We start from the raw sequence: 204,148 nt of genomic DNA, 5'->3' as shown, positions 1-204,148 counted from the left end.
CTAAGGGTCGGCTTCTGGATTATCTAGGAACAATCCCACCCCCAGCTCACCTTGATTTAGCTCAGTGGATCTCACTAGAACCAATACCCTCCTGAGACCTTTTCAGAAATTTGCAGGGACTTTTGGGGTTATCTAATGCTTAGGGGCGTCGCTGGCCTGCAGTGGGCAAGGACCAGAGTTGCTGAGCATGCTAAAACGTCAGGACTATGTCCGCCCACAGTGAAGAATTGTCCTTCCTCCCTTGCAAATTTTGAATATCCTTCCAGTCATGCATTAGGTGAAAAAAACTCTTTATACTTATATGAACCTAGAACCAAATTCACTTTACATATAAACAAAAGGTACTTTTGGCATCATTTTACTATACACTGAATAGCTAGGAATGAGACTACTATATAAAGTAAATTGTACTTTGACCTTTTTTTTTTTAACTTCACCAAAACTTGTTCGTCGTTTCAGAAAGTCTGTACCATGGATGTGGTGTCTGAGTTGCTCCATTCTGAATTTTCTCCCTAATTCACTGTGGCTTCTAATGCAATCACGTCAAACATTTACACATTGAAATACATATTACTTTATTATAAGTTACTTTTCTTTTCTCCTCTAGGGCATTGTATTGATATAGTTTCAAATTACTTGTATAGATCAGTTACTTTATCTATGAATTTCATGACAAAGGGCATTACAAAAATAGTTCTTATAAAAAAGGGGGTGTTGGGTCTGACAGAGTTGAGAACCACCAATTTAGACAATATTCTTACCACTTCCACCTTCTCTCTACTACTTTCATTCAACAGGGGGCCCAGAGAAAACATTAACTAATAAGAGAACATATGGGGTGAGCGCAATTAAATGCCAGATTCAGTGGTTCCCATGGGTCTGTAGGAAGGAGTCTTCGGAAAGGTTGCTCAGTGGAGGCTGGAGGAGTTTGGGAGGTTTCACAGAAATGTGACTTTCAAGCAGGACTCTGGTGGGGGAGTAGACCTTGGGGGATGGAGGCGGGAAGTGCTCCCAAAGCTTTGCACACGGAGAGGAGTGCAATCTGAGTGCAAAGAGGAGAGTGACTGAGCCCAGACACTGTGCTCTCGCCAGGTGACCCTGGGGAGACACAGGGCTGCTGGCACATGTTCCGTTTCCTAAGGAGCTCTGAGGGAGTTCATCAGTCAGTTATGGATTTCATGACTTAGGTGTGCCATCATAGCCTGCTACTGCTGCTAAGGAATAAATGTTTAATTTTCTAATCTAGAGACATTAAAAGTAATAATATGGGAGTCATTCATTTGAATACATATAAAGATTGCAGATCCTAGTAATAATGGTAGGAGGCACTCAATTTGTAACAAGCCCCTACTTTTTACCGATGAACATTTCCGCGATGCTTTGGATATTCTGTACTCATGCCAATGGCTCCAGCTAGTTAGACCCCCTTATCTGGATGATTATGATTGCAAATATTTAAAAAAAAAAAAAGAAAAGGATATTGATTTTTAAAATAAGGACATTTATAATGTCTCAGAAGAGAATTCCAGAGATGGGCAGTCCCGGGCTGGTAAAATCAGTGATTTGATGCAGTTCTCAAGATCCCTGAGATGGCTGCCTCAGTTGCCAGCTTATATATCGAAGTCTAGAAAGAAAAAATGGAATGTTTCTATCTTGGTTATCTTTTTAAGCTTGAAACTAATCCTCTTAGAAAATCCCGTGAAGGTTTTCCCTCACATTTTATTGGCCACAGTTGCATTACATGTCCGTGCTTGAACCAATGGCTTGCCAAGGGAATGACCAATGTGTTGGGTTTGGTCCCACCAGTATTCATCCTGCAGAGCTGAGGACAGGCCCATCTTCCGTGGAAGGAGACGGCCGCTCCGGACAGAGTGAACAAATCAGGCTCTGACAGCAAAACCAGAGGCTTGCAAACTGCTGTCTACAGAGCCTTCTTCAGAAGTGCAGGGAAGAGGAGTTCTTTGGTCAAATAAACTTGGACAAGGGGGCACCAAATCACCTTCGTGGAAATTCACGTCATCAGCGTATTGAAGACTCTGAGAAAGCCTGTACTTTGTGTTTAACCCAGAAATTTCCAGATGTATTTGACCATGCACACTGTTGTTCGTGAAAGCCTCTGAACAAGCCAACAGAAGCGGTGCTCCCTGAAACATCTGTTTGTGAGACACTGGGTTGGATGCTGGAGATTCATTTAGCTTTCATAGCAGCATTTTAAGTTGGATTTAGGTGTTAGTGAGTTTTATGTGCAAATGCTTTTAGAAGAGTAATTTTAGACAGTTTGACTTTTGTATGTCTTGCTACTTTTTTAAAAAAGCGCATAAAAACTTTGCAGAATTCATTTGTTCCCTTCTGTGCATTAGAAAGGGTGTGGTGGCTGTGGTTCGGCTGGAGACCCACTCATTTGCTGAAACTAGATCTGGTGAAAAGATCTAGATTCTAGATCCATTGTTTTTATTACTTAGCCTTTGGAGCAAACAAAAGTTAATTCTGTTGCCCAGGGTGAGTTCCAGATAAGATGTCCAGCCTTTCTATTATTTTTGTTTTCCCACAGAACACAGGGACAAGAAAAATCCAAAGATACTATCCAAGTCACATGATACTTAAACCACTCCAAGGGCAACATAACGGTGACTAGTTTCCAACAGTGAGAGTATGTGGCCTCACTTAGGTCACTAACCAATTAGAACATTTTCAGTTTAGGAAGTTGTTCCGTACGCCCAACCTGAATCTTCTATTACTCACTTGGCAAATGTATTGAACATTCATTGTATGTACAAGGCCCCGGCCATTTCAAAGGTGAACAAAACGAGAAATATGATTCTTGCTTTAACAAGTACACTACCTAGTTGGTGTCAAGATACAAGTCCAAATATTAAAAAGATAACAGAATAGCTAAATGTACAGGGGAACTTCACAAGAACAGTTACCAAACAGTATTAAAATTACATGAGATACACCCTGAATTTCTGCTTAGAAACTTGTTTTCCTTCCGTTTTTGCAACCAGAACCCAGGTGTGATGAAAACCACCACTAAACCTAAGCCTAATGGGAAAGGAAAAGACACATATTAACGTCATTGTCACTGGACATGTAGATTCCAGCAAGTCTACGACTATTGGCCATCTGACCTACAGATGTGCTGGGATTGACCAAAGAACTATCGAAACATTTGAGAAGGAGGCTGCTGAGATGGGAAAGGGCTCCTTCAAGTCTGCCTGGGTCTTGGATGAACTGAAAGCTTAACGTGAGCATGGGCTCACCACTGAGAGCTCCCTGTGGAAATTCGAGACCAGCAAGTAGTATGTGACCATCACTGATGCCCCAGGACCCCGAGACTTTAGCAAAACCTGATTCTAGGCACCTCTCAGGCCGACTGTGCTGTCTTGATTGTTGCTGCTGGTGCTGGTGAATGTGAAGCAGGTGTCTCCAGGGACGGGCAGACCCGTGAGCCTGTGCTTCTGGCTTACACACTGGGTGTGAAACAACTAATTGTGGGTGTTAACAAAATGGATTCCACTGAGCCTCCCTACAGCCAGCAGAGATACGAGGAAATTGTTAAGGAAGTCAGCTCATACATTGAGGAAACTGGCTACAACCCTGACATGGTAGCATTTGTGCCCATTTCTGGTTGGAATGGTGACAACATGCTGGAGCCAAGTGCTAACATGCCAAGTGTTAACATACAGGAAAGTCACCCATAAGGATGGCAATGCCAGTGGAACCATGTTGCCTGGAGCTCTGTATTGCATCTTGCCACTAACTCGTCCAACCGACAAGCCCTTGCATCTGCCCCTCCAGGATGTCTACAGAATTGGTGGTGTTGGTTCTGTCCCTGTGGGCTGAGTGGACACTGGTGTTCTCAGACCCGGCATGGTGGTCACCTTTGCTGCCATCAACGTTACAACTGAAGTAAAGTCTGCTGAAATGTACCACGCAGCTTTGAGTGAAGCTCTTCCTGGGGACAATGAGGGCTTCAATGTCAAGAATGTGTCTGTCAAAGATGTCTGTCAAGGCAAAGTGGCTGGTGACGGCTAACATGATCCACCAATGGGGCAGCTGGTTTCACAGCTCAGGTGATTCTCCTGAACCATCCATGCCAAATCAGTGCTGGAAATGCACCTGTGCTCGATTGTCACACAGCTCACATTGCTTCCAGATTTGCTGAGCTGAAGGAGAAGGTTGATCGTCATTCAGGGAAAAAGTTGGAAGATGGCCCTAAGGTTTTGAAATCTGGTGATGCTGCCATCATTGACACGGTTCCTGGCAAGGTCATGGGTGTTGAGAGCTTCTCTGACTACCCTCCTCTGGGCCGTTGTGCTGTTCGTGACATGAGACAGACAGTTGCTGTGGGTGTCATCAAAGCAGTGGACAAGAAAGCAGCTGGAGCTGGCAAGGTCACCACGTCTGCCCAGAAAGCTCAGAAGGCTAAAGGAATATTATCCCCGATACCTGCCAGCCCCGTCTTAATCAGTGGTGGGAGAACGGTCTCAGAGCTGTTTGTCTCCATTGGCCATTTAAGTGTAATAGCAAAAGACTGGTCAATGATTACAATGCATTGTAAAATCTTCAGAAGGAAAGGAGAATGTTTTGTGGATCATTTGTTTTTTGTGTGTGGCAGTTTTTAAGTTATTAGTTTTTAAAATCACTACTTTTTAATGTGAAACAACTTCCCCCAAAATCTGTCACAGAATTTTGAGATCCATTAAAACAAAGTTTAATGAGAAAAAAAAATCTTATTTTCCTTTGTCCCGTCCTCACTAGAAATAAAGGACATGTTACAAACAATGTACAAGACCTTTTCACATAATTTAGTTGGCAAGAGACCCCGCTTAACCCATAGTTCCCTTTTGGGTCATCTGCATATGGAAATTCCCATGAATTGCAAATAAGTAATTATATATGAAAACTATGTACACACATATATTACGATCAATGCTTGGCAGCTTGTTCACGCTCAAAGACCTTTTATATACATAGTGTGGGTGGAGAAGAAAATAGAAATCTATTCCTTGTTTATAAGAAAAAATGCGTAGAATTTTTTAAGCTATTGGAAAATCAAGTAAGTGTGTTTTTTAAAAAAGATTTTTAGATACGTGGGTAGAACTGAAATGCTCATGATTTAAAAAGCTTAACAAGTTTCTACAAATACCTTAGGGAAGAAAATGCCTTTGGGTTTTGTGGCCACCTCTTCTGTTCCCTCCCGTTTTCACTTGGACGTTCTCTTTCCTTTGGCCTTGTGGCCCTGCCTTGCTCAATTTGGATGATGCTTCCAGCAGTTTCTCCCAAGTGCAGGACTTTCTGGAAGGGAACTGTGCTTATTGGAGCTTGGACCAGAGTGCTCTGCTCCCACTCCGTCAGGCCTTCCCACCGTGGCACTTCCTAGAAACTGCCAGACTCACCCATGAAGGGCTGCTCTGCTCAGGGGGCTGCCTTGTGCTTTCCACTTGCAGAGAGGGCATCGGTTTCTTTCTCGCTTCCCTCCTCTCTCCTTAGTGGGCCAGACCTTCCAAACCTCGCTTGTGAGGGCTAAAAAGCAAAAGTCAGGAGTTAGTTTTGTTCCTGGCAAACTTTCTCGCATGAGTGGTACAGAAGAAGTATTGATCGTTGAGGAGTTCTGCAAATCTCTGGGCCAGGCCTCTATGAGAGCTGATCACTCAGTGTTGGAAGTACAGATGGTAATTTCTGAGAACCACAGGGGGGAAATGGAGGAATTATGTTCTCTTTGGATCCAAACTTGGTGGGTGGCTTCTGCTTCATGTTGCAATTGCATGTCCAGAAATGATAGCTGCGCTCTCATTGGTATAACTACAGCTATAAATGGTATGGAAACACAGTTTAGCGAACTGCTTGTTGAGGTAGGGGGAGAAAAAAAGAGACGATGGGTGATACCACCAAAAACACAATGAAAGGGTCCCTCAGTTTTTGACAGTTTCATTACAGAACCGGATCCCTGGTGCCTCTTACACAGCCCTCTGCTTAGAAGAGTGTACGAGTACTTACTTTCTGGCATGAAGGGTAGTGTCCTTGGTCTTCAAATGGCTGATCTAATAGTTTGCACAGATGTGGATGTCATCTTTTGTCAAAAGAGAGATCATCAATTGAAGGGCATAAAGGGTATTAACTTCTTGTTTACACTAGAAACACTCATTCAAGCTTATAGAAATTGCAGAGGGAAGAGAAAACCAATGGAATCCACATTTATTGAGAGTCTTCTATGGGTCAGGTATGCTGATGGGCACACCACATATTATCTCATTTAATCCTTAAACTCTATAAGGTATATGCTACTTTGGGCATTTTGTAGATATTAAAACAAGATCAGAGAGGTTCAGTACCTTATCCAAGGCCACACAGCTCAGAGGTAGAAGGGCTGTGTTTCAAGCTTAAGTTTGTCTCCAAAATTCATGTTCTTTCTGTCATGCCATGTTGATATGGCTGATGTGGAAGTGAGCATTACAATTCAGTAATTATTAGGGACCATAAGTGGGAATTAGCCATGTGAGATTTAACCAGCTCAATGTGGTGAAAATATAATGGGAAACACCATGAAATCAACTCATGGGGACCCTTGGTCCATCAAGGATTTTCTGCTCTTGGACATGAGAAAGGTATCCCCTCTCAAAAACATGTCGCGACTGGGGGTTAGTCTCCCCCACATATTTCTGAGGCTGTCACTGGAGGTGACTTGAAGTCCCAGTTCCAAGACCCGCCATCCTCCCTGATGTCAGCACACGACCATGGGGCTAAGAGGCACACAGAGGTCCAAGAAAAATGCACAATTTAGAAAAGGACTGTCATTCACAAAAGCTGAAAAGGACTTTGCATTTCAGGCTCAACAAACAAACAAAATTTTTTTTTGTATTTATATTAAGATACACTATTCGCTTCTCCCTACTCTCAAAGAATGAGGTTAATTTAGCACTCAAGCATATGGTTGCCTAGCGAGAAGTACTAGGATTGAGAACCCCCAAAAAAACGGAGGTCAGTGGAGCCAGAGCCATGCAGAGAAGAGGAGGTGCAAGCCGGGCAGGAGATGGGACAGAACCTGACTCTCCCCCTGCAAAGAGGCCCGGAACACTTTTTTTAAAGACACAAGACACTACTCTTTGTCAGACTGGTATATAATTGAAAGATTCCTCATAGTGAGTTTTCATAAGGCCAAGAGATATGGGTCCTCTCCTTGTACTATTGTGAAGGTAAATTAACAGAGCCCTTTGGAAGGGAATTTGGGAGTGTATGAGCAAAGTGTGGTCCGGGTCAGTGGATCTCAGACTTCAGCGTGCCTCAGAGCCACCTGGAGGCTCATTACAACACAAATGTCTGGGCCCCGCCCCAGAGTTTCTGACCCAGTGGTACGAGGTGGGGCCTGAGGATCTGCATTTCCCACAAGTTCCCAGATGCTGACGCTGCTGGTCCAGGGAGTTCACTTTGAGAACCACGTGTACACAAGGTTAGGAGCTTGGCTCTGATGCTTATCGGCTGTGCGACCTACACAAGTTACTTAACCTGTCTCCATTTTGTTTTTCCTTTATGAAAAATGGGGACCACCTCATGTGCCCACCTCATATACCTGTGAGAATTACATGAGTTAATTCATGTAAAATGCATACAGGAAGTGCTTGGGAAATGTTTGCTCAATAAAACACCATAATTTAAAATGCTTGTTCCTTTTGACTTGACAATTTCATGTCTAAGCATGTATCTTAAGAGAAATATTTACATTACAACTTAGATGAAATAAATTCATTGAAAAATACAACTTAACCAAACTGACTCAAGAAAAATAGAAAATCTGTATAGCTCTATATCCTTTAATCAAATTTATGATTAAAATGTTTCTCATAAAGAAAACTCCAAGCCCAGAAGGCCTCACTGGTGTCTTCTACTACATATTTAAGGAAGAAATAATACAGTGGGTCCTCACTTAACATCGTTGGTAGGTTCTTAGAAAGTGCAACTTTAAGTGAAACAACGTATGACGAAACCAATTTTACCATGGGCTAGTTGATATAAATAAGAGTTAAGTTCCTATGGCATATTTCTGGTCACAAAAACATTTCCAAACTTCTAAATAAAAACCCAAAACATTTTCAATGTTAAACACTGAAATTCATGTGAGCTATATATACATTTAAGAAAGATTAATAAAAATAAGTCATTCTTTTCCAGCCCACTTATTGTAGTTCACAGTGGCCGCCCAGGGCTCCCAGCGGGAACGCACCCTGGACAGGAGGCCCTTCCCTTCTAGGGCACGTTCACACGCACACCCTCACTCACTCAGCCCGGGACAGTGTAGACACGGCAGTTCACCTCACGTGCACATCTTTGGGATGTGGGAGGAAACCGGAGTCCCTGCAGAAAACCCACGCAGACACGAGAATATGCAAACTCCAGTGGCCCTGACTGGGAATAGATTTTTTTTTCCTCATCAACGTTATAACAAAATGACATTGCGTGAAATGATGTTATTGACCTGCTGTACAAATACTGCACAAACTCTTTCAGAGAACAGAAAGAGAGAACATTTCCCAGATCTTGTGCTACAGAATCCTGGTACCAAACATGATAAGGACCTCACAAGAAAATTATAGACCAATATCCTTCATGAATATGCCAGGGATGCCAAAAAAATGTATACACATTACTTGTATTCATCTTTTGTTATCAGTATATATTGAATATTACAATTTTAATACAGTTTTCCTTTCTTAAAATGTGTACACATTTTTTGGCACCTTCTGTAGATGCAAAAATCCTTAACAAAATATTAGCAAATCAAACCCAGCAAATTAGAAAAATGATAATACATCGTGACCAAAATCTGTATTAGTTTTCTAATTGTTGCTATAACAAATTACCACAAACTTGGTAGCTTAAAACAAAAATTATCTCTCAATTTATATATTACTTGCAGAGTATAAAATGGTACAAATATCAGAAAACTCTGGCAATTTCTTTGAAAAATACACACCCATCCTATATGACCTAACAATTCCAGTTTTAAGTATGCTCAAGAAAATGTCCACAACAAAACTTATACAAAAATGTTCATAGTGGCTTTATTTATAATAACCCCAAACAGGAAACCCAAATGTCCATCAACAAAATGACTAAACAAGTTGTGTTATACTTATACAATAGAATATTAGTCAGCAACAAAAAGAAATTACTGATATGATTCTCAAAACCATTATGTTGCGCCCAAGAATTCAGACACAAAAGACTACAAACTGTATGACTGCATTTGTATGAAATTCTAAAAAGACAAAATGAATATATGGTGCTAGAAATCAGAACAGTGGCTGCCTGTGTGTAGGGGGGTAGGGGGTGGGGGGGTGCGAGGGTATTGACTAGAAAGGAGAATGAGAGACCTTTCCGGAATGATGGAAATAAATTGTTCTATGTTTTGCTTTGGGTTTTATTTACATGGATGTATACAGTTCACAAAGGCATTTGAACTGCACCCTTAAGATCTCTGCATTTTACTGCTTATGAATTATGTCAATAAAGAAAAGATAAATTTAATCAGTTACAATCAAATATGGCAGCTGCATCTGAATTCAATCAAATCTTTCACACCTTGTTTATAACTCGAGGTCTACAGGTTTCAATTAATTTAGGTCAGTCTTACAACCAATAAGGAAAGCTTGTTACATGACAGCGTTTGCTTGGAAGACCCAGATCTTTCAAAGGGGTTTCTAGGACCAACCAAAGCAGGTAGAGAAATGAATGCAGAGAAGCCCAGAGGAAGGCAAAAGTACGAAATGTTTCAAGTTTGTCTTCTTAATCCCAAGTCTGCCTTCCGACATGCTCTCTCTGAGTGGGCCCTATCCAGTCCATCTTCCCCACTACCATAAGAGATCTTTCTTACAGCAATTTCATCACTCAAGAATTCTTACCTTCCACAAAACACAACACAATTCAGCCAAGTTCTTTGTCACTGTGTAACAAGGATTGCCTTTTCTCCAGTTTCCAATTACCTGTTCCTCATTTCCGTGAGATCTCATTACAATGGTCTTTCATGTCCATTTCTACCAACATTCTGCACATGATTATTTGTGTATTATCTAGCAAGATGAAAGCTTTCGGGGCCAGCCCGGTGGCTCAGGCGGTTAGAGCTCCATGCTCCTAACTCCGAAGGCTGCTGGTTTGATTCCCACATGGGCCAGTGGGCTCTCAACCACAAGGTTGCCAGTTCAATTCCTCGAGTCCCGCAAGAGATGGTGGGCAGCACCCCCTGCAACTAAAATTGAACATGGCACCTTGAGCTGAGCTCCCGCTGAGCTCCCGGATGGAGCGCGTCCTCTCAACCACAAGGTTGCCGGTTCGACTCCCACAAGGGATGGTGGGCTGCGCCCCCTGCAACTAGAAACGGCAACTGGACCTGGAGCTGAGCTGCGCCCTCCACAACTAAGATTGAAAGGACAACAACTTGACTTGGAAAAAAGTCCTGGAAGTACACACTGTTCCCCAATAAAGTCCTGTTCCCCTTCCCTCCCCCCAAAGAAAAAAAAATAAAATAAAAAATGGCCAAATCTTGAATGCTTAAAAAAAGATGAAAGCTTTCTCTTCACCTCTTTTTCTTTCTGAGCCCTCCCCTCACTAAAATTGTCTTTAACATTTTATATTTCTAGCGTGCACATCAAAACTCTTCTAACCTCTCTACCCCTTACCCCGTTCCAAAGCCCCTTCTATATTTTTAGGTACTTGTTACAGCAACACTTCACTTCTTGGTACCAAAATTTATGACTCTGCTCAGGATGCTATAACCAAATACTACAGACTGGGTGGCTTAAACAATAGAAATTTATTTTCTCACAGTTCTGGAGGCTGGAAGTCCAAGATAAAGGTCTGGCAGGCTTGTTTCCGGTGAAGGCTATCTTCCTGGTTTATAGATGTCTGGTCACCTTCTTGCTGTGTCCTCACATGGTGAGGAGGTTGCAGGGGGAGGGGGAGGAAGGGAGGAAGACAGAAGAAGGGAGGGAAGGGAGAGAAGTGAGGAGAAAGAAGGGAGAGGGGTCAGGGGAGAGGGGAAGAGAGCTCTCTGCTCCCTTCTTACAAGGACTCAAATCCTATTGGATCAGGGCCCCACCCTTGAGACCTCATTTAACCTTAATTATGTCCATAAAGGCCCCATCTCCAATGCAGCCAAACTGGAGATAAAGGCTTCAACATAAGAATTTAGGTGTGTGTGTGGGGGGCACATTCAGTCCATAATAGCATCTTTGTGTGAAAAATTTAGCAGCCGTTTCTGGAAAAGTCTGAGCAAAAAACGTACAAAAAAGCAAAAGGAATGTGCTAAATATAGTTTACTGCTTTAAGTCAATATTTTCATATCTTTCCCCGTATTATATTTTCATTTAGATCAAATGAACAAATTTTCCTGTTAGGTTTGTGTTGCTTCCAAGCTGGCTTCCTACTGCCTGCTAGATAAAAAGCTGCTGTGTAAGGCTAGAACATGCCTTCCTCTAGGCAGCCAGATGAAAGATGGCTTCTAAAGATTAGCAAGTGTGGCAAACATGGCTTAATTTTTTTTCAAATGCAATTTAGACTGTTCCTTTGGGGTGTGATTTTATTACAACTTTGCAGCCGAAAATATTTTAAGAAAGTGGATGCCTATCTCTAGCATTCTCACTAATCATGGAACAAAATTACATTTGTTCACCCCTGTCCATATACAAATATGGCGCATTAAATGATCAGGAATTCTATGCCAGTGGACAAGGGAGGCCAATGACTTGCCGTATTAATTATCTGCTGCGTTGGGCAGCCTACCAGCTGCCGGGAGTGCAGGAGCAGTAAAACCCAGGCCCTGTCCACAAAGAACTTACACTTGGCGAGGGAGATAGACCCGTACTTCCAACTTATTCTCCACAGAGTGGCAAAGGGTTTGTGCAGTCATCCACTTTGTCTTACCCCGGGGGCTGGTTAGAAAGGCAGCTGTGGCCAAAGAACAAGACAAGCTCCACCCTACAGCCAGCACACTTTGAAAAATCAATCTGTGCCAAGCAGTGAAACAGTTGGGTATGTGCAATGTCTATTTTAAATATAAATGGAAGTTTTGTGTTTGTCACTTACACATTCTTCCGTTCACTCCATGATGCCTTTGACTGTTGGAATAACCATAGAGATTCATCAAGTAAATTATAAGGGGCAGCCAGGTATAAGAGAACGTTCTTATAAAAGGAAAAACGCCCAGCGCCACTCTACCCACAAAATGCTGCCTATTTGTTTGTTTTTTTAAAACATCATTGTAATTTTCTTTTTTTAAAAAAAGGATGTTTCCCCTAGAGATGTTTAAAAAACTGTAATTTTGCTTCGGAGGTATTGGCGGGCCCTGCCTCTGTGGTTATGTGACATCATAAACAGCCTGAACAAAATAGCATACGGCCACTCACAAGGGGACTTCGCATTGCTGCAGGACAAGTGTAATCTGCAAGGCTTCTAGGCACACAGATCGAATTTTAACATGAAAATTGCTAACAAGAGTTTTTTTTCCACTTAAAAAATCCACACAGAAACAAAGTCAATTGAATTTTATTACAACCAAGAATATAAAATAAATGCAATGTAATTTATTTTAGTTTTAACAGTCATTTCAAGAAGGATGCCAGGACAACGCGAAAGCGGGAAACACTCGGCTCCAAAGCAGCGGCCTGTCCTGCACCCCACAGAGCAGGCCTTGCTGGGGTGCCGCCGGCGCTGAGCGCACACCTCGCAGCAGAGTGTGGAAAGCAAACAGTCATCTCTGTAATTATGGAAAGAGGGATGCGTGCAGGAAATGACTGAAAAGCGAGACGAGGACAGGTACACTTCACAAATAGGAATTATGGGAAATACAAACTAGGCAGTTTAGAAAGGATGTACTACATAACATATATAAAAAGTACTTTAAATTGTTGTTAAAAAGGACATCTTCCGTCCAGGTTTTGTGTAATACTTTTAGTGTCTACACAGACAAATCTTTAAAAAAATTAAATAGTATTAATTTACTAAATATTTAGGAGATAACAGTGCATTAAGGGTTTTGTTTTTTTTCATATAATACATACATATCACTCCTTTGCAGTGATAGCATAGAAGAGTAAATATGGCCTTAGGTACAACATATTTTTCAAAAATCCTAAAACAATGAACTTTGCTTTATGATATTTGTGACTATTCTTGAAGATTATGGGGACCTAAACTACATTTTATATAAAATATTACTTATACTTGAATCCTTGAAGCCTCCTTTACACTAACTGCCATTTCACTGCCGTTGTCCCTTCCCTATCAAGATAGCATCATAGACAGAGTTTAGGGTTTGCAATTTTCATAGAATTTTTCCTTCATTGCATGGTTTCTGCTACATAAATTTATTCAGATTAAGTTGCAAGTCTTATTGTCCAACTATTTTTTTTCTTTTCTTTCACCTTTAGCAGAGGAAACAGCGTCATTTTAGAGGCATACAACTAACAGTCGCTTTACCAGGAATGAGGCAGTGAACACATAGGTAAATGTCGTCCCTTTGCATTCTTAGATGTAAATTATGTTTACAAGAGCAAAAGAGTAGTGCAGAAGGTCAAAATGCTAAGTACTAAAGTTTTAAAACCACACAGATATAAAAATATACATGTCCTTGGTGTTTGTATGTTACTGCGTGATCTACTTCATCACAAGGACTGTTTCAGCCTCATCGTATCGGCCCTGCCGCCAGGCTATCTTACCCTTGAGCTCAGCTGACCTGAAACTCTAGAATCCTTTCTTTACACACACACACACCTCACCAGAAAGCTAACTCGAAACTGATTTGTAGTATGGAGAGCAGAAAACCTTCACTTTGATTCCTTCCTTCCTTTCAGTAACCTCTGCTGGTTTGGGTGTTCCCATATGCCAAGGGATGACCTTCCCTGCATGTTCAGGGAATGAAAGTAACACGTTTTCAAAGAGGAGTGTGGTCATTTGGGGACCACAAAGGTAAATTTTAACCTCAAAAAGCTTCCCAGTTCTCCTCTGAGGTCCCACAGTTTCAGGGCCCAGAAGTGTGTTAAAGGCTTTGTTCCCCTTTACGGGGAAAAGGAAATTATAAAGCACAAGTATTTCAGAGGGTAATGGGCACCAGTGGGCATCACCAATTCTGAGGCAGGAACACGGGAGGGAAAGCCAGTACCAGCAGAGACCAGAAACCCAGTCATGAGTCTGGTGGGGACAGCTAGCTATATCCTGGAGAACACTGGACTGGGAACAACTGATGAAATCCCCTTACAGTTTCTCTATCAGTTCTGCCAGTAAAATTCACTATGTTCAGGGAACGCAGGGGAGTTCTGTGATCATGTAAGCACATATCACAGGAACTGTATAGCAAAGTTGCTTATAAAGTATTAAGGGGCATGGCATTTTGGTTCATGCACAGATTTGGGGTATGTCTTTTATTAAATCAATGTAAGTTCCCCTTCAGGCTAGGACAGAGCTTCTCTTTTCATTCTGATTTCCTGCAACCACTTAATAGAGTGTGTTCTGCCTACCAAAGGCCACTCAATTGTACAAAGGCTGCTGTGAACATTTCAAATACTCATTAATGCCTGTTCTGATACTTCATCGCTGGCTTTCTGGAAGGTAGACACAGAAACCTCTCCATAACACTTAGAGCAGAATTTGGAATAGTAACTCTATCCAAGTGGAATTAGAAGTAAACAAAAGGACCTTCATATTCTAGGCTGGTTTCATTTATAAGCCGATCTCCCCAGGAGAGCTTCCTTCCATGGAATTGATCAGAAGCTCCTGATCAACGTGACAGGAAGTACATCTTGTCCTTTGTACTTTCCATCCAGCACGGCACTGGGCACGTGGTGAGGGTGCAGTGAGCATCTGAAAACCAATGACTCTGGACAGTGAGGCTTCAGGGCACAGGATAGAACTTCATACATGTAGCTACATTATGCAGAGGGCTATTCATTTTTCATTTTAAAAAATGGAAGGGGTAAATTACCATGGAGACAATCAGAAATTCTTTCCAATGGAACATGTCAACTGTTTCCCCTTCAGTGTTGGTGAGTGTCACTACATAGTCTTTATCACTAATAAGCATTATTATGCTGAAATCAGTAAGGTCCTTGCTGGCCACAGTATCACATCAATAGTGCAAAATGTATACTGGCTTCTGTCTGAAATCTTATGTTACTTGTGTATGGACCCAGAGTATCATAACCAGGTAGATAAGTTCACAAAGAATAGTAAAAAAGAAAAACGCCTATAACTTGCATATACAACAATCAGCTATTTCTTCTAGCTCAGGAAAACATTTAAACAAGGCTGGTGCTGCTAGTAGCATTCGGAAGAACACAGATTTCTTGTCCCTTACATTACAATGGGCGCTCTACGTCTATGTTTCCTTGTGACTCTGGGAGTGAGGGGTTCCTTACACTGGCTGAGAAAGAACCCAGCCTCTAATTCATAGACCACGGAAATGCAAATATGCACTTTATCTAGTATAGTCATACACTATCTGCCCATAGTTTTTTAGGCACAATTATTAGTTTTCTCCTAGGGGCAAAAGAAAGCATTCAGTGCAATGAAAAGATTCTTGAGAGAATTAAGTTTCAGTTAACAACAGCAAAATTATGCATACACAATATAGTTTAAAATGAAAAAAAACCTAAAATTTTAACATGCTTTAAAAATAGTCGCTCTATACCTAATGCAAATATGAATGGAGAACACTGATCTCTATTTTAAAAGCAGATTAATTTGCAGGCTTCTATTTGAGTACCCTTGATTAGGTAAGAAAGTTACTCAAGCTGACCCACCTGTGAAGAAACCAACAGTTCTTTAGAGAAGCCAACTTTATGTACAATACACACTAAAAGCTTTTCCTTCAAAGGGAAGTAATACATCCTTTGATCAACATTACTCCTTAAAGAAATCCTAGTGCAGTTAATATTCCCTTCAGCTTTCCGGTGCGGGTCACCAAAGGACAGTCGTTCATCAAAGCTCTTGAAACCCTTTTTAAGGTAGACTTAACTACATGAAAGTTAAATTTATAATTCTTAATTACTGAATACTACTCAGAATAAGATGCTTCTGGGAACTAGGTTCCACATGAATGATTATACAAAAATGACCACATACTTCAGGTCTTCGTAGCGTAAAGCGTAGTAACTGCAAAGATCTCAGCTGTTTTTGGTCGTAGGTTCCCTCTGTCCCACCACTTGTCTTTTTGTTAGACCTTCCCTGAAACTAGATAAATAACAACACCATAGTAAAGTACTTTGGGACAGTGACAGTTTCTGTTTAAGACTTCCATAAGCAAAACAGTTATATTCTGTGAAAACAACGTAGTGCTTTAAAAGGTGCATTTTTCCCTCCGTTGCTAGGTCCGTTCATGAAGTACAAAACCATACACCACTGAAGTCCTGATTCTAAAACATTAAAATCCTATTAAAAGAGCTTTGAAAAGATAAATCATAGTGATTGCTACAGCGTGAGAAAGGTGCACCAGGAAATCCTTCAAAAAAAATGCTCAAGGTTACAGAAGTTAAGTGCTGGGATTAGATCAGACGCTTTATCAGAGAAGTCACAATGGAACACATGCAGGGAAAGGGTGCCGGGGAAACTTCACAAAAAACCTTCTTTAAGTCAATAAAGAAGAGACATCAGTCAGTCCTGCAAGATGCTCAGGATCTAGTTTTCCTAAGTGGACGAGTTGTAAACAGCATCACAGTTTGCATTTTTGGTTCTTCTCAATGCAGACATCACATTGCTGGAGCCTGTGCTCTGGGCAGTGGCGGCCTTCAGTACGGTCAGTACCGGTGGGCCTGGTGGGACGGGTGGTACTGCGCGCTCTGCTGAGACGAGGAGGAGTAGCCTAGTGTGCTCTGGGACTGAGAAGATCCCTGCACGCTGCTTTGGTAATTCAGGCGAGAACCGGAGTGCTAGGAGAAGGAAACAGGAAAAGGGAGTCACTGGTGAGAGAAGAGATGCTGATCACAACGGGACAGAGCAACGAGCCGTTTTCGTCCGAGGTGCCTGGTGCAGACCCATGGCAGCTGACAGCTAACTTAGTTTGTTCATATTCTGCTTATTTGAAATCATAGCCTGCCATCACTGTAGCCACATATTCTGGCAGGCACAGAGTTTGGCTGGACTTCTTTAGGAGCTAAGCTACATTGGCCAAAATAAAAAAAAATTTAAAAAGGCAGAGGGGAAACTTATGCTGACCCACTATTCTTTATACTAATTTGGGTTAGTTACTCTTTGCACATATAATTTACGCAATTTATAAACAAGAATAATGAATTTGGCATAGTCCATGGTATTCTAACATCTATTCATTTTCTCATAAGTAACAAAGCTGTGAGTAAGAAATCATTTTTAGAGGAAAGAGTTTTCGGAGGCAGAGGCTAGAGTGACATGAGCAGCACCACAGAGATGACAAAGCAAGGCAAGGCTGGGCAAGGCACAGCAGCACTCAGTGGGTTTTACAAACTTCAGGTCATATTTAGAATAAAGACATTGTCATACATGAGAATGCCCTCAAGAGAAGGCAGAGACAAATGCATTTCAATTCAGTGTGCTTTATTACTTTACATGAAACATTCATCTTCACAGCACCCAGGGCAAATATGAAAAAATGTGTAAAAGGAAAATTCATCTACAGAATATGGTTCCTGGTTAAACATAAGCATCGCTGGAACCAATGTCTTTGGCTATGCTTAGAAGGCTGGTTCTTCCTGGGAGCAAAGTGGGAAAGAATATCTGTAAGTAATAAAGCTATTCCTTGTAGTTAAAACTTAAATGACTTTGAGGTGGCACTAGGGGTGTAAGAAAGGACACATCAACGAGATCCCCACCCCATGTGCCAAGCCTGCCAACCTGCCCTTGCAGCATCCGGCCCAGGACAGCAGGGTGACGAGACAGGCTTGGTTAGAAACAACTCAGCTGCGAGCCTTCCTACGTTACGTAACTGACTCGTTGTGTTGGTGTAAGAAGCCTTTCAAAATTCCACATTCTAACTATGTTTTATTTTGAAGTTTATTATGGAAAAAGGTTCTTTCCACTCACAAGCCCTGTCCTGTGAGGCTGGCTATGACGACTTTCATTTCGGCAGAGCAGACACAGCACACTGAGGAGAGCACACAGGATGGGAGAGCTGCAGATAGGCGCCAACGGCCTTCCTCACCCTACCTCATCTCATCTTCCCGACTAAATAGCTCGGAGAGCTATCCATTTCACAGATACGCTGCTTCACTTTTAAGTAAATAGCACAGGATGGACCAAGAAAAGCATTTTGAAGAACTCTTGGATTTGAAAGGAATAAACACAGTAGTTAAGTGATCTGCTCGTAACTGACTATAATCAGGTTAATATCCTACAATCAGAGACACACAAAGATGAGTCAGTAGTAGTAAAGGCTTACTGCTTACAACGTTAAGGGGGAAAACTGAATTTATAATAAAATTCAAGTAGGTTCACGACCTACTGTTTTTAGTGGATCAAACCGAAACCTTGATTAGTTTAACTGGAACCAAATGGCAGTGCTATCTTACGCTCCTCTGCTTGTAGGAAGCCTTCCAAGAGAAGTTTTCAGAGAAGTAGTTGTATGAAAACACATTCGTTTGTTGAGATTTTCAAAATTAAAGCCTGTTTAGGCAGCTATTTATGTCTTTCTTGTTAATGTTTCTCTTGATTCCAGTTCCTACCAGTGAGTTTATGGCACCCTTGCCTGTGGTTTTGTTTTCTTTTCTTTCCTAATTGCTCCCCCTCCACCAGTCCCCCAGGGACCACACGGTTCTAATCCTTTTTTTCTTTTTACTTTTAAGTTTTTCTTCCCATCTTCTTAGATCTTTTCTTAGCTTGTTGCTACCTTGAAAACGGTTGTTGTTGTTTTGCAAGATTCCCTGCAGTTTTCACAAGTATTTTCTTTTTTTCATTAAATTTTTTTAATCTCTCTTCAAATACCAACCCTTAGACATTTCCCCTTTAATTACCTGAACTAGTTGTACAATCGTATTTTCTTTTCATCAAAATACTTTTAACGAAAAGTACTGTCTAGTCTCAAAATTATTTCTAGTGAGATTTAATAGTTGTTTCTGAGAAGATTCAATCTTAATCCCTTTCTCTTCTATGTTTATGTGGCTACTTACTGATTATTTCCACCCAATGGCAGCAAATCTTTCTCAAGCACACAGCTTCTTTTGTCCAAAATAAGCTACCACTCCTCTCCCTTTTCAATTGCTTATCTAGGTATGTTCTTTTCTGACCCAAAGCCGACAGGCACCTGTATGGGCAAAATGAGAAATTTCTTTGAGGAGGGAGACGCCTGCCTCACCTTCCCTCTTCACGGTGTCAGGATAAACAAGTCAAAAGAGAAATACCTTGCAATTACATGAAATTGACAAAAATCTTCATTTTCATATTTGCTCTGGAAACAGAACTGTACAGTTTGTACAGTCTTAACTTCAGAGTTAAATACTTCATTCTATAAAGGATCTATTTCGCAAGATGCACAAACATTAAAAAGCACACAATTCCGGGGAGTACCTGATAATCTGACGGCATGACAGGCCCGCCTGAGTTTGCGCCTGAAGGCCCCAGCCGTGGTTTCTTGTTTGGAGGCACCTGATTAAGGCCGGAGTCCTGACTGTGCTGCAGCCCTGCTCCGGCACCCCCGGCCCCAGCCCCGGCCCCTCCCGCAGTCCCGTTGGTCTGGGTGCTGTTCTGCTGTGGCGGGGGCGCCTGTGGAGGGGCTGCTGCCTGCTGTGGAGGGGCTGTGGCCTGCTGATGTTGGTTCTGTTGCTGTTGCTGATTCTTGTAAGGGAAAAGAAAAAAAAAAAAAAAAAAGCAAGCTTGGTATGGAACTATATTAACAGGAAATCTCTTTCACTACTTGCTATGCGCACGTGACTGCTGACCCAACCTGCGCTGTGACCTGTGAGGGACACCAAAGTGACTGGACGGAGTGGAGAATGGAGCAGGCAGGGCATCCAGCCTCCCCCAAAGGTCAAAGTACTGAGCCCTGATGGGACTCATTCTCTGAAGTTCACTTAGATTGCACAGTAATCCTCCAAATCAGAAACAGATGTCCCACTGAAGACCACAAGGCACACAGGAAATGGGTCTGCACTCATTAAAGCAGTTCTAATAGTCTTTTCAATAGTGATTCTGGAAAAGTCAAGGAGTGTGGGAAGCAGCCTTATATCTCCAAGTATGATCAAGAACAGAATGATGCTTTGAAAAGCAGCCTGTACAGAGTGATGGTAATGACGCTGAACAAAACAAGAGCAACAATGAAGAATCAGGGCTCAAACAGATCAGGAAGTTCATTTATCTGTAAGCTACTACATTTCACATTTCAAAGTACACCTACAATAAAATAACTACATACTTAATGAAATAAAAGGCGGTTACATACATAGGGATTATTAAATTAACTTCCCCGTGTTCTCTTTTTGCCTCCCTTACTCTCTAGAAGTGAAAATGTACCACGCAGGTCATTCATACCTTATCACCCTTCTCTTCAGGTTCATCTTCATTTAGGAATTCTCGTTTGGGGTATGGAATCTGGCAGCCGGCAAACACACTAAAAATCATTACAAAGAAAGAATACATGTCATGACCTAAAATCTACACTATCACTGACCTTGTTAACTTAAAATTCCACTTTTTTTTTCTTAACTTATTCCTAGTCTTCATTTGTGGCTGGTATTTGCTGGATGCCTCCCAATACAACTGAATTTAAGCATTAAAGATGTGGAATCTAAAGAAGAGAACAGGTGAATGAACTAATCAGAAACAGTTTCAGAGACATAGAGGGAAAACTGAGGGATGCTAGATGGGAGGGCGGTGGGGATAAGGGGGAGGGGGAGGGGATTAGAAAGCACAGTCGGTAACCACAAGATGGCCACGGGGTTACGAAAGTTAATTTGGGGAATGTAATCATTAATGTTGTAAAGATTTTGTAGGGTATCCGATGGACACTTGTCTCATTAGGGAGACCACCTCAGGGATGATGTAGATGCCTGATCACTGCACTGTACACCTGAAGCTGAAGCTGAACAATAATGAATGTCAACTACAAGTTTATATATATGTGTGTGTGTGTGTGTGTGTGTGTGTGTGTGTGTATACATATATATGTGTGTGTATGTATATATGTATATACTTACAAGAAGTGGAGTACAACATTAGGAATAGAGACAGTGGAAATGTAATGGCTGTGTGCGATGTCAGAGGGATAGTGGATGGGGGGAGGGGGTTGACACAGTGTGAGAAATATAAATGATAAACGTTTAAGTATTACTTTGTTTTGTGCACCTGAAACTAATAAGTACATAAATATAAAAAAATAAAAAAGGTGAAAAAGAAAAAAGAACAATTCGTTGTCTGAAGTTTCACATTAGTGTCCATGTCCAATAACAAATGTTAACTGCTGTGGAGTAGACATATATGACATAGAAGTTTCTCCACACAAACTTTATCAGCAATAAAAATAATTGAGTTTGTATTTGCTTCAACAATGAAAATAACTTTTTTTCTCAAGAAAAGCTGCACTTGAAATAAATCCAAGCATAGTTTATCCATGTGGATATCAGAAGGAAAGGGACACAGAGGGGTTTGCTAGTGCAGCAGGCACACTGAATGTGAAACTCTCAGTTTCCTACTGTTAGTTTTAAACTGTTCTAGCTGACTGATCTATAAAAGTCCCATCTGTTCTCAGCTATGTTTTTATCTGTAAAACTGATTAATGGTCATTCCTAAACTACTTGCTTTCATTCACAACTCTCTACAGCTTTGCCTATTTCAAAATACAGGCCCTTTCTCTTGAGCAGCTTTTCTCCAAGGTAGTATTAATGAAGACAGTACAATACTTTGGTAACAAGCGCTCTCTTGCTTTTAACCACCACCCGACATCCTCAACCTGGAGCAAAGGACACAGAAAAGGTAGGGTACATACTCTAATGTTGGCAAGGGGTCCTCCTGAAAATAGGGATCCTGCAGAGCCTGCTCTGAGGTAATTCTCTTGGTCGGATCCATAGTGAGGAGTTTCTGAAGCTAGAGCAACACGTAAGAAATTGATAGCACATAAAAAGGTTGTTCACGAGTCAGTGTTTTGACTTTTGTATTAATGTCTAACAGGACTAATATCAAATGCCATTTTGTAAAGCTCCCTGCACGACTGGTACACTATACACATTTACGAGTATATGAAACTGGCAGAAATCATTAGCATTAAAGCCCTTTTAGAATTTAATTCTTTTTCTGCGGATAAATCATTGGGAAAAAAAATATAAGGCTAGAAGTCAAGGGTGACATCTTAAAAGAAAAATATTTAATTTTGCCCAAACATGCACCGATTTCTCTTCTTTCTGAAGAGAAGGAAATACATTGTAGGGAGACAACACTGCAGAGTAGGTGACATTCTGAAGAGAAGGAATAGCTCGGATAATTCAGGGGAACATGGGATGAGGCTTTAAGAGCCGTGCTAAGGATCTGACTTCCCAGTCTGGGCGAGATGCACTTACCAAGAGGAACACTTTGCTGTCAGGCTTCACCTTGTGTTTTTCCATGTACTTTATGAGGCTACTGTTGGCGTACCTGTAAGGACATAACAATCACACATCACTGCAAACACTCACACCATTTATGTTTTTTAACGGAAAGCTCCAAGATTGGTTTTCCTATAAGGTACGTGTTTATGCCACCGTCTTTTCTGATTAAAAAGGAACACATAACCAAACACTGGTAAATGTGTGAAGAAACAGGAATTGTTACACACTGCACCGTTTACATTGTTACAATCACTTTGGAAATTATGCATTAACCATTAAAGTTGAAAATGTGAGTATCTTATGACCCAGCAATTTCTTTCCTAGGTACATACTCTAGTCTAAAGAGAGATTTTTGCACATGCATATCAGGATACATGGACAAAAAAATGTTCTTGGCAGCATTTTTGTAATAGAAAAAACTGTAAACAACCCAAATGTCTATCTACTAAAGAATGGGTAATTAAATTGTTATGTATTCACAGAATGGAATGTTAACAATAGTAGAAATGAATACAGAGGTTGAATGAGGAAAAAAAGCAAATTGCAGAACAATGATACTGTTTATATAGAAAGTTCAAAGACAAACTGAACAATAGTTTATTTAGAGATACATACATATGTAGTAAAACCATAATGAAAAGTGAGGAATGATAAATACAAATTCAAAATCGTGGCTACCCTTTGGGAGGGATGTGAGCAGGAAGGGAGGGTACAAAGAATACTTCACTAATCTTAGCAATGTTATATTTCTTTGGTTGAGGGGTGAGTCAATGGGTATTCATTTCATTATTCTAAACAGATTACATATCATATTTTCATCATGTATTTTCTTTCCTATATATGAAACATTTGAAATTAAAAAGGTTAAAAATAGGTAACATATGTTCATGGTAGAAAATTTAGAAAATATAGAAAAGTATAAAGAAGAAAATTAAAATCACTCATAATCAAGCCATTCAATGACAAAGAACCATTGTCAAGATATTGATAATTTTTTTTTGGCATTTTTATATATACACACATATAGGTACGAATGACACAAAGACTGAGGGATTTTTGTTTTGTTTTTATAAAATTGGGATCATACTGCATAAATTGTTCCAACTTTTTTCACTTAATATTGTTTCATAAACATTTTTCCTTGTCAAATGCTCTTTAAACTTATTATCTGCAGTGGTTGTGTATCTCCTATTGTTACTAATATTCTTTGTTTGACAATAGTTATGAAATGCAGGTCCTTGGAGGTAAATCTGGTATACATTGTAGGGAGACAACACTGCAAAGTAGGTGACATTCTAAGAGCCCTATCAGACCATGACTCAGTCATTTACCAGTTGTGTGATCTTGGGCAGTTGGTAAACCCCTACGAAAGGCTTAGATTCCTCAACTGAAAAATGAGCATTATAATTATACCTACCTTACAGCGTTATGAGGATCATATGAAAAAATGTAGGGAAGGGGTTTAGCGTCATGCCTGATACATAGTAAGTGCTCAATTAACTACATGTGGCTGCCCTGACTGCTTTCACAGAATAAATTCTTAGAATTATTAGAGCAAAGAGTATGTACATTTCAAAGCCTTTTTATGTGCTCTAGAGCCTTGCTATACAAACCTGGGTCTCAGATCTGTAGCATGGGCACCTGAGAGCCTGCATGAGAAATGCAGATTCTCAGGCCACATCCCAAGGCCCCCTGGTGATCTGTAGGGACATTAAAGTTTGAGAAATCTTCATTCTCACCTGTAGTATACAAGTAAGAGTGCCCGTTTTATTATACCTTTGCCAGCACTGGGTATTTTCATTTAAAAAATCTTTGCCATGTGTAAAAAAAAAATTTTTTTCCCTCCAATACCAGGAATATTTTTATGCCAAGGTAGCCACTAAGTTTGGTAATGGGAAGAAACTTTAAACTTTATGTAGAAACGGAGTCTGTCTATGTGTTTTTGGTTTCTATGTCGAATCAACTGAGTTAACACCAGACTCCAGGTTATTTGTTTCTATCATAATATAAAAAGTTTTGAACCTGAGCAATCCTATTGCTCAATTCCCATGGTAGTTTCTTCTTATCTTTTCTAGTATTACAGCTAAGCTGAACTGTTTGTCATTTTCTGAATTATCCTCTTCCAGATTTGCAATAGTTTAGGAGCGGAATGGTTTTCAAAGCAATTCAAACTCCTTATATACATTGAGGCATTTTATCAGACCATGTTTATTCGAACATTCAATCTTTAAAGTCAACTTAATGATTTGCTTTCAATTCTATTTTGACCTTGCCTTCTAATGAGCTAATAAGTGCTGACACTTTAGAAAGAGTATAGACACATCTATTGTCATCCTTCCCGATTCACTTTGAGAATAGGTTTTGGGGTTCTTTTCTTTTTATCTGATATGGTGAAAACAAATTATCCTTTTACCTTTTATATCGTTTGAAATATTTTCTGGAATTTTTTCTTTATTATATTTTACTTCAATGATGTGTATGTATTATATTAGATTTAGCTAATTTTTTAAAAAATCCCATTTTGTCTTATGCATCAGTCATCTGCTTTTGTGTGGGTAGAATTGTTTGCTTAGGAAGTATGGGCTTGTATTTCTAAACTTTTCCTGTTCTTTTTCTAACTGATTTTCACTTATCTTTTGAAATTTCTCCCCCTTTTATTTCTGGTTGTTGTAAATACTATCATTTTTTGTAAAAAAAATTATTTTGATCTTTAAATATGAAATTAAATGTTAAGTGCCTTCATTAATTTTCTCCATCTTTTATAAAGATATTATTAGAGTATCTTTAATTACTAGAACCACTTTCATTGAATACCCATTTGACAAGTAACTAATGAGCATGTATTATGTACCAGGCCCTGGGGATGCATAAAATGATGCGTAAAATACACATACCCATACTATCTAGAGGGAAAGGCAGGTAAGTATTCAAAATCTAACTGTAATGCCGGGGAATCAGTGCTGAGGGAAGCAGCACAGGATGCGATAACAGTGTCGAGAGGGAGCGTCTAACTCAGACCTGGAAGGTCAGGGGAGGACTCATCCGGCAAGGGAATGCCCAAGCCAAGACCTAAAGGATAAGCAGAAAGGATAAAGAGGACGAGGAGTTACTCTGATGAAATGCGAGGGAGGAAAATACATCCTAAACTGAGGGAAAAGCATGTTTAAAAATCCAGAGGACAAAGAAAGCTCAGGGCGTTTGAGGTTCTTCAAGAAGTTCACGACATCTAGGTATAGAGCGCAAAATGGAGTGTGGTTTAGGAGATGAATTTGGTGACAAGCCAAGGCCTTGTCAGCTGTATTAAAAAATTGAGAGCAATGTGACTTAGCAACTAGAAGACTGACACTCAATTTACTTATTAACAAAGAGTGCAGTAAAAACAGTGAGTGGGAATGAAGATGGGAGGTAGGAGGCCGCTGTAGGATTCTAGGTGAGAGAGTGGTGGTCTGCACTTTAATAGTGGCAGGGTAAATGGAGAGAAATACAAAGATTCAAAGGATACCCTGAACAAAGAACTGACTAGATATACCAACTGTTCAGACCCCGGGGGCGGGCAGGGGGTTTAAATGGAAGAAGGAGACAGAAGAAGGATCAGGTATCTCTCATGACTTTGGCTTCAACAATTCGGTGAATCAGATACACTGAGTAGTATCATAAGATATCAGACGTATAAGATAGGAAACAGAGCAGGAGGAAAGGTTTAGGAGGATAAATGATGAGTTCAGTTTTGGACATTTAATTTGAAGTAATCAGGGAACATTCAAGTAGGGATTCCAAAAGGGAATAAGATAAATGGGTCTGAAACTTGGAAGAGATCTGAGTAGGATATATAAATTGGGAGTTACTGGCCTAATTGCTGGTAAATTGTGGCCATCAGAATTATAGAGACTGCCTGGGAAAATGTCTGGAGTAAGAAGAGAAAACCTTGAGCAATATCAGTGCTGTCTTTAAGAGATGGATAGGTGTTGTATGAAAGGAAAGATTAGCACTCCCCTTGACAAGGATGGAAGAGGCGCTTGAGTCTAACAACGAGCATCGAACCATAGCTTGTGGTTTTTTAAATAGATGGGTAGAGGCAAAGGACCCTCCCATGGACTGTGTAACAGAGGGGCCAAAAATGACCAGTGCCATTCTCTACTTTTCTTTGTGATGTCTGGTTTTGTTCCTGTAAGCCATCCTGTCCTGAAATTTTTCCGTTAAGCTACCCAAGAGAACCTCTTCAAACTTTTCCTCTAGGCATGCATATTTATAACAAACTCTTCCCATGCCATCGCCTTTCCTCTCCTCTCATTTCCATCCGATGTGCATGTCCCCACCAGTTACTCAGATCCCAAGCCACGTGTTCTTCCTTCTGCTATCCTTCTTGGTTGCTAGCCCAGCATTTCAGTCACCAGTCATTACTCAAATCAAAATAAAATCAGCTGTGGCCTTGAACTGAGCCCTTTATTATGCTAAAACAGAAGAGACATTTAAACTATCTATTGCCCCTTAAATTCTTAGAAGTTTTAAAATACTACAGTCTACTCCTAGCATATATGTGAACAACATCTAGAATAACTTCTTTAAATCACAGGTATAATTAATATACTGAAATCTAAGTTTCTGCTTTAAATAATAATCTATACCTGGTTTTTTAAAGGATTAATTTAAATAGTTCCCACTGAAGTTACTCCTTGTAGTTAATAAGGAATTACTTACGTTGTTCTTCTAAAGTCTTTCTGAAGTGTGGGGTATTCTGGCATCTTTCTAATATCTTCCCAGTCTTTATCTTTAAAAACAATTGAATATTGTTATAGTTAATAGTGTGCTACTTTTATCAAAAATCTCCTGGTTATTTTGGTTTAAAAATATATATGAAAACACTTAAAACATGTTTTTGAAAAGGAATGATTTTGAAATATGACTCAAATATTTTGAAAAGGAAAATAAATTACCTGCAGGAAACCCCATGACACTAAATATCCTATCTAGTTGATCATGATGAAAGGGATTGCTTGTTTTTATATCTTCCTGACGACAGTGAAAAATAGGTTCCGAAGTCAACAATTCAGCGAATATGCAACCTATTGCCCATATATCTATGAAGAAAGAAAAATACATAGTTTTTGTACATATTTATTATATTTCTTCGGTTATAATTCCTGGGTATAATCACAACCTATGTATAAAAATACTTTTCAGTGAAGCAATATGCAAAGTACATGTCCATTAAGTAAACATACACATGAGACATGAACAGCTGATCATCACACAAAACACTAAAAGCCAAATAAAAAAGCATTTACTTGTATATTTCCTGATGAAGCTGAGCTTGGGAAACTCAATTTGGTAAGCAATGAATTTACTTTCTATTTAGGCAAAAGCCTTTCTAACCACTATTAATAATTCAATTACTAAAGCATTCAGCAAATAAATACAGGACATAATACTCAAGATCTGATAGACTAAAACAATGTCATCATCAGGAATAGCAATACATTCTTTTAAAGCCATCAAATGCATGATGACAGAGCACCATTTCTGAGATGTGAGTCTAGACCAAGAGTACAGACCACATAAAATGATCTGGAAAAACTCAACTTTTTTCTAAAAGACTACCAACCTCAATTTTTTCAATAAATTGTAAGGTCTAGAAGCTGATAAATATACCAATAGACATCAGTAGAGGTAAGTGTTATCTAAATGTATCCACTTGGCTGTTTACCCAACCCTCCAACACCTCAGGATAAAGTTAGGCATCTTTAAAAGTTTTACTAACTATTTCAAATCACCAGTTATAGATTATTCTATTTGGATTTTATACATCGAAAAACTAATTTAGATTCTGAGACTATATTATATTCACAAGGCTTTGCCAAATATACAAGTGAATTAATTTTTGTGAGATGTATATTCACACTTACCCATTTAAATAAATGCTGTTTAATAAATTTTTTTTTAAGTTAGTAATGCATGGACTGTGGTATAGTATAGAAAAGCACAGTGTTGAGTAGCCTACTGAATGTGGAAATCACATTCCGTAGACAAGTTAAATAAGAAAAAAAGTCTAATTATATCCATTAGCTAGAATTAGTGTTTGTGAGCTATTTTATAAACCAAATTGCCAAATGGAAAAAAATCATATAGTAATATCTCACATGTCTGACTCCATTCAGGAATGGTTCCCTTCCACATAAGTTAGCGTTTTGGATAATGGGAACATATCCCTTCAATAACTATTTTTTATTACACCACTACCTGCCATCCTGAGAGGCTATAAAATATAATTTAATCTTTTTTAATGACAGAGGAGGGTCACCATCATCATGAACATCCATCACTGAAGAGTAAAGTAGTAACACTGCTCCGTGTCTCCTTTTTAATTCTCTCTCTCCCACATCCCACTGCTCATCACTCTTGCCCCTGATAGGACTGACTCCGACAAGCCCATCTCTCTTCCTGCTCGATGCCTCTGCTGTGCATTCAGCTGGGACTATGAACGTATGTTGCTGCTCATGCCAATTCCTGGTGTGTCCTCAACTCAATGGACAGGACCCAGGATCTGGATTTCCCTGAGAATTGCTAAGAGAAGGAACCTGTGTAGCTGGTAGTGTTACATTCTATGGTTTCCTGCCTCACATGAGCCTCTAATTTTAAATGGTCATCTGGTCCCTGTACCATAGATACCCATCGCTCAGCTCTCTTTCCTCTATTAATGACTTGTTCTCTTGTCTTTCTGTCTCTCTCTCACACACATACACACTCATACCTACACACAGCCACCCTACTCCCCCACTAAATGTCATTCCATAAACTTCTACTGACATTAATCATCAAACTCTCTTATTTCTATGCTTTGAATAGAAATAACATTCATTTCCGACATACGACTACGGAGAAGAGTGAGAATGAGTGAATGTGTGTACATTCATACCAGTATGTCTGCTGTGAATAGACTTCAAACATAAAGATAACCAATTTGGAGATTATATTCTTTTTCTGTGTCTTAACTTTTTTCCCAACTTGTATCCAAAACGGATAATTGGAACTTAACTAAAATTAGAAATTAGTGCTTATGCTTTTGTCTTTGGTTAAGTGGTAAATCTCATTTACTAAGCAAGTAAGTTACAAGCTCGTTAAAATTCAATTTCAGTTCTCCTTACCCTGAGAAAACAAGAAATATAGTTGGTTTCCAATTCATACCCAATTATCTTTATTTCCAAAATAACACATTTATTTTTAATCTCAACAAGAAGGCAATTAATCATAAAATATTCATAAAATCGTGCTTCTCAAACTGTGGACTATCAAAGAGTGTGGACCATCAAAGTGTGTGGACCACATACAACAGAATCACCTAATGGTACATACATGTTAAAAATGGGCCTCACCATGGATTTTGTATAAGAATTTCTAATAGGACAGACTTGGTGGAAAGTCACTTCGTTTGTTTAAGAAGGTTTTGGCTGAATTAGCCTTTTCTTAATGGAAATCTCCCTTCTAGATACAGACTGTATCAGTGCTTGATAAGAGTCCAAGACACATGGATTCTGCTGCTATCATACTTTCGACCTTATGCCCTGGGTCTCACCCTCAGTCCTGTTCTAAGACACCACCTGTTGCTTCCCACTAACACTCCCGCCTTCTCTGGCTCACTTTCAGTCTCTTCCTAACCTCTGATGCCTTCTGAGATTGTCTAAGAGATTTTACTGTTCTCAGTAGAAAGAGAGACCTAATAACAGCAGAGGCAAACATAATTCTAAAAGTCTCAAGTACAGCCCTACAGTAAAAGTCACTCACTGAAATGTAAGTAGAGTCAGGCTCTAATGTGAACTCATTCTAAGGACTACTCCGTCCCTTCCACTTGCAGTCTGCAGTTCTCCTTTCTTCACCCTTCAGACAGCTACCATTGTAGACTGCTGACAGTGTGGCCATGCTGCCTCTGACATGGAGCCTCACTGGGCTCAGCTGCTAGCAGAAGGGTCTAAAGAGGGCAGTGTCACACTCCTCTTCTGTCAAACACATCCCGGCTTTCCCCACAGTGCTGAGGAGAATCACGGGATTTTCCACTAATTTAACAAAATTCTTCAGCAGTATTTAGGAAGCATTAAAATACTCCAGCCCTCATAGACACAGACAATGGTTTGGTGGTTGCCAGAGGGTAAGGGGGGTGGGGGGTAGGGGGTGGGAGATGAGGGTAAGGGGGATCGAATATATGGTGATGGAAGGAGAACTGACTCTGGGTGATGAACACACAATGGGATTTATAGATGATGTAATACAGAATTGTACACCTGAAATCTATGTAATTTTACTAACAATTGTCACCTCAATAAATTTAATATAAAAAAATAAAATAAAATAAAATAAAATACTCCAGCCCTGTGCTAGCACCTCAGTCCCTGGACAAAGTATACATGTGTTCTGGATGTCTGTGAGTGTTGCAGAAATCAGATCTTCCAATGAATGAGGACAATTTTATTTACATTTTTATTTCCCTTTTTACTGATGAATAAGTTAACCATCAGTCTAATCTTTCCAAATGTAAGAATTTTCTTTATAGGTCTTTGGGTGTCACCAGGTTTTTCATGAGCTTAACAGAGAAAGGGTGTTCTTCCCTGTCTGTAAAAGGAAACTCTAAAGAAACATACTTAGCAAATTCAGGTACCTTATAGAACTAGCCCTTCTTCACAGAACTGTACTATTTACTCCTTACCTAGCCTCTCTTTTTACCTCCTTTAAAGAAATCTCTAGGTTTGAGAAGGGCTCTCTCTTCCTGACTCCCTCAGCTTGCAGCTGGACCCTCTGAGGACAATACAGTGTCCAGGTAACAACATCTCTGACACTTCTGTTCTGAAGCAGACTTTAAATCCTACAGAGAGCGTGTTTAGAACAGATTTTCTTACTCAGCCGTTTTTACTCGGAGAGATGGGAAGATGTGGAGCACAGTTCATCTACCCAGACTCTATTTTCTATGGCAGAATGGAGAAACTGCCATTCTGACAACTCTAATGGCGAGAGAGAAAGATTAGTCATATTATTTCTTGCTTAGGAAAGACTGACTGACTAACTTTACCCCAGACAGAAGGAGCTCTTCCAAGACCACATTACTCCCATTTTTCTTTTTGTGAAGAAAACAATTCTAAATCTTTCTCAAGTTCTTCTGATCAATAGTAGGTAAGTGCAAAATAAAATTTGCATGCTATCATTTCCATAGCAACTCAATAGGATCAGATACCTCTAGTCTCTGACAGAAAATGCTTTCTTCTTTGAAAAGAACCATTTTCTCCTACACAGTTAAAAATCCAAATCTATCAGACTATAAAATCTAGGAATATAGAAGACAACAGGACTTTTACAAAGAGACATAAAGTGATTTTTACAAAGCAGCTTTATTCTTATTATACCATTCGGTATTTATGATCATTTGATACCAACATAGCAAATCATTTTAGACTAACTTACCAATGGCCTTTGTATAATGCCTTGCACCAAGTAAAAGTTCTGGAGCCCGATACCAAAAAGTCACAACTACTGGATCCAAATCTGCTAGCGGCTTGAGGGGAGAATTGAATAATCTGGCAAAACCCATGTCAGCTAAAAAATAAAACAAATTAATATCAAACTCAGTTTGGCATGCTATTGGAACCATGCAAGGTTGATGACAAACATTACTAACCTTATATAATCCTTTTCCTCCCTTTTCAACCAGTGGTCTGTACCAGGTACCCGATTTCTTCTTCTGAGGTAGATACTATTATTGTGAGTATTTTACGGACGAAGAAACTGAGTTTTAAAGATATTCTGACTTTCCCAAAGCTACTAAGCTACTTTCATAGAGCTACTAAGTACGAGTAAGAATTAGAATCCAGGTCAGACTTCAGATTTTTGTCTTTCAGAGACAATTACAATAATATTCTTAGACTTGGTGTTTTTTTTTTCAACTCAAAGGTAGTCTAGATGCACCGACATGAAGCGCGAGTATGACCAGTGCTTCAATCGCTGGTTTGCCGAGAAGTTCCTCAAGGGGGACAGTTCCAGCGACCCGTGCACCGACCTCCTCAAGTGCTACCAGCAATGTGTTCAGAAAGCAATAAAAGAGAAGGAGATTCCTATTGAAGGACTGGAGTTCATGGGCCAGGGCAAAGAAAAGCCTGAAAGCTCTTCTTGACCTTGACAGTCACCTTGAAAATGGACTCCTAAAATAAGGAAATTGAGCACTCTGGATTTGGTGAAGACTGTGAAGATGGCCATTGATTTAATGAGTTTAGGAGGCAGTGCTGTTATTTCCTCCTCCTTGATGTTTTCTTCTCACTTGTAAAAGATGATGAACCATCACTCTGCTTTGGGATGATTTCTCATTTGCTCTGGCAATGTGCAGGAACTCAATGTGCTAAAACTGACTTTCTTGGGATTGTGGTTGCAATATTTCATCTGGGATCAGCTTTGAATATACCTTTTATGTAAATAATGATAAACATGTCAGGATGATCAGGATTTCCTGACCTCGAGTTATGCTGCGAAGAACATTAGGTGCACTGTACTGGGGTCACTGTTGATGAAGGCAACTGGTTAGAACCTTTTTTCTCTCTCAGGGAGCTAATGCTCTGAAAAGGGATCCCAGCACAATAGTTTTAATCAACACTTGGGAGCAGTTTTATTTTTATATAGTAACTTAACAGTTAAGCTTGCTGTTGGTCTCGGTAAGCCAAAAGGAAGCTTTTAACAGTGAGTTCCTTGCCTTAACAAGAGGTGTCAGATCTCAGATTAAGATGCGAAAACTTCAAGAATGTCAGACTGAACACCATCATAGTATAGTTCAGTAGTTAAGATCCTTGGAGTGTACTATGGAGGAAGAGCCTAAATTGCAAGGATTTGCTGTTGCTAGCTTTCAACCCGAGTCAATGAATTAAATCAACCGTATATCATCAAAATGCTGTATCTGGTTAAATGGGAGAAAAGAGTTTGCTATTTGCCTTGTTTACCCACCTATCCTGTAATGTCTGTAATCATGAAGATGGAATAAATTGTTAACATTTTAGTTTAAAAAAAAAAAAAAGATAGTCTAAAAGTTTCCATAGTTAATTATGACTTCTATATAACTATACATCTAAAAATGGATTATATCTTATAGTTCAGTGTGTGCTGGGTTAAGTGGTCATGAGAGCCAATCTGTACATATGTTTTCTTAACTATGAGTTCAGTGGCATCATGTGGGTGGTTTGAAATTGGCTATGGTGGGAATATTTACATCATGGAAAATGGCAAATGCTACAAATTGGGGCTTTTTTACCCAGAGAGCCAGTTACCAGCACATCGCACATGTTTCCAAGAACATGTAGAAAATATGAGATAATTTGTTGTAATTCACAAAGGTCTATACCAAAGCTAACTGATTTAAATATTACTAAAGGAGGATAAAAATAGTAAAAAGAATATTTATTACTAAATAAGGTCCCGGAGACTATCTTATTTTCTTAAGACTTCATAAAGAAGAAATACATTATATCTACAAAGCACTTTATAGAGTTTACAAACGGTGTTCATATACTCCTACACCAGATATTACTTAATATAATCATAAGAATGCTGGTTCAATAAGTATTTTTGGTCCCCACTTGTGAGAAAGACTCTGAGGCCCATGGTCATAGGGACAGTCAGTAGAGCTCAGTACTCACATGAAAACCAGGTTATAATCTAGCACCTGCGTCCTTAACCACTGACCTGACATCCAGTAAGTTATACATGTCATAACTGTATGTCACAAAGGCAAAATCACAAGAATTATAAACCACTGTAATTTAAAACATAATATACACAGTATATTTTGATTACAAGGGGCACCAATGTACTATAAAAGCACAAACAATACATAAAATTTTAATTAGAGAATCATTTAATCTAAAACTAATATGTTATGGTAAAACATATTAAGATTTTAATTTACAGTGATATTATTTCTTTAGAGTTTAATAATTTATGAGACTTTCTAAAAATGCTTTGGAGAAGCCAGGTCTTAAAAAATAAAGCTATTCAAGAAAGCCTGGGCTAATGACTACTCTTCCTTAACTAAATTTCCCTATAGCAAACAAGTATTCAAAACCATTTTACCAATATTACACCTACTTCAAAGCACGGCTTTATATACTTAATGGATACTAATGGTTGCTGAGGCAAAGTAATATGATGGAAGGCTGTTCGATCCATTGAAAAGCATTTTGTTTTGAAATAAAGGCCAAAGACAGTATTTCTCCCCTTATTCTCTACCTCTTTACTTTTATCTAAGCCACACCTATTCACTGTCAAATGAAATCAAGGCCAGAGGACACAATAAACATTCTTAAAAACAATTCCTGTTTATTGTATAAACTTCGAAGGAATTTCAAACCATTTTTCAAATAATTACCGATTTAGACAAAAGGTAACTAGCCTAAACATTACTAACAGCTGTTTTCCTAAAATTAGATATGCATGAAATTTTCAATTCAATTGGTAGCAGTAGTAAAATTCTGGGGTGGGTGCTAATTAGGCAGTATCCAGTAAGAGAAAAGCAGCAAAAGACATTGTCTTCCATCAGGGAACTTACATGAAAGTGAGTGACAAGATATACAGAGGAGACAAAAATAAAAAAGGATAAGTACTGGAAGAATAAAGGAAAGTTGCTATCGGTTTCTATTTGACTCTAAGTCCCTTGAGGGAAGAGCCTATGTCTCTTTCATGGTTTCATGCGGAACGATGTTTGATACACCTCTGCAGAAATGGACTAAATTGAAAGTAGAGCTTGAGCTGGATTCTGAATGATGACTTGTTGTGACTAGTAAAGAAGGCAATAAACATTGTAGGCAAAGCCTGGGAAGGCTTTGGGCTGCCAAGCAGGGGAAGGCTAAGATATAGGGAAGTGTATAATGTGTTTTACATTAGACTATTCTTATCAGCCAAAAAGAACTGTATTAAAGTGTTAAGCATGGGCACCAGAGGATTACTAATTTTTTAAAAATAATGTGCAATTAAGACAAAATTTAAAGCAATTTAACAACTAGATTATTTGTTTACTTGACCTCTATTATTAATCATTGCTTACTTTTAACCCTGGTTTTATCCCTAATCTTGGATAGAATTACAATCCTAAAACTCTTAACAGTAAGGTAGTTAACAACTAGCCTGGCTAGAATGTAGGATTTATGTTCAGAAATAGTACAGATATTTGGGAGTAGTAAGGAGAAGAAGACATTAAGTTTGGGTGACTGGGTTAAATGTGATGACAGGTACTTAGAAGGGAAATTATAAGAAGATGATGAATTTGCTTTGGAATAATGGAGTATAGATTGCCAACAGGGCAACCAAATAAAGATGAAGATTTTATCGAGGGGGAGAGAATAGAATCTGAGATCCAGTTCTTAGAATAATTTTCATAGAACCCAAGATTGTAAGGCCACAACTTATCAATTCCCAAAAGAAGTAATTATACAGGGAGACCATGTCCCAAGCCAGTGCCTAGAGTGTCTTGAATAAAATGCGGAAGTAACAGCAAAAGTAATATATAGAAAAACAGAATTATGCAATGGCATACAGACCAAGAAAAAAGACAGTCTCAAGGTCAGACTGGTCAGAAGAACAAATGGCTAAGGCAGTAAAGGAAAATGGTGACTAAACACAGGCCACTAGATTTGGTAAGACAGAGGTCAAAGGTGTCCTTTTAGAGAGAAGTTTCAATTGAGGGATGGAATCAGAGGCCAGATTATAACAAATCAGGGTGAGTGGAACCAATGGGTGAATATCATGTGTTCTAGAAGTAGAGGAACAAAGGAAAAAATAGAATGAATTGTAAAAAAAAATAAAATGGGTATGAGAAGATTTATTTTAAGACTGGGAAGCATGCATGCTTGAAGGTGAAGGGGAGAAACTAGAGACGGGGAGAATGGAGATCCTGTAAGACGAGGAGCTTAGGGACAGGAGGAAGACATTTAGAAGCTAAGAAGGGCATTAGATGAGACTTAGGAGGAAAGGGTCACTCTTTTCTCTGACCGTTTCAAAGACAGAGCTGTGCTGACAAAAAGTGGTCAGTGAGGTCACAGCACGAGACAGCAACATTTATAGGAAAAGAGACTCTGGACTTGGAAAGGCTGAATAAGCTACAACTTGTCTAAATCCAGCTTTCCTTATCTGTAACATCTACCACAGAGGGCAGCTGTGTGAAACAATGAGGTAACACGCAAGTGTCTGTCACACTGCATAGTAAACTGTTCATTTGACTGTCTCTCACAGGGAGGGACCATCCTTTAGCTAGCTCCCTTTTACTCTCACCAGAGTCTAGCAAAAAGTAGGTACTCAAAAAATGCCTGTAAGAAAAAGAGGGTAGAGTGAGTGAGAAACAAGTGAAGAGTGGTAGGAAGGGGATGGAGAGAGAAGAGGAAGGAAAGGGGAAAGGAAAGTAGTAACTGTTTCTTAATCAACATCAACAAAACTTTAGAATGACTCTGAATCTCAGTAAACTCAGGGTAGAGGCTTAAATAAAGGGAAGTTGGTTTAGAACAGCTTCTTCAGGAACTGGGATAGCAAATTAATTGAGGAAGTAGAAGACCAAGCCGCAGGCCAGGCTCGGTTGAAGTAGGACAGAATGAATTTGCAGTAAGTCAAGTTAGCACAATTTTGTACCACCACTAGCATGATATATCCTAATAGCAAAGACAGCAGGTTGATGAAACAAAATTTATTTTAAAATCCTTCTAAAAAGCATTGAACATTCAATAAATATAACTTCTATTCAAAGAAATTAGAATAAGTAATAACTATGTACAGTGTCAGATGGGTAATAGACTTATTGGAGTTGTCACTTTGTGAGGTATATTCATGTCTAATCACTATGTTGTTTTGTACATCTGAAACTAATATAATATTGTATATCAATGGTAATTGAAAATTAAATTTAAAAATAGAAAATATAAAATAAAACTGAGGTATAAAAAAACTTCAAAAAAATTAGAATAAAGAATTTCTTAACTCATTTTCTCCCAAATTTGTCATGGGCAAAAATGATGCCAATTTCTTTTAGAAACTTCAGGGTCGTAAAGGAAATTTTAACATACAGATTAAGACTCCTGTCAGTGCCTTAATCCAAGACTGGCAAGTAAGAAAGTCTATAAATATATATATTCATTTGGAAAACATATATTGGTACCTGGCCCAGGGCATGTGTGGGGCAGTGAGCAAGATATCTGTGCAACTCCGTATGCATTAGGTCAGGGTGGGAGGAATGTATTCACAGGAAGAATGTTCCGTAAAGCTGACACAAAGCTAGGTTTAGGGGATTGTGTTCAGGGTGACAGAGCAGGACGGTAACAGCGGCATAAACACACGCTTGGGGTTTTGTACGGGCATGAATTCTTTGTGGGCTGGCTTGCCTCAGTTTAGAGTTATAAAACCTTATTTTGTGAATAAAGCTGAGGGGTTTCACAAACTGTCTCTCTACATTTCCCAACATCTTTTCTAAAAATATTAAGAGGAAGTAATTTTAAAGTTAACTACTTAAATAGGAGTATTAAAAAGGGAAACCATTTTTGCAGTCACTTCAGTTTCTTAATAAATTATTTTAGAAATAATTACCTACCTATTTTGACTCTCCCCCTCTCAGGACCTTCTCCCATTACTAGGATATTTGCTGGTTTCTAGAAATAAAAATAGAGCATTCAAATTACTATGTTTATTCTTTTGACATGCTCTAAAATGGAAAAAAAATTTCTTATGACAATATCACTTCTGCATGTTCATCAAAACTATAATCAAATACCAAGTGCTCTCTCCATAGTTAAAACATTTGACATCCTTGAGGTTAACACTAACTTTCCACAAATATCTTTGCTATGGAAACATCTTATTTTCAAAATTATATCATATAAATAATTACAAAGGAATTAAAGCTATCGTTTCTATTTACCCCATAGAAGTAATGAGTAATAATCTAAAAATCTGTATAAATTATAAACTGTCTGCTTGCTGTCCACAACAGAGTTTTTGTGGTTGAAAAATTATATACAAAATTTCAAACCACAACATAATTACCTTCATTTAAATGAATCAAATGGAATATTCCTTGCCAAATATTTCTAAACTACTGAAGGAAAACATAATCAACATTCAACACACTCTATTAAAATTTATACGTGTTTTCAGCTGTAGTTCATGCAAAAGTGAGAAATTCCAAATATAATTTCAAGATGTAAGAAAATAAAAAGCAAGGCTGATACAAAGCTACATAAAGAGAAGAGTAGACTGCAACGTGTCCACCATCTTTTAAGTCATCCTCATTTTTAGCCATTTGGATACAGAGGAGCTGTGGAGATCGGCCTTTGGACAAGTAAGTCTCTTCTGTAAACTGTTGTCCAAGGTCTTCTCAGCTGAAATGGAGAGGGAGTTATGGAGCTGAGTTAACATCTTAAAGGAAAAATTATTAGGACTTTGTGACTAGTTGAAGTCAGAAGATTAAGACGAGGACGATACAGATTTCATGAAGGTTTTGAGTTTATGTGACTAAAAGAATGACGTTGTCTGTATTAAGTTATGAGAGGTACTGGTTTGGGAGGGGGAACAACAAAGAGAAGGAGATGACATACTATTCAGTTTGAGGAAGGTGAGATGCTGACGCATCAAGGGAATGGAAATTGGAGGATTTGGATTTGAAAGTTATTGTCAATGGCATGTGATAACTGAAGACAAAAGATAAGATTAGTTTACCATAGCAGAAAGACAAATTAGCATCAGACAAACCCAAATATTAAAAATTCAAGTTTGACAACGATTTATCAAAGATCCATTATGTATAAAACATTGTACTGGAGACTTTCAGGAAACAAAGAGAAGCCTTTGACTTCAAGGAGCTTAAAATCTAGTAGGGAAAGACAGACAGACAGCTTTTTAGAATATAAGGCACTATGAAAAGTACCAAAATTGCAAAATCAAATGCAGGGAATGAATGATTCTTCTCAGTGAATGTTAGTCTTTAGGAGGGAGATGGCCTTGGATGAATATAAGGATGACTAAGATTTTGATAAGCAGAAACAAAAGAATGACTTTTCAGGCTCAAGGAAACCTGTCAATAATGATGTGGTCACATGAAAACACAGACACAGCATACTAAGAGAGCCTACCAGTGTTTTGATGAGACTAGATAATGGAATGCTCAGTGTAGAAATAAGACTAGAAACTATGTTGGGAATAAAATGCCACATTAAAGAAACGAGTTTATTCTATAGACTAAGCTGAGACAGAATAGTGAGATAATCAGATCTATATTGAGGGAAAAATCTCTGGTAGCAACTGGAAAGGATGGATAGATCTCAAAGTAGAGAAACAGAGTCCAGTTGGATGTGGGCTACAATAGTCTAGGGAAAACTTATGGGCACCTAAACTGTGATGATGGTCATGGAGGAACGTATCAGAGCATTTCAAGGTAAAAGTACAATACTTGGCATGGCTTTTTTACACCACCTTCTCCACCGTCCCTAGTCATTCATTTAACAAATACTGACTGAGTACATACTAAGTATCAGGCGGTGGTTTAGATGCTAGAGATACAGCAGTAAATAAACCCAGGAAAAATCCTTGCCCTCATGAAGCTTACATTCTAGGGGGAAGACAAAGGCAATAAACATACAGTACATCAGCTATTGATAAGTACTGTGGAAAAAGAAAAACAAGGAGAATACAAGAGATTTCCACGTCTGGCGTTATGGCTGACTCGGTGCTCTGGGGAAACCTGTCATTACAAAAGAAACACATGCTGCATCAGAAACATTCCTTGAAGGATCCCTGATCTTACAAGAGGTCTACAATAACCCCCAGCCTCACCCCAAATAATGTATCCTTGTGGCTGGACAGTGGCAGAAAGGCAGGATGGCCTGAGGGCAGGTGCCAATAACACACTTCAGTGGAGAAACTGACCTTGGGCCACCAGCAACGCAAGGAAGCTGAGCCTGCTACCCCACAACCAACCAAGACTCTCAAGGGGACTAAAGTAAGCCGAGATGCTACCAGTAGAAGCAAAAGAAAATCCTCTCTGGAGGAAAAATTCCTAACTTAGGCCAAAGGGCTAAAACAATACATTTTCATGCTAAAAACATTATTTCCGTATTGGATTAAAAGCAAAATCCATTCATATACTATTTACAAGAGATCCACCTAAGTGGAAGCATCATAAAAGCTGAAAGTAAAAGGCTATTAAAAGATGTATCAGGCAAACTGTTAAAAGAAAGCTGGATCAGATACAGTAATATCAGACAAAACAGCTTTTAAGACAAAAGCATTATTAGTAGAGATGGTCACTGTCTAATGATAAAAAGTTCAATTCACCAGGAAGAGCAACACTCCTAAACTTGTGATGTACTTGAAACCCATATAGCAAAAATAAATATAACTTTAGGGAGGGAAAAAGATCAATGATAACACACTTTTCTCAATTATTGATATGTCAAGCAAACAAAAGATTAGTAAGATACAGACTATCCAAAGGACACAATTAGCAAGGTTGATCTAGCAGTCATATATATAACTTTTTACAAAATAAATAGAGAATACACATTTTTCTTAAGCACACATGGAACATTTACCAATACTGATTACGTACTGGCAGGTCTCAAGACATTACGAGGAATTGTTATCAAACAGGCTATAAACAATAAAGGCATATGGATTGGAGAGGCAAAAACAAAACTATTCTTATTTGCAAATGATATAATTATCTACATAGAAAACTCAAAGTACTTATAAACAAATTATTAGCAGTAGGAAGGGAGTTTAGTAGGATGTCTGGCTAATAGAACAACATGAAAAAGTCAACTGTAATTCTACATATCAGCAAAAAAATGGTAGGAAATATAATTTTTCAAAGGCAGCATTTCTAAATCAACAACAAAAAGAAAACCATTATAAGGTGCCTAGGAATAAATGTATCAAAGAGTGTACAAGATTTTTATACAGAACATCTTGAAACCTTATCTTAAATGACATTAAAAACCCTAAATAAATTAAGAGCCCATGTTTATAGATAGGAAGACTTAATATAGTAAAGACATCGATTCTCCCCATACTTATCTGTAAATTCAATGCAACTTCAATCAAAATCTCATCAGGGTTTTTTATTGTGGAACTTGAAAAGCTGGTTTAAAAATATATGTGGAAGAGCAAAGAGCTAAGAATAGCCAAGATACTGTGAAGTGTTAGCAGTACAGGATGAGGAGAGGAATCTGGCTCAAAACATGGTATCAAGATTTATTTATTAGGTTGGTGCAAAAGTAATGGTGGCTTTTGCAATTATTTTTAACCCTTTAAACCGCAAATACTTTTGCACCAACCTAATAAAAGCTATAGTAATTAAGACAGTATGATACTGATACAGGGATAGACCAACCAATCAATGGGATAGAACTGAGTCCCTAGATGGAACTGTGATAGTGAAAGAAGAGGAACTTCAGATTAGTGGAGAAAGAAGGAACTACTCAATACATGGTGCTGGCACAACAGGTTATCCAAATGGGGGAAAAAATAAATAAAATGAGTCCTCACCTTATACCACACACACATAAATGTCAGGTGGGTTAAAGACGTCAATGTGAAAAGCAAAACTTTAAAACTTTGTGTGTGGGGCAGCCGGATGGCTCAGTTGGTTAGAGCGCGAGCTCTCCACAACAAGGTTGCTGGTTCAATTCCCTCATGGGATGGTGGGCTGCGCTCCCTGCAACTAAAAATTGAAAATGGCAACTGGACTTGGAGCTGAGCTGCGCCCTCCACAACTAGATTGAAGGACAACTATTTGGAGCTAATGGGCCCTGGAGAAACACAGTGTCCCCCAATATTACCCAATAAAACAAAATAAAAAGTTATTAAAAACAAAACAAACTTCGTGTGTGTGGGCAGGGCGAGGATATAGGAGAATATCTTCCAGACTCTGAGATAGGGAAGAATTTTTTTTTTTTAACTAAAGTTTATTAGGGTGACAATGGTTAGTAAAGTTACATAGGTTTCAAGTGTACAATTCTGTATTACATCATCTATATATATATCACATTGTGTGTTCACCACCCAGAGTCAGTTCTCTGGGAAGAATTTCTTAAAGAACATACAAGAAATAATCATAAAAGAAAAGACTGATAAGTTTGGCTATTAAATAACTTCCAATCATCAAAGATGAAGAAAGTAAAAAGACAAAGCACAAACCAGCTACACACTGGTGAAGTACTTGCTACACACATAAGTAAGAAAGATTTAGTATTCAGAATAAAGAACTCCTACAAATCAATATGAAAAACGACCTTATAGAAAAATGGACAAAATGTCTGAACAGGTATTTAACAAAAGAAGAAACATGCTTAACCACTAAGCATATGAAAAGATGTTCAACCTCAACAATAATGAAGGAAATGCAAATCAAAATCACAGTGAGATACTATTTTACACCTAGGAGATTGGTTAAAAATTAAGAACTACTGAATAGGACGTGGGTCTGGGGTAACTCCAACACATTGCTGGTGGGAGAATAAATTGGTACAACTTCTTTGGAAAAGAATTTGGGACCATCCTGCAATTGAAAAATTGCTTACCTTTCGACTCAGTAATTCCATTTTTAGATCAACTAGAGAATGTTCACAGAAGCAGAGTTTGTAATACAAAAAAATATGGACACAACCCATATTTCTAGCTAATAGGAAAATGGAAAAGTTAATTGTGGTAGAGTCACACTTGAATTTTAAAACAGCAGTGAAAATCAATGAATTACAAATAAAGGGAAAAAAATGTTCAAATCTTGGAAGCATTACATTGAGTGAAAAAAGTAAATTTGAGGAAACTACAGCAGGATGCCATTTTCATAAAACTTAAAACCAAGTAAAACTAAAGAATATACTGTTTAAGCATACTACACATGTGATAAGCTTATTTTTAAAAAGGAGTGAATAACAGATTCAAAATTCAGGATATTTGTTTACAAAGGCAGAGGGATGAGGGGAAAATATAAATTTAAACACCATTTAAGTGCATTTAACTTTTCAAAGCATTTTCACACAAATTTCCTTTTTCTTAACAGAAATACTCAAGGGCCTGCAGGGCTAGAGGCAAGTCTCAGAACAACTCCATGGAATCCCCAAGATTCCACACTGAGTTGTGTTTACAGACACTGTACTTGATTTTCAAAAGGCTAACTTGAACGCATGGCAAACGCATACGCATTAAAGAAAAAAAAAAGACACTGCAGCTGATGCACATACACCTACATCCACACATACAAACCTAAAAGAATGAAAAAAGAATACCAAAATTGCTCTGACCTAGTTACATCCCAATTAACACAGACTATGCTTTACTAAAACTCCTCTTCTTACTGTGAACACAAAATGCCAGCTGTGAAAGAAAGTGATACTGCTGGGTTTGCACACTTTAGTTACCATAGAAACGGTAGAAATGGCAGAACTTGGATGCTTCACATTTAAGTTACCAGCAATAAAACTGGATAGACAAATCAAGGCTGTAGGGTTTGTTTTAGTTAAATTATATTTTAAAGGTAAAAGTCAGGGAATACTATTAATAAACAATATTCTTGAAATATCTGTATTTTAGCAAAATTCAATTAATTCTTGAATTTACATTTACATGTACTCCACCTGCCTTTTCCTTTTATAGAATCAATTTTTTTTCACAAGGTTAAAATTATTTCAGTTAATTGGCACATCGTAAATAGAACAGCCTAAAGATATACAACTAACCAGCTACATTTGCTTTGCATTCCCTACCCCAGGACATTTGCAACAAAAATATGAAACCCACAAGATGACTCTTAGCATCACCAATAAAGATGGAAAAACACAAGCACAATTGTCTACAATCCTGAATGATAGGAACAAAACCAATCAGAATATCAGACTAGTTTCTGAACAATGAACAGTGTTGGCCTAATATTAATGGCTACAGCCATTCTTTTATTTAAATATAGAAGTGACATCACTCTCCTCACATTTGATACAGAAATACACTCCCAGGAGAAAACCCTCAGTTTATGTCCCTTTCTCTACACTGTTCTCCATTGTTCACCTTGAATAAATAAGATTCTGTGTTGTAACAGACAGGGCAAAGAATTATCTGAGAGTAGAGACATGGTTTTTTTCCCTTAGCAAACAGAAATAGTCACTTGCTTATAGCATCATAACTATTTACTCCTTAAAAGAACCTCAATGAAGGTAGAGAATTTAAAAATACAGACATTCTGAAATTGTGATCGCAACCTCCTAAAGGGCAGGGAAGATATTTCTTTCACCAATTTATGTATCGACTGAAATCCAGGCATATAATATAAATAAATATTTGTTGACTGAATGAACAAATAAATAAATGAACAAAAAATACCAATGGATAGTACTCATAGCCCTTTGATAGGCAAGTTCTCAATTTTAAGAGTTTTAAGAAACTAGAGTAACCACTTACCCCATAATATGCCAAGCTCACTTCTGAATACAGATTTTTTAAAATCTTGATTCTAGCTTATTCCAGGGTTTCAACCATCACCCATGTGCTAATGACTCTGAAATCTGTACCCCTAGGTCTCTAAACTATGTTTCTTAGAGATATGTCAACTATATGCTGCCCATCTCCATAATCATCTCAAACTCACTTGTTCGAACTGAATTTTTATTGCCCCTCTTTCTGGTATTCCCTTCTCAGTCACTCAATCAACAAAACAGAAGTCGATCATCCTGTGTGTATCACTCAAATCTAATTAATCCTCAGATCTGGTTATCTTACTTCCTAAATATTTACCTACTAGCTCACCTCCTGCTACCTTGCTTACCTGTTGTAATTCAGGCCTTCATCACTTCTCAGCCAGCTCATTCCAACAGCCTGATACAGCTCCTACCCCTCCACCCTCAAACCAGTTCTCTATATCCCTGTCTTTTCTTAAGCAAAAACCTGACCAGCTCAGCTCCCACTGACCACAGGAAAAATCCATACTTGGACACATGGCAGTAAAGGTCCACTAGAATCTGGTCCCGACTTGTCTCTTTGTCTTCTTTCTCTACTTCCTGCTTTGCCTCAGTGATTCCCAAGTGCTTGTGGTTTCTTACCCCCTGCTCTCCTTCGCGCTGTCCCTCCACCTGGAATGCTCTCCCCACCCACTTCTCCCCTTCGCCTTATAAACGCCTCATCCTTTTAGACTCAGCTCAGTGTGAGTCCTCCAAGAGCGCCCCCATCCCAGCTGGCTAGGTATTCTCCTTCTGTGCGCTCAGAACCTCATGCACAGCTGATACCTGAATATACCTCGTCATTTCTTTTTTAAACCTTATGATCCTATGATTATCCATTGACGTATATCTTTCAAAATATGTTTGTAAAGCATATATTCTAAGTCTATAAACCAGTCTTCCCCCATAGAAATCCAGTTACAAATGAACAGTCCAAATAAAAATGACAAGTTCCACAGATCTGTAAGTGCCATACTTTAGGCATATTGTGGGTTAAATAAGCTTTTGTATTCAGAGAACCTAACTACTGCTTAAAGTGCTGTTTCTAAGGGAATAATGCCTTGCCAGTTCGAAATTGCACATCTACAAGTAGATGCAAGCCATCTTTAAATCAGGAGCAGTCTACAGTATTAAGCACTGCAGTTAATTTCTTTTTGCCTTAAAATGGTCTAGAGGTATGTGTAATGAACAACCATGCTAAGCAAACCTTGGCGTTCACAGTAAACAACACCTGCCAACCCAGCCCTGCAAACAGTGAACAATACACTTCTTTGTCTCTGCCTTTTAGGAGTGGTTACAGGCCTGAACAGCAGAGATAAGGTTTTCTTTTCTTTAACAAGAAGCAATAAAAAGCAGTCATTATAAAAAGCTTAATGCGAGACAAACACATGTATCTAGAAGAATATTTACCCAACTTCAAGGTCACTAAGATAGTATAATCAAGATATATTATTCCACGGTGACAGCAATGCCAGGAATAATGTCACATTCAGATTCTATCCTGTTCATTAAAGAGTACAACATATCTGCAGAGAAGTAACACTCACGTAGAAAGCAGTTTTGTATTTACATTTGTGATATTCACATTCAAATCAAATCACTCAGTCTTATTATCATGACAAATTAAGAACCCAGGATTAGAATCCAAGTCTCTCAGAGACACATTCCAGGCCAGGGTTATGAGAAGCACACTTGGAAAATGCACAACACTTAATTGATTTATGGCCCTTACCTCTAGAAGACTTCTATCCAGATATGTGCTTGGTTGAGAATATGATCACACAAAAATTACCATCATATATAATCTCCCATTGAAATGACTCATCAGTCCTCGCATGCCAGATCCCCTCTTTATGAAGATACCATCATTCTCAATAAGAGATCTTGAATCATCCTACAGTGCTAGTCAAATAGAATGCCCGTGGTGGTGATTACCCAGCTCTGACAGTTAAGTTTGTGAACTCATCCTAGAAAAAAATGCTACATACCTCACTGCTGAATACCACTACGGTCATCTTCGACGTACTCCCCTTGGGAAGCTATGCACTGATGCCAACACCTAGTCCACCGACCCCTCAAAGCAATTCTGGAACTCTTTTTCTGGAATGGCCATCAGAGCCATTGTTGTATTACCCTTGATGTCCTGAATGTCATCAAAATGTCTTCCTTTCAATATTTCCTTTATCTTCGGGTAAAGAAGTCACTAGGGGCTAGATCGGGTGAGTAGGGAGAGTGTTCCAACACAGTTACTTGTTTACTGGCTAAAAACCCCCTCACAGACAGTACTGTGTGAGCTGGTATATTGTCATGATGCAAGAGCCATGAATTGCTGGCAAAAAGTTCACACCGTCTAACTTTTTCACTCAGCCTTTTCAGCACTTCCAAATAGTAAACCTGGTTAACTGTTTGTCCAGTTGGTATAAATTCATAATTAAAACTCCCTCTGATATCAAAAGTTAGCAACATCATTGCAAAAAAGTTCTTGAACTTATCAGAACTTGTTACATTTGTCCAACTTTATCAACGTGTAATTAAAATGGGTACATCATATTGTATATAAATTCTACCTCAATAAAATTGATTTAATAAAATAGTATGCCTGAATTGATTCTTCAGTTTTAAACACAGGCCTCAAAGTACTGGGACTCCATCTGTAGCCCTTGGTTCCTAGCCAGTTCCTGCCACTGCTGTCACTGTGGAATATATCTTGACTATACAGTCTCTGTTTAAAAAGAGACAAATGATCCTAAACGGAGTCACTTCTGCTAGGCCTCATGTCAGCAAACCAAGTTTAACACTTAACTGCAGTTGCAGATTCCCAGGAATGTAACCTTTAGCCTGTCCATGTGGAATTGCCTGGTCAGTACTAGTGAGCTCATCCGTCAGACAGGCCCCTTTCTTTCCCCTTAGGAGGGAGAGACCCTGCCTGAAACCTGCATTCTTTACTATTAATTTCCTTTTTTCCACCCCTTTCTGCCTTTAAAACCCTTTCCTTTTCCACAGTTCAGCAGAGGTCCTTTTTATTTGCTAGAAGGGATGCTGCTCGATTGATGAAAAGGTGAATAAAGCCAATTGAACCTTTAAATTTACTCAGTTGAATTTTGCTTTTTAACACTTTTTAGTGACTTTGAAGTTAGTTTGGCAAATAGCCTTCCATATACATGTGTTTGCCAATACAGGCTACGAAAACGTGATGCCAACACCAGGGATCATCAAAAGAGCCCTGTCCCTGAGCTGAACTTTCAGAGGCCTCATGGGCCTCTGTGAGTCTAAACATGTCCCCTTCGAAGGTGGCCCTCTTGGAAGTGTGATGCTTAGTGTGTACCACCGGCCTGTGAAACAGCTGGTAGAGCATCACATTCTAACTCAAAGTGACAGATGTACAGGACTCCCCTGAAAGCTCCAGGTACTGGACTTATGGTTATGGATGATGGAAAAGCTGTCATGCCAAAAACATCACAGCCCGTATCTAAAGAATCCTTCAGTAATACCTTCTTACATGCGTAAGGTGTGTGTCGCAGTACCCAGAGCATGGTAAGAGACATTACCTCATCTTCAGCAGGCCTCGGGTAGAACAGCAGGACAGGAGTCACAGCGCATGGATGCTGATGTCACTACCATCAAAGGCCTCACACTGCAGACAGGAGGGGCTGAGCCACAGACTACCGAGGACCCAGCTATAAGGAACCAGTTAGGAAGCAGAGGTCATCTGCAGGAACACTAACGTGATTCCTCATTATGGCAAGGTCTGTAATTATCCAAAATTACCTAAAATTGCAGGTTAGAGGATAACCAAGCCACCCTTTACTTTTTCATTGCTAGCTCTGCATTCTGAAGAAAGGAGGATGATTAAGTCATATTAAAAGAAATACTGCATTCTGTCAGAATTATTTCGGAAGAATGTTAATAAGTCAAATGAAAAATAATAAATAGAAATTCATTTGATTAGCATGGAACTGTTAGAATGAAAATTAAGCTATTTGAATCACTTGCTAATTTTGATCTCATTTAAGCAAAATTTTTTTAAACATTCATACTTTTAAATATGAAGAGTTGACAAAAATATTAGCAATATTTAAATATAAACAAGATGAAATATGGCTTTTTTTTTTTTTTTTAAATACCAAGAAGCATATTTCACCTATTTATAGTAGGGTTCTACTTTGTAAAGCAGAAGGGACTATGGAGAATACCAGACTAAAAGAATTGTGAGAAAAAAAGTGGTTTTTAAAAAAAGGGCATCTTTGGGTTGCTGATGGGATCCAGAAAGGATGTACAGAAGTTTTTACAGAAGGGAAATTAGGAGGAATTCCGGAACTCTGCAGCTGAGACTAGGAGGTCGAAATCATATAAAGTACCTATAATTATCATTTCTGAAATGAGTAAACTGAGGCTTAAGGATCAAGATTAGCTATCTTAGAAATATTTTTTTAAAGACTAGGATCTCAAAGCTCCCATATCATTAAAACTAAGCAAGGCTAAAACCTAAAACATTACTAAAATGCTTACAAAATGCTGGCATGATGGCTATAGCAAGATTTTAAGGGTTTCTTTAAGGTATAACAACACATTCACCTCATCAGGCCCATTTAGTACAAACAAAATTAAAAACCCGATATATCTCCTTGTCAGACAAGGTATGAAGAGAAGCTGTGCTGCACACAGAGATTTCTAGACAATTCTCCAGCCACCAAGCACTTATTTTAATCAAACTATCATGATTGACAACAGTACAACCCTTTTCTCTTCCAACTGAGTAGAAACAGAGGGCCACCTCAGACTTTCCTATATTGGACTCACACAGTTTCTAAAGAGGCTTCAGGTGCTCTCTTTATCTTTAGCTAAAGGACGATAGCGTTTCATGCTTCCTCATGGTGTCCTGTCACTGCTTCTCAACTAGCTGTTCAATTCAGCAACCATGGAAAACGATGTTTTTGCCATCATTTAAATTGTTGCCTTTGTTTTACACAAATGAATGAAAAACAGAAATTAAAAAGTACTAACATTAGTGATAAGCATAGGCCTCAGACTGCATGACAAAGAGGAACTCTCTAGGTATGTTCAAAATGAAAAATCCTTGATTTCAATAGCAGGGAGGGGAAAAGCGAGGAACATACACTGAATTCTGGAAAGAAAGCACTGAAGACTATTTGTAAAAGGGAAGAGACAATCGGTACATTATAATGCGTTTAGCTCTCCAAAACCAGAACTACCCCCAAACTCTTACAATCTGTGCAAGTTTTATACATGGAAAAAAATTATATGCAAGGAGGGCGTTTCTTGCATTTTCTTTATTATACTCTTACTGAATAACAAGGACCGTAGCAGGACTCAAACATCACTGAAAAGCCTCTCACACTCTGGTAGGCAGCTTTGGCCATGGTTTCTGGTCACTCCCACTCCTGGATACACACTCTTGTGTAAACTGCTCCCTTTGAGCATGGGCTGCACCTACTGTAGCGACTTCTCCTAAACAGAACACAGCAAAAGGAATGGCTGTCGCTCCCACGATTAACTTACAGACACTGTGACTTCCATCTTGCTAACACACACTCTCTTGCCCTCCTGTTTACTCACTCTGTTGAAGAAAACCGCCATGTTATGAGATGCTCTATGGTAAGGAACCAAGGAAAGCCTCCACATCTCAGCTCATGAGGAAATGAATCCTGCCAACAACCACGTGGGTGAACTAGGAACCAGATTCTTCCCAGTCAAGACTTGAGATGACAGCAATCTTTTAAAGAGACTCTGAAACAGAGGACCCAGATGAGCTACACCTAGATTCCTGACTCAGGGAACCTGGGATGATAAATGTTGATTAAAAGCCACTACATTTTGGGGCAATTTGTTACACAGCAATATATAACTAATATTTAAAAAAGACAATATACATAACCAACATATCATAAACAACCTAGAATGCTATTGACAATCCAATAAAAACTCTTTCTGAACATAAGGAAGAAAATATGTCAACAAACCAAAACTATATAGTTTTCTATCAGGTACTCTGACAAAATATCCCAAATCAAATATTATACATTTCCCTGTAGCTAGAATATCTATTGCATCATTTTCTTTAATCAACTGAATTATATTTAACTCTAAGTATTATTATTATTATTGACCTCTAATAAAATAAATAAGTATTTAGGTTTGTGACAGAAGTGACCTTTTGAAAATCCAAAAATGTTTGGTAGACATTAACTAATAACAAAACCCAAACATTACTACTATACAAAATTATTTTCTTATTCAACCGGATCTCACAAAATTTCCATGTACCATATTTGCAAACCATATAGTTATTTGTGCCTATAGACTGCAAAGACTACAAATTCACCCACTATTGTGAACAATAATTATAATTTAAAAGTTACATTAGTGGGGCCGGCCTGGTGGCTCGGGCGGTTGGAGCTCCGTGCTCCTGGCTCCGAAGGCTGCCGGTTCGATTCCCACATGGGCCAGTGGGCTCTCAACCACAAGGTTGCAGGTTCAATTCCTCGAATCCCACAAGGGATGGTGGGCGGCGACCCCTGCAACTAAGATTGAACACAGCACCTTGTGTTGAGCTGCCGCTGAGCTCCCAGATGTCTCAGTTGGTTGGAGTGCGTCCTTTCAACCACAAGGTTGCCAGTTTGACTCCCACAAGGGATTGTGGGCTGTGCCCCCTGCAACTAGAAACGGCGGCTGGACCTGGAGCTGAGCTGCGCCCTCCACAACTAAGACTGAAAGGACAACAACTTAACTTGAAAAGGAGGCCTGGAAGTACACACTGTTCCCCAATAAAGTCCTGTTCCCTTTCCCCAATAAAATCTTTTAAAAAAATAAAAATAAAAATAAAAAATAATAAAAGTTACATTAGAGTTTTGGGATAGGACATCCACAAATATTTTTTAAAAGACAGATCTAGGGTCAGAGCCCTGAAGCATTCCTTTGAATCCTTCATTCAATAAAGATCTAGCATTTATCATGTGCTAGGTGCTGAGATATGAAAGTGAAAAACAGATACTTAAAGTTATAGTTCAGTTTATGCCACTAATCCAGTAGCAACATTCTGTGACTAAGGAGCCATAAATCCATTTAACAATGCTATCATTTAGCCAGCATTTCTCTACCTTTGCTAAAGAAAAATGTGCAATTGCCAGATGTTTTGCTAAAATTCATGTCAAGTAACTTATGAGCAGAAACAATATGCCAATGCTAGGAACACAAAAATTAGTGAGATATGATCCTTGCTCTCAAGAAGCCCATAATTTTGAAAAAGAGATAAACTATGTCATGGCATTCTTCCAACCTACCAGAACAGTAGTCCCATAAAAGTGCGTCATCCTATATTTCATCTTCTTACTCTTAGCTACATCCTGCTATAAAATTAAAATACATCTTTTTCCCCTTGGTGTTTACAAGTTCCAAATATTTATAGACTTATGTCTCTACTTCACTGTCTTTCAGCCAAGATGAATATACTTAGCTCCTTTTCTCCTTTCTTTTTAAAGCCGTTCCTCAATATAAGTAATCTTTTTGGTGACTTTAAATTGTCTATTTCTGTATTAAATTCTACGATCCAAATGACATTATTAAAATACTATTCCAGATATGAAATCAATCACAGTGAAACATACCACGCTCTTTGATGATGTAACGCTTCTGATTCTGTAATGTGTATGAAGTCTAAAACACTCACTTTTTATTTACTTTTTAAATTTGGGGGGTTAAACTATTACATTGAAAATTTATATTTACTCTGACACCTTTAATTGTATGAATTTTCCAGGTTTCTCACATCAAATGAAAATTTAGAGGTGGTACATACTCTGAACAGTTTTGACTAACTAGTATAAAGCCAGATTTTTTACAGTAATATGAAATGAAGCATTTTTAAAAAGTACTCATTGACTAAAATTGCAACTCTACTCTTAAGCTCACATACAAAAAATAATTTTTCAAATGTCCCCATCATGCTCCTTTTAACACCTATTTGTATTTGACATAATTTATATTTCTATATCTACTACAGAACATAGCTACAAAGTAAACATAGTTTAAATCTTCTACTCCTGAAAATACTTTGGCAAAACCATGACAATATGGTCCGGATATCAGGACTCACAATCGATGAACAGAACTGAACAGGCTGTCACAGACCAGGTTCTTATTGATTCGAAGTTTCAAATCTTATTAGAGTTACTTAAGGAGTAGAGGCATTTGGTGAATGTGTGGGTAAAATATACACAAATGTTATATTTTTGTCAGAACCACGTCCAGAACGTATTTTCAACTCTGCGTGCTATGGATGAGGTAATAATAATCAGTGGTGGCTTTAGTGGGGAAAAAAATTTCATCACGGAGAAAAACTCCATTCTGTTGCTCCCAAACATTTAGTACTTAGTAAAAACAAACTCCCTCGCCTGATATTTGGGGCCTTCCTCAATCAGGCTCCAACCCGTATCTTTCCAGTCTTACCTCATACTACTCTAATTCAGCTTATCTAATTTCGAGCCAGACAGAACTACACAACCCTTTTTGGGATCATTCAAGTGCTTTCCCACCTCAGAAGTTTTACTCCCTTCGGAGTGTTGGGTGTAACTTCATCGCTCAAATCTCTATTTAAATTCTACTCATCCTTCAAAGTCTAGATCAAATGGCACCTCTCTGAAGCTTTCCCTTATCCCCCCACTTAGAACCTCTTCTAACCTTGAATAACATTCAGTCTGTACTTCTCACATAGCTATGATCACATTCTCTCTCATATATCTTATAGAGTAACAGTCTGTGTACGTGTCCTATTTTTTCTTTCAGACTAAACTCCTGAGAAGGTCTTTGATGCAGTCATATTTGTACTGTCCCTCCATGCTTTGCATATACAATAAATATTTACTGGGGACAGTGTGTTGAAATGCATAATATATGTTAATTGATCCAAAACCATGCCACAATAATCAATATTCTTACTGATACTCATTCACTGAGGCAATATTCACTCAGTACCTATTGTGTCCTAGAGTAGCAGTGTACCAAAAGGAATCATAGACTGTGTTTCTCTCAAGAAGTTTATGGTCAACAACATCTTCTAGACATGTAAATAAATTATTATAATACTAATAGATAAGTGTTATAAGAGAAGTAAAGGTGAATTATAACAACAACCAACAAGGAGAGATTATTTCCAAGTAGGGATGGATATGAGGATAAGTTTTAATGTTTGTATGGGTCATGAAAGACAGGTAGTATTTGAATATGTAGAGACGAGGAAAGGAGTTTTAAGACAGAAGAAATAAAGGCCATTGAGGCAGGAAATCTGAAGAGAATACAGGGAACAATCAATAGTCCAATAGAACAGTGCAAGTGAAAGATTATATGGATAAAAAAACTATTCAAAGGCAGTTGGAGCCATATCTGACAAGACCTTGAAAGCCAAATAAGGAGCCAGAGCTTTAGTCTACAAGCAATGAGGAATTATTTCAAAGTTCTTGATTAGGAGCTGAGTCTAGAGTTCTAAGCAGACGGGAAGGGAAAGAGACTGCTGACAAAGAGACAAGAAGTTAATACCACACTACAAGGAAGAGATGATAAAGGCCTAAACTAGGAAGGGGGCACGAGGGGTAGAATTAGATGAATGGAAGAGACTTTCTAGAGGTGGAAGTGACAAGACTATGCAAGCTCTGGATATGGAATGCAAGGGACTACAGGGGGGAAAAGAAGTTTCTAGGCTAGGAGGAAAGTGGTGCTGTAACCAAAACAGAGGACACTAAAGTAGCAACAAGTTTGGATGGCAGAAAACTGAATCGTGGTCGTAATGAGTTTTAGTACCAGTGGACATTCAGGTAATAACATCAGGGATAAAATGTGTTAACCTATGTTATGTAGAACAAAATATAGGCATAACTCATTTTACTGCGCTTTGCTTTATTGTGCTTTGCTTTATTGCGCTTTGCAGATACTGCGTTATTTACACATTGAAGGTTTGTGGCACCCTTGCATTGAGCAAGTCTATTGGCGCCATTTTTTCAACAGCATTTGCTCATTTTGTATCTGTGTCACATTTGGTATTTCTTGCATTATTTCAAACTTTTTCATTATTATATTTGCTATGGTGATCTGTGATCAGTGATCTTTGATGTTACTATTGTAATTGTTTTGGGGCGTCACGAACCATGCCCACATAAGACGGTGAACTGAATCACTAAATGCTGTGTTCGGACTGCTCCACTGACTGGCACTGCCCGTCTCGCCCCCCTCCTTAGGCCTCCCCATTCCGAGACACAACAATATTGAAATCAGGCCAATTAATAACCTTATGATGGCTTCTAAGTGTTCAAGTAAAAGAGTTGCACATCTCTCACTTTAAACCAAAAGCTAGAAATAAGTAAGCTTAATAAGGCACGTCGGAAGCCGAGATAGGTCAAAGGCTAGGCCTCTTGCACCAAACAGCCAAGCTGTGGTAGAAGTAACTACAGATGTGGTGGAAATAGCAACAGAACTGGAATTGGGAAGTGGAGCCTCAAGATGTGACTGAAATGATAAAACTTTGACAGATGATGAGTTCTTCTAATGGATGAGCAAAGAAAGTTGTTTCTTGAGATGGAGTCTACTCCTGGTGAAGATGCTGTAAAGATTGTTGAAATGACAACAAAGCATTTAGAATATTGCATAAACTTAGTTAATAAAGCAGCACCAGGGTCTGAGAGCACTGACTCCAGTTTTGAAAGAAGTTCTACTATGGGTAAAATGCTACCAAGTAGCATCACATGCTGTAGAGAAATCGTTGTGAAAGAGTCAGTCAATGTGGCAAACTTGATTGTTGTTTTAAGAAATTGCCACAACCACCTCGACCTTCAGCAACCACCATCCTGATCAGTCAGCAGCCATCAGCATGGCAAGACCCTCTAGCAAAAAGATTAGGAACCACTGAAGGCTCAGATGACGGATAGCTCTTTCAGCAATCAAGTATTTTTAAATTAAGGTATGAACATTTTTTAGACATAATGCTATTGCACACTTAATAGACTACAGTATAGTATAAACATAACTTTTATATGTACTGGGAAACCAAAAATAAAATAAAAATCATGTGACTCGCTTTATTGCGATATTTACTTAATTGCGGTGGCCAGGAACCAAACCCGCAGTATCTCTGAGGTATGCCTGTATACAGTATTGTGAAAAACAGAAATGAGAATTGAAATTAGTTCATCTTCAATAAAAGATTCTGATCGATGATGCAAACATGATTGTGACCTCAAAAATATAACTCACATAGGTATATGGCAAATTAAATCTAAAACCATTTATGAAGATTTTGATCTAGAACAACCTCACGTACCCACGAATGATTTAAAAATGTGCTAATTCATGGTTAATAGTAAAATGGATAGAAAATTCCTGAGCACCTTATAGTTTTCAATTATGAGATGAAAAGCTTCTATTGAAATAGTAAATCCATCTTTGAGGTCATGTCATTTGGCCCGAATTTAACTTCAATGCCACAGCATGATGGTCCGTCGGAGGAACAGGCCTGACGGACAAGGTAGCAAAGGGTACTACTAATTACATCTCCTTGTGTGTTCATTCCTTTCTATAAAAAATACTTATCTGCAATTAATAAAACTGAGTCAGCCTAGATTTATCCCTACCATATCCCTAGAATCTCGAAAAGCCTAACAAATAAATTATCATGAAACCACTTTTATGGGGACAAAATAAAACATGCAATTATAAAGTCATGGGTATTATAACTATTCAGTACCATATCTTAAGAACAAACAAAAAAATCTCATCAACATAAACTAAAATTACAATAAGGCAAAGACAAATAGCATATAATTTGACATTAGTAAATGTTTGTTATATGTGTACTGAATAAAAAGGTAAAATCGAACATTTGAATCGTAGCTAATTTGCCTAATAAGTATATTCCAACTGTTAGATGTGTTCATTTATTTATTGTTAATACTGATTAACAGCATTTAGTTACTGGATGAAATGTCTTTATTCCAGTTTAGCTCTTAAAGGAAAAACAAACAATGAGAACCCAGTCTTTAATTATTAATGTTTTTGCTAATGATGAGCAATAACACAAAAAACAAAAGGTAATTGTTCACATATGCCTATCCCATTAAGATTATACCAACCACTTGGTGAAAACCACACTGACATTTTATATTAACACTATGCGTAAAAACAATGGAAGAACATGCACCAAATGTTAATAATGGTAATCTTTTGATTATAGGTTTATGGGTGATTTTTATTTTCTTCTTTTTTGCTTATGTGTAGTTTCAAAATTTTCTGTAATTAATGTTTACCATAATTGTACCAAGAAAAAAAGATATTTTAAAAGAGAGGGGGGAAAAAACAAACCGATCAATTTAAAAGAAACATACTTACCAGATCTCTGTGAAGCACCCAGTTTGCATGGAGGTAATGGATACCATCAAGAATCTGGTAAAGTAATGATTTAACCATAGATCTTGGCAACTGCATGGGCTTTTTATTTGCTTTTGATGCACGGTGAAACTTAATAATATGCTAAAAATTAAAGAAAAAATGCTATAACAATACATAGTCTTTGTCTATGTCAATAATACATAAGACTGTAATAAATTCTCTATATTCTAAAATTACTTATTAAAGGATAATAATGTCACAAAGAAAAACAATTTGAATAACAAGGCCAACCAAAACAGAATCTATATTGGCGATGAATGTGACAGTTTTAATGTGGGTATGACGACTATAGATTTATCAAAACCGTTAAGATTTTCATTAAATAAGACCAAAAGGTAAAAAGCATTGATATTTAAAAGCCTACCTAAAAATAGTACTAGTTATATTCTCTATTGACAGAATGAAAGATTAAAAAAAGAAAAGTTATAAATCTTTACTATTCTATAAAAAGTATTTAATGCATTTGAGTAACATAACTATGTGTATACTTGAATTATTAGAAAGTTCTACCTTCTTTTGGCACAGAATGAAATTAGGATATATTCTTAGTCATTATTATTAAATAGGAAATTGCTAGAAAGGAGGAGTGAAAGAAAAATAGGGGATTCAATACCACTGAAATAAATACAACTGGATCACCATATTCAAATTTTCATATTCACATGTCATATTGTGGGTTATAAAAATATTGTAATGAAAGGGAATACATTCTACACTCCCATCTCTACTTCCATCTTCACCCCACCCTTGTCCAAAACATGCCAAAATGGATATTGAATATTCATGAAAAGAATAGAGAAAAACATACAGGAGGTTCTTGTCAATATCTGCTGTAATAGCACAAACTCGAAAAGTTCCTTCAAGACCTGTAAGTCTGTTAAAGTTATTCCTAAACAGATTTATAATTTATAAAGATTACAAACCATACTACATTAAATGAAAATTTAAATTATCGCCAAGTTTGAATTTTTTTACTTTTAGCAACTCTTCAGAACAAATTGTGTAAACGCCCTGATTCCTAACTTTAAAATTTGGAATTAGAACTTTTGACTTCTACTAATTGATAAAACATCCCTAATATTTATAAAACCATACATATACTTCTATTTGGAAGAGTCAGTTTTAAAAGGGAAAATGCTGCAAGAGATTGATGTTAACTTAGAAAAGGCAGCTATTCACAAGTATGTAACTAGTTAAATTTGAACTACTGTGTGTACCACAAAAGCAAGTAACGTCCACTACACATAGCAGGAAACTGCCATTAATTACGTGCATAAAATTATAAGTCCCCACTCATTCACATTTTACAAAGTGAAATTTCTGATTATTACAAATAACTATCTTCTCGGTAAAAGCAGATGATGATGTTTATTGCTCAAATTCTTTTAAATCTCCATTTACATGTATTATATTTGTTTTGAGCTAAGGTCAACAGAGCCAGTTTTCCTTTATGTGAATCGGCGCCATGCAGCGCACACACTGATTTCTCCATTCCTCTAGAAAATGGTTCTGAAAACACCGTGCGTTTAGACTTACCCACAAGTCATGTTCTGCATAGTCAAACAGCAGCCACACCTTCCTGTCACTGTGCGAAAGGAACACCTTCTGCAAGGCGATCACATTAGGGTGCTTCAGCTCCCGCAAAAGCTGGGGGAGAAAGGGAGAGGGGTCACTATTCTGCTAACTGAGCGGAGAACGAGGACATTTCCTGTAATTCCTGCACCTTTAGACAACGCAGGGAAGCAAAATGAAAGGGAAAAACTGCTACCCAAAATACCACCACTCAGATAAGCTGTCAACTTCTTGGTGAGGATCGGTCCAATCCTTTTTCTTTGTGTTTTTTATGTGTGTGTTTTTAAAATGAGATCATTTTAAATGGTAAAGTATAAAATGGTAAACAAAAGTAATATATCATTAAATAATTAATATCTTTTGGTATGTGTGTATGTTTTTTTACTAGAGGAAAAGCTTCTTGACAGGCAGGAATCATGTATTAATATTAACATTGTTTATATCCACCCTAGCACAGGTTACACTCAATAAATATTTGACAAAAGAAGGAAAGATATTTAACAATCCCTACACTTATCCATGCCTAGAGAGTGTGGTTAAGGTTTTTTAGAAGAGTGAGTATAAGGGAATTACTGTATACTCAATGATTAAAATTGGTGTGGATAAGAGGTCCTATAAATAGAGAAAAGGAATAGGCCCTACGCAAAATAGAAGCTTCAAGCTGGACTCTGATAATAAGAAGGAAAAACAGACCAAATGAGCAAGTGAAAACAGCACTGGCACATAACAGGCAGTTACTTGCTAAAATATTTAGCAACAATAATATTAGCTGCTCGAGGTGAAAGCCTGATAAATATGCCTGCCTCAGGCTTAACCAGGGTTCAGATCTAATAGGTAGTGAGAAACATGTTCAATTTGAGAAATATATTGAATGCCTTTTAACTGTAAAGCTCTGTGGAAGATACAAAAAAGAAGAGGGAACAAAACTTCTATTGAATACTTTCCATGTGTAAGATGATTATATATAAATGTTTTTCTCTCATTTAATCCTTGTAACAACACTTTGATGCACAGAGTCTAACAAAAATAAGTGGACCAAAATCAAACCCCTAGAAAGAAAAGAGGTTTGGATTTAAATAGCTATGCCTAATTCCAAAGTCCACACTTTCTCCTCTATTGCTGAAATCTTTGTCTTCAATTCCTACAGCATAGTGAAGAAGACACAATTAGATCGATGAGGCAGAGAAAAATAAATTGCTCACCCAATCTAGTAACTTTAAATGAGTAAAGCAGCAGTGAGTACGTGCTGCAATCATGTAAAAAAAAATCTTATCAGCTCCAACTCAGGGAACTTTTATAGACTATTTTTCAGTTTGCCTAATTCTTTATAACTTTCAAGAACAGATTTCCTAGTTCCTCAATTCTCTCATGTTGGCTCTGTACCTCAGCCCTTTCTCCTCACCTACACCTTGACAACTTTGCTGGAAAGTGCTCTACCCGCTATGATCTGGGCATGACTCCTGAATAGGACTCCCTGGGTTTTCCCTCCAATCACAGGCCCTGGAACACGCCAGAGAAGTAAAGATGGGTGGGCTGCCCCTAGCCAGCCTCTGTATTCTCTCTGTATTTCCTGTGGATCTAGGTGGGAAAGAAGGAACTGGAACGGCAATGACCAGGGAAGACACAATCATCCTGCTCCCTTAGTGAGGAAGCAGAGACGGGGTGATTATGTGGGAGCACAGCGATCAGCTGCTAGCTCTGATCCCACTGCCTGAGAAGTGTAAGCAACCCTACTTCTTCCTTCAGATGCAAATATTACACATAATATGCAAATAAATCACGGAATCAGAAAAAGTGGCATTTTGGAAGGATGCAGAGCTATATCCAGACAGTTTCCTGCTTTTGAATGGCTTAGGCCCCAGACTTGGCAGAGAACTAACTGTGTTTAGTGATCCCACTTGACACAGTCCAGGGTGCTTGGGCCCTGTTAAGGGGCCTCAGTCCAGGCACAGTGGCTTGTCTCCCTCTTTCTGACTTCTTGGTATTGATGAACTTATCCTTTATTAAATCTCTACCCAAAATATGTTCTCTCTGCTGCCTGCAATGGAAGGGAAAGTGAAACGCACTTCTGCATCTAAACCATGCTATTGAAACACTAAATATTAGCACAGACCCCTGACACATGGACCCCCACCTGTCTAGAAGAAGGGATGCCACATGTAGCAAGCAATATGTAATCAATACCTCTAAAAAACTGTGCTTTCTATGACTACAAATTGCTGATCCCTCCGCAATGAATTCATTTTAAGTCCCATGTTTAAACATTATTTTGAATAGGTAATACATTTACATCAGGGGTGTCCAAACTGCGGCCCGCAGGCCAACTGCGGCCCGCAATCCATTTTTTATTGGCCCGCAGCAAATTCCAAAAATATATTTAGTTTACTTAAATAAACCAGGTGAGGCAATACGTACTTCACCTCGAGTGAGTGGCCCGGCTTTTTGTGTATTTTACCGCATATGGCCCTTGGTAAAAAACGTTGAAAAAAGTTTGGACACCCCCGATTTACATGGTTCAAAACCCAAAAGTATATAAAAGGATCTAGATGGAAATGTCTTATTACCACTCCTGCCCCAGGAACAATTCTTCTTTGAATGGATTATGACATCTACTTGGTTCCTTCATTTAGTAACTTAAATAAAATCTTTAAAATGTGTTCATTTTACACCTGTATCACAGTCATAATTTTACCTTTCTTGAAAATTATCCTTTAATAATCATTTTGCAGAAATATCTCACTTTGCACTGACAGGAAGCTGTTAATGTTCTTATTTTTATACTAAAGAAATATTAATAGGTTTGATTATTGCTTCAGAACCCTCTGGGTGTTTGGTAATATATAATATATACACCATATTCTTTCTAAAATTAAAAAAAAAATGTTGCTTTTCAACATAGTGTTGGAAGTCCTTGCCAGAGCAATCAGGTAAGAGAAAGAAATAAAAGGCACCCAAATTGGGAATGAAGAAGTTAAACTGTCACTCTTTGCAGATGACATGATGCTATACACAGAAAACCCTAAAGACTGCACCAAAAAGCTATTAGAAACAATCGACGAATACGGTAAAGTTGCCGGCTACAAAATCAATGTACAAAAGTCCATTGCATTCCTATATACTAACAATGAAATCTCAGAAAAAGAAATACAAAAAACAATTTCTTTTGCAATTGCAGTAAAAACAATAAAATACCTAGGAATAAACTTAACCAAGGATGTGAAAGACCTATATGCTGAAAACTATAAGACATTTTTAAAAGAAACTGAAGAAGACACAAAGAAATGGAAAGACATTCCGTGCTCATGGATTGGAAGAATCAACATAGTTAAAATGGCCATATTACCCAAAGCAATATACAGATTTAACGCAATCCCCATCAAAATCCCAATGGCATTTTTTAAAGAAATAGAACAAAAAAATCATCAGATTTGTTTGGAACCACAAAAGACCCCAAATAGCCATAGCAATCTTAAGAAAAAATAACAATGCCAGAGGTATCACACTCCCTGACTTTAGCTTGTACTACAGGGCAACAATAATCAAAACAGCATGGTATTGGCAGAAAAACAGATACACAGATCAATGGAATAGAATTGAGAACCCAGAAATAAAACCACATAAATATGGACAGATAATTTTTGACAAAGAAGCAAAAAACATACAATGGAGGAAAGACAGCTTCTTCAATAAATGGTGCTGGGAGAACTGGAAAGCCACGTGCAAAAGAATGAAACTGGACTGCTATCTGTCACCATGTATCAAAATTAATTCAAAATGGATCAAAGACTTAAGCATAAGACCTGACACAATAAACTGTAGAGCAGAAAACATAGGTACTAAAATTATGTACCTTGGGTTTAAAGAGCATTTTATAAATTTGACTCCAAAGGCAAGGGAAATAAAAGCTAAAATAAACAAATGGGACTATATGAAACTTAAAAGCTTCTGCACAGCAAAAGAAACCATCAACAAAATAAAGAGGCAACCAACTGAATGTGAGAAGATTTTTGCAAACAGTGCCTCCGATAAGGGGCTAATACCCAAAATATACAAGGAACTCATACAACTCAACAACAAAAAAACAAACAACCCAATTGAAAAAATGGGCAGACGACCTGAAGAGACATTTCTCCAAAGAGGACATACAAATGGCAAATAGACATATGAAAAAATGCTCAACATCACTAATCATCAGAGAAATGCAAATAAAAACTACAATGAGATATCACCTCGCCCCAGTCAGAATGGCTACCATCAACAAGACAAATAGTACCAAGTGTTGGAGAGGCTGTGGAAAAAAAGGAACCCTCATACACTGTTGGTGGGAATGCAGATTGGTGCAGCCGCTATGGAAGGCAGTGTGGAGGTTCCTCAAAAAATTACAAATAGAATTACCATATGACCCAGAAATCCCTCTCCTGGGTATCTACCCAAAAAATCTGAAAACGTTTATACATAAAGACACGTGTGCTCCAATGTTCATTGCAGCTTTGTTTACGGTGGCCAAGACATGGAAACAACCAACATGTCCTTTGATAGATGAATGGATAAAGAATTTATGGTATATATACACAATGGAATACTATTCGGCGGCAAGAAAAGATGACATAAGAACACTTGTGACAACATGGATGGATCTTGAGAGTATAATGCTAAGCGAAATAAGTCAGACAGAAAAAGCAGAGAACCATATGATTTCACTGATAGGTGGTATATAAACCAAAACAACAAAAGAACAAGACAAACAAATGAGAAACAAAATCTCATAGACACAGACAATAGTTTAGTGGTTACCAGAGGGTAAGGGGGGTGGGGGGTGGGAGATGAGGGTAAGGGGGATCAAATATATGGTGCTGGAAGAACTGACTCTGGGTGATGAACACACAATGGGATTTATAGATGATGTAATACAGAATTGTACACCTGAAATCTATGTAATTTTACTAACAATTGTCACCCCAATAAATTAAAAAAGAAAAAGAAAAGTTGAATCCAAAACACATCAGTTCCCAAGACTTCGTTTAAAGAATTGTGGACCTAGGTATTTTTTGTTTTGTTTATTTTCTCTCTCTCTCTATTAGCATATAAGTTTGATGAAGGCAAAGTTTTAAAATGCTATTTAGCACATAGTTAAGTACTCAATAAATATTGTTTAAAAGATTAACTCTACTAAACATACCTGATTCATACAAAATAAACCAGTAAACAGCATGGAATATTATAAAATTTTGCTATCCTTTCAAAAAGTATTTTCAATGATTTTGTTTTTAATAAACTGAATAGACTATGTCTAAAACAGTTATTCTAAGGACACTAACTTTCCACAAGCTATGTTTAGTTTAGGTTTGAAAAAGAATAGTTCTCTCAACGGACACCCACTCTGCTAGAAGTATAAGATTGCTGGCTTGATGTAAAGAGCACAAACATAGCTCTTAATAGCTCAGGGTGAAATATTTAGCCTGGTGTAGAATCCAGAAAGCAAAGGGGTACTATGAGGGTGTTTCCTAAAAGGTCTTTGAATCCAATAAATGCTACAAAATCCTAAAGAAAATGATACATAGTAAAAGAGGACAAAGAGGGCCATACTTGAGGAACTAAAGCAGAGATTAATCCAATCACTGGTTATTTTCAAGGTATACTAAAAAAATGCTAGGCCCTAAAAAACACCACACAAAAGTATATTCGTTACCCCTATTTACTAAAACAAACAAATAAAAAAGTAAATTTCTTTACCACTATTTACTGAAGTAACAAACAAAAACAGTAAACAATATAAAAGTCCAATAATAAGAAAACTATGGTATGTCCACATACTGTAGCCTCAAATATATATGCCAAGATACATGAGAAAAGACTTATGCTATAATATTGTGATGTAACATAAAAAGGCTACAAAATATAAAATGTTTATAAAACAGGAAAGCTACAAAAACATTAATATCGTTATTTCTGGGTGGTAGAATTATGAGTGATCTTCCTCCCCTCCCCTCGCCTCCCCTTCTTTCCTTTCTTCCTTCTTTCCCCTTCCTTCCTTCCTTTTCTATTTTACAAGTTTTCTACAATTAGCGTCACTCTTATAAATCACACACACACACACACACACACACACACACACACACACACACACACACAGAGACCAAAAGATAGCCCTTTCCCTCCAGAAATCCACCTTTGAGATAAGATACTATCGCACCATCACAGTTCCTTTTTCAGGTGGTTGACCTGAAAAGGGACACAAAGAAAGACGGTCGAGCTGGTACTTTCCTTAATTCTTGATTTTACCAATGGACTTTATGCTCTTGTCACACAAATATTTATTCAACATCATGCAACTGCAAGTATGTTCTAATCACACCTATACAGAAGTCAAGTATAGCACAATTTTCCTTGGGAAAAATCCTACACTAGATGATAACATTTCCTGTACCAGATTACTCAGAGGACTAACGTGACTTCAAAGGAGCCTAAGGAAGAATGTGCAATGGACATGCCAAGATTTTATCTGATCCCCCTTCAAGGGCATGTAAGTGACTATAAAACATGTCCACTTTTCACTGTCCAAAACATGTAATCTAAAGTTACAATCCTAAACTTTTTTCTCTAAAACACTATTTAGGATCCTGACTTAATTTGGGGAGCCTTGTGCTAGATTAACACTTACAGAATCCATTTGTATTTTTTATCCACACATCTTTCTTCCCCTTTTATTCCCACTTCCTGTTCTCCAAATATCTGATGCCCCCGTGGGTTCCAGATTCCTTTTTCAGGGTATCTGAATGGAAAGGGTCCTCTCATACTTCAGTAACTCAAAGTAAATCCAATTTTTTTTATTTGATCTGTTATAAGCAACAGTGTGATCCATTTGACCATTGATCTTTCTCCTTGGAGAGAATGACTTTATTTCAGAAAGCACTGAGTGCATCATTTTTTAAAATGTATGACCCTCTCTCCCACCCCCTCAAAATGAAGATAAATGAAGCAGTGTATTTTATGGCAAATAGAAGATTCACCCGACCCCAAAATGCCCCAGTATTCCAAAAGTGAAATTTAAGAGTTAGCATTTCGAAACCTGACACTTTCACACCTGTGACTGGCCTTTTGGAAGCCGGTCCTTAGAAGCACACAGATACATTATAACCTTCCAGCAGGTGGCACTCATACCCTAAAAAGGGGTCTATAAAACAATAACCCAGCCCTGTTTGAAGGTAGCCCTAATTTGTTTGCTCTGTTTTGTTTTAATGACACTGCTTTGGTACCAGTCATCAGTTTCAGGCAAGTCTATGCTGCCCATTGCCACATGGCAGGTTTTAAAAGTCAGAGACCTGAGTTTGAGTCCTGACTTAATAGCCATATGACATAAGCAAGGTGCTTAACCCCTCTGCGCCTCACAAAAGAATAAAAATATCTACTGCCAAACATACACAGTAAGGATTTCTGTAAGGATTAAATGAATGTAAGTACATTAAGTACATAACAATATAACAATGCTTAGAACATGTTAAGTACTTAACAAATTACAGTAATTACTCTTACTATAACTACCATTATATGCAAGAATGTTGTGAGGACTAAATGACATAGTATATGTAGAATGCCTGGCATACTGTAAGTTCTTGATAAACAACAGCTGTTTTTGTTGTTGGATGTAGGTGGAAAAGGCTAACCACTCTAGACAGTCAGGATCCTTGTTACAGAGAGATATGCTGTGATGCGGAAGGCCATAGCATTTACTCACCAAAGTGCCTGAAACGCTCCTTCAGTACATTCTGTAATAATACTATAGCGCTATGAAAGTTACTCCTCTTTCCATTTTGCAACACTCTGGTTTCCTTTTCTCTCTGACTTCAACTACTATATGAACTTGGCCTGAGAGAGATATTTGAAACTAAGTGAGGTCTGTAATAAACAGATTTATGTCACCTCAACTATGAGAGCATATATGTTCTTTTTAAAACATGAGTGTTTAATCTTTTATGTAACATATTCCATATAAGAAACTGCATGTATTTCTTATAAATCAATGGAACTCTGAATATACAAAGTTTAAATATGAAAAATGAAACAGATGCAAATAAAAATAAAGAGCTTACAAAGTTAAACGTAAATTACCTGGAATTCTCATAGGCATTCTGATTCACTGAGGGGTAATCAGAAAAGCTTTTCTTGTTTCAATGCTTCTCACTGAAAACCTTCCCTACTTGCACAATTACTGAAACTAAAATTTATCTTTGACTCTGGGAATTTTTTTAGTGCCTTGGAGATTCAATAAATAAACTCCTAACAAATGTTTATTTCCTTCTCATTTGTATTTTTTTCTCCTTGAAGTAAAATGAAAAGGGGAAAAACAAAACTAATGTAAGACTCCTTATTTAGATCTTGGCTTAAAAAGAAATAAAAGTATTGTCGTCTTCTCCAGAATTCTGTCTCTAGTGCTCTTTTTCCTTCTCTATTCTACTGTCTCTCTTGCCATCTCACCCACGTGTCTGGGGTTTAGCTACTTCTGTGGAGAATCCCAAATCTCAGTCTCTAACCCTAATCTCGCTCCTAAACTGGCATCAATTCCCAGCTATGCATGTAAACATCCACAGTATGCAAAACTCCCAGATCCAAAACCGGAAATCACTTGCCCACCTCTACGTCTTAGTGTGTCCACTACTCCTGCAATGACAGCAGGATTTCCAATCACGAAGGCAGGCTCAAAACCTTATGATCAGACAGTGCTCAGCCACTGAACCAGTGCTACATACCCTGCCTTTTAAACTATCACTCATGAATTCTCACCTATTAAAATAAACCCCTAACTGGTATTAACTGGTATTTGCACATACGCTCTTCTCTCTGCCTGGACAGATCTGCCCTATCCTCTTTGCCTGATTAATACTTACTTGCTCTTTAGAAAGGACTAATTTATCACTGCTTCTAAGAAACCTTCCCTGAAACTCCTAGTCAGAAGTAAGTATCTCTTCTGTTTCCATCCATATTATTTCCCTTAACATCCCACTAATTAAATAAATTATGACATAGTTTAATTATCTATCTTCCCTAATAGACTAAGGTCCTAGGGGGAAAGGACGATGTCTTCCATCTCCACATTTCCACTGTTGTACAAGCCAGACACATGGTAGGTGTCCAGCAAACGCTGGCTGAATTCAGGAGTGATGCTCTATCTCCTCTCTCTTCCAATACATCCTATATTGGTAGCAGAATGGCTTCCTAAAGTAAAAAGTCTGATAATGTTAGCTCCTCCATTCCAAAATCATAAATGACTTCAAAGTTTATGAACATTCAAAATTTTCTACCTCAAAGACTAAATTCATTTTTCCTACAAACAATTTCTTTTTTGGGGGGACAGGGAGACTGAGGCTCAAGGTAAAACTCATAGCAAAGATTTTCACCACAAATGAGACAGGTGGATAAGAGGATAAGATCCAAGTTAAGGACCGGTGAGCTCCGCCCTGATGAAGGGAGTATCCCAGTGGCCCAAGTTGTGAACTTCCCTGTGAGGATACTCCCTATGCAATCCTCGTGAATAGGCTCCCAAGGTCTCCACTGCACAGGATTCCACCCGTTTCCCTTGCCCTAGGACACAGGGATGAGGCAGAAGCACAATAGAAAACACCAAGCAGGTAACAATGATTTTTAAAAAGGTCAAAATTCAACAAACATTTGAATGCCCAGCATATTCCAGGCTCAGGGAGCCTCAGGGAGTTTATGACCCAATTGAAACCAAAGAGATAGATTAAACAAATAATTTTTAAATTATAATTAGGACGATGCTATTAAGAAAAATACAGAATATGCAATACAGCAGACCTAGCCTAGTCTGGAAAGTCAGAGAAGGTGATCCCAATGAAGAAAGAGGGAACTGAGAATTAATTACAGAGCCTCAACCAGTAAGAACGTGTACTAGCAGGTATTCCCATCATGTCATGAATACACATTCACATCTTTTAGGAGCAAATTCATCTTTTAGGAGCAAATATCAAATAAAGGCCCTATTTTATTCTAAATTTGCTATGGCAGACTTCTATCACTGTGTATAATAGAGCACATCTCTTTTCTTTCCAGATGAATATTTATAAACCACCTAGCATAGGACCTGGCACAAAGTAGGCATTCAACAGGTTTTGTTGAATGAGAAAATGAAAGAGATAGCACATGAATTGGTTTTCAAACACGTTGGTTAGATGACATTTCTTTCACATTGAAAGAATTTTATTTTCAAAACTCCCGTTACCTTTTATATCTAAAAATGTTCAAACAAGATTAAGAATGTTTAAGGAATGTAATAAATCTGAAAAATACCCTGAAGTTAGTATTTGATTAATTAAGCAAAATAAAATAGTAATTTTATCCTAAATGGCCATAATAAACCTTATTCTTAATCTCAGTGCACTCTCAAGTTATCTGGTTTTACACCTGACACATACCTTATGACTTACTTTTATAAAAGACAGTTTACATTTTCTTTAGTAAAAACGGACAACCAAGTATCCCTGGAATTCATCACATCGCGCGCACACGCGTGCGCGCGCACACACACACACACACACACACACACACACACACACACTCTCAGACCATGCTGGCTGAGGATCTGCAGGCAGAGGGCTTTTGCTTTCTGAAGGAACTTGTCTAATACATGTTGGATGTTCCACTTTTCAAAACAATTGGTATTATCAATGGTCAGACACCCCAACCCTGAAATTATACTAACATTTACAATTTATAACTAAGGATTTGATTAATTATTAATAGCTAAATTACCAGTACCAATAATTGAACGTATTTCACATCACTATGCTTCTAGAGAAGATAAACATAGTGAAGTCAAGGCTCAAATAAACGAATCACCTAGCATAGGACCTGGCACAAAGTAGGCATTCAACAGGTTTTGTTGAATGAGAAAATGAAAGAGATAGCACATGAATTGGTTTTCAAACACGTTGGTTAGATGACATAGCTCCTGAAGACCTCACAGGAATTTTAACAGTAGTAACAAGGAAAGCTACTAAATGATCTGACCAAAATACAATCCAGGAAATGTCTATTGTATTGTTTCCATTAAGCAGAAAATCCACTTCCTTCCTACTCTGCTAAGAAACCCTTAAATGCATTATAAGAAAACACAGAAGGGGGTGAGTTTCCACAATGAAATAAATGGTTTCTTTTCTATTAAACATCTACTAGATTTAATCAATAAATCCTAAATATTTCCACTAAGAGTGTTACCTTTAAATTTTTAGAAAGAGCTTCCTTGTGACATACATGTATGTGGCTTTTATGTAAATATGTTAAACAATGATTACGAAAAAACTAGAAACCACTATAATAATGAAAATTAATTCACAATACTATAACTCAATAATTTTGTGTTTAGTAGGGCACATATGCAAAAAGAAAATTAACTTTAAACTTTCTTTACACGGGTTTGGAGCTTTGAAATTTAATGTCTATTCAAGGCAACTTGAAAAATACATATAAAATGTCAAATCTTACTAGACTCTCCTCTTTGAAATATAATTCTCCAACATCAGTTCTGATCACACTCTTCAACACACTTAAACACCTGCTATGGGGAGCTTTCCCCTTTTAAGTGAAATTCACAAAGATAATGTCAATAACTTTGACTACAATATTATCTTATACAGAAAATATGTCCTAAACAAAGTCAAAAAACTAACAACAAACTTGGAAAATATCACCAAACAATAAGAATTAAAAGGCTAATTTACTTGATTTATAGAGCTTATAAAAATCGTTTAAAAAAAGAAAAATACTTCAATAGGACAATGGGCAGAAAATAGTTATTTCACAAAAATAAATATAAATTAAAAGTCAAGAATTACATGAAAATATACTATCTCAATTTAAGAATGTAAATTGAAGCAATGGAGGTATATATTTCATCTATCAGACTGGGAAACTTTTTAAAGCTTAATAGTATCTCAATGGTATCAAAAAGAAACTGGTTGCATAAATTAAGGTCTATTGCCACAGCAGAATATTATATAGCCATTAAAAAGAATGCTGTAAGAATAAGGTAGATATGTAATAGGTCATTTTCTTTTTTATTATTATTAGTTTCAGGGGATCTGTATTGTTAATAATGGAAAGATTAGTAAGATATGATATCAAGTGATAAGGATAAAGATGGAACAGGACATATAGCATCTCTTGGTATTTTTAAAAGATCTGTATGTGCTGGCATATGCATAAAAGATTTGGTAAGGTCGTAAGAAGTCACATTTATAGAAGTTACTTTTGTGCTGAAGGACCGGGTTAAGGAAGACAGAGATTTCAAACGTTTCATTTTAAATCTTTCCATATTTTAAAAAGTCTTATACATATATTTCTTAAATATTTCTGAAATATCAACAGGAGTTACCCAGAGGAACAAATTATGAGTAATTTTGATTTGTTACCTTAAACAGTTCTGCATTTCTTAAAATTAGTTTTTGTAAAAATCTACTCTAAGATATTGTTTTTCAAACTGCAGCTTATAACCCACTAGTGGATTATGAAATCAGTTTAGTGAGTTGCAACCAGCATCTCCCCCCCACACCAAGTGACATCACCCAAATTAGACTAGAAAATTCTTGAAAACACCAGTGCACATCACAGGTTATGAGCAAGAGACAGAGTCAGAGCACGAGTAGGTCACAGTCAAAAAAGTTTAAAAACCACTGCTCTAGGATATTACGTTAATAGTATTTTGAATAGAATGCTCAGGAAAAATCTTAACGATCCTACATTTTCCATTTCAAAACCAAGAATCATTTTATACTGAGTTTCTATATGTTAATTCTTAGTATAATCAACTTGAAAAGTAATGAAGAAAAAACAATTTGTGGAATTCAGAGAGAAAACTCTAAAAAGATATATTAAGATGACACCCAGGGCCGGCCCATTGGCTTAGGCGGTTGGAGCTCCGTGCTCCTAACGCTGAACGCTGCCGGTTCGATTCCCACATGGGCCAGTGCCAGATGGCTAGGTTGGTTGGAGCGCGTCCTCTCAACCACAAGGTTGCCGGTTCGACTCTCACAAGGGATGGTGGGCTGCGCCCCCTGCAACTAGCAATGGCAACTGGACCTGGAGCTGAGCTGTGCCCTCCACAGCTAAGACTGAAAGAACAACAACTTGACTTGGAAAAAAGTCCTGGAAGTACACACTGTCCCCAATAAAGTTCCGTAAAAAAAAAAAAAGATGACACCTATACAACATACACTGAGACTTGAGTGAATTCTAAAAAATGAATAAGCATACATATATTTCGAATAGCATCACACTGTAAGTTACATATATTAACAGTCTCTGGAATTGACAAGACTGAAATTAAAGTTTAGTTAAGATTGTTTATCTATAAAGAGATCACCAAAATAAAAGATTTTTTTAAAACTAGGCTACCTGAGAATTTCAGAATGTCGACAGAAGACCACATAGCGCAAATACATGTATAACACATAATCATGAGGGCATGTATTTTGATTTTTTTTCAAAGGATGCTTTTGTTCTGGTTACAAACACACTCTATTGCCCAACTGCCTTGTTTGATCAGCAAGGTTAACTACAAAATGACTAGCCAGGATTAAGAATATAGTTCAGTCACTAAATTAAGTAAAATTAAAGGACTACAGGGAAATGAAATCAAGAGACTTTGTTCACCAACGTTGCAACCAAACCATGTATATTATGCAGAGTATGTGTAGAAAGCCTGTTTGTCTTTTTAACTTTCACTAACTTCAATTTCATGTATCTTTACTACTCACCTTGTATTATCTTTTTCTCCCTTTCTGCCACCACTCCCCATCGTTCGCTATCCTTTGCTAGCTCTTTACTTCCTTTGTTCATTTCCATTCATTAAGGGCTTTGCTGTTAACAAGTTCGCACTCTTCCAAATCGCTATGGCAATTATATATATCACTTATTTGGATTTTAAAAAATGATTTCTTGTATTACTTATCTTTTTTATACATATCCTAATGTTTTCACACATAGAAACCCTGTTTCCCCAAAAAAAAAAGACCTAGCTGGACAATCAGCTCTAATGCGTCTTTTGGAGCAAAAATTAACATAAGACCTGTTATTATATTATATTATACTATATAAGACCCGGTCTTATTTTACTAATATAAGACCGGGTCTTGTATTAATTAATTAATTAATGCGTCCAAAAGACGCATTAGAGCTGATTGTCCGGCTAAGTCTTATTTTTGGGGAAACACGGTATATACGTATTCTAACTATTTGGTAAACTGAATGGTCACTCCATATTAGGCACGGTCAATGTCACTAAATCTTTTTAGTTATATATATTTTTAAACACTGTATATATTTTATTATTTATTTATTTATTTATTTATTTATTTATTTATTTATTTAAGTGTGTTTTCCCAGGACCTATCAGATCCAAGTCAAGCAGCTGTTTCAATCTAATTGTGGAGGGCACAGCTCACAGTGGCCCATGTGGGGACTGAATCAGCAACCTTGTTGTTAAGAGCACCGCGCTCTAACCAACTGAGCTAACCAGCCACCCCCTAGTTACATTTTCAAGTTCTCATATCACCCAGAGTCAAAAGTTGTTCAGGGCATGGGTTCCATGACTAAATAAATTCAGGTAATCTACCTATGCCCCAGGAGTGTGGGACCACAGGCCCAGGCTAACTCTGGAAGCAATGAGTCCAGTAAGTGTAAAAGAGAGACAGAGAGAGGACAGTACCTGACCTGGGTAATGGCAGTAAGGACAGAAAAGAGGAGATGGATAAAAAGAGGGCAGGACAGAATCGCATGATTCAGGCTGAGAGGCTAGGGGCCAATGACCCAGGATGGTACAAGCACCTGAACAGAGACAGTGGTGTCAGTTAGAGACAAGGAAAAGCATTACAGCTTTGAGGTGGGGAGCAATGCTGATTTTGGTATGAGACATGATGAGTTGGAGATGTTCACGGGGCATATCAGTGGTGGGCTTGGAATGGGGACCTGGAACTCAGGAGAGAGAGCTCGAGTTGAGGCAAAAAACTGAGGAGTCATCAGTACAGCGATGAAATTGCCCAGGAAGTGTTTTTCATGAAAAGATGAGAAGGTCAATTAGTAGAGAGCTCTTTAGGGAAATAAAAGCATTTCAGGATCTGAAAGAGAGACATTTAAGAGAAAAGCAATCACACAAAGACTCAGAATATATGCTCAGGGAAGGAGAAGCCTCCTTCTCCCAAGAGAGGATATTGTTATAAATACCTCTCAGAAGGGAACACGGGTAACGATTTCAAGTGTTGAGAGAACTGTCTATTGGATTTATTTAGAAAGCTTAGAAAGAAGTTTTCTCCACCGAAATTATAAATTCCATGAGTATGGATATCACATCTGTCTCAGTTATTGTTATTTATTGCACACAGAACAAGGCCAGTCATGAGTGCCCACTGGCACTCAATAAATACTTTCTGAACTAAACTGAAAGTGGAAATAAAGGCAGATTACACCGAAAGCTAGGCTGCCCTTGATAGTCAATGGAGAGGAGAAGCTACCTGGCAGTGAAGGGAAGGGCAGGCACTAAGGGCTCGGAGAGGTAGTTTTATCTCGTTTTGCTTTGTCCAGTAGGAGAGACTTCAACATTTTTTAAATATGAAGAGAGAAGAATCCATGGGGAAGGAAGAGAAAGTAAACATCTGCTCAGACTTCACACGTGACCCTTTCCAGAATTATTTGCCAACTTTAGCCCAAAAAAATATCTAACTGGTTGAAGACTTGAAATTAAAAAAATAAAAATAAAAAAGAGTAGGAGAAAAACAAATCAAGCAACATAGATAAGGGTCATGAACAGAATGGCCTCCTTATAAGTGAGTGTGACAAAATCAGCTACTAAACCACTGTATCTTTTCCCCAGTTTCCTTCCTTCCTTTAATTCTAACTCACAAGTTCTTTTTTCTTTTTAATTAAAGTTTATTGGGGTGACAATTGTTAGTAAAGTTACATAGGTTTCAGGTGTACAATTCTGTATGACATCATCTATAAATCACATGGTGTGTTCACCACCCAGAGTCAGTTCTCTTTCCATCACCATATATTGGATCCCCTTTACCCTCATCTACCACTCACCTCACAAGTTCGTTAAAGACGCCTCTATAGCAGGGGCAACAAGACCTTGTGAGAGTCAGACGTTGGTAACGACAGATGGTAAGGACGGGGCAGAACTAAGTGAATAGAGAAGGAAGAAGAAGGAGCTGAAAAAGCTTTCAGGAAGGGTGTCCTTAAATCCTGAACTACTGACATAGCTTCAGTTGTCAATATAGTGATATGGTTAAGATTCACGTCATTTTTTTTTTTAAAGACAAACCATAATCTCACATAAACTTCCATGGTTCAGAACCCCTTGATGGTATCTATGGTATCTACTAAATGTGAGCACTTTTTTATAAAGATCTGATCAAACAAAATAATGGTACTGTTACAGTTTCTGTTATCCTAAAAATATTTCTCAAAGTATCAAACACTGAAGCTCCTTGACCTGATTCTCCAGCTTTCTCTCTGGCTGCGTCCTACTTCAAGCCACACAAACCACCTGTAGGCTGCCTAGCGTCCCAGCTGCCTCACACCACAGCTGCTCTGCTGCCAGAAAGGCCTTTACCCCAAAGTGCAAATACTCAGATGCTCATCTTCAAGATTCAGTTCAACCACCCTGTCCTTAGTGAAGCCTTTTCCTGATAGCCGCTGTTCACCTTTCTCTGCCTACCACCCATCCTCTCTCAAAATACATGATTCTAAGAAAAGGGAAATATAAAAAAAGACTGCTGCAAAAATTTTGGAAATACAAAATTTAAGACTATCCACCAAAACAATATTCTAACTAGATGTCTATGGCTTTGCCAACAATCCACATCACCATTAGAGCTACTGAATTTGAACCCTAGAAATAAGCAATCAAAAAACACCATTTCCAAACAGAAATAAATGTACTGTTTTTGCCCAGATTACAAAGGATGCAAGTTAAAACACAACTCAGTGTATACTATGCTGTCCTCCCAGAGGTAAATGTGATAAAAACTATAACTCTACATGTAGGAATCTGTTCAATTATACGACTATATTTCCACTGGCCTTAATTTTACAGCCTTTCTGTAACTATAAAAATGGTGTGCAGTTCTAGAGAGAGTTATGCAATCTATAGTAGAAGTCATAAATCTTACACCCACTTACCATGAGTCATTTTTGCTTCAGTGATATCTTATGTTAATAACTTAGGCACATAGAAAGTTTAAAACATTTAAAAATTATAAAAGTAATATATGCTCAATGCAAAACCAGATCAGAACACATAGAAAAGCACAAAGAGTACAGATCACCTGTGATCCTACCAACCAAAGGCAACTTGTTAATATTTTTACATGTATCTCCTAAACTTCCTCCTATGAACATTACATCTATGATAATAATAACAATCACCATAACCAAGAAAAAGCTGCCATTTATTATGATCTTATCACAGGATAGTATAGGCACCATGCTAATTCAGCCACATTATTTCATTTAATCTTCAAAACAACCCAGTGAGGTAGGTACTACTTTTAATCTCTCTTTTACAGTGGAAAAACTGGGGAGGCTGAAAGGTTAAGTAACTTGCACAAAGTCACAGAACTCTTGGCAGAACAAGGGTTAAGATAAATCTTTTGATACCTGAATTCCAGACTCTATTTATCTATGTACACGTACACACACACACACACACACACACATATTTTCAAATATTTACACCAAAATATGGTAATAACAAAACCATGTGGTTAGTGTTTTTTCAAGTAACATATTAGAAACTTTGTCGATAAACATCTATCCACATCAGCAGTTTTAATGGATGCATACATTCCACTGTCTGGGTATGAAACAGACTACTTTACACAGTACATTTATGTTATTCTAATATATATGCTTTTTAATATTATAAACCATGCTGTACAAATGTCTTTTGACTGATTAACTTTTTGAGATAAAAACAACCTAAAGAAGAAAGCCTTTTTAAATAGGTTTTTGGTATTTATTCCGTTCCCAGCTACATTTCAAGTGTTCAAACCCCGTGACCAGAAGCTACTGGAGTGAACAGCACAGATACTTCCCTAATTGCAGAGTCCCATTGGACAGCACTGGTCTAGACTGTTCTAGATTGTGCAGATCACTGTTGAATTCTTGGGTAGGACACAGCCTCCCTTTCTGCCTGAGCCGGCTGGGGTGGGCCGCCCGTCTACACCCACTTACTCCTGAGGACCAGCCTCCACGGTGCTGCCTGCTCTGCCCCTACAGCTGCAGCACACAGGATGTGCACTGGACAATGGATTTCCTGCTCCTGCAGCCCCACCCAGGCCAGGAGGTAGAGATTTTAACTACTGACATCACTGGTCCCATTCTAGACTCTCGTCTAGCTCCCAGGCGGAACATGGTACTAGGTGTATGTGCACGGGAAGGCTTTCTAACCGAGCTCCTTATAAGTTTCCCTTGAATGAGCTGGCAGACTGATTGTGTACGTACCCTCACTCTGCTCTTACCTCTACTGTTTCCTACCAAGGCTCTTCAGTATGATTGTAGTGGGGATGAGACCCTTCTCTGAGTTTCCAAAGGCAATACAAATTTTCTGCATTCTATCATTTGAGTTGTTTCAATAGAAAATTGGTAAGAGAGCGAAAGGTGAATCACCACCTTGGACTCAGAAGCTAATGCTTTTAAAGTGTATATTTGTTGAAACAGTTTATAATAACAACTTGATATCTCAACTGGCTTTCTTTACCTTTCCATTTCAAATCTGCTTAAGAATAAGAAATAAACCTAGAAAAGGTTTGCTTTAGTCAAGCATCAGAATATAATAAGCAAAAAACAGCAGACTGTCACAAATTTATTATATAAGCAGCAACTAGACTTTACATAGGATCTTTATTCATGGAAATGCAAATTATTTAAGGTAGAAAGGTAAGAAATATTTTCCAATTTTCTACGTAAGAAAATAAGTATCAGCCCACATGTAATTACAGATGGAAAAAGACTAAGAAACAAGAATTCATTCACAATTCTAACTGTAATTCACAATCATTCTAGAAATCCCATTTTAAGAAGCTATATTATTCTTGAAATTTTTACACACCATAAAAATATATGTTACATAAAAATATATTCTACTCCTAAAAAATATTAAAGATAAAACTTGTTATGAGCAAAGCATTTATTTGCTACTGATATACATCTGTATATCAGTATGTATTACTATTTTTCCAAACAAACAGAATTTTGACTTTAGGAATTCATTATCACAAAAAAGATTACAGTATCAATTCTAATTTCATGCACAAACTCACTCTAATTCAGTCAACAAAATATGTACAGTTGAAAATATTATGATATACAACTAATAGGTCGCGTGTAACAATGCAAAGTACTAGACATGATTTAAGAAGGATGCTTGTGACTAGAAAAAGCAAAAACAATAGAAAAACAATCAGTTTCTAAACAAACAAACAAATTGGGTCTTAAAGCCAACTCAAACAAAAACCTTCACTTCCTGCCTAAGTGCCAAGACTCTCTTGTGAGAGAAGATCTGTTCTGGCTCTTCAGCAACTCACCTGGGACTCGTCTTAATCTCATCTGGGAGAAACTCTGACACTGCCATGTTCTATCACTGCCAGACCTGGCTGACTTGTCATTAGGATCAGGAGCCAACCGCAGCGAAACAACTCTGAACAAAACCCTGCCTCGTCAGTCAAAAGACTGAGGAGGTCTACGTGGGAATATGAAACACCCCCAACACACGCAAGAGGAATCTAATCCACAGTGCTACAGACCCAATTTCCCTATTTGATTCAAGTGCTAAAATTTAAAAAACAACACCAAAGGAGCAAGCCACAGCTGATCTAATCGTATGCCATCTATAGTAAGAGAGCTTACAAATTATTTAGGAGTGTAAGAGCTATCCTTCATAAACTAGAAAGTTCTCAAAAGCAAAAAAGGCAACGTAACAAATGAGAGGCATTTTATAGAGAAAAGAAATACAAGTACATGAAAAAGCTACTAACACTTTTTAAAGCTAAAATCCTACACTAATTAAAGAGGGGAAATAATATCTACTATATATAGGTTTATTAGAAATATATTGTGATACACAATATCAGTGTCTACATATTTATAGTTAGTAATGTATAAACACTGAATGTCAACTTTTTTCTGTAGAGGATTAAAGAAGTAATGAATTGTGTTATTTATTAATTATATCTTCTACATCCAAGGCTAATTACTTTTTTAAGGAAGGCCTTGTCATGACAAAAATCCATAGTAAATGAAAACATGATTTGGGTTTCAAAAGGGTACTTGAATTATACAAGCCTTACATTTTATACCAGGCTCAATGAATATACTTTTACGTACTACAGCTTTAACAGATGTAGGCAAACTTATTCATCAATTAAAACTGGGACCATCCTAGTACTTTATTCACCCCTCAAAAAAAAATATTTTGGTATGAGTGAGTAAGTAAGAAGGAGCAAGAAAATCACTGAAAGACAACAATCTGATACTTGTAATAAAAAGAAAAAACTGTCTTGATGGATAATATATAGGCTAACTAAATGTACACCATGTATCTTAAATAGGTCATATGAATCTCAGGTAGTTTTTGGTACTGGCTGGTAAAAGTAACCACTTTTCTACTTTTTACTGCAGTTGTACAAATTTACAATGCTCTAAGACAATATCTCCCAATTGATGTTATATAACATATTAAGAGCTCTGCTGTCTGTTCCCTCCTCCCCAAAGGGCTCAAATAAGTTTGGAAATGTTGAGTCAAACAGGTTTCCTGACTACGTCTCCGAGCCCTGCACAGGCTAAGGTACACTATGGATCTCCAACAGGGCGTAAGCAGCCTGTCATAAATGCATTTGACCAAGGAACCCTCCCCATTCCAAAGCAGAGCTTCTACTAGTTATTTCCAGGTGCTAGTATTCTGTGGAATATAGTGTGGGAAAGAAATACCACCCTTAAGGCAGCCTACATTGAATAGAAACATAAATTTACGAGATAAATAGATAATAAACCTTACATAATGTTTGATCTTTGGAAACAGCAGGCCTAGAAGGTACCATAGTGTAGCATCTATGGACAACTTCTCTTCTTCCTGACTGCACAAAGAGCACGGGGCTCTTGCTTTAGTAGCTCTCATTCCTCACTCCTCCTTCTTACTGTTTGGGGTCCTTGCGGTGCAGGTTTCCTTGGGAAGGCAGAGGAAGCAAGGATGCTGAAACATAAAAGGATCTAGGGAAGTGAACAAAACTGTGCGATGACGGGATAAACATGGGGTTTAACCACAGTGGCGGGACACTGTGACTGAAGGAGTAAGTTAGTTTAAAAAGGAGGCCAGATTAGTGCTGATCGAACAGAATATAGTTTCATGTCACAACAGTAAGACGTCAAGCAGATCTAGAATAAGACGGCAAGGAAAGTGTCGAGGACTGAGACATACTGTTCCTGATTAAAAAGAGGAGCAACGCACAGGGCACAATACCTGCATAAGACTGCCTGGTAGTGCTTTATTCTAAGGTTCTTTGTACCTAGCAGAACTCCTTTGAATGAGGCCCCAAATGGACACATCTTTTATTGAAACCTAAAAGAATGTTTATGTGACTTCATATCTATTTTCGCCAAACATACCATTTTATAATTTTTCTAAGCACAAAAATAACAATGTTGAAATAAAATTTCCTTTGATTTTAAAATGTTTACTTTGGTAATATTTTACTAAGAAAAGGTTTATAATCATACTAATTATTCATTTTTTTACTGAGCTAAAATTCACATAACAGAAACTTTACCATTTTAAAGTATACAATTCAGTGATTTCCAGTACCTTGATAATGTACAATCATCATCACTGCCTAATGCTAGAACATTTCCGTCATTCCTCCCTCATCCCAGCCCCTAGCAAACATTAATCTGCTTTCTGTCTTTATGGATTTGCCTATTCTGGATATTCCATATAAATGGAATCATACAGTATGTGACTTTTTGTGTCTGGCTTCTTTCATTTAATGTTGTTAAGGTTCATCCATCTTGTAGCAAGTATCAGTACTTCACTTCTTTTTATGGCTGAATAATATTCTGTTGTATAGATATGCCACATTTGATCTATCCATTCATCAGCTGATGGACATATAAGTTGTTTCCATTTTTGGCTATTATGAATAATGCTGCTAAAAACATTTGTGCACACTTTTTTTTTTGAATACCTGTTTTCAGTTCTCTTGGGTATATACCTAGGAGTGAAACTGCTGGGTCATATGGTAATTCTATGGTTAACTTTTGAAGAACCACCAAAATGTTTTCCACAGCATCGACACTATTTTACATTCCCACCAACAATGGATGAGGGCTCCAACTCACCACATCCTTGCCAACAGCTGTTGTTTTCCTTTTATTATTATTATTACTACCATCCTAGTGGATGTGAAGGGTATCTCCTTGTGGCTTCGATTTCCTTAGTAACTAATGATGCCGAACATCTATCTATTCAAGTGCTAATGGCCATTTGAATATATTCTTGAAAGAAATGTCTATTTGAGTCCTATGCCCATTTTTAAATTGGGTTTTCTTTTTTGTGAATAATCATTTTAAAATCCATTAGGCAACCATATTTTCTTCAATCTTTCAGGTCTATAGACAGATTTTACCAATATTTTGATAGGATATTTCCTATTTTCCTTTAATATTTTCTTTATTTACATCCACGTTTATATCTTACAATGCCTTCTGGGCCAGTTCACAATATGTAACACAGTTAACGGTAGCTTACTCACTAAGTGAAAAAGACAACATGATATCAGTAGGTTAACAGAGTCAAGAGTAGCTCGATCACTTAAACTCAGCCAACATTTTTCTGAACACTCCTGCATACAAGGTACTGTGTGGGCTTTAAGTATTTAATTAATTAATTAAAAATATAGTGAGTTTTTAATGCCTTTACAATGGTGACATCATTCATTTCGTATGTTCAGTACCTTGGCAAAAACTTTATTTAAATGATCACCAAGTCTCTGAACATTGAAATATCATGCAGTTTGCTTTTTACAGAATTTTTTTATGATGAAGTAATAAACCAAAAACAATGGAACTTCTTTCTTTTATAAGAACAATTTCAAAGTATTCTTGGATTGTAAATATTTTTATTTTATCATACTAAAATAGTTGGCACTACTAAGTGACATTCTTCATGAACAAAAGCATATTACATTTATTAGGAAAGCATACATTGTCTCTATGGAAGGAAGTATAACAATGCTAATTGTGTTTTAAATCCATGGGGACCATTCAAAGGAGTTACATAAATAATACTGTAACTGCTCTTCTGAGCTTGGTGTAGGTAATGAAAAAAAAAAAGGTAATTAATTTACAGATGTAAAACATTTCCTTAATTCCCATCTAACACTTAACTTTTAAGAACTTTTTTAAATAAAGGGTGCTCAAGTGTAAGGAAATCATAAATATACCAAACATATGTACCATTTTTATAGTATTTAACATATTACACTGTAGAATTAATAAGCACTCTCTCTGTATATAAAAAAATAAACCAAGTCATAAAACTCATACTTCATCTATTTACAAAAAGTATCTGTCAGTGGACCACCCAGAAGTTTGAACACTTTATCAAATGTTAATTTGAAAACCATGACAAAGAAGAATATCCAACAAACAACATGGGAACAGTGTACACTGTATGATCCCAGGGACTGTTTGCGCGGAGGATTCAGGAACTACACTTCAAGAACCACTACCTTAGACCACGGCAAAGAGTTTTTCTATAGAAAGATTAGTTTAACGAAGTATTATGGAATCTTTCTAGAACAGTCAGACATAATCTGGACACACCTAAGATGGTCGCAGGCTTTGACAGGCTCTTCAAGTTAAAGAGGAAACAGAAGCTCAAGGGTGTCACTCTACAAGGGTTACATATGTATTAAACAAGCACTTTAAATTCTTTGGTGGAATAAAGCAGACAATCAATCAATAGGAATTTAGAGCGCTGGACATGTTATATACTTCAACTAACATTTATACGTGCACTCTGGAAATCGCCTAAGATGGAGAAATAAAGCACCTAGTTTCAGAAGTCTTTGATTCCATTAGAAAATAACTCTTATTTTCAAGGACTCTTTGATTTTATTCCTCCCCGTTAAACACATTTTAAATGGTGAATCTGAAAAGACAAAAAGGAAGATTCCCAGGTGCCAGGAACAAAGAAGAAATCGAATCAGAGCCAAAAGAATGAGCTGATGAGTAAAACCTATCGGGATATAAGACCTGGATACAGGCCCTAAGAGTTGGGGTTCTAAATTCTCACTTAAAAATAGAAGTTGATGTCTTAGATGCATATGGTTGAGATACTGGAAAGAGACCCCTCCACAGGGCCCAGAGCCTCAGAAGAGCAACAGTGAAAAGTCAGTGAAAAGAGGATTAGAAAACACCCTACCCACTGGCCTGGCAAACCAGTGAGGAAGTTTGCTCTGTGTCCTGGGCCTTGCATTGTGCGGTGTGCAGAACACATCAAAGGCAGGGAGAAAACCTTAAAGCCAAACAGAAAACAGAGATTACCTAGGAAGGCAAGACATCACGGACAGCACATGTCACAGCAGCAATAACCAAGGCTAGAGGACCGCGGAGAACTCTTCAAAGTGCTGAAAAAATGAACTTCCATTTCTATATCCAGCTAAATTATACTTCAAAAGTGTACTTATACTTCAAAAAAATAGACATTTTTGGTCAAAGGTCAAAAAATTGGTCATTAAACAAGTCCTTGCTGAAAGAAACACTAAAGATATACCTCAATAAAGAGTGTGTGCCAAAAAAGAATTGTGTAAGTAAATCTAAATAAGCCCTGACTGTAAAGAAAACAAAAACATACAAAGTTGGGGAGTAGGAGGTTCGGGAAGAGGTAATGTAAAAACAAGGTGGAACTTAAATAATAGAAAGAAATAACACAGGGAGAGAGCTGAGTTCGAGTTCTAAAGTCCTTCTTGCACTACTTAGAGGAAGCTGAATAAACTTGAGAATTTAAGTCAAATATGTATATAAAAATGCAAGAATAATTACATTAGAAAGAATGTAAGTCATTTCCAAACCAGAAGTTTAGGAGAAAAGCAAACAGGAAAAAAATCAATACTTCAGAAGTCAGAAAAGAAGGGGGTGACAAAATCAAAGCGTAAGACATAGAAAACTTGAGAATAACAAAAATAACTATATATGAATAAACACATTCATGTACACAGATTAAACTCTTCCAACTTAAAAAGGATGCTTAGATTAGAAAGGAGATTAAAAGGAAACTAAAATTCATTCCACAAAAATCAACTTCAATTAGAAGGGTGCTGCTATTTCTCTTGAATAAAGGGCTAGAACAGCAAGCAGAATGCTTTTTAACATGCCAATGACTTTAACAATCCAATAGACAAGTGTTCTGAAAACCATGATTCACAAAGTTATGTAGCAGCAAATGGAATCAGAATTCCTTAGTACATTAAGACTTGTTCTTTGGAGAATCAATGAACTTCTCTGCAATAGAAAACAACCTTACATTCTACTCCGATTTCTCAAGAGAAGCTCTCAACAAGGCAGTGATTCAAGGGACAAAGTGTGACTTTTAAGACACTGGACAAGACTTCTTTCATGATCTTTGGCACAGTCTTTGATGCTAATGTAAAAGCAATGATTCATGGTGACCTATGGAGCCTTCTTCCTTCACCAATGCAGCAAAACCAGACGTATTACCAGGTACTCCATCAGTTTTAACGGCAAGCCACTTTTCACTGTGTTAACCCTCAATGGTCTTTTCCCAGTTCCAAAATGGGTTCACAAAACAAGAATTCTTGATGGCATCAGCATGCTCTTAAAGAACAAAAAAGAGAAACTAGCTTCTCTAAGAAACATCAGAATTTCATTTGGTTACATGCTGAAAGAAAATGGCATAGCTTCCAATTCCTTTAAAACCTTGACTTGAGAGATTACTAGGAAAACAATGTCAATAATTCTGGAAGAACAATACCATCTAAAAGAGGCGTTCATTGTTCTGCTCCCGAAACCATCCAGAGTTCCGAGCGTTTCATCAAGGACTCTCCAATCATATCATTACTTCTGCTTACGCGATTTAGTAAGACAAGGCTTTTGTGTTGGGGCATAACCAAATTTAGGGAAGGTTACAGTCTTTTCAAATTAAGCCACCTTCTTGTCAAAACAGTTCACACTGCCCAATGTGTTTTCTGGCTACGCAGACATAGAGGAGGCTTCAGCTTTGCTGGCTTCTGGCTTCCATTAGCAAGAACCTTGCCAGCCAAGAAAAAAGCATGACTTTGTATCCCTGCACACTCACGCTTCAGAATAAGCTCAAATGACACATGTTTTGTCCTTTCTTTTTCTTTCCTTTTTTCTCTTGTTTTCTTGTCTTTCTTATTGTATTTTTAAAATATTTTTCCATTTAAATTAGACTGCATAAATACAGATGGCATGGTAAATTTTCCTTGATTCTTAGCAGTGGGAAACTGATCTATCTCCACATGCAGCAACAATGAAAACTGTACATAATCTAACTGGATACACTAATGATCCATGACACCCTGTATTTGTTTAAAGTAAGGGAAGGGGAAAAGAAATTCCTTAGCAATTTTGACTTTCAGAGGGAAAAACGTTTTTAAAAGGCTATTTTCAAAGTAATAGAAAAATGTATTTTTTTAAAACCTTTTTTTTTCCTTCATGTTTTCAACCCTTAGTTCACAGACTTGTAAAGCCCTAAATTCCATTCATGGATTTAGGTAAAGAATTGCTAACCTTTTATCTCTAAGGTCATTATAAAATATGGATTTAAAATGTAAAATACTGGCAAATACTGGAGCTGACTATTGTGGCAGAATGTGTTTTCCAAAGATAGCCACAACAGTGTGTCTGGTACCACATGCTCTTCTAGCACATGCCACTCTCCCAGCAAGAGGGTAAATCTGTCTCGATGCGTTTTTGACTCACTTTCAACCAACACAATGCAGTTGAAGTGACAATGCATAGTTTGTGAGGCTTTGTCCAAAATAAAACAAGGCGGCTTTCTCATTGTTCACTTTAACACTTAAACTTGGGCTGACTATTGCTGAGGCCACCGTGTTCCGCAGCAGGAAGCCCACACGCAGGCGCTCTGGTCAACAATCCCGGGCTCTGGGGGCTCCCAGCACAGGTGCCACACATGGTGGTGAATAAGCCCTCAAATTATCAAATAATTCATCACATTATTCCAGCTCCCACAGTTGATCCCAACCTCCAACTCTTCCCGACAGAAACCCCAGTCATCACAGAGCTGAGAAAACCATCCCCACTGTGCCCTTTTGAGTTCCCAATTCACAGAATCCATGTGCATAATAAAAAGGGTGTTTCATGCCGCTAAATTTTGGACTAGGTATTAAGGAACAATACTGGAATAACTATCTCAGGACCTAATTACGGGTACAAATAACCCCAGAATAAGCTCTTATACATGTAGATAACCAGGATAATAGGGGAGAAATCACTTTCAAGTTAATTAACTACTAAATAAACTCACGATTGGAATAATTTCCCCTTGATTAGTGCCAGCTATTTAACAATTCATTTACATTTACAGTGAAATTTCTTCTGATTCTGAAACATCTTTGAGCCTTACCTACTAAAATACCTGCATTTTAACAAGACCCCCAGGTGATATGTAGCCCCATGAAGTTTGGGAATCTCTAGATTATAGAATGACCAGCTGTGATGATGTTGGAGACAGGTTAATATAAAAAGAACATGGGCAGGCCCGGTGGGACTCAGGCGGTTGGAGCTCCGTGCTCCTAACGCCAAAGGCTGCCTACCTGTTCGATTCCCACATGGGCCAGTAGGCTCTCAACCACAAGGTTGCCAGTTCAATTCCTCGACTCCCGCAAGGGATGGTGGGCTGCGCCCCCTGCAACTAAGATTGAACACGGCACCTTGAGCTGAGCTGCCTTCCGGATTGCTCAGTTGGTTGGAGCGTGGGCTCTCAACCACAAAGCTGCCAGTTCGACAACTCAACTCCCGCAAGGGATGGTGGGCTGCGCCCCCTGCAACTAACAACGGCAACTGGACCTGGAGCTGAGCTGCGCCCTCCACAACTACGATTGAAAGGACAACAACTTGACTTGGAAAACATCCTGGAAGCACACACTGTTCCCCAATAAAGTCCTGTTCCCCTTCCCCAATAAAATCTTTAAAAAAAAGAAAAAGAACATAGGAAAATCCATAAAGACAGAAAGCAGATTAATGATTGCCAGGTGCTGAGGGAAAGGGGGAAAAGGAAATTACTACTGAATACAGTGTTCCTCTCTGGGGTGATAAATAACATTCTGGAATTAGAGAGTAGTGATGCTTGCACAATTGTGTGGATATACTTAAAATCAAGGAATTATACACTTTAAAAGGATGAACTTTATGGTATGTGAATTATATCTCAATTTTCAGAAAATAAGATTAACAGCACTGGGCCCTTTGCAGTCTCGCCTACGAAAGTGTCTAATTGGTTATCTCTGTACTATATGATTGGCTGGTTTCAATACTAGTGATTGGCTATTACAATTAAAGATAGAGAGTTACATTAAAAATCATTCTCTTTGATAAAACCACCCAACTTTCTCTTTCCTGTATAAACTATCTAATGTTCAGTAGTTGCATTTTATATAGACTATGAATGGAAACCATATCTTCATAAACAGAAAAGAGAAGGAATAATTAATAGCTTGAGCAGAAAGGAATATATAATCTAGATTGTAATAATTCCTTGAAATTTTGCAGTATTGCTGTATTTCTAATTATCATGATTACTATTATATAATCTTCTGTATCTTTCCCCAAAATAATCAATCGAATCTGTGAAATTCAGGTCACCATCTTCACCTACCCCCTACTCCTGCCTACCTCTGCCCTCTTGCTCAGTAAATTGTGCCATCAGCCACCTAGTTGATCAAGAGAAACATTGTGGTCAACTTTGTCTTCTCTCTTTTTCCATCACTGAATGTCTGCTTCTTCCAACCTCTCTGTTATGCTCTAATACAAACCGCTATCATCTTTTATTTTGGTGTCAGCAAAAGCTTCTTACCAGGTCTTCCTTTATCCATTCTTACCCCTCTTCAATCCACTCAGAAGGCAAAGATAGTTTTAAAATTCAAACTTTGTTTTCTTTCTCTTAAAAACCTTAAATTATCCTGATGATTTTAGGATAATCCTTAGTAATTTACGAAGTCATTCAAGATGGCCCCAGTCTAACACTTCAACATTTCTATCCCCAACTCTTCCTCTTAACCCAACCATTTTAGACTTCTTTCATTCCTTTAATGCACCAAGCTCTCTAGTCTTTATTTTGTATTTTTTATACTACTAGTACCTTATTGAGGTATGATTTACATACAGTAAAATGAGCAAGTCTTAAGTGATCAGCATGAATTTTGACAAACATACCACCTATGTAACTATCAACCAGATCAAGATATAGAACATTTCTATCACTCAATCAAGTTCACATGTGCCCCTTTCCACTCAACCCTTCCCCCAACTCCTGGCAACCACTATTCTGATTTCTACCACAATAGATATTTCTGTCATTCTTGAATTTCATATAAATGAGAACAAACCCACATGTATTCTTCTGAGTCTGGCCTCTTACTCATCGTTTCTGAGATTCATCCATGTTACTGTTCAGTTTTCTTTTTTAGAGTTGAATAGTAACCTTTGCTACAGATACACCATAAATTATTTATCCATTCCCCTATTGGTGGACATTTGGATTGTTTCCTGTTTAAGGAGATTATGAATAAAGTTGATAAGAATGTTCTTCACAAGTTTTCTGTGGTCACATACAGTGATTCTTCTTGGATATATATACCTAGAAATGGAATTTCTGGGTCATACAATTGGTATATGTATAAATTCATTAGAAACTGTCCAAATTTTTTACCAAAGTGGCTTTGGTACCTTTTGTGCGTCCATCCCCTCCATATCCTCACCTACAATGGGATGATCAGTCTTAATTTAGACCTCCTAGTGGATGTACAGTATTTTCTCATGTCGTCTAATTTTTAGTCAAAGTAATATATTTATAATAAAAAAAAGTAATATCAAAGGGATTATAATCAAACAAACCTGTAATCCATCCCTCCCTTTCCCTACGTACAACTACTTATAACTTTTGTGGTTTTGGTTCTTTGGTTTGATTATTTCCTATCTCGAAGTGTTTATATCACTATTCTTCACTTTGAACTTTAAACATTATTGATTTTCTGTTATAATAGATGAAACTAGCTGATTTACACCCCCATCTCCATCTTCCCTCTCCATCTTCTTTACTCAGATGATCATTTTTACTTCATCTATTGTTTACTTTTAAAATTATTCTTAACACCAATTTTTTGTTTCAACTCTGGACAGTACCTCTATTATTCACACATTAATGAGGGTAACACTAGCTGCTGCAGTACACAAACCCCAAAATTTCAGTTGCTTAACACAACAGAAATTTACGTGCTGCTATTGTAATAACTCATTAACTTGGTAGGCTTGAAGGGAATTAAAACAGTACACTCTTCCAGTTATTCATAAAACTTCTGGGCCTTCCTACACGTTGTTTTCTCAGGCCAAATGCCTTTTCCCACTTCCTTCTCCTTCACCCAGCCAGCTCCCGTCTGTCTTTCAGACTTCCACGACCACAAAACCCCCAAGGAGCCCTCTCAGACTCCCAAGTATGGGCTAGATTATCATCCAGCATTCTGCTTAACATTGTGATGGCATTGATTACATCGTGTCAAAATTGGTGTTTTCTTATCTGTCTCCTCCAAAACAATATATTTCTTAAGGGAATGGGAAATTTTTTGCTCACTACTGTATCCTCAGCAGTTAGCACAATGCCTGGATTATAACAGATACTCAAATATTTCATGAAAAATCAACTTATTATTCCCACCACTTATTCATTAAATCATACATAGTTATGGGAAGGAGAATCAGAATGAATCCAGAATTTTAAATAATGAAAATAGTCCACAAAGTTTAATTTTTTATTTTAAATATAATTTGCCTAAAGTACTACTGAGAAAACTTTATCAGAACACCAAAGTCTTTAGTTGTTGTTAATACGGTTAAAATAACAAATTCAAATAAATTATTACATTTATTAAGAGCCCACTTTGTTCCAAGCATTGTACTAGACAGATTCCAAGGATTCAAGGGTGAATATATCAGACACAATCCCTGACCTAAATTTTATGAAGGCAAAAAATGAACCTATACTAAAAATACTTTTAAAATGCTAATATATGAACAACAAAAAAACCCTGCAACAATGGGAATCTCAATTCCATTAAGCCCACTAACTGGACTGTTCATTTTTGGACAAGAGGAAAACAGAGCATTGTAAATTACTAATGAATAACAATTGAGCAATTGTTTATGTGATAAATGATTTCTTTATGCTTCTGGGAAAATTCTGAGTATGAATCTACATACCATACATAACTAGACAGGAAAACAGTTCCAGATAAGAATAAGAAAAACAGATAAAATAAGTACAAACAGTTTTTGTGGAATCACAAACAGCTACAATCGTGGAACAGACCTACTTTGGGCAAATGGTGGGAAAAAAGACAGAAAACACATAAGACACAAGTAAGAAATAAAAAGGGGAACAAGAAATAGGACAAACAATAGGAGAAAAAGAAGTGAAATGAAAAATCAAATGATGGGATTAAAAATATTACTTAGCATACTAATAAGCTTCACACACGTTTTGAATTCAAGGTAAGAATTCGAGGAACAATTAGAATTTCTTTTCAGAATCTCCTAATGAGTTGTGAAGCCCACAAGTTAATTAAATCACATATAGCACAGTGTAGATTTAGCTGAACCCAAAAATTATGGTAATTCAATGCTACCCAAAACAACACACAGAGTGTCAACTCAATTACATGTTCCACAATTAGGTATGCATCTATGACTGATTAGCATTTAGATATTATAATTAAAATGCCTGATTCTTATATATTTAAATGTTATTTCATTATAAATTACTTTCTATTTTTTATAATAAAGGGGTTATAGTGATTTTTAAATTATGCATGTAAATAGGTTATATCACCTATGAATTTCAATTCAGGGTAGTAAAGGGAACGATAAAATAATTGTTATAAAAGGGGAATTAGGTCAATTGGGGTTGAGAGAATATACAGCACCTATATTTAGGAGTAAACTTATTGGGTAATAAGGTCTGTAATTCTTAACTTTACTAAATAAACTGTTTCCCTCAGTGTTGTAATATAATTTATAATTCCACTAGCACTACATGACAGTTCCAGTATTCTATATCCTTGCAAATACTTGATACTGTCACCAATTTGCTGGGCAAAAATATATATCTTACTGTGGTGGTATTTTGTATTTCTATGATCATTAATATAATTGAGCATCTTTTTTATTTATTCACCATCTGTTTCACTTTTTAAATAAAGTTCTTATTTAACTCTTTGGCCTGTTTTTCCATTGGATTAAAAATACATAATTTTAAGAATTCTCTTTCAGAAAGACTAACCACACCCGCAACACCCAAAGACCAAAACCACAAATAAAGTTAGGCTTATTAACCAGATTATTTTTAAAATATAAAGTGGTATGGCAAACTTATTAGAAAGGTAGACAAACCAAAAGGAAAAAAAAAAGCTTTTCTAAAGTGGAACTTACTTATAGAGAAAAAAGGTGACAAAATAGGTTATATCCAAACTTCAGTTACTACTCTGCAAATAAGGGTTTCAAATATGTTTTTCTTTTCTGATATTATTTTACTATCAACAATACCTAGCATTATTATCTTGGGCAAATTCAATCCTTTGGCAATCATTTTGTTTCTAATGGTAATTTACTTTCAACTATTTGAATGCTACATTATCTAATCACATCACTAAAACCTACAAAATGTAGCATTTCCAATTAATTAAAACATTTTTTTTAAGAAAAATAGTCTATTCCAACTTTGAAAACTACTGAGCTGCTGAGTATGCGAAGAAGCTTATAAACCAATATTTGTCTTATCAGTTTATATCATTCTTATTATATACTGAGAATTATATAAAATAATTATAAAACAGAATTATGTTTTGAACAATAATTTCATTCTTTCGAAACGCAAGTACATTAACTCTAGTTTGTATCTGTTAAAGTTCTACTTCATCTTGACTTTGCACTGTTCGATTGGTTTTTTTGCTTGTTAATTAAGCCAAAGACCTCTATTAAAAATGTGCACAGCTCATGTCACTGATATAAGAAAAAGATGTGTAGCTGTGTCAATATGATAATCCACTGGTATTTGAAGTAACTATCCCCCTTAGTCCAATTGTGCTCGATTCTTTGCTTTAATGTGTTATAGCACCAAATCCCTAATTGTGTGCTTCCCGTTTCGGATCCCTGTCACTTTAGATTACCCTATCCACTAGGCTCTTTCTGCTGACTTGAGCCAGCCATTGCCTGGCTAAGTGCCTCCATTTCTCATTTTCCTGGTTACTCCTGAAACCCTACCAGCGGCCTCCCAGGTCCCCAGCCTGCCTTACCTCCCTCATTATCCCCTCCCTCCTCTTTTCCTCCCAGGCAAAGACCTAGCTCCCAATCCTCACTGCTTACATAATACAATTTCTACTCCTGCCTCTGATTGCCATAACACCCCCTAACCTCTGACACTATGACTAATCTCCCCCAATCCCTACTTTAGTTTCCAATGCCTCAGATCCCAGGCCAATGACCTGGTCCTAAAGGGCCTGTTGCCATTTAGAAAACTATGAAAGAGGTAAGATATATCCCCGCACGTAAGATTTTAATTCTGAATGTGTTTCTCCATGGAAACAACGTTATAAGTAGTCTTCAGTTTCTTTAGTACTAGAGTACCATGACTCAGTTACCTATAGGCTGCATAGGCTTTGGTTGGGTAGACTGGTAACCTGGGCATCATTTATATCAACGTTTCCTGAGGGAAAAGGCATTTCACATTTCAAATAACTGACTTAAAAAGACTTCCGCCTTCCTGAAAATGCTGCTCTGTATTCTCTCAGCAAGCAACACTGTGTTACAAAGAATGGTGATCAATATCTGTTAAATGACTGATATATTGGGGGGGTGGGGGAGGGCACAATTGTGTCTGCTACTATAGTATATTTTAAATATAATTTAGCATTCAAAGACCACAACAAATTAACTGAATTTTTTAGAACAGTATGTACTGGCCCCCCGTTTATTATTACTGATGTAAGCTATGGCCACCCACAACTTACCCTCCATCACATTAATGAATTCAACTTAAGAGAAAGGAGGAAAGTTAACCTTAATTGAGAATTGATTATGAGACAAAAGGCTTACATACTATAATTTATTGTTACTGCAATTCTGTGATATTAGGTACTATTAATTCCACTTTAGACATTTAGAAACTAAGGTTCACAGGAACCAGATGTATTGATAGTTGGTTTATATGATTAATAACTTTATTAGGCAAAAAAAGAGAGTACATAGACGGAGAAAAATGTTTAATTCCAAATCCAAATAAATCAAAATAAGTAGTCTGAAGGATGAACCAGAAATAAAAGTAGAAATTAGCTATATTTTAACCTAAGAGCTTAGATGCAGTATGTGCCACTAAAATATATGCAAGGGTCAGACTTTCTGCTCTCATGGGCAATTCCTCCCTAAGAACTTGAACATATTTGAAAAGAGAAGTGCTTCGTCAAAACATTTCATGAGATTTATTTGATTGATATACTGGTTATAGGGTAGGGCTGAGAATGATCTGGAACATTAGGAAGTTAAGAAGCTCAGGGATTCTGAGAATCTGGGCAACCAGTGGGCTGCTGTATGGCCTACTTCCTTGGGAATGCCAGCCCTAGAAGCAAATCAAGGTATGTCCTGACACCCCTTTACAACAGCTTCATTTCTATAGCTACCTAGAAAATGGATCCTGTTTCAACTCCATTATAGAAATAATGGAGAAGTCCAGATACAACCCCAAGTCTATCTGAATCCAAAGTCCATATTCTCTCTCATTTTACAATCTGAAACCAAGGGGATATTTTTTTTAAATAAATACTTCGTTTTTCTACATCAATATCTTATTTTGAACTTACAATAAGAATAACCAAGATTATGTTGAATTTTATAATTTAGTATCTTCTATAAGATAATTTAAAAATTATTTTTTTAAAGTTTATCGGGGTAACAATGGTTAGTAAAGTTACATGGGTTTCAAGGGTACAATTCTGTAATACATCATCTATATAGCTCATTGTGTGTTCACCACCCAGAGTCAGTTCTTTCATCACCATATATTTGATCCCGTTTACTCTCATCTACCTTACTCTTAAATTAAATGTATAGATTCTTAAAAATAATTTACTTTAAACACAGTGAAACAATTTCAACAAAAAATTATATATTCTTTCATTGAAGTTGAAATAGGAAAAAGTTATTATCAATCAGAATAAAAACAACCATTTACTGTGCATTATTTCAGACTCTGAGCTTAGCCCTTTGCATGCCATTATCAGATTTATTTTTAGTCCTTATTCTGAATTATGTCACTATAGTGTAATTTTGCTTCAATATTATTCAAGCGAAAAATAAGCAACACTAAGAATAAAGAATAGCCAATTAAATCTAATCTAATTAGAGCAGGAATAGGAAATTGATCATTTTTGTACTTTTAAGAGAATAGAGATCTTCAGTTAAAATAAAAGGACTATAAACAGTAATTCAACATACACAAAAAATAAAGAGCACTGCTAAAGGCAACCACAACAATAGCAAATGAAAAAGAGAGCATAAATGTATTTTTGTTTGTAACTTTTTTTTCGATATGATCTAAAAGATATTGCATAAAGAATAATTATAAAACTGTGCTGATGAGCTTATAATGTACAAGGATATAAGCACTTAGGCACTATGCTTCTATAACAGCCATCGAAATTTGTGTCCAATCTCTATCACGCTGTGGCTAAGTCATTCAGGTAGTGAGAAACTACTACTCAATCTAGAAACTCTGCATACTATGTAAAGTTCTATTAGGCAAACTCTCAATAAAAATATGAAGGCTGTGAATGACTTTAAAAGTTAAGCTTTTCTAGCTTCTACACAATAACAAAACAATCAACAAAATGAAAAGTCAACTACATAATCAGAGAAAATATTTGCAAACCATATATCTGATAAGGTTTAATATCCAAAATATATCGGAACTCATTCAATTTAATAGAAAAAAATCCAATTAAAACTGAGAAGAGGAATTGAATAGACATTTTCCAAAGAAGACATACAACTAGCCAACAGGTACATGAAAAGGTGCTCAACATCACTAATCATCAAGGAAAGGTAAAACAGAACCACAGGGAGATACCATCTCACACCTTTTACAATGACTATCATCAAAAAGATAAGAGATAAATGCTGGAGAGGATGTGGAGAAAGGGAAACCCATGGATTCCTCGGCATATATTAGTCTCTATTTCAATAACAAAGTTCACAATAGGGTTTTCTTTTCCTAATATTCATATACTTTAAAAATCACCTAACTACCCAACTATGGATGGTGAATTAATGCTATACTAAATTGTCGTACTCTAAAACAGCAAAAATGCACACCAATGGTACTCATATTGATTGAGATAATAATGTTTAAGAATTTTAGGGAGTAAAAATCGTGTACTAAATGCATATTCTGGTAGGATATTTGTAACACCACTTTGCAATTAATAGAACACTCCCAAATTGAACATTTAAAGCAATATATTTATATTCTAAAGTAAACTTAGGCTCACAGACTCCTAATAGAATTTGTTTTGTTCTGTTTCTTTACCTATTCAACAAATATTCACAGGGCACACGCTATGTGCCAGGCACTAAAAGATAAGGTCCCTGCCCCTCAAAGTGTGCACAGTCTAGTAAGAAGCTCCCATTCTGAAATCAAAAACTTTATGGTGAGAAAGGACCTCATAGTTCCCTTATTTCACAAATAAGGAAACTAGGACTCGTGGTTAATTTAGCTACTAAGACAGACAGACACTCAGGTCTACAGATTTCCTGCCTCATGTTTTCTTTGCACCACACTTTTTATTACTAACAGTGATGATGGCGTGCTTCCAAGTGAGTCACACAGAAACATGGAACTATGGGCAATGTATGTAATAGTTACCAAATGAGAGACAGAATTCCCTATTACATGTGATATTATGATAAAGCCCCTATAAGAAACTGAAGGATTAAACAAGACACTGAAGAACAAAATAAGGCAATATAATAGTAAGCTTTCTAATCCATAATTATGGTTTTGATCTATAAAATGGGGATATTAAAAGTACTCATTTCATATAATTGCTGTGAAAATTAAATTAATACCTGAAAGTACTTAGTAAGCCTGGTACCTAGTAAATACTCAGTAAATGTTAGGCATTCTTATGGACAATCATTACTTAAATGTATATGTATGTCCTATAAAGAAAAAAAAGAAACTGTATTTCTTTAAGGAATTATCCTATTATTATGATGGTCTTATTTTTCTAGCAACTAGTAAAATTTAGCACTAGAACATTTATTTCTGAAAAAAATTTTAATATGCATAATATCTAATAGTATCATCCCTTTCTCTATAAAGACACATCAGTCCTAAAATTACAGAAAAATATATTAATGAAATTATTTACATTGAATCATAATTTAAATTAAATCCTCACTTAGTTCAGTATTCCTAAGATTATAAACCCTAAATATTAAGAGAATGTTCAAAGATGACTTTCAAATAATTAACAAGTTTTTATGCAGCTTTTCTCATTTTATATAAACTATCATTTATTAACGTCTTTGAAATAACCATGCATTGTATACATTAATGACACTATTTTATATTAATATCAATCATCATCCAATATCAATAACAAAATAAATATTTATATCCACTTACTGCAATCTCTCTACAAGCTGACATGGATATTCCTGTTCCTTCAATTTGCTTCAATGCATATTCTTTTTCATCTTTTCTGCATATGAACAAAAAAAAATTATTTTTTGTACACATTATTTTGATTGAAAATTATAACTACAAAAACAATGAAAATGCACTAGTCTTGCAGTGATATGTAAATACTACTGTCACTATGCATGCACTGCTTATTATTTCTGATATTTCAACTACAGAAATATGAAATACCAAACAAAATTCATGTCACAATGAAAATACCAGACAGACAAATTTCAAAACTGAAACAGAACAGGATACTCAACACAGCACTAGTTTCAAAACTAAACAAACATAAACTCAAGCATATTGCAAGATAATTCTACTCCTGTCTTAATTATCTGGAGTCTACGAAAGCATTTTGTTATAAACATTAACCACAAAAATAAATGGCAGATGTAAACTCCTATATTCATTTAAAGTAATTTCATAGTGTAAGAACCACTAAATAGGAGGGAGGATCTATGGAAAAATGTTGACGGACTGGGATACCCTATTACTCACCTAGGATAAAGGACAGACATTCAAAAGTCCCAAGACCTCAACCAAAAGCCTTGGAAAGACTTCAAAACTTCAGCCAACACCTCATTCACAAGAACTCTAAGAAAAACCCAGTAGTTACAGTGAAATGTCCAAACAATGGAGGTAGGATTAAGAATTCTGGGAATCTACAGTAATTACCAGGGTGCTTAACCAAGGGAAGACAGCATTTCAATAATGGTAATACAGTCCATAAAAACATTAAGAGTATCAGATGAGTGCCACATAGTAAGTATCCTCAGGGTACTGACTCCAGAAGCAGCCACAGCAAGATCCCAGCTAAATGTCACAAATGGGTTCATACCATGGGTTGTTCTGTTAAGAGGAGTATAATCCATGCCCTCCAAATTTTGTCTTTTGATCACTGTATTTTGCCATACATAATGAGCATTTTTGCCCAAATTTGTGAGGGAAAAATAAGGATGCGCATAATTCTGTATCCATATAAATGTTTTTAATTCCTTTATTTATGCTTATGAGTTGAAAGTGTAACTCTAGAAATCAATAACAATATCCATCTGAAAAATAATACCAGGGAATACGATCATCCGATCATCGGTTTTGTTGAACTTACGGTGAACTTGCAACAACGAGTTCTTGGCCTTCTATGATGTGTAACTATCATAAATTTGTTACCGGTATATAAAACTTTTTGTACCTTGTGTCTGTTCTTGTGTTTTGTAATTATTTGTTACATAAAATTTCTTGTACCATGATACGCTAAAAAATAAATGCTAAAATTTCTTTATAACACAAAAAACAAGTACTTAAATGTAAACAAATAAAAATTTGAATTAAAAAGTTAAAGCAAAAGAATTTTTCCCTGAAAGGTTGGGCCAAAAATGTGGGTGTGCATTATACACGGGAGCGCATTATACACGGCAAAATACAGTCCACCGTATTAGAGCCTCAGCAGGTATCACCATGTCACAATGGTTTCGTGGAATGGTAGTACCTAAGTACTGCCACACCTGTCCTACTTACCTATTGCTCATTTTCCCCATTCTGTGTTTACTAGCAGATAAAGCAGTTTAAGAGGTTATCAGGTTATTCATAATATGTATTTTAAAACATTTAAAGTGCCTTTTGAAGATTCTAACAATCACGTATGCTTTGAGCAAGTAACTGAGTTAGGGTTACTTTCCCCCACAATCAGTTTGAAAACTACATCCATGTCTCTTCCAATACATGGCATTCAAGGTAATAAAGTGGCATTTTGGTAAAGAGAAAATACACCAGACATATCAACAAGATGGTCTGTTATGCAGTTAATAAAACGATAATCATGAAGGCCATTAGAAACATGGAAAATGTTTGCCATATACTACTGAGAAAACACACAAATTATACCATATAAAATATACATATATCTAGACATATATGGAAAGTAATATAAAAAATAAAAAACAGTTGTGTTAAAATGTAGGAAGTTACATTAACTAGCTTTAGTGTTAATATTATATTGTCTTTTGAATTAGAATTAGAGGGAAATAGAAAAGAATCCAAAATGATTTGACATTATGAAAATTGTCAACTACTATAACAATCTTTAGTATTGTCAAAGTGGTATCTTAGGCATGTTTTCAGGAGCAAAGTCAAAAACAGGGAAAGTTTAAGTGATCATTTTTTTTCCTTTTTCTGTTTCCTCCAAACATAAAACTAGACTTTTTTCAGACTACCCAGAAGCCACTAAAGAAGTACAAAACAGCAGGTGGCTGACTGTAATTAAAACCAGATGTCTCCCGCCACCTTAAATATATGTGTATATGTGTGAGAGCACTTGTGCCTGAGATGCTTAACAGTGCTTACAGTGTAAATTTCATGATTTAATAATTAAATTAACTACCAGGTATCTATTGCAGAATAAACTTAATAAATTATTAAACTTGTAGTAGCTTTCTGAAAAAATTTTCATAGGAAACCATAATTTTTAAACAGAAATAAATTTCAAGCCCCAGTTCCCCTAAATGAACTGCTCCAGACGCTCATGTAATTGCATAGTTTTATTTTTAATACTGTAAAGAATATTACACAATCTGGATAGGTTATCGTTGCTATGGAAACTATAAGATATTTGCAGTAAGTCAAAAAGTACAAAATTAACACATCACATTAATGACTTCTGAATTTCATATCCAGGCTGTCAAAGGAATTTGAAAGCTTGGGCAGAATAGACTGACGCATAGACTTCTTACTCTGAATTATATGGGTGGGATCTAGGAACAAACCCAGTAATTATTTCACTTAATAAGTTTAAATATAACTTCCATCTCCTAAATTAATAAAATACTCCAAGATATGCAAACTTCAAATTTATTTGCAGCTTTTACATTGAAGACTGAAAGAAAGCGCATATATCATTACCATTTCTCTTGCATATTAACATCAGATGTAAGCGATGATGTGGCACCTCTGAGGTTTACCATATGAAGAAGTGGCAGCATACCAGCAGGCATATGGGGCTCACTTTCACCACCGTACTATGTCAATGCGAATCTTCGGTCAGATGCCAATACCTTAGTTATGAAACTAAAGATGGTCCTTTCCCACAATGCCCACAAATATTTCAATGACTAGCACGTGGGGCAGGGAAGCTTTATTGCTCTCAACCCATGTGAGTGCCCCTCTCCAGGAGTTCCTCCAAAAGGTGGGGACAGTGCATGCCCCACAGCTTACATGTCTCGGGTATACCTAATATTAAGTATCATAAAAGTATAATCTGCTTTTTCACGTAACAAGGCTGAAAAGCCAGTGAACCTGGCCTACGCTACTCTGATAACCTGGCTTTTACAAGCAGCTTAGTTCTTTCTTAAAACTATTTTGTTTCTAAATTACTATTATTTCTAAATAAAAGTAGTATATTATTTACTGTAATAAAGACAAAGGAATTTCAAAGCCTTCAGATAAGCTGCTCTCTAAATTTTAGTGCATATTAGATACTATGGTTAGAGCAACTGCATACTGAAAATAATCAAAGGAGTTTACTAAATAAATCCAGGAGAATTAAAAATATATAAATGTGTAATATAAACATGGATATTTTTAATTTAGAATTTGTTTAATTTAATGACATTTCTCCTATACGTTAGTAATGCGTGTGAAAACCATGCAGGCTTCAATTTCAGCAGTCACAAAGAAAGCAACTGTTCGACAGGAACATTATGTAACAACAAAATAGAAAAATTAGTTTGGCAGAGACTGTGATCCTATTACTTTTTCCATCTGAGACACTATGTTCTAGAAAACTCCTGATGCAAGCAATTCTATAGATAATAGAAAAAATAAGAAGCACATAGTTGTGCAAACTATAGAAATCATTGCCTTAAAATAAAAGCTTTAACCAGACTCAGTGGTAGCATTTAAATGTAATTCAGGGAAGAGCTGCTCAAGCCTAAAGAAACAAGGTCAGTATGTAGGAACATGTCTTGAATGGATTAGGAACTGGCTTAAAGAAAAAGATAGATGTATACCTTTCAATGCCTACCTGTCAGTCTAAACTTGGTGACCAGCCTCCAGCAAGGTGAAGCAGCCTGTACGCACAACTAGAGTTAAGGGCTGGCCAGAACCCCATTTCGTATCATCATAACTAAGTAGGCCCAAGGCTTTTTGGCTCCTATCAATACTACTACTAGGTGTGCAGTTCATCCCTGGGCCATCTTTGGTCCCAAGGACTCATGGCAGACAAAAATTTAGAAACATCTTTTAAGAAAAAAAGGCAGACATTCAAGCTCAAGCAAGGCTAAGGGAAAATTTTTAGTCTTCAAATTAGTAGGGTTAAAATCCATTTATGTTTCTAAGGAAAACAAAAGAAACTTACTATTTTATTTTACATCAACCAACAAACAACTACTGAATAAATATTATATGCCCAAAACTATGCCAAACTCTGAGGATGAACAAAATTAGAAACTGACCCTAGATATCTGTGATACCCTAGATATCACGGAGTCGCAATTCAGCCAGAAAAAGATTCTGGGTGAGCAGGAAATATAAACAAATAACTCTGATATGACTTCTTCTGCATCTAAGAAGTACGCGTCACAGGCACAGAGACAACGAGACTAGTATTTCTTTCAAAGCTTTAAGAAAGGTAACTACAAGAGTAGTGCCTTTAAGAGAGGAGTTTCTCAGGCACAGCACAGATGATGGGGATAGAGAATTCCAGGCAGAAGTATAGCAGAAGTGTATTCTGACAGAAGCAGAAGCATATCCAGGCAGAAGCATATTCAAGAAATCGCTAGTATGTTCAGTATAGCTGGAAACTGGGGGCATGGCATGATGGCAGGGGCAAGAAATGAGGTTAGAAAAGAAAAGGAAAGGGACTGTGTGAGCGCAGCAAAGAAGCTTGTATCTCATTATGTAAATGGTGTGGAACGAAAGGTTTTTAGAACAGAGAAGGTACACTAACAGATCTTTGCTCAGAAATGTAACTGTGGTGGCAGAGCAAACATTTGGTAGGTTGTGTCAAAAGTCCAGATGGGAAAAGATGACAGACTAGATTAGAATAGTGGCATAGAACAGACATAGGTTCAAAAGACATTTCTGAGTCAGAACTGACAAAATTTAGTAATTCCTTTGATTCTGTAAGTCAAGGAAAGGAAGACTCTGAAGATGGATGAAGTTTTCACTTTGTCTAATCGTGTGAATGAAAAGACCATTAACCAAAGAAATGATGATGTAAATAAATGGAGACCAGGAAATATAGATTTTATTCTAAAGGCAACTAAAGTTATGTAGGAAGATTATTCTTATTAGGAAGGACAGAAATTAGAAGTGTGAAAAACAATTAGGAGGTTACTGTTAAGTGTGAGAAGTGAGAACTTGGATTATACTATTTCCTTCATTCAGAATTCTAAGTCAGATAAACATTTACTATTTTAAAGGCTCTAAAATGACAAAATTTCAGAAACTCCTATTATGTCAAATTCTTATTGCTCAGAAGTGATTTTAATTAGAACAAATATATCTGCTGTCATGGCTTACGACTTCAGGCATGAAAAGTGTTAAGTTTAAAATGTAAATAACTAAGGACTACATTACACAGAAAGTAATTATTAGCAAACATTGAGTGTAAACCAAAGTTTTAATATAAAACATTATCTTCCTTTGAGAATTCATGACTCTCAAGTCAGACTTACTTGCTACAAAAGGTAATATAGCAAGTAATGCCAGACATTCCTTTCAGAAATGTTTTACTAAGCATGTACTGTGTGCCAGGCACTGTGCTGGTCTCTAGACAGAGTGGGAAGAACAAGACAATCCTTTCCCTTGTGAACCGATACACAGAGAGATACACAAGCAAGGGACATAAGCTGATAAGCACGACAGCAGATATATGTGCAAAGTACATTAAATAAAGAAAGATTTGGTTCGGGTAGAGGGGCTAGATACAAGGGCTATCAGGTAAAAAGAATTTTCAAAGGGAACATCCAAATGGACCTTGAGAGATGAGAAGGCTTTCACAAAGCAAACAAAAGGAGTCAGGGCCTTACGGACACCAGAAATGCATGGACAAAGTCTGAAGATTAAAATCCACGCTATATTCAAGAAATCAGCAGAAGACAAATGAGTATAGCTAGAACAGAAGACATTAAGCAACACATGAAAAGAGTAAAGAAGATGGAATTAGCATAGTCTTGTATGGTATGCTAAAAAGTTGGCATTTTTCCTGTAAAATTGGCAGCCTTTAGAAGTTTCAAGCAAGAGAAACACACGATCAAACTGGTATTCTCAATAAGCAGACAGTATGCAGGATGGATCAGAGGATTTAAAGTCAAAGGTAAAAGTTTTAGGAAGAGTTGCTAAAGACCAAAATTAGAGTAAATATACTAAGAATGGAGAGAATGTATTCAAGAAGCATTCCAGAGATAGGCTTATCTATTGTGACCAAATAGATGAGGTATGATAAAAAAATACGGTGAATGTTTAAATCAAAAATAACATTACAGTAAAAGATATGTTGCCATTAATCCTCCTCAAAACATTCCCCCTCACTTCGAACAAATGTATCCCATCATTCTTGCCACTTTCTGAAGTCCTCTTTCGAGACTGTCTTTAGTTGCGCTGTCGTGGCTGCCTCAACGTGCCGAATCAATTCAAAATATTTACCTTTCTTGGTCATGTAGACTTTGGGGAAAAGCCAGAAGTCGCACGGTGCTGGTGAATAGGGTGGATGAGGACACACCGTAATGTTTTTATCTGACAGAAATTGCTGTACCTGAAGCGATGTGTGAGACGAAGCCTTTCTGTTGTGATCACAAAATACAGTAAATGCTGCTGCCAAGTGCCATCCAACAGAAAGGCAGGGATCTTCAATATTGGAAGTGGCAGGTGGAACAGTATGTGACAAGTTTCAACGTGTTCCATGCAGTCAGTCGGGAGTGAGTTATGGTTGAGAGGAGGTGTGTTTTAATGTACTATAAATCATCCTCCATCATGACAGCGCTCCGTGTCACACATCACTTCTGGTACGGTAACTTCTGTCAAATAAAAACATTACAGTGTGTCCTCATTCACCTTCTTCACCAGATCTGGCACTGTGCAACTTCTGGCTCTTCCCCAAAGTCAAAATGATTCAGGACATCGAGGCAGCCACAACAGCAAAACTAAAGACATTCACGAAAGAGGACTTTCAGAACTGCTTCAGAAAGTTCCAAGAACGATGGGGTAAGTGTGTTCAAATCGAGGGGAAGTATTTTGAAGGGGGTTAATGGCAATGTGTTTTTTACTGTAATAAATTTGTAATTTAAACATTCACCATATTTTTGAATCACACCTCGTATTTGACAGCTGCTGATGTTTTGCAAACACATGACTAGTAGGGCAAGCACTTCGTTCAAAACTCTCTCAGGAAACGTACATACTCTATTTTATTAGTGCAAGTCCTTATAATTGAGGCCTGTTTTTCCCAAATGAGTAAGGAGACTACCTTATTCATTTCTATGTATTCTTCAGGAACTAACAAAGTACCTTGCAAATAGTAAAAACTAAGCATTTGTTGTAGTGAAAAAAATTTGTTTATTAGTCTTGATCAACTTAAAAAAAAATTTCAGCATAACAAAACCTGGAAAACCTTCTTTTAAAAATATGTATTTTTTGGGGGGATGGATGGCTCAGTTGGTTAGAGCGCAAGCTCTGAATAACAGGGCTGCCGGTTCGATTCCCACATGGGCCAGTGAGCTGCGCCCTCCACAACTAGACTGAAGACAATGAGCTGCCGCTGAGCTTCTGGAAGGGCGGCCGAATGCCTCAGTTGGTTAAGAGCGCGAGCTCTCGACAAAGTTGCTGGTTCAGTTCCCATATGGGATGGTGGGCTGCGCCTCCTGCAACTAAAGATTGAAAACGGCGACTGGACTTGGAGCTGAGCTGCACCCTCCACAACTAGATTGAAGGACAACAACTTGGAGCTGATGGGCCCCTGGAGAAACACACTGTTCCCCAATATACGCCATAAAAATAAAATATTCTAGAAAATAAAGTGTGAACAATAATCAAACACCAATATTTGTACTGGAAAAGTAATCATATCTAAAAATTAAACAGAAAGTACCTATCTCTTTCTAGGACAGAAGAAGAAAAATACAAATATTTTGTCATTCTCAAATCCATCCTGTCAGATTAGATAGAACTAGATCAACAACCTGCTCCTTTAGGTACATTTTCCAATTTCAGTGTTCATGAATCATCTCAAATCGTATCAATGAAAAAAATTACTCAAAACAGAAATTAATAGTCAAGATGTCAAAATCAACACTTAAAACTTAATAAAATTTAAATATACCTAAGTTTTTCACCATACTACCAAAGGTTCTGCCAAACCTAGATCACTAAGGAATCATCTTTTGATAAAAAATGTAGGTTTTGCATGTTTTTCCTAGCTGATCTGAACTACTGTGATAATAGAGAGTGTGATATATATTATAAGAAATATATATATTTTGGTCTTCCTCCAGCTCACAGCTCCTAAAACTCCTCTAATTTCCTAAGTGGTAAGAGCATTTTTTATATAATATTTAAGTTTTGTTCCTGGAATAGCTCCAAAAGGATAAAAATGAAAAAATAGCTCTTTTATTCAGAAGCCCCTTTCAACCACACCTAAGTTTTGGAAACTCCCTAGAAAAGGGAAACAACCCACGCACCACTCCCACCCCCAAGAGGGGAATGGAGGTTGAATTAATCACCAACGATCAACAATTTAATCAATCATGCCTACATAATAAAATCACCATAAAAATCCCTAAAGTATAGAGTTCAGAGAGCTATTAGGTGGGTGAACCAAAACACATCCATTTGCCTGGAGGGTGATGCACTCCAAAATTCCATGGGGACAGAAGCTCTTGTGCTCGGGACCCTTCTGGACATAGACCTAGTCTTATGTATTCTTCATCTGACTGTTCATTTGTATTCTTTAATATATCCTTTGTAATAAACCAGTAACCTAGTGTGTAAACTGTCTTCCTGAGTTCTGTGAGCCATTCTAACAAATGACGGAACCGAAGGAAGGGGTCATGGAAACCTCTGATTTGAAGCCAAGTCAGACAAAAGTTGGAAGTAACTAACTTGGGGCCCACCACCTGTGACTGGCGTCTAACGTGGAGGTGGGGGGCAATCTTATGGGACTGAGCCGTTAGCCTGTGGAGTCTTCATCAAGTCCAACTAGCTGATGTCAAAATTGAGTTAAACTGGAGGATACGTAGCTGGTCAGTATGGGGAAAACCCACACATCTGGTAACAGAAGTGTTCTGGGAAGCGTCAGGTGTAAGTGGAGTTGTGAATAGAGAGAGAAACAGTTTTCCCTTTCAAGGAGTCTAAACAGAGTTTTCCTTTTCAAAGAGTCTATTTCCTAATACTACAATAGGTATTCTTACTAGAACCCAAACCATTTGAACCATTACAATCCACAATCTCTGAAATACACTTGAAAGAAAAAAGTGAATTCCTTTAAAGGACTTTACTTAAAACTTTAATCAACATGGAGCATAAATCATAAAATAAAAAGTCAGTTATTAGCTAGTAAGAATTCATTTTCTTTTAAAAGTTTCCATATAGGTTGGCCTGAATTAGTCTGATGAAAATTCAAGTAGGGGCGGACGGGTGGCTCAGTTGGTTAGACCATGAGCTCTGGGCAACGGGGCTGCCAGTTCGAGTCCCACATGGGCCAGCGAGCTGCGCGCTCCGCAACTAAGATTGAAAGGACAACAACTTGACTTGGAAAAAGTCCCGGAAATACACACTGTTCCCCAATAAAGTCCTGTTCCCCTTCCCCAATAAAATCTTTGGGGAAAAAAAGAAGTGGAAAAAAATTTCAATTTCAAGTAAACCTAATGTTGTCAAGTGAACCATTTCATAGGAATGTCAATGTAAAATCAAATTCTATTCACTAAAAAGTTGAAAAACATCAATTTAGGAAAACAAAGTTGCTTCCCATCCAAAAGCAAAGATAAATACCCATAATAACGAGCCAATCAACTCACAACTTACAGGGAAAAAATAATATTTTTTTCTTTTATCATTGAATCATCTTTAAAACATAAAAAATAATACTATCCGGTATCATATTTATAATGAGAGTTTTAAGACCTACATTTATATAGTACTTGGTACAAGGCAGGCACTGTTCTAAGAGCCTCAACTCTATTAACTCTCTTAATACTCAAAACATGCTGGGCACAGGTACTTTTCCCACCCCCATCGTACAGATTTGGCCGCTGAAAGCAGAGAGGCTAAGTAACTCACTCTAGATCCCATAGCTAGTTTGAGATTGTTAATGTGGAAGTTACATAATGATTCTGTGATCTGCTCTCTCATACTCAACATCTAATAAGCAAATACCGTCAAAATTATTTTAAGGCAAAAATGGAGTTCTTGCTTAAAAGACAAAATCTGTTGTATTGCATTTTACTACTACAGTAGAATTTTTTATTATCGTTTTATATTATACTGTCAAATCACAAAATCTTGCTGTTATTGACCCTCAGTCTTTTCCATACTGACTGATCTCCCTGATCTCTTTCCCCTCATTCCTATCCATCATTTCCTTCTTTCTTATCCATCAGACAAGGTCAAGCTTTCCAGAAATTTTGTGAACACTCCAGACTGAGGTCAAAGCTCTCTTCTCTGTATTCACCAAGCACATCTCTGTACTATACACATGACATCATATACCACTTTGCATGGTAACTTTTCCGTAGTGTGTGATTTAATGAGTAAGGGGTTTGGAATCATATACCTATTATACTAAGTCACACAGCTAATTAAGTTACTTATACCCTCATGTTACCAGTGTTTGCAGCTGTAAATTGGAAATAATAATACTAACCCAGCACGATTGTTTTGATGATAAATGAGATCACATACATAAAGTACCTAACACAGTATCCAATACCCACTTTAGGCTCAATAAGTGTCAGTTCCTCCACCAAAATTGTACATTTTTCTTAAGAAACTATGATAAAAGTCTGTGAATTAGAACACTTAGAAAAGGACAGAGGAATATAAGTTTTTGGCAAATACCTATCAGCAAAAAAGGAACATGAGATTTGAAATTAACATTTCCTATATGGATAATAAATTTCCTGAGAGGAGATATCACTATCATGTATGTAATGATATCTTTGTGGCCATCACTATACCTTGCAACTAACAATCAGACATTGGGTGAATTGATTAATTGTTTAGAGAACTGATATTATTGGTTATCTGCCTTTTTAAGATGGAAGTTGACAGTAACAGTCTACAATTAAGTTTTTTATTCAACAAATAGTTATGCCTATTGTAATGCATATTGGACACTACAAGGGATGCAATAATGTACTGAAGTATATAGTCTTTCCCCTACAGAAGCTCACAAGTCATGTGCACAGTTACTAAATATAAGGTACTATATGAAAAACTGCCTGAATCCCATCATTAAATATACTTTTATAACCATCAATTTAATCCTGTCTTTCTCACAGTTTAGGTGAGGAGAACTGACTGGCAGGAAGGAGAAGGAGTCCTTCCCTGACCTGATATGCACAGTACTTTACATCTTTGATACTGCTGATTAGGATAATCTATTGAAATGATCCTACTTCATGAAGAGAAACTATAGGATTTCCCGCCAAGATCGGGAACAAGGCAAGAATGTCTGCTGTCTCCACTCCTATTCAATATCATACTGGAAGTCCTAGATAATAAAATAAGAAAAGGAAATAAAAAGTATACAGGTTGAGATGGAAGAAATAACACTGTTCACAGATGATGTGATTGTCTTTGGAGAAAATTCCAAATAATCAACAACAACAAAAAAACTCCTGAAACAAAAAAACAATTATAACAAGGTTGCAGGATATAAGGTTAACATACAAAAGTCAACTGCTTTCTTATATCCCTGCAATGAAAAGTTGGAATGGGAAATTTAAAACACAGTAATATTTACATTAGCACCAAAAAGTAAAATAAAATATTTAGGTATAACTCTAATAAAACATGTAAAAAATCTATACAAGGAAAACTATAAAACTGAGGGAAAAAATAAACAAAAATCTAAATAAAAGAAGCAATATTCCATGTACATGGCTAAGAAGACCCAATATTGTGAAGATGTCAGTTCTTCCCAATTTGAGCCACAGATTCAACACAATCGCAATCAAAATCCCAGCCAATTATTTTTGTGGACATTGACAAACTGACTCTCATATTTATATGAAAAAGCTAAAGACCCAGAAGAGTCGACATAATATTGCAGGAGAAGAAAAAGGCAGAAAACTGACATTACCTTACTTCAAGACTTACTGTAAAGCTACAGTAATCAAAACAGGGTAGTTCTGGCAAAAGTATAGGCAAATAGATCAATGGAACAGAATAGAGAATGCAGAAATATACCCCCCGTAAATACAATCAACTGCTCTTTGACAAAGAAGAAGAGCATTGGTGAAAAAAATAGTGTTTCAACAAATGGTGCTGGAACAAATGGACATCCACATGCAAAATAAAAAGTAAGTTAGGGCTGGCCTGGTGGCTCCGGTGGTTGGAGCACCTGGCTCCTAACACCAAGGTCGCCGGTTCGATTCCCACATGGGCTAGTGAGCTGTGCCCTCTATAGCTAAGACTGTGAACAACAGCTCTCCCTCGAGCTGGGCTGCAGTGAGCCGCCCTGAGCCACTGTGAGCGGCCGACAACTGGTGACCGACTGCCTCAGCTGGGGGGAGTGCAAGACTCATAATACCAGCATAGGCCAGGCAGCTGTATCCTACACAACTAGACTGAGAAACAACGGCGTGAACTGAGTAGGGGAGAGGGGAGGCGGAAGAAGGAGGGGGAAAAAGTAAGCTAGACATAGACCTTCCATAAAAATTAACTCAAAATGGAACACATCTAAACGTAAAACATAAAACTATGAAAATCCTAGAGGATAACATAGGAGAAAATCTAGATGATCTTGAGTTTAGAGATGACTTTTAGAAACAATATTAAAAGACAATCCATTAAAAAAATTGGTAAGTTGGATTTGACTAAAATTAAAAACTTATGTTCTGCAAAGATACTTTTAAGAGACTAAAAAGACAAGCCACCGACTGGGAGAAAATATTTGCAAAACATATGTCTGTTAAAGACTGGTATCCAAAACACACAATTTAATATTGTTAAAACTCAGCAATAAGAAATGACCCAACTTAAAAATGGGCAAAAGATCTGAACAGACATCTCATCAAAGATATGCAGATGATAAGCATATGAAAAAATATTCACTATCAATGTCATTAGAGGGTTGCAAATTAAACAATGAGATACCACTACACACCTACTGGAACAGCTAAAAGCCAGAACACTGACAACACCGAATGCTGGTAAGGATGGAGCAATACGAAAGCCCATTCATTGCTGGTGGGAATGCAAAACAGTATAGTCGCTTTGGAAGACAGTTTAGCAGTTTCTTACAAAACTGAACATACTCTTACCATTCGATTGCTGAACTGAACTCCTTGGTATTTACCCAAATAAATTGAAAACATGTCCACACAAATATCTGCAAATGAATGTTTATAGCAGCTTTATTCATAATTGCTAAAACTTGGAAGCAACCAAGATATACTTTAGTAGGTGAATGGATAAACAGGAAACTGTGGTACCTCTAGACAATGGAATGCTATTCAGCGCTAAAAAGAAATGAGCTATCAAGCCTTCAAAAGGCATGGAGGAGCCTTACATGCTTATTATTAAGTGAAAGAAGCTAATCTGAAAAGTCTGCATAGTATATGAGCACAACTATGATATTCTGGAAAAGGTACGTTATAGAGACAGAAAAAGATCTCGGGTTGCCAGGGGCTCAGAAGGAGATCCAGGTCACAGGGTGTCTTTAGGGCAATAGAACTATCCTGTATGATATTGTAATGGTGGATTCATGTCATTGCACATTTGTAAATCCCACAGACTATACAACACAAAGAGTGAACCTTAAGGTAAACTATGACTCTTAGTTCATAATAACATAACAATATTACCTCATCAACTGTAGCAAATGTACCACACTAAAGCAAGCTGTTAATCTTAGGGGGATGAGGGTAGAGGGTGGGGAAAGGCAGTTAGGGGGGTACATGGGAACTCTCTGTACTTTCCAATCAATTTTTCTATATACCTAACACTGCTCTAAAATATAAAATCAATTATTTAAAAATATATCTTTATGTAACCATCCATTTCATCACATCTTTCTCATAGAAGTTGGGGGATGAGGACCTGGGGAGAAGAGTTTTCTTACCTTGATGTGAACAGTGGTTTACATCGCTTATATTAGCGATTAGGATTCTCTACTGAGATTCTCAATTGGTAACAAAATACACCAGTCACATTAGCTAAACAAATATAAGACTGCATAATTCAACAGTGGTAAAACACCCAGCTAGCCTGAAAATGAAGTATGAAAGTCCTTCAAGAAATTACTTCCAACTTATTGTTGGTAAATATCCTTGAAATGGCCACTGAAAAGAGTAAAAGAAAGGAGAAATAGTTTAAGAGGTAAAATTGTAACTAACCTCAACAAACAGCCTGCAAAACTCATCTACAATATTTCCTCTAGTTAAGAAAAGCAGCTTCTAGTATGAATACAAGGGGAAAGAAACAGTGACGAAGGGTTGATTGTGAAATGGAGTGATTCTGTGTTGAGCACAGTAGAAATTTAATAAACATGTACTTCCCTAACTTCACATAAGGTGTATATCTTGAATGTAAGTTGTACTGTGCAGCCACTTACTTCATATCAAAACAAATATAATTTCCAGAAGACGTAAGAAAACATTTCTCTAATTCCCACTCAGAATCTAAAAACGAGCTACATTATTAATTTTATGTCTAAGAGTACAACATTGTTAGCTGCTACAGAGCTTTAAAAAAAAAAAAACTCTATTCAAGTATTATCTGAAGCACAGAAAGTAGTATCTATAATATTTAGCAAATAAATAGCAAAATATTTCTGCTGTTTAAAAAAAACAAAGCATTACCCAGGAAAGCTATGTCACATCATTTTCTTAAGCAGTAACTCACTAGGGTTTCTACAAAACATACTTTACAAGTATGTGGGATGTGTTTGTTTCTCCAATGAAACAAGAACTAACTTGAGAGAAGAGCATATTAACAAGTTCTGGAGAGGTAATTAGCATATTGGAAAGTAACATTTTTGGCACGCAGGACCTATAGCAAGAATGTCTATCCTCCAGTCATGAGTCACGGACTAAGCTGTCTCTCTATTGTGAAGCAATCTTTCAGTGAAAGGAGCAGCAGGGAAGAATACAATATAGGAATAATGACTTGGACAACTTCCCAGGAGGAAATCACAATGAAGTCACTTCTGAGAAAGTCAGATAGTATATACTACACATTTCACTAATACTCTCGGTTATTAATCACTCTTACTCTTTAGTTAACAGCAGAAAGTAAAATTTAGAGTCTTTAGTTTTATCTAAAGTTTTCTTTTTTAATAGAATTTAGTAATATTGAATAAAATTATACAAGTATTAATTTGGTTTTAAATTTTGTGAAAGTGAACTTAATGCATCATTTTAAATTATTTTATGATGACATCTGTGAAAAGTTCTCACCTGTCACATACCCACCCCAGCACACACACACAATGACACCAGAAGGCAACACTCTGCTTTACCTTCTGCTGAAAAGTCTGCTACCTCCAACGCTTGAGGTCCATACACGAAGCCCTCCTGGAATCTATGAACACAGCAGAGGCAAAAGGCAGAGAAGTTTATGTAGATTTAAAGTTACACTGCCCAAAACATAAATTGCCAAATGCCTATCACAAGTCTACATATCTGCCAAGGAAATCAGATTTTAGATTTGACAATGAGCAAATCAGTAACATATTGTTAACATTCAGAGTTCATTATATATTATGCAGCTAATTATATGGAAAAAAACAAAAGCTGAGCCTTAACTAATTTATATTCTCACCAATAGAAGTGATTTATACTATGAGAAATACGAAAAGAGCAACAAAGTATGAATTCATATATGCTGAAAGTAATTTAAATTTTAAAATTATGTGACAGAACCAATACAGATATAAGAAATGTAAAATAAACTAAGTCGAGAAACATAGGTCACAAAATGAAAGGTACCTACAGCTCAAGGTACACTCTTTCTTAGGACCAGAGAGTGTTGGGAATGTAAGAGAAAAACAATTAAAAACAGACCTGGAAGAGGACAAACGCAGAGGAAAAAAGGGGAAAAGTAGAACTGTAAAGATATTCCAATGCCAAGATTTAATTTAAGTCTGACAGTAATTTGAAATGAGTAAGGTACTACATATGCTACGCAGTATGGGGGAAATCTACCTTGTTCTGATATTATTAAATATAAGCATGAAACATGAAAAACTTTTCAGAAAACATTCATATAAAAAAATCAAGGATTTAATCAGGTAAAATATTTAGATCTCAGATTTCATCTCATTCCTTTCTGATGATAGGAATAAAAAAGTACAAAATGCAGCTGGTATGTAAGAAAAGAAGTCAGATAAATTTTACTAGCTATTAAATTTAAAAGAGGACAGGTTATCTTTATGTAATATTTAGAAATTCTTAAAAACATCATCAAATAATTAAGAAAGAAAGAAGGAACACAGCATTGTCTTAAAACATGATGGCATGTCAAGAAAGAAACAGTATTACAAAACACTGGCCCTGAAGTCAGGTGGCTTGAATTCACATTCCAGCTAAATCATTTACACGCTTTGTGACATCAGGCAGGTCTCTTAATCTCAGTACAACCAGAGTTGTTCAGTGAGGACTCATTCACCATCTCTCAGATTTATATTGAAAATTAAATAAAATAAGGTTATTAAAAATCACAGAATGTTATATTTTGCAAAAATTTAAATCAGTGTATTTGGCTTAAATTAATCAACAACTTAATAAATGTTGTTAACCAAAAAATGGAGGGAATATGGACTGCCAAGCTACGGAATGTGGGGAGCTGTGGGGGTAGGAAGCAAAGCAGAAGAAGCAAAGCAAAAAAAAAGGCGGAGCTAACCGAAAGGGCCTAGACTAGTTGTTAGGGCTAAATGACAGCCAGAAGGTCACAGTCCCCAAGAGATGGTTTTATCATATTATTAATTTAGCAATTTGCCAGCACTATCTGCCTCAGATGTATCTTCTCTTAACTCCCAAAACAACCTTGCAGACTGCACCGTCCTCTAAGGTGGTGCTTGTGACATTCTAAGATCTGAGACACATAGTAACTACTCGTATATTGCATATACTTCTAAAAACCAAAGAGATAAGATCCCAGCTAATAAAACAACAACGGCAGCAAACATTTACATAGGTTGTATGAGGTACCAGACACAGTTCTCACAGCTTTACAGGTATTAACTCATTTGGTCTTCACAACTCTGCAATAGGCACTATTGTTACCCTCATTTTACAAATGAAGAAACTAAGACACAGGGAGCTTAAGAAACTTGCCTCAATGCACGAAGTCAGAAGTGGCAGATCTGCAATTCAAACCCAGACTGTCCACTTCCAAATCCATGCTTAATCACTATATTATGGAATTAAAATCACACAAAGCATGTACTTATCTATCTATAAGAAGCCAAACAATTATAAATATTCTCAAGTATTCAATAATGCTATATATACATATGTGTGTATGTATGTGTGTAGATATACATAAACACACACACACATCCATACATACATACATATAGAGGGTGCCAAAAAAATGTATACACATTTTAAGAAAGGAAAAAACTGCATTAAAATTACACTGATGGTAACCACTCTGAGCACCTCTTGTAACTGCAGAAGTCAACATGACTTGTATTCATCTTTTATTATCATTATATAGAGTATTACAATTTCAATAGTTTTTTCCTTTCTTAAAATGTGTATACATTTTTTTTGGCACCCTCTCTATATACTTTAGCATTTGCACCTTCTTGGAACATTAAATTCAAATGATTGTTGTACAAAATATGTTTTAAAAATAGAAAATGCTTACCATATAAAACTAGAAGAAAAAACTGAAATTTTTAAAAGCAAAAAAGGCCTAAAAAAGACTAAAGAACATATAACCAAATAACATTCAAATAATATTGGTGTCTGAATAGCAAGATTGTGTGATTTTGTTTGATTTTTAAAACTTCCTGCCATGTGATTATATAACTCACTCTCAAACATTTTATAAATTTTTTTTAATCAACACCTAGATACTACCACACACATTAGGATGGCTATTATCAATTTTTTAAATAAAATTTATTGGAGTGACATTGGTTAGTAAAATTACATAAGCTTCAAGTGTTCATTTCTATAATACATCACCTATATATCACATTTTGTGTTCACCACCCAGAGTCAGTTCTCCTTCCATCACCATATATTTGACCACCTCGTCCCTCTACCACTCCCCTCCCTTCTTACCCTCTGGTAACCACTAAACTGTTGTCTGGGTCTATGATTTTTTGTTTGATTGCCTTGTTCATTTGTTGCTTTCACTGCTGGTGGGAATGTAAATTGGTACAGCCACTATGGAAAACAAAAAATGGAGGTTCCTCAAAAAATTAAGAAAAGAATTACCATACGACTCAGCAATCCCTCTTCTGGGTATCTACCCAAAAAAATCTGAAAACATTTATCCCTAAACCTATATGTACTACTATCGACTTTTTTTTTTAATTATTTAAGGAAATAGTGTTGGTAAGAATATAGAGAAATTGGAACCCCTGTATACTCTTGGTAAGAATGTAAAATAGTACAGTCGCTACAGAAAACAGTACGGTGGTTCCTTGAAAAATTAAAAACAGATTTACCTCAAAAAATTAAAAATAGAATTTCCATGTTATCCAGCAATTCCACTTGCGGGTATAAGATAAGAGTTGAAAGCAGGGATGCTTAGAGATATTTGTACACCCATGTTCATAGCAGCATTATTTATAATAGCCAAAAGGTAGAAGCCACCAAGTTTTAACCAACGGATGAACAGAAAAAAATGTAGTATACTCATACACACGGAATATTATTCAGCCTCAAAAAGGAAGGATCTGAGCTCAGAAATGTCTGCCTCTAGCAACTGTTGTCCATTACATGTTAATTCTTAAATTCTTATATATAAAATATAAGAGCCAAGAGAAAGTTATCAATAACTCGCCAGTTAACTGAGCTTCCATATGTTTCATCACTATTTACAACACTTTGGCTGAGTGCAAGAAGCTGCTTTTTAAATGATGAGAAAAAAGCTGACTTTAAAGAGCACAACTGATAGAACCAAAATTCAAGCTTTCTGAAATAAGCTATAAAGCATAAATGAAAACAAGCAATAAAACTTCAGAATATATCTTTTTCATTCCCTGCGGTATACATAGGAGGGGGAAAATGCAGGGACAACGTCTCTCCTAGATTCTATGTGACTGTCACACAATCCCAAGCAGTGTCCCTAAGGAAAGCCTATTTCCCGCCACATAATATTTAGAATACCTCAGATGAGTAACTATACTCATTAAAAGGTTAGTGAAAACAGTAATAATAAGAGTCCAAACAAGGAAGTAACTCTAGGGGGGAAAATGTAATGCTATGACTACTGTGATGAATACTTCTTATCCAAATCTTCTCAAACCTCAAAAGAAATGTATTACTATGACAGCGCACATATATTCAGGCAACTCTTTGTAAAAGTTTCATTAAAGGAAATAACATAAACTAAACAAGAAGTGCCCTGAAATGGAGGCACAAGGCATTTAGGTTAGCTAGAATTAAAAAATGTCCCAACAGTGAGGACTATTCAATGCAAAGAACAACCAAAAAAGAAAGTGAAATTTCCTTCTATGGGATTATTTTAAACTACAGAAACGTTTATCTATATGAAAGTTCATGTTTAATCCTATTTGAAAGCAAGAGACTTTGGCATTAGTAACCTAAGTTTTTCTCACCCAGGAATGAATGTCTTAATCCCACAACCGTGAGCCATTAGTCAATCAATCACCTTTTAGTTACCTGGATACTGAAGATCCTTCATTGCATCCCGTTTTGGCTGAGTCTATGCCAACACGGACTGCACTATTGTGAAGGTAACACAGAGCAGAGGTTTCACGCTGGGAATTCTGTAGCCCTCTTCCCAATGGTGAGAAACAGCAGAACCTGGTGAAAGCAGGACCCATCTAAGAGATCCCATCAGCCCTTAAATCAAAGAACCTCTGCCAATAATTTGTCCAAGCACTTCCCTCCCCCGACTCCGATCCCAATTCCTCAGAACAAAAATTTTAAGATTCCAACAAGAACTTTGTGAAACGTAAAAGCTAATGCTACAGTTACACATCAAAACAAAAGCAAGTTCTCGAAGGAACTCGCTAAACTTAATTCAAGGGAGAAACATGTAAGAAAAAGAGCATGCTATAATAGCTTTTATCTATCAAAACAGAATTAAATTACTTTCACCCTCCCCTTCTAAATAAGCCTGGAAAAACAGAAAGAAAACAAAAGTAAAGGATACTCTTTCCACTCTGGAATTATGCAGTTGGTAAACTGCTCTTCTTCCTTTTTATGCCACCTCAAATGACCCCACAATTTGGTCCCAGATTTCAGGAAATCAACAACCCTCCTGGCCACTTCTCTGGGGTGTCCCTCACCCCACTCATCCAACTGATCACTGAATCCTATGTATCTCCTAAATATCTTTTATCCTCCCCTCCCCAGCTGCCCCCGTTTTTGTTCCCCTACAGCTGCCTCTAAGAAGCAGCTCATCGTTTCTCTCCTGGACCCTCTATCAGCCTTCCTGCTTCCACTCATCCTCCTGTCCTCTCCTCCATCCACACCACTTGCTGCAAAACGGATCATGTAACTCCCCTCTATAAGGCTACACACCAAACTGTCAACAGTGGTTATTTCTAGTGAATACCTACATTTTTCTATTACTTTTTTTGCATTTTACTAGCATGTGTTCATTTTAAAAATCAGAAAAAATTTCTTTTTACCATCTCCATTTTGCGAACTATTAAAATCTATTCCACATGGAATCTACTACTCCACTTCCCCATTAGGTTAAAGGCCAAATTCTTTAGCCAAGCATACAACGATCAAGCTCTGCCTTTCTTAAATGTATTTCCAACCTCCATCCCAAGTACTTACTCTAGCCATCCTGATTTGCTTGCTGTTGTATTCCTTTATATCATACTTTCATACATTTTGCTTCCCCTGTGTAGAATACAGAGATGTAACAATAATCTTGAGTCTGTTCTAATAGGCAACCTGCCACCCACTAATCATTGTGGTAAGTCATTAAACTAAGAAGAATACAGGATAAATACACCTCACCTTGCAGCACACTATTCCTAGCGGTAGCCTATAGTCCCACACTTACACCTACACACCGAATTTTTAACTTCTAATGAAAGGAACTGATGTTTTTATAAGGATAAGATGATGCTTTGCATCCATAGCCTAAAAGATGACATGGGAGGAGGCACAAAGCAGAGTGCTAAATGTGGGTAGGGAATGGGAGAGGAGAGAAAAATAGGACAAGGACCCTGGATAAATTTGCAGCACAATTTTTCAGAGTGGAACAGCTTTATCTGAAGTGTTATAAATGTTCATATCAAGTAAAACCACAATAAAGTTAACTTTGAAAATAGGAGGAATATCTATATTACCTTCCCTCCGTTTAGCATGAAAAATCCAGAAGTTGGCCTTTTAAAAAGCACATAATTGGCCTTACCTTCCTTCAGTTTCTTCTACTAAGTAACAAGAACAAACAATCCAATGTAAATTATAGAGACTATCTGTAATTTCATGAGATCGCTCCTTTGATTATAATTTACATATAATGCTCTTTCATATCAGATAAAATACAAAAATACAACCCAGATTTCTAAAAATATAAATGAAACACATGAAAAAACTTCCCCTTCATTTGATTGTGTAATTAGGTCAAATGAGATCAGCAGTGTTACCCAATTCAGATTTCTACCTAAAGAGACAAATCAAGAAAAAGATAGGAAAAGAGGGATGGAGATAAAGACAGTTCAATAGGATACAATGGTTCAGAAGCAAATCTAGTAAGTTTCATAATTTTTGTGTTACATTACATAACCTTGGTTCTATTAAAAAGAACAAAAATATAATGTTCTTAGCTGTAATAATGGTATTCTCTTATACAAGAGAACGTGTTTATTTTTAGGAGACACATGCTAAAATATTAAAGGCTATAGTGCCATGATGATTGCAACTTACTTTCAAGTGGTTCAGAAAAATACATATGTATATATAAACACATTTACAGAAAAAGCAAATATAGTATTCTGTTAACTGTTTAATTTGGATTTGGAAGGAAATGACACCAGCCCTATTTTCAGACCCTCCCAAGGTATAAAAAAGCTTTTTATATACATATAAAATTTATATGGCCCAAACAAGAACAGAAATCTCTTTTAGATCTGAGTTTATTATTTTTTTCACCTCAGTACTATGTATTTACCACTCATTTTACAAAACTAAAAACTACTTCCCTGTCTGGCTCACTCTTCAGCCTTCAAAACTCAGCTATCGTAAGCTTTTGCTCTTCTTTGAAACTTTCCAATCACCCACACACCCTTGAGTCAGTTCAGTTTCCCTCCTAGTTGCCTTTACAGTATTTTGTGCATACCTATATAACAGAATTTAGAGGCCTGTATTGCAATCTATTTGATTCTCTCTCTATAAGGAAAGGAATTGTGTATTTTATCCTTACATTCTTAATTCCCACATGGGGTTATTCAGTAAGTGTCAAATAAATGAGTGAATGGTATTGATAGTTACATTTACACTGTATTTAATTCAGGCAAATATACTATAAATCCTTAAAGTTTGGAACCTTGTCACATGTTCCTTTACTTAAAAAAGAAAATAAATAAATAAATACTACCAGACCTAAATGTAAAACATGAAACTATGAAACTCTTAGGAGAAAACAAAGGCGTGAACTACAACCTTAGATAAAGCAGTGGTTTCCTAGTGCAACCAACAAAAGAAAAAAACATAGGGTCAAGATGGTGGAGTAAGTACATGTAAATGCCTCCTCTCATAACCACATCAAAATTACAACTAAATGACAGAAAAACCATCATTGAGAATCACCTGAACTCTAGATGAACCAAAGTACTACAACTAAAGACATACAGAAGAAGACACCTTGAGACTGGTAGAGGGTCAGAGACATGGAATGGAATGAACCCACACCTGCGTCTGACTGGTAAAAATCAGAAGGGATATCTCAGCTGCAGAGGTCCCCACATCCCTTGAAGAGCAAGGGGTCCCAGCCTCACACCAGGCTCCCCAGCTCAGGATTCTAATGACAAGAAGTCCCCACAACTTCTGTCTGTGAAAACCAGTGGAGATTGTGGCTAGTGAGACAAAGGGTGACTGCAGTCCTAGGAACTCCTCTTAAAGGCCCCACACATGGACTTACTGACAGGCTCCCTCATTCTGAGCTCCAGCATTAGAGCAGCAGCTCATAAGGTTCCAGGGACATACAGGGAGGAACTAAGTGGTCTGGCTTCAGAGCAAGGGCTAGAGGGGCAGCATTCTCCCAGACCAAAGTAGGGGCACAATCCATTATTTCTTTGTTGAGTCCTCTCCCTGCCTGCGTGCAAACACAGGCAGCCACCATATCTGAATCTCCATCAACCTGGCTAACACTGTTCATCTGTGCCACTGTGGTGATTCCCTGAGACCCCACCCCACCCAACTTTCAGGCACATCCAAGCTGCTTCCAATGGTCTTTCCATACAAAAGTGTGTCTTGGCTGATGCAGCAGGCTTTCCTAAAATCTCTCAAAGGTTCACAAAACCCAAACAAGCAGCATCTGACTTCAGCATGTCCCATACCTCTTGCTGAGCAGCCCCAAGCCCAGCACTAGCAGGAGCTGACCTTGGTTCACAGCTTGGCCTCTTGAGGCACCTCCAAGTCCAGCATGGGTGGTGACTTTCTATGGATTGCTTTCTGGTTCATGCCAGGTGACCCTGGGCAGGGCACAGATTGCAGCGGAACTCGGCCTGTGGCGGGACCCCTCCCAGGAGGCCTGGGGGCTGGCAAGTCTAGTGGCCAATTCAGACTGGGCCAGAGCATCACCCGGCCACCCCTAAGGATGACACACCCAAACAGCACACTGAGCAGACACCACAGCCCTTCTAAAGAGAATCCCGCTCTGTAGGGTCAGCCCTAGCTCAACAGCTCCTCCACTGTAGTCACGGCCAGTCCTCAACCAAACATCCTGAGGGTCAATCCCTCCCACTGATGTGCAAACAGCTACCAAGTCTCAACTACAATAGGAGGAACACACATCACATACAAGGGACACATCTGGAGCACCCAGCTCAGGTGACCATGGAGACTGTGCCACTGAGCCCCACAGACACCCACTACATAAGGCCACTCTATTATGACCAAGAGATACAGCAGCCATACCTAATACATAGAAACAAACACGGGGGTGGGAGACAGCCAAAATGGGGAGACAAAGAAACATGTCCCAAATAAAAGGACAAAGTTCCAGAAAAAAAACTAAACAAAGAGGGAACTAGCAATTTACCAGACACAGAGTTCGAAACACTGGTTAGAAGGATGCTCAGTGATCTCAGGGAGAACTTCAACAAAGAGACAGGAAACATAAAAATGGAGATAGAAAACATAAAAAAGAACTAGTCAGAAATGAAGCATACAATGACTGAAATGAAGGATACATTAGAGGAAATCAACAGATTAGATGAAACAGAAGATCGAATCAGCAATTCAGAAGATAAGGTAGCAGAAAAAAACCCAATCAGAACAGCAAAAAGAAAAAAGAATGCAAAAAAATGAGAGTTTAAGGGGTCTCTGGGACAATATCAAGCACGCCAACATTCACATCAGCAGTACCAGAAAAAGAAGAGAGCAAGGAATTGAAAACCTATTTGAAGAAACAACGACAGAAAACTTCACTAATCTGGCGAAGGAAATACAGAGTCCAGGAAGCACAGAGTCCCAAACAAGATGACCCCAAAGAGGCCCACACCAAGACACTTCCTAATTAGAATGCCAAAAGTTAAAGACAAAGAATCTTAAAAGCAGCAAGAGAAAATCAGTTAGTTACCTACAAGGGAGCTCCCATAAGACTATCAGCTGATGTCTCAACAGAAACTTTGCAGGCCAGAAGGGACTGGCACAAAATATTCAAAGTGATGAAAAGCAAGGACCTCCAACCAAGATTACTCTACCCAGCAAAGCTATCATTTAGAATTGAAGGACAAATAAAGAGTTTCCCAGACAGGAAAAAGCTAAAGGAGTTCATCACCACCAAACCAGTATTACAAGGTATGTTAGAGGGACTTCTTTGAGACAAAAAAATAAAATAAAAAATATGAATAATAAAATGGCAATAATTACATATCTATCAACAATTACTTGAAATGTAAATGGATCAAATGCTCCCATCAAAAGACATAGGGTGGCTGAACAAATACAAAAACAAGACCCTTACATATGTTGCCTTGAAGAGACCCACTTCAGATCGAAAGACACATACGGACTCAAAGAAAAGGGATGGGAAAATATTTCATGAAAATGGAAACAAACAAATAAATCTGGAGTAGCGATACTTACATTAGGCAAAATAGACTTAAAAGTTTTAACAAGAGATAAAGAAGGAGCCAGTAATCCCACTTCTGGGTAATTATCCAAAGAAACCCAAAATGTTACTTTGAAAGGAGATGTGCACCCTTATGGTCATTGAAGCACTGTTTACAACAGCCAAGATGTGGAGGCAGCCTGGGTGTCCATCGATGGATGAGTGTATAAAGGGGTGGTACACATACCATTTTTCCCCGAAAATAAAATCTAGCTGGACAATTAGCTCTAATGTGTCTTTCAGAGCAAAAGTTAATATAAGACCCAGTCTTATTCTACTATAAGACCAGGTATAATATAATACAATATAATATAATGTAACATAAAGAATATAATAAATATAATATAATATAATATAATATAATATAATATAATATAATATAATATAATACCGGGTTTTATATTAATTTTTGCTCCAAAAGACACATTAGAGCTGATTGTCCAGCTAGGTCTTATTTTCGGGGAAACACAGTATATAATGAAATATTATTCAGCCATGGAAGGAAATGGGTTCTCGCCATCTGTGGTAGCATAGATGGACCTGGAGGTATTGTGCTGAGTAGAGTATGTCAGACAGAGAAAGACAGATGCAGTGTGATTTCACTTATATGTGGAATCTAAAGCACAAAATAAACAAACAGAAATAAAGTCATAGATACAGAGAACATTTTGATGGCTAACAGACGGGAGGAGGTTGAGGGGGTGAAAAGGGGTGAAGGGATTAAGAAGTACAAATTGGCGTTACAAAATAGTCATGGGACATAAAGCAAAGCATAGGGAATATAGTCAATAATATGTTAGTATCTATTGTGCCCGGCGGGCACTAAACTAGTCAAGGATATCACTTCTTAAATTATACATCTAACCACTATGACGTACCCTTGAAATTAAAATAATATTGAATGCCAACTGTAATTGAAAATTAGAAAGGTGAAGGGGAATAAGAGGCTCAAATTTCCAGGTATAAAACAAATTAAGTCATGGGGATGTAATACCAGTATACAGCATAGGGAATATAGTCAATAGCATGGTACAGTGTCAGATGGTTGCTGGACTTATCATGATCACTTCTTTAGGTATATAAATTAATAAATATGGTGTACACCTGAAACTAATGTAATATTGTGTTAGCTATATTTTTTAAAATCTTTTTTAAAAAGACATAAATTTGACATCATCAAAATTAAAAACTTTTGAACTTCAAAGGACATCAAGAAAATGAAAAGGCAACCCACAAAATGAGAGCAAACATTTGCAGAACATACATCAGATAAGGACCTACTATCCAGAATATATAAAGAACTTACAAAAAAAAAACACAAAAGAACTCTTACAACTCAACAATGAAGAATAAAAAACACAACTCAGTGAAAAACTGGGCAAAGGATTTGAATAGACATTTCTCCAAAGAATATACACAAATAGCAAAAAAATAAAAAATAAAAAGCACATGAAAAGATGCTCAACATCATTAGTTATTACAGAAATAAATCAAAACAATGAAAGAGCACTTCATACCTTCTAGGATGGCTATAATCAAAAACACAATACCAAATGTTAGCAGGGATGTAAAGAAATTGGAACCCTCACACATTGTATGTGGGAATGTAAAATAGAGCAGCTGCTTTGGAAAACAGTCTGGTAGTTGTTCAAAAGGTTATAGAGAGCTAACATGTAACCTAGCAATTCCACTCTGAGAGAGAGAGAGAGAGAGAGAGAGAGAGATCTTCAAGACAATTTAAAACATGGCTAAACAAAACTTCTACACAAATGGTCACAGCAGCATTATTCACAAAAAGTGGAAACCCAAATGTCCATTAAATGAATAGGTAAACAAAATGTGGTATATCCATGCAATTATTTATTCTTCAGACATTTAAAAGAATGATGTACTCACGCATTCTACAACATGGATGAACTTTGAAAACACTATGCTAAGTGCAAGAAGCCAGACACAAACCACATATAGTATGATTTCATTTATATGAAATGTCCAGAATAGACAGATCCATAATCTACAGAAAGTAGATTATGCCAGGACCTAGGAGAATGGGGAAATAGGGAGTCCGACCGCTAGTAATTATACAGGGTTTCTTTGGGGGGGGGGTGATTGTGGTATAATTGATTACACAACACTGTGAATATACTAAAACCACTGAATTGTCCCCCCCCCCCAAAAAAGTCTCTGCCAAGATGGACCTAAATAAATATTTCAGTGATGAAAATGCAGAGACATATCAATGTCTTTAAATGTTGATACAAAGGTGCATCCTGACAATTGATAATTAATTTGCCTTTATCAGTCTCTTCATTAAAGATCATTACAGATGCTCCATAAGCAAATAGTTTTCATTACTTTTATATTAGACATTACAGGTAAGAATGTTGAGGTAGGTGTTAGAAAACTACACCAGTATATCAGATACTGAAACACACTATGTGACCTTAAAGAAGATATTTAATATTTCTGGATTTCTTTTAAGGCAAGGGATTTAACAAGATATAAGACGCCATGAAGTTCTAAAAGCTTGCTATGTTTCTATCACTACCTGTAAGTACATCCAAGAAGAGATCTTTAAGTTTTTAATTAAATTATATAGGTTTTTAAAATCCCAACCTTATGCAGATCAATATAATACTAGGAAACACTGGTTCACTTTCAAGTTTCCTAATCGTGATCTTAGTTTTAAAGTCAGATATTGTTAAGCACATTTTCATTTTTGTACTTTCTTTTTCACTTTATATTTTTCACTTTAGAAAGTTCCCTCTCTCAGAAAAGATATTTAACTAAACATCTGTCGATGATAGTTGTTGGTAATAATAAAAAGTTAGCCTAAGCATCAATCAACAGAGTAACTGGTTAAACAAACAATGGTACATCTAGACAGAGGAATATAGTGATTAAAAATATAGAACAGTGATTTTCTGGGGAAAGAAGGTGAGAAAGCAGACTTTTACTCACACTATCAAGAATAACTGCATTATAATTAATACTACTGATGGGAGAGTTATATATGTAAATGGAATAGCTTTTCTTTAAAAGAGAAACACTGCTGAATAAGAACATTTAACGAAATGGGAAAATATCCATTATATATTGTCAAGTGGAAAATTCAGGTTACCAAAACTCATGTAGAATATGACCACATTTCTGAGAAAATAAAAGTATAACTTGCTCAAAAAAATATATAGAAAATATATACACCATTGAGTGTTCTTCTATGAACTATTGTACTTCTTTTAGCTCATCTTTATTTTTTCCAGTTTTGACATACAACATTGTATAAGGTGTACAACATGATGACTTATGTATGTATTGTAAAATAATGACCACAACATGGTTAGTTAATACATCCATCATCTCTCAGTTAGAATGTTTATGTGTGTCCTTATATTTATTTTCTAATTTTTCTTAAACACATTCTATTTATAAGAAAAAATTAATTAATTTAAAAAAATAAGGTTCTCTTTCATCTGTTTTATTTTGAAGGTTTAAAGTACAATAGCCCATCACAGAAGCCAGTTTTCCTTCCTAATAAAGTTTTTTACAAAATTACAGATGGGGAAGAGATTTTCTCTTCCTACTGAACCTAACAATGTTAATCCTCATTCTCAAGACTAAGGTGCTGCTGGGACGGCCGGTTAGCTCAGTGGGTTAGAGCGTGGTGCTGATAACACCAAGATTGCCGGTTCGATCCCCACATGGGCCACTGTGAGCTGCACCTCCTTTGAAAAAAAAAGAAAAAAAGACTAAGGTGCTGTAATTTTTACTTAATACCTACGTTTTTTACTTGCTAATTTAACCTTCAGGGAAATTTATCACGGAAACCCTCTTATATATTTGGAGAATAAATGAACCAATATTTTGCTGGGGACTTTTATACATTACGATTTAATTACTCCTCACAGCATCCATATTAGACAGTAATTTATCATCATACAAATTTTACAAGTGGGGAAATTGAGGTTCAGAGATATTACTTAATCAAAATCCCATAGCTAGAGAGTATTAGCCCAGATCAGAAATAAGGGTTTCCAATTGCAAGGTTTCCTTATACCACAGCTGTGCTTTTCACATAAGAGGGGTGGGAGGGTGTCAAAAAAATGTATACACATTTTTAAAAAGAAAAAACTGTATTAAAATTGTAATACTCAATATATACTGATAACAAAAGATAAATACAAGTCATGTTGACTTCTGCAATTACAAGAGGTGCTCAGAGAGGTTACCATCAGCATAATTTCAACAGTTTTTTCCTTTCTTAAAACGTGTATACTTTTTTTGGCACCGTGTGTGTGTGTGTGTGTGTGTGTGTGTCTGTGTACACATACACATTTATTGAGAATCAAAAGTAAAAACCCCTCTCTGAAAAAAGAAAATTCAAGTGTGTTTTAAAGAAGAATAAGATTTGTTTAAATCATTTGGACCCAAAGTACTTTGTTTATTCAAATGCCTTTGTGACGGAAAACGTTTTTTTCATAAAAGTACTGAATTTACAACCTCAGTAAAATAAACAAAGAAGCTTAGTTAGCTGGTCTAGAGTAAAAGTCACATGTAAAATTTAGTATAAGCTCTGTTCTCTTCTAAATACCAAATTACTGTTGTGTTTGCCTGCCTTTTGTATAAAAATATAAGGATTCCCATAATGTCATGGGGGCTTTACTTAAAAACTCATATTTATCTACCTAAATTTAAACCTTTACATTTACATGAACTTGAAAGTCTACAAAATTTGTTTTGGTTAATTATGGAAAGTCTTTACATAGTATGGGAGACAGTGATAACTTCATAAATTGTATTTATCATTAAGCACTTGGGTGATAGCTTTGTTAAAAACAAGACAACAGGCCCAAAATGGAGTCACTTATACTAAGCTCCATGTCAACAAACTGAGACTTACACTTTCACCAGCTCTCCCAGAAATGGAATCAGGAATCTCCTGAGCAGCACAAGTTAGGCAATCTGCCTAACAGACCCCTGCCATCCCCTAAAAGAAAGTGACCTTGCCATAACCAATCCGCTTTTTTGTCTAGCATATATAAAAGTCTTTTTGTACAACTCCTCAGAGACCTGTCTCTCTACCAGATTGGATGATGCCTGATTCATCAATTGTTGAATAAAGCCAATAAGATCGTTAAATTTTACTCAGTTGAATTTTGTCTTAATAGCTTAAAAATCAACTCAAAGGTTTCTTTCTCCCTTACCACCTCAAACTGAACTCTTTGTTCCAGAGCGTGGCACAATTATTAACTGGCTTCCCAAAAGCCATTTGCAATTTGCTTTCCTTTGCCTTCCTCAACTCAAAGAAGTCTCTTGCTTATCTTTTGATTGGCACAGCCCCTTTTGCCTTCAGTCATTGCCTCTCCCCGTTTCCTGCCTAGAATGTGGACGCAATGCCCGGAGGTGCAACAATCACTTTGGGACCATGCGTACAACCACCACAGAACAGACGGAAGGAGGTGCTTCTCGGCTGTACCCCTGAGCACCTGAACAGCCCAGCGTGCCCCATCTCTGGAACTTTTCATACAAGAGGAAAACAAAGCACTTATTTGTTTAAGCCATTATTGATTGGTTTCTCTGTTGCATAAGCCAAAATAACACAGAAACATCTTAGAACGTGTTCTTTCCAGGGTTTAAAGGATAACTAAATTGACTCTCTCCCTTCTCCGGTAGTTTGAATTTTTTTCAAATGCTTTTAACAATTTCTACATCAAAAACACAAAATGAACCACTTTTACCACTCAACCACTCATTAGAATGATAGAATATATATCTTTGAAAAAAATCACACTTTATTGTAATAAAAATTAGAGTAGGAAATTGACTAGAAAACTTCCTGGCAAACTGTATACTAACAAATTATATTTCTGAACCCATCTTCAGCACGAAAGTAGGAAAAATGTGGATGCCAAGGTTACATGTAGTTTTACAAGGAAAAAAGTGCTGCTTTTTAATAAGCCAAAAATATTTACCAACCAAAAATTGGGTAAACACTGATGAGAGAGGTGGAAGAGATATCTCAGCCATGAACTACAATCCCTAAGGAGCTAAAGAGAAATGTAAACTGTAAAGTTGGGCAGGCTTTTATTTTAGCTTCAGGAAAAGTAGAGATAAAACAGCTCTAATTCCTACATGGCTAGGACAGAAACCACTGCACCTATCAAATTGTGATAAAGAACATTCAAAGCTACTGAGGTTGAGATAAGAGGGGCACATATAAGTTGTCAGTGGTGGTGAATGAAACTATATATGAAAAGCAATTAGAAAAATACATAGTTAGAGCCTTAAAATAACTACTGTACTTTGACGCAGTAAATTTATTTGTAGGACTCTATTATAAGTAAAGACTCAGAGATAATATGGACCAAGACTTACATACAAGGACATCTATTAGTGTTATTTATATTATCAAAATACCAAAAAGAACTTAAATTTTCAATAATTAGAAAGGGTTAACTAAAGCATTATATATCCTTATGATAACAAAAATATAGACATCCATTAAAAATCAAGTTTTCAATAGAAATTTAATACTATGGATAAACATTCATCATATCTTAAATCAGAGGATCCCAAAATCATTTACAGTGATCTTTTTTTTTTTTTAATTAAATTTATTGGGGTGACAATTGTTAGTAAAATTACATAGATTTCAGGTGCACAATTCTGCATCACATCATCCATAAATCCCATCGTACGTTCATCACCCAGAGTCAGTTCTTCCTACAGTGATCTTAGTATCTTAGTAATTTGTTCACGGCACCTCTGGATCAAAAGAGATACCTAACAATTACATTATGGAGATTCCTCAAAAAGTTAAAAATAGAACTGCCATAGGATCTAGCTATTCCACTTGTGGGTACATATTCTAAGGAAGTGAAATCACTATCTCAAAGAGATACACACACATCCCCCCTCCATTCACTGCAGCATTATTTACAATAGCCAAGACATGGAAACAACCTAAGTGTCCAATGTGGATAAAGAAAATGTGGCATGTATATGTATAATAGAATATTATTCAGCCACAAAAAAAGGAAATCCTACCACATATTTGCAACAACATGGATGGACCGTGAGTGCATTATACTAAATGAAATAAGTCAAAGAAAGATACAGACTCTCTGTATGCTCTCACTTCTATGTATAATCTTAAAAAAACAGAACTCACAGAAACAGCACAGATTGGTGGATGCCAGAGACGGCGGGGGGAGGTAAAGGGGGAAATGACTGAAAGTGGTCAAAAGGTATAAATTTCCAGTTATAAGATAAATAAGGTCTGGACATGTAATGTATAGCATGGTGACTATAGTTAATAAGATTGTACTGTATATTTAAAAGTTGCTAAGAGAGTAAATCTTAAAAGTTCTCATCACAAAGAAAATAATTTAACTGTGAGGTGACGAATGTTAACTAAACATATTGAGGTAATCATTTCACAATATATACACATATCAAATCACTGTGTTGTACACCTTAAACTAATGCAATGTTTTATATTAATTACCTCTCGATAAAACTGGAGGGGGAGCCACCACAATGAGATAACCACTTGACACCCACTAGAATGGCTATAATAAAAAATAAAAATAAATAAATAAAACAGACAATACCAAGTGCTAGTGAGGATGGGGAGAAACTTATACTCTCATACACTGTAGGTGGGAGTGTAAAACTGGAAAATATTTGGCAGTGTCTCAAAAAGTTACACGCAAAATTACCATACGACTCAGCAATTCTACTCCAAGAAAACTGAAAACATATCCTCAAACAAAAACTTATCCACAAATGTTCATAGTAGCATTATTTACAATAGCCAATAAAGTGGAAACAACACAAATTTCCATCAATAGATGAATGGATAAACAAAATGTGGTAAAACCATATTGTAGATACACACTACAATATGGGTGAAACTTGAAAACATTATGCTAAGTGAAAGAAGCCAGCCACAAAAGGCCACATCGGATATAATTCCATTTACATTAAATATCCATTATCAGGCAAATCCATACCAGAAAATAAGATAGTGGTTGCCAGGATCTGGGCGGGAAGGAAAATTGGGGAGTGACTGCTTAACGGCTATGGAGTTTCCTTTTGGGGAGAAGAAAATGTCCTGGAACTAAGTAGTGGTGGTGGTTGCACAATGTTATGAATGTAAAAAAACTCACTGAATTATACCCTTTAAAATAGTGAACATTATGTTACGTCAATTTTACAATATTTACATTACATTTACATTATTATACATAAATAGTCCATAGGAAAAAAGTGAAGGAGTGGGGGAATTGGAGAAAGTTGGTCAAAAGGTAAAAAACTTCCAGTTACAAGATAAATAAGTACTAGGGAAGTAATGTACAATGTGATGACCATAATTAAGACTGCTATAAGATATACAGGAAAGTTAAGAGAGTAGATCCTAAGAGGTCTCAGCACAAGAATTTTTTCGTTTCTTTTTATTATATGGATGTGAGATGATGTATGCTAAACCTACTGTGATCATTTTACAACATACAAGGTCTGACAATTAAGTTCGCAAGCTTGTTGCAACGATGTTGCTAACCTTTTTTGATATCAGAGGGATTATTCATTATGAATTTGCACCAACTGGACAAACAGTTAACCAAGTTTACTATTTGGAAGTGCTGGAAAGGCTGTGTGAAAAAGTTAGACAAAAACGACCTGAACTTTTCACCAACAACTCATGGCTCTTGCATCACAATGCACCAGCTCCCACGGCACTGTCTGTGAGGGAGTTTTTAGCCAGTAAACAAATAACAGTAAATAAAAAGCTGTTTTATTTTTTAAAGACATTTAAAAAATATTCCATTTTTAAATGTTTCATAATTTTTTAAAAGATAATAATGTAGTAAAAATAGATATTTTTCAAATAATACACGAGTATACAGTTGTTTTTTTAAGTCCTCTCAACCCAAATTTCTTTCCTGTAGACAAATCACTAGTATTAGCAATTTGTTGCAAATGCTTCGCAGTCAGAGACTAAATCTCATTTATCCTAGTATCCTCATTACCTACACACAATACTTGACTCATGGCAAGTATTCAAATGATAAGTAGTAAAGGATGGATAAATGAATAGACAGCCAGAGAAATAGAGGAGATAAAAATAGATAATGGACAAATGGATATAAGATAGGCAGATGGAGGATAGCTGGATGGATGGAAATTTGGATAGAGAATAGATTGATGGATGATATGTGTATAGATGGATATTACTGAAAAATTACTATCATATGACTTAAAGTGATAGCCTTTGCTAATTGACCTCTCTAGTGGTCCCTTTCAGCTACTGTCCCGGGACCCTTTATACCATTGTATCTGCCTATCATGACTGATCTCTGTTGTACCCTTCTTGATAGCAATTTGAGTAAAAAAAAAAGTTTTAAAATATATAATTAGACATAAATGAACCGTTTTTACTTATCTGAAGAAAATGTGAACTAGAGATTTTGTTTTAATCCTTTCAACTTCAGTTGACCCTTAAACAATGTGGGGTTTAAGGACATTAAGCACCGTGCAGTCAGAAATCCCCATATAACTTACCCCAAAACACAAACAATTGATTAACATGTATTTTGTTATATGTATGATATGCTGTATTCTCACAATAAAGTAAGCTAGAGAAAATAAAACGTTATTAAGAAAATCATAAGAGAAAAATACATTTACAGTATTTATTGAAAAATATCTGTATATAAGTGGACCCATGCAGTTCAAATCCATGTTGTTCAAGGGTCAACTGTTTATTATAAACAGATTTGAAGATATTACAGTGCCAGACACAAAGTAGAATTCAATAAGTTATTATTATATTGATTATAATGCTCTACACACTGATACGTAAAACAAATATAATTTCTCTATAAGTGAAAACAGAAAAATGTTCCCATTATCTTGATCTAGCACTCAGATTATAAGAAAAATATTAAGAATGAAAGGTTAAAAACAGCACATGGTACATACAAAAAAAAAAAATACTGAAGAACTGTTTATAATGGTGAAACACTAGAAACAACCTAAATATTAATAGGGAATTTATTAAACCAATGCCTTGTTGAACTCAGGCAGTCAGACTCCTGAGTTCAAGTCATGCTAAATAAAAAAACAGTGGCTCCCACGAAAGACCAAATTAGTAATCTATAAGATTGAATAAAGGGGGCCAGCCCGGTGGCTCAGGCGGTTAGAGCTCCATGCTCCTAACTCTGAAGACTGCCGGTTCGATTCCCACATGAGCCAGTGGGCTCTCAACCACAAGGCTGCCAGTTCAATCCCTCGAGTTCCGCAAGGGATGGTGGGCTCCACCCCCTGCAACTAAGATTGAACACGGCACCTTGAACAGAGCTGCCACTGAGCTACCGGATGGCTCAGTTGGTTGGAGCGCATCCTCTCAACCAACCACAAGGTTGCCAGTTCGATTCCTCGCCTCCCGCAAGGGATGGTGGGCAGCGCCCCCTGCAACTGAAATTGAACACTGGCACCTTGAGCTGAGCTGCCGCTGAGCTCCGGGATGGCTCAGTTGGTTGGAATGCGTCCTCTCAACCACAAGGTTGCCAGTTCGACTCCCGCAAGGGATGGTGGGCTGTGCCCCCTGCAACTAGAAAATGGCAACTGGACCTGGAGCTGAGCTGCGCCCTCCACAACTAAGACTGAAAGGACAACAACTTGAAGCTGAATGGCACCCTTCACAACTAAGATTGAAAGGACAACAACTTGACTTGGGGAAAAAAAAAAGGCCTGGAAGTACACACTGTTCCCCAATGAAGTCCTGTTCCCCTTCCCCAAAATAATCTTTAAAAAAAAAAAAAAAAAAAAGATTAAATACAGGAAATCTGCCAGAATGTGGGGGGGGGAACAGTTGAAAATTTTGAGAATGAAATTTAAGAGACATGAAAGATAGAGCCTAAAAGGTCAACATTTCTTACTTAATAAGCATACCTGAAGAAGAGAACAAGAGCGGCAAGAGGAGAAGAGGAAATAATCAAATAAATAACAAAAAATTAAAACTGCCCTAAAGACAAAAGAAAGAGCCAACTCCGTAAGAAACTGGCAGGCTTGGAAAAGAGACTTGAAGGAGTGGAGTACGAGGTAGAAGGAGAACAACTAAAGGTACTAAATACCACTTTTTGACTTTTAGAGTTCAAATTACGTGCACAGGTTATCTATACAAAAAAATAAATGATTTATAAAAGACACAGAAAACAAAGCCAGATAAATAAATAAAAAAATAAAAAAAACTTACATTTTCTGGACTAGTGAAATTTAGAACGCATGAATAAAGTGAAAAGTACTCAGAGATTCCGGAGAGGGAAACAAGTTTCCAACAAAAAAAAACTTTCCATGAGCAACAACAACAACAAAAATACCAGAAGACATGAAGCAATAGTTTTGGGTTCTGAGGGGAAAAAAATTCTTAATATAGAATTCTATATCCAGCCAAACTATCAATCAAGTACGCAGACAATATTATCAGACATGCAAGAACTCAGAAAAACTACCCATCCTATAAGAAAAAGCTATTCAAAAGGATGCCCTCAACTAAACAGACAAACAAAAAGGAATCCAACAAAACCACACATGGGATATAAAGAAAAATCATTAGCTGAGTATGACCCAAAAGACTTGAAGGGCAAAATAAAGTAAGAAGATCCATTAGGCTTTAATACCTAGAAGATTATTTCAAGCAGTACTTATTTAATATACAAGATTACACTTCCTTCTCCATGGGTCTCATTACACTAATTCCTTCAGCAATAAATAAACTTAATAATCACAATATTTTAAGGCTGTTGGTTTCCAATGTTCAGTTTTCATAGTCAACCCATAGACAAAAAGCAATGTATAAACCAGGATATTATAAAAATTATACTTTAAAAATCGGGAGATAGAGAAAGAGTAGGAGAAATGTGTTACTTTCCTTAACATTCACATCAGGAAGACCACAGACAATATAAGTTGATAAATCAAAAAAACAGAAATTTAAGTTTATTAAAGTCATGAAAGTGTCATCATAAAAAATTTAAAAGTAACAGTTAATAAATTTAAAGGTTGACATGGGAAAAGAGAAAATAGGAAGTAATGAGATGTCACAAAAATTGCTCAGTTTTTCCAACGGAAAGTCAACCGAAACTGCCTGAAGTTGATAAATCAAGAAACAGAATTATATATATATTATTTAAAGTTATAATGGTAAGCACCAGTAAAACTTAGAAACAGTTAATGCTGGTTTTCTCTGAAAAGTGAAGGGAGGTTGGGAGTGGACAGGAAAAAGGAAGGCTTTTACTTTTCATTTTCTATACAATGGTACTGTTGGAGTTTTTTAGTCATCTGCAACTGTTATTTATGAAATTTAATAGCCTAAAAATAAAAATATTTCCACTTTGATGCAAATATTATAAAGATCAAAATATCGCTAGGAAATTAGTTAACAGAACTCTGGCTAAGTTACACAAACTCAAATTACATATAACTTTTCAGAAGAAAGGAAGGCAAAAAATTTTTTTTAACTTTCACCTAAATCCAAAACAATAGGATTCACTCAGTGTTTAAATCAGTCTTAAAATGCATTTATAATAATTACATTGCAAAAGAGAAAGGGGAAGAGGAAATTACCTTTTGTATAAAGCAACATATTTTGTGCCTCAAACTGCTTGGTACTTTTACAGGTGAGCTTTTTTAACCATAACAAAATCGATAATTTTTCTACCGAAAGAGGCAAGTAACCCACCTATAAGGCAAAAATTCTGCCTTATTTGTCCAGGAGCCATGACTTACCTTTCTGTCCAAATGTAAGTATCTATAAATAGCTGCAAAACAGTTTGCGTGCAGGGTTTTGGTCTGTGGTCACAGACCAAAACTAAGTTATCTGGCCTACCTGGTAATTAAATCCATTTCCTAATCACATTCAGCTTGGTAACAGATCAACTACAAAATCTCATTGAAATAATCATTTTATATAGCAAAAACACAAGAGGTTTAAAACCGCTATAAGGAGTGTGTGCTTTTCCTTTAGAAAGACTTAATAGATTAAAAATTAAAGATATTTTAAGGACACCAATTATTTGAGGACTTTACAGGTTTTTACTTCTCTTTTATCCATTACTGACTTCTGGATAAGAACTCAAACCCTCAATAAAAACTACTGCTGCACACTTCTATCCTGAATTACATCCTGTCGTCTCTCTTGAGACTCTCTTATCCTGCACAATGCATGCTCAAAACAGCTATTACAGGAAGTGTTGGACTATCAGCTATTTATAAATGGACAAAAATCTTTAAATAGCTTAGTCAGCTACCTCTTTATGGTTCTAGACCTGAAAAACTACCTGTTTTTAAAGACATAGTCTTTAAAGACATGCTAGTACTTCAAAATATTTAAATGCTATCTGAAAAATATTATACTTCCTTTGTTTTGGAATCCAAAAGCAGCACTAACATTACACAGGCACAACATGACAAGATAAGGGACAAGCTGATCTTTAAAAACACATTAGCCAAATACTCTAATCGTTCACCACCAAGAAAATTTCAAGTTTTAATGTTGCCTTAAAATCTTCTATACTGGTGTCTAACCTTCACTATACTACTTGAGCATTTTGCAACCAATACACAATGTAACACATTAATTTTTTTTATCCAGCCTATCCAGTTCAAAAATATAGCACACAAAAGTAAAAATTCTTAAATTCAATATTTGACGTCCATTGAATTAAAAAAAAACCTTTCCATAGGTCCACTATTTTCCTGTCTAAAACTCAAGCATGCCTTTTCCACACTAAAACAGTACCTTGCACTTCCTATATAGCGAACTAATTATTTAGAACTCATTTTTATGTATTAACAATTATTTTTAAGGATTTAACATTTCCTTATTCTCAATTCCCTGTCTACAGTCTTTAGAGATTTATATTTCGTATACCATATTAGCAAATCATTTCAAGCCATTACTTCCAAAGGCAAGCAGCTTCTAGGAATTTAATTTAGTTATACTAATATGCACAAAATACTGTACCTACTAGGATATTCATTGCAGTATTAGTACTAGCAAAAGACTGGAGACAGCCTAACTGTCCATCAGGAGGGATAGTTAAATTATGTTGTCAATACAAATGGAATACAATGAAACTATTAAGAGGAACTAGGCATCTCTGCACATAAGATATGTAACCATCTTCAAGTTATATTTAAGGTTTAAAGATATAGAGAAGAAAGTGTACTACACTTATCATTAAACACACAGTCCCCAAGAAAATCTCTCTAAAGAGCAAAACCAAGAATGGCTGCTTCTAGAAAAGAACAAGGGTGGCTGGCAAAGGGAAGGCTGACATTGTATACCTTTTATGCACATGCAATTATTACTTAATACTTTTTTGGTTGTTTTTTTTACACAATACTTTTTTAAAAATGTAATCAAAATATTCCTGATTCCATTCGCAGATTGAGTTTTTCAGTTCAAATACTGGTTTGCTTTATCAAACTATTTCACCCTCAAAATTTCTCCGATAACTTGGAAGACACAGCATCTTTCCTGTTTTATTTGTCCACACCATCATTTACACATTTTTATTAAAAGGTCACTTTATGATTTTCAGAACTATGTGGCTCAGCCCCTCATTCCAAAAACTCTTCACGTTCACAGTCCAGTATCACAGCTACCAGCCAGTTTCTCAGTCACACTGCTCATGTTTCTTGAGCCCCACCTGGCTAGTGACACCCTATTGGCCAGATGCATTTTCATCATTGCATACAGTTCTACTGGGCATCACTGCTCTAGTCTAAGGGTTCGTAAACTACAACCTGCAGGCCAAATGCAGTACACCACCTGTTTTTGTAAATAAAGTTCTATTGGAACACAGCCATTCTAATGTGTGTTTGTTTAGATATTGTACTGTTGATATTTGTGTCACTACAACAGCAGATTCAATTGCCACATCGATGGTATGGCCCACAAAGCCTAAAATACGTAGAATTTGCCTCTTTACAGAAAAAGTTTGTCAACCAGTGTTCTAGACAATCACGTTTCATTGAACATTTATTTCCCTTGGGCCTCAAAAATTAAGTTTTGAAGGCTTGTATTACATAAATGAAGAACCAATTAAACATAAACCAATGTCTACTTGATTTTACTATGTGATACAGATACTTTTTAACATATATCCATATCAAAAAACATCCTAAAATGTTTGAATGTTGAGATTTTCTAAGCGTCTCTATAAAAGGTAGTAAAAGCACAGAAGACAATTACAGTCTAGAAACGTTAAAAGAGCTGGCCTAAGAGGGAAAAAAAATGCTTCATTCAAAACAATCACCTATATTCCTTATCAACATGCTAAAAGAAATGTATTGACTGTCTTGAAAAGCACCATATAATTTCTTAAGAAAAAAATGACACTAGATCTAGATATTTACATTTAACCACTTATCTCACGCAACATCACTGTATTTCAGGCTTTCAAAACAATTACTGAAAGTATCAGTGAACCATGTATTTAACCACGTAATATTAAATACAATCCATTTAGGGCATTTAAAAAATTTTAATAAAAACTTTGAGTGTGCATTATATGCCCAACCCTATACAAGGCACTGGTTATACAATGATGATGATCAACCATTTCCAGCGAATAGTTTATGGGGCAGATTACATCACTAGTATCACACACATAAGAACATGGAGGGGCAGAAGCACAGCTGTCAGAAGCACAGCTACTGAGTACACTGGGTAAGGGGAGGCTCCTAGAAGAGAAGCTACTGACGTATAAGCAGGAGTTTGCCAGGTTTGTGGAGGTGAGGAAGAGGGTGAAATAGCAGAGCAACACCACTCTAATTTGGATGTAGAAATAAACAAAATGAGACATGGGAAGGACTTAGCAAGTCCTAGAAAATATGAGCTGTTCAGTGCTACAGAAGCATACGGTTTGAACACTCTGGGGAACAAAGAGGGAGTTGGTGACAGGAGTAAAGACTGTAAAGACTCGACTTTAGGATCCGAATGCCAGTTGACATGCCAAACTGAGGAATTAAGATCAGATGTGACTGCATGAGCCATAGAGAATGTAGTTTTCCAGTAAGAGACACGACATGATTGATTTTATTCTGTAGGAAAACGACACTGACAGCAACTAGGATCTTGGCCCACAGTGAGGAAAGACTAATGGCAGAGACCAATCAGCTACTGTGCAAATCAGACATCATGCCCAAAAGTAATGACAGTGAGGATGAAAACAAATGAGATGCAGCTACGCTTGGTAGAATCTATAGGCCGAACGCCTACTTTTTTAAAATGTCCCTCGTGTTATTTTCCCTTTTCCGTATTTTTTGGTATAGATGTACCCTTTGCATGGAAAAAATTTATCCAACAAGATTGTCAAAACTGAAGGCAAAAAGGGCTGTTCTGTTTTTCCTCCCATGGTATTAGGAAGGAAAACATACTAGAAATGCAGTAACTCAAGAGTCAAGAGATCTGGATTACAGGTTTGTCTTTGCTGTGAGACTATGGGCATGACAACTAACCTCTAAAAGCTCTGGTTTTCTCATTTGTAAAAGGAGGAAACTAGACTAGATGATATGACTCCTGAAAGTTCTAAAATGCTATGATCATACTTACACATCTTTAATCTGTAAGTCTCCAAAAAATGCAAATACTATCATCTACTTAACTACCAAGCAAATATGAAAAATCCATCAAAAACAGGCAAACACTACTGTACCTATTATTTACCTATTATATTTATTTGTAAAAGATTTCCTGACATACATTAAGACATACAGTCACCAACTATACTCATCTGAAACCCTATGGCAAAACTGAAACTCAATAAGCTGTCTGTCGGCCATTTCACTTTCAATTACTAAGTATCTTTCAAAAACATCTCCAAAAAGGAGCATTCTTTTACTGGAGTGGTTCAAAAGACTAAATGAGTGTCTGCAAAGTTGAATAGTAGTATTGTTTGGTACAAGTTTTCAGACATAACACTATCCTATGGAATCATGTTTGTCTGAACCTCTTATTGACAAAGAACTTTTTAACAATATTCCTTTATCAACCAAAACAAAGTGTTCTCAAACTTGAGAAATACGGTCTTGAGCTTTGTAACCATAAACTGTTGTGTGTCTTCTTACTAATGTTGAAAGAAAAATTGTATTACAAATTTATCTCATACGAAAGTCTAGAAATATTCTGAATTTATTTCTCTTCAAGAACAACTTTTAAACCTGATTTTTTTTAAAAAGAAAGGATAATTGGGTCAAAAGATCCTCTTCCTTCAAAACAAAAAGATGGAATAAATAACATCAAACGTGAAAAACCCAGATGTAAATCTTGCATTTTCCAGTCTGTTCTAAATTTATGTAGCATAACTAATACAGCCTAAATTACATACTTCAAAGAAAATAACATTCTAAGGTTTTGTAAACTGTAATATTAAACTATAAGCAGAGGCTTTTCTAATGATGTGATAGGTTACATTACTTCTTTCAGTGTTTCTTCTAAAGACCTGAACAATTTTTATAGATATACTACATTATAAACACTAGAATAATTTCCCTTTAAGGTACCATGTGATTTTTCTTGCTTCTTAAAATAGTGTTATACATTTTTCTGAGTTAACCAAAATAAATTCTGGAAAGAGCTAAACTGTAATTTTCCATGATCAGAGTGTAAAACCCTTTACTATGCAAATCCATGTTACAGTTTAGAATCACCACTAAACACTTTTTGTTCTTTTCAAAGCACTGGTATCAATGAACATCAAACTAATCCTGCTACCAACCCACAAGAGATGTGTTTACTGTAAAGCCTCAAATCTCAACTAGACCTTTGGTCCAAGAAAAAAACCTTGAGGATGATTTTTCTTACATGTAATATAGTGATTTAAACTAATGCTTTCAGATCCTAAAAGTTTTTTTAAAGTATAATATTTTGAAGATACACAAACTGATCTTTACTAAAGGAGCTTTATTAATTCTAGTCAAACAAATTTCACTCGTGAAGGAAGTGTATTCAAATCAAGAACTTTAATAGAAGGGAAAATATTTTTAAAAGAACAAATAGAAGTAGGGCTTAAATTATCTGTTTTTGTTGTAGCCCATGCGATTCAAATACATTTCAGAAGCAGAATTTTCAACTTTTCTCAAAAGTTGCCTGCTAAAAGGAAGCTATTTTAATTTTAAAAAATCAAAATACACTTTAAAAATTCCAGATCAAGTATATCACCAAGTTAGCATGAGGAGTATGAAAAACAGCACATCTGATTTGTTTTGTAATGTTAATGTCCACTTAGGAAAACTAGATGTGCTTTCCCCAAATTTATCTGATTAAGACTCCCACAGCAACACCAGTGTAACAAGTAGAGTGCACATTCCAAAAACAAAATACAAGTTATAAGACCTCACATTCCAAGATGTTCATTCGAGGACACCTGGCAATTAGCTAAAAGAATTATGAGACAAGGTTACAAACAACTGAATACTATGGGGCCCCTTCAGTTAGAACGAAAGAAAAAATTATTTGCAATAATAACAATCCTTTACACTTACATAGTGCCTTGTAATTTTCACGTTTTATGATAAAACAATTGATAAAGTTGTGCTTTTACGTTCCCTGTATGAAATTAGCACACACCCCTACTTACTTTCGTCCTAGAATTCATAAATCAACAGTATCAATTACAACAGGGTGCGCAGAACGATAAGCATCACTTCAAACTTACTAATATCACTGTAGCTGATACTGTTTCTTCAGAAATGTTCCGCTAAGATGCTAAAAACTCCTCCCCATATAGTCTGACCGTCTTTAAAGTCTAAGCGGGACAGGCAGATGTGCCCAGGCGCCCTCACTCTGGGGGAGAGGGAATTCCTGCCAGGATGTGCAATGAGGTGAAGACTGGTTTAAACCTACCCTTCGCAGGCAGGGAGCTGGTTCCACCTGTCCTGCAGTGCGAGCCCGTCTGCCCTCCGGGACGACGGAGATGTTCTTACTACACGACCCAGCTCACCTTCTCCTCGGAGAACTATCAGTAAGGGCTTCCTAAGGGGTTTCTATGGTTTTCCCTCAACTCCCAGGAAAACAAAGGTTCGGGCCCAGCTCTGTTAGCACTCCGCATTCCGTTTTGGATCATCTAAGGTAGGTGCTTGATAAACCCCAACACGCAATCATATAGCAGAGGATGGCGTGGAGGGCATAAGATTGGGGGAAATTAGTTACCAACTAGACAAACTCTGAAGTTCTATGGGCAAAACGCGGTGAGACCCTCAGGAGGTGCTACATTCGAAGGTAGGTGAGGAATTCACAATGTGAGAAAGCGAAATCATGGGCGGGCGAAGAGGGGTCGCAAAGTAGGCGAGTACACGACAGGAACCGGAGGGACTGTGCTGAAGGGCCAACGGGCTGGTTGGCCCCAAAGGCTCGGAGGTGCCCAGTGGGTCAGACCCGTGAGACTGGCTGAGACCCCGGGGCTCCGCCGCCCGACGGACTCCTCCGCGAGGTTTCAAACCGCCGCCCCCGGGAGGCGCTCAGCCCATTGGAAGTTCCACAACGACCGTCACTAGCCCAGGGCCGGAGCGGCAACTGCTCGGCGGAGCTCTCCCCCTCCGCGTCTCCCCAGAAACCAGACCCCACAAACTCCACCTCCAAGCCGGGTCCCAACTCGAGTCCGGCCGCCTGCTCCAGGCACTCGGAGAGCGCCCTCCGCGAGGGGACCGACGCCCCCCGACTAAGCTGCGCCGCGGGAGTTCGAGGGGCGCGACGGGGCCACGCAGGGGACGGGCAGAACCCGCGTCCCTCAGAGTCCGACCCGGGACGCGGCCCCGCAGCCACCTTCGCGTCACCCCTCGGGCACGGCCCGGCCGGGCTCCGACCCACCCATCCCGCGCGGTGGCGGGCAGGGCGAGGACCGAAGCGAGCCTACTCCCCCGCCCCTGCTCTTACCCATCTTTCCGCCTCGCCTTGTAGACGTGCCCGTAGGTGCCGCGTCCCACTTTGCACCCTTCGTACTCAAACAAATCCTCCACCCGCTCCCGTTCCGCCGCCAGCTTCGCCTTGAAATCATAATCCATTGTCTGCTTCCCCCATAGAGGCACCGGGACGCGGGGGCCGCTGCCGCTCAGTCCCTCCTCCTCCTCCCCCCGCGACCGCCGCTCCACTTCTCCAACAGCCGCCTCTCGGGCGCGCGCGCGCGCGCCGCCCGCCGCCCCGTGGTCCGCCTTCAGCAAGGGACTCCTCGGCGGCCGCAATAGCCACCTCCTCCACCACCTCCTCCTCCTCCGCGGCGGCGGCGGCGGCGGCTCCCGCAGACACCCCCAGTCCCGCCTCCCCCCTTCATTTCCTTGTTTTGGAACCTGGTGGGCCGCACCGCGGCTTCCTCGAGCTCATTAACGAACCAACCCTCCCGCCCCGAGGTCGCGGAGGCTCCTGGGACCTGTAGTTCCGAAGGCACGAGGAGCAGTTGAGTTACATCTGCGAAAGAAATACAGCTCCCAGATTGCCTTGGGTCGCTATAGCCTCGTCCCCACAAAGCATGCACGCCTGCGCACTGAGCACCTCCCCCCCTCAGGTAGCGCTGCACTGCCAGTTCCTGTGAAGGTAGAAAGTGCAAAGTTGCAGTGTGGTTTCTGCGAGTTTGAGGGAGCTGGTGGAAAAAAGGCCCTTGTTCTGGTGTGAGGAAAGTACTTCACTATAACTGTCCCCGGGGGAGAAAAGTGAAACGTATTTAACAAGCGCCTTGCTCAACAGTCGGCTCCAGTGGTTTGCGAGGTGAGGACTGTTGTCGGACAGTTGTACTGCAAATTGTTTTTTGTGGCAATTGGTCCTCATCTTGCCCCGCCCCTCGTCCAACCGTTCATTGGCAGAGTCTAGAGAATGACGTCCTCTTTGGTGCGTGGGTATCCCCAGGCTTTGGCTTCTTTCCCGTTCTTGATTGGTAATTGAGTGTACTCGGTTCCTTCTGATAGGTTAATCTTTTTACTTGACGATGCAAAAACCGTATTTCAAAAGCTGAACATTCAGCGGTTTCCTAGTTCTAGCATCGGTCTGAGGACATACAACTTCTGGTCCCTAACAGCCAATCATCCTTTTCTTGGCCCTCTAGTCATGGTCTCCCCCTAGTATATGCGATTCCCCTTAGCCAAGCTTTGCCTATCTGTCTAAGGACAATTAAAGGGCTAGAAGGATGCAGTGTTTTAAAAAAACAATCATTTGGGTTGGACTGTAAAAGTTTTTTCCGGTGTATACATAATGGTGATGTTCTCCTAGAATGTTTTAAAAAGTCCCCTTAATCAAGGTGAACATTGATTCATTATTGCAGACATAAAGTGTCAGATGCTTGGGATACAATCTTAAACATGATTGGTGCTACGATAGGATTTATATACTACATTCAGTGGGAACACAAAGGAGGAAATGGTCAGTTCTACCTGAAGTTTTAAGGAAAGTGAGTAGTAAGTGACTTGTCTGCAAGGTTTGAGAAAACCTGGGCAACTAGAGGGAAGAGGTGGGAGGATCATTTATTTACTACGACAGTAAGTTTCCTGGGAAACCGCCTCAGATCTTGAAGTCAATTACAAAATATATGCGTTTCTCTTATTTCCAGGAACTATGCTAAGTGCTGGAAATACAAGATGAAAATTGGTCTTTTTCCATCAGGGAACTCAAACCTATTGAGGAAATAAACATATGAACAAAAATAAACTATAAGTTCAATGAGCAATGGAAGAATAGGACTACGAGAGGACTGAGGTTAGGCTTCACAAAGGAGGTGGGTTTGAGCCAAAATTTAAAGAACCTTATTTGGAGGACAAGTGGAGAAGTGGGGAGCAGGGAATTATTTCAGGCAGAACCAGCACATACATATACCATGGGAGAACATGATATATTCTGAGAAATGCAACTAACTTGAATATTACAGATTAAGGCAGGGGAAAGGATGGCTAAGAAGAGACTGGGCAGATATGCAGAGCTCAGATTATGAAGAGCTATATGTGTCAAGCAGAAGTTTTAGATTTCATCATACCGTAGGCAGTAGGAAGTCTTTAAAGACTTTTGAGCTAAGGAGTAATGCAATCAGTTTTGTGTATTTAAAAAAAAAATCCTTCAGACAATAGTGTTTGGGATAGATTGGAGGCAGGTAAGTACAGTAAAAAAAACTGTTGCATTAATTAATACTTGTAAAATACAAAGATCTGAACTGTAGAGTGGCAGTGCTGATTATAAAAAAGGGCAGATACCAGAATTATTTATGAATCAAATTCAACAGGACCTGGTGATTAATTAAATGTAGGGTTAAGGGAGAGAAAATAATCCAAAATGACTTCGAGGTTTTTTTACTTTAACGTAAGATAGAAAAATAAAGGAATAGAAGCAGTTTTTAAGAGAGAGATGATGAGTTTGGCTTGAACATGTTGAATTTGAAGTACCTGTGGGGCATCAAGATAGAAATAACAAGCAAATGAACATTTTTACGTGTCAATAAGAAGTCTTACCTAAATGTATAGATTTGGAAATCATCAGTGTATGATGGTGGGGTGTGGAGAATATTTTTTGGTTGGTTGCTATTTTTAAATAGGTTTTACATTCACTATATCCTCAAAATATCCCTAGAAGATCTGATGTATTATTACTCCTGTTTTACATATGAACAAACTGAGACAGCTAGTAAATTGCAGAGCCAGGTCTTAATAAATATGTACTTGGGAGTAAATGGAAATGAACAAATGTGTTAGTAAAAAAACAAATATAGGCTATGAAAATCTTAACTAAAAAAATAAAAAATGTGACCACATCCTGTATTATCAAGGAAATGGGGAAACAGACACTCTCCTACATTGCCTGTGGAAGTATTCGCAAAATATATACCAAATTATACAAGGTCTGACAATTAAGTTTGCAAACTTGTTGCAATGATGTTGCTAACCTTTTTCGACATAAGAGGGATTATTCATTATGAATTTGTACCAACTGGACAAACAGCTAACCAAGTCTACTATTTGGAAGTGCTGAAAATGCTGCATGACAAAGTTAGACGAAAACGACCTGACCTTTTCGCCAACAATTCATGGCTCTTGCATCACACCAATGACCAGCTTATACGGCACTGTCTGTGAGGGGGTTTTTAGCCAGTAAACAAACAACTGTATTGGAACACCCTCCCTACTCACCTGCTGTGGCCCCCAATGATTTCTTTCTTTACCCGAAGATAAAGGAAATATTGAAAGGAAGACATTTTGGTGACATTCAGGACATCAAGGGTAATACGACAACAGCTCTGATGGCCATTCCAGAAAAAGAGTTCCAAAATTGCTTTGAAGGGTGGACTAGGCACTGGTGTCAGTGCATAGCTTCCCAAGGGGAGTACTTAGAAGGTGACCATAGTGATATTCAGCAATGAGGTGTGTAGCATTTTTTTTAGAATGAGTTCGCGAACTTAATTGTCAGACCTCATACATTAGATTTTGATCTTAGCGACATCCATCAAAATTACATAGTAGTATCCTATGATTATACTCCTGTGGTAGATGTTGTGATGTGCCTTCCAGATCCCCCTTCAGGATTAAGGGCTGTATCCCCCATCCCCGCCCTCCCACCCTCCCAAGCTGCTGGGAGTGCTGCTACAGATAGCCGTCAGCTATCAGTCCTTTTCAGTAATTGCCTTGTCTGAAGAGCCACCACCTCACCTAGATCATGCCGTTTTCCTAGAGCAACCTCTATCCAATGGCTGATCAATGCAGAGATATAAAGGCCCAGACTGCTCACTGCACTTCAGGACAAATCTGATGGGTCATCCCATCTTCAGAACTCCCTGCGGGGTTGACTGAGGTCTGAGAATACATTGCAGACCAACTTCTCAATCTCCCCCATCCTGCTTTCTTCCTTTCCCTTCCAAAGGTGTTGTTCAGTTTATTAACACTCTCTAATACACTGATTACATGTTGATCTCCATCTCAGGATCTGCTTCCCCAGGAGCCCAATCTGTGGTATTCCCTATATGTGCAAGATGATATAATTCAAGGTTACTCACTGAGGATTGTTTATGATAGGAAAGGACTGGAAACAACAGAAATGTTCATTGAAAGGGGACTGGATAAATAAATTATGGCACATCCATCAATGGATCATTATGCATCCCTAAAAATAAAGTGAAGGCTATAAAATATGCCTTTCAGCTCTCCTCCCTGCAGGGAGGCCCCAGCTGCTAAGGTCTGAATCTCCCACACTCCCCATGGCTTCTCCCAGCCTATGACTGAGCATAGCAGGATCCTAAGGCAGGTCCATTCCTGCCAGATGTGGGTGGGAGTACTCTGATGGGAATGACTTTGCTTTAAGGACTCCTCAGGCTTAAAAACCCATCTGTCTTTCATAGAACCATGTTGCAGGCTGAGTCACTGCCTATCCAACCTTCTTTCTTCCTTCTCCCCTTCACAGGGGTCAGTCAGATCAGTACCATAATCTGACAGCTCCACCAGCTACCTCCTTTTTTTCCCTTCTTTTTCTCCCTCACAGGCATTTCCTCCAGTAAGTCTCTTTCCTGTCTAATTCCATCTTAGCATCTGCTTTTCAGAAGACCCAACAATGAGGAAATTGTTTAGGTACTGATATGAAAAGACCTCCAAGATATATTTTCAAGCTAGAAAAAGCAAGAATGAGAAGAATGTCTATAATATGCTAACATTTTTATACAAAAGAAAAAAATACATATTTGAGTGTATATGCATATACTTACCTCTAAAAAGAGCACAAGAAACTGCTCAAGGAAGGGAACCATTGCTTGCAAATTAGGGGTAGGAGAGAGAATTTGTACTGTATACTTTTTTGATCCATTAAATGTAAATAAAATTTAAATGCAAAAAAAAATAAAAGCTTAGATAAGAAAGGGAAGAGACAGATAGATGGGACTGTGGTTACCGTGATCAAGACAGGCTCAGAGTTTCACTTCATTGTTTTGTTTTTTAATAGGAGGAAGGAACTTTTCATATATTGAGGGAGAATAGCTGGTGGAGAAAGAAAAAGTGAAACCATGGGAAATATTGGGGCTGAAATATGGAGCTCCAAGAAGACACAATCCAAATATAGGTAGCTTCATACAGAAAGAGGGAAAGAACTTTTTCAGAGGGTGGGTGGGAAGAGTAAGATTGGGTACGCATGAAGAAAAGGGAATTGAAAAGCTGAGATTCCTAACCTCATTATAATAAAAATATCTTGGCTGTATGACATGGGAAGCATGATCAAATGCAGAGAAGAAAAGCAATGGGGGTAAGGGTAGGGGCAGTTAAGGAAAGAATGATGGTTTTGGGGGGTTTTTGGCAAGTAAGGAGTGAGAGTAAGAGCTAACGTTTATTGAATCCTAAGCATTTTATGTAAGTTAGCTAATATGATCTTTACAACCATCTTATGAAGAAGGTATGTATTATCTCCATTTCACAGATGAGAAAACTGAGGCTCCATGAGGATAATGTCTGTACAGGTAGTTAGTGACAGTGACAGTTAGTCAGAGACTGGATTTAACCCCAGGTCTCTAGAGGACAAAGACTGCACTGCCAAGTATGGATAGTGGCATTTATCAAGAACAAACGATCCCACTGAGACTCTGGGACGTCCTCTTTGTCTTAAACTCTACTTTAGAAATACTACTTCTACTTCCTTTTTCTTCCTATTTGGTTTATATCAGTCATTAGTTCCCCCTTCTCAGTGCATTGAAGAATCACAGGGCTTATGGAATACAGAGAAGGTACAGATGCCACTGCCCCTACGACGTTCATTGTCTCAGTGTGCATAAGAGGCCTTCCTTCCTTTGCTCTTTCCACTCAACCAGTAACAGTTCTCTGGCCAATCAAATTTCAGAACATTAACTGCCATATAAATTCCTGTTACTTTTCTAGGAGGTGTATTCAGACTATTTAAACGTTGATTAAGCCCCTTGATGAAGCCCCTTTCCATAAGGATGATCTAAGCTCAAAGGCTGTTGGGGAAACAGAGTCTGGTCACTTCAGTACAGAGTCCGTGTCAGGGAAGCTGAAGAAGAAGAATGGGATTAAGAGTCAGACCTCTGCCTGACTGAGTCCAGACGCAGGGAGAGATGCCCACCTGCTGCTGACAGGGTATAGGAAGAGCTTGATGCCTGGGTCAGTGTCCTAGAAAAGTACCACAAATTGTGTGCTTAAAACAACAGGAATTGATTCACAGTTGTGGAGGCCAGAAGTCTGACATGAAGAGTACCCAAGATTGGTTCCTTCTGGGGACTCAGAAGGAGAATCTGTTCCGTGCCTCTCCTAGCTTCTGGTGGCTTCCTTGGCATTCCTTGACATGTGATAGCATAATTTCAATCTCTGCCTCTCTCTTCGCCTGTCCCTCTTCCATCTGTGACTATGAGGTTTGACGATTAAGTTTACAAACTCATCCTAGAAAAAGTGCTACATACCTCATTGCTGAATATCACTACAGTCACCTTCGAAGTACTCCCCTTGGGAAGCTATGTACCTACGCCAGCACCTAGTCCACCCTTCAAAGCAATTTTGGAACTCTTTTTCTGGAATGGCCATCAGAGCTGTCTTCGTATTACGCTTGATGTCCTGAATGTCATCAAAATGTCTCCCTTTCAATATTTCCTTTATCTTCGGGTAAAGAAAGAAGTCATTGGGGGCCAGATCAGGTGAGTAGGGAGGGTGTTCCAATACAGTTATTTGTTTACTGGCTAGAAACTCCCTCACAGACAGTGCCGTGGGAGTTGGTGCATTGTCATGATGCAAGAGCCATGAATTGGTGAAAAGTTCAGGTCGTTTTTGTCTAACTTTTTCACACAGCCTTTCCAGCACTTCCAAACAGTAGACTTGGTTAACTGTTTGCCCAGTTGGTAAAAATTCATAATGAATAATCCCTCTGATGTCAGAAAAGGTTAGCAACATCATTTTGAGTCTTGATTTGGAATGATGGAAATTTTTTGGTCATGGAGAATTGGCTGACTTTCATTGTGCACTTTGACGCTTTGTTACAGGGTCATATTGGTACACCCATGTTTCCTCACCAGTGATAACATGGCCCAAAACATCATCTTGCCTCCCCAAAAGATCAAGGCAAACTTCAGTTCTCCTTTGCTTTTGTTCATCAGTGAGCTCCTTCAGGACCACTTTTGCACACACCTTTCTCATGCCAAGATTTTCAGTTAAGATTTTACTGTTTTCTATATCGATGTTTACTTGGCCGGCTATGCTTCTCGCAGTCAGCCAATGATTTTGACACACAATTCGACAAATTTTTGCAATGTTTTCGTCAGTTCTGCTCGTTACTGGCCGCCCTGACCGCTCTTCATCAGTGACACGTTCTCTCCCCTCTCAGAAAAACGTTTAATCTGTTTGTACACTGCCATTTCCTTCATGGCATTATCCCTATAAACTTGGACTAACATGTCCCTGATTTCACTTCCACTCTTGCCAAGTTTAACAAGAAATTTAATGTTTGTTTGTTGCTCTAATTCAAGCCCAGACATTCTCGCGACGGCACATAAAAACACACAATACCAATAATGAATGCCACTCAGCAAGACACCACCACATGTCGACATGGACACAGCTGTGAGAGGCTGATACACCAAGGTTATGAAACCTTACCAAGCTGTTTGTACAGTGTTGCCAAAGTAAGCGCACGGTGGCAAGTTTGTGAACTTAATTGTCAGACCTCCTATACCCAAATTCCCCTCTTAAAAGGATATCAGGCATATTGGATTTAGGCCCCACCCTAATTCAGTATAACATCGTTATAACTTGTGTACATCTACAAAGACCTTATTTCCAAATAAAATTACACTCTCAGGTTCCAGGTGGACATGAATTTTGGGGGGACTTGATTCAACCCACTCAGTGCCCAAACTTCAACTCTGTCACTGAATGATGGGCCATCCTGAGAAAGGGAAGAAAATGGTCCTTACCCTCATCCCGCACCACATTCAGTGGGAATGAAATGGACTCTTTGGCATCCCCAGACTGGACTTTTTTTATTTTTATTTTTATTTTTCTTAAAGGAGAGTCTAACTACAAGAATGTTATTAAAACACTTCTTCATCTTTTAGCTGTATTTCTCTAATGTCAAAGAAACATATCATGGTGAGTGAATCTGATCCTTAAAAATTAACCTAATATTCTCTGTGGACAGATTACAAGATCTTTTTGTTTTGTTTTTGTTTTTATTGTCACTTTTTAGTAGCTCATGTATAGGAACATATAGGATGTCCTCAAATATACAGTAGACACCGTGCACTACAAAGCAACAACAAAGTAGCTTGATCAGTCCCTCTATCAGGCAGATGCTTATTTCAAAGAGAGCTGAGGGAGCTTTTTTGTGTTTTTTTTCATTCACGGAGGAAAAAAACCAAATTCCTTCTAAGGAGGAGCAGAACTACATAGGAACTTTATTTATCTCTTTGGCTTACTATGTTTTCAAAAAACACAGTGAAAACAGTTGAAATCCACCAACAGCATTTTGCCAGTCATCCTTTCATTCTTTAAACTTCTTAGCCCCAACAGAGGACAAATTGTTCCCTGACACCAGAGTGCAGCCTGTCCTAGATTTTAAGCAAAAATCAAATAAATGATAACACACAGACAGGAATAAGGCCTAATCACATACCAGGAAGGAATTTGAAAAGTTTGAACTAAATATTAAAAAACTGGGTTCATTTGACACAGGTAGAGAACCACATTGAAATAATCAACAGTTTGTTCGTGTCAAAAGGAAAGGTGGGTGTGCCCGGTTTCCAATGGATTAGTCATGAAGAGAACTAAGCTGCAAATCTTGCAAATCAAGTTCAGTGCATATGTGATAGAAGTAGTAAGCAAAATCGTGACTATTTTTAATGCTTATGCCTTTAGTCATAACCAGTTTATAAGCTATGTGGAAGTCAGATTTGAATATGGAGATAAAATTTCTCTTACCACAGTCTAATCTAGGTCAGGGAGGTTTATTGAAGAAATTTACCAAGTTGTTTTCTCATGGTTTAAGGCTCAGCTCAGGATCACCTCCTTTAGGAAGTCTTTTCTTGCCTCCCCCAGACTAGGTTGGGTGCCCCTTGTCCTGCTAACTTGCTTATATTTAAAAAAAAAATATTTTCCATAATAAAAATAAAATTAGTGAAAAGAATTTCATTGTTTTACACATTTGTAAATTTTTACATCTGGATTAATAGAATACAGGTAAATTTGCCTATCTACTTCTGCATTCATTCTGTTACAATATGTTGTTTTGGTTGTTTTGTTTGGCTGATTATGTTTTGTTATGAAGAAAATCTAGCATTATGTAGGTATCTGTATAGTTAAAAAGGAGAGGGGTATTTTAATAGTCCTCTCAGATAATTATAAGGATATTATTCTCTGATACTACATCAAAACTCAAGAAGTGGTAATTTATTAAAGGATAGTTACAACATAGAATCTGAAACCGATAGCAATAAAGTTTCATACTGTTACCCCCATTGTATCTTGAACTTTGAATGGATTCTTATTTGTAGGTTGATCAGTCCCACTGTGGAGTTACACATTTGTAATATCATATATTAGACATTTGGAAAATAATTATTCAGATCTTCCAAATGTTGACACATTCCATTATCAAAAAAATCTTATCTGTTAATATCACCACAGATCTCATCAGGAAAGATGTAAGCATTGGGAAGATACCAAGCTCATGGTGTCAGGTAAATTTTTCAAAATCTTCATTTTCGCTTGAAAGCTTAACTGTTAAGATAGGCAACAAATACCATGAACTCTTTTCCTTGAAGTAACAGTATCACTTCATTCATTTCTAAGAAAATGCCAAATGCCCAGTCTGAATAAACATAGTTTTCATTCTTTCAAGTAAAAATGAATGGTCTATGGGGAAAAAGTGGCTCTTCCAGCTCACAATTCCAAAGATTACACAAGTGCTTTTCCTAGAGATAGCCATCAGTATGCAGAAGTGCTTTGTGCTTACTTCCCATCTTGTCCCACAGAATACTAAGAAGATGTGTCCTCTAGGATCAAGATTCAATAAAGCTAGTAGAGGGTAAAAGGGGTCAAATGTTTGGTGATGGAAGGAGAACTGACTCTGAGGGGTGAACGCACAATGCAATATGTTAATGATGTATTATAAAAATGTACACTGAAACCTGTATAATTTTATTAACCATTGTCACCCCAATAAATTTAATAAAGATAAGAAAACTAATAATTTTTCTGCTTCATTGAGGACGTTCCTATGTGTAACTGGCATTTTCTTTATTGTGAGTGTGTGGTGGGGAAGAATACAATGACTGCTGGTACAGTTTGGTGCTACTGTCTCATACATGCTGAGATGCCAGCAGTTTTACCCACCATTAATTTCTTTTGCACAAGTAATGCAAATGTCAACGCTGGAAAAAAAGGGAGGGAAAAAATATCTTAATATTATTATGAAAGTAGTTTTAACCTTGTAGACACCCATAAAAGGTGTTAGCAATGTCCAGGAGTCCATGGACTTTATTTTGAGAACTGCTGTGGTAAAAAGCTAGTGCCCCATTTTGTAAATTCCCTAGAACTGCTGTAACAAAATACCACGTACTGGGTGGCTTAAAACAACAGAAATGTATTCTGTCACAGTTCTGGAGGCTAGAAGTCTAAAATCAAGGTTATCAGTAGTTTCCACAGATGGTTCTTCCAGCTTCTGCTGTCCGCACGCATTCCTTGGCTTTTGGCAACATAACTCCAATTTCTGCCTCCATCTTCACATGGTCTTCTCGTCTGTGTGTGTCTCTGTGTGCTCTCCTTGTATAAGGACACTAGTTATTGGCCTACCCTAATCTCATATAAGCTTGTAGGGGAGGAAAAAGTTTTCCTTGACCCTCTTAGAGTCTCTAGGTAGGTCTGAAGACAACTTTCACATGACTCGGGAGACCTTCATAAGGAAATGATGACCCATAGCAAGATTAGATCTGAATATTTTTATGCTAGCCTTGTTGAAGAATGGACAGTTGTGGAGGAATATGATAAGTTAAAGAGTAAGAGGTAAGTGTAGTACACTGGGGAAAACTTAGCAAGGCCTGTTTGTTCACATTCTCTCAGCATCCCTTTGTCTACAGAGATAAGCATGCTGCTTTCCTCCAGGTATAAGGAAGGCACCTTTCATATAATGATCTGTTTCAGGGGAGGAGCTGGGGTGCATGTCAGAGTGACCTGCTTCTGCTGTCATCTCAAACTCCTTCAGCCTAAAATATTCAGTATGCAAAGTTGCCGTATTTTGGGATAGTGTGTTCTGAACCCCATGAACCTCATCTTAACTAATTACATCTACAAAGACCCTAATTTCAAATAAGGTCACAATCTGAGGTTCTAGTTAAACATGAATTTGAACAACCAAAATGTCCTTTGATAGATGAATGGATAAAGAAGTTGTGGTATATATACACAATGGAATACTATTCGGCAGTAAGAAAAGATGAAATAGGACCATTTGTGACAACATGGATGGATCTTGAGATTATAATGCTAAGTGAAATAAGTCAGACAGAAAAAGCAGAGAACCATATGATTTCACTGATATGTGGTATATAAACCAAAAACAACAAAAGAACAAGACAAACAAATGAGAAACAAAAACTCATAGACAATAGTTTAGTGGTTACCAGAGGGTAAGAGGGGAGGGGAATAGTAGATGAGGGGAAATGGAACAAATATATGGTGATGGAAGGAGAGCTGACTCTGGGTGGTGAACACACAATGGGATTTATAGATGATGTAATACAGAATTATACACCTGAAATATATGTAACTTTACTAACAATTGTCACCCCAATAAACGTTAATTTAAAAAAAAAAAACATGAATTTGGGGGACACTACCCAAGTCACTATACCCACCAATCAATATTCCTTAAGGTATACGTACCCATCCCAGAGCTGCTGTGAATGTTGGTGGCTAAAAGTTCACAGCTGTCCTTTCTCTAGAGTCTAGAGAATTTCCCTTAACGAAGGGAATTGTTTCATCCAAGAAGATACCCCCTCCCAGAGGCAACTCATAGCCAATGACCAGCAGAGATTGTGGTGAAAAGGTTGGTACCCTTGCCTCAAGGCAGGAAGTACCTTTTTGGTGCAAGTCTTACCCCAGAACTCCCTTCAGGATCAGGCTGAAGCTAGTCTCCAGCTGAGACCATAACCTGACATAACTTTTTCCCCTACCCCACCCAGCTTCCCTCACTCCCTTCCTTTTGAGAGCACAACCCAAAACAAGTCCTGAATCACTTTTCATCTCTTTGACAAATATTGAATGATTGCTGCTTGCTTTTCATTAAAGACATGGTAGGGAGTCTAATAGATCCTCACATATATACCGCCCCCCCCCCCACACACACACACACACTAGGACACAAAAGTCTATACCCTCATCAAATAAACAAAACTCCTGGCCTACACCAGCGGACAGCAAGAAAACTAATCTATCTTGACCTTGGCTCTAGATAAGCTGTAATAATTTGCAAACACAAGCATGGGTTCATGACCATTTCAAACTGCCTATTGTTAGGAGACAATTCATGAGTTTCAAGTTCCTGCACGTCTTGTGAGCAAAGGCACTAACTGTCTTTGTTTCAGACTATATTTTCAATGGTTTATGTAGTAAGCAGTCTTGGCAGAGAACGATAATGTCTCCCTCTGGACCAGAGGGCAGATTTGCTTATAGCCTTGGAAGATAGTCACAATTTTCTCTCTCTCTAAAAGGCAGGCATGCCTACTGCCCATTATAAAATATCCGTGTTCTGTCAGTTCAGCCTCCCTTTCCTGTAATGCAACCCACTGAATGTATAGATGCCACCTGGATCACTTTGTGGGACTTGGGAAACCAACACAAATGCTGACACTCTGGCTACTGTGATTGCGTTGAGTAATAACTTATCCTTGGTCTCTGGTAGTGTGTCTTCTGCCAAAATCCATGAAATTATGGCAGGCTAACTGTGGCAAGGTAAAATCTCACACCCTTCACAGTTCTTAATGCCTAGGTGGTCCAAACACCTTATGCCGAACATTTATTTTAAGTTGGTCCTATGTTGATGTTATCCCGAGAGAGCTAGTATAAACAAAAGAAAATCCTCTTTGGAAGAACACCCTTCAACGCAGACCTCAAACAATTCCCACAGATAATGTATCAAGGAACCATGAGCTTTTAGTCAAGAAAATGAAGTACCACAAATTAGAGGCAGTATCACAAAAACTTCAGATATTAGAATTGTTAGAGAATATAAATGCGTATGTTTACTATCTTCAAAGAAATAAAAGATGAGATTGAAAATTTGAGTAAGAAACAAGAGGCTGTTAAAAAATGACCAGTCAAGTTTGCAAAGGACCTACATAAGACCTCTAGAAAAGAAATATATGGAGGCATAACTTGGAGATATTGAAGGTTTGGTTCCAGGCCACCAAAATAAAGCAAATATCACAATGAAATGAGTCACATGAACTTTTGGTTCCCTAGTGCATACAAAAGTTATATTTACACTATACTGTAGTATATTAGGTGTGTAACATTGTATGCCTAAAAAAAGTACTCTCCTTAATGAAAATTACTTTATTGCCAAAAAATGCTAACCATCACCTAAGCCTTCAGCAAGCTGTAATCTTTTTGCTGATGGAGGGTCTTACCTTTAATTTGTAAACAGCACAATATCTGTGAAGTACAATAAAGTAAAGCACAAGACAGGTATGCCTGTAATTGTTGAAGTGAAAATTTTAATGGATGGGTTAGACATCAGTAGATATTTAGCTGAAAACTGAATGAGTGTGTTGGAAAATAGATCTGAAGAAATTGTCCCGAATATAATACAGAGCAAATGTGAAAGGAAGATTATGAGCCATAGAAGACAGAGTAAAAGGGTCAACATGTGTTAAATCAGAGTTCCAGAAAAAGAGAAAAGAAATAATAAAGAAGAGGCAATATTAAAAATTTTAATTTTGGGACCAGCCTGGTGGCTCAGGTGGTGGGAGCGCCGTGCTTCTAAAGCTGAGGTCACCAGTTCGGTCTCCAGTTCGATTCCCACATGGGCCAGTGGGGGGAGGCGGAAGAAGGGAAAAAAAAAATTTTTGGCAGGGCTGTGTTCATATATTTTAGGCATATTAAGTTTTCCAGGAAAAAAAAAAGGAAAGCTATCCTAGACATATAATAGGGCATGAATATGCAAAAGTAAATAATAGGTACAGCTAACTTTAGGCTTTTTAAAATGTGTATAAAATGTGTAAAAAGTCAAACAGAGCTTCATGTTTAAAAGGGATCTGATAAATTCTTCTATAACATAATGTTTCTAATATGTGTTATGTAGCTAGCTATACATGTTTAGACTTCCTCCCACCTTCCCTAACAATTGGGAAATATGTTTTGTAACCCATAGCCATAGCAAATAAAAGCTCACATTCTAGCCTCACTTTAAAATGCAAGAATAACAAAGAAATCAAGGAATTGCTGATTTTAATCTCTATACTTTTTCATTTTTGTAACAAATTTCATATGGAAACCTCACAATATCAGTATAAGAATCTCAATTTTGATACTTAAGACCCAAAACAATGCCAAAATAGGTACTTAATGAATGAATGAATGATTGAATTAATTCATAAAGATGATACCTAAATATAAAAGTGTTCTGGGAAAAAAATAGGACTGACAAAAAAAATTCATAAGAATAAGTAACTATATCATTGTTAAACTACCTGACCTTTTGAAACTAACAATTAAGGTTCAGGAATTCTCTACTTTGCCTCTCTGTATCTATAAAATATTGCAGTCCTTTTATTATATTGTGGAAGGATTGCGAACTGGTACAAGGTTCAAGGTTGTATCATCTGATAGACCCACCACACAACTCTACCCATGTGTTACTTAGCAACATTTCCCTGTCCCCTCTCTTACCTCCTGTTGGCAAACCTGCTCAGAGGAGGTTGTGGAACTCGGCAGGGGTGAAGGAAAATCCAGTGACTGATACTTTACGTTCAGGAACTTTCAGAGTCTATAGATGTCTTTTGGTTTTTGTTTTTCTTTCTAGTTTTTTCTTTATTTGAAGGTCTAATATATAATACAGAGGGTGCCAAAAAAAAGTATACACATTTAAGAAAGGAAAAAACTGTATTAAAATTGTAATACTCAGTATATACCGATAACAAAAGATGAATACAAGTTGTGTATATACATGTTTTTGGCACCCACGGAGTACTCGTATATGTATATACATTAGAGTTTATGCACAGTGGAAGATGCAGAACAGAAACATGTTTAACTGGAATAGGGTCCTTAAGCACTGGTTCTTCCACACCTTAATTGCTAAAGATATTGATGTTGGGAAACGCTGATACTCCCCGTCTCACATTTGGGGTTACAGCCTTGTCCAGTTAAGCAATACACTACTTCACATGGGAGACCTAAATTCAAATGAGTTTCTACTGACTTTTATGTGGGTCAGCAGGGGCATGAAAAGGAAAATAAATGAGAACAAAGAAGGAAGGGATCACTCCTATATAACTCCTTGGGTATAAGTATTAATGTGATTTGGTAAAGTAAACACTACTTGAGTATAATTATAATTCCCAGTAGATAAAGTATAGACATCAATAGAAGTCTATTTGGACAAAGCTAAGCTAAAATTACTGCAACACTTTTTTCACATAACTGCTTTCTTAAAAAAAAAAAAAAAAAAAAGCTTTAAAATATCCATTGGAAAATTAAAGTAATAATTAAATAAATTGAAGTGATTAATTACCTCCTCAAATATTGTATGTCTTAGGAAAAGATTATATTATTTTTAAGGCTAAGTGAAAGTAATGCTAGATATGAAATAGGTTGTACAAATAGTGAAGTGAATGGAAAAGTTTCACATTTTGTTTAGGTATGAAACTAAATAAACAGTATTGGGACTTCACTATTCAGAGTGGATGAGAGTTCAATTGTCATATAAAGTTAAACTCATAAAATATTCTAATTTTTAATTGTCCAAGATAGAAGTAATTTAGTTCCTTTCATCTAAAATGATGATGCTTTTCACTTTTAGTCTACCTCACTTTCATAAGGATTTAATGATTGTAAACTGTGACTGACATAAATAAACATATCCTTTTTATTATCTCAGAGTTTGAAAGTCATTTAAGGAGGAAACTACTTAAAAAGTACATACTTTGTGATATGACCAGATACCAAAGTACTCATAATTATCTGATATTTGCACATAGAAATAGTTATCTAGATTACTACTCTTAATGGGATTTCCCATACTTCAAATTTTTGTAATTCTTACATTCTGTGGGATAAAATTCATTAGTTGAGTTTATACTGAAATATATAAATTCCTAGTTTCATGCAGTTTATGTATAGTCCTCAGAAGAGTCCTGATCTTATGCTAAGTTCACAGTCGACACAATAAACTTTTGCTCAGTTGAAAACTACAGTTGTGGATTTCGAATAAGTAATACTAAACTGGTTCTGTAAAAATATGCAAAGGTTAGGTGTGTTTATGAATCTGCCTGGGAAGGTTCTCGCCACATTCTAAGTGCATGCTGAAAATTCTTTATTTTGATAATTTCTCAGCAGAGACACTCTCAAATAGAGATCTCTATACCATATAGTGTCTTAAAATAAAGTTTCAACAAGGGGACCAAGAATAAAATTCCATTCCCACAAAAAAAGTAATCTTACATTTTTAAAAAACAAAATAATTTAAGGGACATACCTTGAGTGTGATGTGAAGCAGTGTTTTCAATATCTGATGGTAAGAAGCTGAGAGTATTGTCCCGCAAAGCATTATCAGTCCCATTAATTATGTCAATGTATAAAGGAGAATTTCGTCTGGTTTCTAGACTTTAATTTACTAAGTGTATTAAGGTTATGATTTTAAACAATAACTTTCTTCATTGCAAATTCCTCATTATTGTTTTAGAATCTGGTCTGTCTAGCAGATAAAGTCTGTCTAGGTTGATACTTTAATTCATTTTGGTTCTTGCAAAATTCCTTTCTTCCCCAGATTGTTAAGAATTCTGAGATCAAGAAAATAAATGAAAAATGTCTAAAAATGTCCATGTAGACTTAAAACACTGTAACTACATGTATTAAATCTACAGAAAAACTGATGGTTAGGAACCTGCAAGATTTAATAGATTTTACAAAAGAATACTAAAACAACACACCATAATAGATGTGATAACTTTATTACATTTACTCACAATACAGTTTGAATAATTATAAATTAATAAATGTCATCAAATTATATAGATTATTCATCAAGTGACTGATCATCTGGTTTCTTCCAACATCTCCCAGAAGTGCTGAACAACAGCCCGAGTCTTGAAGGGTAATCCTTTAAGCATCTCTTAATAAGCACCCTGTGACTACAAGGACCCAGGTGTCTCTTTTGTGTGACATTGCAAAGAAATGTCCTCCCCTGTCTGACATTTCCCTATTCCCAACCAATTTAAAACAGATTACAGGATCTCTGTAGGGCCCAGGTGGTTCCACAAAGGTATGAAAAAATAGAAATATGGTGTGCCCAAAATGAGCTTTTTAAAACTGTTGATTCAGGGATTCTTAGTTACATGCAAAAGGAAGCTATCCAAATTAAGTCAAGTAAAAAGGGGGTGATTAGAAGTCCAGAGGAAAATCTCATGGATCCCAAACACAAATATAGAGATGGTCAAAGTTGAGACCAATACTCTCTCTCTCCATCTTTCTCTAGGGCTGTATGACTTCTACTTCCTTGGGGACATCCAGGTTATGGCTTATCTCTGAACATCAAATTTCTGTCTATTTGCATGTACACAGCAAAAAATGGCTGCCAATCTGGAGTCTACCTGACCTTACAGCTCTAGTGTCCTCCATGGAGTTACTGATTCAATGTCTAGGTCTTTGGGTTCAAATAATCAAGCAAAAGAATCTGATTGGGTTAGGTGTTCTTTCCTGGTCCCCCAACCATGGCTGGGGGATACAAGGTCTAATGCAAATATGGCTGCCCCTTCCCGGATCTGTGGGTAGGGCAGATTCTCTCAGAAGGGAATGTGGGTGGGGATGAAACAATTAGTATCTCAAGTTCCCAGATGCCAGTTGAAGTTGGACTTTCTCAGTTGGTTTTTTTAAGTCTCTTTCAAGTTGGGAGTTCAGGCTATGGATGGCAGAAGAGACAAATCAGCATATTCTCCTATTTCAAAACAAGACAGGATTTTTGTGTGTTGCAGGTATATCTTGGTCTATTAAAAACGGAAGGAGGGGTATACTAGGGGTTCTTGGTTCCCAACTATCTTTCTAGCTTCTAGAATGAGTAGAAGCTTTAAATGACCAGCTATAACCTGTTTCCAGATGCCAGAATAGCTTTTGTTGTTCAACTCCACATAAGATATCCTAAGAGAGATAACACATTGATAATGATAGTATATTGCTCCAATTATTCCAGTTAGTATCTTTCTCAAACAACAAGAGTATAAGAGAACAAGCCATGAACAGAACTTAAACAATTCTTTAATACTTTGGTTCCATCTCTTTAATCGTAATACCATGCTATGTGTAATAGAAACAAAACAATCACATTTTACGCCTCAGTTTTCAGAGTTTGTAGAGATCACCTGCTTTTATTATTTAATTGTTATAGGTTATAATAAGTTATAGTGACAATTTGCTTTTACCTACCCTCTGCATAAAACATGGTATATTTAGTTTAGCCCAGTGCCTATGAAGAAACCTAGTTACTAATGTACAGCATGGTGATCATAGTTAATAATACTGTATTGTATCCATGAAAGTTGAAAGAGAGTAAATCTTAAAAGTCCTCATCACAAGAAAAGAAAGGGAAAAAAATTGTAACTATGTATGGTGATGGATGGTAGCCAGATTACTGATGATCATTTCACAATGTATACAAATATTGAATCATTATGTTGTACACTGGACACTAACATAACATTATATGTCAAGTATATCTCAATTTTTAAATAAATAAATAAAAGAAACCTAGGTACTGCCCGAGACTGAATAGAGTTCTCAGTTAAGAATACGTTTTCCTCAAAAATTTGAAGGCATTGCTCCTTTGTCTTTAAGCTTCCAATGTTGTTTCATAAGATACATAAATGTCTAATCATTATGTTGTTTTTATGTGTCTTGGTTTGGGTCTCTTTTTTTCCCCACATTCATTATGTGGGGCAACTGATGAGCCCTTTCAATCAATGTCCTTTTTTTCTGAAATATTTTTTACATTAATTAATTTATTTATAATTACCTCCCCTCTCTTCTTTCTTTCCAGAACTCTTATTATTTGGTAATTGGGACTCTTAGACTAATCAACTCTTGGACTTATCAACTAATCTTTTCTCTCTTATCTTTAATCTCTGGCTTGTCCTACTTTCTCATAGACTTCTTCAAATATATCTACCACCTTTTTAGTGTATGTGCTGCCGAAGCGAGCACATCTACCACCTTTTTAAAAAAATCTAAGCTATCCTATTTTTACTTTCTAAGCACTCTTATTTGTTCTTTGAACATTTCGTGTTTATATAGTATTCTGCTCTTTCTTGTTGGTTTTGTTTTTATGGATAGACTATCTTCTCTTATCCCTATGGAGTATAATTACGGTCTTTTTTCTTAGAAATTTACTTCTACTTCCTACATTTTTTTCTGTTTCCTGTGGTTTCCTTTCTTCTTGTTTACTTTGATCTCTGTCTTTAAATGTTGAAGGCTTTCTTCAAATATCTAATACTTGGCTATTAATACTTAAGCAGTAAGCACTTCAAAACAGATGGTAAGCACTTGGCTTCTAGATTTATGGTCCTAACCATAGGAAGACCAAGCTGAGTTTTGTTTTGTCTTTTTTTGAAGTGAGCCTCAAACGTTACAATGTAGATAGAGGTCTTTCACTAGAGCTACTCCGAGGAGAAGGCCCCAAACTCTAGGAGATATAAGCTTGATTCTGCTTTCTGCAATTAGACATTAGACCTGGGGAGAGGGGGAAAATAGGGCTAATTTTCCCTAAGAATTTGTAAATTAAATATTCAATAAAACTTACTTTCCATAATACTTCACTTAAAAATTTACCGTAAGCAACAGACGCAATAATTGCATTTCTGTAAGTATCTGTCCTTGGAAACATGGGCTTTTTAAATTTCATTCTGACAAGTCTTTTGTGGGGTGGAGTGGCTGGTGGGACCCAAAAGATTAAAAATCTCTACTCTAAGAAAACTTTATGTCTACCAGTGGCATAGGAAGACTAGGGAAGAGTTGGAGCTTTGGGTCTTTAAACCACAGCTATAAAAGGTTGTTAGAAGCTATAGTCCAGAAATAACAATTCTGTGAACTCAGGACCCCAGAAGGGCCCTGCCCTGGACCCCACATTGCATTTATTAAATAACACATGGGCACCTCTTGTCACTTGAAATTCAGGCACATTGCTGGTATGGTGTGACTCACAAACCTCCACTCCTGGAAATAACACCAATTCCACCCCAGGGAAATACTTCTCCACGTCTCTTGCCCTATGTCCACAATACAAAGACAACTGAATACAAATGCCATAAAAGTTTATGGTTTACAGTGCTGTTGACAAAGAAGGAAGACCTTCCTTTGGAATGTGGGGAGGATTTGAATAGCAGAAGCTGTTAGATGAAAAAATAGTAATTAACTTGTCATATTCTTTTTCTAATTGTGAATGCAATAGCTTTTGGCCTAATGAAGTATCTTTTCCTAGTGTCAGGTATCCATTTTCTTGCTTCTCTCAGGACACCAGAGATACAAATTAGGGTAAAATTTCAAACAGTTGAGCATGGTGACTGAGAAACATTTCGCAATACTGAAACTTCTTTATTATTCTTAAATTCATGTATACCTAGGTATAGACGTGACAATACATGAAGTATGATACAGGCTCTACATGAGTAGCAAAATGAACATATACTAGCATTGCAGATAGTTTAATTTTCATAAAAATATTTAATAGGTTTCATTAAATTTTCACAAATTAAATTTAAAAACTATCTTTATTTTTGTAATTATAAACTCAAGAGTTGTGATTATTAATTATAATTCATACATTTATTGCCTTTAATTTTAACAGATTATACATTTTGAAAGAAAAGTAGCTTTTTGAAGTATCAGGAAAGAATTTTAAGTTGTGATTTTTTTACATTTACTTTATATTTTTATACACATTAAAACAATTAGTTTTTTCAATCCTTTAGATGAAAGAATGCCTATAAGTTGAGATCATGATAGAAAAACAAAATAGGAAAGTAGAGCTCAAAAACAGTAAAAAACAGTCTCAAAAGAAAATAGAAATACAAAAACCTTCAGAGGCTATCTACTTAAATATTTAAAAACTGAAAATGAAAATGTTCATAAATCACATTAAATTTGCAAACAGCACATTATAAACTCTTTGCTTACTGAATATTTAATTACTGATAAAAACAACTAAGAAAATTATGTTTGCATATTTTGCCAGGACAGTGGTCAACTATATTGTTTATAAATGCATTGTCCATTTCCATTCATTAAGTTCATTGTCTATCTTTTCTTATTTTTAACTTTATATCTGCTGTTAAATATTTAATTAATCCTAGGAAACACTTTTACTAAATTTGCTATAGTCTAAGTTTCTTTTCTTCTCTTTTCTTTTTTGGTAGCAAACTTTTATTGAAATCTTACATAACTCAAGCTTTATAAAAAGCCAACATAATTGAAAAATGAGTTCCCCTTCTAAAGTTTTAAATATCCAAAGCTTGAAACGGTTAATTTAAAAGCAAACAAATAAAACAAAATCTCTGCAGCAGACCTGCTGAAATACTTTAAAAAAAAAATATCTAAATGAGCTTAATCTTTACAAAAGTTATTTTAGCTCAAAAGCTATAATCAAAGTTATCTTAATTCTTCAAAGAAGAAAGAGGGTCTTCATGCTGCCATTTCTTTAGATTCTCTTTTTTTTTTTTTCAACAAATTTGTCCACAAGTCAAGTTTCAGGAGATTCTTCTTGCAGAAGAGGCAAACTACAAACATGGAAGAGTAACTGCCTAAGTAGGAAAGTGTTCCATAATACTAGTTAGTGTGCAAAGAACAGACAGAGTTCAGGGTTAATCTCTGGAACTCGATCTGGATGGTGATCTTGACTTTGATCAGATCTAGAACGGGATCTTGAAGTTGTTTTTGATGGAGGGGACACAGAATCAGCTTTTGAAAGTGGAGCAGGTAGGGGAATACTGGAACGACACTGACTCCTTAATCTAGATTTTGACTTCATAACACCTTTTGCATTTTCTTTGGGGGAACGAGATCGAGAATGTGACCTGCTTTGAGATTTCTCACTGTCATCCTTAGATCTGCTTTGAGAATGAGAACAGGAGCCAGGATCAGACTTGGGCTTAGATGTGCTCTTTGATCTAGACTTCCTGCCTTTTGACTAAGAATGTGATAGACCTTTGCTCCAAGACGTAGATCGGAGCAACTTTTTGAGCTACTTCGCGATCTACTACCGCTGCTCCTGCGACTCCTACTTCGTGACCTTCTCTGGACCATGACCTTGATCTGCTTCCAGAGTAAGCCTGCCTATGGCTCATTCTTGTTTTATCTTCGATGAGCCTAATATTTCTGCCGGTTATTTCTGTCCCATGCAGTGCCAAAGCACACCTCATGTCAGAGTAGGAGCAAAACTCAATTACTTTGTGAGCATCTGAATAGGTTGCTTCACCTGCTTGTCTCCTGAAATCCTTTACATCTTACCAAGAGCAACAACTAGAGTTTCTACAATAAGCCTGAATCCTGTACCAAGAGGTGGTCCATATTAGTCTCTGCCAGAAGTTCTCCGACTGCTGTATCCGGCTTCGATGGCCATCACGATCAAGGCACGGCCCCGGGCATGCTCCACAATCACGCGCTGGCCTCGCCGCAGAGGTCCTTGCGGTTCAGCTAAACGGCGTGGTCGGCGTCTCAGGAGTCCTGGAACTCCTAACCATTTTTGAGGTCTGTTTCGAGGAGGCGGCCATAGCCACTGAAAACGTGCGGTGTGTCTTTCTCCCGGTAGCTAAGCCGTCCTGTGTAGGCGCGGCATGTCCACGACGGGCAGGGGGCTGGAGGGTGGGCCGTCCCAACCGCCAACTGCAAGCAGCAACCTGGTGCGGCTGCGGGGACAGCGACAACCGCAATACTGCCTCCCACTGCAGCGGCGAGCAAGTCCAGCTACACAATGGTATATTCTGAGCTTGTTATTCTTTCTTATTAGTTTCACCTTTTTTTTCTGTTGCTTATCTTCCCCTATGTCTGTTAAGTTGAAATACAATATGGGACATTAACGGGAGTCATTCCAAATAAAACTGCATTTTCGCTTTTGGCATATCTCCTCTTATCTACATTAGTCACACAAAAGAAGTCAACAGCTTTGGGGACAGATTATACGTGGGTACTTTTGTTTCACAATTTAATGTAAAATATCTCAGGCATTGCAGTGTTGTTCCTTTCTTCAGTACTTTTGCTTCTGCAATTTAGTAGTAATAACTTATCTTTGCATGCTGTTCTATAGTTCCCAAACCACTTTCACTACTCATAATCGCAATGGAGCCTCACAACAACCTTGGGTGGTGGAACTCACATTTACATTAGGGAAAACCATGTTTTCAACATCACAATTGACAGATTTGTGACAACTGGACTAAACATTAAATAGTAAATGTTTAACACCTGCCTCTTGGAGGGTATGGAGAGCCTTGATTGTATAGTTTACCGATTTCCTTGAAGTAAATACTCCCACTGTGGCCAATTTCAAGCTACCAATGTGATATCAACTGACTTCTAAAAGTTCTGAAAATTTAACAAATGGCTTTTGCAAACAGGAAGAAGCCAGCTCTAACACCACCCCCCCAGTCACTTTAAATTTAATCCAAAAATATATGAAAACTTATATATGTGCTTTGTTTTGAGACTGGGATATCAAAATAAAAGATATAGATGTTCCAATTTAGTTGACAGATTAAACCAACAATGAAGCTATTAAATGGTAGTGTGGTCTTAATTACAAATGCTTTTGGAGTTCCCATAGGGTAGTGAGTGTGATCGGTAAGTTCTAAACTAGGCCTCAGTGATCCCCAACTCCCAGTATTCATGCCCTGGTGGAATCCACTCCCCTTCTGCGTGGGCAGAACTTGTGACTTCCTTCTAATCTTCTTAAGCAATAGAATATGGCAAAGGTGTAAAGGTATTGGGATGCCACTTCCATGATTATATTAGACTGTAACTTCTGTCTTACTAACGGACTCTCTCTGTTTCTGGCTTTGACAAAACAAGCTATTATGTTGTTAGCTGACCTATGAAGAGGCCCATGTGGCAAGGAACTGAGGCCCTCTGTCCAACAGCTTGTAAGGAACTGAATTCTGCCAACAACCATGTGAGCCTGGAAGCAGATCCTTTCATAGTCAAACTTTGAGATGAGACTGCATCACAGACCAATACCTTGACTGCAGTCTTGTGAGAGACCCTGAAGTAGAGGACCCAGCTAAGCCATTTGCAAACTCCCGAACCATACACGTAATGAGATAATAAATATGTGTGTTTTTTAGGCCTCCAAGTTTGTGTGATTTGTTATGCAGCAATAGACAGCTAGTACAGTGTGTGCTGGAGAACTGCCCTAGAGAATGTTATGTGGAATTGTAGCTAGTACTGGAAATTGAATAAGATTTTGATAGCGCAGGGAATGGAGGTTACTTTGAAGGAATGTTGGGAGACAAGGTTAATTTGAAATAGTATCTATTAGGAGGGAACTGAAAGACTCATTTACTCAACTACTACAGATTGAATCCAACCTTATGTCAAATACTTTTTTGGGCAATGTTATACAGTATTGAGCAAAGACAAAGAAGCTTTTATGTAGCTTAAAGTCTAATTGAGTGTAAGAGGGAGCTGACAATCAACAAGTAAATACAAGAGAACAAGAAAAAATTATGCAGAAAATTAAAGCAGAATGGTGTGTTAGGGAGTGACTAATGCTACCGCTACCGTAGAGTAGGTGGTAAGGAAAGGTGTGGCAGGCCTGTAAATTGTCCCCCACACCCATTCTCTTCCTCTTTCCTTTTAGGAATAGAATCACCCAACTTTTGACCAGGCAACTTTTAGGTTGGTGTGAAAGTAATTGCGGTTTAAAAGGTTAAAAATAATTGCAGAAACCGCAATTACTTTTGCACTAAACTAATAGCTAGCCAGGTAGCAACCATATTTTCCAGCCTCCCTGGTAGCTAGCTAGGTGTAAATATGTGACTAAGTGAGCAAAACTGATGTTACTATTTCCAGATCTTGTTTTCATAAGGAAATTATTTTTTCTCCACTTTCTTTTATCCATTTTCCAGGCTGGAATAGAGACAAGATGTGGCCCAGCTTCCATCACGAGAATGAAGATTGCATTCAATGATAACAGGCTAGAAGGAACCCGAGTCCCTGAATGATCTCAAGGAGCAGAACTGTCCACTCACCCTTTACAACCTGCCTGCCTCTGGACTGTTATATGAGAGAGAAACATACTATAATCTTTTTTAAGTTACTATATTTGGGGATTCCTTTTTTATAGGAGCTTAGCTTGTGCCCCACTACCAAAGGTGACCTCAGAGCTAAGACCTAAGTGATATGAATGAACAAGTCATACAAAGCGGAGGAGGAAGAGCATTTCAGACAAATGAAAAGCACCTAAAAGGATAAAGGTCAGTATGACTGGGGCACAGGGAGTGAATGGTGGAGATGAGCTTGAAGAAGAATTAGTCCGGGACCAGATCATGTAGGGGTTTGAAGACTAAGGTAAGGAATTTTTATTTTAAGTGTGATGGGAAATCATTGGAACTTTTTAAGATATTAAAATAGAGGAAGTGTCGTGATCGGATTTATGCTTAAAAAATCAATCTGGCTGCTCTGCGGTAAATCACAGAAGGCAGAGAAAGTGGTTAGAAAACTACTGCAGTAGTCCAAGAGAACTAATTTTAGTGCTCTGAACTAGGGTAGTGATAGCAGTGAAGTCAGAAGATAAATTCTTGAAATGTTTTAGAAGTATCATCATAAAGGCTAATGATAGATGGGATTGGTAGTCGGAGTTCAGGAAAGAGTGGAATCAAACATGACTTTGGGCTCGAGCACCTGCTATTTAATGAGATGGTTGCTGCACGAAGGGTAGAACATAAGGAGGCAAGGGTAGAGGCAGAAAGGTCAGCCAGGGAGCTTGAGTTGAAAACAGTTAGGGATTTGTTTTTGTGGGAAGGGGGCAGGTTTTGCTGTGAAAAGGAACATCTCTTTTAGTCATGTTAGCTTCGATGTGCTTATTAGATATTCAAGTGGAAATGTCAGGTAGGCAAGTGTCCCAAAAGTCTGGAATTCAAATATGTCTGGGCTGGAGGTAGAGATTTGAAAGTCATTAGTATATGGATGTGTCATAAAGCCATAGAGTGGATGAAGTAGGTGATTTAGGGGGAAAGTGCACAAAGAAAAGACGGCAGAGGAGAAGCCAAGGACATTGTAGTGTTGGGAAGGATATCCAGATATAGAAGGAAAACCAAAAAAAAGGTGTCACAAAAGCCTAGAAAATTGTTTTAAGGAGGAAGATGTAGTTAATTATATCACCAGCCATTGAAAGACTGAGTGAAAAGGATTGACACCATTCTTTGAACCATTGGCTTTGACAAGATGTGGGCCTTGAGAAATGCCATTTCAGTCAAGGGGTAGGGATAAATACCCATTTGGAGGGTCTGAAGAAGAGATGAAAAGGTGAAGAGCGAAAGTATAGACGTGTCTTTATGCCTTTTAAGGATTTTTGCTGGGAAGGAGAGCAGAAAAATTGGGGGATAGCTGAAGGGAGAAGTGGGGTCAAGTAAGGATTTTTAAAAATGTAGGTAAGATCTCAATAGGAAAGATTACTAAAGAGAATAAGAGGGGGAGAGGTACAATTAGAGATGCCTTATGAAGGCCTAGGAGATGGGAGTCCTGTAAGTTTTTTAAGCAATCCTTTATGTGCAAAGTGCAGAAATGTTCAATAAGCATTTAAAAAAAAAACTGATAAAGTGGGAAAAATGGTCACTCTGATGGAAATGGGGCTGATGATAAAGGGATGATGATAGACGTTTTGGACATATTAAGTACAGTGAAATATTTAAATAAAATTAACTAACTTACTAAATTGTACAAGGGACTTTGAGCTTCAAGATAGTAATGATGCTTAAGAAAAATAATATATTTTACAAAGGACCAGTCCAGTTGGTAGGCATTTTAAAAATTATCCTATATCAAATTAACAAGGATTTACCTTGCCAAGATTTTTGGCACTTTTATATTAAATTAAATTACATTGGGAAAAAGCATAATAGGAATTGAAAAGCAACTAATTATAAGCAATTATAAGCCAAATTATGTTTATACCACAATTAGTGTTTGAGGTGGTTTAGTAGGCTGATTCTTCATTTGAATAAGCAACATCAAATAACTGAATAGGTTGTAAAACACATAAATACTTCTTTTATCTTTAGTCCAAGTATAACACCACACTCGTTTAATTAATATAATAAAATAAGCAACATTTATATTCTTTTGTCCCAATCCCCTATTAAAAACATAGCAATAGTAGTATTCGTACCCACTGCACAACATAGATTCTTTCAACAGATTTTATGGAGAAATGTGAACAAATAAATATTTTTGCATGACAAGTTCTACCCTGCAGGGAATCTAGAGTGCAAACTCAAACTATGTCTCTTTCATTAGGTTTTTCACTCTTACAACATTCTCTTGTTTCACTTTTAGCTGAGGAAAGTCTTTCTCTAAGGATGATAGGGGGAAATCTTTTGTCTTGTGACAATGGTAATTTTTACTCGTATGTCAGGTTTGCATTTTTCTCCCAGTTTTCCGAGTACAGAACTTTGTTACCACAATTTTGTCAATTCAGGTTAAATTGTTTGACTACAACTTGACAACTGTTTTACACTTTATGTTGATTACTGAAATATTAGACTCATGGTTCTTTAAAACCACTAGTGATAGCTTTGAATTCGTTATGTTAATTTCCATGTAAATTATGATGCACTGAGATGACAGCACTATAAATTTTGTAGGTGTTGGGGACCCCTTTAAATTAGTTCATCAACTTGAGACAATTCAAAGAAAAATCTTAACAATTTCAGATTATGCTCAATAAATCAGTTTCTAGAAATAGCTTTGCACAATAAATACCCACCAGTTGACCTTTTGGAGCACGGACTTGCCAGCGTTTCATGGCAGCTGCAGCGCTCAGCCAGCTCCGAGGCTTGGCGAGCCACATGGTGGGAGGTAGGTAGAGCTGGAGCCCTCCAGGGCTGGGCGCCACGTTGCTTTTCCTTTTTTAAATAGGGAGACGACGCTTCTGGCTATTGTGTAAACGAGTCGAGAACTGCGTTCATTTGCACATCAACTAAGGAGTGGGGAGAATTAAAGCGCCTTCTAATCCAACCTTTGGCAACATGTGCGTCATAGACAAATGCTGGGTTTTAATGCCTGGCTTCGTTCGCCCCGGGGAAACACACTTCGGAGAACGGCCAGGTACCTCAGCAATCGCTGCAAACTGCACAGGATCAAAACCACCACACCAGCCTAGCAGTAGCCACCGCCCCCGCCAAACCCCGCCAACCCTCGTAAGGACCCACCCATGTTCTCAGCTACCCAGTTGTTCTACGCAGCGCTGCACAGCCTTTCCTCACTCCGTTCCCGCTTTCCCCAACCACTCTGCATTCGACCCCAGGTTCCTAGTCCCCAGCCGGACAACACAGCGCCATCTCCCGCTCAGGGGACAGAGCGAACCCCAACCGCAGCGCGACCAGCAGCTCCCCGCGCTCTTCGAAGGCGGGTGACCAGCCAGCGGTAACTCGGCGGGCTGTTGATTGACAGGCGGCTTTAGCTATGAGCCGCAGGGGCGGGAGTCTACGTCACTTCCGGGCCTTTCGAGGGAGACGGGATCTATAAATTCGCTCCTCACGCAGCGCCCTCGCTTCCACAGTATGGCCGGCGACATTAGCTAGCGCTCGCTCTGTTCTCTGTAACGGGGAAACAGCGGACTACAAGAGACTGAACTGTATCTGCCTCTATTTCCAACAGACTCACGTTCAACTTTCGCTCACAAAGAAAAAGCCGGGAAAATTTTATTAATCCTTTTTTTTAAAAAAAAGTTAATATAAAATTATAGCAAAAAAAGGAACCTGAACTTTAGTAACACAGCTGGAACAATCCGCGGCAGTGGCAGCGGCGGGAGAAGAGATTTAATTTAGTTGATTTTCTGTGGTTGTTGGTTGTTCGCTAGTCTCACGGTGATGGAAGCTGCACATTTTTTCGAAGGGACGGAGAAGCTGCTGGAGGTTTGGTTCTCCAGGCAGCAACCCGACGCAAACCAAGGATCTGGGGATCTTCGCACCATCCCAAGGTGGGTGCTCGGGGCTCTCGCCCACAGTCGGGCTTGGGGCTGTCGCCGCCTGGAAGGCACCAGCCACCGGGGGCTGAGTTCGGGGGCCGGGGAGGGGGCCCCGGAGCTGGGGGAGCAGCCGCGTCCACGCGGGGCCTGAGCCGGTTTCTCCCGCCGCCGTTGCCGAGCCGGGTGCTGCCCGGGGGGAGGGGAGGAGGCCCGCGCCACCGCGTGCTCAGGTAACGTCCCCCGCGCAGCGTGCGAGGCCGCGGGCGGTGTTGCTCCGGGTGGTGTGGGGACCCCGCGTCTCCCGACTTCCCCTTTGGAGTTGACGGTATAAGGCCCTGGGCGAGGGCGTGTGGGGCTGCCGCGCGGGCTCCCTCCCGGCAGGTGTGGCTCGGCGGGCTTAGTCAGGCGCTAATTCGGGCGTGCCCGCCTCGGGGAGTGGCGGAGGGAGGGAACGGGTCTGAGCCGGACTCGTTCTTGCCGCGTGCGACGGGTAGGAGGGGGCCCTCCTGGTCCCCGGCTGAGGGGCTGGTGAGCAGGCCTCCAGCCCGCGGTCCGCTCAGGCAGCATGTGGCGCCCGGGCGGCGGGGATTGGGCGGGAGCGGTGGTGTCGCAGTGGCTGGGCCCCGCCGCCGCCCTAACGTGCTCTGCACCAAAACCTTTTCGGGGCGGCCCCGGAGAGACGGCCTCGGAGCCCGCGGAGGTTTTCTCCCGAGTCTCTTGACCTTGGGTTGTGTAACCTGTTACCGAGTCGGTGGGATCCTGGCGAGGTGCGGGGTGGAGTAAGGGTTGCCTACATTTACGGGCTAGAGGCCCGTCCGGCCCAAGACATGATACCTTTAATGCCCAAGCCAGCAAAGGAATCTTGGGGCCCCAGCCTCCCACCCCGGCAGTCAACGCGAGAGAGCTGGGGCTGGTCGCGCAGAAAAGGAGAGGTCTTCTAGTGGTGTTGGGAAATTCAAGCGCAAGTGAAAGCGCAGGCGATTCCGAAGGTGCCTGGGCCTATTCCCGGCGGCACTCAGACCGCTAGTCATCCCTTGCCTTTCTAGGCTCCGAGCACGAGTGCGGCGACTGTGGTGCGGCGCAGGAACCGGCGTGGCCGCTTCATTGAGAGGCGACGACCAATGAGCTCCTGGGCCCGACCGAGAGCCAGGCCCCAGGGTGTGGGCCAATGGGCGTTTCAGGAATGTTGGCTGCGCTCGCCGCCGTTCCTGACAAAAAGCAACTGAAGGAGGGAATCCAGGAGGACACGTGCTGCCGGGACTTTAAGGCATTATGTCTTGAAGGATTCTCTTGTAGAAAAGCATCGTGATAGCTAAAATGTCACAGGTCTCCTTTTTAAAGCTTTCTGCGACACTTAAAATGTTCACTACGTGCCAGGCTCAGTTCTGAGCACTTTATACCTATATTATAGGAAACAGGTATTTTTCTTACAAATATGGGGAAGTTTAGTATTTTCTGCAAATCACAGATGGGAAAACTCCCTGGTGTTGGTGATAAGCGGTAGGTAAAATGATTGTAATCGGATTATCTAGAAAATCTTATAAAAGGAATAACATTGTTTTGCTCTGCCTCATTAAATGTTTTGAAGCTTTGTTTGTAAGGACTCCTTTATAAAAGGAAGAGAGAGGGAAGTTTTGGGGCAGAAGTCCCAGAATTTCAGCTTGTGGTTTTTTTTCATGGTTAAGAGTTCCTTGAATGGAGGAGGGGAGAAAGACTTGATAAAAAGGCAGCTTGCTTGTTGAGAGTCTTCTAAGCCGCACATTTCAGCTGTTGCAGATGGAGCAACTAAGAACTGAAAAATACTGGGTTTAACTGATCGTCCATTGGTAGCTTTTCTGGGAACATTTTTCAGTGACCTGTCAAGCAAGGTAGCCCTGGTTAGGTTATTTACTAGGAGTTTAAAAAGTGCCTGAAAAAATACTGGATGCTAGATAAATCACCTAAAGTCAATGACCTTGAAAGAGGGAATCATTGGAGTCTGGTCTCCGGGAAGGTGGAGTGAGACCTAGGCAGGATAATGGGTCATCTAAAAGAGTTTGGGTAATGAAATGGTGCATGGTCTCTGGAATGTCTCAATTTGAATTCAAACATACTATGGTAGCTGTATGATGTTTCCCTATCTTGAAAATGGAGACAATACTGGTACCTACTTCATGGGATAGCTGTGAGTATTAAGTGGGTTAATACTTTAAAACTGACACGTAGTACAGTGTAGGAGTGTTACTTATACTTATTTTTGAGTCTTTGGGACAAAATTAATTTTTTTCTTTTTCTTGCTTTTTAGCAACCAAGGCTGGAGAATGAAGTCTATCAGATTGTAGTTTAAAAGGCGCTCTAACGATGTAGTTTTTATTCAAATAGAGGAGGTAGCGTCACCGGGGAGTTTTAGATTGCCTCATTATATTAATCCTTCTATGGAATAATAAATCTTTACGTAGTAACTTTGTTTTTAATTAATGATAAAAAAAATTGTAAGCCAGAAAGTCTTTGCTTGTCCTTGCCTCACATTCCCAAACTCAATAATTCCATTAAAATGTAAATAGATGAAAGGTCATAGTTAAAAGACATTCCCAGACTGTATTAAAATAAAAAATAGATGTAGCTACACTATGCGTTAAACATAAAACCTAAGGACATTGAGAGTGAGAAGGCACAAACGTCCTAAAGGCATCACTGCACATGCTATAGACATTAAAAAGATAACAAGGATGTTATGGAAAATTTCGTAGAAAAATGCCTTTCCAACACTGATGAAAGAAGAAACAGAAAATCTAAATAGTCCTATAACTGTTACATAAATTGAATGAGTCACTAATTGTCCCATAAAGAAAACTAGGCCCAAATAGCTTCACTGGAGTGTTCTCTCTAACGGTTCAAGGAAGAAATAGTTCCAACCTTTCTCACATGTTGCTGTAAATAGAGAGGAAACACATTGGCATTAGAAAACTTTTATCAAACTCTGACAAGCTGTAAAGGAACCAGAATTTTCATAAACTGCTGGTGGGAATGGAAACCGAACAAACCACTTTGGAAAACGGTTTGATAGTTTCTTTATAAAAGTACTATATATTATAAGACTTAATTTCTATAATTCTAGAACATGCACACTAATCTGACAGATGAGTGGTTGCCAAAGGATGGGAATAAAGGGAAGGGTGGATTATAAAGAGGCTTGAGGGACTTTTGGGGAGTAATGGAGGTGGTCACTATCTTTTTGACAGTTTCACAGGAAGATGTGTATGTCAACAGTCTTGTAGATAAAATGTAAATGAAAAGATGAGTAGAATTTGGCGTTCTACAACACGGGTTAAAATAAGTGGTGCATGCTTCCAATAAACAGGATCTAATCATTTTTGTATAGTAACTTCATCCTTTCAGTGATTCTCATCTTATGTATGATTGAATTGTCTTGCTAATAGAACTATTAATCTAGTTTTTATTGGTATATATGTTGTTTACTGCTACAAACCAAAGGATAATTTTGGTTGCCATTTATGTAAGCCCTATCACCCCCGCCCCAAGTATATAAATTTAGCAGTTAGCATCTATACGAAATCAAGTTAGAGCATTATATGCCCCCAAAATCTTTGTACGGTAACAAGAATCGATATGAATTTGAAAAGCTGCTTAAATGATTTGAGAAAAGCTTCTGCTTTCATCAGATATAAGGACAAAAAATAATTGGAAGTGGTGTGGGGTTTGAAGAATTTATCATACAAAAATGTTTCCAGAGACTTGAACCAACAGAAAAAAAAACCACAGGGCCATTTTGAAGGAAATACTCCAGTGGAGTTTGAGGGAGTGGTAATAAGTATGATATGAAAAAATCTGGCTGTTAGTAAAACAGCTTATCTTCTGAATGCAGTTATGTTTTTTGAGCTGTTTTTGTTGAAGTATAGCACTAAAAGTTATGAAAATCTTAAGTACAGCCCTAATTTTCACAAATTGATCACACTCATGCAACCAGCACGCTAAGGAATATGACCAGTCAGAAGTTCCCCTTGCACCCCTTCCGATTACTATCCTGACTACCCATCCACACCACATATATGGAATCATTTAGTCTGTATTATGTAAGGCCTCCTTTAGTCAACATCATGTTTGAAGTTTTGTAGTTCTCGTATGTATAATATCTTGTGTCAATATACCACAATTTACCTACTGTTAATGAGTATTTGAATAATTCCCAGTTTGCTAATGAAAATATGTTGCTATGAACACTATTTAATGTGTCTTTTAGTGAACAACATATGCATTTCTATCAGATATACACACATCTAGGAGTGGAATTGTCAGTCCGTGGGGTGTGCATATATCTAGCTTGAGGGTTCCAGTTGCTCCATATCTTCATTCGACACTTGGTATTGTCTTTTTAATTTTAGCTATTGTTGTGTGTGTACAGTTCTATTTCCATCAGACTAATGGATTTGAGCGTCCATTTATATCTTCCATTTGGATATCTTATGTGAAATGCTTGTTCAAGTCTATTTTCTTTGGGGGGTGACTTTATTTGTAAGAATTCTGAATATGTTATGGATGAATTCTCTATCCAATATGTGTATTGCAAATGTATTATATCCTCTATGGTTTTCCTTATTCTATTAATGATATCTTTTTTTTTAAAATTAAACTTTATTGGGGTGACAGTTGTTAGTAAAGTTACATAGATTTCAGGTGTACAATTCTGTAATACATCATCTATAAATCCCATTGTGTGTTCACCACCCAGAGTCGGTTCTCCTTCCATCACCATATATTTGATATTAATGATATCTTTAAAAGTAGAAGCTCGTAAGTTTAACGTAGTCCAATTTATGAATATTTCCCCTTTAGTAGTTAGTTTTTGTGTGCTATTTAAGATATCTTTGCTCATCCCGCAGTAATGAAGATGTTTTTCTCCCCTAAACATTGTTTTGCCTTTTATATTTAGATATGTAGTCCATCTGGAATTTATACATGTGACATAAGGGACTAGGATACTTTAAGTAACACTGGCTCATCTTTCCAAGCTTTAACTCCCGAGTCAAGCTGGAACCCTCTTGAATGTTCACCTTTTCTATTAAACGTTTCCCACCCGCCTGTAGGCCATTTAGTAGAATTAACCTTGAGTGTCATCTAAACAAACTACATAATACTGAGAATCTTTTTTTTTATTAGTTTCAGGTGTACAAAACATGATTAGACATTTACACACCTTACAAGTCTACTACCCATCTGACACTGCACAAAGCTAGTAAATACCATTAACTGTATTTCCTATGTTGTACTTTATATCCCGTGATTATATATATTTTTAATTATAGCTCACAGTCAATATTTTTTTATTAGTTTCAGGTGTACAGAGCAGTGGTTAGGCATTTATATAATTTAAGAAGATTCCCGTGATAAGACTAGTAACCATCTGACATCATACATAGTTTTTACCTGAGAATCTGTTTTTGTTTTTTCATTAATTTCTCAAGGGACACAAAGGGACACATGTTAATTTTGTTTTGTTTTTAGTAGGAAATTTTTGGGTTAAAACTGGCTTGGGTTAAAGAATACTGGTCAACCGTGTTGGAGAAAAGCAGTAGTCAGGGCGTATCCAAATAAATAAAGGAATGGATGTGTTCTAAAATTGAGTTGTTTCATGTGACATTTAAAGTTGAAATGTAAAAAGAATGGGTAATATCTTAGATTTAACCTGCAGTGTGTCTAATAATTTTTCAGATTTCAAAAGGATGTTAAGTAGAAATTAGTGACCATATAAAAAAATTGGACTAAAACTCTGGACCAAACTAAAGTCTTTTATAAGAAATGACATCTTTGGGGAGGGTGGGAGTAATGGAAAGAAGTCTGTTTGAAAATAAGAGATTTTAGTGAGAGGAAAAGACAGTTTAATTTGATCTGGACAATAAAATAGGCTTTGCAAGACATTTAGGAGTAGTGGGGTGTTCTTTCCTTCAATTCAAATTTTATAATCTAAAATTTGAGGTAAAGGATTGGGGGCAGTTGAAAAGACAGTAAATCACACCCCAGCATTACCATGTTTCCCCCAAAATAAGACCTAACTGGAAAATAAGCCCTAGCATGATTTTTCAGGATGACATCCCCTGAACAGAAGCCCTAATGCATCTTTTAGAGCAAGAATTAATGTGAGACCTGTTCTTATTTTTGGGGAAACATGGTAGCTTTCCCGGAACTCATGCCTTACTTGATTGACCACAGCATTGCAGTATTGGTAATTTACGTTGAAGGAATTTACAGCCCATTGCCAAAAAACCTCTTAGTTCAAATGTTTTGGAGTAGAAAAGCTTCGTATTGAATTAAACTCCTCATTACATTTCTAACAGCAGTTTGAAAGAAGTTTGAACTGCTGTTTCCAAACCACCTTTCTTTAAGAGGTACACATTGAAAGTAATAATCAATTGGATGTAGCAGTAATTATACTGATAATGATTTGAATTTGGGGTCAAAATTTGAGAGAGAGAATCCTATGATCATAATAACTAGTGAATTCTTTGGACAAAAAGGGAGTGCTTATTTCTCTGGATATCTGAATTTACTGCCCTAAGAAGGCATCCTCAGAATTTAACTTGTGGTCGGCCTAGGCTTTGTTGAAGAAGAATCTTATGCTTTAGGGTACTTTTTATCCAAAGACTACTGCCTTGGTCAAGTGTAGAGCCCTGGGTTCAAGGAGAGTCTCTGACATTGACAAGTCAGGAGCTATTGGGTAAGGTCACAGTTAAGGGAAGCTTTAAATAGGCTTTTTGAGTAGTATATTATTTGATAACTCTGAAACCAGCTATTTTTAATTTAAGGAAGTAATCCATTAGGAGAATAATTACATGGAAATCTAAATTTAAATGCAAATTTTCAGCAACATCTGTGGAGTGTCAGACCTACTGGATCTGAGTAGGATCCAACTGACCTTCAGGTGATAAGAGTGAATCCTTCTCTAAAGGGTTTCTTCTACCTTTCGGCAGTATTCTGTTCCCTCAGTCATTTACTTTTTTAAATTGTAAAAACATCTAACATTAAATTTACAATTTTAATGACTTTTGAAGTGTGCAGTTCAGTATTAACTATATTCACATTGCTGTACAGCAAATCTCTAGAACCTTTTTCATCTTGCAAATCAAATTGTGCCCATTAAACACTAATTTCCCCCACCCCTTTTGACAGCCATCTGTCTACATTCTCTGATTTAGATACCTTATATGAGTGTTTGAGTACCTCATATAAGTAGAATCGTGCAGTATTTGTCCTTTTGTGACTGGCTGATTTCATTTATCATAATGTCCTCAAGATTCATGTCATATCATGTGATAAGATTTTCATTATATGTATATACCACATTTTCATTATCCGTTAATTCCTTGATGGACATTTGGGTTGCTTCCACCTTTCAACACTTGTGAATAACAATGAACATGGGTGTGCAAATATCTCTTCCAGATCCTGTTTTGAATTCTTTTGGATATATGCCCGGAAGTGGGATTGCTGGATCATATGGTAATTTTCACCAAAGGTGCACTATTACAATTTCTCCACATCCTTGCCAACACTTGTTAGTTCCTTCCTTCCTTCCTTTCCTTCCTTCCTTCCTTCCTTCCTTCCTTTTTTTTTTTTTTTTAATCTTAATGGGCATGAGGCGATAACGTGGCTTTGGTTAGCATTTCTTTTATGATTAGTAATGTAGAGCATCTTTTCTTTTACTTTTTTTTAAAAACTTTTATTTATTTTAAGTGTGTTTTTCCAGGATCCATCAGCTCCAAGTCAAGTTGTTGTTTCAATCTAGTTGTAGAGGGCGCAGCTCACATTGGCCCACGCGGGGATCAAACCGGCAACCCTGGTGTTACAAGCATCTCACTCTAACCAACTGAGCCAACCTAGAGCATCTTTCTCTATGCTTGTTGGCCATTTGTATACCTTTTTTTTTTAGAGAATTGTTCATTCAGTTCCTTTGCCCATTGTTTAATTGGGTTTTTGTTGTTCGAGTTCCTTATGTTTTCTGGATATTAACTTATTATTAGATAGATGATTCGCACATATTTTCTCCCAGTCTGCAGGTTGTCTTTTCACTCAGTCGAGTGTTTTCCTATGATGCTCAGAAGTTAACTAAGTTTGATGTCTTGTTTGTCTATTTTTACTTTTGTTGCCTGTGTTTTTTGTGTCAAATCCAAGAAAACATTGCTAAATCCAGCATCCTTTTCTCTGTTTTTCTCCTAAGAGTTTTATAGTTTTAGGTCTTAATGTAAGTCTTTAATCCATTTTGAGTTAATTTTTTGTATATGGTGTAACGTGAGGGTCCAATCTCATTCTTTTGTGTGGATATCCAGTTTTCCCAGCATCAGTTGGTGAAGACACTATCCTTTCCCAATTCTGTAGTCTTTGGGACCTTTGTCAAGGTCATTTGACCTCAGGCATTTACTTTTTATATTAAAAAATATAGTCAGTTGGCCGTTCCAAGTCTTACGGAGTCAGATGATGTGGAAGTCTTTCTTGTCATTTTAATTGTATGTTTTCCCTTGTAAACACCCCAACTTGTTCTGTTTTTATTAGACCATAGACTCTTTAAGAAAGCTTTAAATATAAAATATGTCTTGCCATTAATGTTTTGCTTTTCAGGCATAGTGACTAAGATCTTCATATACTATCATTAGTAAAGAGCATACTAAATTTTTGGGATCATTTAATCATGATCTGATAGTATTTTTTAGTACTTCAGTTTTAAATTAGGGTTTCTCAACCTCAGCACTGCTGACATACTGGACTAGGTAATTTTTTATTGTGGACAACAGTCCTATTTACTATACGGTATAGTAGCATCTGTAGTCTCTACGCACTACGTGCCAGCAACGCCACTGCCACCTCCCCCGATGTGACAACCCAAAATGTCTGAATGTTGCCAAATGTTTTCTGGGTGGCAGAGTCATCCCCAGTTGAGAACCGAGTTAGGTGACAGCACTTAAGTAAAGGAAATGTAATTAGAATTGGAATATTTTGTTTTTTTCCTGTGAATTTCCTGTTTACACAATTCCTAGCAATTGTGTAACACTTTGAATACCTTTTGCAATATTTTCTACTCACTAAATCAGTATTAATGTGATACATCCCCAGAATGTATTGTTAATTCTGCCTTAAATCAGTCCATGATTTATTGAACTCATCTGTATTTAAAACTTAAGTAACTTTGTAAAAATAGTTTCTAGTATGGACTAGTGATTTTCAGTCTAGGTATTGGTGTGTTTGGGAACAAAGACACCTTCCCATACTGAGCCTGCTGTGACATTCTAACTTGATACAATCTCAATTTGAAATCACAGATAAGTAATTTAGAAAATGTCTCAATCAACTATAAAACACTGTCTTTTTCCATCATTAAATTTGGACACAGAAGGGCACTGAAAACCTTTCCTCTAAAACAGCAGGAGTCAGCAAATAGTCTGTAAAGGGCCAAAAAGTAAATTTTAAATTTTGCAAGGCAAGCAGTCTGTGTTGCATCTACTCAGCGCTGCCCTTGTAGGGAGAAAGCAACCATAGGCAATATATAAGTGAATGGGTGTGGCTGGGATCCAATAAAGCCTTATTTACAAAAGGAGGCTTGTTTCCCCCGACAGAAATGTCATAAAATAATTTGCTGGAATTCTTAGCTGTTTCTGGTATTGGTTTTTTACCATTCCCTTTGTGCACATAGCATTGTATTAGCGTCTTCAGTTTTATTTCTCATTCACATTTTCTTGCCCCTTGATTTGTTGTATTTTTGAGCCTAGCAGCTCTCCTAGGATTATGTCTTTATAAAAATCATTTGGTTGATCGGCCATCCAACTCTTTGAGGGTGTTTTGATGCAATTGCTTTCTTTCATACTGTGACTCTGGAAGGATACTGACTGCTTGATGGAGTCTATTAGGTGAGGAAGAGTTTGGTTGCAGAGTTTATTAACTAATGATCAGTGAGTGACAGGATCATTGTGGTTTCTGTTAAGGTGGAATAAGCACACTCTGCTCTGTCTCTTGCTAAATGCAACTAAAAGCCCTGGACAGAAAGCATGGAGCAGCCATCTGAGGGCTCTGAAAGGTAAACGTTAGCAGGTGAATGGGAGAAGGAAACCAGAACTCAAAATACCACTGAAACAGCCTTGATTTCCTGTTTCTTTTTTTCCTCTGGCAGCTCCTGGGGTGGTCTCAAAGGCTGCCAGAAACCCAGAACTGCATACCAGATGCAAACAAAAAGAGCTCCCAAGAGGTCCTCTTTCTGGTCTGCAGAGACAGAAAGGGAGCCCCTTTGGGTCAGAAAGAGTGCAGGGAAATCCCTTTTTGGTTTTGTAGTGCTTTGCTTTTTTTTTTTTTCCTTGCCCTTTTGCCACAGCTCAGAGATTCCTGCAGTAGTTGAGGCCAGGCAGATGCCTAAACTCCAAGGGAGGTGGAGGACCCTTTTTGACCAGAGAAAGTATGACCCTAAGGAAATAGCATCAGGGATATCCCTGTTGCTCTTGTCCCTCTTTCTCATCGCCTCATATGGCTCAAGAGAGACAATCACGCACAGGCAGCCTGCTGCAGAGCGGAGAAACTAAAGCCTCTCTTGGCTTTCTGTTTCCAGCCAAGAGGACCATGAAGCAGTGCCACTCCTGCCCGTAAGCCAGCAATTGTCAGGGCGATTATGGAGCAGAGAGAGATGAAAAAAGTGATCCCATAAACATTTCTATAAGAGCACCCCTGAGATGCTCGTGTATGGATCTGACCCTAAACAACACATCAAAAGCGAATCAGTGGCACATCAGGACAGAACTGAATACCATACCACGGCATGTGTAGCCTTTCCTAACTGAAATGAAACCATAATGTAACCCATAGATGTTGGGTGAGAACTTGAAGATTGAACCATAACCATTTCAGTTGCCTGCTAAAACAACTTTTAAAAATCAACATGCTCCATAGGATTTAAATAAGATTTAAAATTATATATAACATGATCAAAATGCTCAGAATACCGTCATAAATTACTCTATACGAATGACCGGGAAATTCTCAGCATCTCTCAAAGGAAAAGACAATCAATAGGCACCAGCCTTGAGATGGTACAGATCAAGATTTAAAGGTGGCTATTATAACTATAAGAAATAAGAGTGAAGTAAGAGGAAAGATAAAAAGTCTTAGCAGGGAACTAGAGGGTGGAACTTAAAAATATATTAGAAAAAAGTTACTGGAATAAAAAGTTAACTGGATGGGCTTTAAGTAGAATGGAGATGACAGAAGAGTGAATGAGCTTGAAGATCGATCAGTAGGAATTATCCAGACAGAACAACAGAGAAAAAAAGACGGGGGGGTGGGAGGTCCGGGGGGGGGGATGAACAGAAACTGAGAGACCTGTGGGACGAACCAGAAGGTTTAACATTTGTGCCAGCAGATTCCGAGGAGGGTGTGTTGCATAAAAAAAATTTGAGAAAGTAATCTACATCTAGGTATAATGAATGGGTTCTATAGCAACTAAGTTATTTGGCAATAAAATGAGTAAACTTTATTTATGTAGATTAAAATAAGATGGCATTCAAGTGGACTATATTGTATCTATAGTTGGTTGACGGTAATTCTGTCAAATGAGTAAGTCTTTTCGTAAGAACGTCCTCTAAATACCTGAACTATTATGGTGATCAATTTAAAAAACAGTAAAAGATCACGTAACAGTTTTAGATTTTTAAAATTTAAGGGTGTTGATGATTTTCTAGCAAGTCCATAAGATCGAATTAGGTTAATTAATGCCATATTCAACAAATATTTGAAGGCCTATTATGAACCGGGTTAGGCACTGTTAGAAACAAAATACACAGCCCTTACTACATGGAATGATTCTAGTAGGATTGATGTGAATACCAAAACTACACAAATAAAATACTTAGAATGGCAAATCTTCTGAAGTTTAAAACCTTTTCATGACAGATCTGATCTGGTGGAGATAGTGGGATGGTTTGAGGTGGAAGAAGCAGCCTGGGACAAGGGTGAAATTATTCCAACAAGACCCAGAACAAAGTTTACATCTGTTTTCTTAGCATAATTATAATGTTCTTTTTCACTATCAGGTGGCTTGATTTGGGCGAAAAGTTTATGGCACCCCATTTCTATGGAGAGAGAATAGTTTGTGGGAAAACCTAGCATGACTTTGAGGATAGATTTGTTATCTATATAGTTTCTCTCAATGTAGGTTTTATTTTATTTCGATTGTTCTTTTAATTCATTGTCTTTATGATAAAATTTGTCAAGTCAGATGAGAAGGGGAATGGTAGATCTGAAGATTAGATCATTTATTGTCTGGAGACAGTAAAACACGATCTTTCTGAAGTGAGGGATCCTGGTACTGACAAGGAAAAGAGTCACTACACCAAAAACAATAAAAACTGTACCGACTGTGAGATCCCTAGCCCTTTACACCTCTTTTGCCTGCCACAAATCTTAGTGCTCTGCAGGCAAGAGAATAGAATATTTGGGTAATCTGACCTGCCTAGGAAAACTGAAAAATACTGATATAAGGAAATTCCCCTGAGTGATACGGCCCGCAGTACCATATATAGAGGTCCACAGGAAACAAGCCATTTCCACAGACCTGATGTGCTAAGTCTCAGTACCCTATTCTTGGCCTAGACCAGGGGTATCTAAACTGCATCCCGCGGGCCAACTGCGGCCCACAATCCATTTTTTATTGGCCCGCAGCAAATTCCAAAAGTATGTTTACTTAAACCCGGTGAGGCATTACGTACTTCACCTCAAGTGAGTGGCCTGGCTGTTTGTGTATTTTACCGCATATGGCCCTTGGTAAAAAAACGTTGGAAAAAGTTTGGACACCCCTGGCCTATACTCCCTAAAATGTTGAAAAGGAGATAGGAGCATCTGAGGATAAATTCAGGTAAGTGCATAGAAAACAGAAGCAAATAAAAAGGCAAGACAGCTTTTATTTAAGTCCAGAGAAAACAGTTACACAAGAAAGAAAAAGGTGGTTATACTATCTAGCTCAGCCACAGAGCATGTTTAAAAGTGTTAACATACTGTAGTTAATACTGCTGTATAACATATATGAAAGTTAAGAATAAATCCTAAGAGTTCTCATCACAAGCAGGGAAAATTTTTTTTTTTTTTTTGCTTCCTCTTGTATCTATATGAGATGATGGATGTTAACTAAACTCATTGTGATAATCATTTCACAATGTATGTAAGTCAAACCATTATGCTGTATACCTTAAACTTAGATAGTGATATATATCAATTATATCTCAAAACTAGGGGAGGGTCTTATAAATAGTGAATATAACTGAGAAGGGGGTGATTGGAAAGGATTAATTAGTATGTCCAGTGGGTGGAAGAAAGTATTTGCAAGAGTGCTGAAGTCTAGTGGGAGGTCAATAGGTAATGACATTAGCAGGTACCATTATTGGAAGAAAGATCTTCAGTATTTGAATTCTTGTTGCCTAGTAGGTAAATTTGGTGTGCGTTATGTAATTTAATTGTGTCAGTCATGTGAAGTGGGTTTTATTACCCCCAGATAAAGAAACCAAGCCCTGGAGTAATTGCAAGGAATGTCACAAAGCAGAAAAGTAATAGCTTCTATAAAAGCTCTATGTTTTCCTTTAGGTCTGAATATCCCTCGTTGCATTAAAGCCTACCGCATTTCCCTGAAAATAAGACCTAGCCAGACAACCGGCTCTAATGCGTCTTTTGGAGCAAAAATTAATATAAGTAATATAATTAATAATATAGTAAATTAAGACCGGGTCTAATATTAGTATAATATAATACCAGGTTTTATATTAATGTTTGCTCCAAAAGACGCATTAGAGCCGACTGTCTGGCTAGGTCTTATTTTTTGGGGGAAACGGTATTTGTGGAGGTAAAATCATGTGGGTTCTGAAATGTTGTTTGCACAATAGTGAACTTTGAGTCTTCGAAATCTGAAACTCAAAGCTACTGGTTGGCTACCTAAGAATAAGAGGATCAAAACACTCTCTAAATTTGTGTTACTCGGAACTGGGTCTTAACTGTAACCTTTTTTCCTTCAAACAACAAATAACCATTTTTTAAAATTTGCAACAAACTGTAAAAATATAGCCCAGTTTAATGTGTGTTTTTTTTTCTTTTCTTTTCTTTATATAAGCCATTGTACTAACTAGTTGTTAGCTCTTTTTAAAAATTGTTTGGTCAAGTTATGGGCAAATAGGCTCTATAATCAGTAGCAAGCCTAACTCATTTTAAGTTTTTCAGATGGGTCTCACTCAGTACTGTTCAATTTAACTAATTTTCCCATCTTAGGAATTACTGTCTTCTGTGATTGGTCATACAGTTGCCTGTTGGGCCACTAATAATTCCTTTTAGCAAAATGATGCAACAGGCACAAAATTCTAGCAGGGTTGATTGGTGCTGTGCTTGCTTTTTAATATAGAAGAAGGAAACATACCTGTTTTTATGCTAGCTGTGCTGTTGATTTCTCTTACCAAAGGTCTTAACTGGGGGGAAAAAACTTGAACCATCTTATGCCATTTTCTTGAGGATAGAAGAATGACGTACCAAATATTAAGAGCTTTAAAACATTTTTAGCCTTAAATCTGTTAACTTGAAGCTGTCCCATGGAACTATTTTATGTTGTTTTTCTGTTTATGGTGGGCACACTAAAGAGGAAGCACTTCTTTAGGTCTGAAGCAGGTATATTAAAAGTAATTTATTTAGTTATGTTACCACTTAGTCATGTTATCTATTACGTGCACTACAGACTATTTACTTTGTTGAAATAGGTATTTCTCCCATCAGTAGAGAGCTTCGTTATACTCCCAAGACCTTATGGGTATGCTTGTACTGTGGAATGGCCAACCAAAGGCAGTTTTCATTTTTTTTGACCGTTCTTCTCGACTTTTAAACACCACTCGGTATTGTGCTAAGCTGCCAATTTGATAGCAGAAAATAGTATCTAAACAGTGTGCGTACCAGATTACACCGTCAGGTTTTTAAACCTCATTGCCAGTCTAATTGGTGAAAGAAATGATGCTTTCTTTTTAAATTGTAGTTTATATAGTAAGATTAAAATCTCAGAATTTGATAGCAAGAAAAGTATCTCATTTTAACTTACCTTTCTTTTAATCACTTAAGTAGTTGAGAGATAATGATTTTCCTTGGTTTATGAGACTGTTGAATTTCCTCTGTACATGGCTTTATTCACATTGTTTTGTCTACTTGTCTTTTTCTTAAGTGAATTGCAAGTAGTATAATTTCTAGTTTTCCAGTTCGCTTCTTTAAGTGTGAGAATTTTGTAATTTTTATGAGAGTAGGCAAGTACTGTTATGAATTAATCATCCTTTTTTTTTTTTTCTTTTTTTTGTTAAATAATAGATCCGAGTGGGACATACTTTTGAAGGATGTGCAATGTTCAATCATAAGTGTGACAAAAACTGACAAGCAGGAAGCTTATGTACTCAGGTAAGTCCTGTAAAACAAGTGTTAGGTAACCGATTTCAGTCTGAATTATACTTTATATAGAATAGCAATTGTTCCCCTGGACCTTAGTTCTATAATCATTTTACCATATCTTTTTAAATATGGTGTGAAATAAAATGTTTACTTTCAGGTGTCCCTAGGCAATAGGTTTTAAAGTCTTACCTAAAAGCTCTTCAAGATGGTTGCCATCTTTACCTCCCTAGAGGTAGCAGGAAGCATCTGTGAAGGAAGATAGAATGGCATTGTACCTTTACCTTCAACCACAGGTCTTTTTCAGAATATGCCTCTCAAATACCAGAACTTCAGAAAAAGTGAAAATTAGCTCCACCATACAAATAGAATTGCCATATGCAACAGAAGAAAGCCATTAAACCTTTTTATTGGTACAAAGTTAATTTATTCAATAAATACATTGAATTCTTATAATGCATATTATAATGGGCCTTGTATTGAAAAAGGTAAAGTATGAGTTTAATAAATAAGGTCTTAGGATAAGTGAGGTGAGAAGTACACATTAGTAAAAGGGTTTATGTAGTGAGCTAATTCAAGGCCTATTTCTGTGGGTTCTAGAACTGATTTTGTGTACTAGAAGAGAAGAAACACGGTAGTGAATCATTTGCTTCCTTGAGATCTTAACATTTAAAATTACTAGCCAGAAATTTACATCATAAATGATACTCCAATAACAGATTAATTGCATTTCAGTAGTATATAAACAGCATAATAATCTTGTGTTCTTTTTTCATCTACAGTGAGAGTAGCATGTTTGTCTCCAAGAGACGTTTCATTTTGAAGACATGTGGTACCACCCTCTTGCTGAAAGCACTGGTTCCCCTGTTGAAACTTGCTAGGGATTACAGTGGGTTTGACTCAATTCAAGTAAGTAATCGAAAAACATAATTTAATCCTTTTTTATCAGGCATAAACATTAGGGTTTTGAATAAATTTATAAATTGTATACTCACTGCTTGGGTTGTAATGGGTAAGGACAGGCACACCATGGGAAAAAGAATGTTCTACCTGATACTCAAGAACAGCAGTGTGTGGAAGAAGCAAGAATGAGTGGGATAAAACCCAAATGGGAAAAAGAAATGAAGAAACCAGACATGTTCATTAGTTAACTTGTTGATGTGTTCATGTGAATGATAGAGAAACTTAGAAAAGAAGGGAAAGCAAAAAAAATTATCCAGTCTTAATAATGAATAGTCGATTATGTTAAAGAGCAACAATCAGTATTGAGTTAAATTCTGATAACATTCAAGAATTAAAGTTTTAATACTTAGGACGTAACTGTTATGATGAGTATATGTTAGATGTTAATATTTCACTTGATTAGGGTAGAGAATATCTTGTTGTTAGGACCTAAAACAGTTTTTGTTAATTATTGATCCTTATAAGGAACTTAAAGCAATATGTTCTTAATTTTTGAATCACTGACTGTTGAAATTTAATGTACACATGTTCTTCCATAAAATTTTTCTTGCATACCTACTTAAAAGCTCAGATTAGAAGCCACTGCTCCAGAAACACTGTACCTTGTCTCTACAGTTGTTGTGACCCATCATCAATAGATTGGGCACTTTTTAGTTTCTAAAAACTCACTGACTCACTCTACATTATTAATGCTCTGTTGAGACTCTTCTCCACAGCTGAAAAAAACAAAAAAAATTTTACTCTATATGACACTAACTCGTGGATATTGGTCTGAAACCTTGCACTCTGACAAAGTGATCTTCATTTTTTTTTGTTGGCCAGCAAAAGACTATATCCATTAAGCATATTAAAGGAAAAACATGTGAAATGTCATTGAAGAAAATATTTGTAGGGATAGAGCTTCGATTTTCACGTGTGTGTGTGTGTGTGTGTGTGTGTGTGTGTGTGTAAAATAGTTGATTAGTAGGAAATGGTTGATTAGCAATTCTATATATGAAGTTATCTATCTTTTTTTAGAGCTTCTTTTATTCTCGTAAGAATTTCATGAAGCCTTCTCACCAAGGGTACCCACACCGGAATTTCCAGGAAGAAATAGAGTTTCTTAATGCAATTTTCCCAAGTAAGTTTAAATAAAATAGAATTGAAACCTGTTTTATTAAAGTTAGTATATAGGTTCAAAGGTCTTATTTACATATATGAAAGCATATGTGTGCAAATGTAGCTAGCACATTATATAATTAAGATAAACGTATCAGTATGGCTGATGGTAAATTTCAGAGTATATATGTGTATACCTTGGATCAGTGTTGAAATGATGAAAAACGAAGGTCAAGGAATCGGTCACCTGCCAGAGGGAGAGTTCATCTTCATCTAGCCAATTGCTCTGATTTATATCTAACTCAGTGGTTATGAAGGTTATGATCACCTTCATCCAGAAAAATGCCCAGTGACTTCATAATCCTGTGCTAAGACACTGGTCCGGCATTCTATCCAGGAATTGATCTGACTTACAAATGACCAACACAGTGAGGTCACAGTATGACTTCAACAAAATTGGCAAGATTGTCTTCCATTTACTAGGTTTTTATTTATAGACCTTCCTTTTTGAGCTTCAAGGTCAGGGAACTAAAGGTTATCTAATCTAACATCCTTATATCCTAAAATGAGGCTGAAATTTTAGGATGATTTTAATAACTTGACAAAGTCACAGGCATAGTTTAAAAAGAAAATCCGATTTCTGTTCTATTCTTAATTATCTAGTATGAAACAATACTGGGCTATATCAGAGAGTGCTGAGTATAATTCAGTGTAAATATCTACCAGTTGTTAATTTACTGTGTTGAATGAGGCTTTGAAATAACTTGGAAAGGAAGTATTACGTAAAATGACTTGTATTTACTTGGGAGAGTAGATAAATGGGTGACCAAATTCCTTTTCCTAATGGAGTTTTATCGGAGAATGAGCCATAGTTTTCTCAGCACTATTTAGACTGACTCACTGGCTTATTTTTAAGGGTGATGGGGGGAGGGGAAATCCTGCCTTCTTGTGAATTCACCCACTTACTTAAATTTCCCTTCACTGATATTTCTGATAGGAGGCAAGTAGTGTCATCCTAGCTATTGGAAGGGTGAGAAAAAGCCATCCTAATCAAATGGATCTGTTGCATTTATTTTACGTTCTCCTCCCTCAACAGATGGAGCAGCATATTGTATGGGACGTATGAATTCTGACTGTTGGTACGTTGGACACAATTTCATGGATTTTTTTCATTTATATAAAATTTACTTTGCCAGTTGTCATTTTTAGAAATGATTTTTTTACTTAATTTATATAGGTACTTGTATACTTTGGATTTCCCAGAGAGTAGAGTAATCAGTCAGCCAGATCAAACCCTGGAAATTCTGATGAGTGAGCTTGACCCAGCAGTTATGGACCAGTTCTACATGAAAGATGGTGTTACTGCAAAGGATGTCACTCGTGTAAGCATTTTCAATAATTCTGGTTCTGGTTGGGGACTAAACTACAGAGGGTGCCAACAAAATGTATACACACTTTAAGAGAGGAAAAACTTAAAATTGTAACACTCAATATATACTGATAACAAAAGATGAATACAAGTCACGTTTGACTTCTGCAATTACAAGAGTGCTAAAAGTGGTTACCATCAGTGTAATTTTAATGCAGTTTTTTCCTTTCTTAAAATGTATATACATCTTTTGGGCACCCTCTCTATATTGTTTAACTCATTCTCAGTTTTTTGTGGGGTTTTTTTGTTTCCTATCTGTATTTAATTCAGTTTTTTTCCTTTTTTCCAGGAGAGTGGAATTCGTGACCTGGTACCAGGTTCTGTCATTGATGCCACAATGTTCAATCCTTGTGGGTATTCGATGAATGGCATGAAATCGGATGTAAGTAATATTTTGCTTAATACTTACTTAAATGTCTAAGTGTACCCTTTCCATTATTAACACAAAACTATTTATCTAAGGGAACTTATTGGACTATTCACATCACTCCAGAACCAGAATTTTCTTATGTTAGCTTTGAAACAAACTTAAGTCAGACCTCCTATGATGACCTGATCAGGAAAGTTGTGGAAGTCTTCAAGCCAGGAAAATTTGTGACCACCTTGTTTGTAAATCAGGTAATTTCTTTTACTGACAATAAAATCTTCCAGGAAATAAGGATTGTGAGGCATGTCATAAAATGTCTTCTAAGTACATGTCAGTCTGATATCCAGAGGCATGACTAATCGAGGTTATTGGGATGAGAAGTGTTTCATGAGACTTCTATTGGTCTTGTTTTATATGTAGCCTAATTGATGGGCTCCTCCTATCCTGTTTGTTTTCCCTGTGGACGCCTGTGGTTGGGGTGGGAGCTGGGAGGCATAAGGTGTCACACTCCATCCAGCCCATAAGGCAGCTAAAATATTCAAATGCCTCAGTTTATTAAAATAGTGGTCTTAAATATTTATGGCATGACTATTTTGTTTACAAAAATTTCTGCAGATATAAAGCACTAACAGTTTATATAATTTTTTTGCCCAGAGTTCTAAATGTCGCACAGTGCTTTCTTCGCCCCAGAAGATTGAAGGTTTTAAACGTCTTGATTGCCAGAGTGCTATGTTCAATGATTACAACTTTGTTTTTACCAGTTTTGCTAAGAAGCAGCAACAACAGCAGAGTTGATTAAGAAAAATGAAGAAAAAACGCAAAAAGATAACACACGTAGAAGAAGGTGGTGGCTGCTTTTTAGATATTGATACCGGGGGCCATGCTTTCCATAACCACCACCACCCTGTAGTTGCAGAAAGCCCTAGATGTAATGATAGTGTAATCATTTTGAATTGTATGCATTATTATATCAAGGAGTTAGATATCTTGCATGAATGCTCTCTTCTGTGTTTAGGTATCCTATGCCACTCTTGCGGTGAAACTGAAATGCATGTAGAAAAAAACTTTTACTATATGAAACTTTACAACATTTGTGACAATTCAATTTGGTTTATGCACAGTGTAATGTTTCTCCAGGTATCATCCAAAATTCCCCACAGACAAGGCTTTCGTCCTCCTTAGGTGTTGGCCTTGGCCTCAGCCTAACCATCGGGACTATGTTCTCTTATGAAATTGCTGCCAGGATATTACATCCAGTTACCTCCAATTTTTAGAACATATTCTCTACTAATGTTACTGAAACGAATTTCTACTTCATACAGATGTTTTTTGCAACAGCAATTAAAGTTTTTCTTCCACGAGTCAAGTCCTCTTAAAATGATTGCAATTACCCATTTTGTGTATTACTATTTTAACGTTATTACTTCCTGTACTTGTATTCCTTTAATTGATTTTGTTCCTCACCTTGGTTTTTCCCCTCCCAACTCAACCCCCCCACCCTCAATAAAGCAATACACTGTTACACTGTGGGTTTATACTAATCTTATACCCCGGACGGGGAAGAGGGGTGGACCCTAGTCTTAATCTTAAGGTCAAGGGAGTTGGCTTTTTTATTGGCATTGGCTCTTTTGGAAGATACCGAAAAAAACATCTAGTGTTGATTAGCAAGGAAGACACAGATTCATATTAGGATATACTGGCAGAACTGTGTAGGAACTATGCCATTATGTGCTCCTCAATAAATCAAATTAGCTTCTCACAAGTACCTTGTCTTTACTAACTTGCTAGGTAGTAGTATAAAATTGTTACCATTAACTTGATTAGCAAGAAGATTGCAGGTAAAGGTTGTACTGGGGTCAGTAAGTCAGCTTAGATCATTCACCATAATTTTTACTTTCGCGGCCATTTCCACTAATTTCCATTAATATACTACTATAAACGAGTTCAACGTGGAATCGATGTCTTTGCCATCTTGTGATAGTGTTCTGACTTGATCTGTTCCTCTTAGTGGTGATGTTTCCTTCACCATGGGTTCGCAGGATCAAGTGAATGTCCAGAATGAGAACTGTTCAGGTTTTTCAGACACACAGTGAAGCAGAGTGCTATCCGTGAAACATATGAAATTCCAAAATGGTCAGTGGCAAATGCAGGCTTTCAAGAGTTGGCTTCTTTTAGCTATTATTTGCAAATACTGTTGAGATTTAAACAACCTAGAAAACAAAGTTGACTAAATTTTGTATTCTTGCCCTCAAAATATTTTTGATTCTTTCTGGATTGATGCAGAAATGTGTCCGTTCCTTCCGTATTTATAAATGAAACACCTTTTTTTCCTTCAGTGTTTCTAAACAAAAATCTACTTGGTTTGAAATCGAGTGGTTGGAATACTTTTGACTTTTTATTTTAAGCATGTTCTTGATTCAAAGTTTCATTGAAGAAGCTTTCAATCAGTGGATCAGTTTGATTCTGTAATTAGCACACAGTACCTAATTTTCGGTGCTGTTTTGAGGACCAATGCTCAAAGTGGATTTTGTTCTTGAACAGCGAGCGTCCCAGTAGATTTGACAACATTTGTTGGGTTGAGGTCTGATTTTTTTTTTTTTCCTAATAGAGTTAAGATTTCTATTTGATCAAAAACTGCAAAATTGTATGGAACAAAGCCTAGAGAAATGTAGATGGAATAGTAATTTAAATTAATCCTAGTATGTATTATAGAGGAGGGACAATTTTGGTGCCATAATTTCTCCGTGGTGTTGGACTTAAATCAGTTGAAATGTATTTCTGTACCACAATTTAAGCTTCAATAAAAGTTTGCTTAATCGATTGTCTAGTGACATTCAGAAAATTTTCTGTTGATGTATTCTTTAAATAGTATATATGGCCAAATGCTAGACATTTGAAGTTTTTATAATTAAAGAAAGCTGTGTTTAATGATTACTTTCTAAGATTTGTGAGTTATGAAGACAAAAGATCTTTAAGCTACTGGGAGTAATTTGTATTCACATTTAAACATTTTTGTTAGTGGCTTTATAAACACGCTCAAAAGGAATATCGAGGCTATATACTAGGATATCAAAGAGTAGAAAGGGTAAGTGTAAGAATAAGAACGTGTACTTGTGAGTTTGGTATTAGAGGAAGTGTAGGGTTTGAGGTGGAATGTTCTAGTCTATTGGAACAGGCTCAAATGGGGAGTAACAACCTGTGAGCTTCCTTTATTTCATTATTTCATTCATGGTTGGTTCTGTTTAACTAGAACATAATTATAAACTTGATCATTTTGCCATGCAAGTACATATCTCATAATCATTTATTTGGCAACATTTCAGTTCTTCAGTCTCATGTCTACAATAAGCTAAAAATCAAAATCCTATACAAATGTATATTTAAATCTTAGAATAAGCTTATTAGAGAATATTTTCCAAAATTTGAGTAAAGACAGAAAAGGGTTGATCCTGGAAAAGCAAGCTGTTTTATATATGTGCAGTACCTACTTTATAAGATTCTTTGGGAACAGGTAAGTGAGTTGTGAGGAAACTAATGAGCAGTCATTGTGTTAATTGATCAGGTTCAGGCACATGAATGGTAAATGTGATAATTGCAGTATGAAAAATAAAGGACTTTTATTGTCCTAGCCAGATCCACTTGTCACCAATTGCTGGCTCCCCACCTTTAAACTTTACATTCTCATCCACCCTTCTCTTCCTGTCATAATGGATGTAGTGTTATTTTGGATTCCAGCCTTTCCTACCTTCAGAGACTTGGTAACTGAATTCTCTGCAGGAATTCCTACTATCGATTACTTCTTTCTTAAAACTTTTCCATTTGTTAGTTTCCATTAGTTTTACTTTTCTAGTTTCTTCCCATTTCCTATTGTTTCTTAAGAGTCTGCTTTGTTAGTCCTTTACAAGATGACAAGTGTCCAGATACCTGCCCCAAAACTGAACTCTTCAACTACTTCCTGCAACCCATTTTCCTTTATGCTCAAACCAGAAATCTAGGATGGAAAGAAAACTTTTGGTAAGTGTCAGGGGGTGGCCAATAGGCTGTTGAATATAAGAACTAAGCCTAGAATATAGATGGAGATTTGCAATTAAGTATTTAATTGGAGAATTTTCAAACATACAAAGTAAAGTAGTGCATTGAACCTCCACATCCTAGCTTTTAACAATCCTCAATTCTGCTCTAGTGTATCCATCTATTCACTACACACGCATCTTTTAAGTTAGATTTATATAAATTGAAGTACATGAATCTTAGCTACTATTTTGGAAAATGAACATACTTTCTTAGCGTATAGACATCGGAACAAAAGGTTTACTCACATCCCTACCTAGGTAACTAAGCACTCTCCCCAAACCCCCAAGTTAACCACTCTCAATTTTCATCAGACTAGGGTTTTATTCCCCCCCTCTGGAACATTATAAATTGAATCACATAGTAGGTTAGCACAGAAGTAATTGTGGTTTAAAAGGTTAAAAATAATTGCAAAAACTGCAGTTACTTTTGCACCAACCTAAAACACACTCATGCAGTGCCTTCATTTAGTATAAAGTTTTTGAGAGGTTGAACCATGTATTATTGCTGAGTAGTATTCCATTGTATGAATGTACCACAATTTGTTAATCCATTCTATTAATGAACATTTTATTGGTTTCCAGTTTTTGGAAAATATGAATAAAGCTGCTATGAACATTTGCATATAAGTATTTTTGTGGCTTCTGAGTGGTGATTAATCCTCAGTTTTCTGATTAGTAATTTTTCTCAGCAATGTTTTTTGTGATGCTTTTTGTCTTGCGTGATTTTTAATAAGTACTTTAGGTTTCTTGATGCTAGTGTCAGTGGAATTTCATTTTTCTAGTTTCTAGTTCGTAGATAATTTAATTTTTTTATTTTGTATCATGGGACCTTGCTAAACTCACTATATTCTGTGTGTTTTTCTTATTACACTGGCCAGCACCTCTAATGCATGTTGTATAGTGGTAAGAGTTGACTTTCACTAAGGTGACAGAAGCAAGACACCTAGGGAGCAAAATTCAAGGAGGTACTCAGGGTGGGGGATAGAAGCATTTGAGTTTGCTCCCTGGCGGCTTTGCTTGCCTCAGTCTTGTCTTAGTCCTGTATTAAGGCCATACTCCTTGTTCTAGTTTTAGGAAGAAAACATTCAGTATTCCATCTGGGATGTTTGATGTTGGTTGTACACAGATACCTAGATCTAGATGCCTTTTACATAGTTACATTCTGTTTATAGTTTGCTGTTTTTTTCATGAATGGGTGTTGAATTTTGCCAGATGCTACCCCCACCCCCATCCATTGAGGTAGTCATATATGGTAGTTTGTCTCCTTCATTCTGATAAGATATTCCTGTCTTTGGAGTGTTTAGTGATGGAATCTGAGGACTGAAAGGCCTCCAAAATTCAGACAGAAATGGCTAAAGTAACTGCCCGTGGTTGCACAAGTAAAAAGACAGCACAGATTCAAAGCCTGCTTATTTTCTTAACTGCTGTCTTAGCAAACCTTGTTTTCTAAAGAAGGCTCCCTTTTATACCTATCTAAATCTTGGGGATTCAGTTATTTTACCACTTTATTTACAACTCGAGTTATTTCCCCATCCTGATAGCGTATTTGCTGCTTTTGGCTTCAGCTTTAGCATTTTAGCAGTAAGGGAGTAAGATGAACCCTGGAAGTTAGAAAACCCTCCTTCATTAACCCCTTGATGTCCCTTGATCCTGGTGCTCCAAGCAGATTCATGGTATTTCCCACTCAACCAACAACCTAGATGTCAGAAATTAGGGTCTGGTTAATTAATACGGTCATAATGTCTGCAATTACATTAAATATTTAGAGGAAATGTGTTCACTATAATAACTAGGTAAAACTATAGGAATGTTCACTGAGTTAAAAATGTGAGTGAATTAAATGCAGTTCATGGTGCTAGATACTGAGAATATAGAAATGAATGAGCTGTAATCACAACCCCTTCAGGGATCTCATCCTAGGAGAGGAAGGAGACCAACAGCGATAGAGTTGTGCCGTGAGCACAGGAGTGCCCCTTGTCTAGGGAGACTGGGAGATGTTTACTAGAAGAGGGCATCTGAGCTAACAGCTGTAGGAACTAAGGAGCAAGCAAGGATGTGGCATTATAAGGCAGATCTTTTTTCAAAGAGGTCAATGTGAATTGCTTGCTGTAGAAATTTCAAGAATCGCCATTTAGATGGAGGTATTGAAAGTGGAGGAAGATGGGGAAGTGGTTAAGATGGTGGAGGAAAGATTGTGGTGGACGCTAAACTTAAGATTTCATTTCCCCCTCAGCTTTTGTTCCCAGACCAATGCATTGATTCCTCTACCAGTATTGGCGACTGGGAGTTCACTGCTCAGTCCCTCCCTAGAAATTGTTTTCAGCTAAAGATTTCTATGCAGTGATAAAAATTCTCGAAACTCAATTTGGCTGGAAATTTAAAGGGGCAAAATAGATAACCCTGGAGGGAGCTTCAAAATGGATTTCAGAAAGATAGGCTGGATGCCAAGAGACCACTATGAGAAGAGAGGTAAGAAGTGTTAGGGTTAACATGAAGTTGCAGAAACAAAAAAGTGACACCAAGAGGTAAAAAGACCTACAGTTTTCTGACGTTCTACTGACTGCTCTGGAGAGGGAGGAGGATTGGGATAGAAGATCATAGCTTTGCTTTTGGTTATGTTGAGTTTAATGACCCATACTTGCTGTGTTAGGATTGTGAGATTATGGGCACTTATCAAAAATGTTGAACCTTTTCTGCAAACTTCTTACATTTATTTCCTTGTAATTTAAAAATTGCTCAATATAAACAAGTGAAATAAACCTGTACACTGGTAGGGGATTGGTTATCAAAACTTAGATCTATGTTGGCATAACATTTTTATAACAAGCAAGAAAAGCAAGTTCTAGAATAATAAATGGTCACCTTTTTTGTTTTAAATACATATACGATAGGCATTTATAGATTACAGAAATGTGGGATAGTAAGTACAGCAGTGTCATCTTGGTAATGGATTTATGGCTGTGCTGTTAACTCGTATGTTTCTGCAATGTACGTATAAAAGCTTGCTCAGTTTCTGTGCTAACCTGGTCGGGAACTAGTAACAGGGTTTTAATACCAGTCAGCAGGCACTTTGTTGAGGGTCTAGAACTTTTCCGTACTTCAGAATGAAAATGGGGGAGAGGGATATGACATGAGGGTCATTTCCCTGTCTTGTGGAAGTTGTACCATCCTGATAAAAAGCAGGAAACCAAATGGCATTTGGGACCAGATGCTACTAACCCCACCACACAGCTCACTTGTTCATTAGGTTCTTAAAAAAAACATTTGAGTGCTGGTACTACTTGTCCTAAGGAGATGAACTCTGCTAAGGCAGAATAATGCTGGGTAATTTTTAGAACTTTTTTTTGCATATTTACAAAACAAAGTACAAATGAAGTAAGGAACAACACCCACTTTCTAAGAACAAGAAGTTCTTAGGGATGAAAAGTAGATCATCCCATTTAACCATTGTTACTAGGGCAAGACTGCTCGAGGACATTGTAGAACCCGATTAAAGCCTTTGCTTCGCATTCTAACCTTGCACCCAACAATTAGGATCAATAAATCCCTAATCTAGTAACTAACTTCTGTGTCCTGTAAGGAAATATGATCAATTTTCTTCTTACAAGGTTACCAGGTCTTAAAATTATAGATTCTCCTTTTTAAACACATTGCCACTAAATGCCACACTATTTGTGAAGTACTAGCTATTATGTGGTCATAATACAAAAAGCTATCAAGTGTTAGAGTAAATGAAAGCCTCCTTTGTTTCTATTCAAAAAAATGAGTGATGTAGTGGGGCTAAGGACCTATTTTTAAATATTGGAGGCATCTTGAGAATCTTGCTGTAAAAAGTTCGTTAAATCACTATTGCGCATTTTTTGAAAGTATGTTTTGTGAATTATCTTAATGATATTTCTAAATTGTTTTTAGCTATGGTGTAGTCTGAAGGTTCCACTATGTTTTGTCTGCCTCATTGTCTTCCCCTTTGGCTGCCCTGGAGTTAACCAATAATTGTCACTATTAGTATATAACTTTAAGTCAGCATATTCATATATGACTCCCACTGAAATCAATTCACAAATACTTACTCAAGTGCAAGACAGAATGAAAATATAAAATCCTGTGCTCACATCTTCCAGTAGTTTCCCATTTCAGTCAATTTCAAGCCAAAGCCTTATGAGATCTGTCTCCTGCCTCCCCTCTAATCTCTACTTTGCCCTTGCTCACCTGAGGAGACAGATCTTATAAGGCGTTGGCTTGAAATTGACTGAAATGGGAAACTACTGGAAGATGTGAGCACAGGATTTTATATTTTTATTCTGTCTTGCACTTGAGTAAATATTTGTGAATTGATTTCAAGAACACTGGCTCCTTGCTGTTCTAGAATACAGCAAGACCCTTGCACTAACTGCCCTGAATGCTCTTCCTTAGTTGATGTACATAGCTCACTCCCTCACCCACCTGTCTTTGTTTAAATAGTACGACCTATCCTGACCATTTGAAATTGCAACCTGACCCCAAAGCAATCCTAGTGTCCCTTAATATTTACTATTTATTAGGTGCTAAGTAACACGTTTATTGTCTAGCTGCTTCTACAAGAATGTTAACTTGGAGCGCAGGGATTGATATCTGTTTTATTTCCCAGGTTTGGAGACCAGCTTCCAAGATGGCCCCACGATTCCCACAGTGATAGGACTGACTTATGTAGCCAATCAGATACTACAGAAATTACAGAATATGACTTCCAAAGATAGGTCATAAAAGGCATCTTGGAAGTAAATCCTCTAGACCCAGTCAAGCCGTTTACGTGACTACAGTCCTGGCCAACGTCTTGCTTGTACCCTCATGACACCCTGACCCGGAATCACACTTTTCAGCTGCTAAATTTTAGAGTAGTTACATAGTAGGAGACAGCTAATGTACCAAGTATCTAGAACTATATACCTGGCATATAGTAGGCATTTAATATTAGAGAAAGGAAAGAACCAAAAACGCTTTCAGGCAAAGTGACGTAGCATAGGTAAATTTAGGAAGAGAAGCTGAGGGTGGGAGCATGAAGTATTGCTTGGTGAGGAAATTTATTCTCCCCCAGAATTCCCTCCCATCTTTTATTGCCAAACATGTCTTAAACACACGAGTTCATTGTGGGGCATGAAAATCAAATAAGTATAGGCATGCTATTTCTTGAAAAGTTAGAAATAAACTTCTGTTTCTGGCCAAGATGGAATGAATGATAGGAAAAGGATTTACCCTCTCACCTGAAACACCTGAAAAAACAGTCATATATACTAGACGGTTTTTAAGGTGAACTCCAGGAGAAGGGAAATAAACAAGGTAAACAATTATCACAGTGCACGGCAGGGGAAGACGAGGCTGTGGTGGGATAGGGTGGGGGAACCCCGGCAGTTCAGCAGTGCCCTGAGTTGAGAACTTGGGAGGTGTTCAGGGAGGCCAGTACAGCTCGAGTTCACAGGACAGTCCCCCAGAAGAAGGATACTCAGAGTGTGAAGACCTACAGAGGGTTCTGGAATAGCCATGTGTTGATCAGTGTATGTGTGAGATAAAATTACCGGAGGCCGAGGAAAGTATCACCTGAGATGATGAAAGGGAACAACCCCAGAGCTTACACAGGGCTAGTAGTGATCATTCTTGTTCCCAGCAGCCAGGTTAAAAAAAACATAATTCACAGGACATGGGGTAGTCGGAAGGCTTTTGTCTCAACAACGAGGTACAATTAGCCCTAGAGACCAAATGCTTTCCTGCTCTTGGCAGAGGAAGACCCGAAAGAATCAAATTATTTTTAATTTACTTGCATCCCAGAACAAAGCTCAAGAAATTGAGGTAAAATTTACACTGTCATCCAATACAAAATTATCTGGCATGCAAAGAAGCAGGAAAATACAGCCCGTACTGAGGAGAGAAGTCAAAATGGACGTAGAAATAATTCAGATGATAGATTTTTGAAGATAGCAATAGAAGCTATCCAAAATGAAACAAAAATACTGGGAAAAAACCAGCATCAGTGAGCCATGGAACAACTTCAGACTAATGTACACGTAAGTGGAGTTTCTGAAGCACATAAAAGAAATTTGAAGGTAGAATTGCTGGAAGTTTCTCAAATTTCATAAAAACTGAAAATTCACAATTCCAAGAATTTCAATAAACCCCAAGCACAGGAAACATTAAAAAAAAATTGCTTAAAAAGTGATAAAAAGAAAACTTAGCCAGGAGGGAAAGGAACAGAGATAAAGACAATACCGTGTTTTCCCGAAAATGAAACCTAGCAGGACAATCAGCTCCAATGCGTCTTTTGGAGCAAACATTATGTAAGACCCAGTCTTACTGGGTCTTATATTAATTTGGAGCAAATTAATTTGGATTTGGAGCAAACATTAATATAAGACCCAGTAAGACTGGGTCTTACATAATGTTTGCTCCAAAAGACGCATTGGAGCTGATTGTCCTGCTACGTCTTATTTTTGGGAAAACACAGTGCCAGATGCAATGGATAATGCAAGCAAACCAGGAGACAGTGGAGCAACATTTTTAAAGGATAGGAAAACTTCTAGAATTCTCCGCCCAGTGAAAATATCTTTCAAAAATTTAGTGAAATAAAAATTTTCAGACATACAGCATTATTATTAATCATTAGGAAAATGCAAATTAAAACCACAATGAAATATTTATACCTATAAGAATGACTACAATTTAAAAGGCTGGAGGGTGGAATCAACCCAATGTCCATCAATTGCTGAACGGATAGCAGTCCATACAGTGGGATATTATTCAGCTATAAACGAGTGAAATACTGATGCATGTTAGAACATGGATCAACCTGGCAGTCATGCTATGTGTAAGAAGCCAGTCACAAAACCCCACGTATTGTATGATTCCATTTATGTAAAGTGTCTATACAATAGGCAAATCTATGACAGATTAATCCAGAAAGTAGATTACATAGTAACTGCATAGGACTGGGGCTGAGGGTTGAGGGGAGAATGAGGAGTAACCACTAATGGATACAGGGGTTTCTTTTGGAAGTGATTAAAATGAAATTGATTGTGATAGATGTACATCTCTGTGACTACACTGAAAACAATGTAATTGTATACTTCAAATGGGTAAATTGTATGGTATATGAGGTCGGACAATTAAGTTCGGGATCTCATCCTAGAAAAAGTGCTACATACCTCATTGCTGAATATCACTACGGTCACCTTCAAAGTATTCCCCCTGGGAAACTGCACCAATGCCAGCACCTAATCCACCCTTCAAAGCAATTTTGGAACTCTTTCTGGAATGGCCCTCAGAGCTGTCGTATTACCCCTGATGTCCTGAATGTCATCAAAATGTCTTCCTTTCAATATTTCCTTTATCTTCGGGTAAAGAAGTAACTGGGGGCCAGATCGGGTGAGTAGGGAGGGTGTTCCAATACAGTTACTTGTTTACTGGCTAAAAATTACCTCACAGTATCATGTGAGCTGGTGCATTGTTGTGATGCAAGAGCAATGAATTGTTGGCAAAAAGTTCAGGTCATCTAACTTTTTCACACAGCCTTTTAAGCATTTCTAAATAGTAAATTTGGTTAACTGTCCAGTTGGTACAAATTCATAATGAATAATCCTTCTGATATTAAAACAGGTTAGCAACATCATTGCAACAGGTTTGCAAACTTAATTGTCGGACCTCATATGCATTATATCTCAAAGCTTTTGTTCAAAAATGGTTGAAGTGGAGAGAATGTGTGGAACTCCCATGCACTGCTGGTGGGCACAACCACACTGGAAAAGATTTTTTCATGTTAAGAATATATCTACCACATGAATCAGCCATTCCACTCATGCATATTCACAAAAGAGAAGTGAAAGCATATATTCACACAAAGACTTGTACATGAATATTTATAAAGCAGCCTTATTTATAATAGCCCAAATCTGGAAACAACCCATGTCTCCTTTAACAGGTACATGAATTAAAAAATTGGGGTGTCTTCATACAATGGAATACCACTCAGCAATAAAAAGGAATAAAATGTGGGATTTTTGCTTGGGAGGTTGGCGAGGTTATAGGAGGGCAACAGGAGAACCTTGCAGTGACAAAACTTCTGTCTTGAAGCTGGTGGTGAATATATGAACCTAAATGTAAAATTGTATAGAACTAAATGCATACACAAAAGATAAGGTGAGTAGATTGTATTAATGTCAATTTATTGGTTGTGATAGTGTACTATAGTTTTACAAGATGTTGCCATTGGGAGAAACTAGCAAAGGGTTCATAAGATCTTTGTGTTATTTCTCACAATCACAGGTAGACCTATAATCTCAATAAAAATTTTAATGAAAGAAATTCTTGGTACATATAACTGATGTTATAAATAATTATGCTGAGTGTAAGCAGACAAAAATGAGTACATACTGTAAGATTCCTTTATATAAAATTCTAGAAAATGCAAAGTATAATGATGGGAAACATCTCAGTAGTTGCCAGAGAAGGGAGGTCTGAAGGGGTAGGAGGAAGGGACTACAGGGGGCACGAGGACATGTTTGGTAGCATGGATGTGTTCATTACCTTGATTGTGGTCATAGCTGTACACATACCAAATTTATCAAGCTGTTCACTTTTTAGTATGTGCAATTTATTGTATGTCGATTATACCTC

At 37.4% G+C, this 204,148-nt stretch overlaps 2 protein-coding genes and 3 pseudogenes across 4 annotated transcripts; 3 read left to right on the top strand and 2 right to left on the bottom strand.

Annotated features, from left to right (window-relative positions):
- The first annotated feature begins 2,720 nt into the window (after positions 1–2,720).
- LOC109449070 (elongation factor 1-alpha 1 pseudogene) lies at positions 2,721–4,658 on the top strand (annotated as a pseudogene).
- Positions 4,659–12,521: 7,863 nt separating this feature from the next.
- CDK19 (cyclin dependent kinase 19) lies at positions 12,522–143,096 on the bottom strand. 3 transcript variants are annotated; one of them, XM_019735007.3, is made up of 14 exons: positions 142,708–143,096; positions 112,777–112,838; positions 97,044–97,119; positions 58,994–59,104; positions 57,398–57,538; positions 38,116–38,173; positions 31,974–32,105; positions 27,464–27,607; positions 27,228–27,297; positions 22,503–22,575; positions 21,935–22,032; positions 20,482–20,560; positions 19,522–19,788; positions 12,522–16,913 (listed from the first exon to the last, which is right to left on the bottom strand). In XM_019735007.3, the coding sequence occupies exons 3-14, from the start codon at positions 97,065–97,067 to the stop codon at positions 16,782–16,784; spliced, it is 1,329 nt and encodes a 442-aa protein (XP_019590566.1). In that variant the 5' UTR covers positions 97,068–97,119; positions 112,777–112,838; positions 142,708–143,096; the 3' UTR covers positions 12,522–16,781. The 3 variants fall into 3 exon arrangements, with proteins under 3 accessions (XP_019590566.1, XP_019590565.1, XP_074189546.1); XM_019735006.3 differs by lacking the exon at positions 112,777–112,838 and having other exon boundaries at positions 142,708–143,038; XM_074333445.2 differs by lacking the exons at positions 57,398–57,538; positions 58,994–59,104; positions 112,777–112,838 and having other exon boundaries at positions 142,708–143,040.
- On the top strand, positions 26,492–26,588 carry LOC141571991 (U6atac minor spliceosomal RNA; annotated as a pseudogene).
- Positions 143,097–161,223: 18,127 nt separating the features above from the next.
- On the bottom strand, positions 161,224–171,036 carry LOC109449058 (uncharacterized; annotated as a pseudogene).
- Positions 171,037–171,720: 684 nt separating this feature from the next.
- On the top strand, positions 171,721–194,256 carry AMD1 (adenosylmethionine decarboxylase 1). Its single transcript, XM_019735002.3, has 9 exons — positions 171,721–172,167; positions 187,504–187,590; positions 188,361–188,487; positions 189,559–189,661; positions 190,736–190,778; positions 190,877–191,021; positions 191,358–191,450; positions 191,531–191,686; positions 192,090–194,256. The coding sequence occupies exons 1-9, from the start codon at positions 172,058–172,060 to the stop codon at positions 192,228–192,230; spliced, it is 1,005 nt and encodes a 334-aa protein (XP_019590561.1). The 5' UTR covers positions 171,721–172,057; the 3' UTR covers positions 192,231–194,256.
- Positions 194,257–204,148: the final 9,892 nt, after the last annotated feature.

This window comes from Rhinolophus sinicus, chromosome 2 (assembly GCF_057876585.1).
Source record: "Rhinolophus sinicus isolate RSI-liver-muscle chromosome 2, RSI-T2T, whole genome shotgun sequence".
NCBI lineage: Eukaryota > Metazoa > Chordata > Mammalia > Chiroptera > Rhinolophidae > Rhinolophus > Rhinolophus sinicus.
The sequence above is the reverse complement of the archived record's forward strand: the minus strand, read 5'-3'. Positions and strand labels throughout refer to the sequence as shown.

Excerpts from the sequence above, each read along its gene's own strand:
- CDK19 (XM_019735006.3), bottom strand. The coding sequence starts at position 142,835 with ATGGATTATGATTTCAAGGCGAAGCTGGCGGCGGAACGGGAGCGGGTG. Across the intron at positions 22,576-27,227 it reads AAAGACTTTAGAAGAACAAC|GTACGCCAACAGTAGCCTCA; the intron begins GTAAGTAATTCC and ends ATGTCCTTACAG. Across the intron at positions 19,789-20,481 it reads CTGAAGAGAAGGGTGATAAG|AATCAGCAACAGCAACAGAA; the intron begins GTATGAATGACC and ends TTCCCTTACAAG.
- AMD1 (XM_019735002.3), top strand. The coding sequence starts at position 172,058 with ATGGAAGCTGCACATTTTTTCGAAGGGACGGAGAAGCTGCTGGAGGTT. Across the intron at positions 189,662-190,735 it reads TCTTAATGCAATTTTCCCAA|ATGGAGCAGCATATTGTATG; the intron begins GTAAGTTTAAAT and ends CTCCCTCAACAG. Across the intron at positions 190,779-190,876 it reads CGTATGAATTCTGACTGTTG|GTACTTGTATACTTTGGATT; the intron begins GTACGTTGGACA and ends TAATTTATATAG.